At 45.1% G+C, this 288,358-nt stretch overlaps 1 protein-coding gene across 2 annotated transcripts; it reads right to left on the reverse strand.

Moving 5' to 3' along the window:
* Window positions 1-5,952: 5,952 nt before the first annotated feature.
* On the reverse strand, window positions 5,953-205,146 carry KIF13A (kinesin family member 13A). Of its 2 annotated transcripts, XM_080806363.1 has the most exons (41): window positions 205,036-205,146; window positions 204,683-204,773; window positions 122,495-122,507; window positions 103,956-104,016; window positions 87,762-87,854; window positions 86,742-86,922; window positions 84,058-84,145; window positions 82,493-82,627; window positions 81,580-81,692; window positions 70,145-70,256; window positions 69,557-69,769; window positions 66,471-66,581; window positions 64,770-64,904; window positions 62,341-62,471; window positions 56,676-56,762; window positions 56,410-56,576; window positions 54,016-54,135; window positions 50,098-50,311; window positions 45,965-46,127; window positions 44,256-44,396; window positions 43,331-43,480; window positions 41,095-41,256; window positions 40,397-40,570; window positions 38,203-38,354; window positions 36,272-36,404; window positions 35,923-36,069; window positions 32,245-32,283; window positions 30,503-30,602; window positions 29,206-29,332; window positions 27,153-27,208; window positions 25,758-25,882; window positions 25,313-25,489; window positions 24,221-24,313; window positions 23,892-24,044; window positions 22,839-22,916; window positions 19,802-19,849; window positions 18,471-18,582; window positions 17,157-17,308; window positions 16,510-16,614; window positions 10,018-10,809; window positions 5,953-7,660 (listed from the first exon to the last, which is right to left on the reverse strand). In XM_080806363.1, exons 1-41 carry the CDS (start codon window positions 205,088-205,090, stop codon window positions 7,640-7,642), a joined length of 5,520 nt encoding a protein of 1,839 aa, XP_080662489.1. In that variant the 5' UTR covers window positions 205,091-205,146; the 3' UTR covers window positions 5,953-7,639. The 2 variants fall into 2 exon arrangements, with proteins under 2 accessions (XP_080662489.1, XP_080662490.1); XM_080806364.1 differs by lacking the exon at window positions 54,016-54,135.
* Window positions 205,147-288,358: the final 83,212 nt, after the last annotated feature.

Here is a 288,358-nt window from a genome sequence, read left to right on the forward strand (position 1 = left end):
CCTGCTCCTGAGAGTGATGCCTTGATGAAGAGGTCATGGGATGTCCAGGGTCTGGTGCTTCAGGGGCGCAGGATGGTGCTTCTGGTGTATGCTGAGTGCACTCTGCTGCGGGGTTTTGGCCGCGGGATCCCTCAGGTCCGTCCTCTGCAGTTTGTCCTTGCCTGCAGTGAGGCGTGTTTGGACCTTGGCCAGAGTGCAGCGAGTTTTAACCAGGTGTACTCTGGTCCGCCTGCTAAGAGACCTGATGCAATCCGCACTAGGGCTGAAGCTTTGCAGAACTCTGTGGTGGGTAGATGTGCCCGTGCAGGTTTGCCCTGGGCTTCTGGGGGAGGGGCCTGCTTTGCCGCAGAGAGAAGCAGTACCAGCAGAATGCAGGGGGTGGGGCTTGGGATCACCGGTTAGGCAGCCAGTGGTGGGGCTGTGCTGTTTACTGAGGTTGGTTTGCGCTGAGAGGTGGGGGAGGGAAATGGCACCAGCCAGCCCTTCTGTCCCTGCAGAGGGGAGTTCATGCTTGCTGCTGTCAGGGAAGCCCTCCTAGAAGAGCGAGTAATTTCCCCCTGTGCATCCTAAGTGTTTCGGATGCCTGTTTTCACACTGTCTGTGTCCTGGTTACTTGCCCGCCTGCAGCAGTGCACTGCACTCCGGACTCTGTTCCGGCCAGGCTGGCTGAGTTTTAAAACTCCAAACTTTAGGGACCACCTGGTGTGGCAGAGGCCTGTGTTGGCCTTTGAGGGGAGGCTCTCACCTTGCTGGGATTAATGCAGGCTTGACCCAGAAGGGCGCGCTCAGCAGTGTGCGGGAGCAAAGTGCAGTATAGAGCCAGGGTCCAGGTTAGCCTCCCTCAGCAGGTGTCTCAGTGCCTGTGCTGAGGGGTGGGGGGAGGGAAATGGTACCTGCCCGGGGCTTCATCCCTAGAGAGGCAATGCCACCTCTCTCAGATGCGCTCCAAGAGCAGTCTCTCCCGGTGCATCTCCTGGGATCTGCAGGTCATGCGGTCTGCCCCCAGATTACCTGCCCCCCCTTCTCCACAGGAGCAATGCAGCATCCTCAGGGCTCTGTACCAGCCACACAACTGACCTCTAGAACTCCAGTCTTTGCAACCCCCACCCCAGGTTGCAAAACCTTAGTGACTTTGGGGATGTGATTTCCTTAAGCAATCCCCTGTGCACTGTTCTCCTTTGCCTCTCTCCACGACCAGGGCTCCTTCCCGTCTGTGGCACCCCCAATTCATTTCTCCCCCAAGCCGCGTCCCCCCCACCCGCCAACCTCCCTCGATGTGGCCTCTTCTCTCTCTCCAGTTACTCAGTTTGTGCTGTAGGTGCTCAGATCGGTTTCTTGGCTATTCAGAACGATCTGACGTATCTGTGTTCGAGGGGTGAGGTAAGCCTGGGATCCTCACACTACTCCGTCTTAGCTCCTCCCCCCAAATCCCAGCCTCTCAAATTCCTTTTTCCAGTTATCTCGTTTGGGATTTCAGGTTTCATGTATAGGGGTGCCTGCGTGGCACAGTTAATCAGGCATCCTACTCTTGGTTTCAGCTCAGGTCGTGATCTCAGGGTTGTGAGGTGGAGCCTGGCGTTGGGCTCTGTGCTCAGTGAACTCTGCTTGAAATTCTCCCCCCCCCACCCGCACTGTGCTCCCTCTAAAATAAATAAATTTTTTAAAAGTTTCATTTTATAAATTTCAAGAGCTTTCAATCCTTTTGCTTATATCCAAACATTTGGGTGTGTATCCCATTGTAATAAAATAATCCTACCACTGTCAATATCTTCAGCAAATAAATAAATAAATAAATAACCTTTGTTGGCAGTTTTATTTCTAAAGCTGATCATTACCATTACTTGCCTTAACAAGATGGGATTGACTTTCCTAAGATTCATTTCCTATTTTGAGGAAGAACATCGAATATATTCATATCCTGGTGCCTCTAATGAAGCAAATCTGAAAAGAATCAAATGTGAAAATGTAACTATAAATAGAAACATGATAGTTTCTGATCGTTTGCCTCTGCCAGGAATATTGGTGCGGTTTCATTATTGGCCATAACTCACACATTCAAACAACCCTAATATTTTCACTTTTTTATTAATGTCTTTTATTCCATGAAAATGTGGCTTTCCTTTTGACCCTACTGCTTATATGAATAAGAGTGAGTTCCTACATTCACTCCTAAGTTCTAGCTAGCTTTGCTCTGGCCCAAAGCCTCAGCGATGTAACGTTTAACTAGTTACGGAGATTTAAAAATATGTCCACAAATTCTTAGACATTCCTCTTTTCAAGGGAAGAGCCTAATTGCCTTCCTTTCAGTGGGGCTGCTCTAGTGACTCGCTTGAATGAGTAGAATGTGATGGAAGTGACAGTGTGATTTGTGAGTCCAGGTCATAAAAGCAAGGTGGCTTCTGTGTGCCCTCCAGGACCAGTCCCTGGGGAAGCCAGCTGCCACGTCATGAGGACACTCAGAGAGCACGGAGGGGTCTACCCGGTGAGGAAGTGGTCTCAAGCAAGCCTTCAGATGACGACTGTAGCTCTGACATCCTGACTACCACTTCTGAGCAAACTGCAGCCAGAACCACCCAGAACTGCCCGCTCCTGAATTCCGGACCCATGGAAATCGCACGAGACGGCTGTGGCTATTTTAAGCTGTTGAGCTGAAGGGTACTTCATTTTGCTGCAATAGGTAACTAATACTCTAGCTTTCTCACAAATACATACCTCTACATGTAAAAGGACAAGGGGAGAAGTGGGAAGCTGGCATTCACAGCATCAGTAGGACAGTCCTGAAGGCAAGTGAGGCTACAACTTACAGCTTCATTCTTGGTGAAATGCTCCTTTCTTGGCAGTTGCTGGGGCTAGTATTTTAACTCGTGTTTTTAAGTAGCTTGGCTTATTTGTGGTTGACTGTGCGCGAGGTACAGATTATGCTGGGTCAACAAGGGTGACTAATCAATTACGTGAAGGTGTGGTTTTTGGCTCTAATTCTCAGTCAAAGAAAAAAACATCTACTCTACTGTGCTATTCCCAAAAGCCCATGCCAGACTAAGACAAACTCCCACAAAGCAACGTAAGGACGTGTGTGTATGGTTTGGTTCAGGCAGCTATTGAGGAGACTGAAGAGCCAAAATAATGGTTTGAAGTTGTTACAAACACCCACGTGTTCCAGTTTTAAAATCTAAGTAGTCTGGGGTGCATGGGTGGTTCAGTCGTTAAGCGTCTGCCTTCGGCTCAGGTCATGTTCCCAGGGTCCTGGGATCGAGCCCCACATCGGGCTCCCAGCTCAGCAGGAAGCCTGTTTCTCCCTCTCCCTCTCCCCCTGCTTGCATTTCCTCTCTCGCTGTGTCTCTATCAAATAAATAAAATCTTAAAAAAAAAAAAAAAATCCTCTCTCGCTGTGTCTCTATCAAATAGATAAAATCTTAAAAAAAAAAACTAAGTAGTCATGGGTGTTTCAGGTATGGTGAAGGGGTTGAGTTGGCTTATACTATTCTAAAACCAAACCAGATCTTTTTTCCCTCTCCAATTTTAAAACTTACCTTTTTCTTTGTAAAACATTCATTGTTCTATTAGTCAGCCTCTCAATGTCTTCATGAATAGGGTCCCATAAGGAGTCAAGAAGTTCCTTTCTTGGGCACAATCTGGCACAGAGAAAACCTACAGTAAGCTCCGATATGGTGGCTGTTGCCAGCTGGGCTCACGTGATGGTGCTGGGGTCACCCGAAACATCGTCTGGAGGGAGCTAACGTCTTCTAAGAACTGTGGGCAATGACAATGAGCCTCAGAGAGGGCAAAAATAACTTGTTTTTCCAAGAGAACACCGAGGTGAGTGCGTGCCCCAGAACATCTGAAAGATAAAGACTAAGTTTTATTTCAACTTAAAATAATTCGCTGTATCGGGGGTGGGAGTGGGGGGATGACCGTTAAGTGGCACTCGGATATACAATGACCTTTCCCCTCATCTCAGGGGATTAGCTGGTTGAGTTTTAGAAGTTTGAATTATGCTTTCATTCCAGTTCATAACGTTCTGAAGGGCAGAGCTCGCCTGCCAGCTTGGCATTCCCTCGGGGTCCACTCTGTTCCTGGCTCCCCACTCGAGGGCTGGGTTGTCATGCCCAGCCCTCTGGAGGGAGACTGTCGGGCTTTAGGACATACTCCCTTCCCTCCAGCTTTGAACACCTGCGTATCGCAGGCTGACTTGTTTTTAAATGTAGAAGGTAGGAGTGCCTGGGAGGCTCAGTTCGTTGGGTGTCTGCCTTCGGCTCAGGTCATGATCCCAGGGTTCTAGGATTGAGTCCCGCACGGGGCTCCCTGCTTAGTAGGGAGCCTGCTTCCTCCTCTCTCTCTCTCTGCCTGCCTCTCCGCTTACTTGTGATCTCTGTCAAATAAATAAATAAATAAAAATCTTTTTAAAAAATGTAGGAGGTGGGCTCAATGTTACAGAAAGAAACTCATGCTAGTATCAAGTTTAAGGATGAATACAAACATTCTCTACATTCCTGTGCATGGGGAGCATCTTTTCTATTTTGGGGCCCCTTTGCTCCAGAAACGCAAGCAAGAACGCTTACTCAATTACATCTTTTTTCAGGACTTCTTCATGACATGACCGGAAAGCTTTACTTTTTAGAAATAAAGATCAATCAGGTCATTAGTTGGCTCTTTTTTTTTTACTCTCCCCCCCCCCCCCCCCCGCCAAGTCGTTCAAAAAACCTCAATGTTGTAATTTTCTTTTTTTTTTTTTTTTAAAGATTTTATTTATTTGACAGACAGAGATCACAAGTAGGCAGAGAGGCAGGCAGACAGAGGAGGAAGCAGGCTCCCTGCTGAACAGAGAGCCCGATGTGGGGCTCGATCCCAGGACCCTGGGATCATGACCCGAGCCGAAGGCAGAGGCTTTAACCCACTGAGCCACCCAGGCGCCCCCTCAATGTTGTAATTTTCAAAATAAGTACTGATCAGAGCAAAGTAAGTAGAATTATCATCTTGCTTTTACTTAACTCTGAAGGTATTTTTATGAAGTCAAACTTCCTGTCAGTTGGTGCCCTAAAAACGCAAGGCTACATTTTCATTATGATAACGTGTGTCCAAATAACTACAAGCAAATGCGAGTAATTCTGGAAGTTAGCTGTTAAACACATGCCTGTATTTAACTATCCAACAAGCTAAAACCAGTTTGCTCTCCCCAAGTCATAATGACAAAGCTGATGACCAAATACTGTGGTATTTTGTCTTGAATTCTATTTGTACTCATCATTTATCTGTATATTAAATAGCTGTTCTCCTCCCTCAATCCTATGCTACGGAATTCAAGTAACTTTGGACTTTCCCTGCTCTCTAGTTTGTCCCGGAAGTCTATGCAAGACACTCATCTGTCCATGGGACACCCGAGTGGCTCAGTCGGTTAAGCGTCTGTCTTAGGCTCAGGTCATGATCTCAGGGTCCTGGGATCGAGTCCTGCGTAGTGCTCCGGGCTTGGCGGGGAGTTTGCTTCTCCCTCTCCCTCTGGCTCTCCCCACATTTGTGCTTTTGCTCGCTCTCTCTCAAAAAAAAAAAAAAAAAAAAAAAGGAAAAAAAAAAGACACCCCATGGTCTGTCTGCTGTGGCTGTCACGTTAGTCGGTCAGTCCGGAACCCGTGAGATTGGGGCCCAGACCTTCTGCGCGCTGAGGGTGCCCCATCCTCCCTTCAGAGGCTTGTTCTTCCAGGACGTGTCACCAGACACGACCCGGGGAGGAGTCTGAGGCGAGCAGGCCACCCTCCCGCTCACCCACGCCCCTGCCTTGGTTTTCCGGCATCAAACACTTCATAACAGCAGCACCCGTGGCACCCACTGCTGTGAAGATTAAGATGACGAAGAGCGAACGCTGGGAACGGTGCCTAGTACGCAGCAAACCCTCAATGAATGCCGGCTGTTACTCCCTTTGTTCAGGCTGGATGCATATACACACGAATACGGGAAGTTAGATCTGTAGCTAGTGGCAGAGTTATTGAAGACAAACCACGGATGTTTTAAAATCTGAATTAGACAGTCTGTATTCTAAAACACACACACACACACACACACACACACACACACACACACACAATCTGTACCAATTAAATACAATAAAGTTGAAAGGGGATATAAATTACAGTTTGCTTTTTTTTAAACAGACAATAGTGAAATACTACAGTCAGCTCACTATACACAAAATCATGAACAGCAGCTTTTCATTAATGTCTCCAAAATCTTACTCGTTTACCGATGCTGAGGACGTAAAGGAGAAGGCACAGCAGGCCGTACGCGTTCTCTCCGTCCCACAGGCATGTACTGCTGTACGTCCGCACCAGCTCCACGGGCTTCTACACGCAGGTGCGCGACGGGCTCCTGCCAGATTCCCCACACACGTCATCCTCCGATGTCTCCGTCGGCAGGGGGACTCCGCCAGCGAAGGCGCGGGCGGCGGGGCGCTCCGTGCTCCACCGTCGGCTGCAACCGTGGTGAAGCGGGCGCCTGCGGCCCGCAGAGCTCATCCCAGCTCCTCAGCATTTTCCAGAACTGAAGTAACATAATTAACCGCAAAACCACACAACGAAACCTCCCAGTCCGAAGCAGGGAAAAACAAAACAAAACAAAACAAAACACCCCACAAAAAGACAAAGAGTCAACATCCCTTCCCTTCCCACACCCAACTCCAGGCGTGTTCTCGTGTTTTCCTACAGTAATACTGCTCTCCGCATCCCAGCTGCCCAGCCAGGCCGAACCGAGGGACGAGGACGGCTGGAGTCAGAGCCCCAGGCACGGTCAACAGTTACAATACCGGGTCAGGTGGGCAGGCGCTGGGCCGGCGGGAGACCACAGAGTGTAGCTGTGGGGTTTCTCAGTGTGCTTATGAAACGGGACCGAGGACAGCTAGCTACCAGGGGCCTGGTCGCCAAGGGGAACATGGCACCGAACTTGCAGTCGGACATATGTGTACACACGAAGTAAGAACGGACAGCAGACATGTTCAGTCTTACGCAAGTTCTTTGGTTGTAAAGAACGGCTTTCTGGAAGCTTTTCTGCAAAGAGGGATTTGCAACCTTGTTCTTAGGCAGTCCTATCTTTTCCATCTGCTCGTCCAGCGGAGGATTACCTAAGTTGCTGTGTATCCAAGTCCAGTACCTTATGATTTTCTACAAACCACTTTTATCTGCATTTGTATGTGCAGTCTTGTCTGTCTCCGAACAGACATACATAGATATACATTTCATATACATCATATATATTATTTATAAAAAAAAAAAGAGCATTGACTCCAGATTCTACAGTAAGAACTGATTAAAATTAGTTGTACAAGAATAGAGTTTGTTTGACTCTGTGGAGGTTTCTACACAGTGGGTGTGTGTAGTAGTTAAGTGCAAAACAAAAATACTGCCACTTAATTCAATCCGGGATTTTCGGTTCTCTGGCTTTCTGGAAAGGCAGAGGCTGCCGATTCACCCGAGTGACAAAGTGCCGCTGCCCCCAGCTCGGGAGGAGAAAGTAGATGGCCCACGGAGCACACGGCTTCTCCACGCTGGTCTGAGGTCCCCGGCTGGGCGGCAGCAGGTTTTAAAGATGACGCTGGTGCTTCCACAGGGCGGCCGGAGCACAAGGCCGTGGCCTGCGAGGACACGCGGGCTGCCTTTCACCGAGCGGTCGTGCTGCCCTAGAATGCAGAGAGGCTGGTGAGCTCAAGCTCCGGAACCCCCCACCCCCAACTCCACAGACAGACAGACACACACACACACACACAGGCCCTCCCACCCCTAACACCCACCCACACACAGGGACACACACACAGGGCCCCTTACCCCTAACACACACACACGGACACACACACACGGCCCCCCTTCCCCAACACAGACACAGGGCCTCCCTATCCCCCCCCCCCACACACAAGGTCCCCCCTCCCCCAACTCCAACACGCACACACGCACACACAGGGCCACTCTCAGTGGGACATCACCCACTGCACACAAGAGGCTCTCCGGGAAGGGACCCATGGGATCCGATTCATTATGGAATCCAGTTCTAGGATTTACACTCTACACACTCTACGAGTGAGAAACCTAGCCCGGAGGGGAGGCTTCTAGGAAAAGTAATGACAGGAAGACCCAAAGCTAAGGTAAAAAATTGTTATGGCAACTCACTAAAATCTGAGAGCATTATAACAAAAATACTAAAGCAATAAAAAAAAAGAAAAGAAAAAGAATTGCCATAATCCCACATGACCCTGATAGCTGCAAATATTTTTTGTTAAATTTCACTTTTAAAGCAGGATCTTCGGCAGGAAAACACTATTCTAGAGCCTCTGAAAACAAAACTCAGGTACTGTTCCTATTTGCTGGTTCTAAACAATCGAAGCAATGGAACGAGAGGAGGGACTGTTGCCTCTTCCTCTCCTGTGGTCCCTGCTTTTCCCAGTGCAGCCTTTGGACGCCCCATCACTGCGGCAGAGGGTGGGAACCCAAGCCCCTGCTCCACCCCGTGCTGAAGCAGAACGTCAGGTGAGAGGGCAGCGACCTGGGGCCTTGAATTCTGCTCGGTGAGTCGGCTGCACATTTAGACTGGAGGAGCACGACTCGGGGACGCCTGGGTGGCTCAGTCGGTTAAGCGACTGCCTTCGGCTCAGGTCATGACCCCAGGGTCCTGGGATCGAGTCCCAGGTCAGGCTCCCTGCTCAGCGGGGAGTCTGCTCCTCCCTCTCCACCTTCTTGTACTCTCTCTCAAATAAATCAATAAAATCTTAAAAAAAAAAGAGAGAGAGAGAGAGAGAGAGAAGCACTGTTCGAGGGGGAAGAAACAGCCCTTGGATGAGAATTCTCGAAACAGGGACGGACAGGCCGATGCAGGCCAGCGGGGCAGGCTCGCCTGAAGCCCAGGGTAGAGGAAGCTGAAGACTTTGAAACCGACGAAAATTCTGTTTCCAAGGACAGTCACGAGTCACTTTACTCCTAGCCTTATGCTGGGGAAAAACGTCTTTTTTTTTTTTTTTTTTTGAATTGTAAGGAATCCCTGTGTAGGTTTTTGCAGTGTAGGGAAGAGTGTACTGTGTAGGTGACATGCACAGAAATTTTAAGGGCTGGTATGCAAAGGGAGTAAAGCTTGTGGGGGAAAAGCCACCAAACTGGAATCACTTCCTGAACAAAGTAGAGACGGAACGGCAGCATGACGACCTTCCTAGATTATCTTTCTCGTTCTGTCCGAGCTCTGTTCTGCTCCATTCTGGAACTCTCATAGCCCTTGCACAGCTGCAGTGGGGGTGTGGGACCAAAATGTTGATCCCGAAGGGGAAGCTCTGGAGAGGGGCCCTCAGAAGCGGGCGGTCTCTCATCCACATCGTTTGCTCTTTTCACCAGTACTGTTGGCAAACTAGCATTTGGCTCCATTAGTTTAGGAATTAAACTAAAAAATTAAACGATGAAACTACAGAATGCAACATCATAATAAACCAACCCGCTAACTTCCAAAGCCCAAACTTCAACGGCGCTGGGCACCAAGTGACTGTTTTTTTCAATCCATTCTGCGATGTGTGCCTGCCCTCCCCCCCCCAACCCCTTTTTAATGTGTCTGAAACTGGGATGCGTCTGACAATTACTGGTGTGCTGCAGTTTAATTGGAAGTGTTTTTTGGTAATAATACATAAAACAATGGTTTGTCTAAAAATTACAGAAATTATAGATTTGATGAAATAGGATGGATGCTATCTGAATGCCTTGGGACAGCCTGTAATTAAACATCTCCGGGAATGCACAGGAGATTCAATGATCCTTATTCGGCATCGAGCCACAGGCCAGCCAGAAACGCCAGTGGTCTCTGTATTCTGTCGTTGTACTCGGAGCCGGCGGAAGCAGGCGCCCAGCCCCACAGAGCCAGCTGGGCAGCTGAGTGAGTGAGCTTGCTCCCTGGAGCCCCGAGGAGTCCACCTCTCCTACTGTGTCCCGGGGCGAGGCGCCTCTGGGGCTTGGTGCACCGCATGCTCACCGACATGGACGACAAAGGAAGGCCCCTGGAGTGTATTACCTGGTCACTCTCCGCCGACGAATGCAGCTGCGCAGGGTCCTGCGGCCCGTCTGAGATACTCTTCTGGTCCGTTTTATTTGGTAGGTTTCTTCTACTCGAAAGCTCTCCAGCAGAAGGATCTGTCAAACCCTCAAAATCTTTCCCATCAGATACACCCATAAACTCTGTGAAAGAATGGTCCTCAAGGATCTTTGTGGTGTGTTCTACGGTCACTTCCCCGGGGTAGAACTCTCTGGCTGGCTGGCCGTTTCTGCTGGAGCATGCATCTTGTTCTGAACAGGAGCCAGTCCTACAGAGGATTTTGGGGTTTTTTTCAGGGATGCTTTGGGGTGATGGGCTCCCTTTGGCTAAGGCACTGTTTTCCTTGAGTGGCACCAAAGTTATCTTCTCTTTCACCAAGCCTCTTTCTAATTCTGTCAAGTCTTTGCCGGAGGGCAGTCTGAAATCGTGCGTGAGCGACGGCCCGTAATGCTCACTGGAGTCCGCATCCTTCGTCTGTATGGCTAGCTGGTCTGAGCTGTCACTGGCAGGGACCGCCATGTCGGACAGTGTGGCATTGGAGGCACTGTGGGAGAAGTACCCAGAAGTAATGCTGCTGGCGGTGGGGCTGCGGGACACTTCTTTCTCCAAGACCCGTGAGTTCATCAAATCGACCTTAGAAGAAAACCACTCCCTGTTCTCCAAGCTGGCGTTGTAAACACTGAAGTCAGCAAACTCCACGGGTACGTAAGGCTGTGAACCTACCAGCTTCCTGTTAAGAGCTTCCAGGTCATTTTCCTCCTCCTCGGAGTCCTGCAACAATGAAGGCAAAGTCACTCATTAGCGCCTTTCAGGGACTTTACTGTCGAGACAGGTTTCAAATATATTCCCATTAAAGGCATTCCCATTCCCATGTTTAGCAGTTTTTTTTTTTTTTCTCTTTCTGAGTTTGGTTAAATTTTGTCACCTACTGTGCCTACAAGTACATTATGCTCAGAGATCTGTGAGCATAAACCCATTATCACCTAATACGGAGGAGACTTACTTCTTCTGTGCTCGCTCAGTGCGGACTGGAAATGCTTGCGTCACTGGCTTAGGTGCACGAGACTTTTAATTCATTTTAATTAATGATGGTATTCAGTTGTGATGTTTTCCCTTTTGGAATTAAACAAGGAGGGGGGCGGATGGAGGCAGAGAAAAGCCGTTGCTTCATTTGCTCTCACAATCCTCACTCTGGGAAGCCAAGGGCAGGTGAGTAAGGGGCTCTGTAGAAGATTTCTGATATTTTATAGGGGGAGAGGGCAGCAAAATCAAGACCTCAACAGCAAAAAGAGCAAAGAACGCAATCTCAACACTGGTTCCCAGTGTTATATGAAACACCGTAAGACTGTGAAATACTAACAGTCTTACTGTTAACACTTCCTAGGGGGTTGGTGAAGCAGGGATAGAGGCTTTAGCCAGAAGGGAAGGAAGGTACTGAGACGTCACGGAATATCTCCTGTGTCAAACAGCTTTAGAATTCTGTTTGTAAAGACTGGTAAACCCACACAGAAGGGGGTATTCTCAATGCCCCAGTCAGTCCCTGAATGGATGATTCCTCTGTATTTGGTGGAAAACAGCATGAAGCATAAGGATGTTTTATGTTCAAATAGAAATAAATGACAAATGGCACCTGGCTGGCTCAGTCAGTAGAGCATGTGGCCCTTGGTCTCGCGGCCATGAGTTCGAGCCCCACCTTGGATGTAGAGCTTACTTAAAAAGAAAAAAAAGTAGCACCTGGGTGGCTCAATCGGTTAAGTGTCTGCCTTCGGCTCGGGTCATGATCCCAAGGTCCTGGGATCGAGCCCCGCTCAGCAGGGAGTCTCTCAAATAAGTAAATAAAATATTAAAAAAAGAAAAAGATGATATTACTATCTAGCCATTTTAATTAACCTCATAAACATCTGGCGACATTGCAAATACTCCTCTTAAAACGTGACTTTCAGTAAGTTCTCATCAGGCATCCACTACATGCCAGCCACTGTCCTAAGAACTGGGAATACCGGGGCGGAACAAAAACAGCCACGGTCCCCGGGTGTTCCGACTTTGGGTCCTTGCTCTTAGAACAATCCTGGACCCTGTATCGCTGGACGGAAAGTTGATTCGGTATAGTAACAGGGAGACTGTGCAGACCGGCAACCGAAACATTAACCTTACTCACTGAAGTGTCATTTCAAGAGGCCGAGGAGAGAGGCTGGGGAAGGAGAAGAGTGTGCTTGAAGGCGATGGCAGACAGCGGTTCACAAACGAACACCGATTTCATCTACTGAATTTTAGAGTAATAATTTCTATTGTATAAGATGTTAACTACCTAATCAATACTTTAATACTCTTTAGTGCTCCTTAGTTTTTAAAATAACTTGAACATATGTTACGTAAAAGCATCAGTTGTCTTAATTCCATGGCTATTAATCAAAGGCGAATATCAAATATCAGCGATTAAAATTCCAGAAACCAGCAAAACAAAATTTTTGGCAACACTAATTTGCCATTTTATGTTTAGCTACCCTCTACATTAGGTAGCACTGTCAGAAAGGGGGAAGGGGAGAATGTTTGGAAAGGAGCAAAGACTGGACAGAACTGAATCAGTAATTTTGCCTGTATTTTCTAGATTCTCTACCTGACGTGTTTAGACTCAAAATTGAATTTCTAGTGTTTGCATCCTAACATTTCCTTTTTTTTCTTTTTAAGTAGGCTCCACGCCCAAATGTGGGGCTTGAACTCACCACCTGAGATCAAGAGTCAGAGTAGCATGATCTCCAGACCACCAGCCAGGTGTCCCCCTTCCCCTTATATTTCCTCCTGATTTATGCTGGTAAAGAAATATAATTCCCCAAGACTGGGAGTCTTTGATGTAATTAGTTACTGTAAATTAGTTGCTCTAAGAAAAACAAAATCTGAATGTGAGAATTCGTAATCTGGAGCTTTTTTTATGCCTGGAGTTATTTCTTCTGAAGACTGAGGAAAGGCCTGTTATCCTAAAATACAGCTTTGCTGAATGAAACGTTCAGTCATGAGTTTACTGTGTAGAAACAGGTGTGTGCACATTTGTCAAACTCATGAAGATAAAAAATTATTCCTAAAGGATTAGAATGAGCTTGGGAAAAACTGGGAAAAACAAAAGCCTCAAGAGATTAAGTTCGAATCGGGATCAGCACATAGTTGTGCACTTGGGATGGGAATGGGGGAAGGGGAATAACGCAAAGAGAGAGGATAGTGGAGTAGTGACAAGTAATTCCAGAAAAAAAGAAAACCGAGTAGAGATGAAACGTCTCCCGACATGTAAACAGACTGAAGGTTTATCAAGTTATTGCCTTGGGGGTTGGGGGGGGGGAAGAGTACTTAATTGGTTTAAACTGTACCTTAAGGGAATGTGATTAGATAGACCTTCTACTCCAGAAATATTCATCATCTGAAAGGAGACTAAGCTTAGCGCCTTCCTATTATGTCTTAAGGACACGAAGCATGAGAACCCTAACCCTAGAAGGGAAGCATGGAGTCCAGTTCTCAAGCCCCTGTATAGCTACAGTCTTCGCGATTTGGTTTTCACAATTCAGTTTATGCAACTGATATTTACCTAGAGATGAAACAGCTTGATTTTAAGAAGGGATCCAAACCCTCATGAAAGCAGTGACTCCCCGTAAGGAGTTTCACTTGATTAAAGTGATTTTCGCTTCACTGGAATGGGGTCTGTGTTGTCCTGCACGGAGACCTTCTCTTCCTGGAAGGACTGTATCAGCCTAAGCCCCAGCACTTCTGTCCATGGTGCTAGGAGGCCGGCAGCCCTCGTTAGAAACAGCAGCAGGGCAACCAAAACGGCACCATTTTGGGGAGCACCTAGGGTCACTGGGGTCAGCCCAATTCTGCGGAGATGGGGCCTTTGTTCTTATGCTCTCAGTAACTGGGAGACCTTGGGCATGCCACTCAAGTCCTTTGTTTCTTCTTCTGTAAAATGGAGAAACAAACCACATGCTGTCTATGCAAGACTCCAGGGAGAAGTGATTTCCTTTCTACCCTTCTCCCTGCTTCATGACGTAAACAAAAGACGGACTCCAAAGGTGTGTTGTTGCCTTTATCTTATTCAAACAAGACACAAAGCACACTTGTGTATCTTCCCAAACGGATGAGACAACAAACACTGCTTTAAGAATCAAGGGTAGCATTGAACACATCAAAAACTAATGATGTACTTTATGTTGGCTAAGTGAACATAAGAAAAAATATCAGAATCAAGAGTAGCTATAGAATACCACATTTTATGTGAAATTGTAAAAAATGATTTCAACCTCCTTTGATCAGACTAAACCACTGATTCACACTCTGATTTTTTAAGAATGGAAAAGGAAGGAGAGTGAATGGAGAACAAAGAAAAAAAAAGAAAGAAAGAAATAAAGCAGCTTATGTCCATTTGCAAAAGGAGAAATAAAAAGAAAACTTCCCAAAAAGAACCAGAACCTCAGAGCAAGCAAGTAATATCGTTAAAATCTACCAAAACATCCTGGAAACGCTGCTATCTGAAATAAATCAGGTCAACAGTTTTGGAGATGAAGAGTATTGAGACTGATTTCTTTCTCTTATTTAAAAAAATTTTTTGTAGGTTTTTTAATTTAAGCAATTTCTACACCCAACTTGGGGCTGGAACTCCGCGACCCAGAAATCAAGAGTCACATATCCTTCCGACTGAGCCAGCTGAGCACCCCTCTATCTCATTTTTTAAAAAGATTTTGTTGCTATTGTTGTTTTGAGCCAGATTTCTAAGGAGGATCGAGACAGATTGCTCAAGACTCCAGCAAGAAAGACGATATCATCAAAACCTGCTCAGCGGACTTCAAGGTGTGCTGAAGCACACAGAGCCTCCCCGCTACCTGAGAGCTGATGAATTACGGGAGGCTGGTTCCCTCCTACCCTCTGCTAGCTGAAAGCCCCAAGGTGAGTTTTATTTAAAAACATTACAAGGAAAGTCAACCATGAGGCAAACTCTGTCAACAGGGAAGCCATCTGCCGGGCAGACCCAGAAGGGTCACCCAGCAGTCTCTCGATGGGATGTTCTACAGAAATGTATAGTAACAGAGGAGTAAATTCAGTACTCATGCAACACAGCAGCAAGTTCCACGTCAACCAACAGGCAGATCCCATCAGCCAGAGAGCCAGAGTGTTTGAAGGGGTAACAAGCTGCCCATGTGGCCTTTTTAGCCCATGGTGCTGCCTTATTAATTAAGCCAGGGGAAGTCAAGTAAGTGACTTAGCAATTCATCAGGATTCAGAGATACGGGGCGGCTGCTGACGTCACCCTCTTCTCCAGCAGGAACTACGATGGGGACTTGGAACAGAGGGGCCAGGAGAACACGGAGGCAATGGTGGGGAGCGGGACATAGGCGAGGGAGAAATGGTGCCTTTTCTTTGGTCCTCAGTGGGCAGGAGGAACGAGAAGGTCATTTCTGAGAACGCGCCAGCACTCCAAGCATGCAGACGGCTGGCCGACTGCACAGCCGGGTTTGGTTCCTGTTAGGGTCACAGTGTGCAGCAGGGCTGATTTTAGAACCATTAGGACCTCACACCAGCGAGTCTTGGGACTGGGTCTGCCACGCTGCATCTGGGAGAGGAAAGCTCCCGTGCACTGCCTGCAGATCAGACCACACACAGACCTAGCTAGGAAGCCATGGGAAAAGCGAAAGCTGAGACACAAACTAAGACAACTGTTTCCAGGCCCGAGAATACAGGTTTGGTTTGTTTCTCCTTTTTAACAGAGGTATCTTTGATAATCCAAAGTGCCTGGTATAGTGTCTTAAAAACTATGTTCTAATCTGTAATTTGAAAACCAAGTGCCGGGGGAATGACTTTTACAGGTAGAGTTTCTACCTACCTGTGGCTGAGGTACAGATAAGTCATCCCAGAAGCAAGACCGACACCAGCGGAGCTGGGCCCTATTTTACCAGCAAACGAGGATGGGCTCCCTGAGATGCCAAACAGACGGCGGGGGCTACAAGCTACAGAATGAGCTGGGCAAGGGCATCAGGCAACGCGGAAAGAGCTTTCAAACACACCCACGGCTCAGTGCACGAGTACTCACTCCGAGTAAGTGCAACTCCTCTAGGTAGATTAACTTCAGAATCTGCTCAGTACGCACGGGCACATCAGAAAGATTCAGAATCAGTGACAGTGATCGCATGGTTACGCTTTTTAAAGACTAGAGCCCGTGAGAGTGACTTTTCCCCCTTTCTAAGCAAGTTGCTACTGAGCAAAAAGATAAATAAAACAGAATGAACACTTAGGGAAAAAAAAAATCACAGATCATGGCCACATTCATGCAAAATTTCATTACCGGTGATCACATTTACAGAAAAGGAAAAAAAAAAAAAAAAGCAAAGACCCAGTACATTCTCTTAACGTCTCCTATAGGATTTGGATGATTGTCTGTGAAAGGGCCTTACACCCACCACCAGGCAAGACGACAGACATGGTTCCAGAACTTACAATCTTCCTGTCCCGTTTGCTACTGTGCTCTACGGGCATGCTGCTGCCATTGCTTCCTGAGGGCACAGTGCAGCCCGGGTTATGTGCCTGACGGGAAGGCATGCTCTGCAAAGGTTAAGACACACAGATGCATCACATACAGAAGACGCCGACAGCCGGAACACACAGCACGGACGTGCCGGTTAGAAAAGCAACGCAAACACTGCTAATCCCGTGTGCAGGGTGCAATCTGGCAGGCTGCAGTCAAACCCCCAAGGGACTCTGACGAGACTACACACACGCCACGGCCAATCGCACCCTTGGTTTTATTAACGTAAAAATAAGCAAACAAATACATTTTTCAAAACATATATTTTTGTCAAATTTTCAAAACACCCAGGGAACATCCTTCTCTCTCCCTCACTTGGAAGATTTAAAAAAAACAAAAAAAAAACCCAAAAAAAAACCCAAAACCCAAAACCCCAAACTCCGAAAAGCCAGAAACACACAGAAAAGAACACCAAGGGCACCACGCAAGAAATCCTGCCATGACCCCATGGGACCCACATGCGTCCACGGGCACGGTTCCTGCCCCGTCCCCCCCCCCGAGCCCGCAAACGTGATCCTGCTCGCCCCCCCGCCCCCCCACAGAGACCAGCAGCACTTACCTCCTGGCTGAGGAGTGGCCTGGCTTCAAGAGCTGTTCTTTTCTTACGCTCCTCTTTCACGGGCATTAAAGGTTTGAAAAACTTTGGTGGCTGGGGAGAGAATGCTTTAAAAGGACTGACTGTTAAGGCGTGGGGGTTCTCTGATGGACAACCTGGGGAAGACAAACAGGCACGGGTTGACGGGCACACCAGGAGCACGGTCATCCCCGAGCCACGGGAGTAACCAGTTCGACAGAGAAATCAACAAGGCTAATATTTGGCTTTTTAAAGACCGAAACCGGTGTGGGCAAGAGTGGAGAGGTGGTGACCGAGTCACAGAGAGTCAGCCAAGGGCTGGGCAGCACGGAAGAAAGCAGAAACTGAATTTTCTACTTCTTTTCAAGATCCACCCCCGCCCCCAGAAGCACTGCCTACGAGACCGATTTCAGCTCGCGCTGGTTTTCCGTTGCTCTGAAATCCTGGAGTCTGTGACCCTTCCGTGCATTTGGGCACTCTGTCATTGCAATATCTTATTTTCTACGTATCTCATTCCACAGTTCCATTTCAGGATCTAGAATGGCACCTTTTTGAATCTTTCACTGTGGATAGCAAGTAGAGGCTCAATAAATATTCAAGGAATGGACACCGTATATGCTTTCTTGCGAGCCCCGTTTTTCCTCAAGCCACCTGCTCCGTTTGACTAAGGAAGAGAAATTCCGCTTTCCTGCTCTGACTCATGTCTTACTTTTGGGGGGCCTCTTTCCCTCCTAATGTATTTTCTTCCCAATTCACTGGTACAGTGTCACTTAGTAGGCAAAATATACAGTGCATTGTAACAGCTAATTCATGTTTTCGAAGAACGCTATTCCTTTCAGGGCACCGGGAGATGATACAGTTAGGTAATAATGCTGAAACTGAAGGAACTCATTTCTGGTACCATTTCTGAAACTGCTTTAGGAATCAAAAAATCCTTGTAAAAACATCTTCTGAGTACAAAAGCATTGCACAGGGTATTCTTTCGGTAAAAAAAAAAATGAAGTTTAACCGTCACGTAAGACTTGTGTCTCAAAAGGGATTTCAAATTCAGGAAATGATGTGGGGAAAAATATGATTTGAAAATTCTGAAGCGCTACACAAAAAGCCCATTATTATTATTGGATGATACGGCGACTCCAAAGCAAAAAGAAATGAAATAAGTGAATGTGACATGTTCTCTTAGAATCATCCAGCATGTTAGAATTTCAGGTTCCTATCTTATTAAATGTCGCCTACAAAAGAACTTCCCCCCATGCTTTCCCTAAGAAATTATAAAGGAAAACAGAAAAACAATCTCACCACTATTTTCTTTACTCCTTCGAGGCGAGTCCCTGGGCAAAGTGCCGTAACAGGCTATATCTTGGTAACTGGAACTATAGTCAGACATGTCTAATTGGTTCTCCAGCCAACCCTACAAGGGAAAGATATGGGTTAGCGGTCGTTAAGTCCCTTCAAAATGAGAAGTGAAGCCCAGATTTGAGTTTTTTTCCTATTTTCAAATGGCAGTACATGTTCTTCTTTCTTTATTTTCATTATACAGTATTTCAAACATCTAGAAAAGTACAAATGGCTGAGTAATAAGACAACTACGGTCAGACCCAGGGTACAGCTAGAGTGTTAATGTTCATATCCTATCATATTTGTCCAAAATTTAATAAAATCATTACAAATGGAGTGACTCCCCTTCTGAATCCCTAAGGTCCCAACCACTTTCCCCCCTTCCCCGGCAAAGGGAGCCACCTTGATAAAACTTGGTATGTATCTGGGGTGACTGGGTAATTTAGAGACCACAGTGAAACGCTTTTTGGAGTGAGTGGGTTCCATTAATAATTTCGCCTGGGTAGCAGGCATACACTAAGATCGCCCCAAGCAAACCAGACCTGAGATTCAAAAGGATCAAACTGGCATAAGGTATTGGTACACTAAGGAAAGAAAACTCCCTTTGTGCATCATATAAGCTTATTTAATCTTAAGCAACTTCTCAGGAGTTGGCTGCCTAAAAGACTAGATTTTAACTTCTTGATGACATAACCCGCATTTGTACTCTTTGAATCACCCAGTCCCTCGCCAAACAACATGATATATGCTCCAAGCAGTATTTGTTGAGAAAGGTCCTGTGGCAAAATATCCATAATTTTAAATACCTAATTTTCCTAATTGAATTAATTCTGATTTTGTGATGGTAGAATACTTTTCTGTTTGTTTTTTAAACTCACATATAATGTGTTATTGGTTTCAGAGGAAAAGGTTTGCGAGGTTCACCAGTCTTTATAATACCCAGTGCTCATTACAACACATACCCTCCCCAATGCCATCACCCAGTTACTCCATCCCAGCCAATCCAGGAACCCTCAGTTGATATAATACTTTCTTAAGTCATTGAGTTAGACCCACAGACACACAGATATTCAATTTGGTGTAGTACTATGCCAGCACGGAAAATGTGCTAGGTTCAATGTTAACACTGAGAGCCAAGCAATTCCCCATCACGTATCTAAACCTGGAAATGGACACGTGGAGACAATGATCTGCATAAGATTAAGACATGAAGTCCTGAGATTTGAAAAACACCAAGAGCTAACTTTTCAGACTTCGACTCTTCTAGTCATGCCCACACCACAGGTGCACACCTTATCGTCTTCATCAAAGCCAGAAAGGTCTGGTCGACTGGAGGAGACCTGTAAGAGAGCCATGGTTTTATCAATGTGGTTTATGTATTTAACACAAATTACACAGAAACACAGAAACGTAATGTCACATTTACAGTTGAAGCCTGTATGATAGTCTCAACCCCTGCTTCTTTCTGCAATCCTCAGGAGTAACAACTGCGCTGAATTTGGGGTTGATTATTCCCATACAGGCTTTGTAGAGTCCTCATATTCATAAAAATGGATTTATATGTAAAAATAGATGCACATATTATGTAGAGATGTGTACAACAGGTATGCACATGTAATATATACTTTGCATATTTTTATCATTAAAATAAGTGGTATCTCACCATACGTGGTCTTTTTTGTCTCAGAATTTATTTGTTCTATTTTAGATAGATATCTAAGCTGCTTCTAATTTTTCTCTGTTACAAACTCTGATGAAATAAGTTATTGTTACTGTCCCTAAGCACCACTCTAGCTGTATCCTACAATGATTGACAGGCATACCATTTCAACGTTACTTAGTTCTAAACACATGTTTCTTTTTTACTCTAACTTATTTATTTATTAATTTAGGTAATCTCTCCATCCAACGTGGGCTCAAAGTCACCAGCCCGAGCCTGAGGACCGCATGCCCTACCGACTGAGCCAGCCAGCCAGGCGCCTCCTCCAGCGTTTCTACAAGGAGCTCGGGGGGAACATGGAGGCCTGGACTCTCTGGGTTGTAGATAAAGCTTATGCACCTTCAACTCTGCTCTTCCACAGCAATTCTGGGGGTAGCTTATGAAATCCTATAAGAAATTATGTTGGGAATTTATACAGATCAGTTTAGGGAGATGTGCCAACTTTTTTGATACTGTGTGTTCCCATCAAGGAACACAGTCTCTCTCTCCATGAGTTTAGGCTTTATTTATGGCAATAGCTGTATTCAGGTTTTCTATTTCTTCTTTGATTTGGTTTTTGCAAGAAAATTCCATTTTGGGGGTGCCTGGGTGGCTCAGTGGGTTAAGCCTCTGCCTTTGGCTCAGGTCATGTTCTCAGGGTCCTGGGATGGAGCCCCGCATCGGACTCTCTGCTCAGCGGGGAGCCCGCTTCCCACCACCCCACTCCTGCCTACTTGTGATCTCTCTCTGTCAAATAAATAAATAAAATCTTAAAAAAAAAAATTCCATTTTGTTGACGCTTTTACACTTACTGCTATAGCATTATTCATAGCTTGCTCTTATGCTGTCTAAATCTTTGTCCTCTCTGTAGTGATACATTCTTTTTTATTGCCAATAATATTAGAATTAATATTCCAATATTTTCCTTCCTTCCCCAATTCCTCTTAACTAGAAGTCAGTCCATTTGACCAGTTTTTTCAAAAAGCCCACTGTTCAGCTTTGTTGATTCTATTGTTGGTTTTCTTTTTTTTTAATTATTATTTTTTTATTGTTGGTTTTCTATTCGTACACCTCTGTTCTAATCTTCATGCGTCTTCTTTGAATTTATTATAATTCTGCTCTAGTATTTATTATCTTTAAAAATCTTCTCTTCTGATTTTTTGACTTAAACATCTTTTATCTATAAATACTTCTCTATGATTCTCTAAAAAATACAGAATCCCCCCTCCCTTTAGAAAAAACCGTAACCACAGGGGTCCATGGCGGGCTCAGTCAGAAGAACATGCAACTCTTGAGTCATGAGTTCAAGCCCCACGTTGGATATAGAGATTACTTAAAAAAATAAAACCTTGAAACAAAAACAAAACCAGAATATCACTATCACGGTGTAAAAAGTCAAATGAGTCCTAAACAGTATCCGACAGCCCCCGTGTTGGGATGTCTCGGACACACTGTCAGTTAATTCTGAGTCAGGCTGACAGCAATTCACACGTTTTCCGTTTTCTAGGTCATTTGTTCCTCTAGAGCTTCCCCTTGCTAACAGAGTTCCTTTTGTGTCACTCAGTGTTCTCTTCTGTCCCCCGTAAACGTGAGCAGTCAGATTCAAAGTCTTGATCAGATGGAGGTCCCCAGGGGGCTGGGAGTGAGGACAGAAGCCTCCATTAGGTGGTCCGTCTTTCACTGTTAGCCCAGATGTTTCCCTCGGGGTTTTCTACTCTTCGCTAGGAGAGTCATACAGCCCTAAGAGTAGCTCTTGTTCCTTCCTTTTCTCTGTCAGTATTCGTCTGTAGAAACAGAGTCACAGGGAACAGAGCCTAGTTTTCCTCTCGTACCACTTCAATTGCATCCCACAAGCACTCATGTGTGTACCAGTTTTCATTTTTCAGTTCACACCACATGAGCCTCTAATTACCGGTTTCTAAATAATCGCACTGTGGTCAGAAGGAACCTGTATGTACGACGACGGGGATGTGCTGGGAGCGGCTTGGTGGCCTGCTGGAAGGCAGTGCTTATCAACCGTCACCGTGTGTGTAATCACTGCCCAGCAATTCTGGAGAGCAGCAAGGTAAGGATACTGCACCCTTCCCGGGAAGGATCCTTTACGCTGCTGCTTCTGGAGAGGAGACGGCTTTGAAATTGTCCGTGCACTAGTCTGTCCTTTCTTCCCACGACTGTGTCCCCTCCTCGAGAAGCAGTTTCTGTCAACTGGACTTTCTAGATGAACTGGTTGAGAATGACAATCAAACGGCCAACGGAGAGACCACGGACGTGGAGAGCGTGGACGTGGGGGTGCCCACGCCCTATCACACTGCTGGGGGACACAGGAAACTCCACCAGGGCAGCGAGGACAGAGCAGCACGCAGCCAGAACCTGTCGCTGACCCTTCCACCCTTAAACCAGCTACATTCAATTTATGTCCCAAGGACGTGCCCTCCTGAAGAGAAGTCTGGAAGACACCACTAAAGGCTCAGGCGTGGGATGGTCACTGCGGTCCTGGGTGTGTTTCCCGGGGAGAGAGGAGAGGCTTGCGTGGATGCCCACGCCAGGAACCGTGAGCCCAGGTCCCCTCCCATGCGCACCCCAAGCCCTGAGACACGTCCCGGAAGCAAGAGCCTCAGTAGGGTGCTCACATTATGAACGTTCGGGGTGCTGAGGCTCCTCCGCAGGTGCCGAGCCTTGGTGGACAGCGCTTCCTTGACCGTGACCGCCTGCAAAGGTCAAAATAACATTTGTTTCTCTCCCTCTGATGGCAGACAGTATTATGTTTATTGTGGACGGTTTACAAAATACAGAAAGACCCATCATTTCAAGCCCATGCTCCCTCCCGTAGCTACAGAAGCTGGACTCTTACGGTACCCACTAATTTCTCCTTCCTTGTATCTACCAAAAACGCTTTCCATACCTAAAACCAGGAAAACTGCTGAACTAAAGACATTTATGTGGTAGATTTCTCACAGAGGTAGACAGAGAAAACGGAGAATACCCCTAACGAGAGATCTCATTTGCAAAACGACCACCAACTTTTATGATCTGTGTTTTACTCGCGCAGCAATTCCGGCGGGGCTTCCGCTAAAGGCAGGTCTTTCTGACCGAGGCTCATCTCAGCCCTCTCGCTGCTCTCAATGCACTTTCTAGGAACTTCATCTGCTGCTTCTACGCCTGACAATTCCCGTCTCAGACTTGCACTGCCTAGTGAGTTAGCTTCAGCTGACTGTCCTGCTATTGTTGCAGAAGTTAACCTGGACCCCCCAAAATTAGGGGAACAGTAAGAGCATGTGGCTAAGCACGTCTGGATTCAAGCCTTCCTGGTTTGCCACTGACTTTGTACCAACTTCTTAGCGGTGCAGCCTTAGGCAGGCTAGCTAACTTCTGCCCGCCTCGATTTTCTCACTTACAAAAGGGGATTTTAACAGTGTCTCTCTCCCTCGAAGGGCCAGTTTGAAGATTAAACGAAAGAATGCATCTAAATTACTTGGGCGCAGGGCTTAAGCAGAAGGTGCTGAACAGAAAGCAGATGTTATTTTCATTTTGCTATTTTGACACAGTAACAACTTTGAGGAGATTGCTATTCTCCTTCTCAGACAGATGCAGAGGGAAGGGGTTTGGTAAATAAATTCATCTTTGTCCACTCAGTGGGGAGGCTGGTGCTCTCGCCCTCTGGTCCAGATGCTGCTGTAACTTGCCTGCCGGAGCCGTTCAAGGCTCAGAATGTTCTCCACCTGCAGCACGCCCCGCGTGTACTTCTCTATGTAGGTCTCCCCATCTGAAGTGCCTTCATTTTCACTCCTTGCTGCCATGAGAGCCAGTGTTTCCCGGTCCTCGATCTCCTCTGTTGCCTGAAGGGACAAGAAAACAATGACAATACCTTTTTTTTTTTTCATTACGATACTTTCACGTGAATAATATTTTTATCCAAATTGTACTGAGAAAATGATTTAGAAGTTCTAAGAATTAGCAGATTCTCCAATACATCTATTTCAGTATTTTAAAAAAATAATATATATATATTTACCTTTGGTATATTGGATACTATTTCATAGGTTACACCACAGGAATAAAATATATTCTTCAATGATATTCTCCTCTTCAGACTCTGCGTGAAGCTCTAGTAAGAAAGAAAAGCTGAATTAAGCGATGTGAAATACATTTAAATCATTCGGCATTTTACAAATTATAGAAGCACAATCAAGTACTATGTTTTTGATACACATACAATATTCAGAAAAACAGAACTGAAAAATCCTTGTCTCTGATCCTGGAGGACAGCAGTGTCCATCTGTCATATGGGGATTAGATGACAGAATCTGTAGTCCATTCAGGGATTTGGGGTCCATTTTTTATAAAGATTTATTTATTTTTATTATTTTTCAAAAGAATTTAATTATTTATGAGCGTGCAAGCGAGCGCAAGCAGGGGGGAGGGGCAGAGTGAGAGGCAGAAGCAGGCTCCCCGATGAGCAGGGACTCGATTCCAGGACCCTGGGATCACGACCCGAGCGAAAGGCAGACGTTTAACCCACTGAGCCACCCAGGTGCCCCTATTTATTTATTTTAGGGAGAGGGAGAGAGGGCAAGAGAGCGTGCGGGCACATAAGCCGGAGGGGCAGGAGGAGAGACAATTTCAAGCAGAGCTGGACGTCAGCTGACTGCGCCACCCAGGCACCCCGTGATCTGACAGGGTTTAATCAATCTATCCTCACACGGGAGAAAGCTGGAGAGGGTCCATTTTGTTGGCAGCACCTGCGGGATGGGATCTGGGGAAGCAGCAACGATTTATTTGGGGCTGCCCCTTGTCCTGTTTTGTCACGAACCTGCTTGGACTTGGCACTTAGCCTTTTCCCAACAGTGGCATGTCAGAGCTCCACTGCCTCTTAGGATTATGGGTGTCAAACGGCCCAGGAGGGACATCTCTGGTGGGTGACATCTCCCTGTGCTGGCCTCATGCCCCCTCATCAGGGATCAACAGGAATTGGACTGTCACTTGGCTAGTGTGGTGACAGCTTGCACGCCCACTGTCTCAGCACCACAAACACGACTTCGTGATAGGGGGAAGGAAGAAACTTCGAGCTCAGGTAGGCAACAGCAGAATCAGGCCCCGTTACTACCTGTTTGTTGTAAATATTGGCCGCAATCCGTTTTCGTAATACTAACTCCATAGCAGCCGGGTGGCTGAGCTGGACCGTGGTCTTCACTATTAGGTAAATCCTTTCGTTCTGTGGCGTAACCCTATTCAGGTGGACGGAATCGTGCACTGAGGAGTCCCAGGAGGCCGTGGCTGAAACCTAAGGACAGGAGAAGGGTGGGGAGCACAGAAAAGACCCAGCTCAGGGGCTGCGGTTTGACATCACAAACGAGAACAAGAAGAGACACGCAACCCCACTGAATCGTATGTGTTTCTCCTCCCTTTGTCTGAGCGAAAACACACACCCAACTTTTTCAAGACCCCAGTCCTCTCCCCCAAAGCAGACCAGAGCAGTCTGACGGGAAGACAGGCCCAGAGGCAGGTGCGCTCCTCTGACGTCCAGGAACAGAATGGTGGGGGTCAATTACCTCCTCATCACTGTGCTTTATGATGGGCAGGTAGAAAAACTGGCTGCCGTGCTCCTTGGGCAGGATGGAGTTCACGCCGGACGCGTGGGGGCCCACGAGCTGCTCGTTGGCACTGAGGTCATCAGCTGGCCAAGTCCGGGGCACAGAAACAGAAGTGGAAGGAAAGTCATTTTTTAACCAAGCACTGAATTTTTTAAAATAATGCTTTCCACAGATGATGTTTACACGTAATGCACTTTCATTTTTTTCTTTCCTTCCTTATCCCACAGTTGGAACAGAGATGCTAGTCCTCACTGTAGGTTTTATCCTTTCCAGAAAGCACCGTGAGAGCCAAGAAGGCACCCCATAAGTCTCCAATAAAATGGACCAATATACTCCATATGCAGTCCTAGGAGCAGAGATTTTCATGACAAAAACACGGCTGAGACTCGGCGGTTAGACTCTTGAGGTCAATTCCTCGTGTAACCTGGTGTCATGCTTATGTCCCACCTACACAACCTACACATGATCAGAGATCTGCACATCTCAATGATCAATCTGGAATCCAAGTTCCAAGCACTTGGGAGAAATACGGAGTTCATCTTCTTCCAAAGCCCTACGCCACTGGGATTCACCCGTCACAAATTTCTCTGCGTGCTCATCAGCCGTCGCATGCATCCCTCCAATAATCGGGAGCCCAACACCTCACGAGGCACACGTGCTACTTCCAGGCTCTTCTTTCCAGGAAGAGCCAAAGTCACCCTCCCCGGGTCTTTCCTCCAAAAGATAGGTTTCCAGGCTGTGTTTTGAGATTCCCGGGGCTGTGCGAAGAGCCTGAGCCTGCCCATCCCCCCACGTGGCAACTGGGCCTCTGTAGTCTACATACAGGGTTCCATTTAAGATTTCATTCTGAAAATGGGTTTTCCTGCTGAAATAGATGGAGGTCCATCATTCCTGGTAGGTTCAATCCAATCACTACCACAAAGAACAATGAAGGGTTTACAGTGGAGCCATGCTCTGGCATCGGCGCTACTGGGGATGGGGAGCAAACAGCACCAATCAGAAATGCAGATTCCCAGGGCCCTGCAAAGCCCAAAGATTCAGAATCTCCAAGGGGGAAATACTTTCTCAGGTAATTCCTGTGTCCATTAGCGTCTCCCAACTGGAACTGATTTAACGTTTTTTGTGTGTAGTTTTTAATCTCTCAGAACTCTCTTTTTAAGACTAAATATCCACTTCTCTCTTCTACTGATGCTCCACGTCAAGGTTTATACATTTGGTTGGACTAAAAACGTCACCAAGATACAGCATATGGATGATGAGAGAAGTCATTTTGGGCGTCAAAATCAGGTGGGTCTGAAGAGATTCCAAACCTAAGTGAAACGCAAAGCCCCCGGAACACTGGGGTCTGCTTACCATTCAAATCAAGGAAGAGAACCGGTATATGAGTTTCCATTCCAGGTGGTGGGACCCTAAATTTAAGAAGAAAATTGAATCATAACAAAATACATGTTTTACATCTTCTTCGATAACTGAACACCACAGAGGTGTGGACGTGGAAAAGAACCACTGGGGGATAGAGATTCTATTCATGAAATATTTGCACATTTCTTTTTTTCTTTCTTTTTTAAAGATTTAAGATTTAAGATTAGATTTTATTTGAGAGAGGGAGAGACACAGTCAGAGAGCAAGAGCAGGGGAAAGGACTGGGAGAGAGAGAAGCAGACGCCCACTGAGCAGAGAGCCCGATGCAGGGCTCGATCCCAGGACCCTGAGATCATGACCTGAGCCGAAGGCAGAGGCTTAACCAACTGAGCCACCCAGGCGCCCTTATTTGCACATCTCTTGATGTCCCTGTTAACATGGGACTTATGAGAATTATGTGACTTCCATAAAGAACTACCAGTTATATAAATCAGATGGAATTAACTGAAACAAAGATTATTTGACAGCTTTCTAGAAATAGTCCTAGTGATGGGAAAAAGGGAAGGGACGCTATTAAGAGTGGAGACAGGGCACAAGATCAGAACAGAGGAAGTAAACAAAAAAGACAACACTGAAAAAGCTTGAAGCAGGAGAGAACGAAAGATAAAGATATATTAAAGGAGGAAGGGTTGTCTACGAAAAAGACCAAAGCAGTGTTTTATCAAAAATGGGCCTGTATAAATCTGGGCCTGTATAAATCTGTATAAGTCACCTGGGAGGGGGGTGGCTCTGGAAATGAGAAGTCCTGGGCCCATAACTTCTCTTGTGAACCAAATAATGGGGGAAAGGACTCAGGTCTCCACATTTTACAAACAGTCAAGATGACCTTAAGTTTGGAAATGGCTCAAATAAAACTGACGAGGGTAAGGAGAAGGACTGTCTAGACAGGACCTCAGGGAGCCCAACAAGACTGGGAGTAAGGGGGCGGTCTGCAACCAGGTGGCTGGCAGACAGATGGCGTGGGTGCCCTATAGGACTTCAGGACAGCGGGAGAATCTGCAGGGACAAACATCAGGTTTCAAATTATGTGCCAGCAAATTCAGATTTTCTGGTTTCACAGTATTATCAACTCCATTATACTTCCCCTCATCATTCATTAGGGACACAACACCGCTGACGTTTCCGCGTGTACCCTAAAGAGACTACCTGGGCACACACACCCTCTGTTACAAGCAGTCTGATTTCTCCTAAATGCCTACGACATATTGTGGTAAGAGTGAGAATGAGAATAAGCAGCAGCAGCAGTAGTTACCACCTAACAAAGGGTGTTCTTAATATATTATCTCTAATCCTTTCAACAGTACCAAAAACAAGGCTCCCATTTTTTGATTAAGAATAAAGCCTTGGTGGGGGTGGGGGGTTGGGTCTGGGTGGCTCAGTGAGTTAAGGGTCTGCGTTCAGCTCAGGTCATGATCTCAGGGTCCACGGTTAGAGACCCTCTCCCTCTGTTCCTCCCCAGTGCTCGTGCTCTCTCTCTTTCTCTCTCAAATAAATAAATAAAATCTAAAAAAAAAAAAAAAGAAGAAGAAGCCTCAGAGAAGTTAATGACATTCGGGACCTGTGTGACTCCCGAGCCTACGATGCCGTGCTGTTTCTGATGAACACCGGGAAAGACGACCTATCAGCGGACTGACCACAGTTAATTTAGCACCGGGACCTGACCATGCTAGTGACCAAACTGAAAAAGAAAGCATACTCTAAGAAGAAAGCACGTTTTCTCCCCGTTTCTAGTAGATTTTGGAAACACCCTTCTTTTAAGGCGAAATAAGAGAATTTCTGGAGATGAGGAAACCTTTTCCAAGTTGCTCATGCGGAGAAACTGAGGTGCTCCCTGGCCTCCTGGAGAGGAAGCTGGCTGCCATGGGGGAGGAAAAAGGGAGGGCAGCATGAGGCATGGCTGGTCTTTCCCTGAGCGGCTCACGACACTCCCCACAGACTGTGCCAGTCCTGCAAAGAGGCTCCATGACTCCGTCAGGCCACTCACCAGTGGGCAGGTGCCCCGGGGACCCCGCTGCCCGGTGCGGGCACCAGCACGGCGTTTCTCTCCTCGGTCAGCCCCACCCACTGCTCCACAAGCCGGGCTTCCCGCTCCACGTCGTCCTCCGTCTTCTCTGCAGGACGAAACGAGGGGATGAGTACCAAGACAGGTGAGAAGACAACTTCCAGACTTATAATAAATGGGTTTTCACTTGGCGGCATCCCAAGGGGCTTGAACATCCATGATGTTCCGAAAGAGGATGGGAGGCTTTGAAGTTCCAGCCTGAGCCCCCAGACGAGCTCAGAGCGGCTTGGGCTCTCAGCTGGCGGCCCTCCGGGCAGCGACATGGAAAGATCATCGGGGCGGGGGGGGATGAGAACACGGGTTATGTTTCCTGGTTCTGTACCCTGGGAAGTTATTCGACAGACCTGATCAAAGAGGGCCTCTACCAGCCAAGTCCACTCTATTCGCTTGTTGGAAAGATCCAGTGCCATAAAGGACGTGACACTGCTTTATGCAACTCAACACCACCGCACTAGGACTAAAACATGCCACACACCACTCTGTAAAACTAACTTTATTGTCCTTTACGTTCCTGACGAAAGAGATTGTGCGGAACATATTCTGAAACCCTCTGATTCATAACTGCGCCCTGGAGCTACCCGGGCGCAGTCAGAGCGAGTTTCCACGAGCCGGCTGAGCACCCAGAATGCTGAGCCGAGATGTTTTATTGAGGGGGGAGCTTCTGCTAGCTTCTCCCTGAAACGGATGAACATTCATCACGTGTCCTTTGATGCAGGACCCACCACAATGCACGGATCATCACGCCAGGGTGAGAGACTATGGGTCTGCAGGACACACATCTTCCCCGGAGCCCCGGCTGCCGGCAGCATTAGCAAACCAGCAAAACCCCTGCAGCTGTGTGGCCGTGAGGGGAGCCGCAGGCCAGCCTCAGGCCCGCCTGCACCCCCTCCAGGAGCTGGGCGCTGACCGGCCGCGTGGGACCCTATAGCAGCCGGCAGTCCCAGTCCGGAGCCTGGAATGCCTCACACTGCCACGTCGGATCTTACTGCATATGCATTCGTCAGAACAGAATGCAAGTCTAACGTCACGGTTCATGTAGAGGCTTATGAACGTTTCCTACTTTATAATTCAATACGGTGCCAAAGGCGTCACGACGATCTGTAATTGCTACGAGGTCAGAACACAAAGACAGTACTGTCCGACCGAGGGGAGGAAACAACCTGCTGTCCCTGTCTAGAAGGGGAAAAGCCACTCCCAGGGAGAGCGTAATCTCACGTACCTTTTTTATTGCTGACTTTTTTAATTTGCTCATCTAAGTACTCTCGTCGTTTGATGAGTGCGTCAGACCACCTCTCTCTCACGCAGTTTAAGTCTTCTTCCTGACACCGGGGAGGGAAAACATTCTCCTGTAGAATACACAGATGACTCTTTCTTTCTTTTTTTTTTTTTTAAACAAAGATGTTTACATGGATCAGGAAAGTTTTCATTAGGAAAGGCCATTGAACACCGCTGTGCGATTAATATGCAAGAAAGCAAAGGGGCCTCAGAAACACAGCATGCTGCTCAAGGAACCCATTACTCAGAAATCAGAGCCCCTGGATTGCCAAAACGATAATTATACTTAAAAGCAAGAGAAGCTCAAACTATTCCAGCTGTGGGATGATTCTTACATGGGATGCTTGTGTGTGTGTGTGTGTGTGTGTGTATTTAAATTAGAGCTATTCATTTGAAGGACGTGATTCCACGCAGAAGGACACCATGAACAGAGCCTAAATCACAGACCAGCAAATGGAATGGAAAAAAGAAAACAGGCATTGTCATAGTTCATCGTTCAATGGCCTCAAAACATGTATTTTCTGAAATGCAAAGAACAGATCAGCAGGGAACCTTTCAAACTGGCTGTAGAGATTTTCCCCCCGACCACGACCATAAGGGTCACCAAAAATCTCCCATGCAAACACCCAGCATGCAGTTAGCCATGCTTGAAGAAGCAGCCGTTGGGACTCTCTATGCAACCATGAACAACGTGGCAGGAAGCGCACAGACAGCAGCAAGACATGAGTTAACGGCACCGCTGAGATCCAAGGGGAGACTGGGATGTCCCCTGAAGTTTGTTTTCATTTGCTTGTTTTCTTTCTTGGTAGAGTTACGAGGGAAAGAAACCCATCAATTCTACTCAAAATGCTCTCTAACGTGCCTAATTCCAGTCTAACCCTTGAGACATGACATTAAGCGCAGACGGCAGAGGACTTCTGAGGCTCTATCTACAATGGCCCCACAGTTCACATTCCGGAAGGCACCCGGGAAAACGGTGGAGAATCAGTACGAAGACTGGGGACCGAACCCAGAACACTTCACCTTGATTTCCTGCCTTGCCTGTTCCTATCCTCCCACATTCCGTGACAGCAGGCCAGCCAGTGCTGACTAGGTACAAGTTCACAGGTGCCTTTTTAAAAAAAATATATAAATTTCCATAAGGAAAAGGCTGAGACTTAAGTTCTCCAAGTTATGGATAATTAAGCTGGGTCCTAACGAGAGAAGGAAGCTGGCTAACCCCAACTAAACTGTGTGCATGAAATGTTTTCAATTCCCTATCCGGCAAGAGAGTTTTAAACTACAACCCCGTACTGGAATAATCCTACTCTCTTGGACATGAGGCACAAAATGTAGTTTTGCACAGAAAAGACAAGGTCTGACTTAAAGATTACGGATGGATAATTCCCCGGTTTTAAAAATCGTTAACTGAATACAGTGATAACGGTCTTGCTTCGCAAGTCTTTACAAGCCGATTCGAGAAAGCACAGCAGCGAGGCAGTCTGATCACACACTTCGAACGGACAGAGAAATATGTGGCCATAGTACTGGATCCCTGATTATGTTTAAAGCAAATCCAAAGCGAGGGAAAGACTGCACATTCTTGCTCGATGGTCCTGCTTCCTCCTCCCTGCCCTCTGCTTTGCAGGTGCTGGCCATTAGCAGTAGCTTGTGCCCCATGCCACAGAAGGACAGCAGCAGTGATACCTGGTAACTATCCATATCACCGCCATCCTCATCATCTCTCTGGTAGGAAAAAAATAAACACAAAGGACATGCATTTTGTTTCTCGAACAGCACACAGGTAATTCTTTAAGCGTAACACACACATTACAATGGACAGCACACATATCACCACCAATAAAACATTTACATGAACTGCAAGAAAGGTTCAGTGGACTTATTAATTTACCTGTCTCTAATGAAGAATTTAAGTTTGGTTTTGTTATGTTTTTAATAAAGAAAGCAACCATAAAAAAAAAAAAAACACCACCACCACAAACTCTCTTAGGTGGGACTAGGAATCAGCCTCATTGGGCCAGGTCTTACCCTATCATTATGGGAGTGGTGGATATGCATTTCCGGGTGGGCTATCCGAGATGTGGAAAGGACTCAGAAAGACAAAATGGCAGAACTAGACTCTACTACCCAACCTCTTAGTTTAGCTGTGAGGCAGCCAGGGCCCTAAAGGATAAAATGGTTCAAGGTTTAACCTAAGGATCACACAAATGGTGGCAGAGTCAGGACTGGAAGCCACGCTGCTAGTCGGCCCACTCAGTGTCCTTTACCCCCGCAACATACCACATGCACTGAGGGAATCCTCACAGGCAAAAACCCACTGGGAGCCTCAGTCTAGTCACAGACAGGGTTCCTCAGCGTACAACTGTCTCAAGAGCACAGCCCGCCATGCTGGATAGTGGATCCACTGTCGTCCACTACTGGTTATGTTAGCATCAAACCAACCAGCTGGGAAAAATCAGAACTGTCCTAAACCCATGGCAATAGTTTACAACAACTGTATAAAGTAACAATTTTGGCAAAAAACATTTGGCAAAACAAAATCACCATGTTGAAAATAAAAGGATTGAGTTGAGACAAGTTTCCCTAGACGGAAGAATAAAGAAAATTCCCACTGGTAGGGAATAACCATCTCTAGGGAGGCGGGTTCTACGCAAAATGAACGCTGGCCCATTTAAGAATTGTCTTTGGTTTTTTCCATAGTTATTGGAGGGTTAATATTCAAACAGGCAGTGAAGTGGTCTAGTCATAAAAAGACAAACTTTTTTAAGCGCTTTAAAAATATAATTACATTACTCTCATATGTAAGTATACTTCAATATATATTGCTTTTTGAAAGTACTCTAAAAATGAAGTTATATGTATTCTCTGTATAGACTTCAAAAATTCTCTTTTTAAAAAAAAGTCTGGAACCCACTGTTATCATTTGAATAACTAACTTACTAAATGCATGCCTAATATGGAAGTAATTTTTTTTTCCTTTAAGATTTTATTTTTTTAAGTGATCTCTATATGCAATGTGGGGTTCAAACTCACGACCCTGAGGTCAAGGGTCCCATGCTCTACTGACTGAGCCAGCCAGATGCCCCCTGAAGTAATTTTTCTTGACTTAATCCCCATATTATCGAAAAAAGTACAAGTAGCTCAAATTTATCATTATTATTTTTTAGACTAAGGAGATCCTCCAAGCAAAGACTAAGGAGAACCAGCCTGAGCTTTCATGATGTATAACTTGTGAAATCAGCATATTCTGGACTGGTGTGAGCTATGGCATCAGAATATTTCTAAAGTATTATGTCAACAAAATAAGTTCTGGACGTGACCTTGAGCATGACTGCAAAGAAAAATAAAAGCTTTAAAATAGTCACAGTTTAGGGAGCACCTGGGTGGCTCAGTAGGTTAAGCATCCAACTCTTGATTTCAGCTCAGGTCATGATCTCAGGGTTGTGGGACTGAGCCCCACATCGGGCTCTGCACTCAGCAGGGAGTCTACTCTTCTCCCTCTGCCCTCTCTCTCTCCAAAATAAATAAATCTTTAAAAAATGAGCCCGTTTATATATATATATATATTTTTTTTTTTTTTAAGTAGGCTCCATGCCCAGTGTGGAGCTCAACATGGAGCCCAACATGGGGCTTGAACTTACAACCCTGAGATGAGATCAGAGTTGAGATCCAGAGTAGGCCGCTCAACTGACTGAGCCACCCGGGCGCCCTGAAACAGTCACAGTTTAAATCTGCATGACTGGTACTGTGTTCTTTAAAGAGCATTTAGCACTGGGGGGAAGCACGAATTTTGACAAAAATCAGCTTTAACTCAGGAGGTAGAGCAGTTTTAAAAGTGCAAATAATCAATCCTTATAAGGTTCCTCAAATGGGAACATGCAGTCAGTTGAGGATCCCTGCTTTGTAGGTCATGACTTAGGGCTCAAATTCAAAGTTCTAAGATCAGAGTTTTATGAAGCCCCCAAATTTTAGTATAGCCTGGGATCTCAGGGAATTATTAAGTCTACTTTATCATTCTGGAGAAGTGAAGAGGGGAACTAGAGGTCTGCATTATCCCAACGAGGTAACCAGGAAGGCTGTGCTAGACTAAAGAATCCAGGTCCCCTTGGCTCTAGGCTGGTGACCCTTCTCCCAGGCCCTGCAGCCACCCCCAAAGTTGACGGCCGAGGGAGGGACTGAGCTGGGATGAGAACCCACACAGCCCAACTTCCTACTCCACGCATGAGGAAAAGTCTGGAGGAGAAGCCTTCCCCAAACCAGCAGACTGTCCTCATGCCTTCCTTCCTACTATCCCTGGCTCTGAGAACCAGGGCCAATTCTGGCCTGGGTGGACAGGCAAGGCGGCGTTTGACAGAACTATGCCTTCCTAAGGGCCTGTGGGCCAAGCCAGTGCTCCTCCTGGCTTTCAGAAAGTCTTTGCCTGAATGCCAGGGAGTGCAAGGAAACCGCGACAGAAGATGAATCATTCTCAAGATGGGCTGGGCCTCTGCCCAGACTCCACAGAGAAACGTCACAACGAGGAGAGCTCCCTCCCTCGTGGGGCAGGGAGGGAGGCAGAGATCGGCGGGCCGATTCCTCCCAGTCCCTAATTCATACCTGACAGTGACCTGGGGGCTGAGTGGGAAGCACATGCTTTCTTTTAGGTCCCTGTGGACAAGTTCCTAATCTTAAAAGTTTATTCTTACGGAGCGATGGACGAGCTGGGACTGGTAACATGAACGTCAATTCTTCGACATTTTCACCTTTCACGGCTTACCAATATTTATTTATTTATTTAAAAAAATTATCTCTACACCCAATATGGGGCTCAAACTCACGACCCCAAGATCAAGAGTCGCAGGCTCCTCCCACTGTGCCATCCAGGCACACCCCCCACCCCAATCTTTTAATTTTTTCAAAATGAGAACAGAAGATTTAGTAAAAGAGGACTTAATGGACAAAAATGATCATGAGGACAACTTTTAATTGAAACATGAAAAAGAAAGCTTTCGCAGGACTGTTTAACTCTGCCAGCGTACGGGGGCAGTTTTGTATTCATGACAGCAGATGGGGCCAGGCGGACATGCCAAATCCCCCCACATATCTGGAGCCCGCTGGAAAACAGAATCTGCCAGAAGCAGGTGAGTAACACAGACCCATGAGTGTTTACACATAAAATTATTATTAATCGATGCTAAGCCAGCAGAGTCTTTCAAATCTCATAAAAAAGGCAATGGACGGCAATGTGAAGGGAGGGGTGCCGACCGTAAGGTCAAGACAGGAGGGCTGTCATACTCCCCAAAGGTCTCCATCCCCGGCCACTGGCTGCCTTTACCCTGCATTAACTGGGCCTCGCCGCAGACTACCTCAATCCGCTGGTCTCACCTGGTAACTGTCCAGCCCTCTTTGTAGCTTGGTGGACCTGGCAGTGACGCAGCCAATGGAGACAGACAGGATGGCTTCGACCATGAGCGGCAGCGTCCCGGAATGCTGCACGGGTTTCACCGTGACCTGCACCCTCCGGGAATGACCCTGCAGAGGGCGGGGGCGTCCGGGGAGGGGCACGACGCGCCGGGGGGCGCCAGGAATGGGAATGGCAAGGAGTGGGGGCAGAGGGTAAAGGAAGGGAGGAGAACCGGGGAACACAGAAGCCCGTAATTAGAAAACTCCCAGAAATGGTGCGCGGGAGTGGGACAAAGAGAAAACACGAAACAAACCAAACCGCGCCCAGCACCTGTCTGAGCTGGAAGATGCCTCCCGTGTTGACGTCTTTGGCCTGGTGGAGCTCCACGGACGCGTACTCCCCCAGCTCGTTCAGCTCCAATATGGAGATCCACATCTCTATTCGCCGCGTCACCTCGTTCCATCTGCAAAACCACGTCCCAGTGAACGACGACGTCACTGCCCAGCGATGTTATGAGCAGCAGGAAGGAGCCGCCATCCCCTGAGCTCTTACTAGGGGCTGGGCCTCGTGCTGTCACGTACGTCTTATTTAACTCTCAAAACAACCCTATGGCAGAAGTCTTTCCTCTTTATTGAGGTAAATGTATATTCAGTGAAACGTCCACATTTCAAGTGGAGTTTGATGACTGGTGAAAAGGCACACGCCTCTGTCACTACCCCATCGTTTGCCTCTGAAAGTCTGCTCATGCCCCTTCCCAGTCAATGCCCACAGCATCCCACAGCAGCCATCTAACCACAAATTAGTTCTGCCTGTTTCAGAAATTCACAGAAAGGGAATCACTAGCGCGTACTCTTTTAGGTCCGACCTTTTTGGTTCAGCGTGATGTTTTAGCGATTCATTCAAATGGGTTTCCATAGTCCTTTTCCTTGTTATCAGAGCCGAGTAATATCTGTTACATGACCAGTAGTACCGTTTATCAAACGTTCTCACACGTTTGGGTTGTTGGCAGTGTGCGAATATTACAACAAGAACTGCCACGAACATCTGTGAACAAGTCTGTTTACGGACTTATATTTTCATTCTTCTCGGGGAAATAGCCAAGAGTAGACTGCTAGGTCACGGAAGAGGCAGAGGATCGAATTTCCAAGAAAGCATCCTCCTGGGCAGGAAGATGGGGCAAATTCCCAAGAAGAGGAAGCTTGTGGCCAACGGCATCTTCAAAGCTTGACGGAAAGAGTTTCTCACTCAGGAGTTGGCTGAGCATGCCTACTCTGGAGCTGAGGTACGAGTTACAGGAACCGGCGCAGAAATCATGACCTTGGCCGCCAGGATGTACAAAGCCTTTGGTGAAAAGGGCCGGTGGATCTGAGAGCCGACGTGGTGGTTCAGCAGACGTCTGACTTCCCCGAGGGCAGTGGAGAGCTTTATGCTAAAAAGCTGGCCACAGGAGGTCTGTGTGCTGTCACCCAGGCCAGGTCTCTGAGTGACCAGCTCCCAGGAGACCCTGCTGTGTGGAGGGCCTGCCCCGGTGCACTGTGCTTCATCGTGAAGAGTGGGGCCAAAGAACAGTGAGGGCCTGGTGTCCGGGAAACTCTGAGGACAGAGGGCTGTGGCCGGGCTGATGATTCTACTGGGGACCCTACAACCTGCTGCTTAGATGGGGTGTGCCGGGCATCAAAGCGAAGATCGTGCTTCCCTGGGACCTGAGTGATGAGATGGGCTCTTAGAGGTCTCTGCGTCACCATGTGAAGCACTGGAGACCCCAAAGATGAGATACTGCTCACCACCTCCACTGCGGAACAGGAGGGTGGGAAGCCGGAGCACCTGCCATGCCCAAGCCTGTTTCCGCAGCACAACGCGGGCTCCCTGGCAGCCGGACCCGGCGTCCAAGTATTGCCCTATAAAGACTTTTATAAAATCTTCCAAAAAGGAAGAAAAAAAGGAAACTATCCTCCTGTTTTTTTTTCTTTCTATAAGCTTTACAGTTTTATTTCACATGGAAGGTTCCGATCCATCTCAAAATACGTTTTGTGTATCGTGCAAAGCCAAGGTCAAGGTTGGTTTTGACCCGGGCAGACAGGTGGTTGTTTCAGTCCTGTTTGTTGAAATGACTCCCCTTCCCGCATCGAACACCCTCAATGCCCGCTAGCTCCTTTTATCGTTCCCATTTTGCCAAGGAGGAGACAGGCCCGGGGACTCCTCCTCTCACCCTCTGGGCTAGTGCCAGTCTCGAGCCTGCGTCCGCTCAGCCAAGTACACACCTGTCATGCAGCGTTCTCGTCTTCGCGTGGAGAGAGTCAACTTCCCAGACGGAGCTGCCGTTCCCGGCACAGCGGTGGCCCCACACCTCAATGGCCAGGGCTCCGTCGGACAGGAACTCCAGGAGCTCCTCCGTCACCGTCACCACGTAGTCCTGGGGCAAGCGGAAGCAAGGGAAGGGCAACGAGAGTCACGCACCGAGTGGTCTGTGACATTTCCCTTCTACCTCTCCGTGGGGTAGGGACCCGCTCTGGAGGTGGTTCGTCGGATCCCAACCTGAAAACCACCTGTGCTGCTGCAAAGACCCGGAACACTGGCTCTTCAGACTAGCAAGGAAGAAGGGACTGGATGCAACTCCTGTGTTTAATCAGGGCGGACGCTGACGGGAGCGTCCTGTCCCGCATCCCAGTGCTTGTGAGGTGCGGAAGCGAGCCCGTGTCCCCCACACCTGGTTCCTTGCCGTTCTGCAAGACCACTCAGACCACCCACCGCCGCAGGCTAATCAGCACATCCCAAAAAAAGAACGTCTGATTGCTCCTTGCTATGGCTTGGGAGACTGAGAACAGAATTAAATTTTGGATGATTATCTTCATGACTCCGTGCTCTCACTCTCAAATGCGCCCGCCCCAGCTCCTCATCACAAAACGCAGACAGAGGAGCGTGAGGAAAAGAAGGCTGAGTGGACGGAGGAGTGTGGAAGCACCCGGAACAAAGAGGCAGGTGGGGGACCCAGCTGAGCGTCTTTCCAGCAACATCTTAGTGATGTTTCTGGTGAAGGCAATGCTGCAGCTCTCATTTCTGGAAAGATCCGTGCTCTACTGATTTAACATTCTACTACTCATCTTCTCATTTATTGTATTCAGAGACAGAGCCAGAATTTTAGAAGGAAAACAAACTAATGATCAATTAGGACAATCTATACATCTTATTGACGAAAACACCCCAAAGTCACACAGTGAATCCAAGGTCACAGTGACTCCAGGTCTCTGCGACTAGCGTTTCTCAAACCAGTTAATTAGAATGTACTTAAAATTCAGGCTTCAGGGGCACCTGGGTGGCTCAGTGGGTTAAGCCTCTGCCTTCGGCTCAGGTCATGGTCTCGGGGTCCTGGGATCGAGCCCCGCGTCTGGCTCTCTGCTCAGCGGGGAGCCTGCATCCTCCTCTCTCTCTGCCTGCCTCTCTGCCTACTTGTGATCTCTGTCTGTCAAATAAATAAATAAAAAATATTAAAAAAAAATTCAGGCTTCATCCTCCCACAGGAATAGCTTTGTGGACCCAAAGAAAGATGGGGACTGCTTAAAAGAGTATTTAGGCAACAATAACCAAAAAATAATTAATAAGGATTTTGAGAAACAGACTTGGTGAATATAGGTGAAAGTAAAAAAGAAGTGGATCATTTGTTTCCAGAAAAAGACAGACTCGACAGTCTTCTACCTATGTGAAATCTGACAGGCGTAGAGCCAGAAAGAAAAAGCACAATTTCCAAAGGAAAGGGTCTGGGTACCTGTTAAGGATTGTGCAAGGAAAAACAAAATTACAACAGAAGGTAGCATGTGTCTCTCAGAAACAACCTGTGGGCTGTCTGACGTGAAAACCAGGAAGGGGGGCTGATGGTCACACGAGATGGCCAACCAAAAGCTACCAAAAATTCACCTTGTCTATTGACATTTTCTTTAAAAACTCATATGGTGTATTAGAATGCGATGCTAGGAGTGCTATCCCATATTCCAAAGAATGAGAAGAGGTTTATATACATTAAAGGGTATAATTCTGCAAAACACGTAACATGACATTTTTTGTAAAAAAAAAAAAAAAACAAAAAAAAAACAAAAACAACTTTCTGAAGATGTTAGGCATGCATGACGGTAAGAGACCATATCTATGCCCATTGCTGTGTGAACATCACATACAGATAAAAGTCGGAGGACACAGAAAATAGTTTATCTAAATAGGTACAAACGGTCACAAGCGTTACACCTCTAGGGCCCAAGACTTCAGGGAGAGGCCTTTCGGATTTTATTTTAAACACTTCCCATCTGAATTTGTATTGAAGCACATTTTGAGGTTAAAAAGTACAACAGATACATTACATTTATTAAACATTCTTACGGGGGAGCTTCTAAGGTACAAGAAGAGTTTTGAACGGCACCCAGGTCCATAGTCTCCATGTAGCCCGTCTTGTAACGGTGCCCGTACCTTAGAGTGAGAGAAGGTCACGGTGTACTGGGCGTCCCGGGACTGAGGGGAAGGCACCTCGGGGTCCACCACCGGGGCCGCCACTGTAGATTCACACTGGTCCCAGAATGTGTATTGACAGAAGACAAAATTTGAGAGGTTTAAGGGAAGCCCAGTTGCCTCTTTAATTTTTACCTAAAAAGATTAAAAAATATATGTATATATAAAATTCTGATAAAGACATTACCCGAAGCATGCTTCCTTTAAGTACTTCTATTTTAAGAGTCAGCGACAAAATACATAAATCGGTTATTCATTCGACATCTGAAAACATTTGGTGTGTGAAGGTTTCCACTTATCATCAGTCTGTACCATGACCGTCACGACAGCACGTGAGCCCGGGGAACAAAGGCACACAGCCTCGCAGATTTTCCTAGTGGCTGAGTTTCTGACACAGATGCTACCTTTACTGGAAAAGCACGATTCACTGAACAGTATGCACTTCCTGCACGCCAAAAGCACACGGACTTTTAAAATTTCATCAACTGGCATCAGAAAGCGCGCTCTACTTCTGGAGAAAGGACTGCCCGCCGCTGTATTTATGGCCGCAAAGCTTAACGTTTACTATGCTCTAGGAAAAACTCCCAAGATGTTCTGTCGAACTGCTGTGGGGGAATGCAGTCACTTACGGCGCCTGCCTGCCCATCCCGTCCTCTCACCCGGCAGGTCAGCTTCCTGACTCGGTGGACGACCTCCCCGCTGCTGTCCACGACCTCAAGGCTCCCGCCTTCGCTGGAGTTCTCCGAAGAGTCATCCTCCACCACGCGCTCTGGGACGGTCCCCGTCACACGCATCACTTCCACGTGGAGACGCCCGGCAACCTGCAGCAGGGACCAGAGCGCCTGCAGGTTAACAGGCGTCCCGTGGCACAAGCCTGACCTAGGACAGAGAGCACACCACCAGAGCCCCGGGCCACTGCTCTGGGACAGCTCCGGCGACGGGACGCTCACCCCTTTCACAACCAGCCCATTCCATCACTGCCCCAGCAATCACCTTGCCTGACTCGGAGCCAAACTCGCCTCTCCGCCACCTCCCTTCTAGAATCATCTTCATTCGCATCCCTCTATACAGAAGGATGTAAAGGCAGCTATCAACGTTCTACCCGGAGTGGGTTATCTTACTCCACACAGATTCATTCATTTACTCTATCAAACACCTGCCCCGTGGGAATCCTGGGACAAATGGTACAGAGATACGTGCAGGTTGTCATGGGTTAAATAGATCCAGGAACCAACCGTGTGCCGGGAACTGCACGCAGCACCTCCTTTACAACAGTAAACCAGAAGGCACGGTCGCCCGGCTCCTGGAGTGTCTACTCTCCTGGGAGCAGAGCACGGGTATGGGACTCACGCTGGGAGCAGGGGGGAGGTGGGCTCCACGGGATGAGAGCCTCCAGCAGGAATGACGAATACAAGGACAAAGTTATAAGGAGACCCTTCCTTTAAAACTGCTCCTCCCTCCCCCAAAGGCTTAACATGTCCTCAATATCCTGGTGGTCCTCTGGGTAGGTGCTAGATGAGCAGGGCCCCTCTTGCCGCCAGGTGCACCGTACTGAGTTAAAGGACAAGGATTATCCCGCACTTGGCATCCTCCCGGGCTATAACTGGCCCAGCTTCTTTCATAACACGGGGTAATGTTGCAGCGGCTGGAGTTGTGAAGGTGACACATTCTGCGGGTGCTGCTGTCGTCTTAAATAGTAAGGCTCTTTTTTAAAGGTAGTCGGACCCAACTTCCACGGGCAGCGGAGACCTGAGGAATTCGTCGATGGTCTTGAACGAGTGAGACCAATATGGAGGAAGCAGTTAGAGGAGGGGGAATGGGAGAAATCGGTTTGAAGACAATAGTTCTCAAGATTTTTTTTTCAGTGGTTTCTGAGGATCTACTACATTTTTAGTAAAATTGCAGAGGGGTGAAAGACCCACCCAGACCCTGGCGTAAGAAGCCCCGACTAAGGGCAGAGTCACTGCACTCCTTTGCCACAAGAGCTATGGCCATTTTTCACATGGGAGAAAGCACCTCCAGCCCGCTGTCTTCTAGAGCAGAATGTCCCCGGGGGTGGAGGGGGTGGGGGTGGGGGAGCGCTACCACACGCAGCACGTGAGCTGTGCACGTACACAGCCGGGAACCTGGGCTCTGTTTCCTGGCTCACCTTGGACAGAATGGCATCCCATCCACAGGCTGCCCTAAGGACCACAAGCAATAACTAAGTATTTCAAGTCTGCACATTATGGAAGGGAAAGCGAAGGAACAGCATTGTTGCTAAATTTAAAATAAAAACATCAGTTGATGAAATGGATAAAAATAAAAAAGTGTGAACTTGACTATTTTCTAAAATGTCTTAGGCCTACATTAAGGTTAATACAAGTAAATAACAGAAATGGGAACTATTTTGTTTTCTTTTGTTTTTATTAGATGTCAAGCTTGTTTTCCCAGAATACTTTAGTTTTCAAAATAACGCTCCCAAGTCGTATCTTGTGAAGACCACGTAGGGGGCGGGAAGGAATCTGAGTGTATTACAAACATAAGACGTTAAGGGACATAAATGGGGAAGGAGCTGACTCTGGTTTCCCAGAGATTTCTAACCTGATTAAAACAAAGAAAAAAACTTGTGAACCATAAATTTAAAAAAAAAAGTATAATACTCTTACATGATTTTAATCTTATAATCTTAAAAAAAATGATTTAATTTTGATAGTTTCTATCAAATGTGATCCTGACTATGTGACTATTCTATCTATGATGACTATTCCATCAAATGTGATCTATCTATGTGATCCTGACTATTCACCCTAGTTTCCTGACCTGCTTCAAGAGCATAACTTAAAATTGGATTCACACAGACAGACAGACACACACCCCCTTCAACTGTTTCCTCCGAGGATGGCTGATCCTTACCTCCCCCTGCTGGCTGATGATAGGAACTGCATACTGAAGTTTCACATCATAGAACAGACACTCCAAGAACACATTAGCCACGCCAATTAAGTTGTGATTCTCTTGGGCTTCGTAGAAAGGGTCACCTCGTTTCCCATAGAGACGCTTTGCCTGATGGGTGGGGAGGGGGGCAGTGAGGGAGGGCAGGAGGAAACAAAACACCAACTTGGGTAATATTATTTAAAACGAGCACTTAAAAATGTTTAAAAGAGAAAGCATGTATCCAAAGAAATTAAAAAAGCAAAATGACAATCATGTTACAAAACTAAACTGTAGCACGTGGGAGGGGCTTGATAGCTGGGGGGGGGGCGCTACATGATGCCCGTGTGGAGAGCTCTTCCTTAGTTACTGCCCCTCTTCCCTCTGGCGCCCCACGTGCAGCCCTTTTTCACTCCATTCCCCTGTGCTTTGCCTCATTTCCCTCACCAAGGCTCCTTCTCCATTACTAACATCCACAGAAATGGACTGTGCTTTCTAGAATTATTCTTTGTAATCTCCCCAGCCATGATCACAGCTGGGGGAGCATGAACAAATTCGAAATCCAAGCTGGTTCCAAACGTGTGGGTTTGTCACAACATTGACCAAAGAGTCTGGAATCGCTTCGTTCTATTTCATTTCACCTGAAATGTAGCAAAAACCCCTGCCAGCTAAGAATATGTCATGTGTTCTCTTCATTTAGTTCCTGTCCATGTGGACATCGCATGTTCAATGACAAGTTCAACTTAGACCTCTTTCAAGGTCACTGCTACGTCCCTTTTCTAGTATCAATGTCCAAAGTACGACTATAGATATTCCCAGCCACGCATGTGTGCGTTTTGACAGTGACAGCACTTACGCTCTGCCTTTTCAACATGGTCAAATCTCCTTGACATTTTGCCTCTTTTACCTCAGGAATTTTTTCCTTCCATTCTTGATAAAGGTCTCTCATGTCAATTAATTTATTCTCCAGCTTCTCAATGGTCCAAACTTGGGTGCCCTTTCCTTTCCTCCTCACTTGTATAGCCGGCTCACTCACGATGGCTCCTCTCTGCGGAGGGAAGGGAAACAAAAACACACAACAAACCAAATGAGCCTTGTTACAGCTTTTTGGATTGTTAAAGCAATAGATGTCATTGTCAAGCAACAAGTTTGAAAAAGATGCATAATGTATCCAGAAAGAAGATGAAATTCTACCACCTAGGGCATATGCTGGCTTATTTCCAACTAAAATGCAGAAAGACTGATGAAATCTTCTCTGTCTACCCATGCACACGCTTTTTTAATCATAAGCAGAATCAAACAAAACTGTAAATCTCCTATCCTGATCCTCTCTCCACAGCTTTTATATTATGAACATCTTCTTGTGTTGTTAGATATTCCTCACAGACACGATTTTTTTTCTTTTTAAAAAGATTTTCTTTATTTTTTTAAGAGAGAAAAAGAGAGCACGAGTTGGGGGTGGGGGAGAGGGAGAAGCAGGCTCCCCGCTGAGCAGGGAGCCCCACATGGGGCTCAATCCCAGGACCTGGGATCATGACCTGAGCCGAAGGCAGACGCTTAACCAAGTGAGCCACCCAGGTGCCCCTCATAGACATGAATTTTAATAGCAACATAGAAATCTATTACTTGGATATACCATTCATCTGACAAATTATTATGTTATTCGATATCACGGCTATTTCAAATTTTTGGCACTATAAAGGCCATTATGATAAGCATCCTTCTACAAAAAGCACATCAATTTTTAAAAAACTTCTATGATTGTGGACTTAAGAAAAATTTCTCAAAGAGCTGCTTGGTCGAAGGACTAAAATGCAGATGAATGAAATACTCCCTAACTCATTTCTAGTTTGCTTGCCGGAGGGAAACATAAACGGGTGAAAATTATTTTCTTTTGAAGTTTGTCCTTAAAGGGAAAAAAAAATTCTTCAAGTTGAAATGATGGTAAACTTCCCAAAGACTGCAAAAAGTTGTTCTGTGTATAAAAGAAAGGTATTATGCAAGTCTTCCTTTCTTACAGAATCCACTCTTAAAAATGGTGCTGTAACAAAACATATACTTATCTCCCATTCCAGAAGGCACCAATAATAGGAAAGAGAAAAGCCAGAGGAATTACTTATATATATTTCCAATTTTAACATCTCTGAGGGAATATATACTCCAGGGGGTGGGAGGGGTCTACAGAGGAAATCTTTTTTTTTTTTTTTTTTTTAATTTTTACTATTGAAGCCTAGTTGGTAAACGATGTTATATTAATATAGAGGAAGTCTTGGGGCACCTGGGTGGCTCAGTGGGTTAAGCCTCTGCCTTCGGCTCAGGTCATGATCCCAGGGTTCTGGGATCGAGCCCCACATCGGGCTCCCTGCTTGGCGGGGAGACTGTTTCCCCCTCTCTCTTTACCTACTTGTGATGTCTCTCTCTGTCAAATAAATAAGTAGAATCTAAAAAAATAAAAAAATATATAGAGGAAGTCTTATAAAGAATACTCTGGCTCACATCAAAATCTCCTCGTGGATGGTGTTCCGATGTATGTTGCATACGTTCTTTGGAGTATATTCTATCTTATGGTACATAAGTTGTGCCTTTTGCTCTTGTTTTCTGTAGGAACACTCTTACCTTCCTATTGGCGCTGAGGTTGGCCGCAGGGATCTGCAGAGTCACTTGGTAGTCAGTGAGCTTACTCATCTCCTCAGCTAAGAAGTTTGCCTCCCTCACCAAGGTATTAGCTTTCACGAGCTGCTCGCGCAGCTTTGCCAGGCTTTGACGGAAGAGTTCGTCCCTGCGGGGTAGCGAGCAAGGAAATGAGAAAATCTGAAAGAAAAGGAAACTAATCCTGGTTCTGAGTGAGTCATATTATTAGAAAGTGGTAGAAAAACTCCTTTCTGGAGATAATTTTCAACTTTTTTTTTTTTTTAAATTAAAGTGGGGGGTTGTTTGTTTGTTTGTTTGTTTGTTTTTTAAATGTTTCCCTCCTCCCACAAGGGTACTGTGGGCTCCCTATTGGCCACCACTGATGAGGAGCACAATATGTGAAGGGACTTGACTAAAAATCATTATTTTAAATCCTCTAACATTTGAAAACTGCTAGATTTTGGTACGATGCTGCCAAAAAACCAATAAAGGAATTCTTTCAGGGAAAAGAACTGATTATGACTTCTCGTGTGTTTCTGGGGCTGGGGGAAGGGAAGCAGGGGAGGGGAGAGAAATCTGGAGTCCATAAGGAGGAGAAAGCGTTTCACACGGTTTCTTCGGTTGATAAAAGGCCAGAAGTGGGGACTTCTGTGGCAGCAGGAATTCAACTTTTTCAACTCCACACAACAGCGCTTCCTGGTGAGACCTTCCCTAACGTTCTGACGCTGAATATAGGTCAAAACCTTATCACACGCTCTCCCAGCCCCGCGTCTTCTGTCTCAGAGGCATTCGTCCTAGTTAGACTCTCTCATTTATTTGTGTAATGATTCGAGCTGCAGGCATGCCAGGGCGAGAACCAGGTCTTTTTTTGTCATTACACCTAATTCCCAGACAAGTGTGTGGCCCATTGTGGGATACCCCAAAACTGTGAGTGAAAGGAAGAGTACCTCTGGGTTCCCCACGAGAACCTGGACTCACAGGTAACCCACACTAACAGACTGCTTATGTAGCCTTATCCAGCTTCTCTCTTCTACCACTTACACACCTTCTGCCCTTACTTCACAGGACAATGAGGAGCTTGGAACATCCAATCTCTGCTCCTTTTCTCATCCCCTTAGAAGTGACACAAGAGGCATACTGCAAAGACGTTAGTAAAAGTTAACCCAACCCGTATGACACATGGATCCCGTCTGCCTGGTTTTGCTAAATGATACCACCCTTTTTTTTTCAGTTACCCGAACTTGACTTCTTTCAGCCGGCTCTGTCTTTTCTCTTTTCTACAACATCCAGAAAGAAAGCCTTGTTGGTTCTTCCTTGAAGCATCTCCTCAATCTCTCTGTTGTTCTCGTAGCCCCTGGTTCCTGGTTCACATTCCCTCCTCCCCAGTGACCTCACAGCCCCCAGGTTCTCCCTCTTCCCTCCCAGTCACACAACCCCTGCCTTGTCTCAGGTCAGTCCTCAGTTCAAAACCTCCTCTGCACCTACAGAACAGCTTTGGACTCAGCTTGCTCTCCTCCTCTGTAAGTCACCTCTTAGACCAAACAAAAAGAGCTCTTACTGTAATCCCCCAAACGCACCTTCCTCTTCTCCGTGGCTCCCCGTTTGTCTGTGCCAACCTGCCGGTTCAAAACGTCCCCCATCTGCTGTCTGCCTGTCCAGTCATCACCCTTCAAACTCACTTGAAGTCCTTCCTTCCCCAAGAGCTTGCTGCAGAAGGCTCCACGGAACAGGGTCCTACCCTCTACTAACCACCACAGCCCTTCCTGTGCTCCCTTCCCAGGCACTCGCTCATTTATCAGTTCGGGAATTTCACACACTCCATACTCACAACGCACCTCCCAAAGACACCACTGTACTGAGCACTTGGGACACTTCAGGGAATGAGGCTGATTACCTGCTTCCGGAAATTACTCTTCAGGTCAGGGATGAATGACAAAGGGATAATTATGCAATTGCAACACTGCCTATTGTTGGATGAAACTGTTCTTTAATTTACTATTATGATATATGTTTCACATATTTGTATCTTGCTCTATACTACACTGTAAATGTCTGGAAAGAATACAGTACATTTCCAGTTTTCTTTGTAATCTCACTAGCTCTGACATATACTCAATTTTCAGCCCCTCAATATTTACTTAGGTATGAGTCCCTCCATATTTCACAAGCCACCCACATTGATTTAGGTAAGAGTCCCAGCTTCTAATATAATGACCCGTCATTGATGACATCTTAATCTTATCCAGTGACTCTGGTGAAATCAATATTGCAACCATTCTTCTCTCCTCGGAGGACATCCCCAAAATATCATCCTTACTATCCTCCTCCTTCTTCAGAACTTGAGCCTCAAAGAAAATCAATTTGGAATTAAGGTAAGTGGAAAAAAAATTTTAACACTTGACTGAAAAATACTATCATTAAAAAAATCCACTTTTTTTGGTTGCCTCTTTTTTTGTCTTTGACAGTCTTCAGGACAAAGAGAAGTAATTAGGGAGACTAAATAGAAAGGTATCAGTGGGTCCAATCACAATTACTTCCAAACCCGCTGCTGCTTAGACGAAAGCCACCAGCTCACAGTAAAGTCAGAGAGGACAGCTCTTCAGAAAAAGCACTCTCTGATAACCTTCGCCTCTTTTACCCGGGCACAGAAAAAGATGAAGAGTAATGTGTTACAAGCAGGATAAATTTTCAGACTTCAGTATCCAGACAGGTGAGCGGGCAGCTCCCGGGGAAAATGCCACTGACTCTTTCGTCTTATTTTAGAACAAGAGACTGCATTACTATGGCAAGCCTGGTGTGCAGGGTTGGGCTCCCTCGTCTCCCTCTTTGGGGTCGTCTTCCCTGGACGTGACTCCGGTTTAAGTATCTCATTGCTCGTGAGAGATGCTACAGAGCCCCGGTCCTGGAATCAGACGCCCGTGGCTTTGATTCCAGTGGCCCCACGTGCCAGCTCAGTGACTCTGGGAGGCAGCAGTTTGCATCCAAAGCCTTAGTATATTCCCTACACTTTGACCATGCAATTCTACTTCTAGGAATCTGTAGTAAGAAGATAAATAACGATGTTCACGGTGATGTGTGCACAAGGTTGTTCTTGGCAGCATTATTTACGAAAGCAAAAATTTTATTAAGAACTAAGTATCCAACAGTGTGAAACTAGTTCAAAGAATTAGTCTAGGTCATCCAAAGGAATTCAGACTCTAATACAGTACAGTAGTGGTGGTTTAATAACAGTGAAAATGTTCACAAATGTTAAGTGCAAAAAGAATATTGCAAAATATATGTGTCTACGTGTACACTAAAAGAATGACTTTGGGGGAAGCAGTCCACGTCTCAGCCTGTTTCCTCACGTGGGAAACGGGATGCAAATGATGAACGCAAGCAGCAGTCGTGAAGATGAGATGAATATACGTGAAACACCCGGTGCCTAGACCACGCTCGGTAAACAGCAAATGCCACTTAGGTTACTGCTATCATTGTAACAGTGCGGGAATTCGTAAGGGGGCTACAAGCAGATCTGGGTTCAACCGCTGGCCTCCTCGCTGGCCAGGCGGGTGACGGAGGAGGACGTGCAAGGTGAGCGGCCAGCTCCGGGACGGACAGACCCACCCCAATGGCCCACTGCTGCTGGGACTGTGAGGTCAGCACCGCGCCCAGGCTGCGCTGAGAACACCAGGTAATCCACAAATGACGGGCTGAACTCGAGGCTGATGCTTCTCCCACCACTACCTCGGTTCTGAGACACATACTTAAAAGTCATAAATTCGGAAAATTCACATTTAGTAGGTATCTTAATGTTACAGTTATATTTAGAGAGACCCCCAAAATGCTTTTATGCTACAGGAGCATTCAAACTTTCTCTATTTCGATACCTACCAGTGGCATTGTCACTTGGAGCCATTTCTTCTGAAGGGTGTGGGGGGATGGTCCTTAACAACTAACTTTGTAGTAAATATACTGAGGCTGGACAGTAGCTCGGAGAGGACAAGGTACTCACTAATGACCCACATCTGGGACTAAGACTTCTTTCCTTGCTAGGTTGATCCCCCTTCTGCATGCCCCCCTCAAAGCCCCCAGGCCCTGGAGCTGTGACCCTGGGTCCCCTGGGGTCCCATGCTTACCTCTCCTCCGCCCACTGTGTCACCTTCTGCTGGGCCGTCTGGCTGCTGTAGGCCAGGCGGTCGGGGCCGCTGCTCGGGGACTGCCGCTCCGGGGACAGCTGCTGGCGGAGCTGCTCCAGCTCCCGCTCGTACATGAGCCGCTGCTCCTCTAGGGCACTCCTCTTCTCCTCCAGGTACTGCTTCTCCAGCACCTGGACCACATTCTGCACTGGGTCTGGGGAGCCAAGAGACAAGGCAAGGTGTGTTCCGTGATGGCTATGACAGGGCGGCCCTCGGGTGCTTCTTCCAGCGAGAATTCTCTCCCTGCTCCCAATCTAGCCTTTCCAGATACTTTCTCGTGGCCCAGGGGCCCTGCTGGATCAAATCCTCCCCGCTGCCCTTCTGCTAACACTTCAGATGAATGCCTTCCATGTACACATTCCCCAGATCTATGGGCTTCTTCACTGCAATGAGCTCAACTCTCGTGTTTCGACAGATCAGTACTTCACTATAAGCAGATGGGAGAGGCGACGGGCTCTGACCCACTAAGAACTTCAGGACATCTGAGCTTTGGACAGAGCCACACAAGATTTCATCTTTATGGTAGTCAATTTCGATGCCCATCTGGCATCAGTTTTAGTATATGGCGATGGGTTTGTATTTCTGATTTTAGCCACAAATCTCATTACTCCTGGATTTCTATCATGGGGGAGCATATGCTTGGAGACAGAGTATCTGGCCTGCAATTTCTCAGGTGCTGGTGTCCGGGAGGGCAATTCACTTGCAAGGAGAAAAGAAAAAGAGAAAAAAGGGGAGGGGGGAAGAATTCACTTGCAAAACAACAGGCTGTTCTTGACTTTTTGCCTTTACAGATCAGAGATCGGCTACATACATGGTGAACAAGTAATCGGTTGTTCGAAGGGGCCATGACCACGGCCAGCAGTGACTGTGGTATAGGCAGGCAGGGGTCACTGCTGAGGCCGGACATTAACTTGGCCATGACCGCTGCCCCGGATGCTGTGGAGAAGGCAGGCACTGACCACACGTCCACAGGAGAAAGTTACCGACATCTCTAAGTGAGCAGACTGCAGGGGAACAATAGGCCAGACATCTGGACGGCGAATAAGAAAACCAGCATCCCAGTAACTATCTCCTTGACATGCACGAGACGGGGAGGAGACGCACGGTCTCAGACTGGCCTGGAGCTCACACCTTTGCCTGTTATTCAACTACTGCTATTTGTGCTGTCTCCTCACAGACTGACTCTCAGCTTAATTTCCAGGACAGAGTGGGGAACGGAGAGGACAAGACGAGTTTTCCCATCATGCAATGATGGTTCCTGACTGACTTTTCCAGAAGCCCCTATCTATCGACTAAGTTTAAATTTAATTTAAGATTTAAAATTTAAATTTACCACGTAAATTCTACTAACCTTCTATATAAGCAGTAAAAGAGATAGTATGTTAGCTTAAAAAAAAGGTTAAATTATAGAAAGCAAACAGTAGAAAGCAACTCAAAACAAAATCACTAGATATCTACACAGAGTACAGGTGAGTTGTTTTAATAAGAAATGACAACCACAGGGCAATAAGAATTCTACCAGCTACTGGCCTCCACCCAGGTAAGAGGCACTGCACCCTTCCCATGCACCACCTCATGAAAGCTTTGCAACACACCTGATGGTGGGTATATTCCTTTTAAAGATGCTGCCCTAAGATCACAGAGCTAGTAAGCGACAGAGCCGGGTTCTGAACTCAGATCAGACCTAACTATCTGGCGGTAGGACATCAAATTTACCAATAAACTGATACAGTATTCTTGTTTCCAGTGTTTTGCTCAGAATTAGTACTCTGTTAAAAAGCAGATTTTCTTTTAAAATTACTGTTCTTTTCAGGTATAAAATTCTAAAATTCAGCATTTTTTTTCAAAGCAGAAATAGTTTTCTTCACAGAGTCCTGACAGGGAGTCCCTAAAATACGCCACCTGAAAATCTGATGGAAAACGAACTCCTAAAAAAATCCCAAACTCTTAAACACAGACCACGGCGAGGGAAGACCTCTTCCGCAGAGTAAGACATCTGTGTACTCTGAAATGTTAGAACTTCTGACCTTGCCTTGTAAATTGGTGAAAAATACATGAATAATATGGTGAAGGAGTCCGAAAAAATTTTAAATGTAAGGGCTAGAGAAGAAAAGCTGTCTCAGAATTTTATAAAAACGCATGTCTCAAACAGTACGTACTTTTTCTCTTTTAGGCTCTAGGTTTAAAAAAGGAAGGACGGGGTCTTCACCAAACATTTATACTTCCCCGGAGCCTGGTTTTCAAGGGCCCTACCTTAGCGTTCATACATCTCTTCCAGGGAGAGAAAACCGGAGAATATACCGTTTTATAAAAATTAATATTCTAAGACTTTTGCTAAAAGACACCGGGTAAGATATTTAGTCCTTGTTTCTGCTTGTTAGTCCATGGTGTGTGGAAACACACCCGATCCCAAATGTCTGGGAGGATTTCACCCCGAGGTTCCATGCTAATGCGGATGCCACGTGACCAAGGCTGCTTTCAGCTGCCTTGGCAGATGCCATGACTTAACGCCGTGACATAACTGTTCTCCAGGCTTCGTCAGTGGCCACAGACCAAGAAGCAGATGCAGATGAGGGAACAGCTCAAAGCATCCCTCCCCGGAGCCTCCCACCGGTCAGCCCTGCCCCGGGGCCCGGGAACAGACCACACTGGACAGAGCCCGAGTCAAGACACAGAGGCTCAGATTTCGTTCTGTCTGTCTTACCTGTTTTGAACCTCTGATTTCAACACAAGTCTTTCTCTTACACATATCTGATGACGCTGTCTTTTCAGTCAGCCAGGGTCAAGCCTGGACCACTATACAGCATGTTTTTAAACAGATCGTCCTACTCAACAGCTCAGCCTGACTCTGTGATGTAGCCTAGGACAGAAGCCAAAGACTTCAGCCTATTCTCAGCCGACCAACCACCAACATTTGGCCACAGTTTCTTTTTCTCCCCATCAATTTCTTCCTCTTGAACGAAGGGATTTAAAACTCAGTGAGCTTGGAGCCCAAGGCCAAGCCACCAACGCGGGAGGTGTTTTAGGAAGAGAGAAAGGACCACATGACTATGGCATATAGCATGTTCCTCTTTGCTGGTTTACTCTTTATCTGGCACGTAACCATGTAATGTGCTCGGACTTATTTATCTGTCCGGAGAATGGAAAAGAGAGGTGCCAGCAGTAGAAGCTGGAGGGCACTGATGGGGTAAACAATCGGTTTTCATTCACAGCCAGGTGCCCGATACACTAAACTGAAGGGAAGTAAATCCTTCGGGAAAAACAAAAAACAACTCTTAATCCCAGAGGGAATGAACTCAGTGACTCTTCACCAGCCCTCCACTGCTCTTTCCTTTACAGCTACCACGGACTCTCCGAAAACCCCTAAGTGCCTCTTTCTCAGTCTGCAGGAAGGACACACTATCGTCCACAGATAACTAGATTGGCTTCTACTCTTAATCCCAATAAACTGGGTTTTAGATCCTTATTTCGAGATTTGAAAGTACATCATCCTCGTCTCTGCGATGATGCAGGTCAGTCAACAGCGTCCAGTACAGAGTCCTGCACCGCTGAGCTCCCAACGGTCACCCCACCATTACCACCAGGAGCAGCAATCCCAGTAACACTTCTGGGCCGGCGGCAGTCCAGGGGAAGGACAGGGTCCAGAGCTTAACCAATGCGAAGGCAATGGAGCTGGGACACGGGGAAGCAGGGGTCATGACTTAAAAGGGCACACGCCTCAATCAGGGGCACGGAGTGCTTCTGTCAGGTTCCCAGTCACGTGAGTCTGACTTTGCCAGAGCAGAAGCACAAGCATCGGCCAGCAGCACGGCCAACAAGCAGTCAAGCTCCGCCATGCTAACGCCGATCCGTTAAAACCTTTATCCCAGCGCTGGTGGAGGAGCTTCGTCTGAAACCACATGAGAGGGAAGAGAATCTTCAAATAGGACCACCAGGGGGACGACCACCAGGCAGACAGGCTTATGATCGGGAAGCCACCTAGCGACAGAGGCGAATTCCATGAACACGGGCGCCCCCCATCCCCGCCCATCCCTGCCCATCCCCGCTCTGCCCTGCCCCGGCGGTTTTGGGACTAAGTCACAGCACACCGGAGGGAAGCCCCACTTACACGGGGAATTGGGGAACATGTGGTGGGGGGGACACACTACTATGAAATAGATGAATCAACACTGGGGAGGAACAAGGCTTGATCTGGAAGACAAATGGTAACTCACGTTAATACCAGGAGCCAGGCCACCGGTGACTAATTAATTGGTTTGGCTAAGAGGACTGGAGGAATTAACAAACACTTACCAAATACTCATCAGTGATTCAGGGCTCTAATATAAATATTATAAGAACGTAGTGACAATAAAATTAGGAAGCTGTGATGTGGGATGATAGATGACTAAATGGATAGCACTTGGATACTCTGCTGCTAGAAAACATCTAGAATTCTGTAATCTCATGTAAAGAGAGAAGGTTCTTCCCAACACACATTCCTGCACCTGGGGCTTGGGGCCCACACCCTCCTGTCACACCCTGTATCCATTCAGGGCTCCCAAAATTACTCACAGGAGACCTGCTGCTCAGGCACGTCGGAAAATGGCCCATTAATGTGATTCTGATGTCTGAACATCACTTTGGAATGTCTTTTGGGATTCCTCCCAACTGGGGGGAGCAAGTAGCAGGGCGGACCGCAGCCTGATTTCTAGCTGTGGCCCAGCCTGCGGTGCAGAGTCCAAAGCCGCAGAGGCTAATCTGTCCCCCTAATCTCATGGACGTTCTTTTCTGGTGGTGTTCTATATTCTCCGTATTAAACACATCACACCTGTTTTTCCACCTAGCCTTTTCTTCATACCTCATTTTCATAACTGAGGAGAGGGGATCCTTGGGGCTAAAAGCCCAGAGAGATAAAAAGGTCAATGTCTTTATTCCTGCAGTGGAATCCCCAATTTGATATGCCAGAGATCTGACTGACATTCTCCAGCCACACTTACATTCTTCTCAGATAGGCTGACCCAAAGACAGAGTGCAAAAGTCAGTGCATCCCGGGGAGAGCCCCGCTGGGAGACTGAGATGCTCTCCCTGCACCGTGTCAGGCAGAGGCTCCCGGGGTCCTCCCAGGTTCAAGGCAGGGATCCTTAGGTATTCAAAGAACTCCTGATTGGGAAAGTGAGATAAAACAAAGTCCAAAAACAAACTTTCTCAGATGCTCCTGAAGGTAGCCTCAACTATATTTCCCTGTCAGATAGTTCCGGTCCCAGAAATGCAGCCTTGTGCTTGGTAGGAGAGGAACTTTCCTGTCCTGCTGACAGACCAGGAGCTGGAAGAGAACCCGCAGACTTCTGTAACAGGCATCAATGTGGTATGGATTTTACCAAATGCATGTAAGTGTGTATGAAGAAAAAAAGGCGTACCTTTTAGATACAGAGGGAAGAATTTTAATACAAACACTGAAAACTTTCTGGAAAGAGGGAATCTAGAAATAATGCTTTGGAAATCTCTTCCTTAAAAATGTGAGACAGGCTGGTGTGTAAGTCAAGCAAAGAGCCTATAAAGCCCTTCTTTGTAGGATCATTTTTGTAAAAGCTACCTGGGCTTACTAAGTAAGCTTCTTCGGTGGCATAATTTCCAATTGAGTTTTTAGCAAAATATTGTGACCTTTATCTCCCCATTAGATTGCATTTGAAATTCCTGGGTTTAGACCCTGCTGGGGATTTCTGTGCTCGGAAGGATTCAGAAGGGACAAACTCAGCAATGGAAACTGGAAAAGGAATTCCACCACGATCCTTCTGTACTCTAGGGCTGCGGATATGTTACCAAAACTGACTTGGGAACAAGGGATCTCAAAACAGGGACCGTCCACTTCCTAATTATAATTGAGGGAGTAGACCAGGCCCTGGGCTACTTTCATTAGCCCCTCCCCAATGGCCTCTGTAAGAAATGAGCAATTTGGGGCGCCTGGATGGCTCAGTCCATTAAGCATCTGCCTTCAGCTCAGATCATGATCCTGGGGTCCTGGGGTCCTGGGATGGAGCCCAGTGTCCCTGCTCAGTGGGGAACCTGCTTCTCCTTCTGTATCACCCCCCCCACCCCCCGCTCATACTCTCTGTGACACAAATAAATAAAATGTTAAAAAAAAAAAGGAAATTAGTAAGGTTTGTGTCTTAATTTCAGAACGACATCTCCACTATATCAAGTGCGTCCCTGACTGAACTTCGTGATGAGATGCAGCTGCCGAAGACGCCGGGACCGGAGGTGGGCTCTTACCATTGCTATTCAGGGTTTTCATGATAACTTCCATCTGTGCAAATTCGTAGTTGTAGTCTGGCTCTGACGAAGCTTCGCTGGCTGCGTCCAGGTCATGCTCCGGCGGACCCGCCTCCTTTTCAAAGTCTTTCAACCAATCTCGCCGCTTCCTCTTAGGTAAGTTAATTCTGCGGGGTTTTCCATCGTCAGAGAAAACGGACTTGTTTTATACTCCGATAACAGAAAGAAAAAGTTCACGACAATATGAGGGAACACAAAGATGTTACCTAAAGAAGTGGTTATTGCCCCACAGGATCCGATCACCGTGCCACAGCTGGGTGGCGCTGCAGACAAGGGTGCCGTTGACACAGGACCTGATGGAACACGGGCGACAAGTCAGCTCCCCGGGAACAAGCACACGACGCGGCCCCAGGAGCCAAAGAGAGAAACGGGCAAGTTTCTCTTGACAGATGTATTCTACTGGGGCGCCTGGGTGGCTCGGTGGGTTAAAGCATCTGCCTTCGGCTCAGGTCATGATCCCAGGGTCCTGGGATCAAGCCCCACATCGGGCTCTCTGCTCAGCGGGAGCCTGCTTCCCACCCCCCCTCTGCCTGCCTCTCTGCCTACTTGTGATCTCTGTCAAATAAATAAAATCTTAAAAAAAAAACCAAAATACCAAACAGACGTACTCTACTAATTCCTCAAGAAGAAATAATAGAATTGTAAGCACTATCAAAGCATGTGATCCAAGCAATGATGACCAAGGGCCCCCAATAGTGCTCACAGACGACAACAAGGCATAATGTCCTCCTGATGGAAATAGACACAAGAATGCCTACAGAATGCTCTTGTCCAGATCTGGGCAGAACCTGATCAAGCTTTTATATCTAAATACCAATTTAGGAACTGCGGAAGGTGGTGGAGGACGGTATGTGACACCATGGTATGCAATGAGCAAGATGGTGAGTGTGGGAAACAGCCAGGTATTGTCAACAAATAAATGCAAGGAAAGGTGGGGGGGGGGGGGAGGAAAAGAGGGAGGGGGACCTGCAGGCTAAAAGAGACACAATAGCCAATGACAATGGTTGACTCTTACTTGATCCTGATTTCAAGAAACACCTGAAAACGAACATTTATGATACCATTGGGGAAATCTGAATACTGGCTCAATATATGAACAGTAGTAAGGAATTACTTGTAATTATTTCAAGTGTGACGGTACGAAAGCAAAGTTCAAGAACACTTGTCTTTTAGAGATACAAGCTAAGATATTCACGGATCAAGTTGTATCTGGAATTTACTTTAAAATAACGCAGAGGGAGGGGCACCTGGATGGCTCAGCAGGTTAAAGCCTCTGCCTTTGGGTCAGGTCATGATCCCAGGGTCTTGGGATCGAGCCCCACATCGGGCTCTCCGATCAGCAGGGAGCCTGCTTCTCCCTCTTTCTCTGCCTGCCTCTCTGCCTACTTCTGCCTGTGATTTCTCTGTCAAATTAATAAATAAAAAATCTTTAAAAAAAAGGGGGGGGGCGCCTGGGTGGCTCAGTGGGTTAAAGCCTCTGCCTTCGGCTCAGGTCACGATCCCGGAGTTCTGGGATCAAGCCCCTCATCGGTCTCTCTGCTCGGCAGGGAGCCTGCCTCCTCCTCTCTCTCTGCCTGCTTCTCTGCCTACTTGTGATCTCTTTCTCTGTCAAATAAATAAATAAAATCTTAAAAAAACAAAACAAAACGCAGAGGGGAGGGAGGCGACGCGGAGGGTGTGTAAATAAAACCAGGACAGCGAAGCGTTCACTTTCGAAGCTGGACGATGGATATACGGCGGCGGCTCGTTACACTCTTCTTCCCACTTCCTACATCTGATGCTCTCCGTAATAAAAACAGGGAGAACATGAAAAGAGGACCAGGTTTAAATCCCAAATAGCTACCAAACAAACTGTAAAAACAAGACAAACAACTGGAGATGGGGGAAACAACCCCGAGTCTCTGCTTTCCGGCACATCCCATGCCGCAGATGGCGTGCACCGTGTCTCCGGGCTGGCTCTGGCCTACGCGTCTGCGACTGTCTCAAGCAAATCCTGAAGCCGCAGCTCTTCCCCATCTCGCAGCTTTGCTACAGCTTACTGGCTCCAAGGGGCTAGGAATCCAGCGGCTGTGGATAACTCACTCTAACAGACCTCACAGGATATCCCGATAATCGGAAGATCTCGTCAACGGATTCTTTAACACGGTCAAAGCCCTGCCACTGGGACTTTTCTTAGGGGGAGAGGAAAAGTCCTCCAGAACTTTAAGTGCCGATAACTGTCGTCTTCTTACAAATGCTTCCTTCATTTAATAAAAGAGATTTTGCTGGTATTAAAACAATCAGGAAGAGAATTAACAAAAGTTTAATTTGCTAAAGAACTATCAGTTTGAGGGAGAAAAATAGTGATTAGTCTTCTGAGTTTTAGTTGTTCAATCAGTTACTTTTCTCACAGAATCCATTATCTGCTCCTAATCTTACAGGACTCTCCAGCTCTGACTTAACGGAGTAAGGAGAGCGCGTGCGTGAAGATAAACCTTCCTTCGTAGTCATACTTCAAGTTTAGGGACTAGGTTTTTTTGTTGATAAAGAAAGCCCTGGCAATACCATCATCTCAAACGGTTTTCATCTGTCATACATTAACATGATAAACTTTGGTGTCTATCTTTTACACTAACATGTTCCCTTTATTCTGGCCGATGAGAATGACTCTCAACGCTAACTCAAGCTTCAAAGGTCTGTGTCCATCTATTCGGAATTACGGACTCATTTATTCCTCTGCAAAACGTGGGAAATGAGATCAGAATATATATGTATATCTATACAAATATATGTATTTTTGCCAGAAGGATGATGAAAGCTGTTTTTTGGGGGAAAATGAATACTTACCTCTTTGACCTAAAAAACAAACATTCATTACTTGAAACAAATGTTTCAAGGAAAACATTTGCCTTGTTTATGAAGGTATCTAAATAATATATCTAGGTGTATAGATAGATGGGTATCTAGACATCTAGACATATCTAATGGAACTATAATCTAATATCCAGGAATAGCAGTATGAAGAAGAGAAATGTGCCCCCCAGTGTCCTTTATTATTTTAAACTCTGAATTATAATTTAAAAATTCAGTTCCTCATTTTCATTAGCCATATTTCGATACCCAAGAGCACTGCCTCACTAGTGGCTGCCGAACTGGTCTTAGCAGATGCAGAACCTTCCCCTTATCTCAGAAAGTTCTACTGGGCAGTATTATTGTAGAACAAAACTAAAAACAGTTCCAGAGCAAATGAGAAAGGACTATAATAACCTTTGCCTTTTTATGTGTTGCTAACTTCTGTGATCATCTGTATCTTTAAGGGAACCTTATAGAGGTGTGTGCGTGCACGTATACACACATGTGCACACAACCACGCAAACTTCTGAACACGCATATAAACATCACTTTGCCATTTATAGTATGCTCTTATTACAATACTATAAAGAAAAAGTTATGGAAACTGCCTCTTTTGGTAATGTACCCAAGCCAAGAAATTAGCATAAAAAGTAATTTCCAAGTGGACATATGCCTGGGGTACTTGTCAAGAAGCAAGTACAGAATGTGTTTGCTACAATTCATGTCACCCAGGCCACGAGACTCCTACGGAGAACTTATTACTGAAGCTGAGCCCACCTGTGGAACCACACGTGGTTCCAGAAAGCAAAGTTATCAGCAGATACGACCAATAGGCAGGCTGAAGCCCCAACAACCCCAGAGATAGAATTTTCAAACAAAGATGATAAAATAAGTAAAAATCTAATTCTTAAAGGCACACAGTGGAGTAGACACAAGACTCTCTCAATACAGACCAGGCCTACCAAAGAAAGGGCTTTCTAAACTTTTATAAATGGAAAACAGAGACACTGAAATTAAACACTCAATGCAATGGTTAAGCAACAGATAAGACGTCACCAGAGAGCAAACGCACGGACTTGAAGACAGACCTGAAGACACAGTGACTCTGCTTTAACCCCATGTCCCTCTCTCGCGCTGTCTCCAAGCCAGTGCCCGTCTTTACAACCACGACTCTCAGCCCACTTCCTCACCCCCATTCTCTCCTTCTTGCATTTGTTCCTTCTATAACCATAACTCCATGGTTCCTAAACATCCCAAGGCTGCTACATCCAACAGAAGCTTGTGAATCTCTATTCTGACCTCTTCTTCCTTATAGTGTTCTCCTCCCTCAGCCCCCATCTTCTATCTTTGGCTCTCAGACTCCCTTGTCTCTGGGCTCCTGAGACAATCCCTAAAACACTAGTTTATTGCCTCCACTACACCCTCTGGATCCACTCTGAAGACAGACAACACCACTAACGGCCGATTCTGCATTGTGAGTGTAACTCTAGATCCCTAAATCCAATTCCAACCGGATCCATCCACACTGATATCCCAAGGACACCTCAAATCCACAGGATTCCAACCTGAATCCATTACCACTCATTACCCACCAACCTCCAAGCCTGTCCTTCCTCTAGTATTCCTTATTTCGGCTTAGGATCGCCACTGTTTATGTAGTCTCCCAAGACAGAACCGTGTAACCATTGCTGACTTCACCTTCTCGTTTACTGTCCCCAAGCACATCACTAAAGCCGGCTGATTCTCAAATCATTCTTGAATACATTTTGTTCTTCACTTCTTCTGCCACTTGCTGTGTTCCCATGACAATATCATAATAATATCTTACACCAGAGATCCCTACCTCCAGTCCTGAAACCCCACACATTTCCATAGTGATCAGATCTGCAGGAAGAAGCTCTTATCATCCCATATAATCACTGTTGATTCTGTACATTCTCCCCTACCAGGCTTCGAGTCCCTACACTTCGGCATTCCCAGCACAGAGCCTGTAGCAAAGAATCCTCAATGAATGCACTTCTACCCCAGGGGGAGGAAAGGAGGAGACTGGGCAGGATGAGGGAGGGCAAGGAACAAAAACGTGGCACTGGAATTGGATATGAGGAGATTTACTGATTAAAGTTATTTTTAGATAAGGTGTTAAAAGAGAGTATGATCCAATCATACCGTACACTTTAAATATATGCAATTTTGTCGATTAAAAACCAGAGTATTAAAAAAATCCAGAGTTTCTAATATAGGGGAATACAGCATAAGGCAGAAGTCTACTTGAACTTGGAATAAGTAAAAATTAAGGAATAGCATCATTTCACCATTAGCTATCTTAACAATTATATCACTATAACACAAGACCTAATAATTTTCATGAATCATGTAGGCCATCATTGTTATTCTCAGTTTGTCATCACCTGGAAATTGATATGGATAATATTAATAGAATACTTTGAAATGAATGTAAAGTTCTCCTCATAAAAATGAGTATTCTGGTCACAATGTCTGTGTGTTAATGAATATTGTGACACGACTTCACATGAACTTTATACTTGACCGTAAAGTACTTCAAGGCAGTATTTAATAGAAATCCAAAAGCAAATATACTGTCCTGTCAATTCTCAAATTTTTACATATTATAGCCTGGTTTAGGAATTTTTCATACAATGGAGTTATGTGATAACTGCTTTATGTACAATGTTGTACACTGAGTTAACGACTAACTTTATTCAGTGTTTGCATGTGTCAGGCACTGAGCCAAGTGACTTCTGTCTTGCCTACGTTTAGCCCTGAGTTTCACATGAGGAAACTGAAGTTTAGACAAAAGTGTCTCATCAAAGGTCACCCAGCCAGTCCAGACACAATGAGACACCCCAAAGCTGGCGCTCTGAGTGCTGTCATACAGCCCCCCGCAATAGGAAAGAATATCCCCAAGATCCCAGCGACGTCTTAACTCTGATATAACTGAGCCGACAGACAGAGAGGGCCAGTCCGCTCCTTCAGAAAATCAGGCTCGAGATATGTGTGGTGGACATTTACTTCTCTTACCTTGCATTTTCTTTCGGAGTAAGAGTAACGTCGCCGTCAGTCGCGATGTCTATCTCACAATGCTCGGCCTGAATTCCTATCCCGAACAGCTGGATGTCCTGTGATGTATCTGCACCCACCCTTGTGTGGTCCTAGTGACGGAGAGTGGAAGAAAGAGAAAAAACCTGCTCTTACAAGTAACTCGATGCAAATTTATCCCCATAGATCTGAGGAACCCAACGGCATCTGCACGACAATATTAAATGAATCAGATGGGAGAAGCAAGATATCTGGAGCATTACAGAGCCAAAGCTTACCTTAATACACTACATTTTAAAAATATTTAAACACTATGAAGAAAACACTACCAACCAACAGTGATGAGATATGATTTTACAATATAAGGGAATCGGACTTGACAGGAGACTATCTTGAGATCCCATGTTAACCTGACAGGTTACTAGTTATGTGCCCATGGGCAAGCCACTTCACAGGCTGAGCCTGCCTGCCTTCCTCCTTTCCCCGTCCTCCCCTTTTCCACCCAAACCAGGAAAATATCAGCAACTTGAACTGCTTAGTAGGATTCTTTCAAGGACCACCTGAGTGGACAGTGAAAATGTTCTGAAAATAGCGGTATGAATTCAAGAACCACTAACAGTAGTTTCATGGAAAATCATATTTTTAAACATGTTAATTTTTAAAATGATATAAGTGGGGTGCCTGGGTGGCTCGGTTAAGCGACTGCCTTCGGCTCAGGCCATGATCTCAGGGTCCTGGGAACGAGCCCCGTGTTAGGCTCCCTGCTCAGCAGAGAGTCCGTTTCTCCCTCTGTCTCTGCTCCTCCCCCTGCTCATGCTCTCTAATAAATCAAACCTTAAAAAAATAAAAATAAAAATAAAATGATGAAAGTAGTTGAGTTCTGAATACCAGTATTACAGAGCACTGTAGCTTGTGGGTTAGAGAATGTGCAGATGAGCATGGTTTCAAGTATCTCAAACCCCAAACATATGAGGACTTATCACTCCCATGATGCGGTCCACAGCTCATCCCTTTGTATTTTCTATTGCTCTAAAAATCATTGAGTCACCACAACAGTAATACTTCCCTATTCAACAGAAAGCCTTGATCTTTCAAAATTAGGATTTTGGACACAATTCCTTATGCCTTAATCATGTCCTAAATGAAGAGAACTTAATTCCATTAGTGGACTCTCAGTAAGTCAGGGGCTATTTGCACCAGATTTATGTCTCTGGGAAAAAGGAGAATAAAAAGGGTAACAGAAAACAGACTCTTCTCTTCAATTCTAGCTTATTTTCCACTGCGTTTTTATATTCACTCCAGGCAGATCAGAATCCTTAACTAGGCACCTATTTATTTTTTAGCAAGTGGGTAATACCCCTGCATTTAGAAATTTAGGTGTGTGGACAGTTAGATAAGCTGCCTTCAAGATCCCAGGTCTCCAATCCTTGAGAGTTATTTAAATACTGCCCCATATATTTCTATATATTCATATATTCTCTCTCTATATATATATTCTATATATTCATATATTTCTCTATATATTTCTATACCACCATTAACTCAGGAACTGTGTGTGTGTGTATGTGTGTTCATGCTAAAAATCCCCTATGTCTTTTGGGGTACCCCATATCAGTGTCCATCAGGTGCCCGACTTCAGACAGATTTCTTATTTCTCACTTAACAAAATAAGCCAGCATTTCCAAAAGTGTGGTCTGACAGAGAAAGATAAATACCATATGATTTTGCTTTATGTGGAATCAAAAAAAGACAAGCAAACAAAGAAAAAGCAGAAACAGACCCATAAATACAGAGAGTAAACGGATGGTCGCCCGAGGGGAGGTTTCATTCTCAATGGCAACCAGACCACACTACCCATCCTCTTACTTTTTTTTTTTTTTTTAAGATTTTATTTATTTATTTGACAGAGAGAGAGAGATCACAAGCAGACAGAGAGGCAGGCAGAGAGAGAGGGGGAAGCAAGCTCCCAGCTGAGCAGAGAGCCTGATGCGGGGCTCGATCACAGGACCCTGAGATCATGACCTGAGCCGAAGGCAGAGGCCCAACCCACTGAGTCACCCAGGTGCCCCCCATCCTCTTACTTTTTTTTTTTTTTTTAAGATTTTATTTATTTGACAGACGGAAATCACAAGTAGACAGAGAAGCAGGCAGAGAGAGGGGGGAAGCAGGCTCCCTGCTGAACAGAGAGCCCGATGCGGGGCTCGATCCCAGGACCCTGAGACCATGACCCGAGCTGAAGGCAGAGGCTTTAACCCACTGAGCCACCCAGGCGCCCCTACCCATCCTCTTACTTTTAACGGGCGCTGAGCTGGACACAAAAAGCAAAATCATGGGTACAGGCACCCAGATTCTAATGGGAGCTGTACGTGAATCAATCAGGACTGCAACTGTCTATTTATATGCTCTCCTACCTTTAAATAATAAACCAGAAGTTCGTTGAGAGCAGGGTCTGCATTCAGGTTGACTAAGTAGCACTTGTCATCCCCGACCTTGATACCCGATGTCTCCAGGGAAATCCCCATACTTTCGAGTTGTCGTTGTCTCTCCTGGGCACAAAAACAGACAAAACCGGGGAACTCTATTTGTTGCTCTAGCCACAAGAGGTATCCATGGAAAGTTTCGGTCACTGTTCCTGGGGATGATGCCAAAGAAATGACACATTCCAACCAAGTTTATGGAATGTTTTAAGTGTGTGACATCTTGAGTCAGTGTTATCAGGGTGCTACAGAGGAACCAGACACCACTGTCCCTATAAGGGGTTTACAGTCTAGGGAGGGGATAAGACCACATACCTAAATCAGAAGAGGAAGGATGGAGAGGAACACTGGAGAGGAACAATGTACTATGGGGCTTCCAAGGAGGGAGACAGTGATGGGTTCAGAGACCAGGGAAGGCTTCAGAAAAGGATATATTTGAGATGTTTCTTGCAGTATAAGAATTTTACAGGAAGAAAAGGGGCAGCAGTAAGGTAGGAGGAGGCTGTTCTAATGGAAGGCACAGGAAGGTGCAGGAGAAATTCTGGGCATACTGCAGGATCCCAGGTGCCGAGAACCCTACTCAATGTGGAAATGTCATGGGAGAGACGGGGATGGAAGAGCAGGTGGGTTCCTGACTGCAGAGGGCCTTGAATCCACCCATCCATCCACCCATCCATCCACCCATCCACCCACCCATCCACCCATCCACCCACCCATCCACCCACCCATCCATCCAAGAGATATTTAAGTCTTAGGTACTGATCTAGGACTAGAAATACAATAGTGAACAAAGTCCCTTCATTTGTGAAAACTTATATTCTAGTGGAAAGAAGACGACCATGAAAAAACAGACATGTAAAATACAGAATTTGCAGCAGTGATAAGCCCTGTGAAGAAGCACAGAGCAAGGAGAAGACACAGGAAGTCAGGGGTGGGGTGGGGGGGGCGTGAGTGAATGCGTGTGTGTGGGGGCGGTGTGAGTGAGTGCATGTGTGGGGGTGTGTGTGTGAGTGAGTGTGTGTGTGTGGGAGGGCATGCGTGAGTGCATGTGTGTGTTTGTGAATGACACCTATGAGAAGGCTCAACTAGGTCCCGGTTACTGCTTTCAAGCTCCCTCACCAGGACGCTCCACTATTTCCCAGTGGTCCGTGGGATTAAAATAGTCACAAAAGGCATCGTGTAGATTCGTGAGACGCACGCACCAGTGCAGCATTAGTCCTTGCCTTACATTGGATCTCACGTAAAGTTCATGTAGCATTTTCTCATAAGCCCAAGGAATCAAACACAATGAAAAAAATGATGATGTGCTGTAAGTCATAAATTCTCTGCCAGTCAGTGATGTCGAATGCTGTGCCAGGTGATCCCAGACCACGAAACGGAAGAGGAGGACACATGCACAGTGTTTCCTGCAGAGCACGTCCGCGCCAACTCGGTGCTCTCGGCGCTTCTGGCAAACACGTGGCCCCAATGGCGGTTAATGAAAGATGATGAAGTCGGCCTCTAACCCCGACCTTTGCGGTCTCGTTTAGCAGAAAGAGGTCCTTACATGACTTTCTGAGGATGATGAGTGGCTACACAGAAAAGACGGCAAATGAAAAAATGTCACAAGATTTCAGGCCTGAATTATCAAGCTACCTGTGCGATTTCTTCTGTTTTCCTCAGCTTCTCTTCCCAAGTCACTGTTAGCTCTTTGATCAGCTTTTCAGACTCCTCGAGCTTCTCTTTCAGTTCAGGGGCCTTCATAGCCTTGGAAAGGAAACCAGAGATAGCGGATGTTCTAACTTTTCCCACCATTATTTATTTATTTTATTTTAGTATTTTTTAAATATTTTATTTATTTATTTGACAGACAGAGATCACAAGTAGGCAGAGAGGCAGGCAGAGGGAGAGGGGGAAGCAGGCTCCCTGCTGAGCAGAGAGCCCGACGTGGGGCTTGATCCCAGGACCCTGAGATCATGACGTGAGCTGAAGACAGAGGCTTAACCCACTGAACCACCCAGGTCCCCCCCCCCACATTATTTATAAAACAATCCCTTACTGTCCTTCGTAAGTGGCTATCAACAGTCCGCTGGAAGCAATTAAGTCATACGGCGTCAGGGCAGGCTTTAGATCTTTATTAATTAAAAGAAGTGTCGGAATACAGGACAGCTACTCTTTAAAGGAGAAAATGAAACCAGCATCCTGAATTAAACTGATATAAATCATTACAGAGTAATTTTATCCATCATACTTAAATATCACATTTAAAGATCTTTTTTTTTTTTTTTCTTAAAGTAGGCTCCATGCCCAACATGGGGCTTGAACTCACAACCCTGAGATTAAGAATCGCCTGACCTACCAACGGAGCCAGCCAGGCACCCTTCCCATCTGAAGACCTAAACGATGCTATAACGTTCGTCGTCAACATAGAAACATAGGGAAAAAGAGGAACTGAAGCAGACTCTTACTCAGCGAGACAGAGATCAACACACACCACCAATAAACACATCCCAGGGAGAACCTACCAGGAAAGGTGAAGAAGAAGAATTCTCATTCATTTTAAAATTTGCCTCTGGATCATTTAAAACTATTTCTCTTATTGGTGGTAATAAACTTTGCGTAGTCATCACTCCCTTGAAAACAGGACCTCTGGGCAAAAGGCCAGCAATTTCCCTCTGCGTTAGCTCGGTGAGGGTAACTAAGGGTCCGGGTACAGGTATGTACATGCCGCTCAAACACTTTGGGACCTGTACTTGGCAACAACATGCTTCCACACCGTACAGCAAGAGGAGCCTCTGCAAAGCATAAGCCCACGAACAGCAAAGACAGCAGACTCGGACAAGAAATCCAAGTGGCGATGACATGTACGGTCCCTGCGGTTTCAGAGTCTCACGGTGCTAACCGTGGCTGAGAGTGACATTCAGTGCTGGGGACAAGGAGACACCCAGGAGAGCTCTATCTGGGCGAACCTTCTGCGGCCCCTCTTCTGGGGCGTGGTTCTAGCCATCCGGCCTAGATTACTGGTCACGGTGGAAAAGCGGATTCAGAGACAAGAGGAAAGAAGTAGCTCATTCACCTCTACATGAATTTCAGAACCACCACACCTGCCCCCCAGGATCATGACTCTCTTCAAAGTTTATCAGTGTTTTGATCTTTCAGGTGTTTCGCTACCATTCTTGGCATCACTAAAAGATGACGCTTGACGCACTGAATGATCGTAATCATGGCAGTAACGGAAACTAGCAACGTTTGCTGAGCACTCACAAAGCTGCCAGGCGTCATGCTAAGTGCCCTCCAGTATCAATGCTGCCCTAGGGTTTAGGGATGAACACAATCGATAAAACAAGGCTTCCAACACTTCAGAAGCCCACAGCTGGAACAGCTACAGTACAACTCCACCATGACCAACGAACAGACCGTTCAGATCCCTGGCTCTGACTCCTTTCTGCCCGTTTATCTCCATCTCTTACTACTTTCTTGACTAGATACAGTTGATAGACAGATAGATAGCCTGGTACAAAGTGCTCAAAAAATAGTATCTATCACCCTTTCCCCCCACAGCTTAATACTGTCCTGACCAAAGAGGGTTCTAAGCAGGTGGTATGAAGGAATGTGACCTCAGCAGCCCGAGGTACGCACCCAAATGAGGCACGGGCCAGCACGCAACGTAAGCCCAGGCACTTGGCCTTCATTTCAGTCCTATTACCTATTTCAAACAAGAGAGTGCCTCAGCCATCAGCTTACTACAAGCAAGTTACTTAGAAGAGCGTGTGTTTATTCAAGCTGGGTAAAGCCAAGGAAACATGGTAACCATGAGAAATGACCCATTTTGTTTCCTGCCAGGAGCTGATACACATTTAACAAAAAAAAAAAAAAAAAAGGAGATTTCTGAATTGTTCCTAACATTTATCTGTCTTCCCTGAGGAAGAGATGATACATAACCAACTAATCTGAAAATTGTAAGGCCTATGGGTGCATAATTTACACTGTTAATAAAAACAGGGACGCCTGGGTGGCTCAGTTGGTTAAGCCACTGCATTCGGCTCAGGCATTGATCCTGGAGTTCTGGGATCGAGTCCCACATCAGGCTCCCAGCTCCACAGGGAGTCTGCTTCTCCCTCTGACCTTCCCCCTCTCATGCTTTCTCTCTCTCTCTCAAACAAATATAAAATCTTAAAAAAATAAAAATGAAAACAACACATCTGGGCGCCTGGGTGGCTCAGTCAGTTAAGCATCTGACTCTTGATTTCGGCTTGGGTCATGATCTCAGGGTCCTGGGACTGAGCCCCGTGTCAGGCTCCACGCTCAGCAGGGAGTCTGCTTGAGATTCTCTCTCTCCTTCTGCCTCGGCCCCTCCCCCTACTCTCACTCTCTCTCTAAAATGAATAAGCAAATCTTTAAAAAAGAAAAGAAAAGAAAAATGACATATTTGATCCTTCCGGTTTCACGCTGGGTGAGATCTGCAGCCGATGGCTGACTGGTCGACTGAAGCCACCAGTGAGCCAGCAGCAGCCCCTACTCTTAGTCGTCCGCTTCCTCAGTGGCTGGCTGAGCTCCTGGGACAGAAGCCTGGTATGACTCACGCTGTCTGCACTGCGCTTAGCGTGCAGAAGCAGCCAATGAACACAGAGATGCTGAATGGCATGGAGATGACCCAAACCCGCAGGTCAAGGACACCCTTCCCTGCTCCAGTACCACCAGCTAGGGACGCGCGGAGACAGGGAGCCCCGGGCTGGTCTTACCTCAGCCTGCGAGAGCTGCTCCTTCAGCTTCTCTACTTCCTCACGCAGCTCCCGGATGACCTTGGCATTGGGGTCCTCGTTCACGACAGCATGGTTAACGATCCTTTTGGCTCGATCTGCGTATCGTAAGGTGGAGAGGGTCTCTTCGTAGTTGTCTGCTGCCGGGCTGATGGTGGCTATCATAGAGGTCTGGCTGTTGCCTCCCAAATTGTCCTGCAAAATATTTCCAGTAGCATGTTAGGAAACGAGCCCCACTCTGTGCACAACACGCAGGATGAAAGCTGAAAACACGCGTGAGTGACATTCTCTGTGAGCAAAGGGATGTGTTGTGGAAATGGGTTTGTATTTCACAAATAATTTTATGCCAAGGTGTGGTTTCTCTATAGTCACAACAGTGCCTGTCAAGCAGCACTGCCCTGGGTTAAGGAGGGCAACAAAGGCGCATTTTCACTCTGCATTCCTGGGAACGAGGAGCACGGCGTTGTCGGGGGCGGCTGCGTATTTGGCTAGCTCTGCACACACCTTTCCGCTGCCAGCTCTGAAACTGGCAAGTTTTTGTTGGAAAGGAACGCTGGAACAATGAATTACCTTAAGAAGCCAAGTGAGGACTGAATCTCGATAAGGCACAAATTTGTTTTTACCCTTGCCAGCTGCCTGGTCAGCCAGCGATGATATAACCAACCCCAAGGTTGTAAGGGATCTGCCGAAAGAAAAAAAAATTTTTTAATTAGCTTTATAGAATATTTACATTGTTTCCATAAAATAATATTCATTCTAGGGAGTAAGTATAAAATATGCAGAACAAGGCCTTAAGTTGATACAATCAAGTGTATGTTAATTTGTCAAGAAGCTGAGAAAAACAAAAAAGTAACTCCATTCATTTAAAAGAATGGATTTAAAATCCCTGTACACAAGACCTATGACACAGACATTTCAGTACCTGGAAACACACGTTTAATAATCACTCCAGAGACTTCTAACGGACTCTGAATATTATGTTGGGAGTCTGAACCACTTATTCTTTGGGGCTAATCTGGACCATTGGGGCCTCTCATTTTGTGGTCCATCGTAACCATGTAACTTGAAGAGAACTTTTCTCTGCGAGTTACAGGGTATATTCTGCTCATCTGGTAAAGCTCGCAAGCTTATTTCACAACTCGGTGTGGAGTCTGTACAACTGCACAGAACAAAGACCCACCCAAGCAGAGGACAGCATATGGCTACTCTTTCAACACCTGCTACACAAAGGAGCACTGGGATCCCCTGAGAGCTACTTAGAAACACAGACTCTTGGAAGCCTCCCCACGCCTACAGAGTCAGAACCAGTTAAGGATATTTCCAGGTGATTCACAGGCACATTAAATTTCAAGAAGCCCTGGTTGAACAATGCACAAAGTGACACATGGATTTAGCTGCCCAGGCCCATGATTCTCAAAACGTGGTGCTGGGATCGCAGCACCAGCAAGACTTGGGACCCTGTTACAAATGCACATTCTCAGGCCCCACCACACCCCAGACCTACTGACTCAGACACTTGTAGTGGAACCCACCACTCAGTGCTTTAACCAGCCCTCCAGGTGTTGCTGGTGCAGGCTGGAGCCTGAGAACCACTGGTTGAAGCTCATGAGTGTTCCCTGGTACTTAATACATGTTTTCCGCACCAGAGAAAAGAGCACCACAGAAACAACAGATTTGTGAAACTGAGGGATGAAGATCACCCTTGCGTCACGGTTGAGTGCCAAGTGCACTTTCAACAGGAAACCAGAGTTTAGCATAAAAGACTAGTTTTCTTTTTAATGTTAACAATAGACTTCCATGAAATGAGTTGAAAGAAAGCATGTTTCTCACAAAACATAATCTTAAAGGTGAGTCATTTGAAAAATCACCGAAATACAAAGGCAAAATCAAGGGGTAGAAAACGACGCAGAATTTTAAATGACAGCCATTCCTGCAAAGTGGCATAAATATGTACAATACAACTGACAGATTCACAAGTTAAATCCACCCCCAAAGGAAATGAAAACATTTGCCCACACAAAACCGTGTACATGAATTTTCATAGCAGTGTTAGTCACAACAGCCAGAATGTAAAAACCACCCAAGTGTCTGTCCGTCAAATGATGAAGGGACGAATAAAATGTGGTATGTCCTCACAATGGAATATTATTCAGCCACAAGAGAGGATTCTGATATAACCTACAACATGAATAAACCCTGAAAAATGCTGGTAAGTGAAAGAAGCCAAACACCAAAGGCCAATGTCCTGGGTTGAAGAGTGTCTACCCAAAATTCATGTTCAGCAGAACCTCAGATGTATTTTTTTTTTTAAGATTTTATTTATTTATTTCAGAGAGAGAGAGAGAGATATCACAAGTAGGCGGAGAGGCAGGCAGAGAGAGAGGGGGAAGCAAGCTCCCTGCTGAGCAGAGAGCCTGATGCGGGCCTTGATCCCAGGACCCTGAGATCATGACCTGAGCCGAAGGCAGAGGCTTAGCCCACTGAGCCACCCAGGCGCCCCTCAGATGTATTCTTATTTGAAAACAGGATCCCTGCAGATGTAATTAGTTAAGATGAGATCATACTGGCTGAAGGAGGGCTGTAATCTAACGACTGGTGCCTTATAAGAAGGCCACGTGAAGAAGACATCCAGGCAACAGGGGAGAGGCCACGTGAAAAGAGAGGCAGAGATGGGAGCAATGCATCTACAAACCAAGGAAGGTCAAGGAGCTTCAGCAACCACTAGAAGGTAGGAGAGAGGCATGAAACAGATTTTCCCTCTGAGCCCCAAGAAGGAACAAACCAGGCCAGTTCCTTGATTTTGGATTTGTGGCTTCCAGAACTTTCTATTGTTGTAAGGCACCCAGTTTGTGGTAATCTGTTACCACACTGGGAAACTAATACAGCCATCTACTGATGCCATTCATACGAAATACCCAGAAGAGCTGCAATCTGTAGAGATGAAGGTAGTGGTTGTCCAGGGCTGGGGGTGGTATGACTGGGGAATGACATGGACACAAGCTTACTTTGGGGATGATGAAAATGTTTTCAAATTAGATTGTGCAATGGTTATACACTCTGAACATAATAAAACTGCTAAACTGTACATTTTAAAATGGTAAAGGATGTGTATGTTAACTATTTCTTAATATAGTTGTTTAAAAAAAATTCAAGTTCAATCACTCCATCAGTCCTCCCGAAGGTAACAAACTTAAGAAAGAAAATGGCAAAAATAAACTATTCAGACTACATCAAAATGAAAAGTTTCTGCACAAAGAAGGAAACAGTCAACAAAACTAAAAGGCAACCTACTGAATATAAGAATAGAGTCGCAAATGACATATCCAATAAGGAGCCAAAACAACACCCAAAGACAAATAATCCAATTAAAAATGGGCAGAAGACATGAAAAGACATTTCTCTGAAGACACACAGACGGCCAACAGACACATGAAAAGATGCTCAGCATCAGTCATCTTCAAGGAAATGCAAATCAAAACTACAATGAGGTATCACCTCACACCTATCAGAATGGCTAAAAGTCAAGAAACAAGCATTGGTGAGGATGTGGAGAAAAAGGAAGGCTCTCACAGAGTTGGTGGGAATGCAAACTGGTGCAACCACTGTGGAAAACAGTAGGGAGGTTCCTCAAAAAAATAAAATAAAATAAAACAGAACTATCCTACTACCCAGTAATTACCCTAATGGATATTTATCCCCAAAATCCACATGCACCCCCATGTTTATCACAGTATTATTTATAATAGCCAAATTATGGAAGTAGCCCAATTTATCCAGCCCATTTATCCAGATAAATGGATACAAAGAATATATACACAATGGAATATTACTCAGCCATAAAAAAGAAACGAAACCATGCCAGTTCCAACATCATGGATAGAACTAGAGAGTATAATGTGAAGCGAAATAATTCAAAGAAATATGAATGCCATACGATTTCACTCATATGTGGAATTCAGGAAACAAGATGAGCAAAGGGGAAAAAAAAGACATAGAGAGAGACAGACAGACAAACCAATAACCAAACTTTTAACTCTAGAGAACAAATTGATGGTCACCAGTGGGGAGGGGGTTGGTGGCATGGGAACTAAAGAGTACACTTATGATGAAATAAAATTATATTTAAAAAGTAAGAAAGTAGCACATGATATATATGAAATAGAAGAAAATAGGAATTCAATGTTAAGGCAAAATCACATTTCCGCTTATAGAATATAGGGCATTGTTCACATTTTGCAACTCCTGAAATAAAATTTTCAGGTGAAAACAATTCTTCGAACTCTATCAGTTTTTAGTACTTAAAAACATTAGAAATCACTTTAATTGATACAGACTATAAAAAGCTCCATGACTCCAAGGTCAATACTAGCAATTCTCGAGTAAACAGTGCCCTTTATGTGCAAACCCATTCTGGGCTGGTCATGTATTTTTCATCACTGAGGAGACAAGATCTGACTTTGTCTGGTGGCAACCGCTCCTAGTTTCTAATTCGATAGGGCGAGGAGTAAAAAGGGAGAGTTCCTGGCACTCCTAAGCAAGACACACAAAAAATTAAATGAGGGCTTTAAGAGAAAAAGAGAAAGGGCAGCAGAGCATCATCACGGCCCACGACACCACGTGCACGCTGCGTCAGGACATCCCCTCAGCACGTCCACCACGTCACCACGTCCAGCACGTGAGCCACAGGGGAGGGGCGGGGCAGGGCAGACATGATCACGTGACTCTGGGGCTGGCCAGGCTTGGTCACGTGACTCTGTTTCCTGCATTTCGTGTTCTGTAACTTAACCATTTAGGGAAGCTTATCACTAGTGGACGCCTTTTACCTGATCGTGCGCACACGTTCAAGACAAGGCCTCTGTCTCAACTTGCTGTCCCCTTGCAACAAAAAGAATAAAACTGCAGGGTGAGGAGACTTCCCCGGTGGGTGGGAGATAACCACGTCACCCAGTGACCAGGGAGCCATGCCCACCCCTCCCTGCGACCTCCCACCCGGGAGCAGTGATCCAGGGGCTTGGCTTGCGGAATCTCAGAAACTGCGTGTGAAAACTGAACAGGGGGTTTACGTATTTTAACATAACTTCATTCCTAGGGAGCTTAAGAATATAACGAAATCACAAATTATGGATCCCGCGACTGCTGTCTTCTCATGCTGGAGGCAAATGGGCAGCTCACAGGTTTCCAGGACAGGGTGGGGCTGTCTGCCCATCTGAGGGGCTGAAAAAATTGTCCCGGGAACCTTTCTGTTCTACCAAAGTACAGCTCCTTCCCTGAACCTAAGGGAGGTGGAGATAGTAAGGCAGCTCCTAACCTTTGGGCAAGTTCTTGGGCTGGGGTGGTGGGCACGGAGTAAATGGGGAGGACAGAAGGATTAGGCTAGGGGATAACGTTTATGAACAGACAGCCACGTTTTAACACTGAAATTTTAAAAATCTACCTACCTACTATAACAACAGAGAATTTGACATTAAGAAGAAAGTTAAGAAAACTAGGACGCTCAATAACAAAATAAAAGCAGCCCCAATAAGTACAATCAATGAGAAAAATATGGACATAACTATTTTTTTTTTCCTTTTCTGCACCTTCCCCCAACCTCCATAGTTTCCCTTGAAACCCTACGCACCAGATTCCTTCCCTTAGGAGTGGATATGATGTGATGTCAGTTATCTGTACTCTCCGGGATGGCTTTCAAATATATTATTTTACCTATCTTCTAGTGATCTTTGTCTAAGGTCCTAAGTGCAGGAGTTATTAAACTTTGCTAGAGTTCCCTAAATGTGTATTTCTCTATCTCTTTCTACTTAAGGGTTTGATTGCTTTGAGAGCGGAGACCATTCCAGATCGTACCATTATTACTGTGCCTGGCTTGCAGAAATCAGTCAGTCAGTATCTGCTGAGTAAAACTGAGTCTAGAGTACGCTGAAGAACATTACATGGTTCTCTTTCTAAAAAGGACTGATTCGATGCTGGCTTTGGTACTCTCTGTGGATGTTTGAGAGAAAAAGGGAAATGGTATCCCCTCTGCCTTTTTTACTTGCTAACAGAGCCCTGATTCTACTGGGAGGCTTATGCTGGGCTAAAAACTCCACTTTGCAGAGTCCTCTGCAGCTGTGCAAAGCCATGAAACACAGCTCTGGCCAATGAGATGCAGGGTGACATTACTGGGTGGGGCTTCCAAGAAAGCTATTGTTCTGGTGGAAAAGGTACATATTCCGTAGACATAAGCCAGAAGCCAGTGGTCCTTTGCCCTTCCTTTCCCCCTCTAGTGTGGAACACAGATAAGGCTACAATGCTTGGAATGATAGAGTCATCTTGAGGTCATGAGGACAACGTGAACACACACTAAGGTGCATTCAGCTGGGTGCCTGGCGGCATTTTTGAGGCATTGTACCAGCCCTTGGACTTCTTTTAAGTGAGGAAAAGCAATCCATCATTTTGGTCGTCACTACAGCTGTCGCTTACAGAAAAATGCAATCCTTTGCTTTTAAAGAAAGTTGAAAGATGATGAGTTTAGTGGACTTGAGTTAGTACTTTTCCCCGGTAAGTCTTCACTCTTAACAGTAAAGGGAAAATGCAAAGAATATGTGTGGCAAACCAGGGGCAAGGACAGTCCCATCCTATGGCAGGAGAGGAAGGACTCGTCCCACTCCCCACCGATTTTTGGTGGCCGATGCGAGTCACTCAAGTCCAATAAAGTGCAATGTGTAGCAAGTACCATTCCCAGTCTCATCTCCGTTTCAAGTGCCATGGTGAAAACAAATACACACGAACATTTCCAAAAACGAGTTCTCTTGAATATTTATTCTGCAGATTTTAGGAGATGTAATATCTAGAATTCTGTCATCAAATAAGTTCGGGAGTAAGTTCAAGTTATACGGGATTCATGCGTCTCTGAGGGGAGGCTTTTTTAAGTGGCCTTTCTCAAAATTATTTGTCCAAGGGTCTTTTTCCTCCCTGAGCCACTTGAGGAACTAGGATTTCCCAAAAATGCTTTGAGAAACCCTGAAGTCACAATGCCACATGCCCCAAAACGTGTGACCACTGCCTCCCAAGATTTTTGCTCTGTCCTTTGTATGTCTCTCACGTTAAATGCAAAGATGTCTATTCAGATTTTTTCCCCACAGATGTGGACCCTGCAATGGGTAAGTGGTACACTGATAAGGACCCCTACCAGCCCTTGAATAATGGACAGAATTGGGCCATTTTTACTCTTTCCAGGTACAAGTTCACATTTGGTTACGCAGGCAATACCCATTTAAGTGAGATTTCCAAGAAAAAATGATTAAGAGTCCTGGGAAGTACTCAAGAAGAGAAAAAGGAGGAACGAGACACATGACACATTAGAAATACTATGCTTATACTTTACTACATTGTCACATAAGTTATTGGACAGAATACTAAGAAGAACATATATTTGCATCCGTAGAACAAATGTGGAGTAGAACCCCTTTGGGGAAATGTTTAATATACACTTTATAATCAGCCACAGTGATTGAAATGGAACTGAGACCAGGAATGATACTCATTAGAGGAGCACTGTTTGCACTTAGTAACTGGCCATTACTGAGAATAAGACAGAACCTTTTTCAGTGACATTCCCAGGGGTTTCAGCGAGCATCCCATGATGTGAACGAGCACTCCGAGAAGCGAGCCCGCTGGCCTCCAGCCGCGGGGACAGACTTCCTCTCTCCATCCTCAGCAGACAGGTGGAGCGACAGACGGAGTTTTCGGATGTGTTCCCCTGCGAGGATGGTCTACAGACCTACTCCTCCCGCTCCGGGAACAGGCCGTGGCGGTGCAGCCACGCCACGCCTTAGCTCTCCAAATAAAGGAATAATGTGTGCTTTAACGCTCTTAAGAGCTTAAGGAGAGACGAAGCTCCTCAGTCCGGAGCCCATTAAGCAGACACTAATGTCTGTGTGAAGTCCCTGACCAGTCTGCGTAAGAGGATTACTATGTTCCATCAAGAGAAGCCCAAACAGGAGGCCGACAGAAAGCGTAGGACATGTGTCAGAGATTTCTTTAATTTTAGCACTCAAAGGGGCACCGATTTTAAGGCTTAAAAAGCCATTTGTGGTGCCATCAGGCAGCCCCTTTCAATTTACTATTTATTTTACTTGGTTAGTATACACTGACACAGAGCTCACTACATGCTACGCACTTACTAATAGTAACTAATTTAATGCCCATAGTCGCCTTGCTCAGCCATGTTTTACAGGTGACAAAACAGAGGCACCCAGAGGTCACGCAGCTAGTTTCTGTAACGAAGAAATTCCAGCATCTCCTCTGGGAAGCCCTCCCTGAGCCTTCCAGCTGCGCTGTCCCCGTGTTCCCACTGCCCCCCTCTGGGCAAGCTTCCACGGCGCTTAATGTAGTCATACTCCCCTCAATCCTTCCCCACTGGATCTGGACCTTCCCAAGGCCAGAGTCCCATCGACTCCTCCCCGTGCTCTCATGCGCACCTAGTGCTCAACACACATCGGCTACACGGATCAAAGATGGGCAGGTGTGCGCCTCTCGCCTGAAATCCTGGCTGTGGAAATGCAGAATATTTTGAATTTCAGGAAGTGCAGTGCATGCATTATACATGACCACAGGCAGATCTGGGACAGCAGCCCGTAATAACATCCATTTGCATTTCTACAGCTAAACTTACAAATGGCCACGCTACTTGAGTAAACAGAGACTATAAACACAGACAAAAGCTAGAGACAGCCTCACGAGAGTTCAGGGGAGGCTCTACCAACATGTAAGCTGTGAAGAAAGAAAGAAAAGCGGCTGGTTTTCAGAGCGTTCTGGATTTTGGAATGGCCGGTAAGGGACAGAGGGCCAGTTTCCATGAAGGTCTCCCAGACGGCTCTGCAGACGTCAGGGAACCATGTAATGGCGAGATGTCCTGTTCATGCAGTTGCTACGTCCCCACGACCACAGTGAGAACCTGGAAGACAGGCTGGACACCTGGGTCCAGAGGGGGCTCCTGGGGCATAGGCACCTGCCGAGGGAGACCAGAGAGGTGTGTGGGGGTGAAGAAAACAGCCCTGGACTAAGGCACAGTGGAAAAGGACCTGGGGCATCTCCGTTCCCTTGGAGCCAGTTTTTTTTGGGGGGGAAAAGCACAAGGCCAACTCAGCAAACATCCACAGGCTGGTAAAGGTGTCATACAAACAACAGTTCCATGCTTCAGCGTTGGCTGATGTAGGATCTCTCAGAGTTGTCTGGTCGAAGAAAAAAAATCCTCCTTCCTTTCATTTTTTCAAGTGACATGACCTCCTGTTGTCCTAAACTATGTGCTCCTCAAGGGCAGCCATCAGGCTGTGACAAGTAACCCTAACACGAAGCTATCACAGCTATTATAGCTCTGCAAGGCCGGGAGTCCAGCACGTGTCTCACTGGGCCATGAGGGTGTCCGCGGGGCTGCGTTCCTTCTGGAAGCCCTAGGAGTGGGACTGTTGCCTCGCCTGTTCCAGCTCCTACAAGCTGCCTGTGTGCCTTGGCTCGTGGTCCCTTCCTTCACTGTCAAACACGAAATGGAAGGTGAAGGCTTCTTCACCCCCACGTCACTGATCGGCACTGGCCCTCCTGCCTCCCTCCTTCACTTTTCAGGAGGTTTGTTTTTACAGGAGGCTCACCCGGATCATCTCCTCTTCTCAGAACCTTAATTCATCACATCTGCCAAGTTCTCTGTCTTGCGCGGTCACCTATGCACAAGTTTTGGGAATTAGGATCGGGTGGGGGCGGTGGGGAGGCAGTAGTGTCTACAAGAATATCTGAATTCCTCTTGCATCCCTAGCATTGACTGCAGTGCCAAACACACAGCACATAATAAAGGTCAGCTCAGCCTTTATTCATATTACTTGAATGTCTTCAAGCGTTAGTTCCCTCATCTATAAACAGAGATAAAAATACCTACTAGGAGCCTCGCATGAAACAATGCATATGAAAGCGCTCGGGTAACTATAAAGAACCCCCACAATGAGGATCAGCTCTCAATGACTAGTAGCAGGAAATCCACAGATGCATTTGTGAAAAACCCAGTGTATAAATAAGGAAAGACAGCAGGATGCTAAGAGCATTCCACTCAATTCAGTAGGGCATTATGGAAGAGAGTGTGTTGCCGGGGATGTAAATCATGTTATTATGTGGCCTGGAGGCACTCCAGTTTGGGACCATATGTAATTCAGTGCCCAAACTGAAGAGGGCGCTACTAACGTGACTCGGGGACCAAAGTATGAGGTGGAACTCTTGCAGGCAAACAGAACACATGGTCACCCCACGTACTCCTCGGGGCTCTGGAGCCAGACTGCCTGCGGCCAAATCCAGACCCACACTTAGAGCTCTGACACTTGGGGCACATTATTTAATCCCTCTCTGTCCTGGTCTCCTCTTCTGTAAAACAGGGGTAACAGACTCCCCCTGCCCCACCGCCCAAGGCTGGTGTGCGGATCAGATGAGTGACTACATATGCACCATTCAGAACCTCGCCCGAACACACTAAGAGGTCAGCAGAAGTTAGCGAGCATTACACATCACAGCCAGCCATGCCCGACGTTCTCACAAATCCTCGGCACAGAACTTCTAGTGTTTTCCCACAAGCCCGGCCAGAAGGCGAAGGGCTAGCGTGGCGGAGCACCAGTAAACAAATCTCCGGGACGGGTGACGATCTGTCCGTTGATACCTGCTCCCTCATACCCCACTTCTGCTTTCCCATCCCCGCCCTCGAGTCCACTGTGGAACGCAGAGCTGCGGTGCCAGCCTGGGCTCCTACAGTGCTTAGTCATGAAATACAGCCAAACCCTTTGTTATGAGAGCAGGAGACAGGATGACCGCAAGATTAACTCCCTAAAGCAGCCGTCTCTGCAGCGAGTGCCGCTCTGTCCAGCTGATAGAGGGGGTGATATTTTCCTTCGAATTTTAAACTTCAGCACACTAAAATTATAACGTGCTCGCGTCATTTTAAAGGGCAAGCCGCACAAACGGGTTCCTGCGTCGACTGCCTTTTGTCACCCTCTGTCCTAAACGAAACCCAAGTTATTATGTCTCGAGAGAGAAATGTTACAAATACAAACTCAACTACTTTCTGCTCAACTTGGAATGATGATGATGATTACGCTATTTGTACACATTATAAAAATACCAGCTACCGCAAACAGTATTGATTCAGTGCACACAAGACGGGCCAGGCACTGTTCGAAGTGCGTCCCGGGCATGTACGCTCCAGCGAGTCTGCGAAGTAGGGACTGCTAGGACCCCCATTTACAGATGAGAAGAAGAAAGCACAGAGATGTGAAGGCAAGGACGAAACTCTGTCAGTCGGACAGGAGTGCACACTCTTAAATGCAAACTCTGCTCCCTTTTGAGCAGCAAAACAAACACCCCTCTTGCCCGGCAGGAGCCATCCCGGGGTACCGCATTACGGAAAAGAACAAGCCCTCCACTTGTCTGTGCCGGACACCTGCGTCTCCTTTGTCTGCCTGGCGAACTCCTACACACCCTGCACCACCCTGCTCTCTTCCAGCCCCTAGGACAGCACAGGGCACACCGCAGGCTCCCAAGGCAAACCCTGAGATTTCAGTGTGGCAGCTATGGGACGACTGTTAAGTTTTGCCAGGCGCTGATGTTGAAGCAGTATCAGCGGTACAAAGGGATACAAAGCAGGTCTGCTTTTCAGAGGCAGCTCCTCGGGCTCATCTAAGATACAATTTGATGGACAAGGCTGTGACTGGCCTTTCCCTAAGACCACATGAGACATGATGATGACACGCACGAGGCTGCAATGCACAGCTTCACGCAAATAAACCTCATGCATTTCAGGAGAGGCAGGGCTGTTGGTTTTCTTCAACCCCGTTTACTAAAGCTACACAGACTCGGAAGCACTTGCCACCAGCACCACCCGTTCCCTTCTGGCGCCCCCGAGCCCCGCCCCCCACCCCACCCTGGACACAGCCGGACACCTGGGAAGCTGGGTGTGAGGCTGCGGTGGGACCCCCAAGTCCCACCGGCCACCTTACTTGTTAATGTTGCTGCCTTCTTTGAGACGCTCTCCTGCGGCTCCTGTTTTGGACACTCTCTCGCTACCTGCCAGGTCCACCAGGCTGACCTTACTGACCTTCTCTCCCGAGTTCTGGTTGCAGGGAACAAGAGAGAAACAACACACGTGAGGGCAAATGCACACATCTACGCCGACGCCTGCACCGTAACCGAGGGCAGCCGAGTAGCCCTGCCCCCACAACAGGGGTGGAGCCATGGGGACTCACAATGTCACGGTCAATTTTTTTTTTTAAATTTTTACTTTTTTTAAAGTTTTATTCATTCAAGTCATCTCTGCACCTAATGTGGGGCTCGAACTCATAACCCCTGAGATTAAGAGTCACATGCTTGTCTGCACCTGAACCAGCCAGGCACCCATCACAGTCAATTTTGAACTGGTGCGGGAATACAGTGTTTGCAAGTCGCTGGGGAGCAGGCGTACTCAGCTTTCCGGGATCCGGTCAGGAAGCCAGAGATTTTCTGTGCCTTTGAGGAAACACATGAGGATTCCTGCATATTTAGGTCAAAATCCTCTTCTTTTGAAAAAAGTGTTTTCTAGGCTAAGTGTTGTGGTTTCCTCTCTAATAGCCCTTAACGGCTATGAGGCAGACTCAGTCGTTTTTAGAGGAATTTCAGGATGAAAGGATACATATTAAAAGCTGTATGGTGACATCACTGCTGTTCATGGAGTTTACACAAGAAATGCAATTCTTTTTTAAAGTTATATATAAAGGAAGACCTCATAAGTGGAACAATTTAAGTAAAGTAGCTTATCTAGTAAGCAGCAAAGCCAGCATGAAATTCCCAGCCACGGAATCCAACCATAAAGCCCTCCAGCCCTGCGGGACGTGTGCGTTCCTTTCCTGCCCCCGAAGGCTGTCCCCAGGCTCTTACCCCAGACTGCAGGTCATAAAGTGTCTGTGTGATTATGATGTTGAACACAGCATGGGAGCGGCTGCTTTCCTCATTCATGTTGGTCGCAGCGACCGTCCGAGACTTATTTCCCTCAGACATCAATGACTCAATATCCTAGAGGCGAGGCAGAAGAACACATTAGAAGCGCAAACACAGAAACACAGCCCTGCCCACCAGTGCGCGGCGTAATGACCATCCCAGGACGCGCCTGGCACTGCCCTTCCATAAGGACCGCCTCCCTGACTGTCTTCCACGGGGCAAGGGCTGAGCCTCCACCTCTCACCACCTTCTAGAACAGGAAATGTTCCCCCCATTCTGGCCACCCCGCAATTGTCCCCTTTTTCTGGTTAGCACCTCTTTTTTCCCTTTGCAACTTCCTAGGGGGGAAAAGAGCTAATGTTCAGGGAGCACTCCAGACACTCAGTCACAACAGTGACCTTATGTGACTCTAACTCTCCTGTGCTTAATGACTCTGCAGAGCCACGGACGGCTTGTTGACGTGGCCCCCTTGGCCAACACCATGGCCCTCCAGCGACAGGGAACGCTTATTCATCTTCAAACACCTGGAACCCATGGGCTCTTACACAATGTTAGATGCATGAACTTTATAAAAGAAGTATTCCCCTATTGTTAGCCACAGAACACGAACGTTCATGGACCTCAAGTAACTTTACCCACATCTAGCAAGAGACAGGGCAGGGGTGGCTCTTACTAGTAAGTGACAGGGTGAGAGGAACAGGGAGCTGACCACACTGAGCTGTGAACCACACACCCGATTCAGCACCTTGACCCCGAGAGGTTTCCCTTCATTTCAGAATCTGGGTGCTTTTCAAGTGATGGCTGTACCGTTTCTCATCTGAGCGATACTAAAAATGTCTTCATCTAAGTGGCTGGGGGGAGTTAGCTCACAGATTAATTTTCATCAGTCTGAGGGGATGGTGGGACGGCCACACGCCTGGGACAGCATGACCAGGCAGAGGATGCCTTTGCGCACTCTTGGGTGGGGATTCTCCAGCAACACAGAGCGGGCTGTTTTAGGGGTTTCCGAAGCAGTGACGGTAGAAGGAAGGCTAGAACGTCAAGTCGGGATGTAAGGGGGCGTACAAGTCAAGGAGCTGGAGGAGGAGACGGGTCAGTCAATGGGGAGAGGAGCGATTCAGAAAAATAGAACCAGAAGACTGAAGGGTAATGGAAATGAGCACAGGAGACCCTGTCAGCGGGAAGGGAATGAATGAATTGCCCAACACTGTTTGTGTGTTTCCGGGTTTCTCTAGAAGGACACCACTGACAATCTTGGGGAGCAGAGTTTCAACAAGGTGGCACGAAAGAAAATACTCGGCAATTCACACTACCGAGCCTCTCGGCCACACTGTCACTCCTTCACAACAAAGCAGGTCGAAGCCCTTTCTTTCTGTGTGGAGTGTGTTGCTACTGGGTTTCTGAGACCACGCATGGTACCAATATGCTAGAAAGCACTCACATGAAAATACGCTCAACATTACCTACACGTTTCAATTTATTGCCAGTTTTTAATTGACACTTACCTCAAAACTAGTGACGGCCAGTTGGGATAAACCATCTACATATGGTCCCAAAACTTTATGCTCTCGAACTTTAAGAGACTGTCTATTCCTTTGGTAGGAAGAAAAAAGGAATGAATCAGACCAAACTGAAAAGCTTTTCTTTCTTTTTAGGTACTCAGAAACTAACGTTGCAATTTTTTTAATGATCAAAAAATATTCTAAAAGCTACTTTATTTGGATTAGGAAAACAGCATTCCTTATGAGGAATGTCTTTTATACTCTGATTTCTATTTAAAGTAACTTACTATTTAAAAAATTCTATCTCTACTCCCAAACTAAACAGCCAGCACACAGAATTCGAGGGTAGGCTCACTAGGCTTGCTTTAGTTGAAGAACTTCAGTTTTTACATTGGAGGAAAAAAAAGAAAGGAAGGAAGGAAGAAAGCAAGCAAGCAAAGAACATGCAGAATTGAATTTAACCTTAAGACGATTTCACATATAAGCACACCCTCAGTTTCAGTAAATCATGTCTTAAAGTTTTGATCAAGCAGTGGACAATATTAAAGTGTTTTAATTTGCTTTTTTAAGGCTGAATTGATTTATGCTCTTCTATGCTGACAATTTTATACAGAAAGTAGAACAGTTGTCTGCAGTTACTGCTATTTTGGCTCTGCGAATGAAGACTTTAAGACTTTTTTGAATTTCTGAATGACAGACCTGGTTTAAAGCTTATCAACAGATAATTGAGACTAAAAGCAAATCTATATATATTATGAGCATATTACATCTGTCACCTTTTCCACTGCATCAGCTACTAATCACCTTTCAAATCAACTATCAATGTCTGGCGTCACTAGAGTGTGGACAAAGGGAACTCAGAATCACCGAGCACTTCCCAAAGTCGTGGCACTGCTCCTAAGAACTTTTCAGTTATCCCACTTAAATCTCAAGGGAACCGACAAAGTAGGTTTTCCTGCCTTTATGGATGAAGAATTCAATGTGACAATGAGCAATTCCGTGCATTCCAAACGGGGGCAGATCAAGTGCCCATCTTCAAGAGAGCTAGCGGGGTGCACACGGGTCTGAGACTCTACACACTCGGCCGGCACAACCAGAAACTCCTCCTGCATGCTCTTCTGGAGCCAGAGAAAGTTAACCCAGCACAGTGTCAGGTGCTTGTGATGCTGTCTAACACAGGGCGTTCCTGTACGCTGCAGGGATGCTGTAAACTGGTACGAGTCCTTTGGAAGACAGTCTGGCAGGACCTCCTAAAGCCAAAGACTCAGTACCTTGTTGCCCACAAATCCACCCCAGATGTAATTCCCTAGGAACTCCTACATTTGCACACGCAGAGAACTGTGCAAGAATGCTCAGAGCAGCACTGTAGCCGTAGAAAGCGGAAACCACACAAGTGACAGGAGATGAGATAGATGAGAATAAAATCATACAACAAAGCACCAAGCAGCAGTAAAAATGAATGCATTGTTACTTCATACATCAGGATGAATGAATCATCAAGAGGAAAACAGCAAGTCAACAAAGCACTTATATACTATGATGTCCCTTACACAAAATTTAGAACTGTGCAAAATTCTGTGTAAGCTCTAAGGAGGATGAAGGTAATGAGAAACATAAAATTCATCATTGTGATTACCTTGGGGAGGGGTAGGGAATGGAATGGAATCCAAGAGAATCAGACAGGGCTTCAAAAATATTGGACATGTTCCATTTATTAAGCAAAATGGTAAGTAGGACAATTTTATTATTCTTTGTATCTTACATGTATTATAAATATTCTTTCATAGGCAAATAGTTAATAACTTTAAAGTCAATGTAAGCATTTCCCCCGACTGGTTTATTTCCTTGTCACCCACAATTCTGATCTTATGATGATACCCTTGATTACACAGGTGCTAAAAGTGTTTAAAAATAATTCAGGATGCTGAACTGTATTTTGAGAACGACCTCAACACACACATCCCTCCACAGACTTGAAACACAGGATCACAATGCACCAAAGTACTAACAATGGTTACTTTTGAGTACTGGGATTATTGGTCATTTTTATTTCTTCTTACACAACGCCTATCCTCTAAATTTTCTTTATGTATTATTTTGAAATCGGCAAAAATTTTTTTAATTAAAAAATAAGTAAATGGCCTTCTCCCTCTATGAATCAAACTCAACTGGTTTTTATCACCTAGTTTTTAAAAAACACCCATGCCTGGGATTCCCCTTGGGTCCACGGAATCATGGTTTCTATGGGTGGGGCTCAGGCCAGCGTATCCTTCAAAAGCCCCCGACGTGATTCAAGTGCACAGCCCAGGAAGAGGATGCTCTTCCAGGCTTGTCGGTTTCAACCCTTCTAATACTCACCTCCGATTTACAGCTGCTGCCTTCCAGTATGAATCGGAGGACCACTGCGTCCTTCTTAACTCAATTTTTATGAACAAGCCACGGTACCAAAAATAACACCGATAGTAAAAACATCTTTTTAAATGGCCTATGCAAGCAACTTTATACATGAATATAGGATAAGCTGCATGTCTTGGGTATAGCCGCAGGCTCGAGAAGCAGAGGGCTTCTCAGTGAATGAACTGAAAGCACAGCCGTAACCGAGTACATATATTCACTTGCAGTTTGCATGTAAGGGTTATTTACAATGATTACTCCCACGACAAGCTTAATTTCAACCACTAACTTACCCTTTGGGGTCCAAAAGATCCCGAACTTTCTCATTATAAATTTCCATATAGGACACTTCGACTTTAAAGGTCTGTGACTCATTTTGCTCTAGAGAGATCCTTTTAAATAAAGCACAGCAGAGCCTTGGAATGAGGCCCAGCTGCTCAGCACTGCCCATCATGGAGAAGGATTTTCCTGAACCTGCAGAAGGCCAAGCAGAAAGGCAGGAGTACAACTGAGGGAGTGAAACGTAACGCCTCCCCACGACCCCGCCAGGGCCACAGAGCAGAAGCGGCCAACCCAGCCCTCAAGCCCACGCCGCCGGACAGCAGGGCTGCCGTTCTATCTGCAACGTTCATGGCCTCCAGCTTGACGGAGGGATGCCTACTAACAGAACCACCGTGAATACAGACTCGTGAAGAGGATGTATAGTGAATGTTAACGATACGCTGTCGAGGAACATGGACAGTACTTAACCCCCCAAATATTTAATGTTTGTGGAAATGCTTTGATACGTTTTCTGTTGTCTGAGTCTCGTAGCTGTCCTGGGATGGGACAACAGGCAGTACTGGTGGGACTTATTCTAACTTTCTCGCTGAAGCTGCGGTTAACAGCTGAGCCCCCAGCGAGCTTCTGCTCTGCACGTTCCCAGCACGTGCCCCACAGTCCCGTTTTGATAATCCATCAGTATGCCTGTGTCCCAGGGTCGGTCCACTGCATGGGATGATACCAAGAGCTGTTCTATGGCTTTTTACTATAACCTTTAATACTGGGAAACCGGTAATTATTTTTCTAGTTCAAATATAGGTTAAAACTATAATTTAGGAAAATGACACTTAATAGTCTGAAACTAGCTTTGCTCAATTACTCAATTATCAAAATCGTTGAACCTTCAAAAAGAGGGTTACTTTTGATCATCTAATTCAGTGAAACCCACAAAGTCAGAAGTGTGTTTCTGTCACTTCCCAGTGTTTTCTATTTCTAGACTTTAAGAAATGCACATTTAATGTCATTGACTGTAAACAAAAGCAGCCACTTACCTGTCTGTCCATATGCGAAAATACAAGCATTATACCCCTGAAAGGCTTTTTCAAGAATTCCTTCCCCAAGGCACTTGAAAACCACTTCTTGACCTAAAAACCAAACAAAAAATTAAAAACTACTGAAGAAAAGAAAGATTTTTCTCGACATATTTGCATTAATAACTGAGTCCCAGTTAGTAACAGTATTCTTTCAATCCAAGGATGTTAAAAGAGTGCTGCGTGCCTATTATGCATACGGCGAGGTGTTCAGAGCTCAGTTCCTGGATCAGGTCACGGTTCCACCCATCCTCTCTCTCCCAGACACTTCTCTAGGCATTTAAGTTTCCTTTCCATCGTCAGGGGGCCATAGAGAAGAATCGTTTAAATTCTGTTTAGTTCTTCTCATGCACTGGTATTAAAATATCATTAAGTGTAAATGGTCTTATCTCCCCATCTGCATTCTGAGCTTGCAACACACAAGAACGTTGTCGGACACGTCTTGGGTACATGTAAGCACCTAGCACAATGCTCAGTGAATGCCAAGGGTTGAGAAACCGTTCGCCACTGGCGGAGGTGATGTGTGTGGAGCACAGGCACCTCCCCGCTGTGTTCCCAGGCTGGGTTCGAGGACAAGTTCTTCTCCGTGAGCCTGTCTACAGCTCACTGCAATTCTGGAGTGATGTACCATACAGCCCATAGCATCAGCCTGAAGAGGAAAGCAGTGAAAATCTTTTTTTTTTTCTTCTTTTTAAAGTAGGCTCCACACCCAATGCAGGGTCCAAACCCAACACCCTGAGATCAAGACCTGAGCTGAGATCAGGAGTCGGACACCCAACCGACAGAGCCACCCAGGCGCCCCAGGTGTGAAAATCTTTTTAAACAGTTAAGGTGGCATTTACTACCCTTTGAAATTCCTGACTTTCTCATATTCACTCCCCATCATTAAGAGAATTAAAATGGTATTCTCCTTCCTCTGTGCTCTCATAGTCCCGAACCTTCACAATTACAGTATTTGCCAAAACTACTGGTTTTGGTTCCTCTTCCCTCCCTGGAATGAGAACCCACGATTAATGTCAGAGACTATAATCTGTTTATCTTTGTAATCCCCAGGCCTAGCACAAGATGCTTGATACATGCTGGAAAAAAAAAAAAAAAAAAAAAAACCACCCAAATCGACTCAACCTTTTTTTTAATCTTACATGACAATTCCATTTACATTTGGAAATAATGCAACACAACATAAGCTCTCAGGTGCACTGTTTCCTTTGTGCAAAGCAGGATCTGATTTGAGCAGCCCCTTGTTACACGGGGACATGTGGCTGCAGAACGGGACCCTTAAAAATGTGTAAATGCGAAACAAGCAGTATTTTCAACCGTTAGGCCAGCAAAACGTAAAATTTTGTCAACAATTATCGCTGGACTGAGGAAATACAGGTATTTTCGTAATCTGCTGGGAGGGGAATAAATAATACAGCCACTTGAAAACCTGACAGCACGTTGAAGCGAGCACCCATGCCTCCACTGGGAGCCACGATGAGGCACCCAACCCTCCAGACACTTCCATAAGGGACACCTCTACAGGATGCCCCCGGCAGCATTAATCCGATTCGCTAAACTGGAATCAAGTGAAGTGCCCACTGGTAAGGGAGGAGAGAAGGAAAATGTGGACTACTTCGTATGCCAGAATATTACACACCACGTTTGAAAAAAAAAAAAAATCCAACACATCTGTGTGCGTAGACAAGGCTAGAATTTGAAAACGTTTCTGAGTTTAACAAAAATCATGTTCCAATACACATACACATAGCGTATTTGGTATACACTGTGTCAAACAGTGCGCGAGAAAGACCCATGGATGAGCACTGAAGTTAAGAAAAATGAACTGGGTGACAAAGCAACAGATTCACATAACCTTACTTCTCTAATTCTGACTTGTAACATCTAGCACAGAGCCTGGCACCTAAGAGGTGTTCAAAACACGTTGGCATAATATGTGAATTTTTTAAAAGGGTGTAACCACTCCGAAACGCACAGGTCTGTTGTGAAGACTGGCTGAAGAGGCATGTGCGAGCACGCACACACAAACACTCCAGGAAGAACAGAGAATGTCAAAATTATTACCCACCACACCAATACTTCGTTCTCGTCTGTTCTCTCAAAGGGTCTTCCCTACTCCACGTGTACTCCCCCAAGGCCCACGCCCAAAGGCAGGCTTAAATCTGGAGCAGAGCCCTGCAGTGTAGAATTTAGGGAGTTAAACCCGGCCGGTGCTCAGGTTTGTGAGAGCCGACCGTGGTCCTCGGCCAGACCCAAGTGCCACCCGCAGGCTCTCTGAAGGCACAAGCAGACGAATGGAGCCTTCTTGTCGGATCTTCTACTCTGGCTAACTAGCCCCTCGGGAAGGGGGGGCAGGGTGGGGACAAGACGTGTTACAACTCAGTCAGGTCAAACATCCTGCCCGTAATTCATGATTTCAACTCATATTTAGTAACTTGAAAAAAAGCAAGCACTTGAGTTGATTGAAGGACCCAAGTGCGGGGAGCACTGTGGTCAGAGTTCGACCACGGCCCTGCAAGGGCCTGTGGCCACTTAGTCAGGAATCTCTCTCTTCCTCTGTTAGGTGGTGAGAAGCAATATTTCTAACTTTGGCTCCTGAGGCTGAGTAGGATGGAAGTATGGGGAATTATTTTCTCCATATTCTTTTATTTTTACTTTCTTAAAAGATGAGAGAGAGAGAGAGAAAGTGGGTGAGGGAAGGGGCAGAAAGAGAGAATCTCGAAGCAGACTCCCCACTAAGCACGGTGCCCAGTACAAGGCTTGATCTCTCGACCCTGAGATCACGACGTGAGCCAAAACCAAGAGTCAGATGCTCAACCCAATGAGCCACCCAGACACTCCTCCATATTCTTTTAAAGGAAAATCACAATGTTTCTTTTTCCTTGGTACAAATGGTTTTTTAAACTAAACACCATTAAATCCAAGATCAAAAAAACCAAGAATGAGTGCTACAGAGCTAGACAGATTTATGGCACTGTCAAGTGAAAAAAACCACAAAACCTTCCAGGATAGGATATATATATTAAAATTGCACAAAAAATAAACCAAGTGATTAAAGAATTCTCCAGGATATAAAAATACAAGAATAAATTGGTTTTGCCTATGTCTAAATTATTACAAATACTAAAGATGATATGAATTAACCTTTTATTTTTTTGAGATTTTATTTATTTGAGAGTGAGCAAGAGAGAGAGTGCGAGCAGGGGTGGGGTACAGAGGGGCAGAGGAAGAGGGAGAAGCAGACTCCCCTCTCATCAGGGAGCCTGACATGGGGCTCGATCCCAGGACCCTGAGATTATGACCTGAGCTGAAGGCAGACACCTTTTTTTTTTTTTAAGATTTTATTATTTGACACACAGAGAGAGATCACAAGCAGGCAGAGAGAGTGGGGGAAGCAGGCTCCCCGCTGAGCAGAGAACCTGATGCGGGGCTTGATCCCAGGACCCTGAGATTATAACCTGAACCGAAGGCAGACACCCAACCCACTGAGCCACCCAGGCGCCCACCAAACGCAGATGCTTAATGACTGAGCCACCCAGGCGCTCTGATAAATTAACCTTTTAAACCTGTATACTTTTATTATTTATGCAACTAAGAAGAGGAGAATTAATTTTTATCAACTGCCCCACTAGCAATGCACTTTACATTATTCTGTATCACTGAATCATTGCAGTCCCCGTGGCCAGCAGGATCTGTAAGGAGGCTGCGGTTCCAAAGGAGAGTCATTTGCCCAAGATCACACCGATAGTGAGTGGCAGGACCTGGGTCTGTCTGTACTGACTCTTGACCGTTAAGGAGACACTCACCCATCACTGGTGACTCACACTGCAGGACACCAGGAATCAGTCATTCCCCCTCTGGTCTCCATGGTTTTATTTAGGTTATATTTATTTGTTTTTAAAAACTCTAGATCTTAACACACTTCACTATTCTTTTCCATTTTTCTCTAGCACTGGAGTGTGAGTTTCCTTTTTTTTTTTTTTAAAGATTTTACTTATGTATTCTTTTGGGGGGTTGGGAGACAGAATCTCAAGCAGACTTCACACTCAGCACGGAGCCCAATGTGGAGCTCGATCTCACAACCCTGGATCATGACCTGAGCCGAAATCGAGTTGGAGGCTTAACTGACTGAGCCCCCAGGAGTCCTGTGAGCTTTAAAAATAGGTGTTACATCTTAGCAGAGTCCCTGGCAAACAGCAGGCACTTTCACGTCCTGAGTTACTCCTATGCTGACATAGCTGTCCTCAGACTAAAGCGTACTGAATTGGGGGCCCCTTTCCTCATTAGCGAGGATTAAGTCCTCAAAATATTGTTTGTTGAACTTAAATATTTGGGGCACCCGGCTGACTCAGTTGGTAGAGCATGCAACTCTTGATCTTGGGGTTCTGAGTTCAAGTTCAATGGGTGTGGAGATAACTTAAAAATAAAAATCTTAAAGGGCGCCTGGGTGGCTCTGGATTAACCCTCTGCCTTCGGCTCAGGTCATGATCTCAGGGTCCCGGGATCGAGCCCCGCATCAGGCTCTCTGCTCGGCAGGGAGTCTGCTTCCCCCTCTCTCTCTGCCTGCCTCTCTGCCTTCTTGTGATCGCTCTCTCTCTCTCTGTCAAATAAATAAATAAAATCTTTAAAAAAAAACTTTTTAAAAAAAGACTTAATTGCATTAGAGTTTATACTTTAATCAAAGTATGACTGTATTTGAGATTCTAATGAGCCCCTAAAGACTACAGTACCCTTGGTTAGATCAGGCACTGGGGATAGACGTGAATAGATATGTTAATATAACATGTATCTACCAACTGAACAATTTTGATTAAAATGACAGATTACACTTTTCCTGGCACCCATGGTAACCTCCTGGACATTAAAACAAGATATATGTCACAGTAAAAACCCAAACTAGTCTCTCTGATTTCCATTGCACATATGCTTAGACTTTTCAAAAATCAAGTTCTGTTAGTTACAGTTATGCTTGACAGAATATTCCCCAGATTTATCATATTTAATAAAGCTTTAGTTATACACAGGAAAGGAAAATATTCTGGGAAATACAAAATCGAATATGAAAAAGTAACAATTATACTGTGTTTCTGGAAAGAATTCGTCTCCTTTCCATCCTTAAACAACTATCTCAAAGCACAATTTATAAAAGGATGAACACAGAGATCTATTGTTACGTTCATGTATCTTTACAGCTCTGAGCAAGACCGGATTCTAGAGAGACTGCGATACATTTTGTCACTATGGCTTCATGTCTCAAGGGAAATTTACTCTCTTTTAAGACAAGAAATAATGAACACTTTGCCACCTCTACAAAGTTATATCAACATTAATTTTTTTTTTACAGCTGCTTAGCCTTCCATTGTATGGTTAACTGATGCAATCAGCCCTATTATGGGCATGCAGATAATTTCCTTTTTCTTTTTTCTGCAATATTTATCCTTACCTATTTACCTCCGAGCACTTTTCTATTCTCTTTACCAGGCAAAGCTCCAAAAACTCAAATTACTGAGTCCTCCACCAATGCCCCCTCCACAACACAGCTATTATCGTTCTTCTCGGTTTTGTCTGAACCACAATTTTCCTTTCCTTTGCTGACTGCCTACTTTGTATTTATTCTTTAGCAAATTGATTATTTGGGGTCTATGTTTCTTTTTACAAATTGACTGGTTTAGTCATTGATTTTTTTTTTTTTTTACTTAAAAATGCTCATCATACATACATCTATGTGTTTATTTACTTACTGAAGGAAGCTCTACACCCAATGTGGGGCTTGAACTCATAATCCTGAGATCAAGAGTCACAAGCTCTTCCAACTGAGCCGGCCCAGAGCCCTCAAAATGCTCATCGTATGTTAAGGACATTAACCTTTGGTCTATTTATACATTGTAAATATTGTTTCCTGGTCTGGCATTTACTTTTTGGTCTCGTGCTGGTTTTTGTCATGCAAAAGCTTTTGGTTATCCGTATTCAAATCTTTCATCTTTTCCTCTGTGGTTTTTCCCTACAGTGTATGTTTACGCATCCAAAATCCTTTTGCATTATTATTACCCCAAGTTATATAGGGATTCACCTGTATTTTTTTCTAGGTCTGCTGTTTTTATTTTTTACCGTTTTATTTTCAAATCTGAACTCTGCTCCTTACAGCTGTGTGACCTTGGGCAAGTTCTGGGTTTCTTCATCAGTAAATGGGGAGTAACAGTTGCTACCTTACTGGCTCGCGGGTTATGATCTATGAAAGCAAGCTAGATAAAGCACTTACCACAGTGCCTGATTAGTATAAGTCTAGAATATATTTTAGTTAATATCCATTATCAATATCATCCCTCAAATCTTTAATCAACTATAATTAATTCTGGCATAGAGAAGGAGGTAAACATCTACTTATTTTTCCTTAAAGTAGGAAAATTCTTTTTTTTTTTAAAGACTTTATTTATTTATTTGACAGACAGAGATCACAAGTAGACAGAGAGAAAGGCAGAGAGAGAGGAGGAAGCAGGCTACCCGCCGAGCAGAGAGCCCGATGCGGGGCTCGATCCCAGGACCCTGGGATCATGACCTGAGCCGAAGGCAGAGGCTTTAACCCACTGAGCCACCCAGGCGCCCCAAAGTAGGACAATTCTGTGAGGTAATCCAATTTCAAAGATAAAAGAAAAGACACCTATTCTTAGGGAAAACATTTTAAAGGAATCACTTACTGTTATTTCTCTAGATACCTTAGTTCCCACTTCTAAAATTCTACTGACCAATATAATGGTGGGATACTCTCATAGAGGAAAGAGAGAGAGCCAATATATGGTGGTGGGTGTTATGTTTTGTATGTATTGGCGTGTGTGTGTGTGTGTGTGTGTGTGTTGGCTGTATATGGGGTTATATGTGTGCTGGGCATATGTGCACACATGTCTGTTGGGGGTGTATGTGTGGTGCACGTGTGTTGGGTTGCGCAGGGGTTATGTACGGGGATGTGTGTGTGTGTGTTGTGGTATATGCATGGGTGTGGTGGGGTACATGTATGTCTGTGTGTGTGTGTATGTGTGTTATGTTGGGGCTTCTGAGGAGAGGAAACCAGAACAGTATTATTTGGGACAGGATATGCCAACCTATACGTCCAGCAGAGGAAAAATATGTACTTTTCTTTCATAACATTACCTCAGAAGGGCACGGGGGTAAAAACCAACATAATAAATCCTATCAATAAAACTGTGATAGAAACATACTCTGTAGATGTCCCCTGATTTTTCTAATCTGGTGCCTTTTGAGCTGTAGGACTCATTGGCTGGGGTTATACTGAATCAGTGCTTCGGTTTGGTAACTTTCAAGGGCATCACTGGGATGGTAGGGAAACAACTGTAAAAAGGCCAGACTGTCAACTGAAGCCCCAAAATGCTCCCTGTGGACTCGTACAGCTTTCTGTCCTCCTCAGCACAACCGTCTCTCCCGGAAACACAAACTACACTTCACTCTGTGATAGAGAGAAGACATTAAATATCAGAGACCCTTACATGGTCTGTAAAGGAGAGACAGAAGGTTTCCCGCTTTGTTCATTTCTATTTTTGAAACACAGAGGTCCCCTTTTCCAGCATAAGGGGAAAAAACCGACTTGCCAACTGCTTTTTGAAGCTCACTGTGCAAAAGGACGGGGCTGTTTGTATTGGACGATGGGAATCAGGGACCCCGTAAAAGATGCAGTATTTTCACCTACATGTTTCCTGCCATACCTCACCCTCAAGCAGAATGAACTCTTTCTGTCTAGAGGAATGCGCACCAGCCCCTAAAGGAAAGTTCAGAAGTCGTGTGGGAAGCAGGAGGATCTATGAATATTTTTTTTTAAGATTTTATTTATTTATTTGACAGACAGAGATCACAAGTAGGCAGAGAGGCAGGCAGAGAGAGAGGCAGGCAGAGAGAGAGGAAGGCAAGCAGGCTCCCTGCTGAGCAGAGAGCCCGATGCGGGGCTCGATCCCAGGACCCCGGGATCATGACCTGAGCTGAAGGCAGAGGCTTTAACCCACTGAGCCACCCAGGCGCCCCGGATCTATGAATATTTGCTTCTGTCCCAGACAAACCAAGAAAAGCCACAGCACCGTCAAACCTAAAAGGCTTGTGGCGTTTCAGCACGTGGTCCTTCCACACACAGCAGCTCCTCCCTGGTGCAGGGACTCCGCAGGGCAAACCTGACCTCACTAACCATGACCAAGGAGATGCCAATTTCCCCTGTGGGGTTTATGCTTAAAACCTATGACTATATGGATAGGTCTGAACACACAGGCATGCCCAAAGCAATCTGGAACACAATAACACGATTGTGGAGAGGACCCCTGTATGGAATTTCTACAAGTCAGGAAGTTAAACGCCTGACCCACCCAACCCTGAGTCACATATATAATACAGATCTGAGTTTCCACACTCGGGCATCATCTGTCCCTACTGGGGATCGCAGCAATGGATTCAAAGCTGTCCCATGTGTGCGCTGGGAACTGGGTAACCAAGGTGATGCTCTTCGCAGGCCCCGATAGCAAAGCACAGAAGACCAACCAGGGATGGAAGAGAAAACGCACGTACCATTCATGTGCTCACACACCTGACTACTAAAGAGGTACAGGGTCAGTTACAGGGGGCTGTGTTCTAAGAAGTGGGAGGGCATAACCCTTGTCTTATTTACAATCTGCACTAAACAAGGCAGTCGCATATAGATCACGGCTGAATAAAACAGCGAGCATGGCACTAGAGAGCCAGATAGGACATATGCATGGAATATTTCTCATTTTTTCTAAAGCAGGAGCATGGAAAAGCATTCAAGATCTCAACACGATCAGTACATTTTACCAGTGTATGCAGAGTCTCCGGTTTTCCTTCTTTTCTGTCTTTTCTCTTTGGAGTTGGAGTGAAAAAAAAAAAAAAAAAGTCTGAGCTCAGTATTTGTGATGTGGGACTCCCGGGTCTGCTTGTTAGGAAGGAAGGTTTTTTCCACCTCTTAGCAGGGCTGACAGCCACAGTGATTTTGATGAGTCTGGGCTTGGCAGGTGGCCCAGGTCCAAGTCCGAGCACCCGGACAGTCCAAGGGCAGACAGGCTCTCCACACAGACATGCAGTGGGGAGACATGCCTAACGTGGACCAGCCTTCGGCACATCCCTCTCCCAAATGGGGCAACTCAGAAACTGTCCCATGTACTGAAGTTAAACCTGGGTCAACCTAAATGACCAAAACACGCAGAGTTTAGATACAAAAATGAAGCCTTTCAGGATTGACCTGGTGATACTGGATTTAAGTATTAATCAACTACAGAAGTGTGCCATTAAGGGGCTTGGTAAAAGGATCCTGAGAAACTGGGCCATGAGGGTAAAGGGAGAGCACGGGGCCATTTTCCGCAGTGGCGTCCAAGGGCGATCAGTGTTCGGGTGTCGGGGCACCTCGCCTGCAGCGCGCATGGCACAGGGTGACTCACCCAGAGGGACATTTCTACCCCAGCAACAGTGCTGGGACGAGTCATGAGCTGGCAGGGAGCCTCAGCTCCTTTTTTGTTGGCATGTGAGGTGGCTGACTCACCGAGGAGAGGGTCAGATGCTGGTGCCCGGGATGGGAGAAGCCAAGAAGCCACCCGCCCTGCGAGCACTCTGATAGGGATTGTCTTCTGAGCTCTTTCGTAGGGTGTTTTCACACATCGATCTGCTGGGAAAGTAAGTGATCTTCGTTTCTGTCTGATATGTTCTCTGCGGTACAGGGACATGGGGACCCAACACCCCTTCTGGACTGGGGGGAGAACAGTCAAGAGGAGATTAGAGCAAAGCCCAAACCAAACATAGGCACTCAGGACTCCAGAGAACATGTGACAGGAGGGAGAACGCTGGCCGGCTTCCATGCCAGAGCACTGCAACGTGACTGCCGCACACAGCCGCTGTCCGGGGGTGGCAGAGACCAGAGGACAGCCTGGGACTGCAGGAGAATCTGTAACATCATCACACGTAATTGTCGCTGCCAAAACCCCCCGGTACGACTGCTTTTCAGCTCTCTCCCAGGGAGCAGTTTCCTTACCATAACATGCGGACAGTAATCGTTTCTACGGGATGGGATGTTCTGATAATTAAATGAGCTACTAGAGGAGGAGAGATGAGCACAGGGCTGGGAACCCAGTGCTCCCAAGTCTACTGTCTACTGTGACTCAGCCGCCTCTCTGCACACCCTTCAGTAAGTTACACGATGTCTTTGGGTGCCAAAAAATAAGGGATAGATGGGGACGAAGAAAGAAAGCCTGTAAGAAGGTGGGACCAGGTGGGATTAAAAAACAGGAGTAGGGGGCACCCGGCTGGCTCCGCTGGGAGAGCATGGGACTCTTGATCTCAGGGTCGTGAGTTCAAGCCCCACACTGGGCATGAAGCCTACTTTAAAAAAAAAAAAAATTAGGAGTAGAAGAGAAAAGAGAAGCACACACACACAATCACACACACACATATACACACCAATATTTACACACATGCACTAACGCGTTCACATTTACACAGACCCATACTCACACCATACACATAAACACACTTATAATCAAATATACACAAAACATGCACACGTACACACATACACACACTCGCATTCACACACACACGCACACGCACTCTCTCTCTTTAAAAGAATCTAACGATATGAGCTTAGCTTTTTTATTTCAGGAAAGTTTTTCTCACCAGTAAAGCTGGCCTGACCCAGAGAAAAGCCAAGGCCCCCCGCCATGACCTCACCGGACAAGGAGACGTCTGTGAGGAGGGCAGTGATGTGAACCGAAACGATCTCAATGCGGGGCACTTGGCACACTTTACCAAACACAAATACAACCCCACCATGAGTAAACTTGAACGTAAACCTCAAAGATTCTTGTGATACCAAAAAAAGAGAAAAAGGAGAAAGAAAGAAAGAAAGAAAAGGTTTTCTTCACTGACGTCCCCTTTGACCCTATTTTCTGAATTGGCCAACATTCTCCTCCATCTATAAGGTAGTACCCTGGGGTGTGCCCACCGCAGCCTGCATCACCCCAGCTGGGAGGTTGTGCTCTGGACTCCCACCAGCTGAGCTATGTTCTCACAAAGGGTCAGCTGTGTTTGCTCCTAAACTAGTTTATGTCCATTGTACTTCTCTGTCATTACATAATTTCATTAACAAGTGTAAAAAGACAGCTGCTGGTTCTAAGAAAATGAAGTTGGATGCTTCAGGGACAACCTGGTAAGGCTTAATCACCAAAAGAATTGTCAGATTGGGTATGGGTACGGCAATTTGCCAACGACTATAAAAGAGAAAGAAAAATCCAGAACTCTGCATTCGGATGGTTTCGTGTCTTTTAAGATGGCATGCATCATTTATAATAAATCTCCATTTCACCAAACCGTTCACAGAATCAACTACTACCGCTTTTCATAACTATACAGAAAACATCTGTGGTCTTGATAAACCTAGTAGCTAACAACTATTCTGTGAGAGGCACTTGCTGAGTGTTTCTTATAAACTTGAATAACGAAAAGAATGAACCAACACAGTATGCTAAAACAAGCATTTTGGAACTTTGCTAAAATATTGGTTCTATTTTGGCTAGTGCTGGCTTTTAGAATATAAATTTTGATGCACAAATGTCTTATCTTGTTTCTAATCTCGCTTCCGTTAAACAGTGTGAAAGAGAAATTATTTCTACCTCTGGGCACATAAAATGTCCCGTCATGGGAACAGAATCAAACACGCAACAGCTCACGACGGCTTGGACGCGAACCGCACAAAGCTAGGCTAGCAGAACAAGAATCAGACATATAACCTTTCTCCTGAACTGCAGGGCATGAACAATGCCTGAAAACACACGGCTTCAGCAAGTTTGAGCAACATGTCATGTGGTGAGAATTGTTAGATAATTTCTAAGTCAATAGTTGAGAAGCTCTGGGCCTGGAAATGTTCATGTCTGCGTTGACCCCCAGATATGCCACCCCCACTGGTTTGTTGTTGTTGTTTTTTTAAGATTTTATTTTGGGGGCGCCCCGGTGGCTCAGCTGGTTACAGATTTTATTTTTTAGTGATCTCTATGTCCAACATGGGGTCAAACTTACAAACCCGAGACCAGGAGTCACGGCGCTCTACCGACAGAGCCAGCCAGGCGTCCCCCCACCCCCACCAGACTGGTTTTCATTTGGGGCATGAAGATCTACAGAAAAACAGATCTGTGAGATAGTCCCCCAGTAAGAAGAAAAGTGAAACCAAGGGGACTGGTCACTGTTATTTACCAACACGGCACATCTGAGACAGTGACGATCATGGACCGAGTTCATTATCGAGAAGGCCTTAATTATAATCGGTAGTGATTTAACCATTCACAAGGGCCTCTTATCAGTATGACACTCTCAAGTGCTGTCAGTATTCACTATAATGGCCTTACAGTCCTAAACGTGGATCTGTCTGCATGTGTGGACATATGGGGTAAAGAGTAGGGGAAGACATGAGTTTATGTAGAAATATGCCAAGCTTTGGGTGCCTCGTTTTGCAGGTTACTTGTTCGTTTGTTTTTTTTTATCTTCATCCTGGCACAAGCATTTTTGCTTCAAAGACTCAGAATTACCTGCCAGCCAAACATGATTATGCCTACCTAACCCAAGGGTTATAGTAAGAAATAATACCGTTAAAATGCAAAATGTCTCAAAGCCCGACTCAGTGCAATGCAAACTGCTTAACAAACAAGTCTTTGACTTGCCTCTGAACAGCCCATTCCAGCAGCTGTGCGCCAGGATAAAATGTCTGATTCATGTTTTACCAGAGAGCTAGAGGGGATCTGAGATCATCCTAGGCCACGTCTCCTCCTTCCATAGACAGAGAAACCCCATAAAGACCCCATAAAGGTGAGCAGCTGGCGGCAAAACCGAGTCTCGTCAATTCCAGTGCGTTCTCTGTCCACAGGGCTGACGCTCTAGCCCTCAGGACTGCGGCAATGTGACCATGATGAAGACGATAGGGAATAAGAGAGCTTCTCCCATGTGCCCGGTACCGGCTTCCGTACTTTCCCTGGACAGGTCCCTTGGCCCTCAAATCAACCCTATGAGATGAGAATGATTACCATCCTCTTTTTGAGGAATCAGAGGTGCAGTGAGATCCGGTGGCTCACCGGACGGTCTGGCGTAGGAGCCCACAGCCCGCTGCCACGCTCTCCCCCACTACCGACTTGTGCATTTCTCCGTCGGACAGCCTGAGAGTGACGGGTGCTGCGGTCACTTTGAACAAACAAACAGAACATTCCGACACACCGCGTGAACCTCAGCGCCCTGCCTCTCTTGGCTCCCTCGGTCCCTGTGCCTTCAAGCCTCCCTCTCTGCGCTACCCCTCCTCCTCTCTGCTCCCCAAGTTTTGAGAGCCCCCGGGAGCCCTCTTCGTCAGTATCAATGACGCCATTATTCATTGAGCCTGACAAATAGGTCGGTTTCAGGAAATTCGTGCTCCCCCTTTTACATTTCCTCTACTTCCCATCAGAGAATGAAGGCTTCTATCTCGATGCTTCTATTCACCATTAAGAAGGAACTGCTATCCCTTTTTTAATGAAGAGAAAGGAAATCAAGTTAGTATGAAACTAACTGACGAACATACCGTAATGCATTTAGTAGGCAGGTTATTTACAATGAATAAAAACAAATCCGGGGGAAGAGCCAGCAAGAATTTTACTTTTTGCTAAGGTGGTCACTGGGTTTGCACAATAATAGAGCCGTCCAAAGAACAAGAGAATGTCTCCCTGTGTTCTGTAAACAGACATTGCTCTTGGAGCCTACAGGGCTGCATTTCTCGGCTGAATGGAACACACTATTTGATGCGATCATGCACACTAAAAGTAGGAAGTTTTAGGTTCTAAGTTTAAAAATCATTTTTATCTTTTTAGATATTTCTGAACATACTAATTTGCCATGCAGAGCTCCAGAAATCTTCAGTTTCACATGTGAATTTTATCATTTGTACTTAATAAAGTTATTTCCATTAAAAAAAAAAAGTTTGTCCTGGGGCGCCTGGGTGGCTCAGCCGGTTAAGCATCTGCCTTCAGCTCAGGTCATGATCTCAGGGTCCTGGAATCGAGCCCCACACAGGCTCCCTGCTCAGCAGGGAGTCTGCTTTTCCCTCTGTGCGCTCTCTCTCAAATAAATAAATAAAATCTTTAAAAAAAAAAAAAAAGGCTTGTCCTATATTCAGGGATATGAGTGATACACCGCAGGAGGCTAAAATGGTTTCTGTGGGTAATAAGGGAGAATGTGATTCTAGAAGACACAACAAGGAAAAACACCCTCCCCGAAGCATTCTTTTAACCACATCACTGCACAGCCCCTGTTCTGCACCGATAAGCCGTCTAAACGAAACTCAGTTTCAACCTCAGAATTCTGTTCAGCCCTTCCTGGATTATGCCCTTCCTTGGGTTTTCTATAGCACTCAAAATCTGTCAAACACTTTAACTCAGTATTAGCTCAAAATGTTTACTGTCGTTCATTATGCATTCTTTTGCTTCCCACCTAACTTTTTTGATTTTTCAAGGGCTTCCCTGAAGCTGCACACACTGTAGGGGTTTCCTGAATCCTTCGGGAACCATTCTGAGACCTGCTGGCTCCCTGAGGGTTATAGGAGAGGAGTAACAGCCCCGGGCCAGAGCGTGGGATGGGTGGTGGGGAGTCCCGGAGCAGAGCGTGAGGATGGTGGGCTGAGGAGATAAAATAAAGGAGCCTATATGTAGTTCAAGGAGAACAGATTTTCTCTGCAAGTGGTGAGGAGTACTTGAAAGTATTTGAGAATCGCACAAGCAGAGTTCTAATCCGGGAGGATCTACTTGGCTGTATCTTGAATACGTCAGCTGAACAAAGAGTGGGATTTGTACAGCCACAGCATTTGTTGTGTTACAGTAGGAAATGTTTTACTTTTGTAGTTTATTTAAATCCCAAAGCACACGCCCAACACCAAAATACACACTGTGCTAACACTCAAAGCAGACTGTTCTAGACACGGTAGAATTTACTGTCTAAAGTGCTAATGGGCCAATATAAAGACAAATTTATTACAACCAACATTAAGAAGTACTTATTCACATCAATGAAATACATTTGCTAAAGGTGCAGGAATGATGTCTGGAAAGAAAGGTTCATTTACTCACGGTGAGCAACAGAAGAAATTTTCCTAGTTTCAGATTGTTAACTTTTGAAAAAATTATATATCAAATAACTTCTCAACAAGTTTGCTTTATGTGGCCAGGAAAAGGTTGTCATGAAACAGAATTCCCTACAAGCAAGTGATTTCCTTTTGCCTTCTAGTCTTGTAAGACCTGCCTCCTTTCCATCTATCCCTCACCACTCTTTTTAAAAAGCAAATGAGAAAGTCATTCAGCTGATGTTTTTCTAAGTAGAAATGAGGAGAAAACATTCATAAAGACTAAACAAATATCTTAGGAAATGGGGACACAATCAAAAGGGTAGGAATCAAACTTCCTCCATGAACCAAATGCTTCCCTCCCAAGCCAAAGCAATTGTGATGAATTCCTCGAAAGGGCCAAGGCTCACCAAATAACAAAATCAGTAGTCATCTGTGTTCAGTGGAATAGGGATGAAATGCCTCGAGGGAGGAACACTAGCAAAATGTGGGACTGGGTGGTCGTGTTTCCCTGCAAATGTGTAGTTCGTATCACCAGTGACGGTCAGACATGGACAGTTCCTATCAGCCGTGACCGTCAGACATGGACAGTTTGCATCACCAGTGACCCGGGACATGGAAACCCACAGCACCTGAGCTTGGATTATATCAACGGAGCGGTGAATTCCCAAAACAGCGACAAAGAAAGACGTGCACATTAAACCCCTCCTTCATGTGATAATCACCCCAGTTACCACTTCTGGCTAGAGGTGGTGCCCCATTATTTCTAGTTGTTGGAACACCTCTGAAGATAGTAATACCCCCTTTATGGGGAAAGAACCTGGCGCCTAAAAATGAACCAACCGGTCCATGACTTCTTAGCAAGTTAGTGGCACAGCCAGATCCTGAAATCAAATCTTGTTGACTTCAAAGCCCACATGCTAGAACTGGAAAGAAGGAGTGTGAATTTTATAGGAAAAGCAGAACTGCCGAATAAAGAAAATAGACGAAGAGGACTGAGGCCCAAAACTCACGTGAAGAGAGAGCCAACTTACCAGCGTATTTTGTAGTATTAGATTCATCCATGGACCAAAAGCAATAATCAAAGGCAAATACCTGAATGAAAGAACAAAATAGTGAAGATTAATTAACTGCTCAGAGTAAATCAGACTGCAAAAAAAAAAAAAAAAAATTTGCTGATAAACGTAAGGGTTCCTGCTACTGTCTGATTAGGAAAAAAACACTATAGAGGTTCGATGCTTCATTAATCCTAAAGCTTCTTTTGCACTAAATTGATGATTACCTTACTGTACTAGAATAAGTTGCATATGAAAATCGCTATTTATCCAGAATGCAAACAATGAGACATCTTTTTTTTTTTTTAAAGATTTTATTTATTTATTTGACAGAGATCGCAAATAGGCAGAGAGGAAGACAGGGGGTTGGGGGGGGAAGCAGGCTCCCCGCCAAGTAGAGAGTCCGAAGCAGGACTCGATCCCAGGACCCTGAGGATCATGACCTGACCTGAAGGAGGAGGCCCAACCCACTGGGCCACCCAGGCGCCCTCACACGTGGTTCTTTTGGATGCCTCAGTTCTTGTGTATGGGTCTTACTTCCACTGGAAATGATGAGCTTCTTGTGGACAGGGACTACGTTTCATGAATCTCGTAGCGCCTGGGTCAGGATCTCATACAGAGCAGTCACTGTATATAGTATTTTCTCAATAAACAAACATAATACCCATAATACCAGGAGAAGAAGCTGAATACAGACACAAGCACAGAACAGATGTGAGAACCAGCAAGCAGCAGCAGAAATTTAACTGCAAGATGTATTTTTAGATGTTTCATTATTTTATATGCATTTTTTTCTTTCTTTTTTTTCTTAGCACACAAGTGGTGGGGGATGGGGAGAGGGAGAGAGAAAATCGGCAGGAGACTCCCCACCCAACGTTGATCCCAGACCCTGGTATCACGACCTGAGCTGAAGTCAAGAGTTGGATGCTTAACCCACTGAGCCACCCAGGGAGCCCTCATATGCAAGTTTTTGAGAGAACTTGGTTCCTTCAATGGTCAAATACAAATCTGGTCACGGGATGAGCACGAGGGTCCACTTTGGCACCATTATCCCATGGCTCAGGTGGCTAACAAGTATGGCCACGTCATGTATAATTTGTAATCTGCACAGAGATTAGAACAATCATTTGTTGTTAGAACAATTATTTCTTATGACTGTTACTAAAACAGTTTCAAGGGTGTTCAAAATAATTTGTCTTATGTAGTCTAATCTCTTGCAATCTTATTAGTCCCATACACCATTCACAAATTATTATCCTTCTTTTAATGGCCAAATTTAATTATAATTCAATCATGAAAGGTTTGTAATGAAAGGGGACATGGTTTTCTTTGGTCTTAGAGTAAGTTATGATTTTTCCAATACAAAATCCACCGATAAGTCAAAAGAGATAATAAAACCATTTCTTGAGAGTTATTTCTTAGAAAATAAGCACCTCAAATTAAAAAAAAAAAATCACCTTTTTCAAAGCCATCACATTATATTAAAGAAATACGTTACGATTTCAAAATCATTCCACTAAAATTCCTAAATGCTTATTTCATCTATTCATTACGAAGTTACTAGCCTTCCAACCAGAGCCTGGGGATGGGGAACTTCTTAACGCATACAACTGACCAAAAAAAAGAAATCAAATTTGGAAGCCAAGAATTAATTTCCTATTTTGTTAGCGCCAGTCCACATGTGATCATTTTTTATGAAGTCACCCATACCTTCCATGAACCTTTACTTAGATAAAGAGTCAAAAGGACAGACACTCTCCAGTTGTTTTTAAAATCTGAAAGCCGGGCGCCTGGGTGGCTCAGTGGGTTGGAGCCTCTGCCTTCGGCTCGGGTCATGGTCTCGGGGTCCTGGGATCGAGTCCCGCATCGGGCTCTCTGCTTGGTGAGGAGCCTGCTTCCTCCTCTCTCTCTCTGCCTGCCTCTCTGCCTACTTGTGATCTTTCTCTGTCAAAAAAAAAAAAAAAAATCTTAAAATCTGAAAGCCATCGTGTTCACTGTTTCCAAGAAAATTTTACTCTACCTTCTCAAAATCCCACTCCTTCCTCTTGGCTTGCAACTTGTAAAACTCCTACCAGCCTTGAGTTCCCTGCTGCCCACTGTTCACATCCACTCCACCTTCACAGCTCTCTTCAAAATGTGAGCCCTGCACCTCTGTGATCCCCTGAACGTCCAGCGAAGTCACGACAGGCTGTTTTTAATAAATGTGTCGAGTGACACATCCTCTGAGGCAACAGACCCAGGAGCAGGAAGAAACACAGTCAAACTCTGTCCTATCTAAAAGCCCCATCTCTGATGGTATTTCAACAAAATTCAATTTTAAAAAATGCAAGAAAGACTCTTCTGTGTTTCCCTGAAGAACCAGAAGGCACTGGCATTCTAAGAAATGTGGTCTGTAGTCATTTTCTGAATAAAAACCAAACGTGCAGGAACCTGCAATTCCAACTACCTTCCGTTCATCCTTTCTTTCTTTTTTTTTTTTTTAAAGATTTTATTTACTCATTTGACAGACAGAGATCACAAGTAGGCAGAGAGGCAGGCAGAGAGAGGAAGGGAAGCAGGCTCCCCGCTGAGCACAGAGCCCAATGTGGGCCTCCATCCCAGGACCCTGAGATCATGACCTGAGCTGAAGGCAGAGGCTTAAACCCACTGAGCCACCCAGGCGCTCCCTGTTCATCCTTTCTAACAGTTAGCATTCACCAGTAAGTTCTCCAGTTGTACAACGATTAACTCACAAAGCAATCAATAAATACCTATTTGCCACCCTCCTCAATTTTAGGGACTATGGGAACTCAAATATATATTAAGCATGTTGTCTGTATTCTAGTTATTTATAGTCTAGCTAAAAATAACAACATAAAACAATTATCCTTGGTGGGAGGGGAGCACATTTTTCCCCAAAATCATTTTAATACCTCTCATTTCCCCTTGTCCAGGCAGAAAGTGATTAACCCCAACTTATATCAAGATAATTTAAATTTATGTAAAGAAATATTTCTAGATGTGCCTGGGTGGCTCAGTCAGTTAGGCGTCTGCCTTTGGCTCAGGTCATAACCCCGGGTCCTGGGACTGAGCCCTGTGTTAGGCTCCCTGCTCAGTGGGGAGTCTGCTTTTCCCTCTCCCACTCCCTACCACTCATGCTCTTGCTCTGCCAAATAAATAAATAAAATCTTTCAAAAAAAAAAAAGCAACAAACAAGTATTTCTAAACATATACATCAAATTTTTGGCACAATGAGTAAAAGCCCACTCCCATTAAATTCTCCAAATTAAAATCTTTCAATGACACCTCCAATATCACTTCTTTATGAAAACTCTCTTAAGGATACTTAATACACAGCCAAGGACTGTGCGGATTCCTTTCTTTATTTCCTACAGGTATCGACGCAGTAGACAGATTGATTTTCTTAACAAAGTAAAGAGAGGAAAGTAAAAAGGCAACAAAGTCCACATGGCCATGAGTGGACGAGATCCTATAGTTTCTGAGGTCTGTAGTGAAAGTATCCATGCAAAGCACCCACCCCTGCGTCCCAAATCCAGAGCTGAAAAGGCTTCCTACTCTGCGTGGACGTGATTTGCTTTCCATGAAGGAGTGTGTCTCTCTCCTCTCCTGCTATACGGTCACCCTCCTCTCTTTGCACAATTCACCCACTGTTCACATCTGCAGACCCAGCTGCTATCGGCAGCCCGTCCTGGCAACTATCAACTTTGAAACTAAGCCCAAGATCTCTTCGCAAACCCCCATTTCTCCAGTTTTATAAATACTGGCTTGCGAATATTCAATTCTTTCAAGTTGAAAGGCCACAATTAATATGAAAGACAAGTGCCAAATCTGTTCGCATTTCACCGCACTGTTCTAAGAATTCAATCAGACCCCCCCCCCAAAATTACTCTATTATTTCATGGCATGTTGAAATTTTCCTCTTGGTGCCAAGTTTCAACACTTTTCCATTTCATCGCTTTCTCCTAAGTCAGAGATGGGAAAAGTCATTTAAAAAAAAAAAAAGGAGGAGTTGAATGTCATTAACCTTGAAGAAGCAGGACTAAAACGGAAAGGAGAGCGGGTCACTGAAGCCTGTCTGATCCCTGAGCATCTCCAACCACCGTGATGTGCAAGAGCGGCTTTGCCAGCATGAACTCTAAGCCTATCTGCTCCTGCTCCTGCTCACCGAGGGGCTCCCCATCTCAGGGAATTCGCGATCTCCTGGAGGAAACGGCTGTGGGCAAGTGCTCTACACGGCTCTACAGTGGCCACTCTACACGGCAGTCTGAATTCCTAGGGGGACCTGGGGAGGTGGCTCTTTGAAGACCTGGTTTGTCTTGGTCATAAGCATCTATGAAGCTAAGAGCCTCCCTTTTGTCAAGCCCTCACACTCGAATAGAGGGAAGTCACCAAGAAAAGGGAAGAGTGTGGTATGCAGAAGGCAGTGTAGACCTACAAAGATGAACATTTGCACTGTGGGACGGAGGGTGAAGGGAGTGGGGCAAGACTCAGGTTTCTAGAGAAGGCAAAGCTGGGGGTAAACTCTGACAGATAATCATTAAGAAGGCAGGTAGGAAAGGCATTCCGGGTAAAGGGGGAAGCTGGAAGCCGCGGAGAAAAGAAGGCGAGCGTGACTGGAGTCGTGTCTGCAAGAGCAGGGGGCAGGGAAGCAACGGTGAAGAACTTGGCCAAGCCGGCCGTGGGAGACTCCGTGCACCTTACAGAGAAGCCCGGGCTTTCCCGTGCTGGCAAATGATGGGGCCACGTTCTCACTTTGGGAGGATCACTGTGGCAGCAATGTGGATGAGGGACCGGATGGGTAGAAGACAAGAGACCAAGAGGCCAATTAGCAAATCATTCTGATGGAGGTAAACGGTTTTAATTCTCAGCCTCAGCGGGGATGGAAAGAAGGTGCAGTGAAAGGCACTTTTTGGGGAGGGGGACAGAACCCCATACCTTATTTATTGGAGAAACAGCACCTTTACTTTGGAGAACTGTACTAACTACCACTCCAGCCACTTGGTTCCCAGGAGGTACTGCCGTGTTCTTATGGGGCACGTACAATCATATATTCTATAAATGCTTGCTCAGGGGAGGAGGCAGGAAAGGCACACAGGCACTTGAAGTGGACTACTCAGTTCCCTAATCTCTTGGCCATAGTTAGCTGGTCCTAAAGTGAGTGTCTGACTTGGGATTTTGGGATTTGGGATGAAGGAAGCCAAACCAGTCTCTCGCGTGACCGGAGTTGTAAAATCTGGGACATGTGGAGTCCATGTTTCTAAACACATGAACCAGAGAAGCAGACACAGCTGGACAGCAGTGAGACAGAGAAATGAGGGGGCCCACATGGGAACGGAGACAGGAGATGGGGAGATACGGAGAGGCGACCGCATGTGAACCCCAGCCGCTTCCCGTCCTTTAGTCCACACGTCTCAGACTCATTCTGATCTTCCAGTCCATCTAGTTTGGGTTCCGGTCGCTCCCAGCTGCTAAGACTCCCGACTACTAGCAGAAGTAGTAACCATGAGAGACGGTAAAGGAAAAGTAACCAGCTGGGTCACCCTTGAATACAGGACGGAAGGAAGGGTGGGGGTATCAACAGCCGTGTGGGCAAAAGCACCACGGGCGGAAACCACCCAGAGTTTCAATAAATCTGAAAGCAGGAACGAGTTTTCCCAATCTGAGACCAATATCACAGCAGCACAGAGCTTCACATTTTACACTGTGAATGTACAAACCCATGGTGTCTAAGCAATGCGGGGCCTAAGCGGTGAATTCCAACTCATTCCCATACTCCATTCTTGTCCTGCTTAATTCCTTTATCACTCAGCTCTAAAATCTGCTTTACCCATACCCTCCCCCCGCCCCGCCTCCGCCCCCGGACCCAGCTAGTTCTCTACAATTAAGGGTCTGTTTCCGGTTTGTCCTTTTTTCACTGTTTGTCTCTTAAATTCCGCACATGAGTAAAATCACATGGTATCTGTCTTTCTCTGACTGACTTACTTCACTTACCATGATACTCTCTAGATCCATCTGTGTGGCTGGAAATGGCAAGATTTCATTCTTTCTTTATGGCTGAATAGTATTCCATTATATATATATATGTGTGTGTGTGTGTGTGTGTGTATACTTATGTATATTTATTTTATGTATTTATATTTTATATTTTATAAATAAAAACATTATGTTTATATAATATTTTATTTATACATTTTATTTATTTATATATTAGTAAATAACACACACACACATCACATCTTCTTTATCCTTTCATCTATGGATGGACACTGGGCTGCTTCCATAATCTGGCTATTGTAGGAAATGCTGCGGCAAACATAAGGTGCTTATCTGCCTTTGAGTCCGTGTTTCTGTACTCTTGGGTAAACACCCAGTTGCGGAATCAGTGGATCATAGTGGGGTTCTATTCTTTATTCTTTGAGGCACCGCCACACTGTTTTTCACAGTGGCTACATCAGTGTGCATTCCCACCAATGGTGCAAAAAAGGTTCCTTTTTCTCTACGTCCTTGCCAAGACTTGCTGCTTCTTGTGTTATCAAAAGGCTGCAGCCATTCTGACTGGTGGTGTGAGGTGGTATCTCGTTGTGGTTTTCATTTACACCTCCCTGATGATTAGTGTAACCACGTAACTTTCTTAAACAAAAATCCTAAATGACTCCTCACAGCCTACCAGACTGAGACCAGACGCCCAAACCCTCCATAAGCTACCTATTTTCCCAGTTTTCTTCACTTTATTTTTTGAGACAGACAGAGAGCACCCGTGCGTGTGTGTGTGTGTGTGCGCGCGCGCACGCGTGAGTGCATGCGTCGGGGTGGGGGGCGCACAGGGAGAAGGAGCGAACATCAAGCAGACTCCACCCTGAGCTCGAGCCCAACATGGGGCTTGATCTCACAACCCTGAGATCATGACTTGAGACAAAATCAAGAATCGGGACGCCTGACAAACGGAGCCACCCAGGCGCCCCTTTTCCCAGTATTTTAATCCGCAACTGCTTTCCACAATCCAACCAGACTTTGCACTTCCCAAGGCAGCTGTGATATGTGAAACCAATATATTCCTGGTTTTCCTCCCTGGTTCCCAATACAGAGCTCTTAAGTCCCTTGGAATTTTGTGAGTGACACAAGGGCCTTTATTTCTGACACAGAACTCCTAAATCCCTTGGAATTTCCCTAGTGATAGAGGCCTCTGTTGTTCTAAATGAAGCAACTGCTGGTAGACTCCTAGATAGCTTCACAGTGGGGGCTGGCTGCCAGAAAGACCAAGCCTTGACCAGAAGCTTGGAACTTGCAGCCCCATACCCCCCAGTTCTCTGGGGAAAGGAGAGGAGCTGGAGATTAGAATAACTGATCATACCTGCAGGATGAAATCTCCATTAACACAGCGAAATAACAAGATCCAGAGGGCTTTCAGGTTTGGTGAATGCATCCACGTGCTAGAAGGGTGACACACCCCAACTCCAGAGGAACAGAAGGTCCAGTGCTTGGGACGCTTCCAGACCTAGCCCTACACACCTCTTTCTCTGGCTGCTCAACTGTAGCCTTTATAATAAGCCAGCAAACCTAAGTAAATGTTTCTCTGAGTCTTGTAAGCCATTCTAGCAAATTCCTGAACCTGAGGAGGGTGTCCTGGGAAGCCCTGATTTGTAGCAAAGTCAGATGGAAGTGTGGGTAACCTGGGGACACACGACTGGGGATTGCAGCGCCTCAAGTGGGACCGAGTCCTTAACCTATGCCATCTGGGCTAACTCCGGATGGTTAGTGTCAGCTGAACTGCCTTACGGGATATCCACCTGTCGTCCGAAGAGAATTAGAGAATCACTTACTGTGGAAATGCCACACGTCTGGATCAGTGTTGTGACTAGAGAAACAATTTTTCTTTAACATCAATTAACCTTGTTTCTGTTCCTCAAATACATCTTGATTCCTGTCCCATGTCTCTGCCTTTTGAAACAACACCCATACGTGAAGAATTCCTCAAACCACTTGTAGCTGTGAAGCCTTTCTTCCTCTGAAGTCGTAAAATACTGAGCTAGTGAATGACGTTTATCATAATCTATTTTCTGTTACCTATGGGGCTGAAGGTTTCTTTATTTATTTTTAAAGATTTTATTTATAAGCAGGGGGAGCAGCAGGCAGAGGCAGAGTAAGAAGCAGGCTCCCCGCTGAGCAGGGAGACCGATGCGGGGCTCCACCCCAGGACCCTGGGATCATGACCTGAGGCGAAGCAGATGCCTAAGCAACTGAGCCCCCCAGGTGGATTTCTAGAGCGCAGGGACCACCAGTTAAATCACCTCTTCAACCCCACAACCTGCTCGCACAAGACTTTTCACAGATGTTCTCAATGAATACTTGTCTACTAAATGACTTTTGAATGGATAAGAAAAAAAAAATGATTCCTAGGAAAAACACATAGCAGGAAGGCGATGCTAACACTGAGTTTATGCAGAGCCATGCTCTCGGACACGGGTATCAAGGCAGAAGTGTAAGGGACGGCGGCAGGGCTGCCGCACTGAACTGAAGCAGCTAGCACAGGGCTCAGCACAGATGCCGAAAAGATGCTGCATCCTCGGCCATGTGTCTGGCCGCAAACAGTGCTGTCCGACAGAAGCATGATGTAAGCCACGTGTGTAATTTAAAATGTTCCACGTTACAAAACTGAAGAGATGAAACAAAATGTTTGATATTTTTTACTTAACCTAATCTATCCAAAATAGTTACCTTATATATTTTTTTCTCATCCTAAGTCTTTGATGTGTGATGTGCCTTCTGCATGGGTGACACATCTCAGTCCTGACCAGTCACTCAGCACATGCTCAAAATTCACATGTGGCTGCACGGCGGCTGTCCCAGACGGCGTAGGTCTGGAGCTCCTCTCAGGGGAGGCCAACCCTTGGTTTTCGAAAATTCACCAAGTGAAGTGGGGGAGGCAACAGAAAATAACGACAGTCATAAGCCATAAAAAGTGAATGAGATCGTGTAAGCTGTACATCACAAGACTGTCCCCTCCTTTCTTCTGAGCGATTTCTGCAAAGTCAGATTTGGGGTACACTGGTTTGACTCCTCAAAGGATACTACCTGCACTGTAACATCATTTTCTTCTGCTCATGATTTTGCTGACAAAATTATGGACATATAGAAGGGATCAAACACCTTGAAGTTCAGGAGTTCCTAATCACGCTTATAAATTCAAAAACAGTTACGGTGAGTTTAATTAACAACATCAAGTTGTTCAAATAAATCATCCACCGATTTCTGAGGTATTAAACACAACGATGGAGAGTTACAGAAAAAAAAGGAAACTGAGTAAAAAAAGGAAGCAATCTTGCAGACATTTAGATCTTCCTCAAACTCTTCCTTCTTCCTGCTTCCTCCTATCTTTGCTCCATAAAACCCAACAAACAGAAAACCTGCTTGACACGCACGTGGTGTAACAGAACGTACAGGCGATCAGAAGGCCTAGGACTGGAGCCAAGCTCTGGACGGTTCTGGCCAAATTCACTCCTTCCCATCAATCTCCTCTTTGAATAAAAGGGCCTGAATGGTCTGAGAAAACAGGAAAAGGAGGAAGAACTCACTTGTTCCTCTGTGCATCTTAATACAGCTCCTCAGGAAAGTAAGACACTTGTGCCAGACATGACAAAGCATGAAAAGTGAAGGTTCCTAGAACATGACAGACATTGTGAGGTCCGACAGGGAGAACTGGAACCTGCTCCTTTCTAAAGGCAAAGCTACTGGGACTGAGGACACATCCCTGTTCTTCAGCAACAGAGCATGCATAATGGCATAATTAGTGATTCTCTACACACTTGTCTTCTCCCTCTGTACCACCTCCTGCCAAAATCCAAAGTTTATAAGAAGGTGGCTGAACCAACGAGCAATAATACGCCTAAGACAAAACTCTGGGCTCAAAACTAGTCGCACTGATAAAGAAAAACACACCTACCTCAATACTGAAATTTATGAGACAAAGCCTCTTTGTTTTCTGTTTTGCTTTGTTTTGTTTTAACAAGGAGGCATAAAGCAGGTGTCTCTATGTTTGTCGAAATGCTTTTCTTTTTAAGGGAAATAGGACACATTCCTATAAACATTTCGTAAGAGCTACTGGTGAGAGGATTAAAGGTATGTACTTGGACTGTGCTAAAATTAATGTCTCTGCTCAGGAGTACACACTTACAAAATATAAAACTTGCTGAAGAGAACAGTCAAATACATAGCGCAGGACAATTTATACAAATATAAATTTCCCTTTCCACCCTAACATGCGACATACACAAAGCATTAAAAAAATTTTTGATCTAATTTTTAAAAGTCAACCAGAGAAGTATCTTCATCTTCTCACCAGAAAAAATAACTTAACACCAGAAAAAATAACTTTTAGAACAAAAGAAACCTAATTTGGAACGAACTAGTGTCTAGGTATCCTCCTAGATGTCACCACCACGAGCTGGGCCCCATGTGGATGTCTGGTTCCCCTTAACGTTTACTGGTTCTTCCTCCTCTCCCCACTCTCCACAGCAGGACGAGTCCCAAGGCCCAGACTCCGTTCTCTCATGTCTTCTGTCCCTCTCAATCCTCTCTTCCTTGACGACACAGTAGATGGCCCTTCCTTCCGTCTCCTCTCTCCTCCTCACCAGAATGTACCCAACCTTCCTAGGGCAGAGACTGCAAACCTTGCATAACCGCTGGGCATCCCTACCCAGTGCTTTCCCAACCATTCCCAATTCAACCCACTCTCAAACCCAACTCATCAACTTCTCCCTGCACCAAGCCAGCTCTTTCTTCTTGAATTCCTGCTGGATTTCCAGCCGCTCTGTTTCAAACTCCAAAGCCCACTCTGACCCTCTTTGTTATATTGTCTCTTGTATGTTCTCAGGATCCAAGTCCTGGATACTCTATTTCTGCAACATTTTGATAATTTGACCCTTCCTCTTCTCCAGTCTCCTGGCACTGCATCAGTACAGGCCCTTCCTACCTCCTTCCTGGAACATTTTATGGAATGCCATCTCCAGCTCCTCCACTCCTCCAAGTAAAACCAATTCACTTTATGTTCTGCTTTCACATTAACCTACTGAACCAGAGCCTTAACTAGTCCACTGCTTTGGTCAAAATAGGTGGTAGAGACACACCGAAGGCACCAACGGCCAACCCTGGCACCAAGGCCTTCCAGAGCTGGATCTGCGTTCAACCTCTTTCTAGATCTGTCACCCAAGACTCCCTTTCATGTCCAGCTCTGTGCCCTGTTATTCTATGAACACAGTTGATGCTCCTCTCTTGGCACATCCATCTACAATCAAATGACCAAATATATGTGAGGCTTTAATAAAAAGGTCTTGTGCACTTTTGAAAGTATATCCTCAAGTACTGAATGTTTCTGAAGCTACTGTAAATTATTGGGCTTCTGTTACATTTTATTTTCTGATTGTTCATTAGTATAGTACAGAAAAATATAATTTATATTTGACCTTTGCCACCTTGCCATTTATAAGTTCTAAGAACTTGTTTGGAGATTTCTTAATGTTTTCCAGGTATGTGACTATATTGCCTGTAAATAAAGATGCTTTTGCTTCCTCCTTTCCAATCTGAGTATCTTTTATTTCTTTTTCTTGCCTTATTGCACTGGCTAAGACATGCAGTCAATGCTAAGTGGAAGTGGCTAAAATAGTATCTTTGCCTATTCCCTACCTTAGGTGTAAAGTGCTCAGTCGTTCACCACTAAGTATGATGACAGCTGTAGATTTTTAACGGACGCCATTAACAACGCTAAGTTTCTGCGTCTCTCTAGCTTGGTTCAAGTTTGTTCATAAATAAGTGTTGAACTTTGTCACATATTCCTTTTTTTTTTTTAAGATTCTATTTATTTATTTGACAGGCAGAGATCACAAGGAGGCAGAGAGGCAGACAGCGAGAGAGGAGGAAGCAGGCTCACTGCTGAGCAGAGAGCCCAATGTGGGGCTCGATCCCAGGACCCTGAGATCACGACCTGAGCCGAAGGCAGAGGCTTTAACCCACTGAGCCACCCAGGCACCCTACATGTTCTTTTTTTGCATCTACTGAGATGATCATACGGTTTTTCTTTTTTATTCCGTTGGTACAATAAATGATTTTTTAAAATAATAGACTATTTTTAAAGCAGTTTTAGGTATACAGAAAAACTGAGCAGATGGTGCAGAGGTCCCATATACCTCCTCTTTTTGGGGTGCCTCCCATCAGTTTCATCTATTAGCAACCTAAGTAGTGTGTTATATTTGTTATAACTGATGAGCCAATACTGATAAATCATTAATAACTAATCCTCATAGTTTACTTTAGGGTTCACTCTTTTGAGCTACACAGTTCTTGAGTTTTGATAAATGCATAATGTCATATATCCCCTATTACAGTATTACACAAAATGGTTTCAATGCCCTAACATCCCATGCCTCACCTATTCAACTCTTCTCTCCTCTCACTCCCCCCTGGCAACCACTGATTTTTTTTTTTTCTCTTTGAAGGCAACCAAGTTTTCACTGAATTTTAATTTGGATTTAAAGTGAATCTGGCATATTATAAGTACTGATTTAAAGGCAGATACTATTAATAGTAACAATGGAAATGGCATTCTAAGAGTACAGTACCGGGGAGAAATATAAAGAATATGAGACCTCTCCTGCACAACAGTTGAGTAAGAACAGTGCTAACTCCCCCAAATAGTCAGAATGATAGCCCCTCCCTTCTCCTAATCAGTAACCCTACCTTAGGACATCTCTAAGTAAAATGCATAAAATCCCTACAATAATAGAAACAGCACATATTGCAGTTAGGTGACTATGATATTTACCATTATCACATAACCAGAGAAAATTTCAACAATTAGACAAAATTTCAACAACTGCCCAAACCAACTACACACACAGAAAAAATTCCTTAAAACACAAATCAATGACAAGAGAATCCACGTTGCTGGTGAGGTTTGTAAAATCTCATGGGCACTTTGGGGTCAAGCCGGACACAAGCATCTGGATAATGAACCAGCCAGATATTTGGGTCATCCTGAGAATAGAATCAGGACACATTGTGTTCTCTGGCTTAATCCAGCAAAGTGGCTCTGTCCATCAGTGAACGGGAGTAATAACTTAGCTGGACTCGAACCTTTTTTTCTGCTCAACTGGTGAGTGTCCTTCTGCTCCAGCCAATCTCTTTCTTTCGTTTCTCTCCTCACACATCCAACAGTCGTTCTGCAGCTGCCATATTTTGTGGGGTCCTGTCCCAGGTACACCATAATTTTTGTAATGTCTGTAGTTTTGCCTTTCCCAGAATGTCATATAGATGGAATCATACAGTATATAGCCTTTTCAGACTGGCTTCTTTGACTTATCAATATGCATTTAAAGTTCCTTCATGTTTTTTCCATGGCTTGATAATTCACACAGTATTCTATTGTATGGATATACCACTGTTTTTTTATCCATTTACTTACTGAAGAACATCTTGCTTGCTTCCAGTTTTGGGCAATTATAAATGAAGCCACTGTAAATATTCACGTATAGTTTTTGTATGGACAATGATTTTCAACTCATCTGGGCAAAAACCTAGAAGCATTATTACATAGCTAAATGATAAGAATATGTCTGGCATTGTAAGAAACTTCCAAGCTGCCTTCCAAAGTAGCTATACCTCTTTTCATTCTCACCAGCAATGAATGACAGTTCCTGGCACTCCACACCAGCTCCTCACCAGCCTTGGTATTGTCAAGATGTTAGTTGTTCTAAGAGGTGTGCAGTGGCATCTCATCGTTGTTTTAATGTGCAATTCCCTAATGACATATGATGTTAACCATTTTTCATCTGTGTGTTTCCCATGTGTATACCTTCTTTGGTGAGGTGTCTGTTCAGGTCTTCTGCCCATCTTTTCATTGGGTAGTTCATTTTCTTACTGTTGAATTTTAAGAGTTTTTTTGTATATGATGGATAAGAGTCCTTTATCAGATATGTTTTGTAAACCTTTTCTCCCAGTCTATGGATTTCTCTTCATTCTCTTCACAGAGCCTTTGCAGAAGTTTGTACTTTTAATGAATTCTACTAATCAATTTTATTTTTACAGGTCATACTTCTGATGTTGCATCTAAAAGGTCATCAGCAATGCCAAGATCTCTTAGATTTCCCCCACACTATCTTCTAGAAGTTTTACAGTTTTGCATCTCAGATTTAGGTCTACAATCCAAACTGAGTTAATTCTTATGAAGGGTATAAAGTCTGTATCTAAATTCATTTCTCTGAATACTAATGTTCAGTTGTTCCAGCACAATTTGTCTCTTCTATATTTCATTTAGGTATTTCTGCTAACCTATTTTCTAGTTTTTTAATTCTCTCTTCAGCTGCATCAAGTCTGCTGCTAAACCCAAACACTAAGTTCTTAATTTTGGTTTGGGGACTGTCAGGGTGAGAACTTCTACTGGGTTATTTTCCAAATCTGTTTGGTCACTTTTTATAATTTCTAGTCCTCCCCAAAATTTTGAAGTCTTATCTTTTATCACTTTAGATATAATAAGCATGGTTACTTTAAAGTTCATGTTTAACAGATTGAACATCTGAAGCATCTGTGGGTCTATTTCTACTTTTTATTATTTTTGCTATTTCCTGTTCATGTTGCCTTATCTCGTAATGCACCTCTTTGATTGTGTGCCAGACACTGTATTTTTAAAATGGTCTGTGGAGGGGCACCTGTGTGCCTCAGTTGATTAAGCAACTGCCTTCGGTTCGGGTCATGATTCTAGAGTCCCAGGATCGAGTCCCACATCGGGCTCCCTGCTCAGCAGAGAGTCTGCTTCTTCCTCTGACCCTCCCCGCTCTCATGCTTGATGTCTCTCATTCTCTCTCAAATAAATAAATAAAATCTTTTTAAAAAAATGGTCTGTGGAATCTTTAGAGACTTGGGATTACACTTGCTTCTGCCAGGTGCCTGTGGGAACGTCCCATTCTAGAATCACTTTGATCTAATTTTAGTGCTTGAGACTTCCTGATCACACAAAGAACTTATAACCACACAGTAATCCATGTGAAGGCAGGTTTAGTTCTGTTTCATCTTTATACCGCACCCATAGCTGCACCTCAATCTACTTTGCCAACCCGAAGTATAAAGAGTTTACCAAGGATTCTACCTCTGATAAACTCTGAACTCTAACACTTCTTTTTTATGTATTTTTAATTTTTTTTAACATATAATGTATAATTTGCTTCAGGGGTACAGGTCATGAACTCCAGCATTTGTGTCCTCTTAGGCTCACCAGATCACACGATACAGTCAGAAACACTGCTCTGCCTTTAAGCTGCTCTATGTGAATGGCATACACTCAAAAACCAGGCTGACCTCTCTAAATTTCCACCATCTCTTGGATCTTATTTGGTAATTCTTCACTAACTTGGAATTTCTCCAGTGCCTTCAAGCATAAGTTTTAATATTAGTTCCAGTCTTATCTGTCCTCAGATCTGCAGAAGTCAGAATGAGACCCTTCATCCTATGACTTCCATGAATATTATGCCTCTTGTGGCCCTTAACACAACTGATTTTATACTAAATTGTGCCTATGTTCTCTCCCCCACCCCCATCAGAATGCTAGTATCAGGTCTCATTCATGTAGCATTTTGCCCCCTTCCCAGAAAAATTTCTTCTTAAATTGAACCAACCAGTCTTTGATGATTTTGCTAATTATTCATGTCAAAAAAAAATCTGTTTTATTTAGTTATTTTTTTTCCATTTTTAAAAAGCTGTTTTATTTTTTTTTTTTTAAAGATTTTATTTATTTATTTGACAGACAGAGATCACAAGTAGGCAGAGAGGCAGGCAGAGAGAGAGGAGGAAGCAGGCTCCCCGCTGAGCAGAGAGCCCGATGCGGGGCTCGATCCCAGGACCCCGGGATCACGACCTGAGCCGAAGGCAGAGGCTTCAACCCACTGAGCCACCCAGGCGCCCCTATCCAAATTTTTATTTAAATTCTAGTTAATCTAGTTAATCTAGTGTAATACTGTTTTCAGGAGAAGTCAGTGATTCATTATTTAACATATAACACCCAGTATTCATCATAAAAGGTGCCCTCCTTAATGTCCATCACCCAGTTATCCCATTCCCCACCACCACCCTCCATCAACCGTCAGGCTTGTTCTCTATCATTGAGTCTCTTATGGTTTGCTTCCCTCTCTCTTTTATTCCCTCTTCCCATATGTTCATCTGTTTTGTTTCCTAAATTCCACATATGAATGACATCACATGGTATTTGTCTTTCTCAGACTTATTCTGCTTAGCATTATATTCTCTAACTCCATCCATGTCATTGCAAATGGCAAGATTTCATTCTCTTTTTTTTAAAGATTTCATTCTTTTTGATGGCTGAGTAATATTCCATTGTATATCTGCAGATCTTATTTATCCATTCATCAGTCAATGGACACTTGGGTTCTTTCCATAGCTTGGCTATTGTTCATAATGCTGTTATAAACATCAGGGTGCATATACCCCTTCAAATCTCTATTTTTGTACCCTTTAGGTAAATATGTAGTAGTACAATTGCTGGGTTGCAGGGTAGTTCTATTTCTAGCTTTCTGAGGAACCTCCATACTGTTTCCAGAGTGGTTGCACCAGCTTGCATTCCCACCAACAGTACAAGAGGGTTCCCCTTCCTCCACATCCTCATCAACATCTGTTGTTTCCTATGTTGTTAATTTAGCCATTCTGACAGGTGTGAGCTGGGATCTCATCATGGTTTTGATTTGTGTTTCCCTGATGGTGAGTGCTGTTGAACATCTTTTCATTGTCTGTTAGCCATCAGGATGTCTTCTCTGGAAAAATGTCTATACATGTCTTCTGGCCATTTTTTAACTAGATTATTTGTTTTTTGTGTGTTGAGTCTGGTAAGTTTTTTATAGATTTTGGATAGTAACCCTTTATCACATATGTCATTTGCAAAAACTCTCATTGTTTAAAATCAGTAAGATTTCATTTAAGTAATCATCATGAAAAACACTTTTCCCTTTCCTGTTTGCTGTAATGTTTACAGCTTCTGCAAGAAAAGACCTTATTTATTTTAATGTCTTTTTTTCAAAATATGACTCTATTGTGTCACTTATATCAAGACCATATTTATACTTCTCAGATGTGCCTTATGATATGTATACTTCTCAGATGTGGTGATTTCACATTGATTTTATTTTGAAAATTTCATGGTACTTCTTAGGAACTATCAATAGAAGCCTTCAGGAAATCACTAAGCTCTATAGACTGAATAGAAAATAACCCAGAAAATCTTTATGTATAAAGAGATTAGTGATTTTTTTAAAATGTGTTTTTGTGCCCCTTAATTTCAGTGCTTCTCCTTCACGAAGGAGCCATATGTCAAACTGCTTAGGATTTCATTGCTTTTTTCTGTGGGGAAAGAATTAAATGCATCACAATGTCGACAATCTGCTCTGAAAGCTCTTGGACCAACAGCAAGGGAAGGAAAAGCTCCTTAGGGGGGAAACTCACATCTTTCTGAGTAGCAGAGATACCTTTTTGGTCGCAGCTTTTTGGGACTACGTCCCTGTCAGGAAGGGAAGGAAAAGCTACTTAGGGGGAAACTCACATCTTTCTGAGTAGCAGAAATACCTTTTTGGTCGCAGCTTTTTGGGACTATGTCCCCGTCAGGAAGTGCTCAGGGAGAACCTTCTAATTCCTCAGGGCTGGCTTGATGCCAGTGCCCACATTTCTATAACATCATGTATTTCCTTGTTCTTAAAAGATCTCGTACTATTTGTTCAAGGTGGACCTTCCGTGCTAGAGCTGAAACATTTAGTGCCAAGGACAATTCCTATCTTGCCTTCAGTAACCATAAAGGATAATATTTAGCATTTTTGGTGGGTTTCCACTTGTAAAAGCTAAGTTTGATTTTTCTTTATAGCCTGAGAGGCAAGTGAGCTGAATCTACTCTAGATGCCTTACCCTCCCCGGCATGTCTTAGATTCTGACCACGTAATGGGGGGGGGGGGTGATCAGCCTGTCTTGACTCCATCTCAGAGACTAAAGTTATTACCAGCATTACTGGTCAGGGACTGCCTGAATTTCTCCTTCCTTCTGGCACTAAGTGTCCCTTTGATACCCAATAAAATACTCACCGGTAACAAAATCAGCCTTCAATTATTCAGGAGTTGATCAGTCAGATCCCCCTTCTCATATTCTTTCCCCCACCTACTCTCTAACTTATGGGTTATTCCCTGGTAAACAAACCATTGAAGACTGGCCAGAGCAAGGAGAACTTGCTTTGCTTTGCTCTGAGGACCAGAGCATTATGGTCTGGAATAAAATAATGTATGAAAATGTTTTGCAAATGTAGAGGAGCATTCTAACTTTATGTCGTTACTGACATAAATTGTTTTTTCATGGTTTAAATTTTAATTAGAATGTCGATTTTTCTTCTCAATGGGAGAGGTGTTCCACATGGGTTACTGTGATGAATGAAGTCCTGGATGTTTGCACACTTAGTATGCACGCCAAATTCCACATCAACTGCTTACCTTGGGAGGTTTCCTTAATGATGGAAACAAAAATTCAGCAGCCAAAGTAGAAAGGGTTGTCAACACAGCAGCCACATCAGAGGGAAGCAATGAAAGAGAAAAAAACATAAGGGAAACTCAGCATCTTGATAACATGATCTGAAAGGTCTTCTATTTCACAAAGATGAGAAGCAAAATTCACTTTACTGCCTCAAGTGATAAAATTTGTTTAATGGGACCCCTGGCTGGCTCAGGCGATTAGGCATCCAACTCTTGGTCTCAGCTCAGGTCATGATCTCAGGGTCATAGGATCAAGCCCCACAATGGGCTCTGTGCTCGGTGGGGAGTCTGCTTGAGATTCTCTCTCTCCCCCCGTTCCTCCCTCTACTCCCTTTCTCTCAAATGAACGAATAACTCTTTAAATAAATAAAAGCCACGGCTCTCAACTATTTTCCCGTATTTCAACACTAAAGAGAAATTTAAGAACAAGTTACAGCCTTCTCCCACCACCAGCCACACAGGCACTTTTTTAAACGTTCACTTTTGCATGTTACTTTCTCAAAAACGACTGAAATTACCACCTGGAGAAAACTCTGAAAAGCAAACAGTTTTCAAAGTAACAAACCAGTCGCCTGACCTGCTCTGCAAACGTTTTCCGTGTATACAAAATTAAAAAGCTGAAAGATGATTTTTATGCAATGCGATCCTATGACAGTCTGTAGCCTTCCTGATGTGGTTGTTTTTAATCAACCTCTAGTATCACCCATTCATAAACTGTGAAATTATCGTGAAATAGAAATGAGGGGGTGGGGCGCCTGGGGCTCAGTGGGTTAAGCCTCTGCCTTTGGCTCAGGTCATGATCTTAGGGTCCTGGGATGGAGCCCCACATCGGGCTCTCTGCTCAGCGGGGAGTCTGCTTCCCCCTCTCTCTGCCTGCCTCTCTGCCTACTTGTGATCTTTCTCTGTCGAATAAATAAATAAAATCTTAAAAAAAAAAAAAAGAAAGAAATGAGGGAATTTTTCCCGTGGCTTTATTCCTTTTCCACAAGAAATAAAATCTGGAGGATAACAAAACGGATTTTCCAGGGCAGAGGGCATGGAAATCAAAAGGTACAGGCAAAAATAGCACAGTGACCTTTCTCCAGCACTGGGCCCAATGCTCCACACAGAGCTCTGACGGCCCTAAATAAAACCCGGAGTTCAGCAAGAAGGGAAGAATGTCCACGACTGTAAAATCAGGTAGACAACTCTGAAGTTTTAAATGTAGGCAAAGAACACCACGACAGTCCCATAATGATGAAGCTGAAAATCATCTTCTCGAAATTCTATGATTGCACCAAAAGGATCCCTTAGGCCATCACCTCAGACAGTTGGGCACAAGGGGAATGCGGTTTTTTAATCTTCCAGTTTTAGAGAGGAACCCTACGTAGAAAACCTGGCATCTCTGGCTACTGTCAAGTAAGACTCAACATTCTGTCTACCCTTTCAAACAGGATAAACATTTATGAATGTTATAAGAAAAATGCACGAGTGCGTTTAATTCTAAGAAAGCAATGGGACCTTTGCTCACTGCATAAACTTTTGAGGTTTCTGCCAAGAAATGTTCCTTAAGTGCAGCAGTGCTCTGGACGGCATCTGTTCTGAGCAGGTAGAACTATAATGAAAACATCATGCACAGTACTTTTGACTAAACCTTCTCTTATTTTACTTGCTTTATTTTTTAAAAGCCATTTAAATCACTGCTCTATTTAACAAAGGACAGTCAAGTCACTGGGGTTATAACAAGGTAATCATACGAAACAGCATGGACCAAGTTAATAAAATAACCATTCCAGGGGCACCTGGGTGGTTCAGTGGGTTGAAGCCTCTGCCTTTAGCTCAGGTCATGATCCCAGGCTCCTGGGATCGAGCCCCGCATCAGGCTCTCTGCTCCACGGGGAGCCTGCCTCCCCCTCTTTCTCTGCCTACCTCTCTGCCTACTTGTGATTTCTGTCCGTCAAATAGATAAATAAAATCTTTTAAAAAATAAAATAAAATAAACATTCCACATTAAGACTATGATGAGCCAAGTAACCTAATGGGGACAGAATGAGCTAACAGGAATCCCAGGGATCTCTCCAGAGTTTTCGCGAGCTTCCTTTAGGCCACGTCTGTGTAATAAGCGCTGCAGCAAAGAAGTGCTAGTTTGGAACCAGTAGTGTATTTACCTCCTGAGCGAACAATAAAGCTATCCAATCTTCACCGACGTTCCAATGTGGTTTCCTTATTCTTCTGAGGAAACCCATCTTATTTCAGCATTATAAATATTTTTAAAAATATATCCCTTTCACTTAGAAAGACAGCACATACGGGAATGGCAATATGCTTCGGCTACATTTTTCTGTGTTTCTCAGGACTGTTTGAGAATAAATGGAGCCTGGATGGCTCAGTCAGTTAAGCATCTGACTCTTGTTTTTAGCTCCGCTCGTTATCTGAGGGTCATGAGATCGTGCCCCGTGTCGGGCTCTGGGCTAGGTGCAGAATCTGCTTAAGATTATTTCTTTCCCTCTCCCTCTGCTCCTTCCTCCCCTCTTCTCCCTCCCTCCCTCCCTCCCTCTCTCTCTCTTTAAAAAAAAAAAAAAAAAAGGAAAAAAGAATGGAGACTGAACAGCATGGGGAAAAGGGAAGTCACTAAATGGTCCTGCTACTATCCACATTCACTATAACCATTTAGTTTAGAACAAAGATCCTTAATAAATAGGGAAAAGCAAGTCCCTTAATGAACCAAAACTATAGCTCATTAACTGGTAAAGATTTCCTGAGATGTGAATTAAGAGACAAGCAACTGGGGCACCTGGGTGGCTCAGTGGGTTGAGCCTCTGCCTTTGGCTCGGGTCATGATCTCAGGGTCCTGGGATCGAGCCCTGCATCGGGCTCTCTGCTGGGTGGGGAGCCTGCTTCCTCCTCTCTTTCTGCCTGCCTCTCTGCCTACTTGTGATCTCTCTGTCAAATAAATTAAAAAAATAAAAAAATAAAAAAAAAAGGAGAGACAAATAACTAAGTGATCCTAATTCAGAACCATGATTTACTACCCCAATCCCCAGAGGCTACATGACATTTGCCGGTAGTTGTGAAGAAAAAATTTTCCGATATGAGTAATACTTACACTATAACTAAATATAGTATGCTACCCTTTGAAAAAAACGAATATGCGATTACAATGTAAAGATAAAAGTTTTCATACATATATATGAAAAGGAATGAATAAGAGAAACCATCTATCAGAAACATCAATATTCATATTTTTAAAAATTAAGGCCTTTGTTGATTGTATCGGTAAAGGCGTATCAAAGAGTTTCCTAAACTCTCAGTAAGGTCCAGCCCGTTACAGATAACGGCATGGCTCAGAGAGAGGCAACGTCCTTGGCCAAACATTCAATCAACTACAAAGAACATCACTTCACATCGACCTCACTGACCCAAGGGCCCAGGCTTGATGCTGACTCATCAGAAAGTGGAACATTCCGTGGACACTCAGGGAACCGCCTGGGTAGCAATCAGGCTCTCCACTGCCCACCTTCTCATTCATCTTCAAAAAAAGTAATTGTTTCTAATCACGTGATCCTATGTTAAGTTATCATGAGATTTTGGGTGTGTGTGTATTCCAAAGAAATAAACTGAGCACAATCTGATTGTTTCAGAAGCCAACAAGGTTGCGTTTCTAGATTGCAGGATTTGGAGAGACAAGAAGGAGATGCATTGCCGGGCGGGCACTCAATATTCCCTCAATAAATCTGAGCCGTTCTGTTTGTGGTCTCTGTGTGCCAGGTCACCTGAGGACCATATGCAAAATGTAAAGAATGAAATAAAATAGAATGAGGGGGTTGGACTAGAATGTCTCCAACCTCTTCCTACTCAGGAACTGTTTCACAGTAATATTTGAGTCATTTCATAATTTTGTCTGGTCCATGAGGAAGTGATTTTTAAATGAAATATACTATTTTCAGTAAGTGTATCATTTGAAAAAATTTCTGTAACACTTATTATATGTGAAAATAAATTGACTTTTCCCACTTTCAAAAAAAAAAAAAAAAGACGACGACGAAAGAAAGAAAAAAAAGAGGTGCTGATGTACAAGGATAGTAGCTCTACTTGGCCAAACACCAAAGCTGCCTTTCTCTCAGATAAGCAAGTCAATGGATCTCTTCAAGGTCACTCACACCAGGTATATCCACCACACTACCCCCGTCATTTTCATGCCTTGATGCCATTTCTGTCTCCCAGTTTGACCAGACACGGCTCAAAGCTCAATTCAACTATCCCAATTCCACAAGCATTGTTGGAGACTACCTTGGCCTTTACCACTGCTGATAGGATACCCCAGGATCTCTGTGGTCAACGAAACAGCTTAGCACTCCTTCACGCACATCAAGTCCTGTAGCCTTCAGAAATTCTATCTTTGAATCTCATGTAGCCTTAAAATTTCAACTCCTCAAAAGCACAGGTCACGCCATGTGCTACTTATAAGAACTCAGAACTAATTTTTTACATTACTGAGTCAAACATAATCCAGATGTGAGTATTTTCTTTGATTACCAGCACAACCCCAAAATTTGGTGGCAAGAAAGTCACCCGTTTTCAATGACTTATTTAAAAATAGATATTTCTGTAGACCAGCATTTCATATGGGGAAGTTCAATTGGAGGTTAACAAGGGTCAAACCCTCAAAAGTTTCAGAAGTCAACTAAATTCGGAAAGGGAGTTTGATAGGACTAGAGAAGCCACACACATGGAAACAGGATTGAAAAGATAAGGCAGATCTATACTGGGCCAGGTCCTGAAATGAAGAGTTTGTCCTTTAGTAGGTAGTCCAGACATGGGAAGTTTAACAAACAACTGAAATAAAGCAGTATAAAATAGCGTATTACCACAATAACCCGATGTAGTTGTAGTGCTTTCCTCAAACCTCATGTTGGAAGATTTACAGGACAAGGCGTCTTCTATCCACTATTTGCACTGCATCAACTATAGTTAGCTACTCAGAAGTTAGATGCCCAAAGACCCCAATGTGCATGAGCCCTAACATGAGTCAACGCTTCAGGAGATGTGACAGATCAGGGTCTCCTGAAAGAGGAATTTCTCATGCATGTGTTAATTACTTTATTGATTGGACGTCGAAAATTGCCATAACCTGTATCAGAAAGATACAGAGCTAAATGACATCTCTCTCCTGGAGATGAGTCCACGGACATGTATTTCTTTCCTTCTTCCCTTTTTTTTTTTTTTTTTAAGTTTATTAGCAAAAGGCGTTTTTTAGATGGTATCTCCACATGTTGAGACAATGTGGCTGGGCCTGGGAGTTTCTGAGCCCAAGTCAATGTGTACTGGATTTTCTTTCTATCTGCTCTTCTGACAATAGTTCTGCACCTCAGCTAACAAAGGACTGCTCCCTTCATTTTTTTGTTTTTGAACATTTTTTAAAATTAACATATACTGTATTATTGGTTTCAGGGGTACAGGTCTGTGATTCATCAATCTCACACAGTTCACAGCATTCACCATAGCACATGCCCTCCCCAGTGTCCATCACCCAGCCACCCTATCCTCTCCCCTCCCCAGCAGCCCTCAGTTTGTTTCCTGAGATTAAGAGTCTTTTATGGTTTGTCTCCCTCTCTGGTTTCATCTTGTTTCATTTTTTTCCTCTCTTCCCCTATGATCCTCTACCTTTTTTCTTAAACTCCACATATTCATAAGATCATATGGTAACTGTCTTTCTCTGACTGACTTATTTTGCTCCATCCATGTCGTTTCAAATGGCAAGATTCCAACTTTTGATGGCTGCATACTATTCCACTGTGTATATATACCTCATCTTTTTTTTTTTTTTAAAGATTTTATTTATTTATTTGACAGACAGCGATCACAAGTACGCAGAGAGGCAGGCAGAGGGAGAGAGAGGAAGAACAGGCTCCCTGCTCCTGAGCAGAGAGCCCGATGTGGGACTTGATCCCGGGACCCTGAGATCATGACCTGAGCCAAAGGCAGAGGCTTAATCCACTGAGCCACCCAGGCACCTTATACCTCATCTTCTTTATCCACTGATCTGTTGATGGACATCTAGGCTCTTTCCATAGTTTGGCTATTGTGGACATTGCTGCTATAAACATTGGGGAACCCCTTCTGATCATTGTATTTATATCTTTCTTTTTTTTTTTTTTAAAGATTTTATTGATTTACTTGACAGAGAGAGATCACAAGTAGGCACAGAGGCAGGCAGAGAGAGAGGGGGAAGCAGGCTCCCCGCTGAGCAGGGAGCCCGATGTGGGGCTCTATCCCAGGACCCCGAGATCATGACCTGAGCCGAAGGCAGAGGCTTAACCCACTGAGCCACCCAGGTGCCCCTGTGTTTAAATCTTTGGGGTAAATACCTAGTAGTGTAATTCCTGGGTCACAGAGTAACTCTACTTTCAACTTTCTGAGGAACTTCCATACTGTTTTCCAGAGTGGCTGCACCAGCTTGCATTCCCACCAACAGTGTAGGAGGGTTCCCCTTTCTCTGCATCCTCGCCAACATCTGTCATTCCCTGACTTGTTAATTTTAGCCATTTTGACTGGTGTGAGGTGGTATCTCATTGTGGTTTTTATCTGTATTTCCCTGATGCCGACTAATGTTGAACACTTTTTCATGTGTCTGTTGGCCATTTGGATGTCTTCTTTGCAAAAAATGTCTGTTCATGTCTTCTGCCCATTTCTTGACTGGATTATTTGTTCTTTGGGTGTTGAGTTTGATAAGTTCTTTATACATTTTGAATACTAGCCCTTTATCTGATATGTCATTTGTAAATATCTGCTCCCAATTCTGTCTGTTGTCCTTTGGTTTTGTTGACTGTTTCCTTTGCTGTCCAAAAGCTTTTGACCTTGATGATGTCCCAATAGTTCACTTTTGCCCTTGTTTCCCTTGCCTTTGGCAATGTGTCTAGGAAGAAGTTGCTAGGGCTGAGGTTGAAGAGGTTTCTGCCTATGTTCTCCTCAAGGATTTTGATGGATTCCTGTCTCACATTTAGGTCATTTATCCATTCGAGTCTGTTTTTGTGTGTTGTGTAAGGAAATGGTCCAATTTCATTCTTCTGCATGTGTCTGTCCAATCTTCCCAGCACCATTTGTTGAAGAGACTGTCTTTTTTCCATTGGACATTCTTTCCTGCTTTGTCGAAGATTAGTTGACCACAGAGTTGAGGGTCTATTTCTGGGCTCTCTATTCTGTTCCATTGATCTACGTGTCTGTTTTTGTGCCAGTACCATACTGTCTTGATGATGACAGTTTCGTAATAGAGCTTGAAGTCTGGAATTGTGAGGCTACCAGCTTTGCTTTTCTTTTTCAACATTCCTCTGGCTATTTGGGGTCTTTTCTGGTTCCATATAAATTTTAGGATTATTTGTTCCATTTCTTTAAAAAAGTTGATGGTATTTTGATAGGGATTGCATTAAATGTGTAGATTGCTGTAGGCAGCATAGACATTTTCACAATATTTTTCTTCCAATCCATGAGCATGGAACATTTTTCCATTTCTTTGTGTCTTTTTCAATTTCTTTCTTAATTGTTCTATAGTTTCCTGAATATAGATTCTTTGTTTCTTTGGTTAGATTTATTCCTAGGTATCTTATGGTTTGGGGTGCAATTGTAAACAGGATTAACTCCATAATTTCTCTTTCTTATTGTTGGTGTACAGAAATGTAACTGATTTCTGTGCACTGATTTTATATCCTGCCACTTTACTGAATTCCTGTATGAATCATGGGGAAAAAGACATGAATTCTATGTGCTGTATTCCTCTAGCACTGGAGTTTTGCAGTTCTCATTGATCAGTAAACTTGGTCTTGGCTGGATGTTCTTGCTGATCTTCTGGGGGAGGGGCCTGTTACAGTGATTCTCAAATGTCTTTGCCCGAGGTGGAATTGTACCACCCTTGCCAGGGGCCAGAGGCTAAGTAATCTGCTTCCCTGAACACTTTCCAAACAGCTTTGGAGGACGGGAATGAAGACGGCAGCCTCCCAGTCTCTGGCCCTGGAGGAGCTGAGAGCTCAGGGGGCCCCCCTCTTCAGTGTGCCCTCAGAGAAAGGCCGTCAATCCCTCCCATCTCCCTGGTCTCCAGCTGCACTCTGTGCTCACCTGGCCTGTGACTGAGTGTTTCTATCTCTGGCGCACGGCCCCGCTTAGAGTCTCCAAACCCAGCAGATTCCTGCCGCGCACTTCCACGCCGCTCCTCTCGGAGGAGGGAGGAGGGGGTCTCTCTGGATCTGCCACTTTCAGGGTCCCTGCCTGACAAGTAGTGCCCTGTGTCTCGCATCACAGTTTAAGGTAACCCTGAGCTGAGAGCTCACTCCTCGGCTCCGTCTCTGCCACTGGCTTCCCCACTCTGATACCTGGGAGCTCTGCCACACTCAGACACTCCTGGTCTTTCTGTGACCCCGCGGGTCCAGAGACCACACTGTCCCCACGAGGGCTCCACCCCCAACTTAGCCTCGAGTGACATCCCTCAGTGGAGCGGACTTCTAAAAGTTCTGATTTTGGGCTCCGCTGCTCTCTCACTTGCTGGGAGCCGGCAGACATTTGGAAGGAGGACTCTGTAAGCCCCGCTGATGGGCATACACCACACGCCAGGCCTCCCCACCATGACTGCTGGGTGCTGTGGGGTGACTGCACACAGTACTCCCCTCACAGACCGTAACGCTGACCTGAGGAGGATAGAGGCTAAAACGGCTTTAATTATCTTAAATTAATACATTGTGAGTTTAAAATTTTAACTTCAAATCATGTGTAATAAAATCCCCATAATCTGATGATTCCTTCACAGAAAGCTGCTTCTTTTAAAAAATATCAGTCCACTTCACCTGCTTTCATTTGCCGTAAAACTCAAAAAGAAAAGCAATTAGTTTTGCACCGGAATGAAAAGACGTGCAGTTTGATTTTCTTCTTTTTTGGTGTATTTGCATTATGTCCTTAGGGCATGACCACGTGGAATTTCTTTCTTTTATTAAGAATTTATTTTTAAGTCATCTCTACAACCAACACAGGGCTCGAACTTACAACCCTGAGATCAAGCGTCAGACGCTCCACCGACAGAGCCAGCCCAGCACCCCTGGAATTTCTGTAAGTAAAACAGGACAGTGGTGAAGGGTCAGGACTGGGAGCCAGACATCTCTAGCTCTGCCACCATCTGTGTTGACGTTGGGCATGTTTATTCAATGCCTCTGAGCCTCAGTTTCTGTGTCAATAAAATGGGGATAGAAAAGCACTCCTTCAGGGCTGTTGAAGGATAACGTGTGGCCCCAAGGCCAACATCACTCACCATTAGCGCCCAGTCATCGTTCAATAAATGTTAGACACGAGTGCTGTTCTTATAACAAACATCCGTCCAGGATGACGCACGCAAAATGCCAACATAGTTCAAACTCTGTTTCATCTAGGAAAAAGTTACTGAGAGCTGAAGAATGAGAGCACTTTTTTTTTTTTTTTTTTGGTTAAAGAGAAAATTCATGTCATTAAAAGTAACGCTCTACAAACAGGGAGAGCAGAACGTTGTAACTGTTAGAGCACAACCGACAGATACATGGATGTTATTACACTCTCTTTAAAAAGTTCAAAATGTTCAAATGTTTTCAGTGTTCAGAAATGAGTTTTCGAGAAAAAAGAATCCTTAGGCATTACATTGAATACGGCGCGTACAGAGTGCCAGATGTCTTCGCTGGGGAGAGGAGAATGACGGGGAGGGCTGGCGGCAGTGCGGACCAGTGCAACCAGCTCCAGGTGGGGGGGACCCCAGACTCTGCAAGGGGCCCTGCCATTCTGCTTGCTGCAGTACTGGGGGACCCTGAGGGTGCCTACTACTGATGCCACAGTGATCTGTGCCTATGACATCACTTCTAAGACAGGATTTTATCCTTTAAGAAAAAAAAAGTTTTGGTTTTGTTTTGTTTTTTTTTTTAAACATGTATAATGAAGGGAAAGAACAGAAAGAAAACCCCTTGGAGATCATTAGATAAATAAGTATAAAGTTGGACAATTTCCTAAGAACGAAACTATATTAAATTTTCTAGAAAAGACTCAAGAGCAGGTGGGTAAGGACCAACAGGGGAGCCCACCTCATCAAGCTGACCACACCGGACGTCCGTCCCAGTACTGTGGCCTTGACCTCCGGGTGAAGAAAACTCCCGTGACAGCTGGCAAAGTGGCCACAGGGATAATGAGGCAAATTTTCAAGAGTCCTTATTTTAAAAATGACCTTGTATTTACAACCTTGCCATTTTTGCAGTCTGTTAAGTAATGGTTCTTCACCATGCCTCCGGCTGAAGGCCCCGTCCTTTTTAAGGACAGGGAAACTGGCAGCGAAAGGGCAGAGGTCAGCAGGAGAACCAGCACCCAGGTGGCAAAATGAGTCGCTTCCCTCACCTACCAACGTGAGAGGCGCCCCACAGGCCAGGATGCACGTTCACAGTTCCCTCCTGAAGTCCACTGAAAACCGCGAGACAAGGGGATTTAAAACAGAACAAAAGCTGCTATTTCATTAGTCATTGTCAAAAACATCTTCTGCAACAAAGACATATCAACTTTATAGCAGAAGCGATAAACTTCTGAGATACAGTAATACCAAAACCTTACCATGAGCACGAGAGGTTTCCTAATCAATTCAGGTCTTATAAAATTAGTGGTATTATTTTAAAATTCTGATGATTCCAAAAAATATCTTAGGGTTCTAAGAGTACACAAATATAATACAATAAAATGCTAAGATTTTAAATCCTTGCTTTCTTTCTACACAACTGTGTATAATCTGTCTGCTACCTAGCAAGACGTGACTTGTAATGATATAGGCCAGACTGTTTCCACTCAGTTAGCCGGAAGACATGCAGTGGTGACCCTCTACCTGGAACCGACTAAAGCCCCTTGGTATGCATCAAATGCCCGGCAAATCATTTATAGTCCGTGCAGTCTGGTTAAAGGACCCAGTCAAACAGCCAATGGGTTACCAACCTCTCCTGATACCAGGTTCATCTCTGTTGTAACACAAGGAACTGTAAATATGCTTCTAATAAAAATTTTGTTGGCTAAATTTTTTTTTTAATAAACAAAACTAAAGGCATTCAAGTTGAGTCTAAAATCTAAAAACCCCCACCTCAGAGGAGGGGAGAGGGCTAGAGGTTGAACCAATCAGCGATGGCCCATGCTTAATCAATCCTGCCCTCATCAATCATAATGAGCCTTCATAGCATCCTAACAGGTGAGGTTCAGAGAGTGTCCAGCTTGCAGCTGAAGGTGCCAGGAGGGCGGCTTCTCCAGAGCGGGACATGGACACTGTGTGCCCCTTCCCATGCACCCTGCCCCATGCATCTCCTCCATCTGGCCATTTGAGATACATCAGGATAATAATGATAAACATAATACATTGACAACCTCATGAACAGACAGTTCCTGAGTTCTTTGACCTTCTGTAGTGAATTATCACACCCGAGGACGGGGTTGTGGGAAGCTCAGTCAGTCAGAATGGCAGGTGACAACCCAGGACTCACACTGGCATCTGAGGTAGAGACGGAGGAGGCCACGCTTGTGGGGCTGAGCCCCTAACCGGTGGGATCTGACAATGACTCCAGGTAGGCAGGTGTCAGAACTGAACGGGACTGCAGGCCGCCGCGCTGGTGCACACAGAGAACAGGATAACTGGCTGGCATGGGGAAACCCGCCACATTCGGTGTCCAGAAGTACTGACAACAGAGAGCAAAACACTGTTGTTCCCCTTCTCGTGGTTACTACCTGGGTCAGTCTGGAAATCTCTCCCAGCCCTGTGCTCCCCATAATGCAGTCGGAGGGTGGGTGATGGTCTGTGAAATCTTACCAGTCCTGGAGGAGTTACAAATCTCCTCCAAGGTCCTAGCCATCCTCTGCCTCCTTTAGAGGTAAAATGCTATGATCCCGTCCCACCTCCTTACAAAAGTATCCATCTCTGAGGGACTGGTATTAAAAAGGAAAAAGAAACTGTCTTTTGGAAGTGGTTTTTTTTTTAATTGCTGCCCAGAAGCCAAGTAGAAGTTTCAGAGGAAGTTTCATTTGTATATAATCAACTGGTTAATTTTTATATAACCATATATATAACTTCTATATAATCATCTGGTTAATATTAAAAAAAGATTCCAATAAAATGCAAAGTTTGAGGTGAGTACACAAGTGCATCCACAGTAGTTTTAACCCAACACAATGTTTTAATCCAACACAATGATACTCCTATGGTCTATATACATATCTCCAAGATGACGACAGGTGCACAAAGCAGTGGAAAGTTGTACAAGTGACACATGATTACAGGTCATTGCCATCATCAATAACAGATTCCCTGGGGCGCCTGGGTGGCTCAGTGGGTTAAGCCTCTGCCTTCGGCTCAGGTCATGATCTCAGGGTCCTGGGATTGAGCCCTGCATCAGGCTCTCTGCTCAGCAGGGAGCCTGCTTCCCCCCTCTCTCTGCCTCTCTGCCTATTTATTTTATTTAAAAATAAATATATTTATTATAAATAATATATAATATATAAATATATAAATAATAGTTATATATAAATAATAATATATAAATAAATATATTTATTATAAATAAATAAATAAAATCTTTTAAAAATAATAACAATAATAGATTCCCTGCCTTTTTTCCTAAAAGTCATACCCGAGTTGTTTCTCCTAAAGTCACAGCTGAATTATTTCCCCTAACAAAACACGGCCAACTACAGCTGTGGACCAAGGCCCCCAGGAAACCCCTGGGCAGGGTCACCCCTGTGGAGCACTCTTCACGGAGCTCCTGCCCCGCTCCCCCCCCCATCGCCATAGCGGCAATTCCCAGCCGGGCAAAACCTGGCAAGGACTCACACTGGCTTAACCAAAACAAAACCAAGCAGAGAAAACATGGCTCTTGGGCAATTTCCTTGCTGTGTCTTCAAAAGTATCATGCAGAGAGGCTTTCAGAAAAAACTGTAGCACAAAGTGCCAATTCTTGACTTAAAATCAAGAATTAAGCACCTCTGTGAGGCCCTTCTCAGGCTAATTCTCAGTCTATCTGCTACTAACAGACTTGACCCCAATTAAGATGTTTCTACATTAGGGGGTCCTACATCACACTATATGCAACAGCTTCTCCAAAGCAGGGATAGTAGCTGACTAATCCTAGTGGGGCAGATAGCGGCATGTTATGAGCCCAGAGCGGCCGTGAACAGCCAGGATCCAGAAGCCCCGGTCCCATTCTTTGTCCCCACCACTTTCTACTGATGGAAACTTAGATGTGGGGGCTAAATGAATCAATGTGCATGAAGCCCTTCGAAGCAGTGGGGTTACAGAGAGGATTCATGAATCTCCCACTGTCAGCCGAGTGTTGTTGTACCTATAACCCCCACCCCCGCCCCGCTGAATGAGCTGCCGCCCTGACAAGAGATGCTGATGGACTTTGAGAGCCTAAAGGACCCGCCACCTGGAGGGCTGTAGGACCAAGACACCCCGACTCAGCAGCCCACACACACTGTCAGACATCTGTGCGGGACCACTTAACTTCAGAGTCACACTGGGTCCAAGCACGAAGGCCGGAAAACTACAATCCCGGTAATTCCCATCTCTGATATATGGAAGAGGTTTCAGGAGGCAGGACGACATCCCTCATCCCTATCTACAATATAGACGTGGGAGCTGCTTACGAGCCCCTGGCAATAATGTGTTTGTGACAAAAGCCATACCAGAGGCAAGTGTTCATGGCAATGTGATTCTATTAGGAAGCATGAGGGCTTTTTTCCACCCTTCATCATGGACAGTAAACTAAAGCCCATGTATATCTAACAGTATTTCAGGCAGGATCCATGGACTGATCTTAAATTATATTCAACCTCAGCACTACAAAGAAATGAGCTATCAAGCCACAAAAAGACATGGGGGAAACGTAAATGCCTATTACTAAGGGAAAGAATCCAGTCTGAAAAGTCTACATAGTCAATGATTTCAACTCGATGACGTTCTGGAAAAGGCAAAGCTATGGAGACAGTGAAAAGATCAGTGGTTGCCATGGATTGCTGGGGTTGAGGGAGAGGGGTCGAATACAGCACAGGATTTCTAGGGCAGTGACAGTATCATGAATGATAGGATGATGGATTTATGTCATTCTACATTAGTCCAAACCCACAGTGTACAACACAAAGAGTGAACCTGACCTAATAATAACTATATACTTCGGGTGATTACAATGTGTCAATGTAAGTTCATCCACTGTAACAAATGGGCCACTCAGGGGCAGGACGTGGATGGCGGAAGGAGGCTGTGCATGAGGGGAGGTAAGGGGTATATGGGAAATCTCTGCCTTCCTCTCAATTTTGCTATGAACCTTAAATAGCTCTTGAAATATTTTTATTTAAAAAAAGTGTTTTGTTTTGTTTTTTACATAAGCCAAAACAAACACCTAACCACATTGCAAGTCTACCTCCCTGTAAACAATGCCAGTCACCATCCCACAGCACAAGTGTCTACGGGCAAAGTGTGAGACCGAGTCACAGTTTTAGGCTGCTAAAATAAGGTTGCAATCATGCTACAAAGTCCCTGAGGACAGCTACCCCGTCTGGATCATTTTTATTACCCCATACAACTAAATAGCGTCTTCTTTGCATGTACTATTTTATATGGTTGGAAACCAACAAGTCTTTTATCCGGTAGGCAAAGTCACAGCATGGACCTCATGAACATCATTATGGTAGAATTACTGAGAATCAAATGGTCTCAAAACTATAAAGGAAATCTGATTATTTGTGGAAGATGCTGAGAGACTCAAAATAACAGGAAAGTGCTCACTTCGGCAGCACAGATACGAAACAACAGGCAAGTCCAAGTAAACGGACAGGGCAAGAAAAATGTCTTTAGTCTGAGATTCCAAGATAGGAACAAGAGGCATTAAGTTTAGCAGGTGCTCCCCCTAACGTAATGCTGAGCATTAGAGTAAATGAACAACAGTACTGCATTAGCAACTTAGTTCTCTCCTTCAAAAGACATCAAGAGAAGGTGGGGGGTGGGAGGGGATCTGTTCATCTGTTACACAGACTAAACATAATCTCAGTCGGAACGAGTTATTAACAAAGCCACCATTATTAATCCAACCCCTGAATGGGCCAAATCAACCTCAGATAGAAACACAAAATTTTCTACAGTGGGACACTACACCCATCCCTTCATGGGGCTGCCACTGGGCTTGGTAAGGATGTCCCCAAGGCCACCAGCGTCTGATTCCAGAATACGTTACTCATGTATTTTATGGGGAGAAGGGAACTACTGTTTCATTGCACACGGTTCTCAACAGCTTCCTGGATTTGCTCAGTCCTCACTACAATGTGAGGTCGAATTGATTAGCCCCATTCCCACATGAGTCGACTGACCAGAAGACCGATGAAATGGCAAAGCTAGGGTCAAGACCTGGTTCTGGATCTCTCTACCTCTCCCTCTGCCCCTCCAGTTCATGCTTTCAAATAACATCACATCACATCACATCACATCACATCACATAACACTTCCTACCATTCTTCTGGTTTAATATCCTACAACGACTCCTCTTGTACTTGGAAGAAATACCAAACGTCGTCTGCAGGACACGGCCTCTGTTCGCTTTGTGCAGCTTCCCCTTCCCTCTTTCTGCCCACTGAGAACTCCTAAAACTCCCTCCTGCCTCAGAGCCGTCACACAAGCTGCTCTCTGTGCCAGGAATGTTCTTGCTCACGTGTGACACAAATGTCACCGCCCAGAGAGGCTGTCCCTGAGCTCCCCGTCTCAAAGTCACCGGATACTCACGACTGGTCCTCTTCAGGGCACCCGTCCACTTCAAGGGACACTACAGCGGGGCTGCACCTGGGCCTCCCGGCCGCACCACCCCCTATGCCTGCCACATGCTGAGCGTTGGGTGTGGTCAGAGACACCATCTCCTGCCCACTCCAAGCGCCCCCAGGCAGAGGCTGGGTCTCTGCTTTCCTGCCCCGTCTGCATCGTGCTCGATATGCAGGAGAGCATAAAGGTTTACGGAAGAGACAAACACATGCAGAAAAATCACCTCAGAACTCTCTCTACCAGAGAGACTGGAGATGCTCTCAGGGCCATTTCTGACAGCCACGCTGAGCCCACGGCCTAGTTTTACAGGAATAACTGGCTACTTTTATTTTACTACTGCAGAAAAGCAACTGTTTTATTTTGGCTAACCACTGACTTGAAAGTCCTCTTAATACGCATATGTTTACTGGCTTCTTTGCTGGGTTACCCGATAGCTCTGGCTATCTGGCCCAGTAGGGGCCTCGGGGGGCACACGTGCCCGATGAACTGGCCAGACCCCTGTCCCCGGGGCTGCTTTCCTACAGGGCAGAGGCATCCCTCAGAGAAGCAAGCACGCACGTCCCAGGGCACTGCACAAGAAGTCCCCTCTCCTGGCCTCGCCTCCCCGTGGCTGGCTCGCCTCTCGGGGCGCCTTCCTCACCCCCCACGTGAGTGAGGCTATGGCCAGCACCACCTCTGGGCACTCGGCCCTCTCACTGTCCAGAGCACTGCGCGCCCCACCCCCCTGCCCCCAAAGCACCGCCGGCCACTGGAAACCATCCCATGGTCTACTTGCCTGCTCATCTACACATCCTCTTTCCCTGCGTCTGTCGGCTGTACGATCATGGAAATAGTGGCCTTGTCTCGTTCCTTGTTATGCTCCCAGTGCCCAGACCACTGTCAGGCACACAACTGATTAATGTGTATCTGTTAAGTGGATAAGTGACGACTACATGTGGTCCCTGCTCACATCACCAGGTCACTATAAACATTTGGGACAGCGGTGATGTCTCCCTGAATGACTCTACGCTCTGGCGTTTAAGTACCAACCAGAGTCAGACGCAGTGCTATGTCCTCCCACGTGCTTTATGGGGGAAATTTTCAAATACACACAAAGGGAGAGGGAACGGACTGGTACAACATCACACAGCATCACACCTCGTCCCGTTGTATGACGACGTAACACGACGAGCCCATCTTCAACAGTTATCAGCACGTGGCCTTGAGAGAATTTTGAAAGTTATACTAACGCCCAAGCCAAGGTGGATTCGTGTTCAGTTTGGAAAAGCAATCAGCAGATTATAAATTTCCAAAGGGCTCACAACATTTTACACAATGCTGAGAATAGGAAGCCCTCCCTGTTCCAAGGGCCCTGACCATCCTGCACCCAGAAGAAATCCTACGAGCACCAGAAACCGATGTTCCACAGCCCTGAGGGGTCAGTTCCATCTCCACTCCTGACACATCATCCCGCCTGGTTTACTCACTCCAGTGTCACCTCCAATGTCACCTCTATCAGCCAGTTTCCAGCACACAGCAGACGGGACAGCCAACATGCGAGGCTGGGAAGGGAGGCAGCAGTGGGACAGGGCCTCCCGACAAGCCCAACACTGCGACAAGAGCCAGGAAGCTGGGAGCAGCCCAAGCTCCTTTCACCACAGGGAAGATAATGGATGTTCACGGACACGCCCAGCAGCCTCCGGCCTCTGCTTCCGACAAACTGGGAAATGGGACAAAGTCGTTACACTCTGGTGTTTCAAAGAATAAGCTCCAGCTATCTGAAAAATTGACTTACATTAAAATTAAAACTCATAGGAAAACGCCACCAGTAGAGAAAACTGAAAAAAATTGCTGGGTTGAGATTCTAGCCAATTTTCAATTGCCTGGGATTGAGTTTCCCCGGGGTTTTGTTTCGGTATTTTGGTAGAAAAGGTGTAATTACACGTAGCTTCATTCAGTCTCTGTCACTGTTATATGTTTGAGGCCCAGAAATCACAGACCAGGGACCAGGAGAAGAAAACATATTCCCTGCAAGGCACAACCGGCATCCTAACATGCTCACATCAGCAGGCCTTACACCGGTCAGAAAACACATCTTCTTAAAAAAAACAAACAACAATGATAAATCAGAGTCCTTCACACCTTCTTCTTTACTTCTTCCCACTTACCAAAGAGGAGGGGACGGACAGAGAAGAAAGGGAGGATACTTGTTTGTTCTACAATCACTGGAAAGAACAGTCTTTTTTTGTTTTTTTTAGATTTTATTTATTTATTTGAGAGAGAGGCAGAGCGCCTGAGATGGGGGGAGAGCAGAGGGAGAGGGAGAAGCAGACTCCCTGCTGAGCAGGGACCTGACACAGGGCTCAATACCAGGACCCAGAGATCATGACCTGAGCCAAAGGCAGACACTTAACCAACTGAGCCGCCCAGGCGCCCCAGAAAAATCATTTTCATTACTATTTTTATACACAAAATCTTTCTCTGCCTGGAGGCATTCACAAAAAGATTATCTTGGTCCGGGGCCTCTTTGTTACTCTCATACTTTTGTGGAATATACTACCAAGGGCAAAGAATATCCTTTAAAACCTGAGATCTTATTCTCCCTGTCAATTTACAAAACCACTGCACCGTACTCTCATCCACACACACACACACACACACAACTACTTGGCCTACATATTGTAACGTGAAATGAAAGTAAGTCTGCCCTTAAAAGAAGTTCCCATCCTCAATGTTAATGGACTCATCGTAAACTACCAGAAAATTCCACAGCAATCCTGAGATTATCTACGTAGATGGAACCGGTGTAAACAGTGGAGAATATAATAAAGATGGCTTTCCCAAAGAGTATTCAGAGAAGGATTATTATGGCAAGATCCACTGGGGGAGGGCAGAATTCTATAATCAGACGTGTTCTGGTGTGCCTGGGTGGCTCAGTCATTAGGCGTCTGCCTTCGGCTCAGGTCATGATCCCAAATCTTGGGATCGAGCCCCACATCGGGCTCCCTGCTCGGTGGGAATCCTGCTTCTCCCTCTCCCACTCCCCTTGCTTGTGTTCCCGCTCTCGCTGTGTCTCTCTCTGTCAAATAAATAAATAAAATCTTTTAAAAAATGAAAAAACAAAACAAACCCCAAAAAGTGTTTCTGAACTGCTTCTACTAGCTCCCCATTTAAATAGTCACCAAAAAAAAAAAAAAAGGAAAAAAGAAAAATAAATAAATATTCACGAAGCAGGACAACATGTCAAAGGCTTTAGGCAGTCCTGTAGCAAAGAAACTGATTTATTTTACTGCAGAACCATTCTTCCCTCCGTGGCAACCATTAATGGCGAGGGAGCAGAAGGCAACTGGGGGGGACAAAGCACCAGCTGACACCCTGTAACCCAGTCCTGGGTGGGACAGGTGTGACATTCCTCCATGAAGCTCCCAACATATTAATGTTAATGCCTTTCTAGAGGGAAAAACTACCTTAACTTGACAGTGGCAAGGTCTTTTTAACATATGAAAATCCTTTTGAGAACCTCCCTTTTCCTTACCTCCCCCAGCTTCCACGCTTATAATCAGCCACCCTCACAGACTCAGGGCAGCAGATCTTTGGGTCCATAGGTCCTATCCTGGAGCACTAATAAAACCACCTTTTTTGCACCAAAGAATTCCTTCTTGGTCCTCACCCCACCAAATCTCACCTACATTCCAAAACTACATCAATTAAGGGAAGCCACTTCAAAGAAAGCCGAACCAATCTCAAGCAACAATAACCAGTGAATACAGAAAAACACAGTCACGCTCTCCACTTTATGGAGGAGGAAAAACACACTCAGAGACCTACTTTCGAAGTGTCACAGGAACACAACCATGACACCAATAAGCCCTTAGAACAATCCTTCCAGAAGATTTTTCTAAATCTGAAAATAAATGCAACCAGCTGAGCTTTTTATTAGAGCTTTGGTCATTTCCACAGGGGTATTTACAAACTAAACAATGGGAGTGCCCCTTCTGTGACTCCCTCAGTGGGAGGCACAATGGAACAGGACATCTGCCAGCAACTGAGGAGAAACAAGGTGGGGAGGGAGAGGAAGGGAGAAGAATGCCCTTGGACAGCCAAGAGCAGGAAGGAGGAAAATTCTTAGCGTCTTCCTGTGTTCTAAAGACTAGCCTGGTTCCAGTTAAAGCATCTGGGTTCCTAACTGGCCCCAATCTACCCAGAGCTCAAAACAACAACAAGGAACAAACAAACAAAACCAAAAACCAGATCAGCCCTACAAGGAGCATGGTGATCGCAAGGAAGGGCTCATCCACAAGATCCCGCAGGAACAGCTCTGCGATTCCAGACGTAGGAGAAATGGGTCAAGAATTAACAGCCCCGAGAGAAGTCAAAACCAGCCCATTCTCCAGAAATGAGGACACCCCGTATTCCCACTAAGGAAAGAAAACCACTTGGACATTCCCAACCCCCAACTTGGGATTTGCCCAGAAAGGAGTCAATCTTTGAAGCTTTAAACGGCACAGGGATTTGCTGAATTTTGGGTTCACCCTGTTTTCCAAATGCCGGTGAAGAAACAGCCCTGGAGGACAGAGAAAGAGAGTGTGGAGATCCTCACGATGCAATACGTCCCAGTAAGCAAGCACGCCAACCGCAAGCTCCGCTGCACACCGCAATGTTGCTGAGTCTCAGAAAGACAGCGTGGAAAGAAAGACACCCTGAATCATGCATTCAGTATGACTCCATTTATATGAAGTTCCCCCAATACGGCCAAAACTAACCAACTTACTGTTTGGGGGTACATACCTAAATATAAAACGGTTAAAAAAAAAAAAAAAGCCAAGGAATAATGACCACAGAAATCAGGAAAGTGAGACGATTTTTAAGGCAATGCTCCTTTTTCTATCTGCTCTTCTTAAATACAGGTAATGTGCGTCTTCAGCTGCATGGAGGGTATGCAGGGGCCCGTGTTTATTATTACTCACCTTTACCACATGTGACATATATGTTTTATATACTGGTTATAAGACAGTAGCCAGTGATTCTCCTCAAGTGCTTAAAAAACCAAATTTAGGGGGCGCCTGGGTGGCTCAGTGGGTTAAAGCCTCTGCCTTCAGCTCAGGTCATGATCCCAGAGTCCTGGGATCGAGCCCCGCATCGGGCTCTCTGCTCTGCAAAGAGCCTGCTTCCTCCTCTCTCTCTCTGCCTGCCTCTCTGCCTACTTGTGATCTCCGTCAAATAAATAAATAAAATCTTAAAAAAAAAAAAATTTAGAAAACAGACCGATGAGTCAAGAGACTTCAATGAGGACAGATTCCTCATCTATGGTCAAGAATGCCCCTGGAATTCAATACGTCTTGCAATTAAAACAGGAAATTCGTGACATCTTCCCTGTTCCGGAGTCCTGGAGGCTGCCAGACCCAAGTCCCTGGTGGCTTTTTGGCAGTTGGTAGTCTAGAGTTTTTCAAGTTTGTGAAGAGACAATGTACAGTACTTAGGAGTGACCCTTCCTCCTAACTGCTGAGGGAAGGAGCCCAAGTTTCAATGAACCACTCAGACAAAGGACAAGGGACAGAGAAAAGGCAGCATGCCAAATCCTTCACAAGCTGCACTAGGAGAGTCGTATAAAGGGCCTTTAACCCTGTCCCAACTCCCGCCAAGTCTCCAATCACCATTTGACCAACATCTCAGCTGGGACTACGCTGGCAGTCTTCAATTCTGAGCTCAGATGTCAAGGCAGGCACAACTCCCGAAACTCTGTGCCTAAAGCCATCCAGTGTAGGCGCCTCAGCCTTAAGACCAAACGTCCTGGTATAAACAAGCAGTGGGAGCCCCTGCAGGGTAACAGGCTGTATGCACAGGGTAAGCTCTTTTGGATTCAGCCATGTCTCAATCCCACAGTATCTTCTGCACTGGGACTCAATGACGAATACGTAGAAGTACTCAAAAATCTTTAACTTTAAAACATGACTCTAGGAGGGCACCTGCGTGGCTCAGTTGGTTAAGCGTCTGCCTTTGGCTCGGACCATGATTCCAGGAGCCTGGAATCGAGCCCCATGTGGGGCTCCCTGCTTCTCCCTCTTCCCCTTTCTTTCTCCCCCTCCCCCACTTGTGTTCTCTCTTGTGCTTGTGTTCTCTCTCTCAAATAGATAAAAATATTTTTTAAAAAAACTACATATGGGGGCGCCTGGGTGGCTCAGTGGGTTAAGCCACTGCCTTCAGCTCAGATCATGATCTCAGGGTCCTGGGATCGAGCCCCGCATCGGGCTCTCTGCTCAGCAAGGAGCCTGCTTCCTCCCTTCTCTCTCTGCCTGCCTCTATGCCTACTTGTGATCTGTCTGTCAAATAAATAAATAAAATCTTTAAAAAAAAAAAAAAAAAAAAAAAAACTACATATGATTCTACAATTTTAAAACTATTTTTAGTCAAAATTTTTGAAAAAAAAAACCCATAAACTCCAGATCATTGATTAATAAACAAATAAATGCCTATCATGAGCAGAGACTATATTTCTAATTACATATTGGAGATGCCTTCTATTAACATGCTTAGGAAAGTCCCATACACAGGTTCCAGCAAGGCCCACCCTTGATTTGGAATGTTCTCCTGCCACTAAGGACAATACTTGTGACAGATGCTTATGACAGACATTTTTCGGATTTTCTATACAACTTTTAGTCTTAGATGTGAAATCAGTTATGCTACGGGCTCACAGGATACTCTCGATGCTGTTAATTTAAAGTTCAATGTATCGGTGTGCTTTGTTCTCCTTTTGTCTGATTTAAAAGTTTAGGTTTCTCCCTGGATTAATCAATAAAAGTTCTTTTACAAATAAACTCTGCAGAGTTTTTAGTCACCCAAGTAACAGGACTTGGCAGGTAAAATGAAAAAGTCTATAAGCAATAAACAAAACTTCTAACAAGGGCAGTCCCTCTTACATAAAGCTTGTGTTTACAAATATCTTTCTTTGCCCAAAGAAAAAATGTGTCTCTCTTGCAAACACAAGAGAACCAGAGCAAAGAGTGATCATGCTGATCTGAGAAGAAGGGCATTCTGAAAGGGCAAGACAAGATAAAAAAGGAACTTATTAAAAGGCTGTTAAGAAGCAAAGTCTCCCATACGTGGACGGAAGTATACACAACATTACTGTTTTTATATTTCATGCACAATTTTTTCTCTTATTGCTGGTTATAGGTGGGTATGAAGTGAACTGTCGGCTGGGTCAGAAATGACAGCAGCAAGTTCCTACAAGACCTGGCTACGGGATTCCCCCATGCCATCTGATGTGCCACATCTAAGAAGACAGGAGACACACGGATATACCCTTAACAAAAATGTATTATCTTCACACATGGTCTCCATATTAGAATCAAATTAAGTCTACCCCTCCCTCCAAACATACTTTCCAAAAGGGAAAAAAAAAAAACAACAACCCACAAATGCTTCAAATCCATCCATCAGATACCGGAGAAAAGGATATGCAGGGTGGGAGGGCCTACACCCCGAGGCGCCCGAGGCAAAGTGCATGAGGCAAAGTGCACGCCAGGGGATGGAGAGGTGAACGCACCGTCTTACTCAGGACAGGGTCTGCAGCCACAGCTGAGGGATGTATGAAGGAGCTGATGTAAGGTGTGGGGATAAGAGAGCCATCAAAGAGAAAACCGACATTTTTCACCTGAGCAAAAGGAAGACTAGGGCTATCTTTTGCAAAAATGGGGAGACTGCAAAAACAGCAAGTTGGTGGGGGAAATCAGGAATTTGTCTTTCCACATGGTGACTTTGAGATGCCACTGGATGGACACCTACTTGGAGAAAGCTAGCGGGCGGTCTAGATACCCAGGAGGCCAGAATAAAGACACTGCCTAAAGCCGTGTGCCCGGATGAGAATACACTGTGTCTTGTGCAGAGCACAAGTCATCTCGCATCTCCTAGACTGCGTGAAGTAAATAACCTGCTTCTCCACCGCTTTGAAGATGCGGTCTCTTTGGAGTTTCACAAGAGAAAGCAGAATATTCCCTGTGCACTTAGGAGACAGCATAAACAACACATTCCTATGGGTAGGGGCAGAGGCTCGACGGTGCATGCATATGTGTAACAGTGAATTTAAACAGAGGTTGTCACCTCGGTGCTTAATTAAGGAATATGCTGGATTAACTGCAGTCACTGAGAACAGGGCAGCCATCAGAATAATGACAAAGGCAAACAGTGTCATCTCTTCGAAGGGTTCAATACATGAGCAAAAGACACTCAGATGTCATTTTGCTCTGGAAATCACTTACTCGTGAGGGGGATACCTGGCTAAGAGAGAGAAGAGAGGCAAATGGGAAGGAAAATCCATTTAGTAGTACAGATAGTGACATTTATTAAAGATGTCAGTTATTTCTACCTTGCCCCTACCCCAACTCTTATGACAATCTGCTCTGCCCACAGGACCAGATGAGGCATCCTTGTGTGAACTGTTGGTCTTACAATGAAGATGTCAGACTCAAACGTGTAATTGAAGTGGTCATTATGTCCTGGTTCCTATTAATTCCAAAAAGAAATACACTATCTTTTTTTTTTAATAAAGATTTTATTTATTTATTTGAGAGAGAGAGAAAGAGATCACAAGTAGGCAGAGAGGCAGAGAGAGAGAGAAGGGGAAGCAGGCTCCCTGCTGAGCAGAGAGCCCAACTCGGGGCTCGATCCGAGGACCCTGAGACCATGACCTGAGCCAAAGGCAGAGGCTCAACCCACTGAGCCACCCAGGCACCCCTACATTCTTTTTTTTTTTTTAAAGATTTATTTATTTATTTGACAGACAGAGAGAGATCACAAGTAGGCAGAGAGGCAGGCAGAGAGAGAGGAGGAAGCAGGCTCCCTGCTGAGCAGAGAGCCCGATGCGGGGCTCGATCCCAGGACCCTGAGATCATGACCTGAGCCGAAGGCAGAGGCCTTAACCCACTGAGCCACCCAGGTGCCCCGACCCCTACATTCTTTATCTTTTGATAAAATAAAAGGTTGACAAGAAATTCGGTTCTTGTTCCATGAGTTCCAACGTTTACCTATTTCCTGGGGCACTTCTTAGCACATTTAGATGGGGTTTTTTTGGTACTCAAAACAAAGTTTCAGTAGCTGCCTCCTGTCTAGAAGGTATCACCAACCAGTCACATACTCGCTGGGAAAGCAGAGGACCAGGAAGAAGATAAACTGTCTTTGATGCAAAAATGACTTATAATTTAAGTGTGCAATAACTGGGAGAATGGTTATGTAAACCAGGATATACTCAGTGGAGTATACCTTACAGTCAGATCTGAAAGGAGCCCCTTAAAATGTAATAGGAATCCAGCATTCCCACTTCTGGGTAAACACAAAGAACGGCGAGCAGGGACTCAGACAGAGAGTTGTACATCCGTGTGCATTACTGACAACAGCCAGAATGTGGAGGTGACCCAAATGTCCATCAACGGATGAGTGGGTAGACAAAATGTGGTCTATCCATGTGAAAGACTATGATTCTGCCTTAAAGAGAAAATTCTCGGGGCAGCCGGGTGGCTCAGTGGGTTAAAGCCTCTGCCTTCGGCTCAAGACATGATCCCAGGGTCCTGGGATCGAGCCCTGTATCAGGCTCTCTGCTCAGCGGGAAGCCTCCTTCTCCCTCTCTCTCTCCCCCTGCTTGTGTTCCCGTTCTCGCTGTGTCTCTCTGTCAAATGAATAAAATCTTTTTAAAAAAGAGAGAGAACATTCCCACACGTGCTCTGACATGGAGGGACCCTGAAGACACCGACACCGTGCTAGGTGAAATAAAGCTCGACATGAAAGGACAAATATTTTGTGATTCCAAGTATATTGGGTAGAGTCATCAAATCCATAGCGACAGGGGTGCCTGGGTTGCTCAGTCCGTTAAGGCTGCGACTCCTGATGTTGGCTCAGGTCACGATCTCGGGGTCATGAGACCCAGCCCCACGTCAGGCTCTACGCTCAGCGTGGAGTATGCTGGAGACTCTCCCCGCTCTGCTCCTTCCCCTGCTCGCTCGCTCTCTCTCTCTCTCAGATAAATAAATCGTTTTTAAAAATTCAGAGACAGAAAGCGGAGGAGAAGCTAGAAGAGAATACAGGGCAGAGGAGAGGGAGTGAAGGGAAGTTACTGTTTCATGAGCGTAGAGCTTCTGCCTGGGATGACGAAAATGCTCTGAGCATGCAAGAGAGTGATGGTGCGCGACGCTGGGAGAGTTACACCATCGGACTGTACACTTAAAAACAGCAACCGTGGTCAATTTAATGCTATGCATGTTTCACCACAATAAACCATCTGATCAGAGTATCCGTATAATTGCTGGGTACCGGGACAGAGTAAGGGAGCAGCATGGGGAGGACACGGGGGAGGCTGGCCCAGGCAAGAGGAGTCTTGGCATCAACACGCAGCGGGAGCCCCTGCAGCTCCGGAGCCCAGCCCCAAACGCCCCAGAGGCAGACGCTGGCCAGCAGCGACACCTGACGACGTGCCAGCCAGGTGATTCGTGGAAGACAGACTCAGAAGCAAGGCAGCTGGGGGTCAGCCTCCCTGCTCGTTAGCAGAGGTGAGGGCAGCGAGGAAATGCACCGTGTAAAAGCCGTCCGTCGCTTGCGCAAGTTCACGTCCGTACTTCCCAGGCTGCTCGAAGCCGAGGTCAGGGAGCTAACGGGCTGGCCGGCTCCGCTCAGCCGGCAGCCTCTGGACAGTCTGGTTTGATGGACCAAAGGGAAGACTCACGCATGTATGTGCCTCTACAGCTCTGTGTGAACATATTCTTGGAGTTTCCTATTCGCCAAAATGTTTGAAGTACTTCAAAGCGGTCTCAGATGAGGCTCAAAGAAACGTTTTCACGCCAGTCAGAGCAGACAACGGGAGGGAATCGGGGCACTGTCGAGAGGCCTGAGGTTGGGGTGGGGGCAGGTCCAGGCCGCTCAAAACCTGGGGATTCGGTAAAGAGAGCGGCGGCTGGCGAGACCAGTTTGCTCACTCCATCAGAGGACCCCACCAGAGGGGCACTTTAGGGAACAGAAGCCACAAATTGGTTCTACTTCACGGACCAAAGTGGTACTTGGGGAGCAAGGGAAAAGGAAATTCGGAGTTCGTTTTATTCCGCTCTGTTACGCTACAAGTAGACTACAAAGCAGCAAAAAGCCCCACTACAAATACCTTCTCTTTGATGCTCTGTATCACGCCGTCCGAGACACCTTACCATCAGAACAGTACAAAACAAGAAATCATTTCCCCCTGCTTGGAGCCAGCTCACGAGTGTTCAAAACCACCAGATTAGGCCACCCAATCTGCCGGCATTAGGGTGACTTTGAGAAACAGCAGATGCAGGAGAAGCTCAGAAACAGAGATGTTACCTACTTTTAAGGGACGTTTATGTTTACAAGGAAAATACCCACAGAGTAGGAGGACTCTAAAATCACAAGAAACTCTTAGTGAGGAGGCAGGGACTTAAGTCTACACAACAAACTGACTCCTGTTTATACCTGTGCTTTTCCTGCTAACTTCGCGTAACAGCCCAGTAGACACGCGCACACACACACTCACATGCTCACACACGCTCACACAGGGGCATATGAGCATGCAGCCCTTCTTTTTTTTTTTTTTTTTAAGATTTATTTATTTATTTGAGAGAGAGAGAACATGCATGCAAGCAGAGTGGGGGCATGGGGTAGAGGGAAAGAATCCCAAGCAGACTCCCCACAGAGCGTGGAGCCCCACATGGGGACATGGGGTTGACCCCACAACCCCGAGACCATGGCCCAAGCTGAAATCAAGAGTTGGATGCTTACCCGACTGAGCCACCCAGGCATCCCCTACCCTTTCTTTTGTTTTGCACTGAAGATAGCATTTATGGTGGTAGCTTAGGCCACCTCAAGAGCTACTCATTCTCCATGTCTACTGTCCATGTCTCCATGTTTATTGTCCATGTAGACATGTTAATGAACTTGTTGGTTTTTCTCTTGTTAACCTGTCTTTTAATACAGGGGTCTCAGCTAAGAACTCAAAAGGAGAGACAGAAAATTATTTTCCCTCCCTCGCACAGTTAGGTATTATCATAAGATACCCATCCAAAGAGGTATTATGTTAAAAATGACACTGTCAAAAACACGTCCAGAGCGGTCACACCAAACCCTAAACTTCCAACTGCAGAATAACTGAGGTCACACTAATATTTCAAAAGTGAATTTAGAAAGACCAGATTACAATGGAAATTCTGAGGAAGAATTTAATGTAAAAATCACAGACGCTATAAATAACGTAAAAGCTAAACACAAGATTACAAACAATCTGATCGTGTGAGCATTCCAGAACAAGCTCACGGCACAAGCAGTTACTCAAAAGAATTTCTCCAACAAACAAAGCAGCCCTTCAAGAAAAAGGTACAGAGTCTCATGATTAATTTTCTGAATCATTAGCTGCTTTGCAAAGATTATAGTAAAGTACATTCTGGGCTGAACACTGTATTCTGGCTGGCTGGTTTTACCTTTCTGAGCTCCCTCTCCAGCAGGAAGGAAGCAATGCATGTGAGCCTGAGTCAAGGTTCAAGACAGCTCTCTGGTGAAGGGCAGCTGAGAGGAGGGGGACTGTGACATGAGAGTCACGAAACCTTCAGTCAAAGAAAAGGAGCTCAAAATGGGGTTACCGTCTCCCTGCCATACTTAAAAAGTTAATACCATTCGTGAAACGTACTCGTTTTTGGCTCCATGAAGGATAAAATGAATTAATGGGGGGCGGGGGGCCTTGGACAGGTGCTATGGGGACGAGAAAGCAGAGCAAAGTTACCCCTTCCCTGGAAAAAGTCACATTTTACTTCAACACGTTCATCAGTGTACATCAATCAAGCCATTGTGGAGGACGGACTTAAGAAGCTGGCGGTTGACGTGTCAGTTTAGTGGAACTGGGACGTTCTTAAGAACTTACAAGGGAGAACTCACAAAGGCCTAATTCCTGCCCTTCCTAAAAGAGGCAGGAAACAATGAAGTGACAAATTCCTCAGGTGAGAGATCATCTTTTTATCCAACAGACTCATGAATGTCCGCAGAGACCCTAACGCCTTTAATTTCCTGGAGACGCCGTACATGGAAAGGAACGTATGGTGTCATCGGGAAAAACACTGTTGAGAAACTACCTTCCTCTTCCTGAAGTTGTCTGACTTCAGAGTTCGGACAGAGGCGTTACTGCCCAACAGGGTGGGCAGGACGGAAGGCGGACACAAGCCTGGATGTGCCACACTTGGCCATGACCTTCCCTAACGCAGAAGGACCAGCCGTTCCGTCAATGTCCACAACACCCCGCAGGGCTGGGGAGAAGAAAGAGATGGCAGTGACCCCACTGTTCAGATCCCAGCACTGTCTTAGAGGCTTTTTTTTTTTAATATTTATTAATTTTTTGAGGGGGGAGGGGCAGAGGGAGAGAATCTTAAGCAGACTCAGTTCTGAGTGTGGAGCCTCATGTAGGGCTCGATCTCATGACCCTAAGATCATAACCGGAGCCTAAACCGAGAGTTGGATGCTTAGCCAACAGAGCCACCCAGCACCCCTGCCTTAGAGTTTGAACAGGGTTTATTTTAATATGTTTCCAACTCGCTCTTTGGAGGGCTGGCTCACTTGGTCACGGTGACACTCAAGGCCTCCAGTGGGGCTGATGCTCCCTTTTACACACCTGAGCTTAATCCAAGGGGCTAAGTAACTTGCCTAACTTGGACAGAACCAGACCTAGAAACTAGTTCTCTGGTTTCCCAGCCCTGTGTTTTCTCAACTAGCCAACATCTGAATTTATTTCTAATGAGGAAAGGGCCTTCCTAAAATATCAATGAAACCGCATACGTGCACAATACACTTGCCGTCCTTTCACAGGAGAACACTGCATTCCTGAGGCGCTGTTTTCATGTCTCACACGTATTATTCCTAAAGCCAGGAGGGCCAAACGATGGAGAGCCTATTACATGATAAAGTGCTAGCTCAGTGCCAAGTGTTTTTTTTTGTTGTTGTTGTTTTTTGGGGTTTTTGGTTGGTGGTTGGCTGGTTGATTAATTCTGAGTCCAAGAGAGCTGGGCTCCCATTTAGTCCGTTATTTTGTTGTCTTAAATTCTTCACTCTTCTTTGAGATTCTGAGGAGACCTTCCTCTTCCAATAAAGGGATATCACATACAACTAGTATTAATGAAATAGGGTCTCTGGGGGCTTTAAGTGGTGTGGCATAAAGGAATCTTGTGTTCTAACTAACTGCATTGTTGAGAACCTACTGCGCCCCCCCCACTGAGCCCCTACCATGTGTTCATGATGGAAATTACTCCACGTGACAAATATTCCCTTCTAAAAGCTCAACATCATGGGAAGATAAAACAAAAACAAGGAACATAAAATATTGATTTCTTGAAGATTTGTTTTTATAACAGCAGTAGTATAAGACTAGACAATAAAAACTGTATGTGGGGGCACCGGGCTGGCTCAGTCAGTGGACCATGTAGCTCTTGATTGTGGGGTTGTGAGTTTGAGCCCCACACTGGGCAAAGACCCTACGAAAGAAAGAAAGAAAGAAAGAAAGAAAGAAAGAGAAACTGCATGTGTACATGAGAATAGAAGTACCAGAAACTAAAAAAAAAAATTTTAATGCTTTTTCTTCTGGTAAGAGTAATACTCACTGGTTTAAAAACAAAACAAAACAGAAACAGGAAAGTCTAAAGAAAAAATAGAGTCCCTATAATCCCATTACCCAGGTATGAGGTAGCTGCTATTAACATTATGTTGAATTATCCTCATAGACTTTTTTTCTGTTCTTCTCTTCCCCAGAACACTTCTCAAAATGTGATCCCCAAACTATTATCATCAGTGTCTGGTAACCTGTTAGAAAAGCAAATTCTCAGATCCCAACCCAGACCTGCTGAAAAAGAAATTCTATGGGTGGGACCGGCAATCTGCATTTTAACAAGCCTTCCAGATGATTCTCACGTGCGCCAAAGTTTGAGAACCACTAACATATGCTACACCCACACATCCATACCTTCCCCCCTTCCAAAAATGGGTCATGGTGCACATACTGTATAAAATTTTAAATTCACATTTGGCACCAAGCTTACATTTTGGAAATTACCTAAATATTGCATAAATACAGTACGCCTGAATGCCTTCGGCACCGTGAAGAGCATCACGAAATGGTTCGTATGACAAATGCAATTAAACAGCAGAGTCAGCCAGACTAAAACATTGATGGCTGAATAAATAAGTCATTTAGCAACGTGGGGACCTAAAAAATCCACAGCCAGCAATCCCGGGGCGGTTACATAAGGTTTTTAGATCTTCTTTGAAAAAAACCAGGAACATCCGTCTTAGCTCCTCTATCCTGTCCGTGAATCTATTTTGGGGGGTTACTGCGACACTTGCTTTTGCTACCCAAAACGCAAAACAAATTCCCGGCCCGCCGAGCCGCACACGCAAGGACACGCAGCCAGATACTCGAGCACGTGCCAAGCCCGCCCCACCAGAGCAGACCACTTCTGCCCAAATCTCAGACAAGCAACAATTCTGATAACGGAGTGAGGGTCCAAGCAAGGAGGACGTCCGTGAGGACCGAAGGAGAAAACTGGAATGAGGGGCACCGACACGGAGAGGGCGCTTAACTATGACAGATTATTTCTCCAGCTCTGGAATACCTGCCTCGTGACAATCACTGCCAGCCCCAGGGGAAACCACACAGAGTAAATCAGAAGAGAAAGTCAAGCTTTTTCTCTGCTCAAGGTTATCTGAAAAGCTTAACTGGGGGGAAAAAAAATTCAATTCGTGGTAAAATAACAATACCTCAAATACACCACTGTTCCTTTATACAACAGAAAAAGCTTTGTGACCTTGGGCATGCTGTTGAACCTTCCTGGGTCTCGGTTTTCTCTTCTATGAGCGACTCGATCGGAGATGATGGCTTTAAAAGCTGTCACATGACGGCCAAGGAAACGCCAGAAAGGACAGGCACAGTAAGACTTCACAGCATCTGGAAAGGGTTTATTGAAGGGCGATTTCTCCTCTCAACCACCAAGAGTCCATTCCAGCTGTGTTCTCCTTTGTTGGAAACTTCGCGGGGAGATCTAGACACCGTGGAACAGGCACAGGATGAAAGTGCCGTGGGGGAGAGAGCTCGGGGGCAGACAGGCGCCTGCACGGCCCGCCCGGTGCTGCTGGTCTCGCCACTTCCCGGCGGGAGGACTGGAGCAAACTACCTAACTCCACTGTGCCTCAGCTGTCTGATCTGGAAAATGGGATTCAGAGGGCTTTATGACGATTCAGGAAAGCACACGGAACAACTTTCATCTATGCGTTGCAGCTATTACTAATAATACTACGAATGGTTACATGGAATGCTCTACTCTAGAGGCAGGAGCGTAAGAGGTGACTAGGGTCTGGAGACACCTGCTTCGTCTGGGGTCACCAAGAGACAGACAATAGACTGAGTCCATTAAGTGGGCACACTAGTCCGAAATCCTAGCAGAGACTCCCCGCCACAGTTCTTACGACAGCAGTATCTTTCGAGGGGCAACTTTTCAACCCACAACTAGAAATCGAAGGCAAAGTAGCTCTGAGGAGAGACTCAAGGCTCTCAAGGCTACGGGTCAAGAGAGGATCCGGGTTCAAGCTGCAACGCCTCCACTTCTGAGCTATCTGGCTTCCAACAAATGACTCAGGCTGAGATTTACAGCCCGTGTGTCATGACGTGATATACTCTATCTGCCCTACAAGACTGCTATTAACCTAGCACAGGAAATGGCCACATAACTAGTGAGGAGTAAAAGTCAGTGATAATGGTTAAGTCTTCAAAGGGAGGAACACTTCAAATAAAAGCTCCAGTCGCGGCACGATGTCGGTGGAAGGAAGACAATCCGATCCGCCAACACTTTTCTGTTTTGATGCAGGAAGCGGGGACTGTGTATGGCCTGTGGGCCCCAGGAGGGGGAAAGCAGCCTGCATAGGGAGACAGGACCCCAGGGATGGACAGAGGGACTCACCAGACCCAGACCAAACCCCAGAATTCACGGATTGGCTCGGAAGCCATCTTCCTTGAAAACAAACATGGTGTGGTGAAGTATTTTTCATGTGTGGGTTACGAAAAGAGCTTTGTTTCTCCTCTTTAAAGTTTTGGTTTTGTTTTAATTGCAGACTTTGTTTCTGTAAAAAGCTATCATTTCACCAGTATTAATAATAACAGGAATTGGGGTGCATGGGTGGCTCAGTGGGTTAAAGACTCTGCCTTCGGCTCAGGTCATGATCCCAGGGTCCTGGGATCGAGCCCCACATCTGGCTCCTTGCTCAGCAGGGAGTTTGCTTCTCCCTCTCCCTCTGCCTGCCTCTCTGCCTACTTGTGCTCTCTCTCGCTCTGTCAAATAAATAAATAAAAATATTTTTTTAAAAAATAATAATTACAGGAATTTAATAATATGAGAATCCATGTGCTGGGACCAAAATTCCTGACAGCATCACTTCCTCTAATAAGTAACTAGGAAAATACCAAAGGACATACCTTTCCTCACGAACGTTTTCCCCATCCATAATTTGGCTGTTCTGCCCACCATGAACAGATGCAACATAATTAAGAATTTCGTTCACAGGAATTTCTTTTATTTGATTCTTCAATAAAGGCTTACTTTCCTGTGGCTGTTGTCCCTGCCGTAGACTAACGTCACCCACAATTCAAGAAGGGAAGGCTCCAGAAAACAATCTCCAGTAGCGATCCCTGGTAGCGCAAGCACAACACTTGGGTGGAAAAATAATGAGGAAAGGCCACAGGGAGGACGGCTTCAAGAATGACAGAGAGCTGAAGGAGGGAATGGAACTATCATCCTAGGCCCTTGCTCTAAAAATAAAACCATGTTTATAAGACGTTTTATGTGAAGAAGATCAAGAGTTCTGCTTTTGACTCCGAGCAGTTACTTCCTGGAACTAATCATAGGAAAAAAGGAAGAGAAGAAATTGTATACTCTTCTTCTTAAGACAGTCATTCAGTCAGGTTTTCCAACCTGGCGTTTTACCCCCGGATATTTTATTTTATTTTAAGGTTTTTTTTTTTTTGAGACAGAGAGCGAGCACAAGCAGGGGGAGGGGCAAAGGGAGAGGGAGAAGCAGACTCCTTGCAGAACAGGGAGGGAGACCAAAGTGGAACTTGATCCCAGGACCCTGGAATCGTGACCCAAGCCAAAAGCAGACGCTTGTTTGAGTGAGCCCCCCAGGAGTCCCTATTTTATTTTATTAATATGCCCTTTTAATCAGATGACACGGATAATGAACGGTATCCTCCTGCTGGTGAGGGGGCAATGGGGAGTTTTCTTCACCCCACAGAAAACACCTTCAGGTTTCCTATGATCTAGCTAACTCTTCTACAAAACAGACTTCTAAAGAAATGATAATCAATGAGACCAAGAGCTCCACAAATGGTAAAACCTCACCAAGGACCTGCTTAAAATTCTGCTTCAAAAATATCTTCAGTGAGGGGCGCCTGGGTGGCTCAGTGGGTTAAAGCCTCTGCCTTCGGCTCAGGTCATGATCCCGGGGTCCTGCGATCGAGCCCCACATCGGGCTCTCTACTCAGCAGGGAGGCTGCTTCCTCCTCTCCCCCTGCCTGTCTCTCTGCCTACCTGTGATCTCTGTCTGTCAAATAAATAAATAAATAAATAAATCTTTTAAAAAAAAATCTCTTCAGTGGGGTTTATGTTCTCATACATCACACAGAGCACGCAGGATGCACCGTGATACGGTCAAGCAGGACAGTCTATGGAACTTGAGGTCCATCCGCAGAAAGGACAATTAGCTAATCTATAAGCTTAACTGAGAGCCGTGCAAATGCGCGTTGGTGACTACACTACAACGTGGTTGGTATATTTATACTGATTCACTGCGGAGGAGCAAATTAAAGGCAATAGACAAGGGGCTGACACCCAATCCGAAACAAATCCACACAGAGACGATGAATCACTACTGGAAATTTTTATACCAAATCTTCATTCTACCTTTTCTTCAGAGCACATCAAATTGAGAAAACAAAACAAAAATAAAACCATCTGGGCAGCTTCGGGCTGCCTGGTTTCACTGTTAAAAAACACAATGAACTCTCTGAATAAAAAGCATTATGGCTGGCTCTTCCGTTACCAGGTACCTGTTCTGCACCCCTCCCCGACTCTAGTGCCCCTCAAGTAATCCAACCACGAAAGCACATTAAGTGACTGAAGTTCATTAAAATAATAAAAAATATATACTGTAGTTTAAGCAAAAGAAAAGAAATAAAAAGTTGGGTCCAAGCAAAATACACACTCAGCCTAAAGTCTCTAGGATTCTTGGAATAAAGAAAATAATGAAATGAATGGGAGCCAAAAAAAGGAGTAGATATCACAATGACCAAACCAGTGATTTAGGTTTTAAAGTTTCCTGATTCCCTTGCAAAGGGAGGTGGGGGGTGGAAATACCGCGCACGTTTGCAGGGGGAATGACTTTAGCAAATCGTGTCCGCAGGTACTGGTGAGACATAAACTTCCAACACCAGAAGCAACAGTCAGTTTCCTTGATCCATTTATACCTTCAAAACAAAGCACTAAAAATGCCTTTCTTCCATCCAGTGGGAATTTTCAACCAGTTCAACCTGCCTGCCCAGCTCCTGACGGAAAAACCTGGCCCGGCGGCTCTCTAACCCTTTATCTCCGTCAGCTCCCGGGGTGCTGTCAGACCCATGCTCTACTCGGACCTTCATCTTACACAATGCAACGTAGCTATGGAAACATAGGATTTAGAGTTATATTTTCTCTTATAAACAAAGAGCTGCTTTTTATAACTCAAGTCCATGTAAATTGTGTCATTTAGGGTCGATTTTATTTTTTTTTAGCATTTAAGAGGAAAATAATAAAAAGAGAGGAAATATTTCTATAAAATCCAGGGCAGATTTTCTTTGCAATTACAAAGGAGGCCGTGTTTCGGTCACCGCTGCCTGATGGCCAGAGGGTGCTGGGCTTACCCAAATCCTGAAGCACTCCTCATCGGGTCCAGAGCCAAGGGCCCAGGCTTCCAGCACCCACTGGCCTGCCGGTGGTCATGGGAGAAATCCACACTATCTGCTCGCCAGAGACTGGAGAGGCCCAACACAGCCTCACTCCTAAGTCGGGAACTTTGAACTCTCCCTGCACCACACGCTCCTGGCAGGTATATACTAATATCATAAACACAGACTCCCCAGTCATGCCACAATAAAAAGACAACATCTAAAAATAATACTAAGTTAACTCTACCTCCAAGTGGGGCTTGAACTCACAACCCTGAGATCGAGATCTGCACGCTCCACCAACTGAGCCAGCCAGGAGCCCTGGAAAATCATTCTCCTGTGCTAAATGCAGGTCATCAATACGGCCACTGCCCAATGCAGAATGGGACCAATTTTTTTTTCTTTTTTAAGCAACACACAAATATAAACGTACTGGTCTCACGGGGCTTAGGATCGCTCACCTCTCAGGCAGGTAGATCCCAAATTGGCTTATTAGCTACCAACTCCTGAAGCAAATCTCTTTACACCTGGACCTTGAGGCTTCTTACCCCTCTAAGGGTAACAGCAACTTGACTGTTACTTCCACCATTTGCCTGGTGGGAGACAGAAGGGCATTAAGAGACCAACAAGGTGATTCTCTCTTGGAGGTGGTTTTGCAGATATCTTCTCTTTTCTGCATATTGTTGACATATATATATAGGGGCACCTGGGTGTCTCAGTCAGTTGAGCATCTGCCTTCAGCTAAGGTCATGATCCTGGGGTCCTGGGATCCAGCCCCATATCCTCGGACTCCCTGGACTCCCCGCTCAGCATGGAGCCTGCTTCTCCTTCTCCCTCTGCCCCTCCCTCCTGCTCACTCGTTCTCCTGCTCTCAAATAAATAAATAAAATCTTAAAAAAAAAAAAAAAAAGAAACAGATTTTTCTTGTCTATGCTTTCCTACAGTTCTCAAATTTTCTACAGTGAACACTTTAATGCCTTAGTAATCTTTTTTCAAATTGGTCCCTCTCCTAAATGCACAAGACAGATTCTAAAGAAACATTTATTCTTTTGAGAAAATAATGGTCCCTGCCTGCATAACCTCCTTCTGTCCTTGGCAGATAAATTCCTGCTAAGGATAGCCAGCTTGAGGCCCAAGGCAGTAGGATGCAGAAAAGCCTCAGGCTCCCAGGGGCTCAGCGAGGGAAACTCAGCGCCACGGACCCCTGGCCCAGCTCCAACTCTGCTGGGGTGAGGGGGTTTGCAGAGAAAGCTGGGCAGCCGACTCTGCAGGCTGCTGAGCTGGGTCCTCTCCGTAGCCCTGAGGAAAGAAAGAAATTCATCTAGTATTTTGTCCTCACCAAGCGATCAGAGGCTCAGGACTCGGGGGTCAGGCCTGTGCACGGTATTTCTTTTACACACCCATGTGATTGTTCAACATGGAGCTGGTGTTGAGAATGACTACCCTAGCAGGTCTATGAACTGCTCTACTCACCAACTGGCCAAAGGAAAGGGAATTTCAATTCTCTCAAAATTAGAGGCTCTCCCCCTCATCTGTAAACGTTGCAGAGGGGAAGGGAGGAGAGGCAGAAGACCACCCTTGACAGTTTTAAAAGACTGTATCTTGTAAACAATAATTTTTATCCTCTTAGATTTATACAGGTGTGTCACAAAAAAGCAGGTTCACTGCAAAATTCAAAAGCCGATTTATAGGACACTGATTAGTATACATGAGGCTTTTAAAAAGATAAATTACTCATCTCTCTTTTTTTTTTTAAGATTTATTTATTTATTTTTAGAGAGAGAGAGAGAAGAGAGAGTCCCAACAGGGGGAGAGGGAGAAAGAGAATCTCCAGCAGACTCCCTGCTGAGCACAGAGCCTTACACGGGGACTAGCGGGGCTGGATCCCAGGACCCTGAGATCTCGACCTCAGCCAAAATCAGGAGTTGCACACTTAACCAATTAAGCCACTCAGGCGCCCCAAGAAAAATTACTCATTTCTAACATTGCGCTAAACTTGCAGTAAGGTACTGAGGCATCTCTCTTTCTCTGCCCTCAGCCCGCCCTCCCCTACACCCCATAAGCCTCCTATCTTTGAGATAATGTACGCAATATCCTGTACGCCATAGTCCCTAGCAACGCTGTAAGAAGGCAAAGGAAGCGGAAGTCGCCGGCACTACTTGCCATACCTCGTGTTCAGTTCCTCACAGTTCCTCACTGTAAGTAAAACCTACTGTTTTACTTACTCACAGTAACCCTATAATGGAGCTACTGTTAGCCCAGTCAGAGATGAGGCTCAGGGAACAACATCCCAAAAGTCAGCAATGCAACAGTCGAAACTGTCTGTATCAGAAGTAAAATTAATAATGTCCGCACATTATTCTCAAAAGCCTGTCACTCATTTTGACCAGCATTTCAAAGGATTTTGGGGACACAGAGTCCTGTATGTATTTATGCGTTTGCATCCCCTCAGGAAAGAATGGTCAGCGGCAACTAGAAAGCTCCAGCTTTCCAGAGGAAAGGAAAGGGGAGTCTGACGTCAGCACTGGCCACCAACAACCCACAGGAGAGAACAGCAACTGGAAGGCTCTGGTAATTCCAAGACCTATGATTACGGGCTGGTCCTAAATCCGAGAGAAAGCACACTCTCCATGTGGGTTACACATGACCTTAGGGACGTTAGCAGTGACCTCTGTTTTACTCTTCGTCCCCTATAGATATTTCTCCTTGTAACTGTTGAGCGTCACTTGCAAGAGCTTATGCCATAGCTCTGAAGACACAGTACGTCTAATTGTATTGTCTGGAAAAAGGGACAAAAGGTATCTTCAAGGGCACCTGGGTGGCTCAGTCGGTTAAACCTCTGCCTTCAGCTCAGGTCATGATCCCGGAGTCCCAGGACGGAGCTCCACGTTGGGCTCCCTGCTCAGCAGAGAGTCTGCTTCTCCCTCTCCCTCTGCCTCCCTGGCTCATGCTCTCCCTCAAATAAATAAAATCTTTAAAAAAAAAAAAAAAGAAGAAGAGAGAAAGAAAGAAAGAAAAGATCTCTTCATATAGTTATGGGAAGCAAAGGTGTCCTTTAAATGGAAAAAGAACTGGAAAGACTTGGTTAGGCTTCCGATAAGTGAAATTATAGAATTCTAGAGATGGACATCAGCACCTCAAGTGCTGATACTCATCTGACTATCAGTGGAACAATGTAAGAACGGAGGATCTGCTTTGACCCAGACTACAATCCAATTAGTAGATGTTCAACAAAGACCTGTTGAACGAAGGAAGGAAAGAAGGAAGGAAGGTAATGAAACATGCATACAAACATGGAAAAGTAACACAAAATGCAATTGATGCAATAAGAAAGGTAAGAAGTGTTCCTGCAGTTTGGAGAGTTCAGTCACTGCTCCCAGAGTAAGAAATCACAAAGGTCTTCAAGAAGAGGTCCTGGGGCACCTGGGGTGGGGCTCAGTTGGTTGGGCGACTGCCTTCAGCTCTTGGAGTTGCAGGATCAAATCCTGCATCGGGCTCCCTGCTCAGCAGAGAACCTGCTTCATGCTCAGACCCTCCCCACTCTCGTGCTCTCTCTCTCATTTTCTCTTTCAAATAAATAAATAAAGTCTTAAAAAGAAAAAAAGAAGAGGATCCTGAAAGATGAGGAAATTTGTCAGTCTACCCTTCCACCTAATGAAAAATTGAGTTTAGTATATTATGGCAGCCTTGAAACATAGGCTTGTGACTTGATCTAAAACAAACTTCATACAAAGAATAAAGAAACATTAACTTTCAAATATCCTTTCCTCCTGGAAATCTGGCAACTCAATCTCACTGAAATGTCAGAAACTAGTATCTCAGTTTTCTGAGCTTTAATAGATTCAATATGGTTAAGGAAAAAAAAAAATCTCTTTTCTCCAACCTTTTACCATATGTAGGTTTTCCTTGAATCATTATCTTGAAACTTAAAGTCCTCAGAGCTTAACTCCTTTGGAGGCTAATCTTAGCCAGCAAAGAAAGGATAGTGATTTTATGCAAGGGATATAATCGGTTAATTTTAATTTGCCCATTCTGTTAAAAAAAAAAAAACAGTTCAGTAAAGTCAATCACTCTCATGAAATTTTTATAGCCCTGCATGTCAAAAACCCCATGATGGTAAAGACAAGAGCCATTTAATTCTATTATATATGCAATTGCTGTATGTGCAAGTCGGCACAAATTCCTTCTTCTTTAAGACCTCCATTATTTGTGCCAACAGAATAAAAATTCAAAGACAAGCCAATTTAAATCTTGGAAAAACTCTAAGGTGCTCCAGGATGCTTTCACTGTCCTCTCCCTGCACCCCCCTCACCGTTCCTGTGCATCTGCTATGTATTAACAATACTAAAACAACAGAAGACATCTATCAACAATATTTCCTGCAAGGAAGGCAGAAGACATTCTGGTGCATATCTTAGTAACAGATGTTTTAGTATATCTGAAATCCAATACCCAGCAAAGCAGGGATGACATACTTTGTATGTCATTGTAACATAACAAAGAAATGTTAAGTTATATCTGATTTGTTTTTATTTGTAATAGCTCCTCAAGGCCACTCCAGCTCAAGTTTATTTTTCAACCCTCTTGCTGTCATTGAACACAATCGTCTTTAGAGGCTGAAAGTCTAACCATCTGAAATGGAAATGAAGTCTCACAGAGGCTGTACTGGAATGCTTTACACACTCACGGGAACAGAGAGCACTGCAATGGTCCAGTCCAATCTCACTTCACACACATGCACCTCATCCAGCTGAGCACCGCTAGTCCATGGCAAACAGTACCAGAGCCTAGGCTTAACACACACACACATACAGTGACTATTCCCAACTAGAGCTTTCCTGCTGGAGAAACAGTGATTTCTTTTCTTTTCTTTCTTTTTAAGATTTTATTTATTTATTTATTTGAGAGAGAGAGCGAGAGAGGTTACAGAGGGTGAGGGAGAGGGAGACGTATCATTGCTGAGTGGAGAGCCCAATGCGGGGTTCGATACCAGGACCCTGAGATCATGACCTGCGCAGAAGGCGGATGCCCAGGCACCCCTAACCCCATCCCCTCGGTGATTTCTGTCCATCAAAGAACTCCTGACTAAAATATGGAGTTTGAGTTTCTTCTTCAGTTTCTTCATGGAGGACAGGCAAGGAAAAAAAAAATACATGGCTCATGGTCACAGTTGCTCCTTTAAGCTTTCAAGTATTTTGTTACAGTTTTGTGTTTATTTCAAATAGGAGTTTAAAAGGGGCACCTGGGGGCACCTGGGTGGCTCAGTGGGTTAAAGTCTCTGCCTTCGGCTCAGGTCATGATTTCAGGGTCCTGGGATCGAGCCCCGCATCAGGCTCTCTGCTCCGCAGGGAGCCTGCTTCCCCCCACTCTCTCTCTGCCTGCCTCTCTGCCTACTTGTGATCTCTGTCTGTCAAATAAATAAATAAAATCTTTAAAGGGGGCACCTGGGTAGCTCAGTTGGTTAAGCATCTCAATCTCTGTCTTGGCTCAGGTCACGATCTCAGGGACATGAGACTGAGCCCCACATCAGGCAGAGCCTGCGTAAGATTCTGTCTCCTTCTCCCTCTCCCATCCACCCCTGACAAAAAGTGAATAAAATAAAAATTAAAAAATAAAAGGTGTTTATAAATCCGGGCACCTCAGTCAATAGAGAGTCAACTCTTGATCTCCAGGTCCTGAGTACAAGCCCCACATTGGGCATGGAACCGACTTAAAAAACTTTTTTAAAAATGTGTTTTTTTTTTTAAGTTCAGGTAAATTATCTGGTGGGTTGGTGTGACATCTATATTCACAGTGAGAACTGCTCATCATAAAGTAATAGCGGCATTTATTATTCGCTTCCGCCCCAGGCATTCTCCTAGACCAAGAACCTGCTGTTGGGCTTGGCGGTGGTATATAGCAGTGGTAATAATTAATAACGGTAACAGTAACAAAACCCCACATGACTGAACTCAGTGTGCCCAGCACTGTTCTGAGAACACTACATGGTTTTCCTCTTTCAGCTCTAAGGTCTTAGATCCTCATTTGTAAATGAGGAAACTGAAGAGGTTATATAGTTGGGAAGTGACGAACCAGGGAGAGGTCATCAGCATTCTGCCTAGACCAACGGGGGTGAACACTGGAACAAAAAAAGAGAGGAAATGTGCTGTTGAATATTTTTTAGTAAAAAGTTCAAAGTCCTGTTACAAGCACCATCTGGAGCAGTGCTCCTGACACCTGAATATTTAGGCAGATTACCTGGGAATCTTGGTTAATTACAGATTTCAATCCTCTAAATCTTGGGAGGAGACTGGGATTCTGCATTTCCAACAAGCTCCCAAGGAATGCTTCTGCTGGTGGTCCGCAAACCACAGTGAGTAACAGGGAATTAGCAGGCAAATTATTCATTAAGGACAAAGAGTTATTGTTTCGCTGACTTTACATATGGGAGGAAAATACTGCGAGTGAACCTACAGATTCAAACTAACTAGGGGTCAAAAATCCATCCTAAGAAATGCATGCTTTGTCTTTGCAATCACTGTTTCTCTCCTCTTTCAAGATGCACCAGCAAAATTAAGCAAGAACTTCCATAGTCCCTTACCAGACACAACCAATGGGTTTCCAGGAGCAACTCTCAGAGGAGGGGCGTATGGAAATACAGCTGAAGGCAGGACTGGGAGTGACAACTGTGTAATTAACTTGATGTAAAAACAGGATTATTTGCATTGCAAGTCCTACAAGTTTTTTCCCTACAACAAGAATTCCTGAAGTTAGCAGTTTTTTATGACAAACTTTTTAATTGGCTAGGATTAACATATGTGATTCTAAATCATCAAAGCAGCTTTAATTGGTCTGTGAAGGATGGAATCCATTCTGCTACCCAAATATATTACTCTCCAAAAACCCATTAAGAAGCTGGTTTGCTCTCACTTGGATTTCGAATAGCCTGGTTCCATGAACTTGGGTCTAATTATACTAAAGAAAGAGAAGTCAAGGACATTCAAATCCACATCAAACATCTTGACCTTCTGGTGAAACTAATTACCCAAAAACATGTTAGCTATTTATTAAAGGCTTCACTGTGCCCCACGACCACTGCTAAATTCGTATGTTGACATCCCAAACCTCTGTGCCTCAGAACACGACTAGATTTGGAGACAGGGTCTTTAAAAAGGTAATGACATGAAAATGAAGTCATTAGGACAGACCTAGTCCAACATGACTGGTATCCTTATAACAAAAAGAGATTAGGACACAGAGAGAAACAGAGGGATAACCATGTGAAGACACAGGAGACGACAGGCCTCAGTATGACGGGGAGAGGCCAGAGGAAACCAACCCCACCCACGCCTGAAGTTCAGACTTCTAGGACTGTAAGAAAAAAACTTTGTTATGTAAACCCCATGTCTGTATTATGGCAATTCTAGCAAACAAATACTTGAGGTTTTTGCTTTGATTCTCAATACAGAGTGAAATACAGCAGAAATTCGCTCCACATATGATTCAGAAAAAGAAGGGTGATACACACTATTCATCATGTACATTATTATTAGAAACACCGGGGCATAGGAACGCCCAGGCTCAGAATTAGAAGGACTCTCCACAAATACCAAATTACTTGTTCGCTTTATACTCAACAATGTTTATACCCAACAATGCAAGGTATTCTCCATCAACAGACAGATTTCTGTTCATGGACACTGAGACCATGCCACCACCAGGATGACCCTACAGCGCACCAAGGTTTCAATTTTGGTGCCGCTGTTTTACTATCTGTACAATCCTCAAATTTGATCCCTACCCCACCTCTAAAATGGGTACTCATCTCATAAAAGTCATTGTCAGGATTAAATGAGATATCTCAGACCAGACTCAGGCCGACCAGCTTCTCCAGCACATTCTAGATGCCTCCCAGTCCCAGTTCTGAGGTGAATCAAACACAAAGTCCTTCTCCATTACGAACTAGCTTTGGCAGCTGGACAGTATGTGAAAGAAGCAGAGGAAAGCAGCAAATCAGAAAAACGGACATTTGTATTTTTAAACATGTCGATGTTCCTTTGAATCGTATAAAGTTCACTCGTCACCAATCTGTAGATGTGCGGCAAAGACCATTGCTTCGAGAACGGTCTGCTGAGTGGAGTTCTATGTAAACCACACCGTGGTTCAGCATCAGCTTTTGGTTTCTGTTTCTTTGAAGAGCATCAGGAATTAAAAGATCTTTGACAAACTCGGTGCAGAAGCTTCCTCTACTTTTATAATCCCCTCTTTCCTGTGCTTAATTCTACCGCAATATTTGGAGGGCTTGAGAAAACGCGGATTTCTGGGGGTATTCCCCCCCAGAGTTTCTGATTTAGCAGGTGGGGTCCATTTATTTATTTATTTATTTATTTTATTTTATTTATTTGACAGACAAGAGATCACAAGTAGGCAGAGAGGCAGGCGGGGAGAGAGAGAGGGAAGCAGACTCCCCGCTGAGCAGAGAGCCCGATGCAGGGCTCGATCCCAGGACCCTGAGATCATGACCTGAGCCGAAGGCAGAGGCTTTAACCCACTGAGCCACCCAGGCGCCCCAGGAATCTGCATTTTTGGCCAGGACCCAGAGGGTGGTGATGTTGCTGATCTGGAAACCACACCTGGAGAACTCACCTTCACAATTCTCTCCTAGGAAGTTCATCTTTCTGCATTCGTATTTCATCAATTTACGTAGTATTTCATTGAATCCCATAACTTAAAAACAAATACTGCTGATGCCTGCTGGTGTACAACCCCACAGGGAGGGGTGGAAGTGGTTGGGCATCCAACTGGGACGTCCTTGGACACTGGCCCCACTGCGGCCACCGTGTTCCAGAAAGGCAGGGAGCAGCAGTCAACACAGTGAGTTCGGTAAAAGGGACACCAGTTCAGAAAACTTCAACGGCACTAAGTTGATGTTTATCACTTTCCTGCACCCACCTTCAATGTAGGGGACCAAAGAATCATGAGCTGGAAATACATGCTTTTTGAATCATCACATACTTACTCAAGATTTTTCTTTCTATCTGGCATCCCAGGCTATAATTATATTAGTATACAGGGTGATTGCTCCAGCTTTAATTTGTAGGTGTAAAAAAAATTCTCTGATTTCCCCGGTGAGCTTTACTGCCTTTGTCGCTGTCAACTTCTTTGTCGCTGTCATCTTCTGAGAAGTCACATGGTGATTTGTGATTCAAGATATTTTGTGACTTCGACTTTCTCTGAGAATCTCACCCTGTTTTCTAGGAGGAGTTTCAAATTGATGCATACACTAGCGTCATTCAGATGTAAACCCAAAAGAGTGGGGCTGAATTATGCCTAATTTCATTCAATTAAGCAGCAAACATATATTCTAGAAAACAAATTACCACCCTACCTCCTTTGGATATCCAAGTGCACAGACAGACTAAGCAGAAATTAACCAATCATGAAAGCCTGTCAAGACCACACAAAAGAGAGTCACACTCATGAACTGAAGGTCAAGGACAAAGAAGCCAGTACCCCTGGTCTAACTCTTCCCAAACCCCACAGGCACTGGAAGGCACCAGAACCGCAGAGCCATAAAAAGTACACCAGAAATTCCAGCTCAACTTCACTTCCAAATATTAAAGAAAACCTAACTTAGTCATAAAATACACAACTCATGATTTTTGCATCTGACTTGTTTTATGCTTGTTTCTTATCTCAATCAAGAGAACTGAAAGCAATAAGGACCACAAAAAAGTAAAACCAGAATAGCAACAAACAATAAGACCAGCCATGAAGAAAGTCCAAAACAATCTGCAAAGAGATACCAGAATTAATGAGAATTCAGCAAAGTTAACTGCCAGTAAAAATCAGGATATACTAAAGTTAACAGAATTTCCAAGCTACCGCAAAAAAGATCCAGAAAATGCAACTTAAAATGATTCCCTGTGTGTATTCACACGACTGACTGCTACACAGCAATGAGAATCAACATTCTACAACAAAAATTCAGACATTGCAAAAGCAACACTGAGCAGACGAAGCCAGATACAGAAGAAAACATATGCTACAGCTCCCTCACCCCCCACTTTTGGAAGTTAGGACAGTGCCAGCCCCTGAGGAAAGACAGTAATGTGGGGGAACGTGAAGAGGGCTTCTAGGAAATAGCTAACGTTCTGGTTTTCAATCTGGGTTCTGGTGTTTGGTTCAAAATTCAGCAAACTGTACATTTATACCTACATATACACATATCATACAATATACCTTAACAAAAAGGTTTTTTTAATATTATTTATTTACTTATTTGACAGTGAGAGAGACAGAGAGAGAAAGCACAAGCAAGGGGAGCAGCAGGCACAGGGAGAGGGAGAAGCAGGCTCCCCAAGGAGCAGGGAGCCCGACACAGGGCTCAATTCCAGGACCCCGGGATCATGACCTGTACCAAAGACAGTTGCTTAACCAACTGAGCCACCCGGGTGCCCCAACAAAAAAAGACACCATTTACAATAACAGAAAAAAACAGTAAGTACCTAACTACAAATCTAACCAAAGCTGGGTAAAAACTTTACAAAGACTTTCTAAATTTAAAATTTCTACTACTAAAGAAAAAAAATGAAGGATATACCATATTCTCAGGTTAGAAAATTCTGTTCTATGAAGTCAGTTCTTTCCACATTGAGCTATACATCCAATGCAATCATAAGATAGGTTGTTAACGGAAGTCCACACAAAGGACCCAGTGACCCAAGAAGCAGAGCCAAGTGGAGAGCTGGTCCCACAGTCATCAGTAATGCGAAGGAAGTGGTCCTGCGTCAAGGGACAGACAAACCGTACACTGACAGAGTCAAGAGCTCAGAAAATGATCCTAAGTTATCTGGAAAACAGATATGACAGACCTCGTGTCACAGATCAGTATAAAAGGCTGTCCTATCAATAAACTGTGCTGGGGCAACAGGTTATCTACATAGAAGGAGAATGAATCCCTAACTCATACCACAGTTTTAAAAAATCAATTTGAAGGATTTAAATGCAAAACGCAAAACTTTAAAATTTGCAGAAGAAAACACAAGAGAGTGTACTTTTAGGACCTCTGGGTAGTAAAAAACTGTTTAAAACAAGTCACAAAACAGGTAAAAGGTTATAGTGTTTTCTTAAAGTTCATTCTTTTAGTAATCTCAACACCCAGCACGGGGCTCAAACTCATGACATTGAGGTCAAGAGTTGCATACTCTTCTAACTGAGCCAGCCAGGCACCCCTAGGTTTGCGTATTTTTAAAACTAGAACTTGTGATAATCCCAAGAAATAAAAATCAAGTGAGGAGAGAAACCATGGCTGAGAAAAGATACTTGCGTATGACAAGAGTAATATCTACAGTATGTAAATAACTCCCAGGAATCAATTAGAAAAATGCAAAAAATGAGCAAAACGGGGGAAAATGAGCAGGTTCCTTTAAAAAGAAAACAAATTAATGACCAATAAATATAGGAAAATATGTTCAATTCTTATTAGTTATGAATGAGATGCAAATTAAAATCACAACTGAGATAGCATTTCACAGGCTCCAAATTGATAAAAATTGTTAAAGCCTGATAATGGTAAGCAGTATCACTACCAAAGTAATACCATTATCATATACCCCTAGTGGTGAGCAATTTTACATATGCATAGTAAAGTTTAGCATGCAACTACCCTACCATCCCACAATCCCAGAGCGCACAGCAGCATTGCTCATGAAACCCCAAACCTGGAAACTATCCAAATGTCTACCAACAACGGAAGGATAAACTGTAGTAGAGTCAAACAGCGGAATGCCACACAACAGCAAAAGTGGAAAACTCACAGCTCCATGGGTCCGCATGGACGAATGAGTCTCAAAAACAAAGTTATTTAATACCCTGGAACGTACTGATGTTTTCTTACTGCACCATAAAGCTGGGAAAACATACCTGAGAAAGGAGACCTGTGGGTTTACTGAGTTTATCTTTATTTTTTAACAATGTCAAAAGCAAAAACATAAAATAATTTCCACAACTGAAAAAAAAAAGTTAACTGCAGCCTTGGCGGCAGAATTATATACATTTACGAAATCCCACCAAACTGTACTCTTAAAATGCGTCAACTGGATTATATGTAAATTGCACCTTCATAAAGCTATGCCCCCCCCACCAATGCTGGGCAAATAAAGTGGGGGGAAATGTGTAAAGAGGATCATTCTGTTTGCAAAAAAGATCAAAACCAGGCAAACATAAAATTACATGTAGTTAAACTGAAGAAACCTAAGGGAAAGAAATATATAAAATACAGAACTGCAACTTCTTTTCAGGGCAATGAAAAGGAATGGAATTAAGAAAGTCACACAAGGAGAGCCACCTAGGTGGCTCAGCTGGCTGAGCCTCCAACTCGTGATATCAACATGGGTTGTGATCTTGGAGTCACGGGATCCAGCCCCACGTCGGGCTCCGGGCTCAGCTCGGAGTCCGCTTGTCCCTCTCCCTCGGCTCCTCCCCATTCTCATGGGCGTATTTTCTTTCTCAAATAAATAAATAAATAAAGTTCTTTTTTAAAAAAAAGTCACGCAAGGAGCTTCAAAAGTACATACTGGGCGGTGATAGAGAGTACCTAAGTTGTTCATGACTGCTAACACCAAACAAGCTCCTTTATGACATACGTTTTTCAAAAAATTTTTAAATAAGGAAACATAGTTCTATTTAAAATTAAACAGTTTTATTTTAGGGATACCTGGGTGGCTCAGTTGGTTAAGGCTCTGCCTGCAACTCAGGTCATGATCTCAGGGTCCTGGGATGGAGCCCTGCATCGGGTTCCCCGCTCCGCAGGGAGCCTGCTTCTCCCTCTCCCTGCCCCTCCTCTGCTTGGGTGCACTTGCTCTCTCTCTCTCTCTCAAATAAATAAAATCTTTAAAAATAAACAGTTCTGGGGCGCCTGGGTGGCTCAGTGGGTTAAAGCCTCTGCTTTCGGCTCAGGTCATGATCCCAGGGTCCTGGGATCGAGCCCCGCATCGGGCTCTCTACTCAGCAGGGAGCCTGCTTCCTCCTCTCTCTCTGCCTGCCTCTCTGCCTACTTGTGATCTCTGTCTGTCAAATAAATAAATAAAAAATAAATAAATAAATAAATAAATAAATAAAATTCAAATCCCTGAAAAATCTTTAAAAAAAAAAATAAATAAACAGTTCTATTTTAGAGAGATCAACTGACAGAGAAGACATTTATTTTAGCAAAATTTTAAACAAGTAATAATTAAGATTAGCTACTTTGTCTCTCTTTCGGGTTCTTCCTTCAAAATTTTGTTATGTTTTCTAAATTTTGTTATATTCATAGAAAATGTGCTCTTAAGTATAAAAGAGCTAAAGGGCTGCGATGTATGGCAACTACCCTCAAGCAATTCAAAAAATAAATTGTGTGTATGTGTATGTATATCATAATAATGACAAAGCAAATGCAGCCTAGATTTACAATGTAGAAGTGTGCCATTCTTACAATTTCACATTTTTTTCAAAATTAAAAAGAAATTAAAACAGTTGCCCAAGGAAGAAAGAAAAAGCACCATTTGATATGAGAATACACTTTTTATGCCTTTATCCTATTCTAATCATTTTCTTAATGATAATGAATCACACAGCTGAGTTGCCCACTCGCTACCCCTGGTCCGAGACCCAGAGGCCCGGGAACGACCACAGGGAAAGCAGCAGGGCACTCCTGACTTCAAGACGAGAACAGATTGTCCCTGAGTCGTGAAGTGGTTTCCTACTGCCCCAACAGTGGTGGCACTTCGAGACAGGACACTGTACACTCACACATTTCTGTCTACAAAGAATACTGTTTCCACTGCGGGAAAAATACAAAGAGCCAAATGTCTCCCAACTTCAGAAAACAGTGACAGAAATCAATTCAGTCCCTCAACATTGTAGATTTTCTGAAGCAAAGTAAGTTATGCTGCACCAAGTCGACACATACTTGATAATATGGTGTACTGAAGGGCTGCCCAAGACAGGGTGAAAGTCAGCTCTTTGAAAGCAAAATCCATGGGGCGCCCGCGTGGCTCAAGCATCTGACTCTTGGTTTTGGCTCAGGTCATGATCTTGGGATCGTGAGATCGAGCCCCACATCGGGCTCTCCCTTGCCTTCTGCCCCTACCTTTGCCTCCCCCTAAAATAAATAAATCTGTAAAAAAAAATAAAGCAAAATCCACTCTCTAACACATCCTCTCTACTAATGATGAACAGCCTCTTGTTTCACAGTGTTACATGAACACACAAGTCAAACGTACAACATAGGACAGGATCGAAGGAAAAGCAAAAGCCTGTGACGAGAGGGTGTGCGCCACCTCTAAGGAGATGCTGAAACTCACCGCCCGCCATCCATCACCGCTCATTAGAAATTTACATGAGCCTCCTCTGGGTCAAAATGGCACTTTGAATAGAAAAATTTATCATGCCCTGGTTTGCCATTATATAAATCTTTCACAAAAAAAGCCACCACAGCGTACCATAGCTCATTGATAAGTTAATTACTGGTGAGACAAAGCATGTGACCGATGGCTTTGGGGAAGGTTCTGCTTAATATTTACTACAGTAACCACAAAAGCCTTCCCGCTATGAATTAAAGCCACCCACAACATTTTAATTCTGGCTCCTGAGTGATCATAGAAATACTGGGCAGCTGCTGATGTATTTCTGTGCTTCAGTATCAACAACAGGGACAGTCTGGAGTCCTTGGCTATACGTGGGTCCTTAAACGCACTTTGTCGTTAATGCAGGTCTCCTAAGGAGGGGAGAGCAGTTAGAAAAAGAAAACATGCTTCTAAATACAACTGTAAAATACACCTGACACCAGCGTTCTTGATTTTCTAGAGTTGTGGAGAACTTTGAAATTTTGATCAAAGATACAAAGTCTGGCCCTGGGAAACTGCACGTGTATCTACAAACACATCATTTTAGATTTAATTCCAGGGGGTTCACTGACCCCAGTTTAAAATGCTCTGTACTACACTGAAGGCCATAATGTTCTGTATAAGGTACGGGGGGAAAATGTGTCACAAGCTTTTATGCCTAAAGAATGACAAACTAAGAGTCTAAAACAGAACACAGAGACGACAAACATACTACTTTAAAAATAATACTCAAATAGGTTTTACATTAATAAAATTCACTGATTACCTAACATCATACATCCCTACAAAATGCAGTCACAAACTTACGTTAGTAGCTCCTTTCTTCCTCAACAAAGATTTGCGCTCGGACAATTATTAATTACAACCAATTTGCTGGGCAGTCACAATGCAAGGGTCTGTTGAAAACAAAAACTATTGACCCAAATAGTTTTCCTAGGATATAGTCTGTAGCATACTGCTCTAATTGTTTAACTTAATCCTTGTTCTTTTGTAAATCCCTGTTCAAATGTAAATTACATCTGGCAGAGTCTCAGAGTGTGAGGGCATTTGATTTTTTTCTGTTAATCTCTGTAAACACAAAATTACAAATCCCTGCTTCCTAACATAGAAGGAAAAGAAGAGCTGAGAGCAATCTGATTCCATTCTGACGAACCAAGAGGGGATTTGAAGAAATCTGAGTGCAAATTTTATTTCTGATACAGAAGATTAAAATATAATTACCCAAGTACATGTGCTATTATTAAATAACTTATTAATGGATTACCCAATAAAGCACTGTAATCATGGATTTCCCTGGTCAAATTTACCTTCTTACACTCTTCAGGACCAACAGATAATGGAACCTAAGTACAGGAACACACATTCCTTTCTTCCACACTATTTTCTGGATGAGTGCCCCCATGGAATTTTAACAAAAGCATTATTTATTCATCAGCTGAGCATCTGACAAAATTACAAAGCAACAACTATCTCTCAAGCTGAAGAATTTACCTTTATTTCTTTGATAATCCTCAAATACACTTTTAATCATGCGTACACAAATTTAAACGAAAACCTTAAAAAATACTTAGATTAGAAATATCCCTTAGCCAACTCACAAGAAAAACCTCTAATTCCTTTTTCTTTTTTTAAAGATTTTATTCATTTGTTTGACAGAGAGAGACACAGCGAGAGAGGGAACACAAGCAGGGGGAGTGGGAGAGGGAGAAGCAGGCTTCCTGCCAAGCAGGGAGCCCGATGTGGGGCTCGATCCCAGGACCCTCGGATCATGACCTGAGCTGAAGGCCGCTTAACAAATGAGCCCTAAAACCTCTAATTCCTGAAGGACGTTTAAAAGTTTCTTAATTTTAGGGTGCCTGGGTGGCTCAGTAGGTGAAGGTTTGCCTTCGGCTCAGGTCATGATTCCAGGGTCCTGGGATCGGTCCCCACATCGGGCTCCTTGCTCAGTGGGGAGCCTGCTTCTCTGCCCTTCCCCTGGCTCATACACTCTCGCTCATTCTCTCTCTCTCAAATAAATAAATAAAAGCTTTAAAAAATATACAGAAAATAAAGTTTCTTAATTTTCAATTTCTTACAAGAATTCCTTAAAAGAATACAATACACCCCAAAAGGAAACCCTATCCCCATTTGCAGTCACTCTCCATTCTCCCACCACCCCACCCCACCCCCAGGGGCCGAGGCAACCACCTGCTTTCTTTCTCTGTGGATGTGTCTGTTCTGGACATTCCATATGACGGAATCCCACCACAGGTGGTCCCTAGGGACTGGCTTCTCTCGCTTCACACCACACTGCCCAGGTGCATCCATGTGGTGGCCTGCGTCAGCACTTCATTCCTTTCTGTTGCCAAATGACATTCCATTGTGCGGATATGCCACATTTTATTTATCCACTCATCAGTGGTTGGTTAAATATTTGGGGCCTCATTTTCATCAAATCATCTCCTCTCGGAAAAAAAAATTTTTTTGATTTCCAAAGATATTTTATGTACAACTTTTCTAGAAGCAATCTGGCAGTTTGTATTTAAAAGTTTAGGGGTACCAGCTACTTTACAACCCAGCAATTGCACTAGTGGGTATTTACCCCAAAGATACAAATGTAGTGATCCGAAGGGGCACATACACCCCAATATTTACAGCAGCAATGTCCACAATAGCCAAACCACGGAAAGAGCCTAGATGTCCATCAACAGATGAATGGATAAAGAAGATGTGGTACATACATACAATGGAATATTATACAGCCATCAAAAATTAAATCTTCCCATTTGCAACTACATGGATGGAACTAGAGGGCATTACGCTATGTGAAATAAGTCAATCAAAGAAAGACAATTATCATACGATCTCACTGATATGAGGAATTTGAGAAACAAGACAGAGGATCATAGGGGAAGGGAGGGAAAAAATGAAGACAAAACCAGAGAGGGAGACAAACCATAAGAGACTCTTAATCTCAGGAAACAGACTGAGGGTTGCTGGGGGTGGCAGGGATGGGAGGGATAGGGTGGCTGAGTGACGGACTCTGGGGAGGGCATGTGCTATGCTGAGTGCTGTGAACTGTCTAAGACTGAAGAATCACAGAACTGTACCTCTGAAACCAATAATACGTTATACGTTAATAAAAAATAAAAATTAAAAAGAAATAAAAGTTTAGGGGCACCTAGCTGGCTCAGAGGCTAGAGCTCGTGACTCTTGATCTCGGGTCGTAAGCTCAAGTCCCATGCTGGCCACAGCGCTTACTTAAAAATAAAATTTTAAAAATTAAATTAAAATAGAAATTTAAATGTCCCTCTTCTTTTACCTAGGTTTCCACTTCAAAAAATTTATATTAAAGAAATAGTTATAAGGCAAAGATGAACATACAATGAAGTTCACTGGAGTACTGTTAATAGTGAAAAATTATCCATGTATATCCATCAACAGGGGACTCAGTGAATAATCGTGAATCCATATAACGAAATACAGTTTAAAAGAATGAGGTAGCCACATTCACAGGGAAAAGAAGGCATCATCCTTAATTAAAAGGCAGCCTAGGGGCTCCTGGGTGGCTTGGTCAGTTAAGCCACAGGTTTGGCTCAGGTCATGAGATCGAGCCCTGCGTTGGGCTCTGCACTCAGCAGAGAGTCTGCTTGAGATTCTCTCTCTCCCTCACCCCCCTTCTCACTCTCTAAAAAAAAAAGACAGCCTAAACAACAGTTCACACAGATGGTTTTAAGACTGTACAATTACATGCACATATGTGTACAGACAGGTACCTGAATATACACCCATATTCTCTCCCTGGATACACTCCAACTTTTGAAAGCGATCACCCTTAGGAAGTAAAAAGGAAAGGAGGAGTTCCTTGTTTCTTTATCATTTATTCTCTTACTAACCAAGAGGGAAAAATAATAACAATAAAAATCTTTAAAGCTGGGGCACCTGGGTGGCTCGGTGGGTTAAAGCCGCTGCCTTCGGCTCAGGTCATGATCCCGGCGTCCTGGGATCGAGCCCCGCATCGGACTCTCTGCTCAGCGGGGAGCCTGCTTCCTCCCTTCTCTCTCTGCCTGCCTCTCTGCCTACTTGTGATCTGTCTGTCAAATAAATAAATAAAATCTTTAAAAAAAAAAAAAATCTTTAAAGCTGCCATGTGATAGCCTCACTTAACTGGAATTGCAAAAATTCCTAGAAAACCAAACAATTAATCATATCAGCCTTTTTGAACAGACTATAAACTCTTCTGGTTCAAGGACTACATCTCCGTCCTTCCGTTGGGGAGGGGAGAGGTCCTACGCTCTCTGCAGATCCCTTCATTCCTCAGACTTAGGACAGGTACCCAACAAAGGCAGCTTACTAAGCCCGCTACCAGCAGTCCCCTTGAAGCTCAACATTCAGCATAATTTAAAACACAGTTTTAGATGTACACAGGAAAATTTTTCTTAGCTTTCATTCTAATCACCTGATTTTGCATTTTTTTCAATACTGTATCTTCCTTTATACTTAAGACATTTTTCCAACAGGTAGAATTATATTGACTCTATGACCAGACTCTCTGTCTGCCTACTGCGTACATTTTTGCAAAGACCTCCATACAATTCTTTAAATTCAGACTCACTGAACATGAGAGCTACAAGAAGTCTTAGAGAGGACCTAGTCCAACCTCCTCAACTTACAAACAGGAGCTGTTTCTGCAGAAGGTAAGTTAGTTGCCCAAGACTCTTCGATTAGTGGCAGAGGCAGGACTAGAACCCAGAACCATGGTTCCACCTGCATTTCCTTAAACATGACAACAACGAATCTATTCGACCAATTCACTAAACGGCTACTCTGCTTTCTTTCATTCCTGAGGCACTCAGTTGCGTAACTGATGGGGCAAAGTTTCATGGGGATCTTCTCTCCTTCACACCAATCTGGATATCTGACTAAACAAATTACATATCCAGTAAGTAAAATCTGCCCTACAATTTCCACAAATGAACTTGAACAAGTGCTTTTCTTGGGCACTACATAACAATATGCATTCACTACCCTGCTTGTAACACAAAAAATAGCCATCTCTAGGTTGAAATTTATCCTACACCAGTATGCCAATGGAACTAACCTTAATGATTTGTCTATGTGGATGTGATGAGAGCTAAAAGCAAGTCATGGTCTATTAAATCGAAAATGTGTGTAAGGGGTGCCTGGGTGGCTTAGTCGGTTCAGTGTTTGACTCTTGATATCAGCTTAGGTCTTGATCTCAGGGTCGTGAGTTTGAGTCCTGCATTGGGTTCCATGCTGAGCATGGAGCCCACTCAAATTTAAAAGAAGAAGAAGAAGAAGAAGATGTGCGTTGGGTGTATAAGCCAGCAATTCCCTATTTATTATGACTCCCTGCAAAGTCTCAGGATTGAGTTATACCAACTCAGTGCAAGTCGTTTCCATACCACAACCTGTAGAAGGTAATTTATGTCAACCTGGTGTTCAAAGATCTACATTATTGCTTAAGCACGTGCAAATTTATTCATCACACCAACCCCTGTCTTTTTTATTAAAGACGATGCCTCTGATGATGACCGCCATCCTTATCTACAGGTTTCCCTGAAAAGACTGCCATAGTTTCCAGATCATAAACACAATTTTTAAAAAAGAAGGCACTGCTTTAAATCTTACGGTCTAGCAGTTTAGGGGTGGATGGCAAGCAAGGCAAGCTGTCTTTGGTTCAGTGCCAGACACTGTCCCAAGCACTCTTCACATATGGATTCCTGCTTCACATATGGACTCATGCTTACATCCCCTTGAAATAGCTACTCATACCCTCGTTTATGAGTGAGAAAACGGGGCATGAAGGCATGAAGAGGACAGGTAACTTGCCCAGAGTCACACAGCAAGATGTGAGGAAGCTGGCATGTGAGCTCAGAGTCTGGCTTGGACTCTATGCCTTTACCCACTGCTCTATGCTTCCCTTCAAGACGGTTCCATTGAGAACAAATCCCAGAACACCCAGCAAGTGCACACTCCTTCCGAGACTATCACCCACACAGCTGTCCATGTCACCTGTTCGAGGTCCTCCCTTTCCAAATTAATTAGCAAAATCTTATCCACCATCTACTTTGTGGTTAGCACTCGGAAAACAGCCAAGCAGGAAACATGAAATTTAAGACAGGATCTCATATTATAAGCAAAAAATTCATCACCTAATTAGGGAGGCAAGTTACACCTGAATGAAATAGTGAGGGTAGCATTAGGACTATCACAGTATCTGAAGACACGACATGTACGGGGCATCTAACAGCTGGACGGATTTCTTCTTCCTGTTCACACTGGCTGGAAGCTCACCATCTCAATGGCTTCACACACTTTTTCAAAAAGATTTCAAAGAATATTCTGGAGTCTTGCGCCAGTTTTCCTCCAAGAACCATCCACAGAGAACATTCTCAGTAGTGAACGGTCTCTGAAAACTGTCACCAACCGTCCCACTGAAGGTGCCTTCTGTCCGATAACGTGACACAGGAACAGACTCCTGCCTCTACAAGCCGTTAATCCGGTTACCATCACACCTTACGCATCATGAGGGATTTTACCAAAGAAAAGTCACCAGCTATTCTAGTCAACTCTACGTTGTCTTCAGTGACATTAATTCCATCCACCATCTCTAGATGATCATCAAATAAACTTAAATTCCTCAAAAGATTCTAAAGTAGGGGCGCCTGGGTGGCTCAGTGGGGTTAAGCCTCTGCCTTCAGCTCAGGTCATAATCTCAGGGTCCTGGGATCGAGCCCCGCATCAGGCTCTCTGCTCAGCGGGGAGCCTGCCTCCCCCCCCCCCGCCCCACCCCCCTGCCTCTCTGCCTACTTGTGATCTCCGTCTGTCAAATAAATAAATAAAATCTTAAAAAAAAAAAAAAGATACCGAAGTAGCTTGCAGGAACTCTTCCCTGACAACTTTTACCCCTGACCCACCATTCCTCTGCACAGAAAGGGTTCTTGCAATTGCTCTTGAAGAAAACCGACATTTCATGGGGTGTCCTGCATAGCACACACCTAATTCTGTATGTGGTGAAACCAGATGCATCAGACTTCTGAGTATCTGAAATTGTGAAGTAAAATGCCTATAAATATCCCAATACATAGTTTGTTGCTCATAACACTGGCTCTCAAGCTATAAATAGTAAAGACTATTCTCTATAAATGTAGTACAGCTGTTATTTGAATTTTAAGAGGCAAAGACCACAAGAATTGCACAGTTGTAACAGCAATTCACTTTTTCCCACCAACTACCTTTAGATTTCAAATTGGAAAATTTGGCTCAATTATTTCTTCACCTTGAATGTGTAATGTGATACTCTCAATTAAGCCTGGTGTATATATATATATATATATATATATTTTTTTTTTTTAAAGATTTTATTTATTTATTTATTTGAGAGAAAGAGCATGGGAAGGGGGTGGAGCACGGGAGAGGGACAAGCCGACTCCACACTGAGCACAGAGCCCGACACAGGGCTCAATCCCAGGACCCTGAGATCATGACCTGAGCCGAAATCAAGAGTCAGACACCCATCCAAACTGAGCCACCCAAACACCCCAAACCTGGTATATAATTTATTCTTGTACTTTAATTTCATTTATCCCATCTAATCCACTCTCTTATTCACCCAAACACTAAATTGATTTTCATCCACTATTTTCATGAATGTACAAAAACCAAATTATAAAATTATTTGGGCAATGCAAACAACTGTCATTTTTTTTTAACTTATTTTATCTAAACCCAATTAGTTGACATACCGTGTATCATTAGTTTCAGACACAGAGTTCAGTGATTCCTTGGTCGCATGTAACACCCAGTGCTCATTCCATCATGTGCCCTCCTTAATGTCCATCACCCAGTTACCCCATCCCCTCCAGCAGCCCTCAGTTTGTTTCCTGTTATTAAAAGTCTCTTATGTTTTGTCTCCCCCATTTATTTCTAAATAAAAAAATTACTATGTTGGTAAGTTACATACAAGTCCCAGTTTAAGGAGTGGCATACGCCTATCTGATCAGGCTTACTGTAAGCCTTCATGCTAGGCATACAATGACAAGCAAAACTGACATGATTCCCGAAGCTTCATGAGAACCTCCATAACTTCTAGAGACATTCTAATTTATGTTTATAGACCCTGCATGGAAAGTTCAGCCATACCCATACAAAACCCATGTATTTTGTGTATATTTGCAAATGGTTCTTTATTAACTGAGCTACATCATGTTTGGGGGCTGCAGTACAAAAAAAAAGTTTATAAAATATTGAGCTGCCACCAAAAATAAGTCTTAGAATACCAGATGTTTCTCTGAATGAACACATACGAGTTAAAAGTCGGAAAGCAGGAAAGCAGGTTTTTTTCCCTAAAGATTTACTTATTATTTACTTGAGAGAGAGAGAGAGAGAGAGAGAGAGAGAGAGAAGGCGCATGGTGGGAAGGGGCTAGAGAGAGAGGGAGAGAGAGAATCCAAAGCAGACTCGCCACCGGGCTCAGAGCCCCGCCTCATGACCCGGAGACCATGACCTGAGCCGAAACCCAGAGTCACACACTTCACTGACGGAGACACCGAGGCGCCCCGCAGGAAAGAAACCCTTCAGAAAACTGAACTCTCTATAAACAGTCACCGCAAACAACCCCAAAATAAGACGGATCTCAACACCTTCTGTACTGACTGTCTTCTTCCCGGCAAGTAGAGATCTATCCCACCTGAAACAGAGAGGATGTAACACAGGAACTTTAGGCAGGATGGATCATTTTTAATCACATTTATTAAGCCTCCTCATTATTCCAAAATGAACAACTCTGACTAGCACTGCCTCGGGTGCCTTTCGTTGTAGGTAAGTTATATCTCAATAAAGCGGATTTTAAAGAATATCATCTAGGGAACAATGATTCCGTTTGGGGTAAAATCAGCTCCAGTAACTCTCTTCCTCCTCTTTCTTGTAACCACTGCATAGTCCTATTATAACCACTGCACTTAAATCTCAAAAACCACACCTGAAGAATGGCAGACAAATGCAAATGATACCCACAGAAATCAGTGTGTCTCCTGCTTAGACACTATGATCATCCATTGGTCTAAAAAGATGTTTTAGTAAGTCTTATCTCTGGTTCTTAAAAGTTGACATCAGGAACCTTACTCCCTATTACCTCAAATGTAGAAAAAGCAAAGAAAATAAAAAGTACTGAATATAATCATTAGATAAAAGACAAGCAAATCAAATTCATAAAAAATGGCAGACAACTTCAGAGTTATACCAAGGACTGAAAATGTAAGTGGAATGTTAGCAAATTATATACCAATGCTCCTTTCTTGAAAAGAAACCTAGAAGTTTATGGAGGGGGTTTTTTTGGTAATAACATGCAAAACTGAACAAAAATGATACTAGTCTAACAAGTTTTTCATGGGCTTAGGTTACTGCCATCTGTGAGGATTCCAAGTTGGCTTGATTTTATCCCCAGTAAATGTTTTCAGAACCCTGAAAGGTATGAAAAAAGTCAAAGATAGCTCACATGCCTCCACTGATTAATTCTAATAGTTCTTAGTTTTAGACATGTCTCTGGCTATGGTGTGTTTGCAAATTCAATTAGGTGACAGATGTTCCCAGGAAGGCTAGCCTTCCAAACTATCCAAACCTTGCTGATCTGAGAAGTGTATTCAAATATTAAAAATCTTTGATGGGGAGGGGTAACACTTTTGTTCTATTTGATCCAAATCTCCTTAAGACCCTATTCCAACAATTACGGAGAGAAACTTGGAGTTCAGACACAGAAGCTGGTTCTCTGGTCCTTAACAAAATTTCACATTGCTTTTACTGAGTCAAAAGTTCCATTCTCTTTTTAGAAGCAGGAAGGAAAACAAAATGATTACAAGTGACTCAAAACAAAGTCATTTAACTGTGCTTCGTTAGTGAGAGGTTTTCAGAGCGCAGCCACTGAAGACATCTGTGACGTTCAATCTTGTGACTTAAGCCAGCACCTTTATCACCACGGTTGGGATTACCTTGTTGCTCTCATTCAGAGTCATCTTTGTGGTGATAGATAACACACTGGGTTTAGTCATCATTTTAGATTAAGGAATAACCACACACTCATTAGAATTTAAACAAAGTACAATACTGGGGCTAAAATTTTTCAAACAGGTAGGTAGTAGGACAACGATCCAGTTACAATGAAAATGAGCAATGTCAACTCAAAAAACTGTCTGTATCTTTAATTTGACCTCCAAAGTGAGTTAACTTGAGCACTCATCAGAAATGCCTCAGTGCACCCATTAGCATTTAATTTGTCTCTAATGTTCTTTTCCCCTAAACGGAGTTGTGTCCTGAAACAGTAAGTTCTTGTCACTCAGGAACATATTTTCGCCAGCGAACAAGTACACGTCAAAAGTTCTGAAACAGCAGCTGAAAGACCACAATTAAGAAGCTGCTCACTGGCCACGATGTGACAATTCGAGCATGTACAGAAAAGGAGTGTGGATAAAATGTATCCACTAGAGCTAATCCAGATACCACACAAGGCTTGACTGTTTCAACACAGGTCAAGGAGTGCATGCACCTGACGGCACGCATGCTCCCCATCAGGTCATTCCCCATCAGGTCACTCCAAGAAATCCTCGATGTGGCTGTTCGCGTCCCCACTACGCCGCACACGGCTTCAGCACTCTGCCCCTGCCTCCTGGTTCTTAACACTGCCGTAATCATAACAGTGCACTCATCAAAACAGTTAACGTTTACCATTTACCAAGCACCAGAAATAATTCAAATGGCTTTATCTATTTTTCACAAAGCTGGAGATTAAGGCACAGCGAGGTTCAGCAGCTCGCTCAGGATTGCCCCGCTATGCAGCACAGGGGCCAAGATTCACGCCCGGGGAGCCTCGTCTGCAGAACCAGTTCTCCTGATGCCGCTTCATCGACTAGGGAAGGAAAATTCCAAATATTCCAGCAGCATCTAACTTGGCTTGGCATGCTATTCCTTTCTGGTACTGAGACAGTTTCTCAGGGGAAAAGTAGTCTAAGGAGGGAAAAACTTCGATGAAGGGAGCCAGAACTCTGACTTGGGGTGAGGCTTAGCTGTGCTTAGTATTCTCAATTTTTAAAAAAATTTTTTAAAGATTTTATTTATATATTTGACAGAGAGAGAGAGAGCACAATTAGGCAGAGAGGCAGAGGGAGAAGCAGGCTCTCTGCTGAGCAGGGAGCCTGATGTGGGACTTGATCCCAGGACCCTGGGATCATGACCTGAGCCGAAGGCAGATGCTTACCCAACTGGGCCACCCAAGCCCCCCAGTATTCTCAATTTTTAGATGGTGGTACAGCCAAGGGTGCAGCATGGAACTGCGGAGTTTTACTAACCTTAAGAAAATAAGTTCTCCCTCTCGGTGGTATGGAATATCACACACCAAAAAAAAAAAAAAAAAGGGAAATGCATCAAGATGTTCACAGAATGATAAGCAAAATCTTACTTTATCTCTAATATCCTGTATCTTCTAAGTTGTTTAACAGTGAATGAGCACGACTCTTTTAATTAGAAAAGAAATCTGTATTAAAAGGTTACTCAAGACTTCCAGAAAAGGAAGGCCAAATGCCTCTCACTGGCCTTGCAGAAAGGAAGCCTGAGCAGTGCAAAAGTCAGCTGCGAGTCCCAGAAAGCCAGACAGACACCTGGATTATAAATAGTCATAATAAAATCAGAACCATTTTGTTGGCTATTTTGTCAATGTACAAGTGCTTTGAGGAAGGAAAGCAAGCAGGAGCCCATCCCACAGTCAATGGCACAAAGACTGGAAAACCAAACGCGTCTGAGGCAGAGAAAACTACACGAAGCCTTTCTGGAAGATTGCAGGTTGCGGGAGGTGCCGGTTACCTCGGGTCAGAACGTACCCCGCCAGCCAGCTGTCGCTGAGATAACTTCCGGTGAGCAGCCCCTCCCCTCTCACTTTCACAGGTGAGAGCGCAGCGGGTTTTCTCCGCTCTCAGCTGGCTCGGCTCTGGGCTTCTGCCTTCCTGCTCTGATTTCGGAACCAACGAGGCCCAGCCATGGAGCTATGACTCATTAATGTTCCACAATTGTTGGGAGACATATCAAAGGTAACTTGTTAATGCGGTGCTCATTAAATAAAGTCTGCAACGACTCATTTCGAAAAGTCAGTAAAGTCTGAATAAAGTCTGTAATGGCTTACTTAAAAATGCAAACAGATTCAAAGCCATCCCTGTAGAATGCCATTCTCCTGTGACTCCTGTTCCAACATCCGTTGTTGGACACCGCGTGCGTGCTTCAGGCGGCCCACAACCCCTGGAACCTCTGGGCTTCTGACTTGCCTCAGGGCATTCACGGCACAGGAGTGCTTCTGAATTTAAATGCAACAACAACCACAAGACGCCAACAGCCAGAGAGCAGGCGCAAGATGCAGCATCAGTCCGAGGACCACTCGGCTACCAGAGAATGAAAGGGGCCCTCACCCCCCAGGAGAAAGACGACGAGGCAGACCAGCAGCCCCTGCCCCTCACGGAGCTGTCCTGGGTTAAAAGGCAGCTTGTTAACCTGGGGTGAGGCTGCAGGAAGGTGTGTGGTCAACCTTCCAGCATCTTCCCCTTCTCTCTCCATGACAACCGCAGGAAAAACTTCCCAGTAATCTGACTCACTGAGTCAGGCTGGTATAGGGGGCCCCCCAAGTCTGGGACCACACACCACCCCCGAGGGGCAGACAACAGCTCTGGCATTCCAGGAAGACATCACTTTGCCTAGGACAGGATTCTCTTCCACTAGTTACCTGCAGCGAACTCGCTGCTGGGGCCACAGCACAGGTGGGACAGAGGACGTTAAACGGGTGAACGTGGTCGAAGTCTGCATGACTCCTTGGCTGGATCGACCTCTGCTTAAGTCGCACTAACAGCTGTGGCCTCTGCTTGTCAGCCCAGGGCAGTGGGAGTCAAAGCCGTAAGGATCTGGAACCACACTGTAGGGTCATTATCCCAAAAAGCCACACAACACTGCACAGCCTATGATTATGTAATAATCCCATGCAGAAATTGAAGGTCTCGCAGGGCCCAGACTAGAAGCAGGAGAACCACAAGTGATGTGACGGACACAGCCTGAGGATGAAATAAAAACTTTCCACCCACAGACTCACTCATGGACCAAAACACAGCTCTGCCGGGAAAATGCCGGCATCCAAGCACGAAACACCTAGAGGGCACCGGCTTCGTACCGGGTGCGTGCTCACTGCTGGGAGACACAAAGAGGGGAAACAGACAGTGACTAAGACGAGGGGCTCACGGAGGGACAATAAGCCATTTACACAAATTCTTCAGGAACATGGAGCTGGTTATTATCCTCCACTCAAGTGTTCAGAAAATTGACTGGGCACTCCACGACTGAACTCACGGAGCCGTAATGAACTGACGGCAGGTGAACACAGGGCACTCTGCAACGAGCATGCGGCTCGCTGGAACCATCAGTACGTGAACACACAAGCAAGCACGGAAGCACGCGTGCACGCACGAACAAACGCTCCCAGTAAGCGGTGCCTCAAACCTGTGGAGTACTCTAGAAACCCGTGGAGAGGGACCAGAAGCTTGGGAACAGCTCTTCACAGATCCACGGTTCCGGAGCTGTGACCGGAAGTCCCCAGGCACCCTCTCCAAAGCACGTCTGTCCAGGGGACTGGCGGACTGGGAGGTGCGCTTGGACAGAGGTGCCCGTAGGATTCCGCTATGAGCTCTATCTCCTCCCCACCTTCCACGGAGCGCCTCCGTTACCAACGGAGAAAAAGAAGCATGGACAGTTCTTGAAGAAACAAAATGCCGAGCTCCCTCCTAAAGCTCCAGGACAGCGCTGCGGCTGAAGCCTGGCCCAAGTGAGAAACAGGTGCTTCGAGCTCTGAAGAGGCTATCCCCCAAGGACCACCTGCTAAGCTGGTGCAGAGTGGCATGGAGCCCATCTGCAGCCGTCCGCCAACCCAATCCGAGCCAGTGAACCCCGGCAGTTTCCACCGGAGGACTGGCCTCCACGCACGAGCCCTCGGGGCAGGCAGCACCGGCCACCTGCCAGGGCCTCTGCCCCCGCTAACGATGTTCAACCAGGGACATTCACAGTAGAAGACCCCACTGCAAAACCAGAAGTCTTTATTAAAAGGCCAGATTCTGCAAGCGAGAAACCACAGAGCTCTTTAGAAAATGAGAGACGTGGGGCACCTGGGTGGCTCAGTAGGTTAAAGCTTCTGCCTTCGGCTCAGGTCATGGCCCCGGGGTCCTGGGATCGGAGCCTGCTTCCTCCTCTCTCTGCCTGCCTCTCTGCCTACTTGTGATCTCTATCTGTCAAATAAATAAATAAATAAATAATCTTAAAAAAAAAAAAAAAGAAAGAAAATCAGAGACGTACCATTATTTTCCCCCAATTAATAGGCCCTGAAATGCATATCACTTCGTAAAGGACAGCCTCTCTCAACTCCACTTTACCCTGAAGTACAGCCGGAGACGTCCTAAGGACACAAGAGCACCGGTGCGAGGGGCAGGGAAGGGGGCTTCGTGCTCAGCCCCGCAAGGCTCCGGCCATCAAGTACCCTGCGCTACAAACACACGAGAGAAGCAAAAGCACTCTCCAGCAGCCTCGCTGGACCCAGGGGCTCGGTGCAACGCAGGAGATGCCAGGGAGAGGCAGCTCTGGTTTGCTTAAGTTTCTACTCATTCAGATTCTAACAAGAGTTTTCAGGCCCTCCTCCCCCTCCGGTGCTCCTGCTTCTCCGGCTTCTCCTGCAGATGGAGAACCGGTCTGCTTGCGTTTCCACGGCAGCCTCTCTGCGGCAAACACATGGGAACAAGCTGGTCCTCCGCAACATTTCTTTTTCCATTATTCGGGGCAACAGGTTGTGGCCACATGGATGGAGGAAGGGCACCAGAATGATCCCGAGAATGGATTCAAAGCTTTTAAATGGGTATTTCTGCTCAGCAATCCTGCCAGGATCACCAATATCCCTAGAAAGAACTCACCACATAAGCGAAAGGCTTAGGGAGGAGATCCCTGTCACTATCGCTTCCTGCCAAGCTTATCCAGGATCCAGACATTTAACTGAAAGATTCCAGTTAATTAAAACAAACAAACAACCTGGTAATTGAAGCAGGCAAGGGTCTGGGAGCATGTAACCGATCTGATATCTATTTACTTTCCACTGTCACTAGATCTCTCTCTCGGAATCCTGAAATAAAAACAGTTCCTCCGCTCTCAGCCTACAGCAGGAATGATACTTCTGACGGGATCTGATCTGTGCCGCTTAATAGCTGTTTAATCACCAGGGCTGACTCATCAAGTAAAAGGCTTTGTCTTTCCAATTTACAAATGCAGCTTATCTAATAAGTCCCTCAGATACTTTAAAACATTCTAGCAACAGAATGAGACACAGGTAGCCTGGCTTTGTGCTCCCCCAAGTTGGCCTACTGGGTGTCCAGATCGCTGAAATGGCTCTGGGGGAGAGGCTTAAGAGCCAAGGCCATCCAGACGCTGACACTCCAGGCCCACGCCTAGTCCCCTCGCGGTTTCTCCTGCTTCCCCGCCCCATCATGTTCTTTGCTTCCAGGGGTGGGGCACAGGGAGCACCCTGAGGGTAGGGAGAGGCCAATGGGAGAATCACTGCCCACACTCCCGACTTCCCAGGCCCAGAATGATGGCTCAGATGTTTTACCCACCCCGGGAACAAAGAGAAAAGCAAGCACACACTTCATGTTCATTCATGTAAATGTGCAAAGTCCTTAGGAGAGCAAAACCTTGCATTATGTTTCCCTTTAGTTTTGGGGTATTTCTGCACATAACAACTGGATAACCTGATCAAAATTTCTGAAGGCATGCATCGCTCCCTTAATAAAAGGACCACAAATATGCATGCACGTTTGCAGGATACTTTTTTTTTTTTTTGGAGAAAGTATTTTAAGAAATGGGGCGCCTGGGTAACACAGTTGGTTAAGGGTCCAGCTCTTGGTTTCAGCTCAGGTCGGGATCTCAGGGTCCTGAGACTGAGCCCTGAGTCGGGCTCTGGGCTCAGTGTGGCATCTACTTGAGATTCTCTTTCTCCGTCTTCCTCTGGCCCTCCCACTCGTGCACTCACTCTCTCGCTCCCTCTAAAATAAAACATATTTTAAGAAAATAACTAGTAAATTCAAAGGAAACTACTGCACAGGATGGTTCTAGGAAATAACCCAAACATTTTCCAAGCTTTAGAGTGTCAATAGAAAAATGCCAAACCAAAAAGATTACGCTAAATAAATAAGTCCAAGAATAAAATATACTCACTTAACAGGTGCCAGAGAACCAGATATATAAGTAAAAACAGTTCCTTATTTTGAATTTTTAAAGGAGATGCCCTGAGTCCATGTCTCCAGTATAAACCATTGGAACAAGAGTCACCACCACCACCGTGGGGAATGGGATAATAAAGTCAGTTGCCTCAGGTAGAAAAACAGAAGCACAGAAACCCAATATTATTGAACACGATGTTTCAATACCTTCGGACAGTGATTTCCTCATGAGTCAGTCTGTCTAGGGAGTACTAACCATCTATGAATCCCCTACATTAAATACAGCCTACTAGCCATTAATTACATCCAATGAATAGAAACACAGTTTAGTACAACACACTTCCGAGAACGTACCATTCCGCAGGTAACACGGACCAGCAGCCACCAACTAGAACACGGACCTGAAGGTCCACGGTCATCGCAAAGACAAAAAAGTCTTCCAAATGCGGACACTTCGATCAAGAGTAATTGGAAACTCCATATTACTTAAAAGAACTGTACGGTGTCCAGGGCACCTAGGTGGTTCAGTTGGTTAAGTGTCCAACACTCGATTAAGGCCCAGGTCATGATCTCAGGGTGGTGAGATCAAGGCCCATGTCAGGCAGGTTCCATGATTTTCTCTCTCTCCCTCTCCCTCTGGCCCTCGCCCCAGCTCTCTCAATAAATAAAAGCTTAAAAAAAAAAAATTGTAAGGTTTCCTACTTTAACTGTTCTTTTTGGATGTTAAAAAAAAAAAAACCTTCATTTATTAAACTTGGAATGAGTAAGAAACAATATTAAAAACAAAACCCAGATTGAAGGCACCTGGGTGGCTCAGTTGGTTAAGCGTCTGACTCTTGGTTTCAGCTCAGGTGGTGACCCCAGGGTCCTGGGATGGAGCCCTGCTGCTCACAGAGTTATCTTGAAGGTCTCCCCCTCTGCCCCTCCCCTCAACATAAAGAAACAAACAAATCTTCAAAAAAAAAAAAAAAAAAGGAAACGAACCCCAGATCAATGAGCATTAAGTGTCCCACAGTAATAAAAATAATGAAATCATTAACACTGTGTGCACCATGCTAATCCCCACATGTCCCACAGTGCCGGTAACTTTATTTCCATTTTATAAACGAGGAAACCGAGGCACTATGGGTTAAGGGACTTGCCCAGCCTCTCACAGCCAATAAGCACCTGGCCCCCAAAGTTCACAGTGGCTCTTGGCCACCATACCATTGTGTCACAATGCTTAGTTATTTACACCCAAGTAACAGCCACAGAAACACTGCAGAAGACAATGAAAAGACTTCCTTGAGAGTAAAAAGCTTTGGTGCAGATATGAAGTAATTTACTGTACTTAAGAAATTTTAAATTCTGTTTAGGCTAACTTTTACCTAGATTGGTGAGTTTTTTCAACACATCAAATGACAAAAGCAAAGATATACCCTGGACCATTCCAAAAATTCAATGCCATACAAATAAAGAAGATGCTTTATTCATTGTTTAAAAGATTTATCTGAGGGAGAGAGAGCAAGCAAGCAGGAGGAGGGTCAGAGGGAGAGGGAGAGAGAGGATCTCCCTGCAGAGCACACACCCCCCTGACTCAGGGCCGAATCCCAGGACTGAGACCCTGACCTGAGCCGAAACCAAGAGTCGGACGCTCAACTGACTGGGCCACACAGGTGCCCCACGTTGTTCAAATTTTAAAGGGAAAAAAATCCTTTAACATTCATAGTCTGTGTTTTGGCCTGAAGGACCAAAGGGTCAAAGCTGCTCATTCACAAATGTCATAAGTGACATATTACTAGACATCACAGACACCAGGGACATCCAACTAAATGCATGTCACTGTCTGTGGGTGACCCGTGGTGGCGTTTCCATCAATTCCCAGGAAAGGGGAAAGTTAACCATGTGGTGAGTACTTTACAAAACTAAATTTATCCAATGTTTGAATTCTAATTATGTCCTTCCTTCTGTTGTTAAGAGGTTTATTTTATTAAATGAAGTATCAAGATACAGTGGTGTTTTCGTTTTAGTGTGCTTGCCTGGCACATTTAAAAGAAGTTAGAAACTCTGTTTATCCAAATTTTTATTTCTAGAGTTTTTATTAAAAAAAAATTTTTTTTTTAAATGAGCTCTATGCCCAACATGGGGCTTAATATACCCAGTATCAAGAGTCCTATGCTCTGCCAAATGAGCCAGCCAGGCACTTTGGTTTCTGTTGGTTTTTAAAAAACTGGTTCTTGGGGCGCCTGGGTGGCTCAGTGGGTTAAGCCACTGCCTTCGGCTCAGGTCATGATCTCAGGGTCCTGGGATCGAGTCCCGCATCGGGCTCTCTGCTCAGCAGGGAGCCTGCTTCCCTCTCACTCTCTCTGCCTGCATCTTTGCCTACTTGTGATCTCTGTCAAATAAATAAATAAAATCTTTAAAAAAAAAAACTGGTTCTCAAGTCTGGAAACCAATAAGCAAGGACAGCTACAAGTCACTCTTGGAAAAAGCTAGTTAAATAATAACCTGGCTAGAGAACTTAAAAAAAAAAAAAAAAAAGAGTCCCTTAGGAGTACAGTAGACCAGCAATTTTGGAACATTATTTCCACTGCATAACTCACCATCAAAGCGCAAACTAAGCTGTCATCCTCAAGAGAGGAATATTATTCTATCAAAGCCAGCAATATTTCAAGGCTTCAAAAATAGTTATGTTGCCATGCTAATGTTACCTATTTGTGCTGTAACTCTAGACCAAAAAAAGCAGATGTTTCAAACTGGATAGGGATGCTCAAATTTAACACCATTATCTGGATAGTTTTCCAGACCACACTGCTCCGTACTTACTCAAAACATTACCCTTGAAACAAGTAATTTAAAGCATCTTTCTCAATGTAATAATGTAACTATTCCCTGTTACAATTTGTATAGTGGATTCTAAACATTAATTAACGGTATAAATAGAAGTAGTTAAAGATAGAGAACAAAAGGACAAAACAAAACAAAAAACCCTAACAGCGTGTTACCCAATTTTGAAAAAGGGCAATTACAATTATAGGTTCAGCCTATAAATCTAGCACATTCTCTGTTTAGCTGGAGAAATAGATAGCTGGGCACACAAAGCATCAGTTCTGAAGGCGTGCTTTATGAAGCCACGGACTGTAAGGCTGTTACGAGGTTTATTAATCTGCTCAACAAACCATATGTGGGTTGACTGTTTGTGGCCTTCCAGAATTTGGGATAAAACTACTTGTTACTGGTAATGCAGTATCTCTGCATGTCACCATTGTCTGCCCCTTCTGGTTTTCCTCTGCGGCTCCCAGCTGGAGATACAGGAATATCTGTGGTCTTTGGTGGTAGGTCCAAGCTAGGGAGTGTCTCCTCCAGACAACACAAAGAGCTAACAGCAAAAAGTAAAGCTTCCCTTTCCTCAAAGGCTTCCTTCCTGTTCCCTGTCTTCTTAAAAAAAAAAAAAAGGACTGCAAACTTCTTCCCCCAAGGGAATGGCACACAGACACTTTCCTCACCACGGCTTCTCGCAGCAGTGACGCTCATTACACCCAGAGACCAGACACTGAAGGGGCTGCCCAGAATCAGTAACTATTCTGCTTTCGGAAGAAACGCTAAGAGAGCACAAACCGGAAGGGAAATACACACACACACACACACACACACACTCTCTCTCTCTCTCTCTCTCTCTCTCTCTCTCACCAGATCTGATCCCAGAATGGAAGATAAGAAATACTGAGATCAACCACGGTTTGGTAGGGCTGTCACCTCACCAAACCCCCAGAAACAAAACAAGCTGCCCAAGGGCACTTGAAGGAAACGGCTCTGGAAAGGTCACGTCTCCACCCCCACACGTGCATGCTTGTTGCATAAAACAGCTGCAAGACTGCAGCAACAGCTTAAAAATCACTGCTTCCCCAGAAAAGCACAACTGTGCAAGATGAAAACTAATGCACGGGTCCAAATCAGATGATTTACCAGCCCGTCGCTGCACACAGAAGCGGCTGCCCCAGCCAGGCAGGAGGCTCGCAGAGGGTCTGTGAGGGACCCGCTGGCGAGAGGACTCAGAGAGCTGGAGCGCGGGGCTGGCTTCTTTCACTCAACACCTTCGACTCTCACATCAGCTGCCGCAGGCAACAGTGGCCCCGTCCTCCCTCGTGTTCCTAACACTCAGAAGGAAGTTACAATGCAACCCGTTTCAGCTCCCATTAATGTTACCCTGATTACTCTGCTGGACTCAACTCTACACGTTTAGTACAGACAGGATAAATCTGAATTTCAGGCCTTCAAAAACGTGACAGATTACCTGGGCTAGTCCTCAATTTTATACAACGGAAAAGGACTGCCAGGTAGCTCAAGGATTACAGGGCCAGTGAGTGGCAGAAGCAGGCAGCACCCCGCCTTCCAGTCCATCCTGCCATGCGGACCCTCCACATACACGGGGTCCCCAGGCTCTGGGGCCGTCCAGGAGCTGAAGCTGGGAGGGCTCAGCAGGGAAGGGCGGTCCACAGGCCCAAGAAGTCAGTATCCAGGCAAAGGACAGGCAAGAGGCAAGTACTCTGCATCTAGATAATTTAGGTAATTCCTTCCCCCGCTGCTGCAAACCAAGTAAAAATAAATCAGGAGAGGCATTTTTATTAAACACACCTGGCGAGGGAGCGGGAAGCTCTTTTTCTTTCTTAATGGGAGAGAATTTATTTAGCTTTTGAGGCTTCACCTTCACTGTAATACACACCCTCGGCGCAGGAAGGCCCTATGAAAGTTCCATCCGTTACCTTAATAAGGTAAATATTTAGGCTGACTTTATGAGGCTTTCCTACGTTAATCTGCAGAAAGTTAATGGTTATGAGTACACGATCACAATCAAAATGGCAAAACAGACCAAAGGACAAGGTGTGACCCTGAGCTTCAACACTTGGTTCATTAATAAACCGGACCCGTGATTCTCAACCCTGGCTACTCATGAGAATCAGATGCCAACCGTGTGAGTCAACCACCGTGGACATTCAACCCGGTCAAGCTTTCAGATGTCTACACCCTCAGACTTCCAGTCTTCAAAGAGGAGGTCCCAGACTTTGTGAAACAGAGAAGTCATACCTACTTTGCTCTGTCTGAATTCCTGACCTAAAGAACCCATGAGCATAAGAAAATGGCTGTTTTAGAGCACCAAGTTTTGGGACAATTTGCTGAATCACAACTGGGACATCTGAAGAGCATTCAAAAATCCCAATGCCTACGGGGAACACAACCCAATTCAGCCAGAAGCTCTGAGGGTAGGACCCAGGCATTGATGTTGAAAGCAGCTGGGTGATTCTAATGTGCGATCGTGTCTAGACCTCTGTCATCTAAGACAGCAGCTCCCTGCCCCATGTAGCTATTTAAATTTAAATTAATGAAAATTGAGTAAAATTTAAAATTCAGTTCTTTGGTTGCACTAGCCTCATATCAAGAGCTCAATAATCATACACGGCTGGTGGTTACCATATTGGATGCAGATACATAGAACAATTCCATCATTCCAGAAAATTCTACTGGACAGCACTAGTCTAAACCAGTAGTTGTTGAAGTTTGGTCCTGAGCTAACAGCATCAGCATCAGGAATCTGTTAGAAATGCAAATTCTCAAGGCACATCCCAAACCTCTTGGATCAGAACCTTTTGGGGGTGGGGCTCTCCAAAACTCTGATACACACTCAAGGGTGAGAACTCCTGGTCTTGTTATGGCCCATACAAAATCATTTTCCTCATCACCTATCTCATACTTAGATATGCAAATTATCAACTTTTAATTCCATTATAATGTAAAAAGATAGTTCATGTTGGCATACAATTTTAAAGGTTCACTTTTGTGTTAGCAGGCATGTTTGAGAAGAAATGTCTTTCAGCTAGCAAAGGATTCTAGAAAGTTTCATGAAGATGCTCTCAGCTATGTATAATCATTAAGAGAAATAATCTTAAGGTCCAAAAATCTTTACATGGTTAAAAATTACGAAACTCAACAGACTATTCAATTATTAAAATTATAATTGTGAAAATGATATAGCATAACAAAATATAAATGGGAGAAAAGCAGAACCCAAAACTGTAACTGCAAATTTGTCTATTACTTGGACAAGGACAAAATGAGGGTAGAGGAAAAAGAACTGCTTAGGCTTGGCCAGATAGTGACCCCACCCCTTTTTTCTTTCCGCCTTCTATCTGATAAAGATACCCAAGAAAAAACACTTTAGAGTATCTAAGGAAGCAAATTTTTTTTAAAGATGCAAATGCGCTTTGATTTGAAAAGTCCATTGCAAGAACAATCTGGTAAAACAGTTCTATTACTGTTTTAAAAACAAACAAATAAATAAATGTTGTGCAAGCCAAAAAACAAAAACAAAACAAAACAAAAACCACCATTCTACTACTTTATCAGTGATTCACTGAATCGTCCATCTCAGAGAAACAGGAAATCCAGACAGGACTCAAGCAAATAAAGAGGCTTAGATGGGCTGCCCCATTCCTGCGTGTCTACAAGGTTTCTTCTACCTTTCCTTTTACCCTCAGAGCCTACAATCAAACATCAGAATTATGTGTTTTTACAAATAAAATTTTAGAGATGTGAAAACTTGACTTTTTTATTTAGTTTCCACATAATTGTTGGGTGACAACATGCCAAATAAACTAATTTCCAAGGAGGAATTTCTCACATTTTTTCTTACACGTGTAAGTCTAAAGTCCCAGAAACATTCTGTAGAGTGACTTTCTTTGAAAAGATTGCCCCTGGGGTGCCTGGGTGGCTCAATCAGTTGAGTGACCAACTCTTCATTTTGGCTCAGGTCATGATCTCAGGGTACTGGGATCGAGCCCCTTGTCCCGCTCCCTGTTCAGCAGGGAGTCTGCTTGAAGATTTTCTCTCCCTCTCCTTCTGCCTCTCCCCACTGCTCACACGCGCGGGTGCACACCCCCACCAAAATAAATATATAAATCTTAAAAAAAAAAAAAGATACCTCCTGAATCCCACATAAATTAATTCTTGGTTGTTTTAACACATGTTTTCATATAAATTTTAGCCTTACTTCCTTTACTGACAGCTCTGTTGTTAAGTAAACTGAATTTCTTATGTTGTCAAGGAACAATACAATCTTTCTGGGTGTTTCTGTGTTGGTTTCTCTGCAGTTCTGTTTCCTATGCTGATAATGTTCTCCAAACTCCTTTAAATTCTAAATGCATAAACACCTTCTCTACCATAGCTCCAGGGAAGATCTGAGGAGGAGTGAGTGTGGCTGAATGACTCTGAGAAACCTTGATGTCTTCAAGCAGCGTGCTACTTGGAGAAACGCATTCCTGAAAATTCCTTAAAAATAGGAGTGCGTGGCATGTGTAATTTTGTTCAAAATTGGAAACAATCCAAGTTATCCACTTATCTCTAACTAGATTTTTGCCAGAAGCTGCCAAGTCAACTAGTGGGGTGATAAAACTGTCCAGTCTGGGATCATGCAGGAAAAATTTCCCAGCCCAACAAGCATACATATTTTCAAGTTAAAAGTAACTCCAAAAAAATATCTCTCAACTAGAATTTAGTGATGCAAAACCAGGATTTTTCTACTTTTTACAGCTTTTTGTACTGACTATGGCTAATTACCTTTTTGAATACTGGTAATTATGCATTGTCTAGGGCAGCTACTACCTTCAATTATAGCATTTAGATATGCTCTTATGGAAAAGGAAATCATTATTTTTATTTCCATTGTTGGATGTTAATAGAAAAGAGATTAGACAAAAGGTTTTAATAATCTTTTTTTTTTTTTTTGGCACTGAAGAGAACTTACAAAATGCTTCCTGTGTGTGTTGGGCATTCTTGAATCTAGGCACCGAGATTACAAAGATGAGTCATATATTGTCCTTACCCTGGAGAACCGAGAGTCTAGCTGCATTCAGCTACATCTGAGCAATGTCCTTAGCAAAGAAGACAGAAATCAAGCTATCTTTACTTTAAACTAGCTTCTATAAAACTACTTCATATTTTAACAAACAAAACAACACATTTAAAAAAGTAGACCATAAATAGAAAACTATCATTAATGTCCTCAGAAAATACCATAACCAAGAAAGAAAAATAAGATACTATTTAAAAAAAAAAAAAAAAGTCAGAGGCAAAAAAAAAAGCTCTTGGAAATTAAAAGTTGGTAGGGTAAAAGAAAAATTAAGCAGAACAGCTGGGAGATAATAGAGTGAATCTTCCAGAAGGTAGAACAAAAAGATGACAAGGACACAAGGCATGCAGGACATAAATTTCCAGGTCAAAAAGGCCTATCCTGATTTCTCAAAAATGGGGAAGAAGGCAGAGTGGGGGGTTTAGGAAGTAGGGAAGGAAAAAATAAAACAAGATGGTATCACAGGGAGACAAACCATAAGAGACTCCAAATCTCACAAAACAAACTAAGGGTTGCTGGGGGACAGGGGCTAGAGAGAGGGTGATTGGGTTATGGACATTGGGGAGGGTATGTGATATGGTGAGCTGTGAAATGTGTAAGCCTAATGATTCACAGACCTGTACCCCTGGGGCAAACAATACATTATATGTTAATAAAAATAATAATTTATAAAAAGGAAAAAAAATTGGGGAAGAATATTCTATAGGATTCCAGAAAATGAAAATCTATGTCACATCTAAAAGATTAGAAACCCAAACAGTGGGGCACACGGGTGGCTTAGTCAATTAAGTGTCTGCCTTCGGCTCAGGTCATGATCCCAATATCCTGGGATCAAGCCTGCATCAGGTTCCCTGCTCAGCAGAGAGCCTGCTTCCCCCTCTCCCTCTGCCACTACCTCCTACTTATGTTCTCTCTGTCTTCGCATGTGTCAAATAAATAAATATCTTTAAAAAAAATTTTTTTTAAATAAATCCAAATAACTTTGGACTTTTCACCAGAAGCCCAGGAAAGTAAAAGACAACAGAGCAACTAAATGTCTTTAAAATGGAATTTGATTCCCACCTAAACTATCAATGAGGTGAGTGAGTAGAATAGATATTCTCATGGTTTCAAAAAGCTTTTATCTTCCAAACACCCTCTCTTAAGAGAAGCTACTGAAGAATATGCTCTACACAAAATTAAGGCAGTAAACCAAGAAAGAAAAAGGAGACAGAAAAACAAGAGATTCCACACAGAAGAGAGGTAGAGGAAATCCTCAGAATGATGTGACAGGCAACCCCAGCATGACAGCTATGTCAGGCACAGAAGACTACCAGTTCATACAGGAGCATGTTAGAAGGCTTAAGGAGAAATGTCTCTAAGAAGATGAAATCAAGAAAAGTATTTGGTATGTTTAAATGTCTTGAAAGGAGATTTAAGCAAGGAGCAGAAAATTTAGATGTTAAATTAAGGATAAGTACATAGAAAAAGAAGCAAATTAAAGAAAAAGTAAAAACAATTGTTAACTCCAGGAAAAACAAAAAATTTTGTATGACAGGAAAAGAAACCATAGAAGAGCACATGGCTCAACTGTATATAGTTGACTATATTACATAATCATATAAATAAACACAAAAAATGGATAAAATCAAAATTATTATATAAGTATATTGGTGAAATAGGGGATGAGAAGAATTTGGGGGTGTGGTGCAGATAAGGCATAGAAAGAGAACATAAAACAAATAAAAAATTAGCACTACCAGCATGTTATTCAGACATATGGAGGGAGGGGCGCCTGGGTGGCTCAGCGGGTTAAAGCCTCTGCCTTCGGCTCAGGTCATGATCCCAGGGTCCTGGGATCGAGCCCCGCATCGGGCTCTCTGCTCGGCGGGAAGCCTGCTTTCCCCTCTCTCTCTCTCTGCCTGCCTCTCTGCCTACTTGTGATCTCTGTCTATCAAATAAATAAATAAAATCTAAAAAAATAAATTAATTAATTTAAAAAAAAAAGAAATATGGAGGGAGGGGTGCCTGGATGGCTCAGTGGGTTAAGCCTCTGTCTTCAGCTCAGGTCATGATCTCGGGGTCCTGGGATCGAGCCCCGCATCAGGCTCTCTCTCTGGGAGCCTGCTTCCCCTCTCTCTCTCTGCCTGCCTCTCTGCCTACTTGTGATCTGTCAAATAAATAAAATCTAAAAAAAAAAAAAAAAGAAAGAAAGAAATATGGAGGGAAATACCAAAAGAATGAGCTCAAATTGCTATATGTGGCTGATTCTGTGAAAGAAATGAAAAAGAGGATTCCTTCTTTTTTAGCACAGATTTTATAAATTATAAAACTACTTTACACTTTAAATTATGTACACTAGGAGCACCTGGCAGGCTCAGTCAGAAGAGCGTACAACTCTTGATCTTGGGGTCATGAGTTCAAACCCCCTTATTTTAAGTAATCTCTCCTAATTTTAAGTAATCAGAAGAGATTACTTAAAATTGAAAAATTTCAATAAATAAAGTACATTGATTTTTACACACACACACATACACACACACATAGATATATTTAGGACCCAATCTCTTGCCCACTAAACTTCTCTTTTTCAAATTATAAATTTGTAACACATTCCTGGGTTGTGAAATTAATTCAGTAAGTCAACCATCACTTCTAAAATGAATTAAAACAGAAGGATGGGAAATAATATGCTGCACATAGTAAATTTTTTCATGAACCTCCATTCACGTGCACACGCGCACACACAGAGTCCATGATATTAAATATATTTTTAACCATGGACTATGAACAAAATAATTTTTTTTAAAGATTTTTATTTATTTATTTGACAGAGAGAGAGATCACAAGTAGGCAGAGAGGCAGGCAGAGAGAGAGGGGGAAGCAGGCTCCCTGCTGAGCAATGAGCCCAATGTAGGGCTCGATCCTGGGACCCTTAGATCATAACCTGAGCCGAAGGCAGAGGCTTAACCCACTGAGCCACCCAGGCACCCCCGGAACAAAATAAATTTTAGAACACTAATCTACACTGCATTATAATTACTTTTAGTTTTGCTTTTAAAAGTAAGAGATTCCAATCTACCTTTATTTTAAAACAAAGGCATGGCAAATGTTGACAGCTAATGAAAATATTCCATTAAAATGCTCTTTAAAAATACCACTAATGTCATGCATGAAGAATGATCACTCTTATATTAATGAAATCTAAGTGCTCTGCTTTCTTACAACTGACTATAATATTTGAGCTAGAGAGAAGTGTAACACAGAAAACAGAAAAGAATTCAAAGTCACCCAAATACTTTTATAATGTGGAATACTGCTGATTCTTAGATGATCTATTTTTTAAATTTCACATGACTTTCACTGATTTCTAAATTTCTGGTCCGCAAAGATACTTGAGCAGAAGGAGCCGTCCTAGGTGCCTTTGGAATAGCAGGGGAAGCCAACTTGGAAAAAAAGTTACGACATACAATACATAAACAGGAGCACCTGGGTGGCTCAGTCGTTAAGCGTCTGCCTTTGGCTCAGGTTATGATCCCAGCGTCCTGGGATCCAGCCCTGCGTCAGGCTCCCTGCTCAGATGGGAGCTTGCTCTCCCTCTCCAGCTCCCCACTGCTTGTGTTTTATCTCTAGCTGTCTCTGTCAAATAAATAAATAAAATCTAAAAAAAAAAAAAAAAAAACAAAAAAACAAGAAAATATACCTAGTTGACCAAGAGACATAGGTTACAGACCTTCGAGGATACATACACTTTACAAGCTACATTGCACATCTTGCAGTATGGAAAAATCGGGCAAGAAGCTAAGACTTTGATGCTCTTTTACTAAGAGCCTAAATTTACCCCATTTTCCATTTAACCTAGCTAAAGTACGTATGTACATTGCTTTAAATACTTATCCAACAATTCGCTTTACATAAAATAAGAACAAACAAGTTCCATTATATTCCCTTCATAATAAAACTTCACTTCCTAAAAGTTATAACAATCAGATTCATAAGCCATCCATCTATACTTTTAAAACCACCAATACCACCCAAACTAGATATTAAAAAGAATGAATATGAATATATGGGTATTTAAAGACACAAAAGGTATTTGTTGAAATACACAAACAATATATTCACGTGCAAGTAGGTATGTTGGTGTGTGTCTGAAAATATACGTTGTTTTTGGAGAGATGAGGGGATGGGAAGAATCGGGGCAAAAAAAGACTTTAAAGGGGTGCCTGGGTGGCTCAGGGGGTTAAAGCCTCTGGCTTCGGCTCAGGTCATGATCCCAGGGTCCTGGGATCAAGCCCCGCATCGGGCTCTCTGCTCAGCGGGGAGCCTGCTTCCTCCTCTCTCTCTCTGCTTGCCTCTCTCTGTCAAATAAATAAATAAAATCTTTAAAAAAAAAAAAAAAGAAGAAGAAGAAGAAGAAGAAGACTTTAAACTATGTATCTGTTCATACTGTGGTTTTTGAAATGTTGCCTATTTGGGAAATTAAGGATTCTCACTCTCTTCTCCCCTCCTGAGTTGCCTTGTTTCTGCATCCTGTTCCATGCACTCCCACACTGTTCACACCAGGGAACCTACTCCGTGCAGACACTTGCTGAACGCCTGCTGTATGCCAGCTGCTCGTTAGGGCATGACACAAAGGTAAGTAGGGTAAGTACCTGCCTTCAGGGAGCTTGCAACCTCAGAAGGAGACAGAAGAGGAAACAGGTCATTTCCAAATAATAGGGTACATACAAGGGCAAAAGTATAATCCACATAATCTACTACACCGTATTTTAACTATTTTTCCTTCTCTCTTCCCACGTCTCTCGAAGTCACGAACCTCTGATACAGGCACTAGGCCCATACTCATCTTTGGATCCTCTGTGCTGAGAAAGGATCCCATATGATGTAAACTTCATAAATATCTCCTGACTAGTAAATGCAACAATATTTTAAGAAACATGTTCATAATCCAAATGGCCAACAGACACATGAAAAAGTGCTCCACATCACTCGGCATCAGGGAAATACAAATCAAAACCAGAGTGAGATCCCACCTCACACCAGTCAGAATGGCCAAAATTAACAAGTCAGGAAACGACAGGTGTTGGCGAGGATGCGGAGAAAGGGGAACCCTCCTACACTGTTGGTAGAAATGCAAGCTGGGGGGCACCTGGGTGGCTCAGTGGGTTAAAGCCGCTGCCTTCGGCTCGGGTCATGATCTCAGGGTCCTGGGATCGAGCCCCACATCGGGCTCTCTGCTCAGCAGGGAGCCTGCTTCCCTCCCTCTCTCTGCCTGCCTCTCTGCCTACTTGTGATCTTTCTCTGTCAAATAAATAAATAAAATCTTTTAAAAAAAATTTCTATTCATAGTTAATACATTAGTAATTTCTTGCAATTTTCAGGAAAATAATAATCGTCACTTTGACACAGTTTTGCCAATTTTTTTATTTATTCATTTGACAGAGATCACAAGTAGGCAGAGAGGCAGGCAGAGGGAGAGGAGGAAGCAGGCTCCCTGCTGAGCAGAGCACCCAATGCGGGGGCTCAATCCCAGGACCCTGAGATCATGACCTTAGCCGAAGGCAGAGGCTTAACCCACTGAGCCACCCAGGCGCCCTGCCAATATTATTTTAAGACTTCCTATACTTCAAGCCTTGAACTAATAGGTAAGAAAAATAATATTCTCACCTTTCGCTGAGCTCTAGTCCAAAATAAATGACAGAAATGAATTGCAAACATAACATGAAGCATTGTTGTAATTAATCCACCCAGAGCCCAAGGGAGGAATCATTTCTATTTTTAAATACACTGTTGCTTTAAGGGAAAACCAGTGGAGAAATATGAAACCAAGCTACATAGTGAAAATCAAAATGCATTGGTATCTCCATCCTTGCAAAGACAGTAATCCTAACCTACAAGCTGCACCGATGGATAGACTGCACTCAAGTTTTCTGTAAACTGAGTGACCAGTACCCAGGCAGAATCCCACAGAAAGGGTCCATCCACCAAAGAATCTGATCTGTCAGGGGGACAAAACAAGAGAACTCCCATGTTTCAATGCTATTCTCAACAGTGTCAGATAAGGGGCTATTCCAGTAAGCCAGCAGATGGATAATTCCCCAAGTCACCCTACAAATCTTTACTTAAAAGATCCCCATTCGTAATTGCAGTGGTGTCCCTAAAAATGATCAACTAATTATTAAGCATTTCTAACCACCTGTCTACAGTTATTTCTATCCAGGTTCCACAAAACTAAATGTTTCTCTCCACAAATCAGCTTCATCTCATTAAACGGTAACTAACCTTAGCACTCCCTATGGTTAAGAGTGACAAGGAGCAGGTGCTAAACCAGCAAGGAAAACAGAAGTGGTGGCCACATTAACGGGAGCTAATATTCTACCTGTTTCCCAGACTGCTCTCAAGAACCTGACCCAGCAGAATTTGCAGACGAAACAATAAAAAAAAATACCCAGTTCCAGAAAAAATGTTGATGATGTGAACATCTAATTCAATCCCTAAATACTGAAATTCACTCAGTTCACTATCACCATGAAATATACAACTATACCACTACAAATGTATCTAAAATACTATAAATCTTTACAATGTATCTAAAGATATTATCCAAGGATACATCTATTACTGAAAAGCATGTAACCCGTTTTAAGTATAACTTTAGCTATCTACTATCATCATGACTATCTGCTATAGGGAGCAGAATGTTTGCAAACTGAACAAAAATTTCCACCCTCAGCACAAAAAGCAAAGAACTCCCAATCTTACCTCCTGACAACGTCTTCCCCGAAATTTAGCAAAATTGTGACTGAACACCACATGATTATAGAATAGAGGCAGCTGCTTCCTTTAGCAATAAAATAACAAACCCTACTTCAGTCTCTATTCAGTGAAAAAATCTCCCAAGAGCAAAAAATCCCTAAATTGTACTGCATCAATCAACAGGTGACTTTTAGAAACACACTCATACTCATGTCCCGGAGGAATTAATTCTGTCAGATCTCCCGGGTTTTTTTTTTTTTTTTTCCTTTCTATTTTTACAAGCTACTGCATTGCTATACTGAATGAATTCCAACCGTTTTCTTCTCGGGGGGCTTACCAGAAAAATGCCAAATATTCAAATTATTTTAAGGCATTTTCCCATACTGCTGCGTGGAATAGAGCAGAATTAATAAGGATCCAAGAGTTACCACTTTTCAAATGCAAATATGTTGCCATCTAGTAAATGCAGCCCCTTTTTAAACATCCCCCCAGTGTCTACACAGCTCAGGGCACCACTTTTGTTTCCTTGAAAATCAAAATTCGCGCATTACATTCAGGCATTATCTCGACCCAGCACCAACAAAATAATAGATTTTAAATGGTCCACGCCTGAGCCTGTATCATACAATACTGTTCTGCTTTATTGTGGGGGGGGTCCCCCCCTTTTCCATGCAAAGTCTCTAATAATTCCGCCAAATAAAGCAAACTGTGCAGCGGTAGAAAAAAAAAAAAAAAACGAAGGGCACTGGGTTCCACTAAAACAAGGCCTTGGGGTCGTCCGTTGCCCGCCTCAGGCCTCAGTTTTCTAATCTGTAAAATGTGGGACTACTCGTCTCTGGGGTCGCCTCCGGCTCCCTCTCTCCGAGTGCCCCGAAGCCGGCCAGGGACGCGGCGGGCTGGTGCCGGCTCGGAAGGCGCTCGAGATGGGAGGGAACAAGGAGGGGGGCAGCGGGAGGAGAGGAACTTGGACTTGCAACGGCTTCAGACGGGAGCGTGCGACAAACTTGAAGCCGTCCTCCTAACAATAGGAACGAGCACTCCCATTTTCCGGGCTCAAACTTGCAGGGGACTGCGGGGTGGGAGCCGCCCGCCCGCCCTCTCGGCGCCCGCTTTACCTTTCTCCCTGTTTGGTGTTAGAAGGAGGAGGGTGCAGGACCGTTTGGTTCCCTTCCATCTCCACCACGCACTTGGTGTTCAGCTCCAGTTCTGGAAGCAGAAGGGAAGAGGGCCGCTGCCGAGCCGAGCATCCGCGCCGCCAGCCCCCGGGGCGCGGGGCTCTCCCGGGGGGCGGCCGAGCCGGGGCGCCGGGGGCCGGGGGGCTCCGCGGCCAGTGCGCCGCCGCCCGCGCCCCGGCCCCGCCGCCCCCGCCGCGCTCTCGCCGCCCCCGCCCCGCGGCCCGCACTTTGCAAAGTTGCCCCCGCCCTCGGCCCGACCCCAGATGGAAAAAAACGAGCGGAGAGCTCCTCACCTCGCCGGTTCATGGGCCGGACCCGGACGGCAACTTTTACCTTGGTATCCGACATGTTGGCGGCGCCCGCTCGGCCCGAGGCGGCCCCTCACGCGCCGCGCCGCCGCCGCCGCAGCCGCGCGCCCCCCGAGCGCGGCCGCCGCCGCTCCGCCGTGTGCTCCGCGAGGCAGCGCCGAGGCGCGCGGGCCATCCCGGGGGAGCGCGACGCGGGGCACGGCCGGGCCCGGGGAGGGGCGGGCGCGCGGGGCGGGGCGCGGCGGCGGCGGCGGCGGCGCGGGCGGGAGGAGGCCGCGTCGCGGGGCCCAGGCGCCGCTCTAGCCGCGCTGGCCGAGCCGAGCGCGCCGCACCGCGGCCCCTCGCGCCGGCCCCGGGATGGCCCGCGCCGCCATCTTCCGCGCCGCGCCCGCCGGGCCCCCGGGGCGCGGGGAAGGCCGGCGCCCGGAGCGCGGCGGGGGCCCGGGCGGGAACGGCGAGCGGCGCGGGGCCTGGGGCGGCGGGGGCCGGACGCCTGGGGGGGCCCCGGGCCGAGGCTACGGCGTGCCGGCCCGCGGGGAGCCCGGGGGCGCCGCCTGGAACGGAGTCCCCCAGCGGGGCCGCTGTCACCCGCAGACCCGGAGCCCTTGGGCGTGCCGGGTGGGCAGGCCTTACCCACGGAATGGAATACGCCCGGGCCGAAATGCCAGCACGCCGCCCCCTCCGCCCGCCCCACACCGGCGTGCAGCGGGCTTTTCGGATGGATGTGGGGGACCGACCCAGGCTGGAGACGAATCTGTGCGTCGGCCACCGGCACAGTGTGTGTTTCTCAACACTGCTCTCGGCCCCCTTCCCTTCCCCTTCCCTTCCCTTCCCTTCCCCGCCACTTCTGTGCGCGAGACGTCAAGCAGGCTGGGAGGGTCACTCGCTCTTACATAAGAATGCAAGAGCCGTGGATGCTGTCGTCCTCCCAAACGCAGACCTCGCTGCCAGGGCGGAGCTGGGTGAATCCGAGTTACTCTGTTTGGTTCAACAAGTGCTTACCGGGAGCTGACTGCGTGCCAGGCATTTTGAAGGGTACGCAAGTTTAAAATTCAGAGCTGGAGTCTGGGGGACGTATTGCGATTTTGCTTCAGTGTGGACATTCAGTCATTCATAAGTTCATTCAGAGTCGGATTGGGGGCCTGCGGTGTGCAGGGTGCTGTAAAAGGTCCATGCGGACATGAATGAAGTTAGGGATCCTGTACGCCAGACTCACAGTCTGTGGGAAAATAGCACGGGAGTCAGGTATAATGCTACTGCGTGGGCAGGTGGTGTGACCGAGGGTCAACTCTGTCTCCAGCAGGTGCCGGGCTGTGGGCTTGCCTTTAAAAAAGTGCTCTTCCTCACTTCTGTCTGTTCCAGAGTCCACTAAGCTCACTTCTGAAAGGCTTGTGGCACCTTCTTTCTTTTCCTTTACCTACTAGTGAAAACCTACTTTGTCCACCCATTTGTCTATCCAACAAATGTGTCCCGAGGATCGACTGTGTGACAGACACTGTTCTAGGCTCTTGGAATATAATGCTGAAAAAAAGAGGCAAGATGAACAGCCTTCTGGGGCTAACCTGCCAGTTCTGTGCCTTTCTCCTCACCTTCCAGCCACTCAGGGGTTTTCTTAACTTCCTGGTTTTACTATCTATTACTATCTCCCTAAATCCAACTTCCAGACCGATTTTTTTTTCCTAATTAAAATTGTATCCTTTGATCACGCATGCTATTCCATTGCTCAAAAACAAATAAACAAACCCTCCTGGTCATCCAGTACCCTACTTAAGATTACCTTGCCTGTTCCTGAAGTCCTTCATGTCACCCAGAACCTTTTCACAAGCAAGATTCCATCCCCATGCTAAGCCATCGTTCTGTGGTTTCCATCAGTGTGCATTATAGAGGGTTGAATTATGCCTCCCAAAGATACACTCAAGCCCTAATCCCTGGTATCTGTGCATATGACCTTATTTGGAAACAGGGGCTTTGCAGGCATAATTAGCTTAAAATGAGGTCATACTGGGATGAGCCTTAAATCCAATGGCTGGTATCTTTGTAGGAGAAAGAACCAGGAGATTTAAAACCCCACACAAAGAGATGGCCATGAGAAGATGGAGGCAGAGATCAGAGTGATGGGGGCCACAAGCCAAGGAATGCCAAGAATCTCCAAAAGCTCTGAGAAGCTAGAAAGATGCAAGGAAGGATGCTTTCCTAGAGCCTTTGGAGAGAGCACAGCTCTTCCAACACCTCGATTTTGGTCTTGTAGCTTCTAAAACTGTGAGAGAACAAATTTCTGTTGTATTAAACCACACAGTTTGTGGTAATTTGTTACAGCAGCCCTGCGAAAGGAATAGAGGGATGAGTATTTCTTTCCCTCTCCCCCAAACCCTTATTTTATGTCCCCCCTCCCCTCATCTTAATTCTCTGCTGTATCATGAAAGCCTCGAATGCCTAACTAAGAAGTTTCAACTCCAGGGGTGCCTGGGTGGCTCAGTTAAGCGTTTGCCTTTGGTTTAGGTCATGATTTCAGGGTACCAGGATCAAACCCCACGTTGGACTGAGTCTGCTCAGCAGGGAGTCTGTTTCTCCCTCTCCCTCTGCCCGGCTCTCTCCCTCCCCTCCCCACCCCTGCTCTCTCTCACTCTCAAATAAATAAATAAAATCTTTATTTAAAAAAAGTTTCAACTCTATTCTAAAGGCAATGGAAATTGACTGAAGGTTTTGGTTTGGAAGCTGGGGACTGACAGGTTCAGGGCATCCTGAGGAATGACTCAGAGGGCTGTTGCGGTCATCTCAATGACAGGTGGCAATGGCTAGAACAAAGCCAGTGACAGCGCGGGGGGCGGGGTGGTAGGAACAGATGCAGGGCATATTGTCGAGAGTGGAATGAATGACTTAGCAATCGATGGGATGTGAGGACTGGGGGAGGCAAAAGAGTTGTTGGTGACTGGGGAAAGGTCTAGAAAAATAATGGCCCAGAACCCACCACAAATGGATGAGAAGAAGTCTTAAGGCGAGAGGGGGAATGATTAACAAGGTGCAGCCAGTTAAACAGCTCTCCGTGGCTCTTTGCTGAGTGGTTGTTCCTTCTGCTTTCCTTTCCCTACCCTTTCCAACTCCGAAGGTCCTGATTAGTCCTCACCTCTTCTAAGAAGGGTTTATTAAACATTTATTCTTCAAAACAGTCTAGCCTTAATTCACTTGGAATCATATTTTCAGAGTGAGAAAGTGCCTTTTTGGAATCTTCTGGATCTTTCTACAACATCTCCTAAAATGGTCATACCTCTGCTTGAGTATGTTGGTGGCAGAGTGCTCACTACCAGGTGACTCTGCTCTATCTAACATTACATAGTTAGAGAAGATCTCGAAGAATCAAATTTGCCTCTCCGTAAATCCCATGTTGACATGAGTGCTGTCTCCTAGAGCTTCAGGCTCTGAGTCAAACTCCTCTCATAGGTGACAGCCCCTTGGATACTTCTTTTTTTTTAAAGATTTTATTTATTTATTTGACAGACAGAGATCACAAGTAGGCAGAGAGGCAGGCAGAGAGAGAGTGGAGGAAGCAGGCTCCCTGCTGAGCAGAGAGCCAGATTCGGGGCTCGATCCCAGGACCCTGGGATCATGACCTGAGCCGAAGGCAGAGGCTTTAACCCACTGAGCCACCCAGGCGCCCCAGCCCCTTGGATACTTGAGGTTGTGGGGAGCTCACGTCCACGGGAAGACTTCTGTTCCTCTGAGTGCGCTGTTCTGATTACCGCTGTTGTGTAACACAACCTCCCCCAATCTAGCAATGGTGCTTGCAACAATTTGAGAAGGGCTCACCTGGGCAGTTCCGTTTCTGGTTCTATCATGAGACTGTAGTCAGATGGTAGCTAGAGCGGGAACCATGAGGGGGCTGGAACAGCTGGAACAGGTCAGGCTTTTCTCTGTCTCTAAGCAGTCTCAAGGCTCTGTTTCCATATGGTCTTTCTGCATGGGTAGGCGTGAGCTTGCTCACAGCGTGGCCGCTAGTTTCCAAGAGGGAGCATTTCAAGAGTACCAGCACGTGCTCTCAGCTCTTATGACCTTACCTTAGAAGTCCTCCGGTGTCACTTCTGCCGTAGTCACACAGTACTCCCAAATCCAAGGGCAGAACTATCTTTCCCTTATCTCAATGAGCGAAATGTCAAAGTTCATATTTTAAGAACATCACATGGGGTAGGTGATACTTGCAGCCCTTACAGAAAATGCAGTCTGCCTAGTAACACCTTCTCTCGACTGTCCTTCTGGCCACCCTCCTCTGAAAGTGTGTTGGAATAAAGTGAGGCTTAGGAATAAGATGGGCTGTGTTCGAATTTTGTATCACTCACGTGGAGCCTGGAACAAGCTGTTTAGCCCCCGCTAATCTTCAATAGGTTCACGCATCAGTGGGGAATCTGAACTCCTACCCCACAGGACGTAGTAGATGCCTTTTTGAGTAAAATGCCTGACGTGGGGTGCCTGGGTGGCTCAGTGGGTTAAAGCCTCTGCCTTCAGCTCAGGTCATGATCCCAGGGTCCTGGGGTCGAGCCCCACGTCAGGCTCTCTGCTCAGCGGGGAGCCTGCTTCCTCCTCTCTCTCTGCCTGTCTCTCTGCCGACCTGTGGTCTCTGTCAAATAAATAAATAAAATCTTTTTTAAAAAAAAATGCCTGACGTGCAATGTTCTGCCTTTCCAGTTCCTTCTCCCCCTACGCCTCACCCCTTGGCTCCTAGGCCTCTGCTGCCGTGTTTGTACTGTAGAACCCCACCTGCCTGGTACAGTTCACTGGACCCTAAGTGTTCCTGGCTATTCCTACCACGGGCTGAGTCCATCATCTTTCCCCTACAGATTTGGGGTTGGATTTCAAGGATGTGATCTTTGGAATGGGACTGTCTGGTTGGAATTCTGAACCTTCCCTTTCTGAGCAGGAAAATATGTACTAACTTTCTGGGTCCTCGGTTTCCTTACTTATAGATAGAATGATGGTGATTGATGTGATGATAGGAAAAGTACCTACTTCGTAGAGTTGTTATGAGGATAAAACGAGTTAACACCTGTGATGTTCTCATCACAGCATTGAGTGGAAGCTGGCACCTCCCAGCAGTCAGTCTGTATTTTTCATAGTTACAGGTAGACCAGAACTCTACTCTGAAGGAGACTAATCACGAAGCCGTTGTGCAGGACACTTAGGGAAGAGAGACCCATTGGGGTTTCTGAAACCTTCTAGGCTCTATCAAGGCTGAGCTACATTTCTGTTCCTAGATCCTCCAGTAAGGGTAGAATTAACCTGGGAAAAGCACCCATGTGACTGAGAAGACAAGAAGATTCTCAATGAACGTAGCTAAGCCATTCTGTCAGCATGGAGAATGTCAATAAATGACACAAAATAAGGCTGACATCACCCTCCATCCACAAGTCCCTTTGGAAGGGGAGTATTTACAGTTGGAGACACAGATGATAAGCATGTCAAAGAAAGAAAGGCAGCATAGCACAAGGAGTGAAAAATGCACTTTTGGGTCATGCAACCCAGGTTCAAATTCCAGCTCTGCCACTTGCAAGCTGTGTGGCCTTATTCCAATCACTTATCCTGTCTCTGCTTCCATTGTCTCATCTCTAAATGGTGATGATGACGGCGCTGACCTGCTGTGCCCAGCACCGTTAGCCCGGGGTCTGACCGGGGTTGGGGTAAAATAAACCTCAGGTGTTGTTGTTACCATTACCATCACTATTATTTATGAATACGGACCCCCCCGCCCAGGTTACTCAACATTACTCCGTAGATGTGATCCTACCACATTCCCGGAGTGTCTGGAGTATTTCACGGAATGAAATGAAAAGCCGTCCTTGGAAAACTCCCCAAAAGAGTAAGCCTTCAACATCAGTGCCCATCAGCCCTCCTGGGAATCCCTCAAAACTATAAATTACCACTCAAGGCCACAGAGGGAACCTGTTGTTCTGCCACAGTTTGCTCTTCAGGCTAAAAAAAGGATGAGGTGAGGGCTTTCTCAGGGTTCTTCCCAAAGGCCTGTAAGGGAGATTGCGGGAACCCCAAACTTAGATATTTGGGAGGAAGAAACCCGGGTGGTTATCCATCTAACAAGAGTCATAAACTACACCAGTAACTGGATGGACTTCTTGAGAAGAATCTGGAACTTTCTAATGCACCTATGCTTGGCATTTTTCTTATTCCTGCCTATGGAATTGGAGAAAGCAGCAAAAATGGATAATAAGAGCATGCAGGTGCTTTCTTGGGCAACTCAAGGAAAGTTCTGAGCGCCTCACAGACAATGTCCCACTTGGAAGTCCGAGGGAAAAGAGGCTTAGGGCTCAGAAGGCAGCTTGTTGAGGTCATGACCCTGCTGCGGAGAAGTAAAAGCTCTTTGGAGAGCTGGCCTAGCCCGAGAAGAACCCCGGATTGGGGCTGAGCTATGGAAAGGCTGACGGGGCTTCCCTGACAGCACAGCCGGGCCCAGATGTTGTTTTCGACCATCTCTACGGTCCCCAAAGGCGAGCTCAGTTAACTAATACAGCTGTCGTGTGCCCCAGTATGTGCCCTGTATGCATATTTTTTTTTTAAATTTTTTTTTTTAATTTATTTATTTGTTAGAGAGAGAGCGAGCGAGCACAGGCAGACAGAGTGGTAGGCAGAGGCAGAGGGAGAAGCAGGCTCCCTGCGGAGCAAGGAGCCCGATGTGGGACTCGATCCCAGGACGCTGGGATCATGACCTGAGCCGAAGGCAGCTGCTTAACCAACTGAGCCACCCAGGCGTCCCCCTGTATGCATATTTTTAAAAAAGATATTATTCATTTATTTGAGAGAGAAAGAAAGGGAGCATGCACAGGGCAGGGACAGAGGGAGAGGGAGAAGCAGACTCCCCGAAGGCAGACGCTTCACCAACTGAGCCACCCAGGTGCCCTGTGTGCACATACTCTTTGGTAAAAGAGGCTTGTTAATAGCGCTTTCCTTGAGAAACTGGAAATGCCACGGGTTCTGAAGGACCGTTAGACACCTATACCAGGAAACATCTGGAAACATCTGTATTCCAGTTGGAAGTGGGTTACTGGGCTGATGGGAAAACTGCTCATGGCTGAGGTCCACAGAGGGTCGGAGAGGAATGATGGAGCAAATACTTAAATAAGAGGCTTTTTATAAGTCTTGTTTAACAACCGTATCTCTCAGCCTAGGCTAAGTGACATCATGGTGACCAACCTTCACATCTTAGTGGCTTATAAGAACAGGGCTTTATGTCTCACTCGTGTGACCTGCCCATCACCGTCTGGTGGTGACTCTGCTGCCATCATTTGCATTCTGAGTTCTAGGCTGATGAAACAGCCCGTAGCCGGGACAACGCCAGATCTGTGACAGCAGGAAAGGAAAAGGTGGCAAACCCCACAATGGCTCTTCAAGCTTTGGCTCAAGAATGGGGTGTATCACTTCTCAATTCTCACTGGACAAAGCAAGTCACATCAGTGCAGCAAGTCACATCAGTGCAGCAGGAAGGCGTAATTCTCCCCCTGGAAAGGTGTGGTGTTGTCATGTAATAAAGATGTATTTTGATGTCCATCCATGACTCCTTCCTTGCTCACAGCTCCTAAAACTTGTAATTAAAACCTAAATGATTAGAGCATAGGGGACATCTTTCCTCACAATACCGAGAGTTTGAGCCTTCGTTCCCGAAATAGCTCTAGAGCATTAACAGTGAGCTGAGGTGACTTTTGAAAAGCCACAGGATGCGACTGGTTGCCAGGGGAACCGACCACGTGATTGGATTGGAACTTTCAGCTCCACTTCCCCTCACCCCTAACTTGGGGGAGGGGGGAGGGGCTGGAGGTTGAATCAATCACCAATGACCAATGATTTATTCAATCAGGCCTACACAGTGAAGCCTCCATTTAAAAAAAAAAAAAAATGAGGTTTTGGAAGCTTCCAGATTGGTGAACACGTGGAGATGTCCAGAGGTTGGTACACCCAAAGGGAACATGGATACTCCACACCATTTCCCATATACCTTGCCCTAAGCATCTCTTCCATCTGACTGTTCCTAGATTGTATCCTTTTATAATCAATCAGTAACCTAGTAGGCCCAGCTGACTCTTGAACAATGGGGTCAAGTAAGGGTGCTGACCCCCTGCCCCGTCAAAAATTCACATATCAATTTTGACTCCCCCCAAAAACTTAACTGCTCATAGCTACAGAAGACCATAAGCCTTACTGATAACACATATAGTTGATTAATACATATTTTGTGTATGCATTACATATTGTATTCTTACAATAAAATAAGCTAGAGAAAAGAATATATTAATGAGAAAATCATAAGGAAAACACATTTACAGTCCTGTACTGTATTTATGGAAAAAAATCTACATGTAAGTGGACCCGTGCAATTCACACTTGTGTTGTGTGGTTCAAGGGTCAAGAGTAAACTGTTTTCCCAAATTCTATGATCTGCTCAAGCAAATGATCAAACAGAAGGGCGGGAACACTGGACTTGGGACTGGAGTCTGACATGGTGGAGGGCAGTCTTTTTTTTTCTTTTTTAAGATCTTAGTTATTCATTTGAGAGAAAGTAAGCAAGCACGAGCAGGGGCAGAGGGAGAGGGAGAGGGAGAAGCAGACTCCCCTATCAAGCAGGGACCCGGACACAGGGCTGATCCCAGGACCCTGTTATCATGACCTGAACCAACGGCAGACGCTTAACCGACTGAGCCACACAGGCGTCCCTGGAGGGTAGTCCTGTAGGACTGAGCCCTGACCTGTGTGCTATCCAACACGAACTCCAGGTGGATAGTGTCAAAACAGTTAAATTGTAAGACATCCAGTTGGTGCCCTTGAAAAGTGCAGAGTTACTTGGTGAGGAGAAAACCCTCCACACATTTGGAGTATTCAGTAAATAGTCAGTAGACAGAAAACACAGTGAGTTTTTTCCTCCACAGAAGGGTTCCAAGCCATCTGCCATAATAACACTGATACTTTGCCGTAGTTAATAGCAGCAAACATTTATTAAACACTGACTACTTACCAAGCATAATTCTTTTTTTTTTTTTTTAAAGATTTTATTTATTTATTTGACAGACAGAGATCACAAGTAGACAGAGGCAGGCAGAGAGATAGAGGAGGAAGCAGGCTCCCTGCTGAGCAGAGAGCCTGATGCGGGGCTCGATCCCAGGACTCTGAGACCATGACCTGAGCCTAAGGCAGAGGCTTTAACCCACTGAGCCACCCAGGCGCCCCCCAAGCATAATTCTATTATTTAATCCTCACGACAACCCTATTATGTTATTAAAAATAGTCATTTTTACACTATTACTATTATCCTTCATGATAATGATCAACAACAAATAAAGAGAAAGTTTAGGTAACTGTTCAAGGTCACATACCTGGGGTGTGACCTTGGGACTTGAAAGCACATACAAATGGGAACACGCAGGCGAATGATTTTCCTAAGGGTAATAATGGATTTGCCCTCATTCATCTATGTTTTTCTGGCACAAAGGAGAAGCAGTGTAAATAACAGTTTGTTGGAATTATGCTTTACAGTTTGCTTTCACAAAAGAGCCCCAGAATCCTATGGTAGATAAAAGAGGAAATAAGGCTGAAATAAGGTAGATAATGTGTGTAGCATGTCTGGCTTCATGACAGATGTATACAAAAGAAACATTCAGGGGCGCCTGGGTGGTACAGTCAGATAAGCATCCCCCTCTTGATTTCCGCTCAGGTCATGATCTCAGGGTCGTGAGATCAAGTTTCTGTGCTCATCGGGGAGTCTGCTAAAGGACTCTCTCTCTCCCTCTCCTTCTGGGCACCCTCCTAAAATAAATAAATAAAATCTTTAAAACATTCAGCCAATGGTAACTATGACTGTTTCTACACCTGCTGCTGTGACTGGGGAAAGGCTAGGGGGGTGATATGACTCTGTGTCTAGCTGGAGCATGGGACAGCAGGGACACGGGGGCAGAAAGGCAGGGGAAGCTATTGGGGCAATGTATGTGGGAGAGTCAGCCCCGGGAGAAATCAGATGGATCAGATGCAAACTATACATTTCTACTTGAAATAGACAAGCAGGGAGCGCCTGGGTGGCTCAGTGGGTTAAAGCCTCTGCCTTCGGCTCAGGTCGTGATCCCAGGGTCCTGGGATTGAGCCCCGCATCGGGCTCTCTGCTCAGCAGGGAGCCTGCTTCCCTTCCTCTCCCTCTGCCTGCCTCTCTGCCTGCTTGTGATCTCTGTCTGTCAAATAAATAAATGAAATCTTTAAAAAAATAAAAAGAAATAGACAAGCAGGAACAATGGTGAGGAAGAGAGGGGTTGGAAGACACGGCAGGTGGACATCTTCCTGTATATACTTCAGGTCAGATGCGGGGAGCCCTCTTGCCCTGCCCTCTTCCGAGCAGTACCAATGGCCGATCAGAACAGAATCTGAGGTCTCTCTCTCTCTCTCCTTTTAAAAGATTTACTTCTTTATTTGAGAGAGAAAATGCAAGCTGGGTGAGGGACGGAGAGAGAGGGAGAGAGAAAAACCTGAAGCAGACACCCCGGCTGAGCGCAGAGCCCGACATGGGGCTTGATCCCGTGACCCTGAGATCACGACCTGGGCTGAAATCAAGAGTCAGACTTCACGGATTGAGCTACACAGGCGCCCCTGAGGTCTCTCTTGATGCACAGACTCATGACTCACCCTCATAAGCACAGTGGCCTAGCCAAGGGTCCCAAAGCGCGCTGACCATTCTTTGAAACAGGGATTCCTGAGTTTTCTCTCACACAGAGATTCAGCAGGTCAGGGCTGGGCTGATTCTGGAATAGCACATGCCTGGACCGGCATTTAGGAACGACTCGGCAATAGCTTGGCAAGTCCCTGTGGCTCCAGCCCACAGTGTGAGGGCAAAGGGATTATCCCTGGCTGTTGTGGATGCTTCGTTCCCAAACGTGCGCTCAGGACTGATCTGGAACTCGCCAAACCCCAAACAAAACGAGTTGAGAAGAAGCCCAAAACAAAACCTTGGCCTTTCCCAAGGCATCTAACCCGCTGCAAAGACCTCGGGTTGGAAGTTGTTAGGGTAAGTACAGGGGAAACGGAGCACTTTGGTTTTAATTCTGTAGAGATCACTGATAGGAAATGGAAAAGCTCCCCCACCCCCGGCCCATTTACTAATGAATCCACTCATTTATTAAATGTTTACTGAGCAGCTGGCATAGAAGGTCCTTGTGGGAATCGCTGGAGATTCAGAAACAGACATCATCTCTGCCAGGAACTCAGAAACAAGGGCCTCCGGGGCAAGGGAAGACTAGACAGACGCCTTCTCACACGGGCCGGCTCTCATGGCCATGGGAACCAGTTGGGTGGGAGGCAGCAATCTCCATCCCGAGGGAGGCTCCACACTCCAGGGGCCATTTGATGGCCATCCTGATGGCTCAGGGGTGGCTTGCCAAGCAGGGAAGAGACTATCTTAATCAGAAGCCACTGGGTTGCGAGAAATTCAAAATGACCGCAGCAAAAAGAGAAGCATGTTGGAAGAACCTGTCTCTCTGGGGAGGTAAGTACCACAGGTCTCATGAAGGGCCGCAGCCAGAGCCTGGAAAGTCAAGAGCTCAAAAAACTGCCTCACTTCCTTTTAGCTCTGTGGTCTTTCACCCGTCTCGGCATGTTTAATTCAGTCTTCTCTCTTTCTAGACGAGCTTCGTACACATATGAATAACGGCCACCTTTGACACCTTCGTGTACGGTCTTCTTTTCCACTTCCCGATCACGGCTAACCACACCGAGCAGCAAGTAATAGCTTGTCTTCTATGTAAATTCGGGTCCAGTTAAAGTCAGAATGTGTGTGTGTGTGTGTGTGTGTGTGTGTGCGTGTGTGTATTTGGCAGGAGGGAAGGGCTACTGTGAGAGACGGGAACCACGAGTCCATTGATGGACTGAAGAAAAGGTTCACCGGGCAGAAGTTCAACGGCGTCTGCAGGGTGGGGAGTGGGCGGCCAGCAGAGTGGAGGAGGAGGAAGAGAACTGGAATCATGAATCAGGGGGCAAGGGGGTCCGGTGCAGTGAGGAGGGAGGGAGGCTCTGGATAGAACTTTAAATTTTCTGGTCCCATGTGTGGTGGGATTGGTAGTTGACTTCCCCATTCCCACCATACTTACTCTGCCGCTGCGGTTCTACCGGAAGATGTGTTTTCTTTCATCTGAAAGAAAATAGACACCAGTTTTATCTCTCTATCACTTTTCAGTTTTTTTATTTATTTAAGTGATCTCTACAGCCAACGTGGGACTTGAACTCAGAACTCCGACATCAAGAGCCACGCGCTCGGGGCACCTGGGTGGCTCAGTGGGTTAAAGCCTCTGCCTTCGGCTCAGGTCATGATCCCAGAGTCCTGGGATCGAGCCCCGAATCGGGCTTTCTGCTCAGCAGGGAGCCTGCTTCCTCCTCTCTCTCTGCCTGCCTCTCTGCCCACTTGTGATCTGTCAAATAAATAAATTAAAAAAAAAAATAGAGCCACGCGCTCTTCCAACTGAGTCAGCCAAGCTCCCCGCTACATCATGCTTATGTGTGAAATCATCCAGTCACATTCCTGTCCCTATGATCCTGCCTGCCATCCCTCTTCTAGATGGGACCCACATCCAATCAACCACAGATGGCAGCCTAAGTAGGAAGGAGGAGCTCCTAGAACAAGCGTGGAGGGGACAAGTCGGGGCTGTTCCGTACTTCTGCACGTTCTACAAGTGCTGGTTGTCAGGGTTGGGGAGATACCAGGGAGGGGGTAGGTGAAGGAAGCAGAGTCTATGACACATAAAGAAAAGGTCTGGGAAACCTAGAGTGGTGGGTGGAGATCCCCTTGAACTGTCTTGTCACATGTGGGTCATAAGCAAAATGTCCTGTCCCAGAAGTAGAAGGTTCCAGAAGGGTCCCCCATCAATGAGATGGAAGGAGAGGATGAGGGCCTCAAGGAGACGTCCAGGCCCAGAATGCCTGTCTTGGGTGCTGTGCGCATTTCTATTTTCTCTAGGCCACTCTGGGAACCTCACTGCCCTAGCCTGCTTCCTCCCGCAGAGACATTTGTCTGCTTCTTGGTTTGTGGCCTGCACAGGCTATGACGCCCTCACTTGTTTCACATACGAGATAGTGTAGAGAATTTATAAAATCATCAGCCTTTTTCTCCCTCTCATGCTCAGAAGCAGCCAAAGTTAACGTTACATACCTATTTTCTGGGACCTTGGGCAAATTACGTAACTTTCCTACGTCTCAAATGCCCCATCTACAAGATGTCACCAATAGTAGAACCACCTGGTGGGGTTGTTGTCAGAATTAAATGAGGTAATCCACGTAAAGTGACTGGCACTGTCCCTTCACATAGTAAGAATTTAGTGAATGTTCGCTCTGATTATCATGGCGTATCGTAATCCATTTTTTAAAAATTTATTTATTTTAAATCTTTTTTTTAAGCATTTTTACTTATTTATTTGTCAGAGAGAGCAGAAGCACAGAGAGCAGCAGGCAGAACAGGCAGAGCAGGCCCAGGGAGAAGCAGGCTCCCCGCTGAGTAAGGACCCCGATGTGGGACTCGATCTCAGGAGCCTGGGATCATGACCTGAGCCGAAGGCAGACGCTCAACTGACTGAGCCACCCAGGCATCCCCATAATCCATGAACTCCTGCAGGAATTAGAGCCTATAAAGGGATGGGCACATCAAAGGAACTCAGCTGAAGGAAGTTACTTTATGGTTGTTATTGCTGAAGATGGTAGAAAACTTGTTTTGCTCATCTGAGTATCGGGAGCCCACGGCTACAACACAACACCCAGTATCTTCTCAGTTGGAGATCCACTGAACGAGGGAATTGAATAGTTGGGTCTCTGTTCTTTTCACAATAATCCGCATGGAAGGAAATGCACAGTTGCAACATTTCTAAGTTTTTTTCCCTTCTGAGCCCGTGGCGCATTCTTTTTTTTTTTTTTTAAGATTTTATTTATTTATTTGACAGACAGAGATCACAAGTAGGCAGAGAGGCAGGCAGAGAGAGAGAGAGAGGAGGAAGTAGGCTGGCTCCCTGCTGAGCAGAGAGCCCGATGCGGGACTCGATCCCAGGACCCTGAGACCATGACCTGAGCAGAAGACAGAGGCTTTAACCCACTGAGCCACCCAGGCGTCCCCCGTGGCACATTCTTGTGAGCATTTTCGACATTGGCAGGTCATGATTCATTCGTCACCTAGTCCCAGGATTTTCGAGCTAAAAGGGAGCTTAGGGATCTTTTAATCCAATCAGTTTGCCTTAGACAGATAAATTGGCACCTTGGACATCCAGCGGCATGACTAATGTCACATTGCCAGGCAGGAACAAAGCCACCAAGATGGGCTTGATTTTCATAAACAGCTTAAAGTCCCTTGTAGTTAAGTCTGGAGAGAAAATGGATGAATCAGCTGGGAAATACTGGTTGATTCCAAATTGAGGACTGAGTGAACATAAACCAGGGCTGGCTGCCTCACTCTCATGGGAGTGAAGGCAGTTCCAAGAGAAGAGTCCCCAGAGTGCCAAGATGTCATCATGGGGCCTGTGTGAGCTGGCTTTGAAGGGGAGCACGTGAACAGCTCCCCCCATCCCCCCAACCCCCCGACCACTCCCCACCCCCACTCCCCCACGCCACCCCCACCCCGTCCCTGGCAGCTCTCTGGAGGTTAGCCCCAGCTAGGTCACAGCTTTTTCATTAAACCCTCCCTTCCTGTGAAGTTGCAGGCCTGGAGAGCCTGAATGTCCTACCTGACCTCCATTCCACACTTTATTCAGGGCCTCTGCCCAGGGCTCTGTCCACCCCTTCCAACCTGACGCTTTGCAGACTTCCATCAACCTAGAGTCCTCCTCTGAACCACAGAGCAGAGAAAACAATGTGATTCTTTTCTCATTTCTCCCAAGGCTGGTACCTAACCAGCCCCTCTCTAGATGTCTAGCAGAGAAGTTAATTCAGTGCACACAGTGAATGCCTTGGGGCATGGGGCCCTAATTCTCCGGTTGGGTGTCTCTTAATTCTCGAGAGAGAATTCTCGATCTGTCTTTGCTACACGCCATCAAAGACACAAGTCCCTTCTGTACTCCCACTGCTGACATCCCCAGCTGCACTGGGATGTTCAGTTGAAAGAATGCGCTTGTCAATAAACAAGCAGTCGGGCACCTGGGTGGCTCGGAGGGTTAAAGCCTCTGCCTTCGGCTCAGGTCATGATCCCAGGGTCCTGGGATCGAGCCCCACATCGGGCTCTCTGCTCAGCGGGGAGCCTGCTTCCTCCTCTATGCCTGCCTCTCTGCCTACTTGTGATCTCTCTCTCTCTCAAATAAGTAAATACGAAATCTTAAAAAAATAAATAAACAAGCAGTGTTATTTTGGGGGAGGGGTTTGTTGTTGTTGTTCATTTCTTTTTGGGAGAGAGAGGGTGTGTATGAACAGATGAGACAGAGGGAGAGCAGAGAGAGAATCTGAAGCAGGCTCCACGCCCAGCACGGAGCCAGATGTGGGGCTCAATCCCAGGACCCTGAGATCATGACCTGAGCCAAAGTCAAAAGTCAGACCCTTACCCGACTGAGACACCCAGGTGCCTCGATATATGTTTTCATTTACGTTTTCTTTTAGTCAAGTTAATATCAAGATAGACAACGAGTGAAAATTCCACTGGAAAATTGCTGATGCACTTTGTTTGGAGTCACTTAAAGGCAGCTGTAAATTGAATTATATTTCCCTCTTCACGGACGTGAAAAGACCCCTTTGCTTTGCTAGAAGGTTCCGGAGAGGCAACCACTCCTTCAAACTACGACGGGTGACCTCCTGAGGCCTCATTAAACGTGCATGTGGATCTTTGCCTGCACTGATTGCAGTGGCTTCCCAGAAAGTCTGTAGATGGACGGAAAACAGTAACTTGCAAAATTTTCCTCCAGAGGAAGTGCCTTGGTGGGAGCTGGAGGGAGGGGTGGGTTTCCCGAGGAAGCCCTACTCAGCGCTGGTTTGTTTCCTGCTCACGGGCTTGCTTTCTAGGTAATGCTGCAGGTATAGCTTGGTGAATCTAGAAAACGTTTCCTAAAGACTTTGCCAAAAATACCGAGACAAGTGGAAGAAATATGGCTCTGAAAATAACAGTTCCTTTTTGAACAAGAAAATGCCACATTTTTGTGGAGGAAGTAATGCACTGTAGGGGCAGCGGACAGATGTGTTTCCAAAAATAGATTGTAAGGCAACACTTGTTTAAGGCCATTGAGAACCCCCTCTGGCTATGTGAATGCTTTCTCCGAAGGAGATAAGCTAAGTTCAAGCACCCATTGACTTTAAAAAGGCTTTAGCTACATATGTATGTGTTGCCTCCATACTCTATGAAATCATTATTATAAAAGGTCAAATACCCTCACATACTGGACAAAGAGGGGAGTGACAGTAAATTTTCCCTTAAAGAGCTTTTAATACAAAACTTAACCAAACGTAGCCGGTGGAGTGCCGGCTCTCAATTCAAACCAACTATTACAGGCAGATATCTGGGGGCCAATCAGAAAAACTCCAGTATGGATTGGGTATTTGATTATAATTAAAGAATTTTTGTTACTTTTGTGAAGCAATAATAGGATTCTGGTTATGTAATTAAATGTCACTTAAAAATTTATTTATTTATTTATTTTGAGAGAGAGAGAGAGAGAGAGAGAGCAGGGGGAGGGGCAGAGGGAAAGGGAGAGAGAGAACCCCAAGCAGAGTCCGTACTGAGCTCAGAGCCTGACACCAGGCTCGATCTCACGACCCTGAGATTATGACCTGAGATGAAATCAAAAGTCGGTTGCTAAAACGACTGAGCCACCGGGGTGCCCTTACATGTCGCTTTTAAGAAGATGCATACTGAGGTGCCTGGGTGGCTCAGTGGGTTAAGCCTCTGCCTTCGGCTCAGGTCATGATCTCAGGGTCCTGGGATCGAGCCCCGCATCGGGCTCTCTGCTCAGCAGGGAGCCTGCTTCCCTTCCTCTCTCTGCCTACTGCTCTGCCTACTTGTGATCCCTGTCAAATAATTAAATAAAATCTTTAAAAAAAAAAAAAGACGCATACTGAAGTAGTTGAAGGCAAAAATCATGATATCTGGGATGTGCTTTTAGATACTCATCAAACATGTACAGCACATGGTACAAAACTGGCTCAATGTCAATTATTAAGCAGGTTGTCATTATGTTGGGGTTTATTAAAACAGTCTCTTAGTTTATAAGGTTTGGAAATAAAAATAGATGCAAATACAAATTCTAAAGAAAGGCTCTAATACTATAGGTGGTTCACTCCCCGCTGAGCAGGGAGCCCAATGAGGGTCTCGATCCCAGGACCCTGAGATCATGACCTGAGTTGAAGGCAGATGCTTAAGGACTGAGTCACCCAGGCACCCCTGTTCTGTTTTGTTTTCTTTTTTTTTTCTTTTTTTTTTTAAAAAGATTTTATTTAATTATTTGACAGAGAAAGATCACAAGCAGGCAGAGAGGCAGGCAGAGAGAGAGAGAGAAGCAGACTCCCTGCTGAGCAAAGAGCCCGATGCGGGGCTCGATCCCAGGACCTGGGATCATGACCTGAGCCGAAGGCAGAGGCTTAACCCACTGAGCCACCCAGGCACTCCCTATTTTGTTTTTTAAAGATTTTATTTATTCATTTGAGACAGAGCGGGAGAAAGGGGGGGGAGGGGCAAAGAGAGAGGGAGAAGCAGGCTCCCTGCTGAGCGGGGCTTGATCCCAGGACCCCAGCATCACGACCCAAGCTAAAGGCAGGCACTTAACCTGCTGAGCCATCCAGGCATCCCCAGAGCAGTGTTTCTTTTCTTTCTTTTTTTTTTTTTTTTTAAGATTTTACTTATTTATTTGACAGACAGAGATCACAAGTAGGCAGAGAGGCAGGCAGAGAGAGAGAAGCAGGGTCCCTGCCAAGCAGAAAGCCCGATGCGGGGCTCAATCCCAGGACCCTGGGATCATGACCTGAGCCGAAGGCAGAGGCTTTAACCCACTGAGCCACCCAGGCGCCCCCAGAGCAGTGTTTCTAAAATCATCCTTAGATGGTGTCATTCCTGTGTTCAGAACCTCCCAGCAGCTTCTTCTCACACCTGTAACTAATCTCAGCTCCTTAGTGGAGCCCACGTCCACCTGGACGTCGCCTGCCCTCCGGCCTCCCCTCTGAGCACCCTCCCTCGGCTCCTCGGCTCAGTCACACTGACCTTCTCGCTGCTCCAGGACACACCAGGCTTTCTCGACTCAGAGCTTTTATCCTAGACTCTGGATAGGAAAATTCTATGTATCATATATATCACAGCTAAAGGCCACCTTGGAAAGGCCTTCCCTGACCCCCCTACTTTGTTCCAGGTGCCTTCTCTCCTCTTGCCCTGGGTCCAAGGCTCCCCTTACTCCTGGGCACCTGAGGCCCCGGCCTGGGTGTTATGCTTTAAAGGATTGCCCTGTTCCAGGCCTGCCCTTCCCATAGGGCAAGGAGGCCGCAAGGCCAAGGGGTTATCTACCAAGAGCCCACGCCCTTGAATTAGGGTTGAGTCGGAGAAGGCGAATCCCTAGGGGATGCATATAACTACACACACAGGTGGGGAGCAGTAGAGGGAGAGAGATTTTTCTTGGGGATTTGACCTTGCATACTGGGAGGGACTAAGCAGCCTGGGTCTGCTGTTGGAGCTTGGACAGCAAGAAAGGGTGGACGTGACATGGGAAGATGAAGAACCAGCCCAGAACCCATAGCATGAGCTGGAGCCCGTGACCTGCGTCAGTTTTGACCTTACGGGTGCAGGTGTCCTCAGGAGCCAGGGACCCTTGTCGCAGAGCTAAACACACTCGCCCGACCTAAAATTCAGAGAAGCTGAAAGAGGACCGGGGTGGGGGAGGGGCGGGGGGAGGGGTGGCAGGCTGCTGCCTCCAGACCGGGAGGTGAGCCAGAAACTGAACCCACCACTGGAGGGACTTAAAATGAGACTGCGGCTTCCTCTCCCCTCACCAAATCTCCCTCCAAAAAACAAGGGAAAGGGGGGGGGCGCCTGAGTGGCTCGCTTGTTGAGCGACTGCCTTCGGCTCGGGTCATGATCCCAGGGTTCTGGGATCGAGCCCCACATCGGGCTCCCCCCTCTCCCTCTGCTTCTCTACCTGCTTGTCCTGCTTGTGCTCTCTCACTCTGTCAAATAAATAAAAATCTTTTAAAAATTAAAAAAAACAAAACAAGGGAAAAGGACTCTGGGAAATAGAATTCAGCCTGGCCAACTTGATATATTAAAAAAATCCATCATCCCTGTTCTTGACTGCCTAGGGCACCTCATATCCCCAAATTCCCAAATGATCCCAGTGCTACTTTGTAATCCAAAGGGAACTTTTTTCTGATTCCATGTCTCTTTGGGTCACCACGTGGTCCCAAGGCGTGACCAAAGGATGATCATTCGTGGACGTGTAAGTGGAGATTGAACACGCAGCCTGGTCCACACGTGCCGGTGGAGGCCACTCATGATTCGGGACAGAGTGCGAGGTGGCGAGAGAAAAGGGAAGGCCACCGGTCAGCCCTTCCCTTGTTATCACGTTCCTGACTGAAATCTGGAAGAATCTAAGAATTCTGTATTTGAACATCACAGACCTTTGTGAAGGCTTCTTTGTCAAGGCTGATGGATCAAACATGCTTATGTTAGTTTTTTTTTTTTTTTAATGTTGACTTATCCATTTTTAAATACTTTTTCTGAGGGAGAGTATCTGTGTCAGTAGCTGGGAGACTGACCCCCGGTAATCAATGTCCAGTAAATATCCCTTCCACACACAGTATCCACTTTCCACTTATTTGGGAGAACCATAGCATGCGTCAAGTCAGAAAGACTCCAGTTCTTTGAAAGTTGTATTGATTTTTTTTAATTCACATGTTTCAAAACTCAAAAGGGAAACAATGATACTCAGCGAAAAGCGTCTCTCCCGTTTTTGTCCCCCAACAGCCCAGTTCCTGTCTTCAGGATGAGCAATGTTGCCTGTTTCTCATGTTCTCTTTCAGAGACATCCTCTGCATATACCAACAAATTTGTACATGTGCAATTCCTCCCCCTTAAAACATTTTTTTAAAAGATGGATTTTTATTTATTTTAGTGAGAGGGGAGGGACACAGGGGAGAGAGAGTCTTAAGCCGGATGCGGGGCTCGATCCCACAACCCTGAGATCACGACCAAGAGTCTGATGCTCAACCAACTGCACCACCCAGGCACCCCCCTCCTTTAAAATTTTTAACCTCAATTGTAGCATCTCACTTGCTCTGCCCCTCACCTTGCCTCTGTCACCTAACGAGCCATCTTACATATGGTTCCTTGCCGATAAAACAAAGATCTTCCTCCTTCCTTGTTTATCGCTGTGTGATATCTTATCATTTATTTAACTACTTCCTTATTGAACGTACATTTCGGTTGTTACCAATCTCTTACTATTACAAACAAGGCCGAAGGGACCGCTCCCGCATACACCTAAGTCTCTAGGAAAAGTCTGAAGACGTGGGATTGCTGGCTCAGATGGTTTGTCCCTTGAAAATGTTGAGAGGCGCTACCTTCCATGGAGTTTACCCCAAGTTACACTCCCATCAGCCGCGTAGGAGAATGCCTGTTTCCCTCTACCTTTGCCAACCAAGCCTGCGAGATGGTCTTAAAAACGCGCCACTCAGACTTCTTGCTGCAGAAAGATGTAGTGGCTGCTGTGCTGGGAAGCCACCACCATGAAAGCTTCTGGCCACACTTCCCATAAGCCGCTCCCAGCTGGGGGCTGAGGGCAACCCAGACACAAAGGAAGGCCCCTTCCCGCAGGAGGTAGGATTCCTCAGCTCAGGGACTCTCCAGCGCCTGGCCAAACCCCCTTACAACCTTGTTGCAGCCTGAGACTCACCCTCTCCAGCCCTCCCTCTTTCCCTCCCTCTCCCCTTCACAGGGGTCAGGCCAGCAGCCTGGTCCTAAGGCTCTCTCCACCCCCTCCAGCTTCCCTCCCCTTTTTTCCTCATGGGAATGTCCCCCCTACCTACATCTCTTGCATATTTAACCCCATCTTGGTGCCTGTTCTCAGGTATCCTGAGCTAATAACATAACACCTGGTTCCCTCTAAAACAGCACAACACAAAACAAAAAATTCTGGCAGCTCAGAAGATTCCACTTTTTCACTTTTTAAGTATAATTTTAACTTACATTTTTCTGATTATGAGAGAAGACGGTCGTGTTTATATACTTAAGAACCATTTACACATTTTTTCGTGAGCGATCTCTTTATCTCCTTTGCCCATTTTCCTATGGGGTTAATGGTCTTTCTCATCGACCTCCTGCATTCTTTTTATGTTTCAGGGAAATTGGACTTTTGTAGTGTGAATTGTAAAAATAATTTTTATAGTTCATGTATTCTGCACTCATTTAAGGTACCTTTTCCTCCTGCAAAAACTACTTATTTTTCATCCAATTTATTTTTCTATTCTTTCATGGCATCTGGGTTTTTGTTTTTTTTTTTCACATTTTGAAAGTTCTTCATCACCCAGAGAAGATTTAAAAATTCTCTTACCAGTACTTCCATTTTATCTTATTTTTTGAAGATTTCATTTTTAAGTAATCTCTACCCCTAACTTGGGGCTCTCACCCAGGACCCCGAGATCAAGAGTCACATGCACTAACCGGCTGAGCCAGCCAGGGACCCCTACTTTTATTTTTAATATTTAAGTCTTTAATCCTTCCTGAATTTATTATAGGATGACATATGAGGTAAGAATCCAAATTTATTTTTTTTTCCAGATGGCTTCCAGTTGTTTCAACACAATTTTTTTTTAAAGATTTTATTTATTTATTTGACAGAGAGAGATCACAAGTAGGCAGAGAGGCAGGCAGGGTGGGGGGGGGCAGTAGGCTCCCTGCTGGCTCTCTCGCCCAAGGTGGAACTCGATCCCAGGACCCTGAGATCATGACCTGAGCCAAAGGCAGAGGCTTAACCCACTGAGCTACCCAGGCGCCCATTCCAACACAATCTATCTAACAATCTTTTTCTACTATTTAGAAATGCCTCCTTTATCATGTAATAAATTTCTATTTGCACTTGGGTCTTTTTCTGTATTTCATTTGATTCTATTAATCTGTCTTAGAGAGACGCTTTGGCCCGTATTATATTAGTCTCATATTATAAAAAATAAACAGGCAGATATCCAAGATTCCAGCATAAATGTATTCAAACTCCATCTGGAGCAATATATTCAACAGATGAATTGTTCTTTGGGGAAAATATTCTAAAACCCTACATCTGCTAAAATCTAATCTTCTTCATCTATTGCGGCTAAAGTCCAAACCCTTGCTATTGTCCTATTAGTTAGTGAATCTTGACTTTTCTACAGCAAAATCGTGTCAGTTTCATTTGTTTTTGTGGGTCAAGTTGGCATGTTAGTGGACTCCGCTCATAGTTAGGTAAGAAAGCGGTCCTACCATTCCTGTGTCCATCTTTTTTCTCCCCAAACATGGATCTGGTTTTTATTTTGTTTTGCTTCATCGGTGGCCCGTACACACTTTATTTATATCTCTACCCCAAGTCACCCTTCTCTCGGTATTAGTGGCATCTTGATTTGCGGGCAGCTTTGAGACGGCCCTGATTCTATGCTCCGTAGACCTCCAACTTTGGCAAGTGTAATGACCAAGGACCCCATTGCTATGCTCCAAAATCTATTGGAGTGTGTGTGCTGAGGTGATGCCTCCCAAGGGCTGCCCCTGGCTGGTGCCTGAGGGAAGCAGAGACGCTAAATAGGCTATTCGGGAACACAGGGAAAACTCTGTTAAGGCTGGACTGTAGCTTCCAGGCTAGCCCATGGCCTCATGGAGACTTCCTTCGACTGCACGGCAGTCAAGGACACATCTCCTCATCTTCCATGTGCTTGGTGGTCTGACGGTTCTCCCAGCCTTACCCGGTTGCCTCCCAATATCCTCTCACACAGTCTTTTCCCCTACCCAAAACCTCGTACACTGAATCCCAACCTGACATTGCATTGTTGGAAGACCTGCACTGACATAAGCTTCTTGTTCTCACAGCCACTCAATGTATTCATTGGCGCTCTCCCTACATACCCCACGTAACTCACTTGTACGTTGGGTCCTCAGCTCTTGGCCCCCTGCTTCCCTCTCTGAGTTTGGAATAGCTTTTTCCCAGTTGCGCATAGCATCCTGCCTCTTAACCGCAGAGGTGCCGTCCAAGATCATTCATCTCTAAGTCGGTGGGTTGGAACTCTCAAACTTTAGAGCTCACAAGGCAAAGATGAATGAAATATTCGTTTTAAGAATCATTGGTGCCTGACTAGGGGCGCCTGGCTGGTTCAGTCGATAGAGCGTGCAACCCTTGATCTCAAGGTCATGAGTTTGAGCCGGACGTTGGGTGTGGAGCCTACTTTAAAAAAGAAGAAGAAGGAGGAGGAGGAGGAGGAGGGGAAGGAGGAGGAGGAGAAGAGGAATTGGTGCCTGACTAATAAAGCAAAGACATAATTTCAACCTGAGTTTGATGAGGGGCGTACCCAGGTACAGAGCTGCTCCTGGGGACTGAGCTCACCCTTTTGTCCGTAGGTGAGGTAGTGCTAATGCATCATCTCGATCCACCCAATGACAAAGAGACACACCCTCAGGTTAGTCAGATAGCCACCCCTCCTGCCTTTCCTAAATGCCAGTATTTCTTATGCTATGATACAACTGCAAACCTTCTTGCTGTTCCCATCTTCAGAGAGTCTGATACTCTGGAGAAACCAAACGTTATCTGAAGGTTAAAGCTCAACTCTTAATTCTTTTCAGAGTTGCAGGATAACGTTGCTAGTTTTCAGGAATGAAGGGCTTCTCGAGAGAGCTGTGGACCTCCAGCCTGACCAAATCCTTTCACGTCGTGGCGTGTAGAATGCACAATCATTGTGGAATGTCGCTGAGATGACTTTGGCAGGTGAGTCTTCCCTTCGAGTGTCTTTGGGGCTAGATCGGTCATGTCCATTTCATTGCTGACGAGGTATTTGTGTGGAAAAGAACTTTCAAATGGTCTACTTAACAGCCCTGATTAACATTTAACATTTGGATCCTAGTCAGTTATAGACATTAAATCTCTCATCGTTAAAAATCCCCACCTTGTTCACTGTGCAGAGAAGGTTGTATATGAGCAACACATGGGTGGAGTTGACCTTAGAAAGAATTTAGGGAGGAGAGTATTATACAATCTCCACTTTTGTTTAGGGAGAGACTGAATTCTTACCAGGCTTGCCTCAAAAGTTCCTGTCTGTTTAGAGACCATCCCAGTTCCGTAATCCAGCTGAAATGATGGGCAACTCAACCCCATTTCCTTTCTCCCTGGCCCTTCATGGTCCAGTGTCAATGGGATGTACTCATCCCATACTAAACTGTCTAGCAGGTTACTCTTGATACAAGGTTTGGTGAGCAAGCCCGCAATCCAGGCTCGATGCCCGAGGCTTGCACTCCTTACTGGAGTAGATTGTGAAGAGCCATTGCCCCCTATAGATGAACTCGAGTATTAATGAAAAGACCAGTCCTCTTCAAACTGTCTTAGAACTTCGAAGAGCCACCATTTTATTGATTTTTAAATGTTGCAAGGAAATTCTAATGTAAAAAAATAGGGTATCTCCACCCATCCTCACATCAGTTTGTGCATCTGTAAGTGTGAAATCCCTTCCAATCAGTATTGATACATGCATGTACCTTTCACAGAATCAGATACAGAATTGTGCTCTAGGTGTCTCCTTTTTCGGTGTTACGACATAACCCTCATATTTGTCATTTTTAATAGCTATATAATATCCCATCATTCGTATGTAATTTACTTGACCATCTCCAACTGCTGAACGCCTAAGTTTCTTTGGGTCTCTGATTTTTATTTTTTTTAAGATTTTATTTATGTATTTGAGAGAGAGAGAGAGCGTGCATGCAAGCAGGGGGGAAGGGCAGAGGGAGAGGGAGAAGGAGACTCTCTGCTGAGCAAGGAAGCCTGATGTGGGACTCAATCCCAGGGATCCCGAGATCATGACCTGAGCTGAAGACAGATGCTTAACCCACTGAGCACCCACGAGCATCTGGGTCTTTGATTTTTAAGTGTCCTGTTAATGCCACTATAAAGATCACCATATGTAGCTTTTCCCCTTGTGATCAATTTCCAGGAATGGTACTAATGAAGCATGAAATATAAATACCTTAATGACTTCCGATGGTAGCCAAATAATCCACCCCGAAAATACAGAACAGATTTACAAGAGTACTAGTATAAATAATATATAAGGCATACATTTAAAAAAAATTCATTATGTGTTCTTATCACATATAAAGAAGATTATAATAAAGTGCCAATGAGTAAATTAGCAAGACTTAAGTTCATATTTGCAAGACTTAAGAAGGAAAGACAAACAGGACAGGCGAAGGGTTTAAAGAGGGCTGATCTGTCTTAACTCAGGAGGCTCTGAGGGTGAGAAAGTCACATGGGAGGTATTAGTCTTGTTTGCAGATTCTCTCAGAGAAAGACTGGCTTTACTTTGGGATTGGGAGAAGGTCATGGTATTAATAGCCAAGGAACCCCCATCAGGGAATCAGAGCAGTTGAGTGTAACAAGGTTGCATTTTGGATCCAGACGGAGATGAGCTGAAATCCCAGATCCACTGCTTTAACCCTGTGGTTAACCACGTGGCCCGTGGCCAGTTGCATACCCTTTCTCGGCCTCTCGGAGAGCTGCCGTGGGGATCGGAGATGGGACATGCAGAGAGGAAATGGATGATAGCTCTCATCACCGTTAAGACCTGCTTGACCTTCTCAGCGGCCAAAGATGACACAATCTAGAGATTGTTACAACTTCAGGAACAAGATCGTAAAATATACAAAGTGTTGCGGAGGGTGAGGACCTGGAGAGGAAGAAGAGAAGCAGGGAAGCAGAAGCAAGGAAGAAGAAGAGAGGAGGAAGTCGAGGCAGCACAGGTAGAAGAGGCGGAAGAGACGGAGGAAAGAAGGATGATGATGCGGGTGAGATGGAAGACAAGGCAGCTCAGTAGTTTCTGAGGTTTGCTCCTTGTGACAATCCTGCATTAGCGGACCCACAGATTTTTTTTTTTTTTTTGCGATTTTTTTTTTAAGATTTTATTTATTTATTTGACGGAGAGTGAAAGAGAGAACACGCACAAGCAGGGGAGCGGCAGGCAGTGGGCTCCCCGCTGAGCAAGGAAGCTGATGTGAGACTCAGTCCCAGGATCCTGAGACCATGACCTGAGGCCAATCCAGATGCTTCCGACTGAGCCATACAGGTATCCCCGCAGAAGGTGTTCTAAAAGTTGAGGACATTTGAGCTCAATGCAGTGTGATGCCTAATTCTGATGTTGGGAGACTAAGCTTGAGCCGGTATAACCACTGTGATGGGGACTTTTTTATAAGTGACAGGTCTGATTTCCGGTGGCCCAGGCGGTTTCGAGTAGGATCCCACACAGTGACAGGAAGCTTGGAAGTAGGGCTCGCTCCCGGGAGTGGATGTGGTAGCTGGATAAATTTGTGAAGGTTTCGGGAATCAGACTAGGGGACTGGAGTTCAGGCAGGCTTCAGTCTCAAAGAAAACTGAAGAATTAATTAGGAGGCTAGGGCAAAAAAAACAACCAACCAAACAAACAAAAAAACCCTTGGGTTTTCAGACTGGGTAACAAAGGCAGGGATTAGGGAGAGGGATGAGGTCCCAGGTAAGAGGAACAAAACACTAGGTTTGTATGGTATTCTTGGGGGAAAGGGGCCCTGCGAGCAAGTCATTCATTCACTGCTATGTCCCCAGCATCTGGTACAGTGCCTGGCACATAGTAGGCACTCAATAAATAATTGTTAAACACATGAAATGAGTTTGGGGAAAATCTGCATCACCTATTTCCTTCTTGGAGGACAACGATGCAATTTTTTTGCAATTTCTATATTCCTTTAAAATAAATGTTTGGCATAGTAAACATACATTCCTTTTCTTAAAGAGCTCTACGCCCCTAAATGCACACACTTCAGACCCCATGCAGCTCAGATCCCACACACATGAAGTCTGTTATGTGACCAGACTGAAAACTCCCTGAAGGCAAGTATCCCCAGCACCCCGCATTCAGAGCCTATCTGACAGTTAGTAGGAGCTCAAATATTCGTTAAGGATCGACTGTTTAGAGATCATGGGTACGAAGCACTTGGCAACTCGTTCTCATTATATGGAGGTTTTTGGGTTTTTTTTTTAAGATTTTATTTATTTATTTGACACACAGAGACATGGTGAGAGAAGGAACACAAGCAGGGGGAGTGGGAGAGGGAGAAGCAGGCTTCCCGCTGAGCAGGGAACCTGATGCAGGGCTCAATCCCAGGACCCTGGGATCATGACCTGAGCTGAAGGCAGATGCTTAATGCCTAAGCCACCCAGGTGCCCCTTACATGGAGTTTTTAATGAATGAGCAGTCAGAAGCAGAAAGGGAAAATGCACCCAAAGGTGTTTCCAAGCAGAAATGTGCAAAAGTCATGGATTTTGAACCAACTCACAGTACCCTTGAAGAATATTCAACACCATAGTAAGGAAATGCAGCTTTAGGAATGTAAACTTGTCCCGTTGCTCCAAAATGAAGTTGCTCTTTCCGAACGTTTGCTGTCACACAGACAATCCCTCCTGGTTTGGAAGGCAGCTGTGGCAGCCTGCCCTTATCTGCAGAAGCGTGACAAAGGGGACTTTGATGCAAAGTTAATCATATTCTAAGCTCCATACAGTGGAGATGAAGTCATTAGAACAGCAAACACTGTGTCTGATGCTCCTTAAGAGATGGGTGATTTTCTCATTCAGTGATGATTGACATTCTTTATAGTAATGATGGGGAGGGCGAGGGCTTCCAAGGGGGCCTATCAGAAGGCAGTGGGAAGAGTAGGAATAGTGGCGTGTGTGTGTCTGTGTGCGTGCGTGTGCACTTTTGTTATAGCCGCCTCTGTAAATGGAAACCCAGCTGAATCCTCTGGGAATAGTAATTAACCGGAGCAGTGAGTGTCTGAGCTATTAATATTGAGGGCACTAAGACAGCGCCGGGCGGGAGGGGCGCCCCACTCCCTTCCTCCTCCAGACCTCCCACCACCTCCAGAATCCTTCCTAGAAGGCACTCACCCTGCTCACCCTTATCATGAAGAATGGCTGGAATGTGAGGGTGGCTGGAACGAACCCCCGCCCGTTCGGTTGCCCGAGTCTTAACACCGCTCCAGTGTAGTCGAAGGAAATGAAAGCGGAGGGACAGCCCAGCTTATAAACACTGGGGACAAGATGTCAGTGCCATCCCCTGCTGGACGGAAACACTGGGCTATTTATCACACAGAGCCCCATCTGTTCAAGGCAGAGGAATGCTATTTGCTTGGGGAGGAAAGAAAGAATTGAGAGCAATATTCCCTCGTCTTTTCATTAGAGCGTTTGAAAAATAGCCTTTCAAAAGAAAGACACCTTCATGTTCCAAGTGAGTTCTGAATTTAAAAAGCATCGCTAGACTGAGGTTCATTTCTGCTTTATCCAACCCTGAAAGGACTCCAAAACTTTGCTTTGGGAATTCTGCTCTATGAATGAATCCTCTGAATCTGGCAATTTCTTGCCACACACACACACACACACACACACACACACACACAGTCTTATTATTTATGGGGAGCAGAATTCAAAGGTCAAAAGGAAAAAAAAACTAACGGCTTTAGATAAGAAAGGGAACATTTGCATGTTTAAAACATGTACACCGTCATCTCAATCCTCAGCAAGGAAAATCTTTGAAGATGACTGTCTAAAATTAACATGCCCTTAATTGACAGTTTTTGGAATATTTATGACAATGTGACTTAGTGTTTCATCATGATCATCATTATCTTCATTATTCTGTTGGGCTTTTGTAATCCCGTTAGATCTGGAAATCTCAGTTTTGCAGTTCTGAAACATTTCTTTATTATTTAATTGATAATTTTCTCCATTCTGTCTTTCTGTAAAACCGGTTAGCAGGGTTTGGGGCCTCTTGGAATGATTCAAATTTTCTTATTTATTTATTTTTTTTACTTCTATTTTCCATCTTGTTATACATCCTGGTTGATTTCTGTCCACATTGCTATACATGATTTCCATGGATTTTTTTTTCCTTTTGATAGCCTATTTATTTTTTATTTCTGAGAGCAATTTCTTGAATTTTATTCTTTTTTTTTTCTTAGAATCTCGTTCTTGTTTCTCTTATTATTCTCTTATGTTTTAGCATCCTGTTCTTGTTTTTTTAAATTGTTCTTGAAGGGCGCCTGGGTGGTTTAGTCAGTTAAGTGTCTGCCTTCAGCTCAGGTCATGATCCCAGCGTCCTGGGATCGAGCCCTGCATCATGCTCCCTGCTCACTGGGGAGCCTGCTTCCCCCTCTTCCTCTGCCCTTCATCCCCACTCATGCTCTCTCTCTCTCAAAAATAAAAATAAGTAAAATCTTAATTGTTCTTGAAGATATTAATTCTAGGTTTTTTCTTATTTGGTTGGGGGGAGAAAGAGAAAGAGAGAATCTCAAGCAGACTCCCCAAAGAACACAGACCCCTGAGAGGTGCTTATCCCAGGACCGTGATATGACCTGAGCCAAAATCAAGAATCAGACGCTTAACCAACTGAGCTACCCAGACACCCCTCTAGTTTGTTTCTTAAAGCTTTTCTTCTGTCTTTTGCATTGTGTTTGTTTCTTCTGGATTATTTTGTCTGTCTGTTTCGGACTTCTTCACAGCCACACCATGAACTGTATCATCGTGGCGAAATACAGATTTGTCTGTCTGGAAATCGATCTTTCCATACAAAATAAACAACGGGAGATTCTGAGACGCCCCGCCCGGCAAAAAGATTTCCCTCCCCCACTCTTCTCCAGGGCTTCTCCTGTTCAGCCAGTGCCAGTATACAGGGGGGAAACAATCTAGAAACTGTTTTTGAATTTTTTTCCCCTCAATCTGCTACTTAATAGGAACACTGATGAGGCCGTAGGTATGGGGGAAAGGAAGCGGCAGAGCAGAGGTAGGTGGTATGGGCACCACGCTTCATGACCTACGCAAGGCTTGTCTACACCATTCCCGTTTGATAGTAGGAGAAACAGTAAAAAGTTGATTCGAAGTGTGTGTGTGTGTGTGTGTGTGTGTGTGTGTGTTGCTTGTCAACTGGTGGGTATCAAAACCCAGTGCTCATGTACCAAGCTAGCTTTTGGGTTGCGGCGTTGGAACACTGAGCATTGGGAATGCCAGTTTCTGGAAGTCTTTTTCTGGGACTGTTTTCTATAGAGAAGATTCTTCCTCTCTTCTCCCTAAGGAATATGAGCCTGAATGCAAGCTTTATAGAAAAAAGCAAAGAGATTTGTGCAGGGGCCCACTATGCAACACACAGATACTCACTCACTGTTCCTCCGACCCCTCCCTGTGCCTAATACACTTGTCTATAGAGACATTCTGGTTCCATGTCTCCAGAGAATAAATTTCTAGGGACAATGGGGAGAGCACAACTTCCCCACCTGTCAGGAGGTAGGGAGGGGATCTGAGGGTCTCACTGTTTCTTATATAGACTTTCAACAAGTGTTTTTAGTTCTGCTTTCTACAGTATCTTGCACTTCTTTTTTTTTTTTTTAAGATTTTATTTATTTATTTATTTGACAGACAGAGATCACAAGTAGGCAGAGAGGCAGGCAGAGAGAGAGGAAGGGAAGCAGGCTCCCCACTGAGCAGAGAGCCCGATGCGGGGCTCGATCCAAGGACCCTGGGATCATGACCTGAGCCGAAGGCAGAGGCTTTAACCCACTGAGCCACCCAGGCGCCCCCCCCTTTTTTTTTAAGATTTTTTATTTATTAATTTGACAGAGAGAGAAATCACAAGTAGGCAGAAGTAGGCAGAGAGGCAAGCAGAGAAAGAGGGAGAAGCAGGCTCCCTGCTGATCAGAGAGCCCGATGCGGGGCTCGATCCCAAGACCCTGGTATCATGACCTGAGCTGAAGGCAGAGGCTTAACCCACTGAGCCACCCAGGCACCACAGTATCTTGCACTTCTAAAACCTGAGGTTTTCAGGGCATCTGGGTGGCTCAGTCAGTTGGTTAAGTGGCTGCCTTCCTCTCAGGCCATGATCCCAGGGTTGTAGGATCAAGCCCTGTGTTGGGTTCCCCGCTCAGTGGGGTGTCTGCTTCTCCCTCTCCCTCTGCCCCTCCCCCCACTTGTGCTGTCCCTTTCTCTAATAAATAAATATAATCTTAAAAAAAACCTGAGGTTTTCTTTTTCTTTTATAATTTCACCCCAGGATTATTGAGACATAAGTGACATACAACACTGTGTGAGTTTAAGGTACATAGTGTGATGATTTGTTACACATATATATATTGGGAAATGGTTACAATAAGGCTAGTAAACATAATTCATCATGTCACCTAATTACCTTTTGTGTTTCATGCAAACATTTAAAATCTACTCTTTGAGCCACTCTGAGATAGACGCTACAGTACAGTTATGGGCATCATTTATTTATCTTATAACTGGAACTTTGTACCCTTTGACCACCTCCCCATTACCTCCACGCTCCCCTGCCCGGCAGTCACAGTTCAACTCTCTGTTTCTATGACTTTGGCTTTTTTAGATTCCATATGTGAGTGAGACGATACAGTGTTCGTCTCCATCTGACAGAAGGAGTCCAGTGGAGCTGTTACTGAGTTTCTCAGGGTTATGGAGCCGTTTCCGGGTTTGTAGCCAGGACCACGGTCAGTGAGTCAGGTGTCTTGGCCTGAGCCTGCTTTCTCAAAACAGCTCTTCTCGCTCTTGGAGGCACTGGGGTTCCAGCGTCTCCCACCTGGATCCCATAGCTCCCAGAAAAGCCCTTTCGTTCGGGGGCGGATGCCAGGTGATTGTCGTTGAGGGAAGAGTACTAACAAGGGCTGTCCTCCTCGGCCATCTTGCTGACGTCACTCCTAACCCCCGAGATTTTCTGAAGCTCCTTAGGGCTTGGGACCTTACTGCGCATGCTATGCAGGCACACAAATTTGTTGAAGTAGTGCATCCCCAGTTGTCTCTGTTGTCTTTCTATCCGAAGATTTTTTTTTTTTTGGTAGCTTTCATTGAGTGGTTTTAGATGACATTTTAATGGTTTTATTTATTTGAGAGAGAGCATGAGCGTGCATAGGTAAGGGAAGGGCGGAGGGAGAGGGAGAAGCAGATTCCCTGCTGAGCAGGGAGCCCGATGTAGGGCTCAATCCCAGGACCCCAAGATCATGACCTGAGCTGAAGGCAGATGCTTAACTGTCAGAGCAGCCCAGGCACTGCAGATGACAGAATTCTAAGATGACACTCAAGATTCCCACCCCCTTGGATACATACTTAGTATAATTTCCTTTCCCTGAGTGTGCGTGGGGCTAGTGAAAATTATAGGATACCACTGCCATGATTAGGCTACTAATTAGTCGACTTTTAGTTAATCAAAAGGGAGATTATCCTGGGTGAGCCTGACCTAATCAGGCAAGGCATCAGAGAGACACTCCTGTTGGTCTGCACGAAAGCGAAGTGGAATGTTGTGAACTGAATATGGAAGGATCCACATGGTCATGATGTTAGGTGCTTCTAACACTGAGAGTGGCTCCCAGCCAGTGGCCTCAGCCCCGTAACTGCATGGAACTGAATTCTGCCAACAACCCACATGAGCTTAGAAGAGACCCCTAAGCCTCAGATAATGTCACAGTCCCCACCAACATCTTGATTTAGCCTGGTGACACCCTGAGCAGAGAATTCACCCTGTGCCCAGACCCCTGACACACAGAAAATGGGAGGTCATAAGTTTGCCTTTGTTTATGCCGTGAAGTTTGTGGTAATTTGTTACGTAGAAATAGACAGTCAATACAGTGGGGTTTCAGAGGTACTGCAACTAGGTCATACCTATATAGTAAACATGTTTTTATTTGCCAATATCTTTCCTTAAAGAAAACCACCCTTGCATTCTATGTAGTGGCAATGGGATGTCAGTAGTGGTCAGTAGTGGTGTCCTCTCCTCCCTGACTATAAGGGTATATGGACTCCAACCAGCCACAGCCATTATCCTAGGGATGGGTGTGTGATCCCAGCTTCACTCCTCAGAGGCTCTCCCGGAGACAGATGCGTGTTTCTCCCTGGGGTTGTTCAACTAGGAAATTATGAGCCTGGAGTGGCTGCCTAAATTATCTTCTGTTGTGTTTCTGACATCACAACCAAAGAATCTGGCAAATATATTCCGTTGGACAGATTCAGAAACAATATTCAGGGATCCTGAAGGGTTTGACCAAATTCTGTAACAAGACAAGTAGTTAGGTTGCTATTGGAGAACCAAGAGCCAGAAATGTCTGGCACAGGAAAACTGTGAGGCAGCTTGCCTGTCCTGCCCACGGTCCTTGCATCTGTCACTTGGCCATAATAGTGTCACCGTCTTACCTCCATTTCCCCTTCTGGTCGTCTTCTCTGTTGTGTTTTTCTCTGCGTCTGATTGGGTCACAGACACAAGAGCCAGCTTTGCTATTACAACAATGCCACTGGGACCAACGGCAAGTTTGTCCACACTCAGCCCGACTCCCAGGCACAGAATCTCATACTAGTCCAAGAGCAAGTCTTAGAAATCTTCTGGGTACCTTTCCTTCATTTTATAAGTGGGCAAGCTAGTGCCTGGTGCCTTATCCAAAAGATGGGCCGTTTCTCAGGGAAGTGTGTCTAGACTTCAGGTCGCCAGATTTTCCGCCCACGTTGGCCTCAAGGGAAAGTGGGAGAATCCTGATAGGAACGGTCGAGGCCAAGGGTATTTTGTGACTTCGGTGTGAGGGAGTGGGACTTTGGTATGACAACCGGACAGTAAAGCTACTGAGAATAAGTGGTGGATCCTCTTCTCAGATTGACCCTTTGGGGCTGGTTTCCCCTACACAGCTGACCGTGCCAGGGCTGAGTGAGGAATTGGGGAAAACACTGGGCGAAACATTTTAGGTTGGCTTTGCTCAAGGCTTTACATTCCGGCAGCTCTCTTCTTCTCTTGGTACACTTCCCTTAAGCATGTCTCTTCTTGCCTCTTCTTGCCATCAGAGCACTGAGATCTAGAAGAATGATAATAAAACGAGGGCTTGGAGCAGGGATGATAAATGGGTTTCAGCTTGTTCCTCACTCCAGTTAGTTTCTTGTAGGTACTTGGAGGGCTGTTTAGAGAAGGACCCTTAAGATTTATCCAGACTCAGCCAGAGAAGGCAAGAGAGACACTTAATTAGCTGGTCACGTCTTCTGACATTGCCCTGGAATTCCACGGAAACAGACTCTGAGACTCAGAGAATTGCTTACGGGAGGTTTATTGGGGAGCACACCCGAGAACTACACTCGTACGACATGAGGGAAGCAAGATGAGACCTTGCATTAGCAATGAAGGCCTCAGCCAACCTCATGGGTGATCTCTGGGACCGGGTTGTCTCAACTAAGATGAAGCGCCAGGCCTTACGTTAATCCTCTCCCTCATTCTCCCCACCATTGACCTTGGGGAAGGCAGCTCCCTTTGACGAAAGCCATTTGCAGGGAAGATGCAGTTATAAGCCACGAGTGGCCCACACTCGTGGCAGCTGTGGGAATGCATGCACGGGTCCTGACAGGGGATCTGCGTGGCATACCACAGCACCCACGCTAGCCACAGAAGTGGGCGTGGCCATACATACGCAAGAGATTTGTCATTCCCGCCTAGGGAAGGAGGCCAACGAAGTTATTCTGGTGCTTCAAGGGTGAGCTCCAGGCTAGAGGGAGCAGGATTAAGATCATGCAACTCAAGTGTTTGAGGTTTGGGATCCAGAGTCATTGGTCATAAAGTGGTCCTGCTCTTGGTCATGTCCGCTGTGCATGGACTTTGCTTGGGAAACTCACATGGGCTGGCAGCCGCTTCATTAGCAATGGGAGAGGATTTAGGCATTTGGGGCCCTGAATTCTGGTCATCTTTCTCAATATCTTTCTACATTGGAGACATGACTAACAACTCTTCTGCGCCAGCTCATCGTACAGAATGCTATGCTTCCCCTTTGCTTACCCCACCCTGCCTCTCCTTCCTGCCTCCGGCCTCTGCATGTGTCTGTGTCAGAGGGTGTCAGCCCAGCCGGGCTTTTAGCAGAGTCTACACTAGCCGCAGAAAATTGCGGAGATGATATGGGTCTGAGCCTTGGAGAGGGAGTCGTTTCAAGCCCATTTATTTACAATTCTATTTATTCCCAATTCCCCCCAATTCTTTAAATCTTCCAGACTTCAACTATAAGAAACCCCAGGTGTAGCTTGTCTACGGGGCCAGAGTTAAAATCAGGATGTTCTAGAAAATCTACTACCGCTTAGGCTTCCACTCATGGGAGTCATATTCTGTTACTGCCGAAATTTCAACATTCCCCAATGTAATGATGGATAAACTCACTAAGAGCCTGCCATATATACTTCTTTGATTAAGCTTACATTCTTTTCCTCCTTATGATTAAAAAAATAAGCAAGTAATCATAGACCTAAATATGAAAACTAAAATTCTAAATCTTCCAGGAGAAACCACCAAGAAATGTCTCCATACTTTTGGGTAGGCAGATTCTATTTTTAAAAGATTTTATTTATTCATCTGAAAGAGAGAGCATGAGCAGGGTGGGGGAAAGAGCAGAGGCAGAGGGAGAAGCAGACCTACCTCTGAGCAGGGAGCCCAGTGTGGGGCTGGGCCTGAGCTGAAAGCAGACGCTTAACTCTTTTAAGAATTAAGAGATCCAGGGGGCGCCTGGGTGGCTCAGTGGGTTAAAGCCTCTGCCTTCGGCTCAGGTCATGATCCCAGGATCCTGGGATGGAGCCCCACGTCGATCGAGCCCCACGTCGATCGAGCCCCACATCGTTGATCAAGCCCCACATCGTCGATCAAGCCCCACATCGTCGATCAAGCCCCACACGTGGGGCTCTCTGCTCAGCAGGGAGCCTGCTTCCCCTCCTCTCTCTCTGCCTGACTCTCTGCCTACATGTGGTCTCTGTCTGTCAAATAAATAAATAAAATCTTTAAAAAAAAATTAAGAGACCCAGGTGCCCCTCTTTTTTTCTCCTTCCCTCTCTCTCTGCCCCTCCTTCCTGTTCATGCTCTTTCTCTCTCTCAAATAAATAAATCTTTAAAAAATATATTATTGCATGTACATATTTTATTTTGCTTTCTCCCCTTATCATCACATTATAAGCACTTCCCTACGGCATGAAAAACTTCTCATGTTTTTAAATGGCTGTATCATACTCTGTCATACACAGTGCATTTCCCAACCATCCCTTTCATGGTTGGATTTTCTGTTTTTGTTTTTCAGTGCTATAAATCATGCTTAGATTAAAAAAAAAACTGTATACCTAAAGTTTTGTTGCCTGCATTTTAGGTTATTTATTTAGGTAACGTTCCCAGACATGTATCAGCTGTCATTTTTGAAAATATCGAAGAGGCAATATCGGAAACCTCCGTCTAGAACTTCTGTCCCATGGTGCAGCACCCTGGCATCCTGCTGACTCAGAGCGATGAACACATCACCAATGCTACTGATAATTCAGAGCAGAATCTCCTCTGTGCCAAACCTTGGGGAAGATGGAAGATGGACCAAGATTAGGATGGCACAGTCTCCGCTCTTACGAACTGGTGGTTCAGGGTAATAGGGGAGAATTCAGGAAAGCTCGACACAAGAAGTGATTTTTTTTTTTTTGGAAGTGATGTTTTGTTTTTGTTTTTGTTTTTGTTTTTTTAAGATTTTTATTTATATATTTGACAGACAGAGATCACAAGTAGGCAGAGAGGCAGGCAGAGAGAGAGAGAGAGAGGAGGAAGCAGGCTCCCTGCTGAGCAGACAGCCCGATGTGGGACTCAATCCCAGGACCCTGGGATCATGACCTGAGCCGAAGGCAGAGGCTTTAACCCACTGACCCACCCAGGCGCCCCTAGAAGTGATGTTTTAACTGGCTTGCCGGAGGAGTCAAATTTTGCTACTGGGAATGAGCAAAGACATAAATGGACAACATCTTTGGGGGCTGGGATCGTGGAACTGTTTCTAAGCATTAAAGTAAAACCAACATTCTGTGTTTTCAAATTCTTCTTGGCTGATGTTCTAGGTCTATGGGGCTGGATTCAAAGTGGAAATGGAGACGGGTGTTAAGGATAGTAGACAAATTAGGGGACTCTTTTTTTAAGATTTTATTTCTTTATTTGAGAGAGAGAGAAAGCATGAGGGGGGAGAGGTCAGAGGGAGATGCAGACTCCCCGCTGAGCAGGGAGCCCCATATGGGACTCGATCCTGGGACTCCAGGATCATGACCTGAGCTGAAAGCAGTTGCTTAGCCAACTGAGCCACCCAGGCACCCCAAATTAGGAGACTTTTGCAGAATAGGCAGGATTAATAGAATTGGGGCAGAGGAAAAGTTTTTGGGAGGTATTTGGGAACAAAGTTTTAGTATAATAGGGTGCTGAGAGCTGGGGGGAGAATTTTATTTAAGAACAGCTTCCTCCTGAATTTACTGTGCTCCTAGGACCCTCAGCTATGCTATTGTCTCATTGTGTGACTTCTGCAAGTCTCATCATCTCTCAGGGCTTCAATCTTTAACCTGTAAAATGAAGAGATTGGACCAGATTAGGACCCTGTTGAACTCCTGACATCCCTTTCCCCTCCTGCATATGAAAGGATTGCACAGGGCCCTTTTCCCTGTTGCGCGGGGTGGGACTCGAGGCAGCCACAACAAACGAGGGGATTCCAAAGAGCTGAAATCCACCTGCTTTCCCCCGACACAGTAATCTCCACAGTGATCTCTTGCTCTAAAAGTATGATTATAAATTCATATCAAATGCAAAGTGGAATTTGAAAAAGTCCCATTAAGCAGGGACCTCTAAATAATACCACACTTAATATTATGTGAGCTCACTCCCACGTTTGGGGGGTGTGATTTTAACAAGAGAAATGTCTCATTGTTCACTATTGATAACAATCAACAGTGAACTATGAAAATGACACTTGACTTCCTGTAATAAAAGAAGATACTTAGATACCCAGTTCCTCTCATTTTTCACCACCATATTATCAGATGACCTTATTATCTAAATACATATTTTTTTTTAAAGATTTTATTTGAGCCAAAGAGAGAGAGTGAGAGAGGAAGAGCACAAGCAGGCGGGGAGAGGCAGAAGAGAGGGAGAAACAGGCTCCCCGCTGACCACGGAGCCCAACTCGGGCTCGATCCCAGGACCCTGGGATATGACCTGAGCTGAAGGCAGACACCCAAGCGACTGAGCCACCCATGTGCCTCCAAAAACATTTAAAAAAAGAAAATTTACAACATTTCTCTTGAATTCATTTTATTTGCTTGCTTATTTACTTACTTTTTGAAAGGTGCATTTCGCTATCTTTTTTTTTTTAAGGTCTATTTATTTATTTTGGGGGGGAGGGGCAGAGAGAGAGAGAGACAGAATCCCAAGCAGACTCCCCACTGAGGGAAGAGCCCTGCATTTTGCTATCTTTAATCCCAAATTCCTGTATAACCAAATAAAAGAACACTGTGCTTATAATTTAATATTTTTAAAGGAAGAAGTGAGCAGTTTCTGAAACTTACATGAAATATTTTTCTTTCCTCAAATGGGAGTACATCTTTAGATTTTCTCTCTTTTTTTTTTTTAATTTATTTCTATTTGACAGACAGAGATCACAAGTAGGCAGAGAGACAGGCAGAGAGAAAGGAGGAAGCAGGCTCCCTGCTGAGCAGAGAGCCCGATGCAGGGCTCGATCCCAGGACCTTGGGATCATAACCTGAGCCGAAGGCAGAGGCTTAACCCACTGAGCCACCTAGGCGCCCCCTCTTTTTTGTTTTTAACATTTAAGTAATTGTTTTCAGTGCTGGCTACTAATAGCCTAATAAAAGTAAAGGAACAGCAGCTAATCTAATGTGTATCTAAGCATCAGGGATATTAACAGGAGTTAAGAGTGTGATAAGTCAAAATTATATACACTCGTGATAGTGAGCCTTCACACCTCTCTCCTGTTCCAAAGCAGGTTGGGAGAAAGCCCTGATTTGCAGGGTTTGCTGGTTTTCATGGTGTAACCAGTCTCCACGTCCATGGCTGATTTCGGGTGGCCGCTTTGTGTAACACACCAGAGTTGCCGCTGTAATTAAGTGAAGGATATTGCAGTAAGATTATCCTGGGTTATCTAGCGGGCTCTAAATCAATGACAAGCGTTTTTGTAAGATTCAGAAGAGAAGATGACAGGGACACAGGGAAGCAGGCCACGTGACCATGGAGGCAGAGACTGGGGTGGGACAACCACAAGCCAAGGAAAGCCTTGCCTGGAGCCCCCAGAAGCTGGAGGAGGTGAGGGAAGAGGCAAGGGAGGAGGTCAGAGGGAAGAGGCCAGAGGAGGCCTGAGGGGGCATGGCCTTGCTGATAAATTTGATTTCAGACTTCTGCTCTCCAAAACTGTGAGGGAGTAAGTTTCTCCTGTGCTAAACCTCTAAATTTGGAGTACTTTGTGATGGCAACTATAGAAAATGAATATCTCCCATCATACCCATCCCCCAGTTTCAAAATCGCAATTCTGTCCTAATTGCTGCATCTGTTTTCTCTGTCTTTCGAAGCTTTATAAAGCAAATTCCAAATATCATATAATTTCAACCCTATATACTTCAATATACATCTCGGCATCTATGGACATATAAAAATTTAACCACGGTGCATTTTAACAACTAAATACATCTGAACAATACAACTACACGAATAAAAATAAGTCCTAGGTATCCAAAATATCTTTTAATATTTTCCTTTGACACTAACTCTAAAATCTTATCAGACTGATGTTCCTCTTTGAATTACCCTTTATTTGGGGCGCCTGGGTGGCTCAGTGGGTTAAGGCCTCTGCCTTCGGCTCAGGTCATGATCTCAGGGTCCTGGGATCGAGCCCCGCATCGGGCTCTCTGCTCAGCGGGGAGCCTGCCTCCCTTCCTCTCTCTCTGCCTGCCTCTCTGCCTACTTGTGATCTCTGTCAAATAAATAAAATCTTAAAAAAAAAAAATAAAATAAAATGAATTACCCTTTGTTCTCTAGCTATCTTTCTAGGGGGAAAAAGAGCCTGGGATTAAATACAGCATTGTAGGTTTGGACTCCTAGGTAGATGGGTGGCAAGTATCTCAACATCTTCCTACTCAACAATGAAAAATTCTTGGAATTTATTCTCTCATTAAAAATAAAGATTTCGTTTTCTCCTCTATAGTCTGAGCTTTTGTCTAGGAATCACATTCGGAAGCGTCACTTCAAAGTCATGATGGAATTGGAGAAGGATAAAGTTACGATAAACAAAAGTAAGCTGGTTTCTAATTTTTCTCCTACGTGCAGAAGAGCTTTGCTTTGAAAAATGATATAGGAAGGGAAAAAAGGGTGAAAACCAGGAAGCTGGTCTGCACTGGCTTTTAAATAGTTCTCTTACAAGATTCCCTCTTCACTGAGAAATTTCTCTACCAGTTTAAAACTGAAAAATTTTGAGGGTGCCTGGGTGCCTCAGAGGGTTAATCTTCTGCCTTCAGCTCAGGTCATGATCTCAGGGTCCTGGGATCCAGAGTCCCGCATTGGGCTCTCTGCTTAGCAGGGAGCATCCTTCCCGCCCCCCTCTCTCTGCCTGTCTCTATGATTGCTTGTGATCTCTCTCTCTTTGTCAAATAAATAAATAAAATCTTTTTAAAAAATGAAAAATTTTGTGCTCTGAATGATTGTATCTGGCAGTCTTTTTTAAGAAGTGTGGGACCCGGGGCACCTGGGTGGCTCAGTGGGTTAAAGCCTCTGCCCTCGGCTCAGGTCATGATCTCACGGTCCTGGAATCGAGCCGCATTGGGCTCTCTGCTCAGCAGGGAGCCTGCTTCCTTCTCTCTCTCTGCCTGCCTCTCTGCTTACTTGTGATCTCTGTCTGTCAAATAAATAAATAAAATCTTAAAAAAAAAAAAAAAGAAATGTGGGACCCATGGACTGTTTTCTTTCTTTCTTTCTTTTTTTTTTTTTTAAGATTTTATGTATTTTTCAGAGAGAGAGAAAGAGCACACACAGGCAGAATGCAGGTAGAGGGAGAAGCAGGTTTCCCCGCTGAGCAAGGAGCCTGATGTGGGATTCCATCCAAGAACCCTGGGATCATCACCTGATCTGAAGGCAGATGCTTAAATGACTGAGCCACCCAGGCACCCTGGACTGCTTTCTCTTGAAGAAGCATGCTCCTTCGGCACTTTACCTGTGTTACCAAAATTGACTTTCTCTTCCAAGGAGATTAATATTGATCATTCTCCCTTCCCTCGGTTAAGGGTAAATCATTCTTATGAAAGAGAGGATTGGAAACCACTTAGGGATACAGCTAGGGGTAGAGGTACATCCCTAAGGTAGGATGATCACCTGAAAAATAGACTCCCTATATCCTAGGTTACTATCTTGGAAGCTTCTCCATTCCAAAGGAAGTACCCCTTATCAAAATTTAAATATTCCTTGGAAAGGTCATACATGTTGCATGTTCTGAAATATGTCAGGGATGGAAACAAAAAAAAGTCAAAATTACTGTGGCTGATCGCCAGCTGAGAGCTAGATTTGCAGAAACTGAGAACTGAATATTTGGGGGAGACAAAAGAGAGAGTAGCACCATGGGAGTCCAGAAAGGTAGCCTGAAGGACAGAAAAGCGTGAGGGCACCAAAGATAAACCCCTCCAGCTCGTCCCATTGTTCCTCTTTCAAACCCTTTGCCCCTGGACTCAAGGCTGACTCCCAGGGCAACTGCTGAGTGCCTCTTTGCCGGAAAATGGAAGAACCTCGTCATCTGAAGTGGGCTTCGTCAGATCTTGAGATCCAGCCCATGACCCTTCCTCCCTTGTCTCCGCTCACATACACTCTGTGAATGGCCTCTTTCAACAAGGTAACTACACCTCCCTCCCGTAGACTTTGAAGCTCTTGATTTATGCGACATGTTTGTTCATGCTTAAATGAAACCTTTGGCAGAGCAGAAAAACTTGCTCAAATCTCTTTTTCTGCTAATATTTTCTTATATCTGAACCCAGTCCAGGGGAGGGAGGAATGTTCCTCACAAGCACATGGTTTGCAGCATAAAGAATTCAGAAGGAAGAACAATGCGGCTTGGATTCCTTCACTGGCCTACCCTCCTTGGTAACTTGCTTTCTTGGTGTTCTCAGCACTCCATCCGGAGGAAGGCAGAGTAGCTCAGCGGAGATCTTTCAAAATACAGAGAGAGTGGTTTTAGCGCTGACATGTAGAATGCCTAGAATTCATCCTTCCTGCCCTTACAAAAGAAAAGGCTGACTATATTGAAAGCAGTGACTTTTTTGGGACCTATCAGAGCAAACTGTCCTCCTGAAATCTGGAGATGCAGGTGAATACAGAGAATTACAGATCAGTTCACCTGGAGCAGCAGCTTCTAGAATCACAAACGGGCAGGAATATTTAAAAAAGCAGTTGGGATGAATCGTTAAAGGCTGAGTGCGGACTGGTTTGAGAGGAGAAATTCAAGGGGATGCAGTCTAGGGGGGGACCCCCCCCCATGGCTTTTATCACCAGGAATCCCGCCACATTCTCAAGATGAAGATCTGAGAAAAGTGTCCTCATATTTTGGGGCAGCAAAAGGAAAAGTAACCATTCTGAAATGCACCTAGAGTGCTCCCTATGGGTAACAACTTTATCAACTTTATCAGAACCTTATCTACTTGGGGAAGGGCAATTAGCCAACTCCAGCCCCTCTATCCCTGTTTTCTCTAAGGGGAAGAAAGAAAGGATAAGAAACGTTGCTGAAGGTCACAGATCAGGGATCCAAGCCCACTAAAAGACCGAGATTTAATTATAAGATTACAGAGCACTTCCCCTCCCCTACCTCTTACCATGAAGCCAACAGGGCTCCAGCATAATATCAACAAGTTAGAACTAAAGGAAAGACAAGACAGACTCTGTTTAAGTTCTTAGGGAAGCCCAAAGATCATAGGAGAGAAGAAAACCATAAGGACACCAGAGGAGATCGAAATCTCTGGCACCTCCAGCTACAGAAAAGAGTCTAGTTCCTGGCCAGATGAACATAAAACCTCATCACCAGGTTTGTTTACTGTAGTTCCTACTGTCCAAAACATTATGTCCCACTTTCATTTAAAAAAAAAAAAAAAGACAAATCACGCGAAAAGACAAAGAAAACACAGTCTGAAGAGACAAACTAAGCATCAGAATCAGACTCAGATGTGATACAGATGTTGGAATTATCATAGAGGAAATTTGAAACAACTCTGATTAGTATGTTAATGGCTTTAAAGAAAAAGATAGACAACATACAAGAAGAGATGGGTAATGGAAGCACAGAGAAAGAAATCTTCAGAAAAAAATAGGAAGGAAATGTTAGAAACCAAAGCACCAATGAAAAAAAGGCTTTGATGGGTTCATCAGTAAACTAGACACGGCCAAGGATACAATCAATGAACATGAAGATATGTCAATAAAACCTTCCCAAACTGAAATGTAAAAAATAAAAGAACAACAATAACAGACAACAGAACAGAATATGTAAGACTTGTGAGGAAACGGTAAAAGGTATAACATAGGTATAACACATACCAGAAGGAGAAGGAGAGGGGAAGGGTGAGAAATATTTCAAGTAATCGTGTCTGAGAATTTTCCAAAATTAATGACAGACATGAAGCCGCAGAGTCAGGAAGCTTGGGTTGAATAAAAAAAAAATCCATACCTACCTATATGGTATTCAGACTGCGGAAAACCAAAGACAAAGAGAATCTTGAGGAAAGCCAGAGGAGGGAAAACACCTCACCTACAGCAGAGCAAAAATGGGAATAATGTCTGACTTTTCATCAGAAATCATGAAAGCCCCAAGAGTGAAATGAAATATTTAAACTGCTGAAAGAAAACCTCCACCAACCTATTATTCCATATTCAGTGAAATCATCTTTCGAAAGTGAAGGAGAAAGAAAGACTTACTTAGGTAAACAGAATAAATGGAGGCATTCCTCGCCAGGAGACCTGCCTGTAAGAGTTGTTAAAGATAGTTCTTCAAAGAGAAGGAAGAGGAAAGGAAGATCTACAGAAAGAAAGAAGAATGTTGAAAAGGAATAAATGAAGGTAAAATAGGATCTTTTATTTTTCTGATTCTTTTTTTTTTCAAAGATTTTATTTGTTTGACAGACAGAGATCACAAGTAGGCAGAGAGGCAGGCAGAGAGAGAGAGAAGAGGAAGCAGGCTCCCCCCTGAGCAGAGAGCCCGATGCGGGGCTCAATCCCAGGACCCTGGGATCATGACCTGAGCCGAAGGCAGAGGCTTTAACCCACTGAGCCGCCCAGGCACCCCACCCATTATTTTTCTGATTCTTAATTTATCAAATAGATAACTATTGGATGAGTATAGCACACAGATAAGTAAAATCAACGAGAGCAATGTTATAAAGGATTGGAGGATGGAATCGGGACTGCTCTATGAAAAGCTCCCTACACCAGGCACCTGGGTGGCTCAGTTGTTAAGCGAGACTTCGGCTCAGGTCATGATCCCAGGGTCCTAGGATCAAGTCCTGCATTGGGCTCCCTGCTCAGCAGGGAGCCTGCTTCTCTCTCTCCCTCTGCCCACCCCTCACCTCCCCACTTGTAGTCTCCCTCCCTCTCTGTCAAATAAACAAATAAAATCTTTTAAAAAAAAAAGAAAAGAAAAGCTACCTACACCATTCATGAGCTGTAGAGTGTTATTTGGAAGTGGATTTAGATGCAAAGGGATTTAGGTTGGGTGCAAATACATATTGTAAATTCTAGGGTATCCACTAAAGAACGTTTTTTTAAAAGAAGTATAATTGCTGTGCTAAGAGAGGAGAGAACATGGAATCACATAAAATGCTTGATTAAAACCAGGGAAGGCAGAAAAGGAGGCTAAGAAACAAAGAACAGGTGCAAGAAACAGAAAACTGTTACAATCATGGGACAAATATGTCAACGGTCTAAGAAGTACCACTTCTCCAAAACAAAGGTCCCACTTTTTAGTGGCAGTTGGCGGGGAGGGTGTGTAGGACATAGGGTGGCTCCTTCTCCAGGCCCTCCCCATTTGCCAGACTGCTTTGGTCTGCAACTTGCTAACTGGGGGACATTTACCCATTCTTCAAGTAGCACTTACCGAGCCCCTGCGGAGGGCTAGGCACTGCCCCCCCTCCCCCCCCACCTCATGACTAGGGATATTCAGATCCTTGGCAGGTCTTTGACACCCCTATATCCATCAAAACAATGATGACAGATTAGGGGAAAAAATGAACATTCCTAGCACAAGGTTTTTTGTTTTTGTTTTGTTTTTGCCCAAGTTTGTGTCTATTATCAACCACATGAGTCTCAGGTGGATGGAAAGAGAGTCGTAGCAAATCAAGGCCAGCTCTCTCTCTCTCTCTCTCTTTCTTCCTCCCTTCCTGCTCTCTGGCTACACAGAAGCAGAAACCCTGGTTAGCCAGTTAAGACTTTTTTTTTTTTCCAGGGAGAACTTCATGAAAGTTTTATTAAATTTTTTATTAAATTCGTTTTTTCATTTAAAGTTCCAAAGTTCTCCCAGCCCACATCCAGCCCTTGGCAAGCTTCCTCTAGGACTCTGGGAAATCGTTGTCACTCATTCCTTCGCTCGTTTTGTGCTCACTAAGGGCAAGGCGCTGTGTTGAGGGTTATCCAAAAGGCAAAAATAAACCTCCGACAGTTCCCTTAGTAGTTTATAATCTATCATCTTCTCTCTGACGAGTTCCTGCAAGCTTCTTACCTATGTCCTGTATTTCCCAAATTTGGTTCCATTTACTTCCTCATGGTTTCTTCTTACCTTTTGGAAACACCACACGTGGTATGGGAATAATGTAACGACCCATCTTTGCATGTATATTTATAACTCCATAATCATCAGCAAAGCAAAACAAAACGGTCTTTAGCACAGTTTTAAGAATCGGAAAATCTTGGTCTGAGTCCTATCCATGCCTTGGCCTTGGACCAGCGACCTCCCCTCTCTGAGTCTCAGCTATTTTGCCTGTAAAAATAGGACTAAGTATTTCTGCCTTATCTATTGCACAGTGTGTGTGTGTATGCGTGTGTGTATTACATAAGCAAATGAATGTGCAATCATTTTCCACAACATAAAAGGATACACAGATGTAAAATGTTATTAAAATTTGTGATGGAATCAATCTCTGGGTTTGCTTTTGTGTACAATACAAATGCCATAGAAATAGTAACTAGGGGCAGAAGTTGGCCCAGGGCATTTGACTACGGCAATTTTGTTTTTTAAAGGGCAAAAGGGAAAAAAAAATCAAAGACTTCTTATTCAAAGCAGAAAACTTTCAAACAAGGGTCCCTACTTGCCAAGGACATGGTTACGAAGTGGATCTCCTTGAGGGAAGTTCAGAGGATGAAAGCGAGCTTCAGAAGCAGGAACTGAAGGAGAAAAACCTTTTAAGGCTATCATCTTCCTCCTCCACCCTCGCTTAGGATTCCTTATCTAATCAGCTGGACACACACATCTCAACAGTCCAACAATAAAAATGGGATGCGGTTTCAGCGTGGATCATGACAGAGGCCAAAAAAACTTTCCAGCCAGGCCGCTGACCGCCGGCCCAAAGGGCACGAGACTCCACTTTCACTTTTAAGGGAACTACAAATAAAATGCCTTTCTCTCCTGAACTTCTGGAAGTGTTTTTGTGGTTAAAGCTAGTAAAGATACAGTGCTGAAAAATTCGTTGTGTTCACAGGACCTAGCAAAGAAGCAAAGTCTATACTCGGTTCCCCTGATACAAACTGGCAAGTACAAGGGAACACGGTTGGGAGGGGGGAAGGAAGGACCTCAGCCACTCCTAATTTTTCCAGTTTGGACTCCTGTATGTTCTAGCAAAGCAGAAACAGGAGGGGTTACCGGAAATCGGCTTGGTGTAAGAGATTGGGATGGGTGAAAGGAATTGGAGCATATTAACTACTTTGATTAAATAAAACAAAGAAGAAAATAGCACACCGGTTAGGATGGCTACTATCAAAAAACCCAGAAAATGACAAATGTTGGCAAGGATGTAGAGAAACTGAACCCTTGTGCATTTTCGGTGAGAATGCAAAATGGTGCTGCTGCTTTGAAAACAGTACGGTGGTTTCTAAAATAATGAAGAATAGAATTTCCATAGGACCTCGTAATGCCACTTCTGGGTGTAGATTGAAAAGAACAGAAACCAGGACCTCAAGGAGATGTTGGCACTGCCATGTACATAACAGCATTATTCACAACAGCCAAGAGATGGAAGCAACCCAAGTGTCCGTCCATGGGTGAATGGATAAACAAAATGCATGCTAATATATGATATAAGCATATGATGCTTAAAGTATATGATTCCTTAAAAGGGAAGGAAATTTTTTTAAAAAGATTTTAGTTATTTATTCGACAGACAGAGATCACAAGTAGGCAGAGAGGTAGGCAGAGAGAGAGGAAGGGAAGCAGGCTCCCTGCTGAGCAGAGAGCCCAATGTGGGGCTTGATCCCAGGACCCTGGGATCATGACCTGAGCTGAAGGCAGAGGCTTTAACCCACTGAGCCACCCAGGTGCCCACAAAGCAAGGAAATTCTGACCTGTGCTGCCACACAGATGAAACTTGAGGTCATGCTAAGTGAACTAAGTCACAGAAAGGACAAACACTGTATGATTTCATTTCTATGAGATACAGAGAGTATGTGAATTCATACAGACAGAAAGTAGGATGGTGGGTGCCAGGAGCTTGAGGGAGAATGCTATGGGGAGTCTTGTTTCGTTTCATGGGCACAGAATGTTAGTTTTGTAAAATGCAAAAGTTGTAGAGATTGGTTCGGTTACGGTGTGGGTATACTTAACACTACTGAACTGACTTTTTAAAAAATTTCTAAGCAATTAAAAATTTAAAAAATCATTTTAAAAACTTTTTTTTGGTAAGATTTTATTTATTTATTTGACAGACAGAGATCACAAGTAGGCAGAGAGGCAGGCAGAGAGGGGAGGAAGCAGGCTCCTCGCTGAGCAGAGAGCCCGATGTCGGGCTCAATCCCAGGACTCTGGGATCATGATCTGAGCCGAAGGCAGAGGTCTTAACCCACTGAGCCACCCAGGCGCCCCTAAAAACATTTTAAAAAGAAGAAAAGCCTGAGAGAAACCTCGCTGCCCAGATTAACTTTATAGCTACTGCCCAAGTTCTACGTTAGTAGAATCTTCTAGTTTCCTGTTCAGATCCGGCCCAAGCTCTTCAGCACAGCCTTCAAGGGCACCTTGGAGGTACCCCCTCTCCCTCCACCCCCGTGACCCATCCCCATCGTCTGCCCTCCCCACCACCTCCCCCAGGCCCTGCCCAGGTCTGCGCTACCCTCTCCTGGTACCGCGTCCCTTCTCTGTAGTGCCCCCACTTCTTTCCAAAATCCCATCCACACCCTAGGTCCACTCAAATGTCCTGCGGGGCCCGCGCAGGTCACCTCCGGGGCTGTGCGCTCCCCGTGGCTGGCTCTGGGGTTTGGAGCGCATCACGTCCCGCCCTGTGTTGGAGGAGTTGCTGCAGCGCACGCACGGGTGGGCAGCTCTCCCCAGGCTGAGTCGCGGTCCTCGTCATCCTGCGTCTTCACGGCACAGCCAAGGCCTGTGAAACCTAAGGCAAATCATGTCCTTCTGCCTGGGACTCCCCCCGGCGGCCAGGGGACTCAGCGAGGGCCGCAAAGCAGCGGTGTGGTCCGCCCCCCTGCACCCGGGCTCCTCCAAGTTCCGACCGCCCACCGCCCACCACTCGCTCCCCGCTCCCTGCGCTCCCTGCGCTCCCGCCCCCACCTCCTTGTTGTTCCCCGCGGTCAGTTCTCGCTCTAGGCCTCCAGATGCGCTCTTGCTCTGCCTGGAATGTTCCTCCCCCAGGCTCCTACCGGGCTCGCTCCTGGTACCTCCTTCAGGCCTTTGCGGGAAGCAGCCGTCCCCAACCCTCCCGCTGACAACTACAGGCCTGTCCCGCTCCGTCCAGGCACCAGAAACGCCCTTCTGGTGTGGTTCTCCCCCCACTCACGCCAGGTGACAGAGATCTTGTTTGGCTCTTCTTCTTCTTTTGTAAAGATATTATTTACTTATTTATTCATGAGAGACAGAGAAAGAGAGAGGCAGAGGGAGAGGGTGAGGGAGAGGCAGGCTACCCCCACCCCGAGCAGGGGGCCTGATCCGGGGCTCGATCCCAGGACCCTGAGATCATGACCTGAGCCCAACGCAGACGCCTAACTGACTGAGCCACCCAGGCGCCCCGTCTTGTTTGGTTCTTGTTCTTTACTGGAATGGAAGCTCCATGAGGGCTGGTAATACTTCTAGTAAGTAGTATTAGTACTAGTATTAGTATTACTAGTAATGCTAGTATTAGCAATACTAGTATTAGTATTAGTATTAGTATTAGAATCCTCATTACCTCTTACCATGCCAGCACAGAGAGGACTTCCAAGAAATAGTTGTCCAGTTAATGAAATGATGGAATGACCAGAGAAAGCACTTCCGGTCTACGGTATTGAATATTAATTGTTTGTAATCAGTCTTTTTTCCTCTGGGCACTCATCCTGGGCCTGGGGGGGAAACATTGCAATACAATCGCTTCTTTGTCTTTACTACATAGGATTCAGCCTGTACTAAGTAGCAACAGACTGATATTTTTCTGTTGGCACACTCTTTAATCATTTCATGTCAAGAATTAAAGCAAGGGTCCTGTAGAAAAAGCCCTCAATTAAGTCTTTAGAGGATGGGGATGTGTAAACAGACTTATTAGTCCACACGTGTAATTAATTCTCTCATCAGCTCACAGGTTGCTTTAACACTATGGTAACAGGATTCCTGATGACTTTCTATCTGTATCCCTTTATGAGTCCCAGTCTTTGGATAAGCCCTTGTCCCAACATTCTGTCGTGAAATTTCAAAAGTATAGGCAAACTGAAAGATTTTACAGTGAATCTCTGTATACCCTTCCCCTCGATTCTATGAATAACAGCTCCAACATTTATTCATTTATCCATCCCTAATCACATCGTTGGGGGTTGCTGAGTATAGTGCGCTGTACTGGGAACATGGCAAGGCAGGGCTCCCTAAGCCCCTCCTCTTCTTCAGGGGCTCTGGGGTGGGAACTGTGTTGAGGACAGGAGATGCTCTGTGTTGGGGGATCGAGTTGGCGAGGACTCCCCGGCAGCCGAGGGCCTCGCTCTTCCTCACGTGCTCTTGCTGGGCTGGTGGTCCACGGGGCTCTTACTCCTTAGAGACCGTGTGGACCATAAGTTTCACTGCTCCGTTGCTGTAGCCAAATTCAGGGGTACGCCAGGAGATGAGCTTGATGAAGTGGTGGTTGAGGGACCTGCCAACCCCAGCTTTGCAGGTAGAAAAGCGGATGCCCTTTGGGGAGGCCCTCTTGTCACCTTCTCGATGTCATCTAGAGTCAGGGGAGGTCATGGCCGTGAGCTTCCCCTTCAGCTCAGGGGTGACCTTGCCCACAGCCTTGGCAGTGCCAGGAGAAGCAGGGATCATGTTCCAGGCAGCCTCTCAGCCATCATGCCACAGTCCCCGAGGGGCCATCTTCTGGTGGTGGCAGTGACGGCAGGACTACAGCCGTTGAGTCTCTCCCCACAATGCCAAACTGTAGAGGATGAGCTTGGCCAGTCTTCTCTTAAACGATCTATTTCTCCATCTCTAATTAAGTCTTTCCCCCCCTCAAAGCGTGGTTCTGAGTTAGAAAGGCAAATCAGCGAATATTCCCCTAGACTGAATGAATCCCAAATTGGGAAGGGGTGTGGGAGGGGGAGGGAGGGATCATAACCTGGTTTTTCAGCAAATCTTGCAGATGGTTCCGAGGCTCACCCAAGTTGGGGAGCACTGTTTTAAATAAACCAATATGACTTCATCTGTGCCCATAGACGTCTACTCACAGGGTTGAACCAGGGAGTCTCCTCGGGGGGTCAACCGAAGAGACTCCGGTTATGGCTGCACGCACGAGCCTTCTGCCGTGCACACTCCAACTTCTTTGTCAGCATAAGCTGGTGCCGTGGCATCTCAGTCAAGTGGTTAAGAAGGTCGGACTCTGGGGCCACACAGACCTGGGCTGGGGCTCCAGTTCTGCCAAAAACAAACTATAGGACCTGAGCCCAGTTACTTTTCCTTTGTTGGCCTTGTAGTCTGACCTATACAGTGGGGTTTCGATACGAGCACGACAAATGGTTACTGAACCTCTCCTATGTACCAGGCACGGTCGGTCCCGTTCTGGGTGCTGGGGATATGGTGGGGAGGCGAGCCACAGCCCCCCTTCTCTGGGAGCTTCTATCCTACCAGGAGAGACTGACCACAAACACACACACAAAATAAAGAATTTCAGGGAGTGAAAAATGCTAAGGGTAATATAAATAGAGTATTGAGATGGCGTGATGGGGCTGGAGGAGGCTTACTTTTTTTTTTTTTTTAATTTTTACGTAACTTCAGCTAGTTTACAGACAGTGTATTATTAGTTTCAGGTGTACAATATAGCAAGTCAACACTTCCATACAACACCTGGTGCTCATCGCAAGTGGCCTCCTTAATCCCCATCACCTGTTTCACCCACCCACCCCCATTCCCCCCACCCCTCACCCCCCAGCCACCATCAGTTTGTTCTCTAGAGTTAAGATTTCTTGGTTTGCACGGAGGCTTACTTTAAAACGCATGGTCAGGAAAGATCGCTCTGAGAAGGTAAGGAAAAACGGAGGGACAGAAGTGTGGGTGCGCTGCGGAGAGTGTGCATTTAATTTTCACGGCAGCGGGGAGCCATTCCTGCCTCCTCTCCGTGTCCCCTGCTATCCCCTGAAAGAACTGCTTCAGAAGCCTTCTTCTTAATGTGGATCCAACCCGGTCATGCATACCTCTTTCCTCCTTCCCTGCTCCCCGTCCCTGCCTTTCTATCAACATCAAGCATCTAAGAAATGTGGTTGCTACATTGTAGGAATACAAGGGGATGTTTTAAGGACTGAAATCTATTTGGAGACACGGAAGAACTACCTAAAGAGAACATTGCAGGGGCCCCTGGCTGGCTCTGTCGGAAGGTGCATGTAGCTTTTGATCTTGGGGTCGTGATTCGAGCCCCACGTTGGATGGAGAGATTACATTTAAAGAAAAAAAGAGAGAGAGAGAGAGAGGGAGGGACGGAGGGAGAGACTAATGCAAGTCTTTTTTGGCAAATGGGTGGGACAGTGTCGGTAATGCATACTCTGAGGGAGAGCCCACGCATGGGGGCTGCCCCAGGCTCGTGTGACTTTGAAGTCGAACAGTGGTGTTGAGGGAGCCTTTGTCTAGCTGAATGGGCTTTTTAATTCTTGTGCCAGAGAGAACCCAAACCAAAATTAAACTTGCATACAATTCAATTCTGGCTTGCTTTGTTAGCAACTGAGCTCCAGGCAATGATTCTGGAACAGTCACTGTTTTGTGCTGCTCTGCCAGCGACGGAAGAGTGCAAGCCCACGAACGCCCAGGTGCCTCGACAAAGAACCTTTTCGTTTTGAACGAACCTGGAAGCCCCACTTGACCGATCTCAAATTGCCTAAGAATTTGCAGAAAGCCATGACACAGAACGGCTGAAAATGGAAATATTGGTGGGTAATTAGAAGGGCAATAGGTAAAGCAAGAAGACATGAGAGGAGATGTTATATTTGCTTGGTTTTAAACCACCTGTGCTAGCATCTTTTGGTGAACTTTCATTGAAGTAGAATTTACATAGAGAAGAGACTATATATATGTTTTGGTGAATTTTTCAGCATCCCAAAGTTTCCCTTGTCTTGCCTTCTGATCTGAGCATTCCCTCATTCCTTCACTCCCTGCAAATGTAACAGTTACATTGTCTTGTATGCCATTTTACCTGTTGTTAATTTTTTTTTTTTAAAGATTTTATTTATTTGACAGACAGAGATCACAAGTAGGCAGAGAGGCAGGCAGAGAGAGGGGGCGGGGAAGCAGGCTCCCTGCGGAGCAGAGAGCCTGATGCGGGGCTCGATCCCAGGACCCTGGGATCATGACCTGAGCCAAAGGCAGAGGCTTTAACCCACTGAGCCACCCAGGCGCCCCTAATTTTTTTTTTTTTTTTATGGAGCCATATAGTATACGCTTTTTTGTGACTGGCTTCCTTTGCCTAACTTTATGTTTGTGAGATTCGTTTGTATTGTTGTTTGTAGTGGTAGATAGATAGAAACCATAGATGTGTTGAATTCCATTGATACACAGAATTTTGCTCTAAGAATATACCATAATTGAGCTACACATCTGCAATCGATGGGTATTTGGGATATTTCTAGTTTCTTGAATATTATACATAATGCTGCTATGAATATATGCATGCATTCCTCTTGGCTAGATGCCTATGAGCAGAAATACAAGGTAACTCTGAATTATACATATGTTCAGTTTTAGTAGATGCTGCCAAAAAGTTTTCCAAAGTGCCTACACCAATTTACACTCCCACCAGCAAAATCTGAGTCTTCCAGCTGCTTTACCTTCTCTTTCTAAACTGGGTATTCTCAATTTTTATTTTTATTTATTGTATCGTTTTTTGGTGATGTCAATTTTTAAATTGTAGCCATGCTGGTGAGGATGTAATATCTGATTGTGGTTTTAATTTCTGTAATCATGGGGCTGTGCATCTTTTCTTATGCTGATGGTTCATTTAGACACTCTTGCTGTCAGGTGTACACTCAACCCTTTTGATGCTTTTTTAAAAATTGGGTTCTTGGGCGCCTGGGTGCCAGGCCTGGGCTCAGTGGGTTAAGCCTCTGCCTTAGCTTAGGTCATGGTCTCAGTGTCCTGGGATCGAGCCCCGCATCGGGCTCTCTGCCCAGCAGGGAGCCTGTTTCCCCCTCTCTCTCTGCCTGCCTCTCTGCCTACTTGTGATCTCTGTCTGTCAAATAAATAAATAAATAAATCTAAAAAAAAAATTTAAAAAATGGATATTCAATTATCTAGTAACGCTTGATTGAAAACATATTTTTTCCCATTAAATTTGGGGACAGTATATGTGTGGGTCTGTCCCTGAGCTTTCTATTCTGTTCCACTAGTCTGTTTGTCTATCAGTGTTAATTCACACACTGTTTGCATATACGTGTCCCTTTATAATAATCTTCATATAAATTAGTCCTTCATCTTATTCTTCTTTGACATTTTTTGGCTAGCTTGGCTTTTGTGTTTTCTGATTTTTTTTTTTTTTTTAAAGAAAGGGAGAGACAGAGAGAAGGGGGGAGTGGGGAGGGGCAGAGAGAGAGAGAGAACCACAACCAGGCTTCATGCACAGCCCAGTGAGGGGCTCAATCCCACAACCCTGAGATCATGACCTGAGCTGAAATCAAGAGTCAGATGCTTGACCAACAGAGCCACCCAGGTGTCCTTTTTGTATTTTCCTATAACATTTAGAATCAGATTGTCCATTTCTGCAGAAAAATCTTGAGGAAATTTTTATTGGGGTTAGATAAAATCCACAGATTAATTTAGGGGAAAATCCTTATAATATTGAGTCTTCCAATCCATAAACATCATAGGTTCTCCCATTTATTGGAGTTTTCTTTAATTACTCTTGGTAATGTTTTGTGATCCTCTGTGTAGAATTCTTGTACATCTTTCATTATATTTCTCTTAGCTATTTTGATGCTCTTTTATATTGTTTAAAAGCATTTTCTTTTTTAAGATTTTTTATTTAAATTCTAGTTAGCTAACGTATAGTGCAGTACTGGTTTCAGGAGTAGAATTCAGTGATTCACCACTTACATACAACACCCAGCGCTCATCACAAACGAGTGCCCTCCTTCATCCCATCCCCCAGCTAGCTCCTCCCCCCCCACCTCCCCCCATCAGCCTTCAGCTCGTTCTCTATCTTGAAGAGTCTCTTACGGTTTGTAAAAGCATTTTCCAATTGTTCATTTCTAGTGTATAGAAATACACAAACTTTCTCTTTTACATAGAAACTGTGTCAAGCAATCCTGCTAAAGTTCACTTACTAATTCTAATGGTTTATCTGTGGGTTTTTTGAAATTTTATGTAAACCATTATGTCACCTGTGATTAGGACAGTTTTATTTCTTCCCTTCCAGTCTTTATGCCTTTTATATTGTTATGCCCCAATAATGGGTCTGTGATTAAAGGAGCGAGACTGATATAAAGTGAAGGTCAAGCAAAGCTTTATTTCGTGCCAAGCATCAAGAATCAGACCGAACGTTCAGGGACACACCTCTTACAAGAGAGGGCGATCCTTCTCTGTTTCACAGACTAGCTTTTAAGGGCAAAGGCCATTGTTGGGCCTGGCCACGCACAGGTGACCAATGAGAGTGTAACACACACAGGAAACTCCACAGTGATGCTAGGTGACCAGATGAGTTACAATTTACCCTAGTAGACATTTGAATCAGCATATTATACCTTGACTAGGATTGGCGCCAAAGGGGTTCCCAAAAGGCGGGGGCCCATACTCCTTGGTAGCTAGGGTGACAGTATGCAACCCCCTACTGATCGGTTGTCTCCACCTGGCCTGACCCACCCTTGTATCTGGGCTTTGTTACCTGGAGCTGGTTTCTGGGACTTGTTTTTAAGTGAATCCCCTGGGGGAAGGGGAGCAGGGGCAGTATAAGGGTTAAACAACAAGGTTTTTGTTTAACCTCAATGAAAGCCTCTTGCTAAAATATAAAAATATAAAATAGGTCCTTACAATCTCTTGTCTCTCCTTTAAAAAAAAAAAGATTTTATATATATTGAGAGAAAGAGAGAGAGAGAGAGCATGAGTGGGTGGCGGGGGAAGGAGGGACAGAGGGAGAAGCCCGTTGCTCACTGAATGGAGATCTTGACTCGGGGCCGATCCCAGGACACCAGGATCATGAGCAGAGCCGAAGGCAGATGCTTAAACGACTGAGCCACCCAGGAGCCCCTTGTCTCATCTTTTTGATGAGACATAATAAACATAATAAACTGTTGAATAGGAGCAGTAATGGGGAGGGGTACCCATGTCTTATTCTCAACCTTAGCCAGAGAGTTTTCAATATTTCACATTAAATGTGATACTTGTGGGGCACCTGGGTGGCCCAGTCAGTTAAGTGGCTGATTCTTGGTTTTGGCTCAGATCGTGATCTCAGGGTTGTGAGAAGGAGCCCAGGTTGAGCCCGGCATCACTCTGCACTCAGCACGGAGTCTGCTTAAGACTCTACCCCTCTCCCTCTGCCCCCCAACTCTCACCTGTGTGCTCTCTTTCTCTTTTTCTCTCTCTCCCTCTCAAATGAATAAATAAATCTTTAGAAAAATGTGATACTTGCTACAGCCCTTTTACAGACACTGTAAGATGAAGGAATTCCCTTTTATTTCTATATTGGGAGGAGTTTTTATCATAAATGAGTGAATTCCATCAAAAGATCTTTGGGATCATCAGTTTTTTTTTCCCTTGCTCTATTGTTGCAGCAAATTGCAATGATTCATTTTCAATGATTATACCAAACTTATATTCTCAAAATAATGTAACTTGGTCATGATGCATTACCTGCTGTGTGTATGTTTACATTTTTTGCATCTATACTTATGAAATGAATTGACCTGTAATTTTCTTGTAATATCCTTGTCAAATTTTGTTACAAAAAGTTATTCTGGCCTCAAAAAAATAAGTTGTAAGATCATGTCCTCTGGATAAATCTATGGTAGATTGAGTATTATTTCTTTATTAGGTATATGTAAAAATTTTATATTAGGTATTTGTAAAAATTTTGTAAAATTTGTAAAAATTTCCTGATACAGCCATTGGGTACTAGAGTTTACTTTATAAGAAAGCTTTTATTTAACAAGGCCTTTGATTTCTTATTTCCCTTTTGGTAAGTTATGGTATTCAAGAAACATGACCATTTTATGAAGATGTTCCATTTATTAGCATGAACTTGCTGATAATATCTCCCTAAGTATGCTTAGGGAGTATGCTTAGTATCTCCTCAGTATGCTTAGGATCTGCAATGATCATCTCTTTTTTATTCCTGGTGTTGATAATTTGTGCTCTTTATTCTTGATCAGGTCTGCTAGGAGTTACCAGTTTTTCAAAGGACTACATTTAAACTTTTAAATTTTTTTTTCTCTGATGTATTTGTTTTCCATTTCCTTTTCTGCTCTCATCCATATTATTTATTTCCTCCTCCTTTCTTTGGATTTAATTTGCTCTCCTTTTCTCTAGGTTCTTGTTTAATCATTTGCTTTTAGGCTTTGCTCTTTCCTAATATGTATACTTAAGGCTATAAATTTCCCTCTAATTGAGGTCTTAGCTGCATGTCAAAAGTTTTGACCTATCTATCAAATAAGTCCTGGGGGTTAAGACTTCAACATATGAACGGGGGTGCATAATTCAGCCCGTAACAGCCATTTAGTTCTGTTTTGGCATTGGCTTCTCATGTGCCAGGTTACTCTAATAGGAGATATAACCAGGAGAGCTGCTCAGAATGACCAGTGATTCTCCTGCTCCTGCCTGACCCCATAAATCCAATCAGAAAAAGGTAATACATTTTTTTTTAAAAAGGAAAAATATGCTTTGATTATGAAATCAATCTCATTTCTTGGGACATCCCTAATCCTTCATAAATCAATACTAGAGCTATTATAACAAGGAAAGGAGTAAGCACCAAGAAATGAGTAAGATTCTTTTTTCTTTGTAAAGATTTTATTTATTTATTTGAGAGACAGATACTGAAAGAAGCATGAGTAGGGAGGAGAAGGAACAGCAGGCTCTCCACTGAGCAGGGAGCCCGATGTGGGACTTGATTCCAGGACCCTGGGATCATGACACCTGAGCTGAAGGCAGACGCTTAATGACTGAGCCACCCAGGGGCCCCCAAGTAAGATTCTTCTTATCAGTGGACCATCTAAGCAGAGCAGATGACCTTCGGGTCAGTAGTACTTCCAGTGTGATTGACACGAAGAAAGCCAGAGGCCAGTTCTTTGGAGTCTCACACTGAATTCCATCACCAGCCAGGGAACGGCCAACTCCTGTCTACACGGCAGACAAAGTCTAAAAAGCTTGGGTTGGCAAGAAAGTGAGTGAAAAATAAACTCTAGCAGAAATTTGGTGACTATGTCATTTGTTGGCTGACATCTGAAAATTACTGGCTGCTGTAGGGCATATTTTGGATTAACGATTAGAGAAAATGCTTTAATGGGTGCCCTTTATTTACAGCTTTCATCATTCATGTCCACGGAAAATTCTATCTTCCATCTTCGTAATTTCTGGGGGTTTGGCAGTGTACCGGGCTGGCAGTTGTTTCAACAGAGAGAAATCTTTTCTCTCACTCAACAAACATATTTTATTGTTTGGAAGGTTGCTCTCCATTAATACTACCTGGTACATCTTAAAATGATCCTTACAGTTCAGGGCTAGTCCCCCTCATAATTGTTTTTGCTATCATCCCATCTTTTAAGGGTTAGTCAATATTTAATGAGCGCTCACGTACGGCAGATTTTATACCAAACAGGATTGGGGTTGCTCAAGTGTGGTAGAGTCTTTGCAAATAGCATGTGTTGTAACTTTTCTTGAAATCAGAATTTCTTAACTGCACTTGGGTGACCTGGTTATTCTTGCTTTTTTTAATTGCAGCAAAATACATGTAACACAAAATTTGCCATTTCAACTGTGAAGTGTATAATTCTGTAGCATTAATTTCATGCACAATGTTGTACCACCATCACCACCAACTATTTCAAAACTCTTTCATTACAGAATCTCTGTACCCATTAAACAACGACTTTGCATTTCTCCCTCTCCCCAGTCCCTGACAACAACCATTCTATCTTCTGCCTCGATGAATTTGCCTAATCTAGATATTTCATATAAATGGAATCTTACAACGTTTGTCTTTCTGTGCCTGGCTTATTTCACGTAACATAATGCTTTCAGCGTACATTCATGTTGTATTATTTCTTTTTTATGGCTGAGTATATTTCATTGTAGGTGTAGGGTACATTTTGTTTATCTGTTCATCTGTTAGACACTGGGTTGTTTACTTCTTTTGGTTATTGTGAATAATGCTGCAACAAACATTGGCATGGAAGTTTAAGTCCCTGGTTTCAATTTTTGGGGGCATCTATCTAGGACTAAAATTACTGGGTCTTATGACATATGCTGTGTTTAGGGTTTTGAAGAACCACCAAATGGTTTTCCACAGCGGCTGCTCAATTTTATATTCTCACTAGCAATGTACGGGAGACCCAATTTCTCCACTTCCTCACCAATGCTTGTGATTTTCTCAACATATCACCACCACCATCATCATCATCTTCACCATCCCGTGGGTGTGAAGTGTTATCTCATCGTAATTTGGCCTTGCAGCTCCTTAATGGCTGGTACTGTTGAACTTACATTTTCATGTGCTTATTAGCCACTTATCTTCTTTGGAGAAATGCCTATTCAAGTCCTTTGCCCATCTTTTAGTAGGGTGTTTTGTGGTTGGTGTCTTTTCATGCAAATAAGCTCTTAATTTTGGTGGAGTCCTATTAATCTATTTTTTCTTTTGTGGCTTATGCTTTTGGTGTCTGATCGAAGAAGCCAATGGCAAATCTGAGGTCATAGAGATTTATGCCTATGTTTTATTTGAAGAGTTTTACAGTTTTAGCTCTTAATATTTAGGACATTCCTCCATTTTGAGTTAATTTTTTGAAGATGGTAGCAGGTCAGAGGGAATCCAGCTCTATTTTTTTTGCACATGGATAACCAGTTGTTTCAGTATCATTTGTTGAAGAAGCTATTCTTTCCCTATTGAATGGTCTTGGCATCCTTGTCAAAAATCAATTAGCCATAGATGCATGGATTTTTTATTTCTGGATTCTCAGTTTTATCCCACTGGTTGACGTGCCTGTCCTTATGCTTCTACCCCACTGCTTTGATTACTGTAGCTCTGTAGTGAGTTTTGAAATAAAAATTATGAGTCCTCTAACTTTGTTCTTTTATAATATTTTTTGGCTGAGACCTCCTGCACTTCTTTATGAATTTGAAGATTGGTCTTTCAATTTCTGATAAAAAAAAAAAGGCATTGACATTTTGATAGAGATTGCATGAATTCTGTAGATTTGGAGGGTATTGACATCCTAACAACATTAAGTCCTCTGGTCCATGAACATAGGATGTCTTTCTAATTTTTTATTTTATTTATTTATTTATTTTTTTTAGTGCATTCTTTCATTTCTCTGACCAACGTTTTGTAGTATTCAGAGTACGAGTCTTACACACCTCCTTGGTTAAACTGATTCCTAAGCATTTAATTCTTTCTGATGCTATTATAAGTGCAGTTTTAAAAAACTTACCTCTTTGAGTGTACGGTGTGATCAGTTTTAGTAAATTCATACTATTGCATAACCTTCACAACAGTCTAGTTTTAGAACTCTTGCATAACCCCCCAAATTCCCTTGTGTCTATTTGCAGTCAATCCCTGTCTGCAATCTCAGGCAACCTTTGATCTGTTCTCTGTCTCTGTAGTTCTTCCTGTTCTAGACAAGTCCTATAAATGGGTGCTTATGTGTATATAAAATGCATTTCTAAACAACACACCATCTTCTCTTTTCCTTCTTTTTTTTCTCTCTTTCACTCAGGTCACAAAAGCATACATCTTGGTTCACCAAAATCCGGGCCTGCCCCAATGATCTCATCCCTTAGAGCATCAACTAGTTACCAAGTGAGGAAATGTTGGCTCATCCTTATGGCAGATGTCAAGAGCCAGGCTAAACAGAGAAGGCTCTGAGGGGCTAGTTCTTGAGAAAACACCAGCATCTATGTCTAGTCCTCCAGGTTTTTGAGGCTTATGAGGGTGTGCTGAGCTTCTATTGGACAAATCCATTGCAGAGAGAGACTCAGTAGGACTGCGGGCTGTTATAGCTTCTTTTTCGTTGTCAAAAATCCCCAATCAGAGGCATTGTTCAGCCAATCTTTAGAATCCACTTGAAACTGCTAATATGTGGTTATCTCATTAGTCATGCTCTGACTGAGATTCAAAAATAAAAACTTGAATTATGTGAAATGGGAGGTTGCCTCATTGCGAGATGAATGAAATATTATTGAGTGAAGGATGGGAGGCAGTCGCCGATTGCCAATATTGGATTCAAAACAGCTCCACAGTTCAAACCTACACTCTCTGGATGATGGCCCTGGGACCGCAGTAACCACACAGCTTCCCACACTCCACTTCCCACTGGTAGCCTGTGTAGACCCTCCCTTTGAATTTCCAAGATGCCTTCTTTGTGTTTGTGCTCAACAATTCTCCTAAGGAGGGCCAATCCCTGGCTAACAATGACTCAAAGTGCTTGCATTAGCTCAGATTAAAAGCTCAGTTGCTTTAACCTACTTCTCTCCATCAGGCACAAAGGCAACACAAGGCTTGTGCGTTTCTAGGAGTCACTGAACGCTTTGCCCTTCGAAAGAAAAATAAAAGCAGGTTTCTTAGAATACACCCAAACATCTTATCCTAAGATTTATAAATTGTTCAAAGGGTGGGAGCTGGGGTAGTATTTTTGGTTGGGATGAGGGGTGGAGTGCCTAGAAGTTTGATCCGTTTGAAATTAATTGGGGAAGTATGGCATTGGAGTTCATCTGAATTACTGTTGTAGCCTTGCCAGAACTCCAATGATTTAAAAACAAAGCCAAAAAACCCAACTCTGGAAATGATGAGGTGGCTGTGGGGAGGCACAAACAGAAACTAATTTTCAGATGGCTGCATCTGATTTCTCTACTCACAACCTCACTTGTGATGTCACTGCCCCACTTGGCACTCTGCAGGGGGTGCCCATGATCGATGGGAGAGTCTACGCCTCGGAGCTGGACACTCATTCCAGCCCTCCTGGCATCACTGTAACCTACCGTCCCAGCTCACTCTTACAGTCTTCCAGACTCTCTACTCCCATTTAATGTTGCATTTAGGAATCCGCTGTCCTTTGGATGGTCCAGAATGCCTTCCCCTCCATCATCTCACGCTGCTCCTTCAGCCCAGCAGAGAGAATCATTACAGGCTAAGAGGAACCATGTGAAGGCAAAGCTTCTAAATCTGGCACACATCCAAGGAACCCAGAGACGATGAAGGTGTCACACATTTCAGGGGACAGCAATCATAGCATGTCCCCTCCTTGCCAAGAGGATTCCATGGCTTTCTATTTCCTGTGGAATCAGATATCAGATCATGAGACTGGTAATTAAAATTTTCCGAAACACAGCCCTGAAATACCTTTGCAAAACCATCTCCCATTACATTGCCCCTTGGCCCATTTATTTCTGTGCACACTCTACTGGCACTTGTCGTTGTCATCTATGTTCTTTGCTCAAGCTGGTTCTTTTTTTTTTTTTTTAAGATTTTTATTTATTTGACAGAGATCACAAGCAGAGAGGCAGGCAGAGAGAGAGGAGGAAGCAGGCTCCCTGCTGAACAGAGAGCCCAATGCGGGACTCGATCCCAGGACCCTGAGGCCATGACCTGAGCCGAAGGCAGAGGCTTAACCCACGGAGCCACCCAGGCACCCCTCAAGCTGGTTCTTATTCCTGGAATGTCCTTGTCCTTTTTAGCCATTTATCAAACCCCCGAGTTTAAAGAGGTTCAGCAACTTGCTCAAAGTGAATCTCACTTTTTCCAGGAAAACTTTTTGGGTCAAGTTCAATCTTTTCCTCCCCAAACTTCTGTACTACTTTGACCCTAGTATGTATCACACCCTACCTCGTCTTTTAGTTATTTATGTGTATAAGGACCGAGATGCAGGTGAGCAAATGGCTCTAGAATTATACAGCCTTACCCCATTCCATTCATCAGAATGAAAAGAAATATGTTTAAAAACAAGTAATACCCTCATTACTAACAAGGGTTTATTAATAGCAAGGAGGGCAGGACAATAATGTGGAATTGGGAGAGATGACCATTTCAAATGAGGAAATAGAAGTTTTCTTTTCTTCTTTTTAGGAAATACGAGTTTTCTAAAGGTTAAACCTTAAGCTGGGGTACTGGGATCTGTATAGAATCCTACATATCGTCAATGCCTCATGATACTGCAGACTGTCACACTTCAGACTAAAATTTCCAGAGGAAGAAAATTGTAAACACCGGGATGTTAAATGAGACTCTCACTGGCTTGGTTTCAGCCAAGCTCCCCCAAACAGAGGACAATACAAGAGTGCCAAGTGTCCCCCAGGTGATAAAGGAGGGTCTCCCCTTGCTGGGCATGGCCCTCCCAGGCATGATGTGTTGAGAGAATCGGAGACCAGTTCTGCCAGCATTAGCCAATTACCTGCACTTGCGCCTTCAAGACTGAATTTGAATGATCTATGCTGCAAGGAGATGTTTTTTGGTGGAATTTTCAATATGCTAGGCATCCAAACCCCACAGACAGGAAGAAGTGGGCTTCGAGTCAAAGAAGGAGAGTTGAAGAGAACCACATGCAAAGCTTCCGGTTTGGGGACTCACGTCTGACTCTTGCCAAGGGGTGTCTAGAGGTGAGAGGACGGGAGCTTCTGCTCTCTTGGAGTGGAGCGAAGGCACGGTGTGTTGTGGGTCAGCTGTGTCTCCACGGCAGTCTGTATGGGCTGGATTGGAAGGTGGCTAGCCTGGGATTTGCTTAAACATAATTCTTCCCAAGAGGCCTGCCTGGAGGGGCAGAGGGAGTGGACACTGGAGGCCCAGGGATCATGGGCAACCTGGAGCGGGGCGGGGGGAACCCATCGTCTCCATGGAGGGGCTGTTAGGCACATCTCTGAAGAATCTGCAAAACTCAGTATGAGAGAAAACATCGGCCATCCAGACGGACCAGCTGCAGGGTCACCGCCGGCCAACTGAGCCCTGCTGTGTCCTCCCAAAACCCTCTCCCAGGCTGTAGCCTGGTGGGGCTACACAGGGTAGCTCGCAAGCAGGGGAGCAGGAGGAGGGGGAAAGAAAGAAAAGCAAAATGGACTCTGCCCTCTGTCCTGCCTCCTGGCTTGGGCCAACCCCAAACTCAAGAAAGAAAGAAGTCTTAATTGGGTAAAATAGAAAGTTCTGATTTTTATACTGGACTCGATGAGAATTACATGATTATCAAACAGATTTACTTTTTAATGCCCAAACAAGGGGCTTTTCATTTACTCTCTAAAAATGACTGGGAAAGCCATAGGGGATGCCCATGATTCCGTCCTCGGGCAAGGAAAAATTAGACCATGGACTGGTTTGAAGAGACAGGGGAAGAAAGAATAAAGTTATTTTATACTTAGGCTCCGCCAAGTCCAGTTCTTACAACAAAATGACTACGAGTGTTTATGAAAAGAAGGAAGGGTGGGTCCTGCCGCCAGGGACCCGCCTCTGGCCACAGAGGATCCAAGGATCCCAAAGATAAGAGTTTCCCAGGGAAGATCCTAGATGTCTTCCTCTTAAGTAGATATGACTCCTGCCCTACTGCGCAGGCCCTCAGAGGACACAGGGAACACCAGTTCCAACAGCAGCTGAGGGAATTTATCTCCATGAATGAGAGAATTCCAGTTACAGGAGGACCCGGCCTCTCTTCACCTAGTACAAAGCCCACATCTGTGTTTTCAGTGGTGTTTTCAGAAAGCATGACATCCACAGGATCTGAATAGGCATTCTGAAGGAGAAGAGGGTTCCATGGTCAAAGAGTTTGAAAAATACTAAGTATAACAATTCACTGCAGGACTTCTCAGAGCCTTTAATATGCAGAAGCATGCTGGTAGTGTTTCTCTAAAAAGAGACCGTGGTGTACAACATTTCTTGCAGCTTCTTTTATTGCAGAACACCTTTCTTCATTCCAAGGAGACTTGGAACACTGATCTAGAGCATTCTACCCAGGAATGGCAATAACTGGGTGACTCACAGCTGCTGGAGAATCTAGTTTACAGTCCTGGGGAATTGGGGCAAAGGATTTTTGATACCCTCCTTGGTTCTTGTCCTAGCCCCATTGAGGTATCTGCTTTTTTCACCCAGCCTCTGACATTTTCCTGCCAGCCTCCCTCTGGTTCCACGAATTACCTTTGATTTTTGTCCTATACCTACCTTAGCTTGATGGATTGTTCTCTGATAAAAGCCCTGTGTCACCGTATCCTGGATGTCCACTCCAACCTGCTGAGGCTTGCAAAGCTTTGAATTAGGGAGAAATTTCATCTCTCCAAACATCATATGTTTATGCAAGATATGTTGCTGGAAATTCAAGTTCAAGAGGATAATCTAAGATTTGATATTAAATCCCTGCTTGAACATTTCCAGAACATTTCCCCTTGTTCTACCCCCATACCCTAGCTGCATGTCTGGCCCTGATTACCTCCTAAGCCTCATTTTTTTGGTCCCCTCCAACATTGTTCCCTGAGCTCTAGCCACATTTCTCTGTTTCAACCACTTGCAAGCCCTTGTTCTTCCTTTCTGTCCCTCCTGTGTTTCCCTCTCTGTCTCTCTCCCACACCCAGGGGCATGGGTACATTTGCCTGGTTTGGAGCATGCTCTTCCCTCTTCCTCATTATTTGGAAACCTCTGATCTATTCCTCGTGTCTCACCTTGCCCCATGCTAACAAAATTAGGGACCTCTCCTTTGTGTTACAACCACTCTGTGGTTGCTCAGGTAACACTTACCCCCGTGAGCTGCAATCACCTGCCTCTGGTCTGCACTTTTCTCTAGACTATAAACTCCTTGAAGGCAGGAACTGTGTCCTATTCACTGCCGCACTGGGGCCAGCATCTTGTAGGCTGTACAGTAAATAAATAAATAAATGGGTGACCCTTTTATTGCATGCATGTGAGCAGAAGGCAACTTTATTCCATTTTCAAATTCCACTCCCTTAAATTTGCCTGGAGAACCATCCTTCCCCATCTGTAAATATGTAGCAAACCATAGAACTTCTTTGTCCGTTGGAATAAAAGAAGTCCTCAGGTCACTGGCTTAGGATCTGATCCAGTCTGATCACATAAGTCTGGTTCACTACAGCATAATATCAAAACTGTAAAATTATCAGATGTTTACACTTCTCCTAGTCTTCACGGAGACCTCCTTAAGCCTGGTGGCCCAGGGTGGGAAATGAAGGGGCGTGGTTGGGACTCCTCTGTTCGCCTTACTCACTCACTCCCTTCGTAAAGAGATGATGTTTCCGGACCAGTGTCCGTCCTCGTCTTCTTTCTCCCACCCACCAAGAGTGACAGACCCCAGGGAGAGGAGATTCGTGGAAAAGGCCATGGTCTTCAGTGGCTGGACAAGTTGTGCCTGGCGTTGATGTGCCTGGAAAGTTAGTTCTGATTTTTGGCCGGTGGCCTTCGTTCTTCAACACACAGACCTCTCTGTATGGTTCCTTTCCCCAGAGTGAGCCAAGAGAGCAGGAGGGGAGCCACGAAGTCCTCTATAACCTGGTCTTGGAAGTCACGCACCGTCACTTCTATCGGTCACCGTCTTTGTCAGCCCAGGCTGCTATAACAAGATACTTAGACCAAGTGGCTAGAATGACAGAAACTCATCTCTCACTGTCTGGAGGCTGGAAAGTCCAAGAGCAGGGCAACAGCGTGGCCAGTTTCTGGTAAGAACTCTCCTCCTGGCTTACAGATGGCTGCTTCTCCCTGTGTCCTCTCATGGTGGAGAGAGACAGACAGCGAGCCCTCTTGTATCCCCTCTTATAAGGGTTCTAACCCCATCACGAGGACACCACCCTCATGACCTCATCTAAACCATAGACTTCATGTTCAAATACCATCTCTTTGGGGGGATGGGACTTCAAAATACAAACTTTGGGGAGACACAGTTCAGTCCTTAGCAATCACGCAGACCAACCCTGATGTGATACGGGAGGGGACGACACGAGCGTGTGCATACCAGGAGGCAGGGATCTTTGGGGCTGTCTTTGAAGCTGGCTCCCGCACAGGCAAATCCTAGCCTCCAGCTGGCCCCTCATGTCTCCTAGCTCAGCCCCTGGGCTTCTGGAAGCCCCCCACCCCAACTCTCTATCAGAGGCTCTCTGCCTTTCCGAGAGACCTCTTGGTGAGATTCAGTACTGCAGGCTCGGGCCGACTCCCTCCTTGAGGTCCCCATGTCATCCCGAGGAAACAGGCATCTTTACGGTGTGGCAGTTAGAAGTGCAACTCACTACAGTGCAATGCTCTCCTCCTGGCTCTGTCACCGTCAGTCAGACTTGCCTTCGGTTTTCTCAGGTATGTTTTCCAGACCAGGTCCTGAATTTGCAGCTCTAGGAAAATATGTCCCATCCTTTAAGTGCTTTTCTTGAACTCCTATTCTTACTTAGTTTAAGGTAAAGAAGAGAACCCGTTGAACTTCTCCTTTGGAGGGGGTACTGGAAATTTACTCTTCACTGAAAAATTCTCCCAAATATCCCAGTTTCTTTCACTGCCTTCTACCATGACTCTTTTCTAACTGGGGTGGACGGATTCCAGTTTCTGGGTCTTGACCTACCCTACAGAGGTGGTTATAGCAGATGCGTTGGGGGCCCTGCCCTTGGCCCTCATGTTTGCCCACCCATTGCCCTATGGTAAGTGCCTGTTTCTTCCTGGAGGAACATGACCAGCCCGGGCGAGGGGAAATCCAGTGTTCCTGGAAGTTAACGCCCTCTAGAGTAACCATCAGCTATCAAGAAATGGGAGTTGGTGATTCATTACCTGGCTTCCTTGGATGGGGCATCTCAGAGTCATACTCTACACTGTCTCCCAGAAGTCTCTAGTGGGAGACTTCTCCAGCAGCTTGGTACAGTGGTAACCTGCTTACTAATGCACCAGAAACTGACGTCTTACTCTTCTTTGGGTCACTTCCTCATCCCTATTGACACTTCCTGGAATTAACTCCCCAATAAACTCTATCCTCAGGTTGTACAACAGGAAGAGCCCAACTGGGGCCGGCTGTGTGGGACCTAGTATATGGCTTAATCGGCTGTTGCCATCTTGAAACCTTTTTTTTTCTTTTTAAGATTTTATTTATTTATTGGGGTGGTGAGAGCAATAACAGGCACAAGCAGGGGGAGGGGCAGGCTCCCCACTGAGCAAGGAGCCAGATGCAGAACTCGATCCCAGGACCCCAGGATCATGACCTGAGCTGAAGGCAGATGCTTAACTGACTGAGCCACCCAGGCGTCCTGCCATCTTGAAATTATTAATAATTTTTAACAAAGAACCCCACATTTTCACTTTGGACTGGACCCCACAGATTTTGTAGTCATTCCTGAAACCAACCAAAGACAGTGGTCCAACACTTCCATTTAGGATTGGGGTACTCGATTCTTACTGTACTATGCGTGGCCTTTGGGATTACAGCTCATCATTCTGTTATAAATGCACAATCGAGAATTCAGAGAGACTGAGCTTTACTGTTTGGCAAGGTGTTACTCTTGATTTTGTGTAAAGCAATTCCCACTTGTTACCACAAAGCTTGGATAGTGATTATTCCTTAAAATGCAAAAGAAAGCTTATCATCTCGTAATGTGTTTTCATTAGTGTTCCACTAGGCCTGTGTTCATTACTGTAACTCCACAGGCTTATTTCCCTGCAGAAAAAATTTCCATGGCTTCTTATCACTTTTCTCAGCTTTTTCAATCAATTCCTAAATGTGTGGAGGCGTTTCATGTGGGAATAGTCACTTGGTTCAGATTCTTCTGGTGCTCATCACATTTGTACTAATATAGACTCTCGATCCATGAAAGTCCATTCTCGTGATGAAGCGATGACAAGAAATGTGGGACAGTGTTTCTGTGGAGCCGGGCCCGCTCTGAAAGGCAAAACGTGTAGCTTAACATTCAGACTGAAGCCAAAAGAGAGAATCGTTCTCATTCGCTGGTGGTTGTTCAAGCCACGGTGCTGGAGGCTGCCTTGTAGCCGGGGCTCCTGGGGGGGGGGGGGCAAGAGCGCCTGACTCCGGGGGTCCCACACAGACCAGGTTTGGCCACTCACCGCTCACAGACTCCAAAAGCTGAGAAATGAGCAGTGGTGGGATTAGAAAGGAATTTATTTCCCTGAGACCACCGCCACCGGCAAGATAGTGGATTGGCGTCTCAGACTGTCTCCAAAGTGCTGAACATACTTCGCGTTTTAAAAAAATTTTATTTATTTATTGGGGGGGGTGGGGAACACTAGCAGGGGGAGCAGCAGGGGGAGAGAGAAGCAGGCTCCCCGCTGAGCAGGGAGCCCAACTCGGGGCTCTGTCCCAGGACCCTGGGATCATGACCTGGGTCAAAGGCAGACGCTTCACCATCTGAGCCACTCAGGCGCCCCATTTCGGGTTTTAAATAAGGAAAATATGGGACAAAGGTTGGTGGGTACGTGCAGGTGGGCAGGAAAGTCAGATGAGTCACTGTCATGGGCAGGGTCCTGCTGACTGACCGGCATGGGAGGGAAAGGCGGACCTTCGAGCTAATTTTAGAGTAAATATGGGGGTCAGGAAAAGCCCCAAGCGCCGTAGCCAAAAGACCTTTGGGGAGGTAGTGTCTTTGGAAAGATCTGCTGAGAAAGAGCAGGCTGATCTAGCCGGGTGGAAATGTTCGGCAGGGGCTTGAGGGTAGATGCAGTTTTATTCTTTTGCTCTGAACTCGATGTTGTTTCTGCTCCTGCCGTCCGCTGTACCAGCCCCCTTCCTCTGGTCACTCCACTCCCTTCCCCCTAAGTCTCTGTGGAGACGCGGTTTCCTCCAGGAAGCCTTCCCCGCCCTCTCCAGCTGCCCCGTCCGGGGCTGGGCCGCTATGATTAATCATGGCTCCATCATCGTGGTCCCCAAACTCACTGTCCCTATGTCTGACTACAAAAGCAGACTGTCTGGGGATCGGCTTCCCTCATTGGATCATAAGCTCTTTGCGAGCAGGTGTGCGATGCCTTATTCACCTTTAACTTTGGGACACGGTTGGGGCGTCTTCCTAAACCTCTGTGGGAAGACTGAGAGAACACAGGATCCCCGCCCCAAAATCATGGCCACCTGAGTGAGCCTCGCCAGGGTGGAGGAGGTAAGGGAAGACGCTTGGTCTTCACAAGGAGCTTGGAAAGTCGAACTCTTCCTGGTGAATGAAAACAACAGCGGGTCAAAGCCTGGGCTGTGAGCTGAAAAGAACGTTAGCGATCAGACCACACCCTGGGACTTGGCTCCCTCCTTCCTTCTTTGAGGGCGTGCCACTCCCTTTTGTCACGTGTCACACCCCAGAAGGAGTCCTTCGCTTCTATTTTCAATAAGGGGAGACGCAGGGGCCACGAGGGTCCTTGACCCTCCTGCGGAGTGAAGGGCGTGCATTACAGATATGCTGGTGTCTGGGGGTAATGGACTGAACTGACTGCTAGGCCTGGTCAGTAGGAAGCCGGTACTTGACCTTCACCAGTTACCATCCTCTAGGCTCCACTCATACAAAAAAGGGGACAGATTCTGGGATTGGACACGTGGGTGGGCTTTCGCTTAGAACTGGATTGAAGTGCTAGTTTTCTTGGCGTTCTTGGAGAAGTCACCTAACCTCGCTCCGTCTCGCACTGATCAACTTCAAAGTTGTGATTCTGACATACCTAATTTTATAATATTGTTCGGAAGTTTAAACGACGTAACATATACAAGTTATTAAAGGAGATAATTTTTTTAAAGATTTTATTTATTTATTTGAGAGAGAGCGAGCATGAGAGAGGAGAGGGCTGGAGGGAGAAACAGACTCCCCGTGGAGCTGGGAGCCTGAGGTGGGACTCGATCCCTGGACTCCGGGACCACGACCTGAGCTGAAGGCAGCTGCTCAACCAACTGAGCCACCCAGGCGCCCCAAAGGAGATCATTTATCAATAAGTTCCCGCCTTTGCCTCCAAAAGACCTTATCTGGCATAAGATCATTCGCTCTGCAGGTGAGCTCTGGCAAGCTCCCTCTGAAGGCAGTTTCCCGGCCCAACCCCAGAGATTCTGGTGCGGGGGTGTGCGTTCCATGAAGTTTCATTTCTCACAGTTGTCCCAGGTAATTCTGAGTCAGCTGGACTATTGCCCACAATTCTGGAAACACGATTTGGAAACTGCAGCCTCTCTCTCTCTTTTTTTTAATCTTATCACCAAGACTATGACTACTTTCCTTTCAACAGTAACAGTCTGAAGAAAAGCCCTCTTCAGCCAAATATTTTTTTTTTAATTTTTAAAAAATATTTTATTTATTTGACAGAGAGGGAAAACAAGCAGGGGGAGCAGCAGAGAGAGAGAGAGAGAGGGAGAAGTAGGCTCCCTGCTGAGGGGAGCGATGACAGGTGTGTGGGGGGGTGCTCCTTCCCAGGACACTGGGATCACGACAGGAGCTGGAGGCAGACGTTTAACTGACTAAGCCACCCAGGTGCCCCCCAAATTCTTTTTTAATTAAAAAAAATTTTTTTTTATTATGTTCTATTAGGCAGCATGCCAAATATTTAATTATATACTCTGTCCGGGGGAGTTGTGAGAAAGACAGTAAGCTGAGGTGGCGGTGGAGGGGATGGGGGGCGATGGGGGAAACCTCACCAGGCTATGGAGTGTGCGTCCGGACCCTTGGGGAGTGGAGAAACAGAGCCGGTGGCCTTTCTGGGAAGCGAGGACGCAGCGCTGGGAACCCGTGGGGCTGGAGGGCTTGCAGCACTTGGACGTATGGGCTATAAATTCTGGAAGGGCTATAAATTCCCTCTGCAGCAGACCCATTCCAACGTAAGCATTCGTATTGGTCCATATTCCCGAACCGACCATCAGAGACTTTGCTACCCGTGGTCTGGGGTTGCCCAATCCCTGCAGTTTCATTAAAATGGAAACGTGAGAGAGGTGGAGACGTCGGCTCTGCCTGCCTCTTGCAAAACCCCCAGGCAAAATCCCGCACGAAGGCCCCCCAGTAACACATCCTCGGGCGGCCTCTGCTTCTGCCTGAGAACACCTGGCCGGGGCTCCCAAACAGGCTGATCGCCTACCGGGTGTGGGCTCTCCTGGGAATTTCTCTCCCAATTCTCATTCCCCACCCTTCCCTCTCTTTTTGGAAATCTTGGAATTTGGAATTCAGTACCCTTTAAAGAAAGGCAGTCGCTGCCTTCAGGCTGCGCCTCCCCCGCCCCCAGAGCCGCCCCACCTCTGTCCCGCAGCCCCAGTCCCCGGTCTGGAGAGCACGTGGCTTTCTCAGGTCCGCATCCATTCGATAAACATGCTTTTTTCACTGTAGTAAAGTACACATGGTATGAAATGTGCCGCCATCTCCAGCATTTTTGAGTGTGCAGTTTGGAAGCGTTAAGTATATTCCTTGTTGCGCCACTGAAACTCTTTCCGTCTCGCAGAAGTGAACCCTGTCCTCGTGAGACAACTCCCCAGTACCCCCACCCTCCGGCCCCGGCCACCCCCGCTCTACACTCTGTTTCTGTGGGTTTGGCTGCTGTGGGTACTTGAAACGCAAGGGGAGTCCTAGCAGTATTTGCTTTTTTAACCATTGGCTTATTTGACTAACATACAGTCCTTAAACCTCATGCACGTCTCAGCGAGTGTCAGAATTTCCTTCAACGTGAATGAAGGCTGAGTCGTATCTCCTGGTACGTGTATGCCACATTTTGTGTGTCCTTTCGTCTGTCAACGTACACTTGAGTGGCTCCCACCTTTTGGCTATTGTGAATAATGCCACTATGGACATCGAAGGACAAATACCTCAAGACCTTGTTTTCAGTTCCTTAGGGCATCTACCCAGATGTGGCATTGCTGGGTCATATGGTAATTCTAATCTTAATTTTTTGAGGGACTGCCGCACCGCCATTTTGTATTCCCCCCAGCAGGGCCCAAGGGTTCCAATTTCTCCCCGTTCTAACAATACTTGTGATTTTTCTGGGTTTTTTTGATAGTAGCCAGCCTAATGGGTATGAGGGGGTATCCAGTGGTGGTTTTGATGTGAGTTTTCCGGATGACTAGTGATGGTGAGCGTCTTTTCGTGTGCTTGTTAGCCACTTATGTATCTTCTTCGCAGAAATTCAACAAATGTTTTTGTTCATCTGTGAGTTGCCTATCCCCTGGCCATGGCCTCTCATCCTCCTGGTTGCCCTTTGATTTCATTTCCCCCAGTGTGGTTCAGGGATAAGTTCTAATTCATCCAAGATAGTGGTTCCAATTATGGCCACACATTAGAGTTACTGGGGGTAACTTTAAAAAACACTCATCCCTAGACTTGCTCCCCAGACCAATTAAATCAGAATATCTAGAGGTGGCCTTGGATATTGGTATTCGTCAAAGTTTCCTGTTTAGCCCCAGGTATTAAAATATGCTGCCAGGAATATGAAGCATGATTCTAAGCCAGCCATGACGTTCCCATTCCTCTTGTGATCGGGTTAGGACCGGTCGTATGTCTGGGTTATACTCGATGGGCTATGATAGCTTCTAGGGAAGAGTTGCTTTTTCCTAAAATGAGACATGAGACAGAGTAGGAGGTGGGATGGAATGGTTTCTCTTCCTCCCTTGAGTACGACTCTAAGAACTCGGGCAGTCTTCCCACAAGGCAGACCTTGGCCGGAGGATGTCCGAGCGGGAAGATAGAACAGAGTGTGGATAGCTGATGGTGTCGAGTGGCTGACTTGACTCCACTTGGAGGAAGCCTGCTTCTGGGATTCTGATGTAGGAGAATAAAGACCCTTCTTAGGGAAGCTATACTGAGTTGGGTTTTCTGCTGCTAGCTGCAGAAAGTATCCCAACATTAAGCTTGCTATGGGCTGGGAGTTTCAGGAAGGCATAGGGCTATCTTTATGGAGTATCTGTTAGAACAGGAAAAAGGAACAGAGACATGGTCTTGAACAGACTTACACCCCGGACTCTCGTGCTGAAAGTCTGAAGCTCTACTGCCCAAGGCTTTAGGCTTCATTCAGATCTCCGGTGAGCTGGGCAAGTTGCCTGAGTGCCCAGGCACTCAGCTTAAATCCCATCTCTGCCTCAACTTGCCCTGTGGTCCGGACTACCTTAAATGGGTCCGTTAACATGAGAAGGGAAAGAAGTCGTTTTCGTGAGAACATTCTTAGTCCAAACCGCATAAGCCTTTAGAGATTAAATTTAACACCTTGGTGTGATACCTGAGTGCAAACAAGTAACTTATTTAAATTAATGACCAGCCAGGTAGTACTTATCAAGTTACATGATTCTCAGGTTTAGAACAGGAGTAACGTTATTTAGGTTCTTCTTTCGTGGATCTAGGTGTTACCAGTCCGGGCATCCTTTCTGCTGCAGTTTCCAGCATTGATACCTGTGGGTGTGGCGGCTGGGGATGTCTGTGTTCAGTGAGTCCCAGGGACGAGGCTGAGTGCGGGCGCACGTGTGGGGTTGTGTTGGCAGGTCACTGTTCTCCGCCCGCGTGCCAACGAGAGCTTACATTCAAGACTGACAAACCCCAAGACACACTAAAATGTTGGAAAATGACAAGTGATCAGTAGCTACCTAACAGCGCTCTGTGACAAGAGCCAGCCCCAGGAAGGTCTGGCAGCATAGAAAGTAAGGGAAAGGGTGTGCCTGTCTTTAGGAAAGCCATCAAAGGGGGAAATATTTAAAAACATACTTAGCATCAGCTTTTCAGAATCTACTTTCTGATTTATTCTTGTAGATAGTATCAAAATTCAAAACAAACACTGGTGAGTGTAAAGCGTGTCCAGATCGCCAACCGTCAATAATTCACACCTGGCCTTTGAAATTCGTCTTTGTCTTCCCTTGGTCTCTGTAGTGAAGCCAGAGGGCTGCATTAGTCCTCCTGAAAACTCATCAAACGAGAGATTTGCATAAAATGCATCTCGGTTTCAGAAAGAATGTGGAAAATGTTGGGGGAAAAAAATGTGAGAAGTCATGGGGAGTTCATTTCATTGGATCAGCAGTAATGTTGGTTCAAACACTGTTCCACCAACAGAGGAACCGACTCTGTCATTAGGTCCGCGAAGAATGTTGAAAACAAGGGGATTTTGAGTGTGAAAACTATACATGGAGACAAATCGCCCTCATTTGCCGAATGTATTCAAAATACCGCTGCAATCTTGAGGACGTGACGAGGGAAATGTAGAAAACACAGAACACTTTAGAAAGAGAAAAGAATCCGACTCAGTGACCGTAGCTACAAATATTCATAAGGGAGGTGGATTCTTTTTTGTCAAAATAAAAATGTCATCCCGGAGAGAGTGTCACCTTGTCGGGAGAGAAAAGGCCAAACGCCGAGCTGGGACCGACTGGCAGGTACTGGAAGTGAGGAGAGAAGCTTCCGATGACTGGGGAATGTGCAGAGAGGTCTCACTGCCATCCTTGTGCCTGGAAGGTGTCATGGCACTTCTGGGCGAGCCTTTGAAGGCATCTGTACGGGCTACTCTTGCCTGCAAGCCCACCCTGGAGTGCGGGAATACTGAGCTGTAATTAGGTTGGGGGTGAGGGGGGGTGGTGAGTCCACATTAAATTTTTTTTTTAAAGATTTTATTTATTTATTTGTCAGAGAAAGAGAGAGATTAAGAGAGAGAGAGAGAGCACAAGCAGGGGGAGCAGCAGGCAGAGGGAGAAACAGGCTCCCTGGCGATGTGGGACTCGATCCCAGGACCTTGGGATCATGACCCGAGCCGAAGGCAGATGCTTAACTGACTGAGCCACCCAGGCATCCCTAAATTTTTAAAAAAAGATTTTATTTATTCATTTCACAGAGAGAGATCACAAGTAGGCAGAGAGGCAGGCAGAGAGAGAGGAAGGGAAGCAGGCTCCCCGCTGAGCAGAGAGCCCCATGTGGGGCTCCATCCCAGGACCCTGAGATCATGACCTGAGCCGAAGGCAGAGGCTTAACCCACTGAGCCACCCAGGTGCCCCCACATTAAATTTTGCCAGAGACATTGCCCACAGTATCTCTTTATCTCCAAAATAAAGGCCACACACAAAGAATCTGAGAAAGACGACTACCCCCAGAGAAGCAAGGGGACAGAAATCCGCAGAAATGGGAGATGGGGGTGTCTGGGGGACTGTATGACTCTTGATTTTGGGGTCAAGAGTTTCAGTCCCATGTTGGCTGTAGATTATTTAGATAAATTTTTTTTTAAAGGAAACTTGCAGAAATAGAAGGACAGGAGGAAGCATGAGAATTGAAATTAAGAATTAAAAATGGGCCTCAGAAAGTAGACCAGAGAAAAGGGCAGAATTGAATCCCATAGAAGGGTAGGTGTTCAGCCTTGGAAAAAATGTGTAAATTTCATGTCTTGAATACAGCATATCTCAGAACACTAGACCAGTGGTCAGATAAGTTTGGAAAATACCATGTCCTATCTAACCACTCCTATATTTCGCAATTAATAATGCAAAATAGCTTATTAATGGCTCTGAGAAGGGTTCTGATAAAGACACCAAATTAACTCATAAATTTTTGTTTAAACACAGGACCCCTTTCTCCACACTACCCCACTCTGGTGACATCCTGTGGGGCTACCTTTCTTTGCCACACTTTCGCTATATGCTGCCATAGAAGATTAAGTAAATGTAGCAGCTACACGTAAAGCATTTATTTTTCAGGAAGAAGTGTGCTTCGATGGTAAAACCAAACTCAGTTGAGAGTCAGGAGAGCTGACATCAGCTGATAGCTGTCTCCAGCTTCTGCATATCTATAGAGGAACAAAAATGCTGTGCACAGCTTATATTGCTGAAAATCCAAAATCAGAGAGACTTCAAATGGCAGCAAAATTCAGAATTCTGGGTTTTCTCCTAAGAAGCTGAATCACTTTCCTACATTACTTAACTTCTCCAGGCATCAATTTACTCATTTAGAAAGAAAAAGAACTGGACATCAAGATCTCTATGATCCCGCAGACTTGAAAACCTCACGCATCAAAGAAGTTCTGATAATCAAAAAAATCCTTGCAACTGGTACCAGGTGACTCTCCTCCCACTGGTCAAAAAATCAAATACTTAGTAGTAGTTGGATGGCCCACTCAAAACTCAAGGGGAACAAATTATTTTCTTCTGTTATGGAACTCCGAGTGCAGATTGAAAATTGGCTTCATGCTGCCTTGACATAGGTGTGATGTTTTCTAGAAGCGTCTGCCTTGGATTCTCTTAAGGCTCCTTTAGGCAAAAGTCATAGACACCCAGTTCAAACTTACCTCAAGAGAATGAGGAATTTAGCAGCTCAGATAACTAGGACATCCAGGGTCACATCTAGCTGGGGGAACAGAAGAACTGTGGGACCTACACGATGTTACAAAGTTGCTGTCTTCCTCTCTCAGCTCTGCTTTCTCTCCTACCCGTTTTGTTGTCAGCCAGGCTCTCCGCGCATGGGAACAAAGATGGCTTCCCGCAGGTCCGAGCTTCCTAATCACTAACTTTTTGCTTAAAAAAAGAGGTATCGCCTTACCCCAAATAGTTCAAGCAAAATAATAAGGGCTGTGGAAAACAGTATGGATGTTCCTCAAAAAGTCAGAAATAGAAATACCATAAGATCCGATAATTCCACTACTGGGTATTTACCAAGAACGTGAAAACATTAATTGGAAAAGAGAGATGCACACCTGTGTTTATTGCGGCATTATCTACAATAGCCAAGATATGAAAGCAACCTAAATGTTCACCAATGGACTAATGGATAAGGAAGATGTGAGGGTATGTGTGTAGGAATATTATGCAGCCATAAAAAGGATTTGGGATTTTGCCATTTGCAACAACATGGATGGACATGGAAGGCCTTATGCTAAGTGAAATAAGTCAGACAGAGAAAGACAAATACCATATGATTTCACTCATGCATGGAAACTAAAAAGCAAAAGAAATGAGTAAACAAACAAACAAACAAACAGAAAGCAGAATCAGATCTGTAAATGCAGAGAATAAACTGGTGGTTGCCAGAAGGAAGGGGGTGGGGGGATGAGCAAAACGGGTGAAGGGGAGTGGGAGGTGCAGACTTCCAGTTATGGATGGATAAGTCATGGGAATAAAAGGCTGAGCACAGGGAACACAGTCAGTGATATTATAATAGCATTGCATGGTGACAGATGGTAGCTACACTTGGGGTGAGCATAGCATAATGTACTGGGAAGTTAAATTACTATGTTGTACACCTGAAACTAAAGTTTTATTGTTTGTCAACCATACTCAAACTTAACGAAGAAAAGGGGCACCTGGCTGGCTCGTTCCATAGAGATCAAGAGAGACTCTTGATCTTGAGGTTGTAAGCTCGGGCCCTATGTTGGGCACAAAGATTATTTAAAAATAAAATCTTTAGAAAGGAAGAAATCCTTAATGGTGATTTTAAAAATACCAACCCTGGTGGCTCAGTCAATTGGGCAGCTGCCTTCAGCTCGGGTCATGATCCTGGGGTCCAGGGATCGGACCCCACATCAGGCTCCCTGCTCAGCCATGAGTCTGCTTCTCCCTCTCCCTGGGCCACTCCCCCTGTTTGTGCACACTCTCTCTCTTTCAAATAAGTAAATAAAATCTTTAAAAAAAAATACCAACCATTGCATGTTGCTAAAAAGCCCTTCAGGTGAAATATATTAAAACTTGAACTTTTAACATTGTTAAAAATAATGATAATGATGGCTAAGAATTATCGAGCACTTACCATGTGTCAGGTCCTGTTCTAAGGCACATGTATAAACTTATTTAGGCCCCACGACAAGTTTAGAGAGCGGCTGCTATGAAATCTCCATTCCACAGACAAGGAAACTAAGGCTTAGAGAAATCAGTTTGCCTACTTGCTTTATGTGCAGTCTTGGGCAAATTACTTGACCCATCTGGGCCTCAGTTCCTCATCTATAAAAATGCCAACAGCAGCTATTCCCTAGGCTGTAGTGAGGACAAAATAACGGTACACAAGAGCCGAAGAATGGTACCCAACATGGAGTCACTGTGGTCAACAAGAAGCCAATCATTCTAGGCAGCGTTTCTACTTGGTATTCTCTTACCCTTTAGAGTAAGAGTAAGGTTTGTCTGTTTCCCTGTAATCGTCCAAAAAAACTCAACTTCATATATTCCAAGATCTCTAACAGCATGGGACAAGATAGAAAGTGTCATGATGGCTCATAGCTATGGATATAGGGAAGGAAACCCAAAGCCACAGGGCTAGGACAAAGCTGGGACCAAGATGTAGGACCGTGTTGGGATGATGGAGCTGAGGGAAAGAACAGTCAAAGCTGCCCGTTTAGGGGTGCCTGGGTGGCTCAGTGGGTTAAGCCTCTGCCTTCGGCTCAGGTCATGATCTCAGGGTCCTGGGATCAAGCCCCACGTCGGGCTCTCTGCTCAGAGGGGAGCCTGCTTCCTCCCTCTCTCTGCCTGCCTCTCTACCCACCTGTGATCTCTGTCTGTCAAATAAATAAATAAAATCTTTAAAAAAAAAAAAAAGCTGCCCGTTTAGCCTAGCAGGGAGCCAATAACGGGCCAATGCTCTGGATGGCAGACCTTAGGCACCAGACAGGGAAACCTTTAGCTGGGGGCTTCTTATACAGTTCCTGCTGGGACAGGAGCCAGCTTCAGACTGGGCCAGCAGGAGAGCTGCCGGTGGGAGCCCCTCTCCCCATGAGAGAGATGGTAATGAGTTAGGCTGACTGGCAGAGAGATTATGGAACCCAAGCGAAGGTCATATCCTGACAGGAAGCCTTTCATTGATGGTGATTACATGAAAGGATGTTGCTAAATATCACTCATATGTCATTTGGCAAGGTTCGCAACAAAGATAGGATCTTATGGACACTTTCACATACAGACTGGCAAAGGATACTTCTTAACACGGTTGTGAAATATCCCATCAACACATGATTGAAGAATGGTTTCCACTGGAGTGGGAGAAGCTTTTCTGGATTTCCTCGCCAAGTGATGGGTGCCAGGAGTCAGAACTACTGTAGGGCTCCATGTTTCTCCTATGTGGTTCTTCAAAATTAATCCACGTTTCTGGCCTCTGACCTCTTTTAACACACGGCTCCTGATCTGTTAAACAGAGGTACCAGGTGAAACCTTGAAATCTCTCCCTTTTTTTTTTTTTAAGATTTTATTGGGGCGCCTGGGTGGCTCAGTGGGTTAAAGCCTCTGCCTTTGGCTCAGGTCATGATCTCAGGGTCCTGGGATCGAGCCCCGCATGGGGCTCTCTGCTCAGCAGGGAGCCTGCTTCCTCCTCTCTCTCTCTCTGCCTACTTGTGATCTCTGTCTGTCAAATAAATAAATAAAATCTTTTTAAAAATATTTTTATTTATTTATTTATTTGACAGAGGGAGAGAGATCACAAGCAGGCAGAGAGAGTGGAGGAAGCAGGCTTTCTTCCAAGTGGAGAGCCTGATGCGGGGCTCGATCCCAAGACCCTGAGATCATGACCCGAGCTGAAGGCAGAGGCTTAACCCACTGAACCACCCAGGCGCCACTTGAAATCTCTTTATCTTGAATATTTTTCCTCTCCTCAGCCCCTTGGCTGGTGTGCAGAGCTATGTCACCTGAGCTGCTGAGGCTCGGTAAAGGGAAGGACTCAAGAGATTCCCTCCACGCCAAGGTGTCCAGCAAGGTCCCGATTCCACGGTGCCTGTTGGCAGGTGCCAGACATCAAGAGACGTCCGGAGCACAGCACGGGATAGGAGGACACCTGCAACAGGCACCTCTGAACCGGGGAAGTACCTGCGTCAATTTCACTCTCCCTCCCTCGGGATCTGTGGTCGCCATGGTGATGGGAAAGGACTACCTGCGGGAGAGGGTTATAAAACACCGTAGAAAGTACTTTATTGCGAGGTAAATAAGCTGTGTTCGAAAGGGCACTTTATTTTCTTTTTTTAAACCCATACCCCCATCCGCTTCCCCTCTGGTAACCATCTGTCCTTCATAGCTATGCAGTTTGTGCTCTACAGTTAGGAGTTAAGGGCATTTTAGTTAAGGGACCCGAGTAGATATTAATAAATTTAGTACTGCAGTGTTTAGCGAAATGGGCAAATATCAATAAATGCCCTCAGATGCTCTGACACACCTGTCATTTTCTCTTTTTTGTACTAATCCCGGAAACTCAGAGAACAGCTACAGAGAGTAGATCCCAATATTGGCAACACAGAGAATTAGGGCAGGCTTAAAACCAACTGTTTCCTCTTCATGGGTTTTGGATGAAGCAAGCAGTATTTAGGACATTGATCAGTCTGAATTCTAGGGGGATGCCATCTCTCCCAACGTGCCTTGTCTGCTGCAGCCACCTGGGGGTATCCCCTCCAAAGCTCTAACCATTCCGTGCCGTGTTCTCCTGAGGAGCTTCCCCTTCTCCACACCAGACGCTTAGTGCCGGAGCGCATCTTTATATCCTCACCGCTTAGCACCTTGCTTAACGTAGAGTGAGCACACGGGAAATATTTATGGAGTAAATTCTTGCCAAAAAAGAAAAATCAAAGAGATTTAAAAGTTGTCTGTTTTTATATATTTTTTAAATCTATGTTTTTCTTTCTGTTTTTTTTTTAACCTTAAAGATTTTATTTATTTATCTGAGAGAGAGAGAGAGAGAGAGAGAGCAAGCACAGGAACAGTGGGGAGGGGCAGAGGGAGAGGGGGAAGCAGGCTCCCCACTGAGCAGGGAGGCCGATGTGGGGCTCAATCCCAGAACCCTGAGATCATGACCTGAGCTGAAGGCAGACGCTCAACTGACTGAGCCACCCAGGCACCCCTAAAACTTTTTTTTTTTTTAATTGATAGACTTTCTTTTCCAGTATGATTGAGTAAACTCTAACTGGTCAATCTTCCCAGAGAAAACAACTCGAATCTCCAGACACACTCACAAACACCAAGAAATTTCTGTGGCCATCAAATACCAAACATTTAAGAAGAAATAACATCAGTATTGTATCAATCCTTTCAGAAAATGAAGGAGGTAGGAACATTTCCCAACCTCTTTCATGAAGCCGGTCCAAGCCCAGCGCCAGAGCCTGCCGAGGACATGACTCAAAGAGCTGATAAGCGTCATGCCCGATGGAAACGCATTTGGATATCCTCACGTGTACCTGTACATACAGTGCTTCTAGCAAATTTAGTATGTTCACACGAAGGATTTCTTACTGCTTTATCAGAAAAGAAAAACTATTGGTTTTCAGATTTATATTTCAGGGCCATCTACCAGGAGGGGGGACAACCTTGTGGTTGCCCAAAATGTAATGCAATGGGCCCCCGGTTTCATCAATTTCACAGTGCGCCCAGATACATCAACCAGCAATTTGGAAATGGAAATTAATTGCAGGACGTTGTCTGTCTGGGGAGAAAGGCCATGCGGCTGAAGCCTGTTTGGGAGTGCTTTGCTCATCAGAATACAGAACTGGCTGATGTGAAGAAATTGGAGCAGAACGCTCTTGCAATTTTTTTTTTTTTTTTTTTTTAGATTTTACTTATCTATTAGACAGACAGAGATCACAAGTAGGCAGAGAGGCAGGCAGAGAAAAAGGGGGAAGCAGGGTCCCCACCGAGCAGAGACCCTGATGCGGGGCTCAATCCCTGGACCCTGAGATCATGACCCCAGCCGAAGGCAGAGACTTTAACCCACTGAGCCACCCGGATGCCCCCGCTCTTGCAGTTCTAACGTGCATCACCGTGCAACTCTGAGGAGCACCACGCAGCCCTCAGCCCTGCCCATTTCACGTAGTTGTAGCAGCTCTTTCCGTTTGCTGAGCAGTGGGGCCCAGTTTCCCTTGTGACTGGCCACAAAAAAAGAAAAAAAAATCCTGAAAACATATGCTAACCTAAACTTTCCTGGTGATAATGCAAATTTTGATACGATTGAAAAGACCAGGAGCTGAGTTAGAGCCCACTTAAATTTGTATAAAATCTAAGTATTTTACCTCTGTAAATTACGATACTTTGATTAGGAACCTTGAGACCCCTGCTTTCCCTGGACGCATTCCTGTATCTTTACTTTTCCTTCGTTCTCAGTTCACAGAGATTATACGGCTTCGCCCTGGGTTCCGCTCACAGCTAGGGCCAGTCGCAGGGCCACACCTGAACCAGAGAGGCAGGGAAACAGGGAGGGCAGACGGAATATTTGGTGAGTACCCTTCTCTCTCCCTCTATTGTGGCGCGTTGGCTTCCCGTGTTTTGGGATCTCCAAAATTGAACTTCTGTTAAATGCCACTTAAATGTGCCTTGCAGAAGAGCTTGCAATTTACATGACACATTCACTGTTTTTGCAAAATCAGGATCTATGAAGTGATTTCCAGGAATACTCATTCCGCAGGGATGAGTCAACCCAATTCAAACATGGTAACAGTGGTTTTCTCTAATTGAAAGTGATTAGATATCTTCATGCTCATTTGTGTTTTCCAAGTCTACTGGGATGTATGTTACTTCCGCAACTGGCAGGGGCGGTGGTGAGCGCCAAGAAAAGGGCACCCGGCGGGAGGGAGAAATGGAAGAGAATATTGGGCCCCAGTGTTTCATAGGCCATGCATCAGCCCCTCCGCACTTGACTTTGGAAGTTCTTCCCCCACTTAAG

Source organism: Martes martes, assembly GCF_963455335.1.
Source record: "Martes martes genome assembly, chromosome: 6".
NCBI lineage: Eukaryota > Metazoa > Chordata > Mammalia > Carnivora > Mustelidae > Martes > Martes martes.

What these genes read in the sequence shown, in the direction of transcription:
- KIF13A (XM_080806363.1), bottom strand. Translation starts at nt 205,090, where the DNA reads ATGTCGGATACCAAGGTAAAAGTTGCCGTCCGGGTCCGGCCCATGAAC. An exon ending in TCAGGAAGCTGACCTGCCGG is followed by an intron (nt 40,571 to 41,094) that starts GTGAGAGGACGG and finishes TAATCTTTTTAG; the next exon opens with GTAAAAATTAAAGAGGCAAC. An exon ending in GCTTTGATGAAGACGATAAG is followed by an intron (nt 18,583 to 19,801) that starts GTGTGCACCTGT and finishes TTTCCCTTGTAG; the next exon opens with GGTTGGCTGGAGAACCAATT.